This window comes from Euleptes europaea, chromosome 14 (genome assembly GCF_029931775.1).
Source record: "Euleptes europaea isolate rEulEur1 chromosome 14, rEulEur1.hap1, whole genome shotgun sequence".
Classification (NCBI taxonomy): domain Eukaryota; kingdom Metazoa; phylum Chordata; class Lepidosauria; order Squamata; family Sphaerodactylidae; genus Euleptes; species Euleptes europaea.
This window is the reverse complement of record NC_079325.1, coordinates 37,710,525-37,924,380: the sequence shown is the minus strand read 5'-3', so window position 1 is coordinate 37,924,380 and position 213,856 is coordinate 37,710,525. Positions and strand designations below refer to the sequence as shown.

Genomic DNA, 213,856 nt, shown 5'->3' with positions numbered 1-213,856 from the left:
AGCACCCTACAGTGTTCTCCCATCACAACAGCCCTGCACGTGAGGGGAGGTTAAGGTGAGAGCACATGACTGGCTCAATGTCTCCCAGCAAGCTTCCATGGCAGAGTGGGGTATTCGAACCCAGGCCCCTCGAATCCTAAGTCCAGCACTCTTACCACTCTGCTTCTCCGGCTCGTTCTTGCTTTTGAAGGCTCAGCAATGGGAGACAGTAAAGAAAGAAAAAAGTGGGGCATTTCAGCACCAATTTTCTCCAAACTTGAGGTGTGGGTGGGGAGTGTATTTTTAAAATAAGGAAGGCAACTAGTGCCCCAATGCTGGGGCATTATCTGCCTTGCCCCCTCCCTGCATCAAGTTTGAAGCAGAATTAAGAATACATAGTTACTGAAATGTGCTTGATCGTGTGTTGCTTGGTGCCTCACTTGGAATAACTTTGAATAACTTGATGCATAACTTGAATCAAAAATTTCTCTGCCAGCCACATCCACATTTTGGTAGGCAAATGGACTTAATTTATTCTGGTTGCGAAAACGTCCTTTTATTGCAGGCTTCACATGACTAGAGTCTGCAGTCATCTGTATATAGTAGATTAAAAACTGGCTGCTGACTGAGATTGGCTGGGGTGGGGCTCATGCCGCTATCCTCAGAAGTGGCTTCTGAGGGCAAAGAAAAAGGAGAACAGGGAACGGCAGGGCAGTGTGTCTTGCTCTTTAATACATCAGACTGCCACTAGGCGATTTAGTATTTGGGGGTGGGGTCAGCCTATATTCTGCCCTTGCTTTGTCTGCCATCAGTACCTACATCTATCTCTCAACCAGCAGAGAAATACCAGGATGTACCATCTGTTGTATGTGGTGGTGGAAAGTGCCATCAGGTCACAGCTGACTTATGGCAACCCCGTAGGGTTTTCAAGGCAAGAGATGTTCGGTGGTGGTTCGGCGTTGCCTGCCTCTGCATGGCTGAGAGAGTTCTGAGAGGACTGTTACTGGCCCAAGGTCACCAAGTGGGCTTCATGTGGAGGAGCGGGGAATCGAACCCGGATCTCCATATTAGAGTCTGCCGCTCTTAACCACTATACCATGCTGGCTCTCTCCACTGTACACGGAGCTGGCTAATTATCATCCACCAGTCATGCATTTGTCCTGGTGGTGGTGGAAAGTGCTGTCAAGTCGCAGCCAATTTATGGCAACCCCATAGGGTTTTCAAGGCAAGAGATGTTCGGAGGTGGTTTGCCGTTGCCTGCCTCCGCGTGGGCTGAGAGAGTTCCGAGAGGACTGTGACTGGCCCAAGGTCACCCAGCAGGCTTCATGTGGAGAAGTGGGGAACCGAACCCGGTTCTCCAGATTAGAGTCCATGGCTCTTCACACTGGCTGTCATCTCTTGAATGACTTAAAAAACTAGTCTTGAGGATGAGATTATGAGAAAATCCCTTTCCAAACCAGCAAATTCAACAATTCTATGAAAATCAGTCACTTGAACAGTGAGATGTCCAAATGGAATTTGGCACACTTGCTTGGAACACAATTCTGTGTTTCATGCTCAGACCTCGGTTTGATATCCCCCCCACCCCCGAGCACCTGTTTTCAAGGTGGCTGGAATCCATCTGCCATCTACTCATGCGGTTTGAGCAGTGAGATACTGTATGAAAACTCAATATTCATTTTAATGTTCTTTGAACGTCAAATGTATCTTGGCCAGCTGTCTTGTTTTTATATTACATAGTTTTGCATAGTTAGATCTTTAGACCCTGCTTCTCCCCCCAATGGGGGCTTTAAGTGGCATACAACATCATTCTCCCCTCTTTTACTTTATCCTCCCAACAACCAACCTATGAGGTAGCTTAGGTTAAGAGAGGGACAATCTCAAGGTCATCCAGTGAGCTTCTGTGGCTGACCTGAAACTCACAGGTGGGTATCCCAGAGCCTAGTCCAACACTAACCCATTGTGTATTGCTGTCTCACAGGGCAGGCAGGTGGAAAAATATGTTACAACTCGGTAGGAGAGCAACATTGTTCTTTGCCATTACAGTTTATGGTGCTTTATAGCATCTGCACTAATGGCTTTTCTACAAGACCTAATATTGGAGGATGAGGACAGAGCAGAGGGTTGCAATACTGAATCATTTGTAGAACCTCTGTATCATCTTAAATTGTGGGTTGCATGATTTAAAAACTCTTCAGGGGGGAAACAAACCTGTAGGTGGCAAATGCTTGACTGCCATTTGGCTGCTATACACATTCTATCCACATTATCTTTGAGCTATTCCATTTTTAACCCACTCTCAAAGCCTTGTATTTATTTTCTGAGTGGCTTTCAAAACAGTGTAAGTATAAATGGCCTAATATCTAAAGAAAGGATTAACTGTTATAGTGGCAGTTAAAAAGACTAGGCAATCAGAACCAAAAAGATACTTTCCCCCCTAAATAATACAGCTGGGTGAAGGGGTGACTGAAAAGGAGGTGCAAGACTGTTTTCACAGGAGTCACAACCAAAAAGACCCTGCTGCATGTAGAAACCAATCTGGCTTCCCTTTGCTATGCAGCCTGAAGCGGGTTGGGGGGCTTGGTAGCTGACCTCAAGATGTATCTGTTCTTACTACATTTATTGATATATGGAATATCAACGGGCTATATTTGTAACAGCCATAGCACTTTTTAAAGACTGGCAAGCTTTTATTGTATCCTAAGTGAGTTCTTGTTCACAAAAAGCTATTCCAGAATTTTAAAAATGTTTATGGTTGCTGCAGTAGACTTAACACAGCTACCCCTTTCAGAATCCTTAGTACCTGCTATGTTGTGACAGTGTATATTTTACATTTTTAAGGAAACTTGTAAGAGCTGGAAACTGGGGCGGGGGCGGATTGCAGAGCGGGGCTGTGTTTGAAGTGTGTATGCCAGGCTTCCCTTGCCACCTACATGTTTCTACCCACCATCGAGCAGGGTTGCTGTGGCAACGTGATAGGCAGGTGTGTGTGTTTCAGCCAGGCATCTCTCCTGCACTGCACAGCAGGGAGGTGTCAGAAAGGAAGGGGATATCAAGGTGGTGAGGGAACAGTTACCCCCCACACCCCCACACACACACACGGATCTGGCATGTAGAATGGGGGTTGCATTTAGCAGCTGGCTATGTTGTATCACAACAGACAAACCCCTAAATTAACATGAGCACAGACTTGCCGCATTAGACCAAAAGTCCATTAGCTTCACATCCTATTTCAGCAAAGCATAAAGATGACTACCCTTTCCTTTTTGTCACTAGTATCTGGTACTCAGGTAAATTGCCTGTGAACATGGAGGGTCTGCTGAGCTGTTGCCACTGACGGCTGGGGTATGATTTCTCTGAATCTAGTTTCAGAGGGTTAGTTGTATTGGTCTGCAGTAGAATGGTTAGATTTGGGTCCAGTGGCACCTTAGAGACCATCAAGATTTTCAGGGTATAAGCTTTCGAGAGTCAAAGCTCCCTTCCTCAGACATGAGTAGATCTGTGTCCTTTTATCCTAGTCAGAAGGTGGGAGGTGAATTCACAAGTTCAAAATAATGGACCCACCCAAGGCTGAATAGGGACACAGGATTCTTATCTCACTGCAGATGCTAATTTTCTGCTCACAAGCATTTCCCTTCTGCTCTAATCAAGCTGATCACAATATGCATTGTACCTTTGCATCCTTTACAACAGTGGTGGGTAACCTTTTTTCAGCCAAGGGCTATTTGGATATTTATAACATCATTCGCGGGCCATACAAAATTATCAACTTAAAAATTAGCTGACCAAGCCCAGAGCAGGCAGCTGCCCCAGATGACACCCCCCCCACCCTGGCACAGGCAAGCAGGCAGGCATCCAATTCGTGGCGCACTTGTCCACCTGGTGGCACAGGATGGTCTGTTGCACCAGCCAGGCATAGCTGTCCAGTCACACGTCGGAGTTGCTCCTGCTCCGCATGGTCCGGGCCGGATTCTACAGCCAGCTCCTACTACCTCCACCTGCAGGGATGAAATGACACATTGGCAAAGAACCCCCCCCCCCCGCGTGCGCATTCTGGCCCTGCCCCCTTTAACCCCTCCATTGTCGCCATTTCTATCCCCAGCCCTCTTGTAGTACAGAGGGAATACGTTTCTCCACGGCCAGGGTGGGAAAGGGTTGACACAGTTTCTTGGGCGGTCCTAGCAGCTCCATAGCTAACGACTCTTCTGCAAGGGGGGGGGAAAGGTTCCTTTTGTCGGCAAAACAATAGAGGCTATTCCTGTCCGCGACAGGGGGCGGATCGCCAGTCTTAGAGCCTTCTGAGCTAGAGATCTGCCAGGACCCACAAAGGGCCAGACCAAATGATTTCGCGGGCCTTTAACAGCCCCCAGGCCTGACGTTCCCCACCCCTGCTTTGCAAGCATTCTTCACAACATCATGAAACTCCCGTTGCTCTCCAAGGTGCTGCTGGGCTCAAGTTTAAGGGTTTCTCTGAATTTGTAATCCATAAAAACGCTGTGTGTCTTTGTCACTCTACCTTGTGCCTTCAGACAGCTCTTAATCTGGATATCTGTTGATTAAATGGTGGTGTGGTGTAGTGGTTAAGGTGTCAGACTAGGATCTGGGAAACCCAAGTTCAAATCCTCACTCTGCCATGGAAACTTGCTGGGTGACCTTGGGCCAGTCATGCACTCGCAGTCTCGACCCTGGCAAGTATTTGAATGGGAGACCTCCAAGGAATACCAGGGGCATGACACGAAGGCAGGCAATGGCAAGCCACCTCTGAGTCTCCTGCCTTAAAAACCTTACAGGGTCGCCATAAGTCAGCTGTGACTTGACAGCAAAAAAACAACAACCCTCCCACAACTTTGATTCCAGAATTTCTAGAGCTGAAGATTTTTCTTGGAAGTAATAGAGAAAAGTAATCCTGGATTTGTAAACCCATCAGGGTACCCCCCCCCCCCAAACACACACACTTTATTTTGGCAGAATGCATAGAGAAGTAGGCTGTACAACTTTTCCCTTTTAGGGCATTATCACCTTTACTTCGCAGTGTTTATAAAATATATCCTCTTACTGCTTACAGTTTCCTCTCTGTAAACAAAAGTAGCACCTGGGCCATAAAACAACCCTTACCCCACTAAAATTATTCAGTTTGTGAAGGGGGCATTTTCCCATCCAGGTGCCATCTTTGTATGTGTACCCTCCCCTCCCCAGAATTACAGAATCCCTGCTTGTAAACTGTGAAGGGGCAATTAGGAATGGTCTGTACGTAGATGCATATGCACCCCTAGGTTGTAATGTGCTTGGGGCTTTAATAAATCTGACTTCTACTGTGTCAAAGTGCAAGCATAAGGCAGACTCTCTGGCTGTTGTTCCTAGTCGCTGTGATCTGCTGCAACCCAATGCTGCTGGGAGCTGGTGCCCTGGGGGAAGCTGATGTACCAAACAAGCCCTCGCTTACCGGAACGCCGGCCCCGTCTCAGCAGGGAATGATGTGGTGCAAAAATTCGGGCACCCAGAGCTTAGACTGTTTTCTTTCATTGCCTCTTCAACAAAAAATAAAATAAAACCCAACCTGGTGATACCAAGAAGCAAAAGCTGTATGGTAGTTGGCAGCCCTACTAGCTGACCATGGTCAAACACATCCTGGCCTGCTCTTGGGCCATTATCCACATTTTGTGCAGAGAAACCAGCCTGCTGAAGTGTTATGGTGGCTGAAGCTGTTCACACCATGCAGAGGAGAATGATCCCCTTGCTAATAGCTGCAGGTCAAGGCACAGCTGCAATGGCCACCGGTCCTATCAAGCTGGTAGTCCTAATGTGAGTGAGCAAGCGGGGTGGGGAGTTGAGGGACAGCAAGAAGAAGAGTTGGTTTTTTATACACCGACTTTCTCTACCACTTAAAGGAGACTAAAACCGGCTTGCAATCACCTTCCTTCCCCCTCCCCACAACAGACACCCTGTGAGGTAGGTGGGGCTGAGAGAGCTCTAACAGAGCTGTAACTTGCCCAAGGTCACCCAGCTGACTTCGTGTGTAGGAGCGGGGAAACAAATCCAGTTTACCAGATTAGCCTCTGCCGCTCATGTGGAGGAGTGGGGAATCAAACCCGGTTCTCCAGATCAGATTCCACCACTCTTAACTACTACAGCACATGAAAGTGAGATGTCTGTCAGAAGAACGTCTCTTTTTCTATCAAGTTCTTGTACCATGGCCGGGTGGGATTTATGAGGTGTCTTTCTCGCACCTTATGCTTTGCATGCACAGGGTTCCGGGTTCAATCCTTGCCATCATCTGTGTTCTGCCTGAGACCTTTTTCTGCTTGAGACCCTGATGAACGGTTGCCAGTCAGAGTTAGGGTTGCTAACAGGCCTGGAGAGAAATGCCCTAAGGGACAGCATGTTTTCCTCTGTGGCGGTCGGTAACCTTAGAAGTGTTCCAACATGCCCCATTCTCCTTTTTCTGTGCTTGTGATTTCGGATTGACAAGATTAAAGGTTTTCTTTTTTAAGTTCTCCATCTCCTTAAGCTGGGACATGAAAAAGACATTGCGGGAGAGGGGAGAAAAGGTAGAAATATCTTGAATTTTGTGTACGCAGAACCAGGCACAGGTGAAATGTGTGCTCTCAAGCAGGACTGTGGCACAGCAGGTTACCTGCTTGGTGCCAGCTCTGGCCCTGGTTCCAATTGGCAGAAGGCTGCAGCAGCACTTTGAGATAATCTGCCCATGCGCTTGGCCACCTTCCCCCACACACACCCAGTTACTGACCTGAGTAGGCTTTGTGGAGTATGTGAAACGTGGGGGGGGGGGGAAGACACCCACACACACACACCTGCTTCCTCTGTGAGCCACTTCACCTGTTACAATTAGAGGGTCTTGGGTGTGAAATCCTCTTGGGTATTTTGCTTCAGGGTATGTTCACAGTGTATGTATGGCTAGGCGTTTGCTGAGGCCCAGATCTTTTAAGGGGCCCACTGAAGTCTACCTCTCATTCTGAGCACAGCTGGATTGGATGCAGTGTTTTTGAAGGGGGGGGGGATCTGTTCTTACAGAGCTGCAGGAGCCTCTAGCTTTTTATGAAAAGATGAGTCAAATTCATCCAGAGTTGTTCTAGCTGTACCTAGGATAGCTAAATGGAACCTCCAGGTTCAGTGGCAGTATACCTGCAAGTAGCAGGTACTTGGGACACACAACAGTGGAAGATTTTTGCCTTCATCTTGCCTTGTTTGTGCACTTTGCTTAGAAAGGGTATCTTGTTGACACAGGAGGCTGGGTCCTGGGCCTGATCCCAGTTGGGTGCTTTCTAGGATTGCCAACCTCCAGGTGGGGGCTGGGGATCTGGAATTACAACTCCTCTCCAGACTACAAAGATCAGTTTCTTTGGAGAAAATGACAGTTTTGAAAGGGGGGGCTGTTTAGCTTTACACCTCTCTGAAGTCCCTCCCCTCACCAAAATCTGCCCTCCCCAGTCTGCTCCTTTAAACCTCCGGGAATTTCCCAACCTGGAGTCGGCAGCCATAGCACATTCTTATGTTTTCATAAGCTTGCCTAGGAGTTCAGCTCAGCTTGTGCTGCCTGTAGCTCAGCCTGTTCAGTGTGAACTGGACATGCTGTGAGGTTTCCAAGGCATTTCCTCATTGTGCTCAGTTAACCCTCCAGTCCTAGCTGCTTAAGGATCATCTTGGCCTCCAAGCACAGCCCTCCTCCCTCCATCCTAGCATCATGGAGCACAGAGGAGCTGCAAATGGAAGCTTTATACCAACCTTTGCTTCAATGGAAGTGACTCCTGAGTAACGAAAGATAACCAGAGCTACTTCCCCCCCCCCACCCTGTGTGTTACCAAGTATTGTTCAGTCCTAGAAACAGAAGATAGAATAGGAAGAACACAAGACATAAAGCTATCAGCCAGTGGCACAGAGAAAAGCCCCCATAGAATACAAGCTTAAAAAAAGAAAAAGAAAAGAGTAGATCTGTTTCCAATATTTTCCTGGGTCTTCTAGGGGATGCATGAGCCAGTGAGCTACCATTAGCTCAAGAGCAACCTGTTAAAGACCCCTGCTTTAAACACACACAGCATGATGGAATCTTCCCCATGCTCTGGCTGGCTGCACATTCTTATGGGCCCCTGAGAGCACATTCTTATGGGCCCCTGAGGCTCTCCATGGACCCACTCTTCTGGGCTCCCTTCTCTCACCCCACCCCTGCTGCATCCAGTTTCCCCCGATCATGACTACCATGGAAGGGAATGACCTCATTGGAGCGATGGGCTCTGATCTGGAGAACCAGGTTTGATTCCCCACTCCTCCATGTGAGCGCCGGATGCTAATCTGGGGAACCGGGTTCGCTCCCCCACTCCTGCACATGAAGCCAGCTGGCTGGCCTTGGGCCAGTCACAGTTCTGTCCGAACTCTCTCAGCCCTACCTACCTCACAGGGTGTCTGTTGTGGGGAGGGGAAGGGAAGGTGATTGTAAGCCAGCTTGATTCTCCCTTAAGTGGTAGAGAAAGTCAGCAATAAACCAACTTTTCTTCATACTCCTTTTAGTGTATGATTCCTGTGGCGAATCTAGGAGAAACCACAAAGGAATGTGTGCTCTGCAGCACTTTTTGCAAGAAATGGGAGCTGGCCCTCCAATGGGAACTTGCTGCTTGGGAGGAGTGCCTAGAGAAGGCATTGGGCCCGCTTGCCCTCTGATTCTGCCAGGCCCTGCTCACACTGGGCAGTGGGAGATGAGCCAGCACCTCCAGTTGGCAGCAGGGCCTCAGCATCTAGGACTGGCATGGCCCTGGTTTTCCCTCTCTCACACACACATTCAACCCCCACCCCCAAAACCAGGAAAAAGTATGCTTCCCCCTTCCGTTCTTCTGTGTCCAATTCTGTCTTGATTTCTCCTGCTCACAACCGTTCCTGTAAAATTCTTCACAAATGTTTCCCAATGATGCCCCTTCTTGAAAGAAATCAAGATTAAGGAGTATATCACCATGAAAAATACTCCTCAGCAGCCAGAGTGCCTTTAAGCGTTGCCAACCTACAGGTGGGGTCTGACAACTGATCTCCAGATTGCAGAGATCAGTTCTCTTGGAGAAAATGGCAGCTTCAGAGCGCGGGCTCTATGGCATCATGTGAGACTTCGGTACCTCGTTGCATCAGTAATAGTAAACTTCACTCCAGGCGTTGCAGAGAGTTTAAAAGTTTTATTAAGAAAGCAAACGGGTTCAGCATGTCTAAACGAACTTCAGGTCAGAATAAAGATGGAGAAACTACAGGTCATCTTTATAGGGGACACACACTAGAATTGATTACACGTAATGGCTTTGAAATGCAAAACATCAGAGTTTTCAAACTTCAAGAGATGCCAGGGTTCCGGCAGAAAAACACCTTGAGAATAGATAGCAGATTTACAATAGGAAGGCTTGCTTTGAAGTGGAAGCATCTGTGCCTCCGGCCTTAACACCTTCCTCCCAAACTGAAGGTACTTTCCCATGAGTCCGGGCGGGGGGGGGGGGAGAACACAAAGTTTGCTATCCGGGCCCGACTGGGTGCCCTCGCTGACACATCACATCCCCGCTGAGCTCCTTCCTCTCCCCAATCTCCACCCTCCTCCAAATCGCCAAGCATTTCCCAACGCAGAGTTGGTGATCATAGGTAGGACTTTCCCTCACCCATGAACAAAGGCAGACGGTCCGCGTGAACTCTGAATTGAGACTTCCTCCTGAGGTAAATGGACTCAATGCCTCTGGAGAGAGGGGGATTTTAAAAAGTGACAGGGTTTGATCTCACTGAACAAATCTGATGCCCAGGAGTGCAAAAACTTCATAAATCCCAGGAGCTGGGGAGATGACCAATGAGGACAAGCCTGTTTCCTGACTTATGTCGGTGCCAATAGCAAAGCTCATTGTTTTTGGCACTAACAGCTGCTGGCCATCTGGATTTTTTAACCCGCTGTGGGGCTCAGGGGTGCCTCTGCCCTCTTTCACTGCTTCCCTTTCTTCCCTGTGTGGGGCTTGCGGAGTCTCCCAACTGGAAAGGGTTTACAGCACCTGATTCCTCCTCCGCTTTGCTGGGTCTCCTGTGCAGCCTGCAGAGCCAGCCCAGCCATCTCCCATTGCTCTGGCTTGGCTAAACTGCTGACAACTATGGGCAGCAGCTGCATTAGGCCTCAAAGAGCCCGAACTCTGTTGCTGCTTCTGTGGCAATCCTTGTCGTTTCTGTCGGGACAGGTTTCTCTTCTCTCCTAGTGGGTCTCTGAGCAACCACCTCACGGGTAAGTCCGGGATGGCTCCTGCGATGAAGGTGGACCTGCTCCCAGACACCCTTCCCCATGCCCGTAGGTTGTATTTGGGGAAAGCATTCCCAGGAGGGCTACTTGTTCTGTGAGTCCTGGCTGGCGGAAAGGCCATGTTTCTGCTAGGGTTGCCAACTCTGGGTTGGGAAATTCCTGGAGACTTGGGGGTGAAGCTGGAGGAGGGTAGGATTTGGGGAGTTGAGGGACCTCTGTGGGCTATAACCATAAAGTCCACCCTCCAGAGCATCCATTTTCTCCTGGTGAGTTGATCATAGTCTGGAGATCAGTTGTTGTAATTTTAGGAGGTCTCCAGGCCCTGCCAGGAGATTTCCAACCCTAGTTCCTGCTGCGCTGCAGCCCTGTGGTCAGGAACAAGCTTTAACTTGTTCATTGCCAGGTCCCTGTGCTGTGTAGCAGCTCCATGTGTAAACATGCACTTGTGATGCTGCTCTCGAGACCAGGGGAGGGCTAAGAGTACACTTCGTTCAGCTAAAGCATGCTCTTTCGCCAATCTAGGTGGTTGCCAAGTTCTTGTTTCTTTAAAAAAAAAAATAGGCAAGGGGCCTGGAAGCTGATCCACCAGAAAGCCTTTCTCTCTAGTTCCAGAAGTGTGAGCGTCGTCAAAGGGTTACTTGGTGGTGTCAAGGGAAAGGTGCTCTGCTGGTGCTCTGGAGCATTGTCTGCCTTGTGGCTTCATGCGTTCCAGGGCTTGAGCCCTCAAGTTCAAAAGTGGTTTGGGGGCTGGGCAACCAAAAAACAAAAGGCTGCCCAAATGATCAAAGGGATGGAAGCATGTTGGGCTTTGAAGTTTAGAAGCAAAGATGACTAAGGTGTGGGGGAACATGATGTGGGTGTATCCGATTATGCATGATGAGAAAAAAGTGGTTAGAGTTCCTCCACACACACACGCCCATTCTCCCAGAAGACTAGAACCTAGGATTTCCTGGTAAAGGTAGATTCTGCCTGGTGGGCAGTAGATTCAGGACAGGCAAAAGAAGGACTTAGAATCATGGAGTTGGAAGGGACAACCAGGGTCATCTAGTCCAACCCCCTACACAATGCAGGAAATTTACAACTACCTCCCCTCCCACCCCTCCAGTGACCCCTGCTCCATGCCCATGATGTGGGTGTATCCGATTATGCATGATGAGGAAAAAGTAGTTAGAGTTCCACCCCTCTTCTCCCAGAAGAGTAGAGCCTAGGATTTCCTGGTAAAGGTAATGGGCAGTAGATTCAAGACAGGCAAAAGAAAGGATGACCCTGGTAGTCCCTTCCAACACTATGATTCTAAGTCCTTTCTTTAGTCCAACCCCCTACACAATGCAGGAAATTGGCAAGTACCTCCCCCTCCACACCCCCAGTGACCCCTACTCCATGCCCAGAAGATGGCCAATTTGCCCTCCCTGTCATGATCTGACTTCTTCACTCAGTAAGTAATTAATATGCAGAATGGGTAGATGTAGCAAAATGGCTTTAAAAAGGAGGGTTAGGCAGGTTTATGGAAGAGAAGTCCATCCACATGCATCAGTGATGATGGCTACGTGGATCTTTGCTTGTGGGCTTTATGGAGGCACCTGGTTGGTGAATATGAGACAGAGGTGGGTGCACTAGATGGGCCTTTTAGTTGATTCAGCAAGGCTACTCGTATGCCCCTACAGAGGTCTTTGCCTCCACCAGTCTGGCTGCCCAAGCCCCAGAGGGGACGGTGCATGTGGCCACCTCTGAGCCTGCACCCCAGAGGGGACAGGCACACAGCTAACACAAAGTTGGGTGTGTGCAGCCACCACTTGAGCCTGCTGCCAGAGCCCCTGAGTGGGGTGGGTGTGAACGGTGGCGGGAGCTTCTCTTTCTCTTCTTTCCCCTTCCATTGGAGGTCAAGGCTGTGGGTGGGGAAGGACGGTCAGTGTTGACATTGGATTGGGTATGAACTAGGGTTCATGCCCAATAGCCTTGTGAACTTCAGTCAGGAGTGCCTGTATAAGGTTTCCAATGATGGGGGATTCAATAGCTCCTTCTCCAGTAATGGAGAATAAATTATGCAAAACAGGCAATCCACAAAATGTACAGATGACAAAATCCTGCTCTTCTCAGTGCAGAAATTGTGGAGGCGGTGGGGGATTAAGGCAGAATAACCCCTCCTCTTGTATAACCCAATTAAAAATATTAGTCAAACCTCCATCACTGCAAAATATTGTCGAAGGCTTTCACGGTCAGACTTCATCAGTTCTTGTAGGTTGTCCGGGCTGTGTGACCGTGGTCTTGGTATTTTCTTTCCTGACGTTTTGCCAGCAGCGGCAACCTACAAGAACTCCATCACTGCAATTGGATTTGAATATATACCGTTCTCCCCCCTTCCCCCATCCACTTTTCTTCCTGTTTCGGAAGGTTTTTGCTTGCTGCCTTTGATGGCTGGATAAAGGACAGCCAATTGGCAGGTTCGCACTAGGGAGATGCACCCAAGCAGGAATAATCCTGTCTGACAACTGGCTACAGGTGACTGGGCAGCTATTTGAGCAGTTGATGGAGCGGACGTGGAGGTTTTCCTTTTCTTCCTTCTTTTATTCATTTGGTTCTGTGTTGTTGTTTTTTAATTGAACCTGCCCTATTGCTAAAAGGTCAAAGCAGCGTAATGCAGTTAGCAATGTATAATCACACCCTTTCCACGTCTTTTTTAATTTCCTTCTCTTTTAAGCCTGTAGAAATCTCCTTGGGGTTTTTCTTTTTGTTCCCAGTTTGCCTGAAGGAAAACTTTCCTAGGTTGCTTTCGGAAGAGGCAAAAGAAGGGGCGCTTCTATGGACATGTGGGGGCAGAAATGCTCCAATTTATTAGGGCTGCATTTATCTGAAATATTTATATTCTGCAACTTCCAGTATATGGGCTGTCAGAGTGGCTTCTGATAATCAGACAATCAATCAACGGCGTGATATCCTCATATTCCTGTACAAACCTGCCCATCCACTAAGATCTGCCTCTAAACCCCTGCTGTGTATGCCCTCTTCAGTGAAGATAAGCAGCATATATAGGACCTTTTCTGTCCCGGTATACATTTTTGGTGGCCACGCAAAATATTGCTCCCTGTAGTTTAGTGTTGCTTTTATTTCAGTGAGCTTTATGCTGCTTTTATGTTGCTGGTTGAGTTTAAGTTTTGTTTCTCTAGTCTTGTCTTTCTTGAATTTTGCATTTTCATTGTTTTTATCTGGTTGCTGGACATGTTGGGAGCAGAGACAGGAAGTGCTGAGTGGTGATGTTTTCAACAAATGTGCAATAAAGTAAAGGTCCAGGTGATGAGAAAAGCACGAATCAGAGAACAGCTATAAAATCAGTCGCAATCATCCTAAAACCAGCAGGGAAAGATAAAGATAGTCAAAGCTGTGTGTTTATGTGGGAGGGATTTTGTAAACTCCTAGGCAAGGTGAGGAACAGCCTGTTTAGTACCTGGTACATCTGAAGAGCACCATCGATAAACTGTGTATCATAGAGTCATAGAGTTGGAAGGGGCCATATAGGCCATCTAGTCCAACCCTCTGCTTAATGCAGGATCATCCCTAGAGCATCCCTGACACGTGTTTGTCCAGCCTCCAGTGAGGGGGAGCTCACCACCTCCCTAGGTACTTGATACCACTGTCAGACAACTCTTACTGTAAAAATGTTTTTCCTAATATCCAGCCAGTACCTTTCCATTTGCAATTTAAATCCATTATTGCGAGTTCTATCCTCTGCTGCCAACAGGAACAGCTCCCTGCCCTCCTCTAAGTGACAGCCCTTCAGATACTTAAAGAGAGCCATCGTGTCCCCCCCTCAACCTCCTCTTCTCCAGACTGAAATTCCCAAGTCCCTCAGCCTTTCCTCATAGGGCTTGGTCTTCAGGCCCCTGATCATCCTTGTAGCAATCCTCTGCACCCTGAGATAAGGGAACAAGAAAGGATTTTTATTCCCCTATACTCGGGGCCCTTCAGCATTTCCCACATGAATATAAGGACTGTTCTACAACCTCTTTTCACACTAAGGATTGCAGTGCAGTCCTCCCATTTCTGAAAGCTTTGTTCTGCCTGCTATGTTAGTTGACTTTCTCATCATCTGCCCAGTATTCCTTTCAAAGCAAAGAGGATCCTTCTTCTGTTGCTTCAGAATTGATCTGCAAAGAAACACGATTGCCTTGCAGCGGGTTATCAAGAGCTCAAACAGAACTCAGCAGCTGCTGCACTCCTACACATGAAGCCAGTTGGGTGACCTTGGGCTAGTCACACTCTCTCAGCCCCACCTACCTCACAGGGTGTCTGTTGTGGGGAGGGGAAGGGAAGGTGATTGTAAGCTGGTTTGAGTCTCCCTTAAGTAGTGGAGAAAGTTGACATATAAAAACCAGCTCTTCTCCTCCTTCCTCCTCCTCCTCCTCCTCCTATCTGCAGTATTCTGGGGCGAGGATACTGGCCCACCTTACAAGACTGTCGTAAGAATGACTGAAGTGCTCTGAACCCTGTTAGTGCTTTGCAAATGCCAAGTATTTATACTGCCCAGGTCCTACGAGCCCACTGCGAACAACCAGAGGAACGGAAGATGCGGCTGCAGTCAAGTGGGGCCAGTTTAAGAACAGCCTCTTTAGCTTAAGGCCGGCTACTGTGCGCTGCTCCAGTTTGCATCATTTGCTGCAACACAAAAATCTCTTCTCTCCCCCCCCCCTCCACCCGGCGCTTCTTATTTTCCTGGCTGGCAGAGAGAGCAGCCAGAATAATCTCTAATGGCAAGCTGAGCCTGGAGGCTTCTTTCGCTCTGCTCTTGCTGTGCTACTTGGGGAATCCCTGGTTCAAGGGAGCCATTCTCTCCTGAGAGATTCAGGTCAGTGACGCTTGATTCCCTCTGCGCCCCCCCCCCTCTCTCTTTTCATCCTTTTGCTTTCTTGAGTGTCATTTTTGGCTCTGCCTGGGGCACGTGGCTGCCTCTCCAGCCACGCAGAATGGAGTGGCAGCAGCAAGTCCATCTTCTCTATGCGATTTCTCACTGGCCAGCAGGTGAAGAGCCAGAAGAAGGGAGTGGCACCCTTTCCAAAATTGCACAGGTGAGAATATGGCATACGTCTACCACCCCTTCTTCTCACTTCACGGGTCACATTATGGCACATGATGGAAGGCCCTTCACCCCAGGTACCTAGGGTTGCCAGGTCCCTCTTCGACACTGGTGGGAGGTTTTTGGGGCGGAGCCTGAGGAGGACGGGGTTTGGGGAGGGGAGGGACTTCAATGCCATAGAGTCCAATTGTCAAAGTGCCCATTTTCTCCAGGTTAACTGATCTCTATTGGCTGGAGGGGACTAGAGCAACTGTCCTATGGTGAGCAGTTAGGACGCTTAGGGCTGTTTAGCTTGGAAAGAAGGTGGCTAAGGGGAAACATGATAGAGGTCTATAAAATTATGCATGGTTTGGAGAGAGTGGACAGGCCCTCTCCCATAATACTAGAACACGGGGTCATCTGCTAAAGCTGAGAAATTCAAAACAGATAAAAGGAAGTATTTTTTCACACAACGCATAGTTAAATTGTGGAACTCCCTGCCCCAGGATGTGGTGATGGCTGCCAGCTTGGAGGGCTTTAAGAGAAGAGTGGACATGTTCATGGAGGAAAGGGGTATTCATGGCTATTAGTGGAATGGATGCTGGTCATGCTGCATACCTATTCTCTCTAGTATCAGAGGAGCATGCCTATTATTTTGGGTGCGGTGGAACACAGGCAGGATGGTGCTGCTGCAGTCGTTTTGTTTGTGGCTTCCTAGAGGCACCTGGTTGGCCACTGTGTGAACAGACTGCTGGACTTGATGGGCCTTGGTCTGATCCAGCAGGGCCTTTCTTATGTTCTTATGAGATCAGTTGGAGTAGCAGGAGATCTCCAGCTAATTCCTGGAGGTTGTCAACCTTATAAATTTATCAGTCTGTAATTGGGGAATGTATAGTGAGCGGTGGGCAGCATCAAATCATTCAGGAAGGTGGAGACTAAAGTGGGTTGCCGTTGCACAGAAAAGAGATCTGGGGGCTGTGGAGCATCGTTTGAAAATGTCAGGGCACGGCAGCGGTGAACAAGGCAATTCGACACTAGGGGTTATTAGGAAAGGATCAGAAGCAAAATGGCCACTATCGTCATGCCTGTGTATAGGTTTGCGTTTGGGCTGTTTAGAATGCGGAGCAGTTTTGGTTGCTGAATCTGCAAGGATGTTGTAGTATGGCGACAGGTGTAGAGAAGAGCCGCCCAAATGATCCAGTGGTTGAAACACCTTCCTGGGATGAAAGGCTAAGGAGTTCAGGGCTTGTTAGTTTAGAGAAAAGATGATGGGGAACGGGACTTGGTAGAGGTTTATAAAATTAGGCATGGGGCAGGGGTGTGTGTAGAGAAAACGGATAGAGAACTTACCATCTCTTAGTACTAAGAGTTTGAGTCACACAATGAACCCAATGGACAATAGATACAGGGGAGATACCTTCGCATAGTGAATAAGTAACTTATAGAACTCACTGCCGCAAGATGTGATTTAGCTTTAAAAAGGACTACACAAATTCACAGAGGAGAGGTCCATCAATGCCTATTAGCCATGATGGCTCAATGGCACCTCCATGTTCAGAGGCAGTGTACTGCACGACTTGATCTCCATGCACTACTAGTAGACCTTCCAGGCCCACAGGATGCTGGACGAGTAGGGTTGCCAGGTCCCTCTTCGCCATTGGCGGGAGGTTTTGGGGGCGGAGCCTGAAGAGGGTGGGGTTTAGGGAGGAGAAGGGACTTCAATGGCATAGAGTCCAATTGCCAAAGCGGCCATTTTCTCCAGGTGAACTGATCTCCATCGGTTGGAGGTCAGTTGTAATAGCAGGAGATCTCCAGCTACTACCTTGAGGTTGGCAACCCTATGGACGAGATGGACCTTTGGTGTGACCTGCCAGGGCCATTCATATGTTCTTAAATACTTCTAACGATGCAAGATGAGAACACTCACTGTTAGTGAGAAAACCCAGTGAGTTTCAAATATTCACTTGCAGAAGGAATATTTTTTATTTGTGTCCTGATGCATTATTTATTGCAGGCTGTGTTTCGTCTGAGTGAGAAAAGCGGGGAGGGGAATGTTCTAAATAAATAACTAGCCCAAATTTGCAAGTGCTTCAAACAGTCATGAGATGAGGCTAGCAAGAAGATTCCAGGATGGTGCATGCAGGGCCCTCCGTATTAAAAAATAAAACCGAAGAAAAATCTTTTCCTCTGTGGGTAGAAAGGCTGTGTGTGTAGGAGGGGGCAAGTTCACCAGAAAAATAGATCAAGAGAAAAGAGTTTAACATCTCCTTCTCTGCATCCTTCTTCAGCTGCAGCCTCCATTAACAGCTCTGGCTTAAAAAGAAGAATCCTTTCAAGGACTATTAGCCATGATGTCTAAATGGAACCTCTATGTTCAAAGGCAGTCTGCCTTTGAATACCAGTTACTGGGGGTCAGCAAGGAAGGCTTTGCCTCTGTTCCCTGTTTGTAGGTCTTTGGGGGCACCTGGTCGACCATTTTGAGAAACAAGATGTTGGGCTAGATCAGTGGTTCCCAAAGTGGGCAGTACCACCCCTGGGGGTGGTGGTGGGATTACCTAGGGGGGCACTAAGACGCAAGGGGGCAGCAGAGGGGGCGCTAGAGGTGGGCCCCTTCAGCTGTGTCGTTCCCTAATTTACAATAGATTAAGCTATGGCACCATGCTGGCAAATTTGGTGGAAACGATCAGAATTTTTTTTCCAGACTTTGAAGAGCTGGTACCACTGGATCAAGTTCATCGGTTTTGCTGAATAAATTTCAACTAAAAAGTTTTAATTTGATTTTGAATAGATGTGCAATTAATTGTTACTGTTTTGAAATGTTATTGTTATTATCTCCTTTAATGTGTTATGCAAACCCCTATTTTGAATAATGCTTTTTATAGGATAGGGTAGGGGGTGCTGGGGTTGAGTTTGTGGAACCAAGGGGGGGCAGTGGCCTAAAAAGTTTGGGAACAACTGGGCTAGATAGACCTTCTTTTTAGCAAAGAAACATGGGGGGGGGGGTGGAGTTACATGCAGTTGCACGTAATATCTAGTTTGGCCCCAAGTCTTTGTTCCCACTGTGTTTGCAGACTGTAATTCAGACACCTGCCTTAGTTTCCTTGCATAGGAGATAAGGTCTTGCAAGGGATCCCCCAGATATTTCATATGACCTACATAGCTGCAGAGAGTTACTGCAGTATGCGGATTTGATTTATTTGTTTATCCGCAGTATGTGGATTTGATTTATTTTCCATGTTATTTTCCATAATTCTATGTCATTAGAAACTTGGGATGCAGGAAAAGTTGCCTTGCAGTGCTCCAAGTTTTATAGTATCAAAACTTTCACAGCTCTACTTGAATTTGAGCTATTGAACAGCTCAGGTTTTGCAAAGCATCTCTCAAGTTGACTTGTGAAAGAGCTGAGGACTTTCAAGAGTCTCTGCTTTGATGGTATCTGAATCTTGCAGCGCTTAGCAATCTGCTGCGTTTTGATCTTGTGAGCTCAGCTTTCCATCTTAACCGTCCTGTTTCTTGGAATTTTTCTCAGGGAAAGTGAAGTTAACCAGGGCAAAGTCATGGAAGAGGGTGTGAAAGCAGACAAAGAGACACGTTTGAGACTTCTCCAAGGACAGCCCCTAAGCCGCTACTAGGCTGCTTCTCTGTAAAGACACACTCCCACTGTCAGCTTTGGTCACCCTTCACTCACATCTGTCAACTGTGATTCAGGCAATAGATTTCCTGATGATCACCTTGATCTGATGACCTCCTGCATGCAGCTCACTCTCTCCGGCAGTCCATAAGACTGCGCCATTTGGCTCCCGTGGTGCTTAATTGAGTGGATGATTGCTTTCCATCACAGTGGTTACTTATTGCGAGAGCTGCTTGCGAAGTTGTGCAAACAAAATTCTGCTATGCGGTTTCAATTCCTGGGACTCATCACACCGTCTCTCGTTCTTTCCCTTGTTTTTTAAAAAACAAAAGAACTCGAGGCATGCAGTTGGACATGAGTTTGAGTTGCTGGGCCACTATTCTGGGCAGGCCTTTGTAAGAGGACTTCTGAAAAGAAGTGGGCAAATTAGTGGAGGAGGAGAAGGTTTCTAGGGGGCTGTTAGAGCTAAATGGAACCTCCATGTGCTGAGGCAGTATGCTTCTGAATGCTAGAGAATGAAGGAGCTTAGGGTATATCAGCAGTTGTGTGCCACGATAGGCCAATAGAACCTCCATGGGCAGACACACTGTTCCTTTGCTGGATAATGGAGGAATTTAGGGTCTATCACTGTCTCTTGTTTATATATATATATATTTAATGTATGCACTCTAAGTTTGAGATTTCTAAGCTGGTTTACAAAATAGAGAAACAAAGTCACAATGAAAACACTAATTTACAAACTACTTGAGATGGCCATCAGTGTGTCCCATGAGATGACAACAACCACACACACCCCTCCAGCAATATCCAACTAAAAAGAATATCTAACCAAGAGCTTAAGGAAACAAAAATGTTTTCACGTGATGCATAAACCTTAACATACAGTAACTGAGAGAGCTAAATGGAACCTCCATGCACAGAGGCAATATACCTGTGAATGGCTGATAATGGGAGGCAGGCAATGGATTTGGAGAGGGCTTCTGACTTCCCGCCTTGCATGTGAGCTTCCAGGAGACATCCGGTTGGTCCCCGTGAGAAACAGGGCACTGGTCTGATTCTGCCAGGAAAATCTGAAGAAGCCCAACACGAGGATCTATGCCACACACACCCATCACAACTCAGTGGAGAGCACATTCGGCATTCTTGTATCAGGAGGCAATGTGAGGACGCTACTGGTTTTCTTGAATGGGAGAGGGGAGCAGAAGAGAGCTGTTGCCTTCGTACCCTGCACATGAGCTTCTCAGAGGCATCTGTTTAGGCACTGTTTTAAACAGGATACTGGACTAGATGGCCCTTTGATCTGAGCCAGCAGGACAATTTTTAAAAAATGTTTCTGTCTCTTCGTGGAACCTCCATATTCAGAGGCAGGTCTACCTTTGGACACCAGCTGTTGTAGTGAACAATGGGGGGAAGCTGCTCCACTTAGTGGCTTCCTGGAAGCATCTGGGGTTGGCCACTGTGGGAAACTAGATGTTGGACTAGATGTTGGTTTGAGCGTGCAAGGCTGCTGTGATGTTGGTATGGGTCATGCCAGCACAGGTTTGGCATTTGTTGCTAGTTCAGGATGGAGGTTTATCTCCAATTATGGTCTGAGAAATATAATTTCTAGTTTTGATCCTATTGGTGCTTTTTGTTACTGAGCATCATGGATTTTTGCTTGCCCAATTTAGCAAAATCGGTATAGAAGTAGAAAAGAGCAAGAGTCCAGTAGCACCTTAAAGACTAGCAAAATTTCTGGCAGGGTATGAGCTTTTGGGAGCCACAGCTCACTTCTTCAGATACAGCTAGAGTGTGATTCCATCTATCCTTAAGTAGAGACGAGTGAATTAGATGCACAATGGCAATGTAAACGTCAAAAGCAAGTAAATGACATCAGCAGGCGTGATTGGATTAGGTGTGATATGCAGAGGGGTAGTAGGCTGATAGGAAGAAAGTAGATTCCTTTGAAATGTGGTGTTGGAGGAGAGTGTTACCGTGGACTGCCAAAATAACCCAAATCAGTGGGTTATAAATCAAATCAAGCCTGATCTGACCCTAGAAGCTAAAATGACTAAACTGAGGCTATTGTATTTTGCTCACATTATGAGAAGACAAGAGTCACTGGAAAAGACAGTCATGATGCTAGGAAAAGTTGAGGGCAGCAGGAAAAGAGGAAGATCCAACAAGAGATGGATTGACTCAATAAAGGAAGCTACGGCCCTCAATTTGCAGGATCTGAGCAAGGCTGTCAAAGTTAGGACGTTTTGGAGGACACTGATTCATAGGATTGCCATGAGTCGGAGGCGACTTGACAGCACTTAACACACAGTAGGCGTGGAGAAGTCAGCATTGGTAATGAGACAAGAATCCCAGATCTCTATTAAGTCCCGGAGAAAGCTGATACCCTGCCAGAAATGTTGTTAGTCTTTCAGGCGCTCCTGGACTTGTGCTCTTTTCTACTGCTAGTGCCAGACTAGCCCATCGTGATCTATCTCGGCATAGAAGCCTATCTTTAAAACATACGTGTAGGGCCAAAACGCGTGGGAGGTTTTGCCTTGGATTTGCCGCTCTCTCAACGCACCTTTTCCCCATCTGAATTCTCTCAACTCAAAACTCAGCTCCCGTGCAGGGTTTAGAGCAGTGGTTCCCAACCTTTTTTTGACCAGGGACCACTAGGACTTTTTTGTTCGGTGCAGGGACCCCAAGGTTCAAAATAAAAATTCCGAGAATTTGAAAATAAACTTTAATCATAACTGTTAGTTAAACATTAAACTTAGAATAATATTTGAATATATATTTTTATAATAGATAACTTTTAATTGAAAATATCAATTTATTGTGGGTGTATAACTTTGTTTCACGGACCTTAACTTAGTTCTCGCGGGCCCCTGGGGGTCCACGGACCCCTGGTTGGGAGCCAGTGGTTTAGAGGATTCGGATGGGGGAAATGTGCATGGAGAGAGCAGCAAACCCCAGGCAAAACCTCCCACGCGTTTTGGCCCTATATATAAGTTTTAAAGATAGGCTTCTATACCGAGATAGATCACGACGGCACTAGCAGTAGAAAAGAGCACAAGTCCAGTGTGGGAAGCATCTGCAACGGGGACGGTCTCCTCGGAAGCGTCGGGAGGCGGCAGCCTCCCCCCCGCGGACTCCAGCCTGCCGCTCACGTCGGCTCTGATGAGCACAGGAGCCGGGCGCGCTCCCCGAAGCCGGCGCCTTCCCCGCGGCCCCTTGAAGGGCTGCTGGGTGCCCACCGGAGGCGCTGCGGAGGCGGCCGCCGGAGCTGGAATCTTCCGCGCCGGAGCTGGCGGAGCAGGTGGCCGGGCCTCGGCTCCGCCTGGGGTGACCTGGCCGCCGCTCCGCCTGGGATGACCTGGCCGCGGCGGGGGCGCACGGACAGGTGAGGGGGGCCGCGCGCCCAGGTGTGCCCAGCAAGCCCGGGGGGCGGCGGGGAGAGACAGAAGGTGGCGCCAAGGGAGGGAGGCATGACGCTCGGCAGTGCCCGGCAGGGGCTTCTTGGAGGGCATTGCCCTCCTCCCCGGGGGAGGCGACATTAAAGCCCCGCACCATCTGGATTTCGGGGCGGGGGGGCGTCCTGCATCAACGCTGCGGCTGCCGGTGGCGGGGTGGAATTGCGCTTGGCGGGTCCATGGGATCTGTTGGAGGTGGGGGCAGAAAAGCAGGAATGGGGAGGGGGGGCTGGATCGGTGGGAAACGTGCCCCCCCAATACACCCCACTGCCATCACTTTCCCACCACGCTTGAAGAAGGGAGGGGGACAGAGGGGGGCGCTCATCCCTCCCCACTCCCCCTGTACTTCAGAGAATCTCCTGTAGGAATGACGTATTGACATGAGATGGCTGGTCCCTCCCCTCCAAATGCAGGAGTCACCCAAACCAGCTCCCCCCTCCCGACCTCCTTAACAGTGCCACCTTCACCCTTCCCTCGGGGTGCCCAGTTTAAGCCCCCCACCGCACCCCATCTTGCTCAGAAAGAATGGTGTCAAGGGGTGGGGGTGGGAGAGTTGATTTTATGAGATGCTGCAAGGAGAGGGGGGGATGCTGCTCTGTATCCACATCAAAAGGTCTGGTTGATCAGTCATCAGCTCTAGCAATACTTGGTAACCATTTCACGGTTTGATTGCAACCCCCCCCCCCAATCCCTGCCTCATTTGACTATCTCAAAGAGGGAGCCGGGAGGTTAATTTCAGCTTGCTTTGAATGCCAGGGCCTCTCCTTGAAACGTGTGATCTGCAGTAAAGGAGAATCTGAGCATGTACAAAGTGCATTTCCTCTCCATGCTTGAGTAACTGCAAGATGGCTCTAGACATGTGGAAATAGGATGCAGGGTGTATCCTGAAGAAAGGCTTGTGGGTGGCTTCCAGGCAATCTGGGACCCCAAACCTCTCTCTTTGGATATTAGCCAGTGACTAAATGACCCCCACTGGGATTGGTGACTTCCATTCAGTTTTAGTTTGGCCGAGATGGCTTTTGGACTAATTTGTTTTCTAAATGGGGCTCTAGCCTGCTGAGACATCACCCCCTAAATCCCAGTTGTGTGGGAGGTGGTTGTGGTTCCTTCTGGTGAGAAAAGCACTCTGTGCATGCTTGCTTCTTTGCATGCTCCAGAACTGATCCTCAGCGTGTACAGAGCCTTCCTGACTTATGTGGGTCTCCATTCAGAGGCGGGCTTAACCCACATTTAGAGTTTTCCCCTCTGGTGCCATTTGCTCTGAAAGCCTTATTGATCAGCAGGGCTGCCAGACCCTTGGGGGTTGGCAAGATCCAGGGTCCTGGCTCTGGATTGGGAAGGAGGGCTCATTCTGCCATCCTGGGCATCTGACTTGCCTCCCCTTGCCACCACCATCAAGACTTGGGGTAGGGTTGTAGTGAAGAGTTTGTAGTGGACAGTCACCAGTTTGAATCTTGCCATTTCCAAAAACTTACCAGAAGGTCTGAGACGAGCCATTTTCTTTCTGCCCCCATCTGCAAACTGGCCCACTTTACAGGGTTATTGTACAAATGAATCAGACTATGTACATAAAGCGCCTTGGCCCACTTGTAACATATTGCACAAATGATAAATATTTTCCTAAGTGAGCCTTTATATCTCAAACAGCAAAATGACAGGTGTGCGTTCAACAGGTAAGGCTTTCCCCTGGTGTGGGAGGAGGAGAAAGAAGAGGTTGTACCTGATGAATTTCTGCCCATCAGGACTCATTAAACCCACAGAGTCTGGGATGGGGGAGAGGCTGAGAAAGACCCTGAAGGTGGCATTCCCCCCCCCCGTTTGGAAGCTGTTTGGCGAATGACCGTTGTAGCTGGACCATCAATCTGCCCCAGAATGGCTACTCTTGTGCTCTTGCGATACTGGCCAAGATGGGCAAAATGATCTGATTTGGGGTAAGGCAGCTTCTTAAGAAGAGAGGCTGGAGAACAGTGGCGGAGGACCTGCTTTGCATGCAGAAGGCCCCAAATTCTTTCCGCTGCAGCTCCAGTTAAAAAGATTTCAGACAGCAGATAGTCTCTGCCTGGAGGTTCTGTGGGCTGCTGCCTGTCAAAGTATACAGTATCAGGAAAGACAGAGACCAGTGATCTGATTTGGCAGAAGGCAGCTTCACGTGCCTGTGGAAAGAGTGACTTGCAAAGATCTAGTAAGTGGCATGCATTGGATCCAACTAGCAGATGTATACTGGCTCACTGTATTCTTAGAATTCCCTTATGGAAATTGCCACAATATATTTTTAAGAGGATTATGCACAGAGTGTCGAGTCTACTGCTTGTTATTAGGCATGATGGCTCAATGGAAACTCCATGTACAGAAGAAGTTTACTCCTAGGTATCGGATGATGGTAAAGAACAGCCGGGAAGGGCTCTCACTTTCATGCCCTGCTTGTGGACTTCCAGGAGTATCAGGCTGCCTGCTGTGTGGGTACTGGATTCACCGGGCCTTCAGCCTGATCCAGCAAGGAGAGACTGGGATTTTTGCTCATATCATTCAGGTTATTCCCTGCGGTTTGTCCACACACATGCGGACCTTGTTCTCGTGGGATAGAAAAGAGATGGGGAGGTATTTGTAAAGCAAATGTGCAAAAAACCAAGGTGAACCTCTGGTTTGGAAGGAAAAAGATCGCTTTCATTTGACCACAGAAAACACAACCTTGAAAATCATATGTGTATAGTTTCTCCTTAGGGAAAAGGATGCTTTTCTCTTGAGATAGTGGTGGACAAATTATCCATTGCTGACTGTTTATGACTAGATCCTTCCTCCACACAACCTGCTTTCTGACTAAGAGGAAGGAAGATGTCTTGTGCCAGCGGATTTCTCCCCCCACTTCTGTTGATTGGTTTCATTACGATTCTTCATTAAGCGTCTCATCCCTCCTTCTCCCCTGCCCTCCCTTCCTAGGTCTGGTGATAGTATTATGTGAAGAAGAGACCTTGCTCTGTAGTAAACTGACTGGTTGAGCTTAAATGGAAAACATGGGAACTACAAGCATATCATGGCCTCATTTTTTAGGATGGGTTTGAACGGTCTGCTCAGGAAGTCTCCTCGGAAGAGTCATTTGAGAGACACTCTGCACAGTCAGCTTCTTGGTGTGATAAATTCCCTCCAAGTTGGGCTTTTGTCACTGAGTCATTGCATTTTCTGGGGACGCGGACCGGGATATTTTGTCCCTGGCAGAGTTTGTGCAAGTTTGGGAAGTGCTGGGGCTAGGGTTGCCAAGTCCCTCTTCACCACCGGCGGGAGGTTTTTGGGGCCGAGCCTGAGGAGGGCGGGGTTTGGGGAGGGGAGGGACTTCGATGCCATAGAGTCCAATTGCCAAAGCCGCCATTTTCTCCAGGTGAACCGATGTCTATTGGCTGGAGATCCGTTGTAATAGCAGGTGATCTCCAGCTACTACCTGGAGGTTGGCTGGCAACCCTGGCTGGGGCTTAGTGGCAGAACATGTGCTTTGCGAGCAGAAGGGCCCAGATTAGAAAGCCGGTGTGGTGGTTAGAGTGTCAAACTAGAGTCTGAGAGACCCGCGTTCAAATCGATACTCTGGCAGGGAAGCTCACTGGGTAACCTTGGGGCAGTCACTCTTTCTCAGCCTGACCTACCTCGCTGGGTGGTTGTCATGAGGGAAAAAATAGAGAAGAAAATGATGTGTGCTGCTTTGGGTCCCTGTTGCTGAGAAAAGTATGTTATCAGTATCTAAATAAATAAATCATAGATGTTGAGAATAGGGTTGACAAGTCCCTCTTCACCATGGGTGAAGGCGGAGTTATGGGAGGGGAGGGACTTCAATGCCATAGAGTCCAATTGCCAAAGTGGCCATTTTCTCCAGGCAAACTGATCTCTATTGGTTGGAGATCAGTTGTAATAGCGGGAGATCTCCTGCTACTACCTGGAGGTTGGCAACCCTAGTTGAGATAGATCCTTCTCTGCTGTTGCCAATCAAAGTAGATAATGCTGAGCTAGATGGACTAATGATCTCACTCAGTGCATGGCAACATCATGTGTTTATATATGTTTCATTTTTTAAAAAAGATCATGAAGGCAGTTCAAGTCAGCAATAGAAATCCATCATTAAAACTAAACTAAAATAATAAAGGACACCATAACAGCAACTGAAAGAGAGAGTAAAATGGATCAGCTTTCAGTTAAAAGGTCCCTTAAAAAGTCTGCTGAAATTTAACCCCCGCTCCTCTGTTTTTCACCATTTGCTGAACCCCTTGACAGTGCAGAAACCTGCTGCACCTGTTGATGGAAATGAAAGCAAAGTGAGCATTGGCACCACGAGCAGCTATTCTTTTCCCCAGCCTCTTTTGTCTTCAAAAGGCTCCCATTTGTCTCCTGTGTGCACATGTGTGAAAGTGCCCAGTGAGTGCCATTATGGAGGGGGTGGCACATTGTGTGGGTGTGCCTCGGGATTGTGTGTCGCCGATGGGTTTGCTTGGCAATGGCTGCTTCTCGCCTCTGCCTGTCGCTGCAAAAGCAGCTCCCGGATTCTTGGTTCCTGGAGCCAGTAAGGCTTTGTGTTGTATGCTGCTTGTCCCAAAGTCCATCTTCTGAACCGATCAGAAGGCAGACCACAACAGAGGAGAAGTTTTCTGGCCTGGATTCCAGGGTGGAGACTCCTCCTCCACGTCCACCTCCAAACCATACGGGGAGATTTCTGAGCCCTGTTTCATGTATGGAGGTCAGCTGTGCCTGTGTTGTGCACATAGATATAATGCTGCAGATCTCTGAATCGTGCCTTTTTGGCATGGATTTCTCTCCATCTTTCCTTAATCATGGCTCAACATTATGGCCGTGGACCATCTGAGCACACACAAACCTGCTGTCTTCTGAATCAGAGAGCTGGCTCATCTGGTCCAGTATTGTCTGCTCCAGTTCCAAGCTTTCATGCAGATCTTTCTATGTTGCTGTTGAAGATCCTTTTAGCTGGAGATATCAGGGGTTGGACATGGGACCTTCTGCATTCAAAGCGTGCATGCTACTACAGAGCTACCACCTGTCCTAATACAGTGGCATGTCACTGGCAGACTGAGCATATTATGCTACCTAATGCCAAGTCAGACATTGGTCCATATAGCTCAGTGTTGCCTCCTCTGACAGACAGCAGCACTCCAGGGTCTCAGGCAGAGAAGCTCTTTCCCAGCATCTGAAGTCTTTTAACTGGAGATGCCAGGGCCTGAACCCAGGGCCTTGTGCATGCAAGGTGGGTCCTCTGTCACTAAGCCACGGACCCTCTTCAGTGTGAAGCTGCCTTAGGCAGTCAATCCATTGGTTCATCTAGCTTGGATCTCACTGGCAGCAGGTCACCAGGGTCTCTGGCTGAGAAAGGTCTTTCCCAGCACCTGTTACAGAGATCCTTGAGCTGTAGGGTTGCCATCCTCCAGGTACTAGCTGGTAATCTCCTGCTATTACAACTGATCTCCAGCCGATAGAGACCAGTTCACCTGGAGAAAACAGCCGCTTTGGCAATTGGACTCAATGGCATTGAAGTCCCTCCCCTCCCCAAACCCCACCCTCCTCAGACTCCATCCCAAAAACCTCCCGCCGGTAGCGAAGAGGGACCTGGCAACCCTATTGAGCTGGGAGTTAAACTCAGGATCTTCTGCATGCAAAGCAGGTGTTCCTATGGTCCCAAAGCCCCAAATTCTCCTCATTTTGCCAATAGAAGGGGTGTGAAGCTGGCTTGTTTGCCAAAGGTCACCTAATGAGATTGTGACCGAAGCCAGATTTGAACTAGAGACCTCCTGACTAGCAGCTCAGTGCTGATGTGGTAGAGCTTCCCATGGTTCCTATTGACCAGAGTTCCCTTGTTACCACCGTTTGCAACCCGCCCTTCAAATCCTGGTTACAAACCTTGGTTAAGAGTGGAGTCCTTGTTATTGCTGGCACAGATGCAATGCTAAACTATGGTTAAAGAAAAAGGGACCATGCCTAGTTTTTTTTAACCCTAATTAAGCATTGGTTCTGCATTGGGCATCAAGGCCTCTTGTCACCAGAATTAAAATAAACAGGGCCAACTTCGCTCTTGGACCTAGTTCATACCAACAACAGGTGAGACTAACTGTCTCATTGTTCCTGGTCTGTTCCATTCCGGAGTGCAAGAAGGAGATATCATGTAGCTGAATAAAATTCTCTCCATTAAAAAACAACAACTAACCCTGCACCTAGAAAATTAGATTAAGAAAAAAGGCATGGCTAGATCTTATCTCCCTGATAAATAGTTTTTCTTGAGCAGGGAGATGGTGGAGCATTTGGTCATGCAGTTTCTGTCTGCTCTTTGCTGTCTAAAATGGCAGGGAACAGTCAGCTTGCTGTTTGTGTGAACTTGGCAGACTCACTGAGGGTTGTGTCAATAAGGGGTGTTTCTGCAAGTGTGAACCAGCTGTGATATGGATGCAGGTGATCTGGACTCTTCCTTTCCACCCTGCCCTCCCCTACCATCGACTACCTCTCGGCAAAACTAATCTACCTCTCCTGGCAAGTTCAGCCAACATTATAGACCTCTCTTCCTCCTGTCCTGGGTGTCCATTGCAGCCTCTTCCGCATGCAGTCTTCCTCTGGAAAAAAGAATGTGCGTGTGTGCCTTGAAACCATGGAAACTGTATGCTCTACTTGTGATGCCAGTTCTATCTCTGCATCTACTCCCTGGTATGTGCCATCAATGCTGATCAAGACCTTTTTGTGGTTTCACACACACACACACACACACACACACAGGCAGACTCTAATCTGGAGAACCAGGCTTGATTCCCGACTCCTCCACATGAAGCCAGCTGGGCAATTTTGGGCCAGTCACAGTTCTCTCAGAACTCTCTCATCCCCGCCTACCTCACAAGGTGCCTGTTGTGGGGAGAGGAAGGGGATGTGATTGTAAGCTGCTTTGAGACTCCTTAAGATAGAGAAAAGCAGGGTATAAGAACCTTCTCTTCTCTCCCTCCTTCTCCTCCCTCTCCTTCTCCGTCTTCACTAGGATGGTGCCGAGTTGTTTTCTGTTGCCCCAAAAGGTCAGACCAGAATCACAGGTTGCAATTAAATCAAGTTTCCATCTAGACATTAGGAAGAATTTTCTAACAGTTAGAGCGGTTCCTTAGTGCAACAGACTTCCTTGGGAGGTGGTAAGCTCTCCTTCCCTGGAGGTTTTTAAGCAGAGACTAGATGGCCATCTGTCAGCAATGCTGATTCTGTGACCTTAGGCAGATCATGAGAGGGAGGGCACCTTGGCCATCTTCTGGGCATGGAGTAGGGATCACTGGGCGTGTGGAGGGGAGGTAGTTGTGAAATTCCTGCATTGTGCAGGGGGTTGGACTAGATGACCCTGGTGGTCCCTTCCAACTCTATGATTCTATGACTTCTATTCTATGACTTCTCCTTCATATCAGTCCCAGGCAGCAGACTGTAACTTTAGCAGGCCACAAGAATAATAATGAAGGGGATAATGAAGCTTATGATTGCCAACTGATCAGGTTAAAAAAAATAGCCTGGCCTGCTCCTCTATCTTTAGCACCTGGATCTATAGAAATCAGCGTGCATAGCTTTTTGTCGTTTGGTTAAAAGAATGATCACCTGCAAATATCCCCAGATTAAGCTGCAGTTTTAGCGGTGATACAGCTGCTTGTCGCAGGACCCCAAACTTATTATGAGACTCCCCCCCCCCAGTGCTAGCCACAATCACTAGGGTTAGAAGAAAGCACACTAAATCAATTAATCATGGTAGAGATAGTTACAGCAACTTGATTTCTGAAATGAAAGTGGCCCAGGCTCCAGTTTAAGGTTGTCAGCAGGCCCATGGAAACAATCCTGTTCCTTTGATAGAGACCTAATGTGCGGAAATGGGCAGCTGAAGCTTTCCACGGCATGGGAGTAAATAACATTCCATTAAGCCTCTATTAAAGGGTCAGTTGGAAACCCTATTCCTGCTTACTTTGACCTGGAGGGCCTGCCTTTTAATCCCAGGCATGATTGATGCAATGCTCATCAATGCACATGCGCAGAGAGGTGCCCAGGTTCTTGGCACTAGTGAATCACTGCACGTTCTCAGTGTTCAATGCATATGACCCTAAAGGCATGTTCCAGGCAATCAGTGGCAAGGGTGCTTTGGCCGAGCATTTGTAGGATGTGTGTTTGAAAAGTGCCATCAAGTCACAGCTGACCCTGTGGGGTTTTCGAGACAAGAGACTAACAGAGGTGGTTTGCCATTGCCTTCCCCTGCACAACCCTGGCATTCCTTGGTGGTCTCCCATCCGAATACTAACCAGGGCTGACCCTGCTTAGCTCCTGAGATCTGATGAGATCAGGCTAGCCTGGGCCATCCAGTTGCAGAATAGCAGTGTATATCTGGAGGCAAAGTAACTGTACCACAGAGAATGGGTCTGGAGGCTAGCCTCAGTACGGAGCATGAAGCCACGACAGCAAGTAAGAGCTGTCTAGCCCAATATTATCTGGCAGTGGTTTTCCAGGGTTTCAGACAAAGGAAGCCCAATACCTGAAATCCTTTTAATTGGAGATGCCAGAGATGGAATCAGGGATCTTCTGTGTGCAAATCTGGTGGTCTGCCACTAGGCTAGGGATTCATTTAGGCAAAGCTGCCTGATGCCAAGTCTGGCCATTGGCCCCTCTAGCCCAGTGTGGTCTGCTCTGGCTGGCAGCAGCTCTCTAGGATCTTTCCTGTCACATGTCTGTGGTGCCTTCTCTGCATGCAAAATATAAGCTCTGCCCTCCCGAACCATTAAGATGACACAGAGTCCATTTGGGTCCCTCTCACCCAGGGTTAGCTACTTTGATTAGCACGGCTCTCGAGGGCCTTTCCTACACAGAAATCCTTTAACTAGAGATGCCAGAATGGAGTTTGGGACCTCCTGCATATTCAAAACATGTGCTCAGCTCCTGAAATATCACTTTCCCTTAAGCTGGAACGGCCTTATACCAAGTCAGACCTTCACTCCCTCTGGCCCAGTACGCTGTGAATGGCTTGTCCAAAGTCCCAGGGGCACAAAAGTCTTTCCTAGCCTGAGATAATTTAAATGGAGATGGCAGAGATTGAATATGGGTAGGGTTGCCAGGTCCCTCATTGCCACCGGTGGGAGGTTTCTGGGACAGAGCCTGAGGAGGGTGGGGTTTGTGGAGGGGAGGGACTTCAATGCCATAGAGTCCAATTGCCAAAGTGGCCATTTTCTCCAGGTGAACTGATCTCTATCAGCTGGAGATCAGTTGTAATAGCAGGAAATCTCCTGCCACCACCTGGTGCTTGGCAACCCTAAATATGGGACCCTCTGTTTGCAAAGCATGTGGTTCAGCACGGAGCTCCGTGAGCTTCTCATAAGAAGCTGCCTTCTGTCAAGTTAGACCATTGGTCTATCAAGCCCCGTGTTGTCTTGTCTGACAGGCAGGTGTTCTGCAGGATCTCCGACTGAGAATGGTCTTTCCCAAATGGAGAGATTCTTTAGTTGGAGATGCCAGGGACTGTCCATTGGACTCTCTGCTTGCCATACATGCACACTGAGCTATGCCTCCATGCTCAGCCTGAGAAGAGGTTGCCTAGTGGGTGAGCTTCAATCAATTAGCCCCAATACAAATTCTAGAAAAGCCCTTTGGCCCTCTCAGGTTATGGCAAAACTTCAGGACTATCTTGGGAAAAGCTACTGCAAAGTTCATACGTGTGGGTGTGGAAGAGACTGACGAGATTTTCTTTACACTTTTGCTGAAGAATGAGCCAATTTTAGCTCCTGTTCAAGAAGCTGAGAGCTGTTGTTAGGGTTACAGCATCAACTTGGGTATGGAGGGAGGGTGGGGAGTTGTGCCCTTTGTCTGATGGTAAAAAGTTTAGAAATGCTATTCTAGGGCTTCCATTTTCTAGAAGTGACATGTGGTTTAAAGAAGATGCCTCCTTCGGAAGCAAGTGTGAGAGTCTCTCTCCCACAATAAATGTTAGTTTACCAAAGCTGAGTTGTTGATCTCACCAGTTAGGTCTGTTGTAAGTGATCTCTGTGCCTATCTTGTATTATCTTTGAGCATAGAAATGTTGTACCTGATAACATTTGTCAGGCCCTGGAAGGTAGAATCAAGACCTAATGCAGTAGAATGAGTGAAGAAGATTTGGGGGCTGCAAAATCTAAATAAATATGTGTCAAAATTGCTCTGCATCTTAGAATCATAGAAACATAGAGTTGGAAGGGTCCTCCAGGGTCATCTAGCCCAACCCCTGCACAGTTCAGGAAATTCACAGCTACCTCCCACCCACACCCCCAGTGGCCACTGCTCCATGCCCAGAAGATGGCAAAAAACCTCCAGGATCCCTGGCCAATCTTGTCTGGAGGAAAATTGCTTCCTGACCCCAAAGTGGCCATCAATTGGCATTACCCTGGGCACATAAGAAAGGGCCACGACAGCCAAGCACTGACACAACCCTTCCTGCCCTCCCTTTCATAATCAGCCTAAGGTCACAGAATCACCATTGTCAGATAGCCATCTAGCCTCAGTTTAAAAACCTCCAAAGGAGAGCCCACCATCTCCCGAGGAAACTTGTTCTACTGAGGAACTGCTCCAACTGTTAGGAGGTTCTTCCTAATGTTTAGCCAAAAACTCTTTTGATTTAATTTCAACCCGTTGGTTCTGGTCCGACCTTCTTGGAAGCTTAGAAACCAGCGGTTAAATCTGTAACGGATCATTTAAGAACTCTGTGTTAGATTTTGGTTATTTGGATCTGTTATGAGTGCTTTTGAGATAATGTTTAAACCCCTGTTTATTTAGTTGTGTGATGAAGATATGGTTGGACATTTTGTATCGACTTGCTTATTTTAATTTTTAAAAATCACAGATTTACTGGGGCATGTGCATTCCATAGCCTTTCCACAGCCTCTACAGTATTTTCCTGTTTTGATTTATATTGATTTGTGCCCTTTTGTTGTAGAACAGCCCTGCACCACCCCGTTCAGTTTTGGCTGTCTGGGGTGTCACTAAGCGGTGACATGCCGCTCTCCCAAGTGTGGCCACCTCTGGGTTTCTTGTGCTTCTCCTTCAGCACACTGCCACCAGCTGTTCAATTCTGGCAATTCCCACCGAAAGGGCCAGCATTCCTAGCTTCCCTTCTGAGTTGCCGTTTAAAGGCTCTGCCTAGTCATGCGTCTCCCGCTAACCAACAACTGGTTACCAGGGGGACCACTTATCGCACTTGTGCACTGCAGGAGAATAGTGATCTAGCAACCAATCACTTCCCTTCTTCTGATGCTTGTTTTAGATCGCATGTTTGCACAGAGGAGGCCTATGTGGCACAGACAGCAACTACCGGAATTTAAAATAGGAAAGGATTTATTGAAAAAGAGAATGCCACACACTTACTCTGCACAGCAATGGACTGAGCAAGGACTACAAAGAAAAGGTACAAACATGCAGTCCTCTGTTCTCCAGCCCTATACATGGCCTTGCTGATCTTTAAGGCAGGCTCTTTAAACTTAGAAGTTACATAATCATAAAACTTCCCATTCCCTCGGAGTCTTTGTCTGAGCTGCCTACTGTTTGTCTCCTCCATATGGCAATGGCAGCCATCAAGATGGAGCTCAGATGTGAGAGCCCCTTCCTTTCTCAGGGAGAGGCCGTGGCTCAGTGGTTGAGCATCTGCTTGGCATGCAGAAGGTCCCAGGTTCAACCTCTGGCATCTCCAGTTAAAAGATCTGGCTGAAATGCGAAAGAACATTTAAAACCTGACCTTCACAGGCCCCATCCTGGAGTTTTGCCCACGGCTCCAGAATCACAAAGACCACTGATGCAGCCCCCAAGGTAATTGATTTCCATTGTTGAACTATGAAGGAGTCTCTTCTAATGTTCATCTGAAATCTACCCTCCTGTAGCTTAAGGCCCATTAGATCTCATCTGGCCCTCTGAAGCAGCAGACAACAAATCTTTGCTCTCTTTCTTGTGACTGCATTTTAAGAAGTTGAAAAGAATGATTACATTTCCCTTGAGCCTTCTCTTCTCCAGGCTAAACAGACCCATTTCCCTCAGTTTTTCCTTGCAAGACTTATTTTCCAGATCCCCTGCCATCTTCATTGCCCCTCTTGAAACCTATGCTGATTTGTTTTAAGGCGTCCACAACTGGACACATCTCATCTTTGTTTTAAGGTGTCCACAACTGGACACAGGGCTCCAGATGAGGTCTGATTAGCACCAAGTACCGTGGGAGAGAGCCCCGTGGTGCAGAGCGGTAAGCTGCAGTACTGCAGTCCAAGCTCTGCTCATGACCTGAGTTCGATCTCAATAGAAGTTGGTTTCAGGCAGCCGGCTCAAGGTTGACTCAGCCTTCCATCCTTCCGAGGTCGGTCAAATGAGTACCCAGCTTGCTGGGGGCAAAGGGAAGATGACTGGGGAAGGCACTGGCAAACCACCCCGTAAACAAAGTCTGCCTAGGAAACGTCGGGATGTGATGTCACCCCATGGGTCAGGAATGACCCGGTGCTTGCACAGGGGACCTTTACCTTTTTATAGCTCTCATGGTCATGAAGATCTGATTGAAAGCATGCGGGCTTTGCTGCTGAACTCACTGAAGATGGAGAGGTGAGACTGAATCAGGTCTTTACTGGTCAGAGCTAGGCAGACTTTGTTGACGGGGTGGTTTGCCAGTGCCTTCCCCAGTCATCTTCCCTTTACCCCCAGCAAGCTGGGTACTCATTTTACTGACCTCAGAAGGATGGAAGGCTGAGTCAACCTTGAGCCGGCTACCTGAAACCGACTTCCATTGGGATCGAACTCAGGTTGTGAGCAAAGCTTTTGACTGCAGTACTGCAGCTTACCACTCTGCTCCACGTGGCTCTATAAACTTGCCTCTTAAAAAAAAATTAAGATTTTTAGAAAGCTGGATTCTGCACCTGATACCAAATCCTGTGCTTTTGCAGACCTGTGGGACCTACACAGTTTGATAGGTATGCATTGCCAACAGCTATTTTCTGTGGGATAGACTGGTAGCCTAGGAAGTAATGTGGCTGATCTGATAATTCAAAGGGTACTTTTTAGAGGTGTAATATTCAATTGTTTAATTAGTTTAGTGGTTTATAAAAATAACATTTGATTTTTTAAAAGTGCCCTTGATTAACCAGAAAGCTGTTTTTTAAAAAATTGTTAATGATAGTAATCCAAGAAATATCAAATACTTTATTTTTAATTCCTTTGTTGGCCAGGACACACAACCGAAGCCAAAACACATCAAGGGTTTGTTTCCACTGCAGCAGCTGTTCATGTGAATGTGCCTTTTGTTTTGGCTCATTTCTCTAGCAAGCCTTAGAGCTTATACTCTCCTCCTCCTCTTCTTTTCCAGAGTTTGCTGTGGTGTACTGAGATGATCTGAGAAGGAGCTGGAAAGAGCAGAGAGCTGCTTTTAAGATGACCCGAACGGACCCGCCTGATCTTCTGGTGTCTACGGTGTATCAGGACATCAAGGTGGCTTCTGTCAACCCCTCCCGTTCTGCCTTCTACCAGCCCATGAGGCAATGTGATACCTCCATGTCTTCATCCTCAGAGACCCACCCCCAGCACTTCAACAAACGGCACTGCCGCAGCTTTGACTTCCTGGAGTCCCTGGACGAACCACCCCCCACCCCGCCTGCCATGCAGCGCTCCTCCCGACGACCACCCACTCCAGAACCATCTTCTGCTCCTGTTGGCAAGAAGGCTTCGGTCAGGACAGCTGCTGCAGAGGCTCCTGTCAGCAAGCCCTACTCCCGAGGGAGAGAGGCTCCGAAGGAATCGGCCCCTCGAGGGGAGCCCAAGAGGAGAGCCAGGTCTAAGAGTGCCCCTCGAGTCAAAACCGCCTTCACCCCAATTGCCATCCCAATGTCCTCTTGCTCACCCCCAGCACCAGCCAGGCGGGGACGTGATGTCCAGCGAGTCTCCCGAGAGCCTGAACGAATTGAGCTATCTCCACGTCGAGAGGGCGGCTATCCTTCCATGAAGGCCCTGATGAACGAAGTGCATCCTATCAAGCTGCAGCCTCAGCGCAGCAGCGGTCGCCGGATCTCGCCCCTCTGTGTTAGTGGTGCCAACTGCTATGAGGAGGCATCAGCCGTGCGGCCCCTGCCACAGAGCGTACACGTCAAACGCCGGGTGGACATCAAGCCAGATGAGGCAACAGTGATGCATGCTGCCCGCAGCAGCAAGGCCTCTCATGCCCACATGGAGGCCCTGCCACCCTGGCCTAGGCCTCCTGGTGCTGCCCACAGCTTAATAGTGCCTGGCAGCCGACAAATGTCCATGTCACGGACTCCCACACCCAGCGACACCTATAGTGGGGAACACCGAGTCCTGGCACCATACCCCGCTGAACTTTATGATGGAGGCCAAGCCTTGCCAGAAGGTGGCTGCATCCCCTTCTCCCCATATGTGCCAACCAAGTTCTTCTACACTGAAGAGCCAGGCAGCTACCCTCTGAAAAGCTCTGGCTATGAGGGATACCCTCCCCAGTATGGGGGCCATGTCCTCCCACCACAGCCCTTTTATGGGGAAGAGTCTCCCAAAAGTAGCTTCCATGCTTTCCCTTCCAGGACGTTTTTTGTGGAGGAGAACAGGCCTTATCCCATCCAGGAGGCCCCCACCAGGACATACTATGGGGATGATTCCCGCTTTTACACTCCCAGGACTCCTCCCATGAAAGCTGTTTACGCCGAAGACCCCAGGGCTTACCCTGCCTTGAGGTCCAACCCCCGCGTCTTCTATGCAGAGGATTATGGGAAATATCATGAGCGGGAAGTCATGTCCAGAACCTACCCATATCCACGCAATACTCAGCCCATGCAGTTCAATGACTGGTACTGCCCCGACAGAGGGGCACTGCCATACCAGACATGGCAGATGTCCCGTTTCACTCCCCACCAACCTGGGCCCCAAGCAATGTTGTCCTCCTGGCATGCCAGCTACAGCGCCAGCCCTCCCCGGCTTGGCACAGACACACGTCACTATTCCAAGTCCTGGGACAATATCCTGACTCCCCATGTGCGCCGGGAGGACCCCATGTTGCGTGGGCGCAGCTACGAGAACCTGTTGGCCCGGGATCCACACCGTGCCTTATCCCCCGATGACCGACGCCAGCCGGTGGTGGTCAATCTGTCCACTTCACCCAAGCGCTACGCTGCGCTTTCTCTCTCTGAAAACTCCCTCATCGAGAAGATGCACGTTGATGGTGGGCGTCACGGCTGGTTTGTTACCCCGGAGATCACTATCACCGACAACGACATCCGAGCCAATGGTTTCTGTAAAACAGATAGACGCTCGGCCAGCTGGGATGTCATGGATTCGGGTGATGCGCGAGACAGGGGTTGCATCCAAGCCCGGCCCTACATTCCGGATCCCGGCACCAAAGACAGTGCTGCCCGCCAGCGTAGCCTGGAGCAGCTGGATGAGCTTATCACGGACCTGGTCATTGATTACAAACCCCCTTCTGCTTGCCCGTCTAGTGAGGTTAGCAACTTGGCTGACCAGCTGCGGCGGCTGATAAGTGAGGGCATGGCGCTGCCTGCCAAGAAACCAGACCCATGGAAAGTGGTGGAGCCCCATCCCACCAAAGAACAGCCTGGCCCCAGCTCATTTCACGCTGAGCTTCGTAAGGATCAGGGGAGGCGCCCTGCCGACATGGCGGTGTCGGCCGGCCCGTTTGAGAAAGTGTTGGACGACTGCTCGCCAGACCTCAGCGCTGACGAGGATGACGTGATGATGTGTTCCAACGCTAAGTGCCGCCGGACAGAGACCATGTTCAACGCTTGCCTCTACTTCAAATCTTGCCACAGTTGTTATACTTATTACTGCTCCCGTAACTGCCGACGAGAGGACTGGGATACCCACAAGGAGAGCTGCATCTATGGACGGATCGGCAGCACGTGCCGTCATGTGCTGCAGTTCTGTCGAGAGTGCGGGGAAGTGCACAAGGCCTTCTCACGCATTGCTAAGGTGGGCTTTCTCTCCAGGGGGCGTGGGGTACTCTTTTTGGGTTTCCCCAATGCGGGCTCCGCTGAGAACTTCCTGCAGTTTGGCTTGGAGAGTTTGCTGATGTCACCCACTTACCTGTCACTGCGGGAACTTGAAAGTTACTCCGACAACCTCGGGGACTATGCCCGGGAGCTTCGGGAGGCTGGCCAACAGTACGACCCAGATGAATGTTTCCTCCTGAATGTAACTGTGGCTGTTGGACAGAAGGTCCCCGAGAGGCCATCCCCCAAGGTGCAGGTGCCAACAGTCAGGAAGTATGCCAAGGTAGCCTTAGCATCCTCAAGTCCTGAAAAGAAGATCCTGAAGAAGGAGCGGGATATGGAAACGCTAATCCTGACACCTCCTCCTGGCACAGCTGACATAGACAAAGAGGGCGAGGAAGGGCGCAAAGCCCGCGAGGTTTGTTTCATTAACATCCAGCGGGAGCTGCGCATCCGTGGAGTCTTTTTACGGCATGAATTCCCTAAGATTTATGAGCAGCTCTGTGAATTCGTGGAGAGTAACAAACGCTTCACACCCACCACTATCTACCCCATTGATAAGAGGACTGGCAAGCAGTTCATGTGTATGATCATGGCAGCATCTGAGCCACGTACTCTTGATTGGGTGGCGAGTCCCAACCTCCTCGACGACATCATGTGATCCTACTGCTGCCACCAATCTCTCTTCCATCCCACCCAGGGCCTCCTATTTATTGCCCTTTTCTTAGAAGTGTATTTTATTATCAGAGTACTAATGTGATTGATTGGAATGTTCCTGTTCTTTTTAATGCGTAGTTGTTGGCCATGGAATGGGCTGGTCTAGGATGTGACCAGGTTCCCCGGGGGAAGATGCTGCACGTGACTCTAAGTACAAATTGTTTCAGGATCAAGCTGAAATGAAATTTCTTTTCAGAATTTGAATCTGGCATTTTCCAAATGTCCATTTTAAAAAACTGATTACAAAAACGCAGGATTATCTTTTCTTGGTAATGGTGATGTCATCAACGCTCAGTCATTGCCAAAAACAGGCCCTGCAACCTGCCCCCCAAAGCCAGCTGTTTCCATGGTAGAGAATATAGTTGGGTTTGTTTTTTTTAACCGGCATTGGATAATAGAAATTGAAGCATTTCCCATCAAATTTTCATAGGAGCAGTTTTCTCAAAAATTTTGTCCAAACTCCTCAGCTTGTTTCGGCTTTATCCTGCGATCTCTGCATCTATGCTTAGCAAAGCCTGAGATGGAATTGAGGTTTATTTTAAGTTACTTTTAAGCAACTGGGCTCTAATGACACAACTCGAGGTCTTGGGGAGGGCAGGTGGCATCCATTCAACCTTGCTTTTCTGAATTGTTCTACCAGCTGGCCCTGGAAGAGCAAGGATGGTGGTAGGGCTATAGCCAAGGCCCTTCCAGTCTCTCTGATCCACTCTCTAACCATTAGACAACAGTGCTACCTCTCTTAGGATGTATGGTCAGAGATTGACTCCTACTGCCCAGCTCTTGGAGAAAGCCAGATTGTCCTTGGTTGCTCCAAAGAAGTCTTCTCCCTTCCAAGCCCAAGTGATGAAGGGATGGGACATCTAGCTACACTTCTATGGCCATCACAGAAGTTACTAATTGGGGGAGGGGATATATTTGCATGGGGGGGAAGCAGGGGGAAGCTTAGAAAGTGTGTAAAGGTGTCTTGGGGGATCCTTTCATCCCTCCCTGAGTAACTGGTGCATGCTTTGGAAAATGTGATTGTATACAATGCCACCTTTCCCGAGTACACATGGGCAGTTCTGCCCACAGTTTTTCACAAAATGTATGCACTTCCATTTCCGGCGGTGGCTGGAGAATCACACTCTCATGGCTTGTAGTAACTGATGTGGAGTAACCAGCCTTACTGAGTTGGAAAGTGATGCAGCCTCCATGGGTAGCAGAATGGTTGTGGGGGTGTAATCTGTGGGAAACAATTCGCTGGCATGTTCTGCTGCATGACCTCCATTGAGATGACCAGGAACTTGCTGTTCATGATCAGAAGTGGGGCGCCTTTTTAATGGTTTGCCTCAAGCAGCGAGATGAGTTGAGCCAGCCCTGGGAGTAACTATTACTTCCCCCCATCCAGGCTCCATCGTCAATATTTTTCAAGATTACTTAGTGCAAATCAAAGACCCCCATAATGCCCTTTACTCACTGCCATGCTCATCGTTGGGGCAAAAGAGTGGATTTGACTTTTTCCTCCCATCTTTTGGTGAACTATTATGAAGGTTTTATTTGCATTTGTGACTGCAAGGATGGAAGTGTTGGTATTTGCTATTCAGGGTTAATACTGGAGTATTAGGGTGGATTGATTAATAATGGAGTACTAGGGTGTGATCTTATGGCTATTGGCTGAATTAACATGGGACTATTATCATAATGACAATGGCCAGTGTTGCTTGATGCTGTCAGAGTATAAGTCTGCTAATACAGGGGGACCTTTTCAAGTTGCAAAGTCTAGTGTCAGTGCAGAGGTGTCTTATGAAAGGCTGGAAGCAAAAAATGACCCAGTGTGCAGTGTTGCCTGAATCAATGTTTTAGGCACCTTGGCAACCAGGCACCTGGTCTTTCCCCTCTGCCTTTTGCATTTGCCCTCCAGCTTCAGCCTGGAGGTTTCCCTTGATCTGAGCTGGGGCAGGCACTCATTCCTGCTCAGAGCAGAACCCTTTTTCATCCATTCCAGCCTATCCGCTTCATCCTTCCAGATGGTGCTGAGTCGCTTTTCTCCTTGGCTTTGGCTCGCCATCATGGGGGAGGTGGTGTGTGCCAATACCCCCTCTGAAATCCAGGTCAGGAGCTGCCGGAACAGGGATGCGGTTGTCATAGCAATGCTGAACAGCCTTGCATCAGAGCACAATTGTTGGGAGGGCAGTGTGGGGGGGAGGCTCTTCTGTCTTTTGCTTGCAGCACTTTATAGCTAGTTGTAGAAAGCCACTTCCTTAAATATTATTAGCTGAATAACTTTGCTTCCTTTCTTTCTATAGGGTTAACCAGAGGCTGGGTGGTATTGCTGCCAGTACAGATGCCCAAGGCATAAATTCACCCCCAGCAATCCATCTCAAAGCTAGAGTAGCATATGAGCTACTATGCCTAGTCGCTGGTTCTTGTTGTAGCATTACAACAAACTCACCCTGGCAATACACCCTCTTTTGGCCTCTGCTCCCATCTGTGATATGGAACTAATGCTGCTGGCCTACCTTGCAGGGTTGTAAGGTTTACAAATGTATGAAGTGGTTTGAGCACTTTCTGAGAGGCACCCGACAGAGCAGGGAGGGTTGAGCATTATCTCCAGAGGGGTTCACACATGCAGGGGAATGAGGTGGCAGAATGAGAACGCATCACTTCCGACTTCAGGTGGAGGATCCTCCTAAGCAGAATTACACCCTTTTAAGTCAGTTGAAGTCAATGGGCTTAGACATGTATAACTCTGCTTAGGATGGCACTGTTAATTTCCCTTTCTGTACCCTTTCCGGCTCAATATTATCCTTTTCAAGCAGGGTAGCCAGCAATGTATGAGGTATCCTCAATTGTGTGCCTAAAAAGACTCAGAATATTTGGATTGCCCTGCTACTGCCACTGGCCACTGTGCCCAGCCAGTTTGCAAGATTTAGTTGGGGCAGGTGGGGAAATGAGCTGTCCCGATTTTCTTAAGCTAATACGACACAATCTCAGTTTGGGATGAGAGTTTAAGGCTTCTTTGGTACATCGGCTCAGGTAAATACCTGTGCTGAGTTGAAGGAGTGACCGCAACCCCCCCTCCAGATCTGGGTATTAGGCAAGGTCCGAGCTTTTTTGTGTGTGAATGGCAGGGAGGGAAGGGGCAGACGCCTTGCTCAGCTATGTCTTTTCCGTTGCAACGTTTGCCAAAATTGTAATGTGCCTGTCACAAATAGGGGTATGCATGGGGGCCTGGGCCCCACACTTGTGGTGAATGCATGGTGAGGTGGGGGTGGTTGTTTCAGTGAGTAATGGGCTGTTGTCTCCTTTAAATGGAAAATGAACTTGCTACTGTTTCTCAATGGGTGGTAATAAGTAAGGGATCGTCCCTTTCTCCCTGGGGACGGTGGTAATGTAATGCCATCATTTACACACTGTGCATGGTGGTCTCTGATGTGCTGCAGGAAACCACTGGTGTCATAGAAAAACAGTGAGGCTGCCTTGCTATATTTCTGTGTGGTATACAGCCTCTTTCTTGTCAGGGAGGTGGTAAGCTCTCCTTCCCTGGAGGTTTTTAAGCAGAGGCTAGATGGCCATCTGTCAGCAATGTTGATTCTACAACTTTAAGCAGATGATGAGAGGGAGGGCATCTTGGCCATCTTTTGGGCATGGAGTAGGGGTCACTAGGGGTGTGTGGGGGAGAGGTAGTTGTGAATTTCCTGCATTGTGCAGGGGGTTGGACTAGATGACCCTGGTGGTCCCTTCCAACTCTATGATCCTATGAGGTCTACTAGGGGTAATTATGCCCTATTTTAGTAGCCGTTATCACTGTATCATTCTATCCTTCCCAGTGAAACATAACAGAGCTACCTACCCTTGGAGGTTGCTCGCTGTGTCTCTGAATAAACTCCTGTTGTGTCCCTGCCCCTTTCCAGTTGGTCTCCATCAGAGGCAGGTAATTCTGTTGGTCTCCAGATCAGATCATTCAGGCACTCCTGAAGCAGAGGCTCAGCGGAATTTCCTACCCTCAGAGGAAGAATGCCCAGAACAGTGACTCTCACAGAAATTCAGGAGGTGAACTCCTCGGAGGGCAGGCAATTTCCCCTCTTTTCGTGCTCTAGAAGTGTACTTCCAACTTGAATTGTTCTCCACCTGCCAGAAGTCTGGCATGATGTCCCGGGTGTCATAGGGATTGGAAGGGCATGTACGGGGGTTGATAGCAGAGAAGGTGGGAGATTTTAGGGAGGGGCGGGAAATGATGGCTGCATGGTGGATGTGCATGGATCGAAACGTGTTCTGCTGCAATGAGATAATCCTGGGATAGGAGGAGGTAGAATGTGAATGGCTGATAGCAGTGCATCCCGGCTAGGGCAGCGGGGATGGGCCGTTCTGAAGTAAGTTTTGGTGCAGTTGTCTTGGCCACATACTTACCCCAATTATACTTGGAGGGCTTTGATGTTGCAATTGAGGGGTGTAGAATCCCCTGTACTAGAGTCAACCAGTCGCCTTGTAAGGTAGGGCAGTTGATTCTGCAGTTCTATAGGCCAACACCTGTCCAACACACTGTGCTAGCCAGTTTCCTTACAATACCACTCATGCGTGCTTTGCCCGAAGGAAGCAAGAGCCGCTGGAACTGGGGTGCTAGAAGTCTCTGCAATCAGCAGGAAAAGATCAAATTGAACTGGGAAAAATGGGAACAAGGGCTGGAGGGCGAGTTGCCGGTTTATCCACTGCCTAGAATTGCAATGGAGAAAGCGGCTGTTGCTGAAAGAGAATATATTCGAAGGGGGGTGGGGAGAGATCTTTTCCCACCACAGCGGCTATTAAAGTGCAGTGTGTCCCCCCCAATCAACCTTGGGGGGCCTTGCTCCCAACGGTTGCCATATTGTCTCCAGGAAAAAGGTCCAATTTTATTTGACATTCAACCCTGTTTCCCCCTCCCCACCTCAAATATGTTGCAAGGCTCAGGGCTGGGATTCATAATGTGAATGGTCTGTCCTGTGTCAGTTTCGAATCTGGGCGCGATATTTTCTAAGACCAGGAGCAAGTGGGGTGGTGGTGGTCCATCTGAGGTGGGGGGGAGGGCATTTCCTGTAACTCTTTTGACCAAAGTTTTGCAGAAGTGTTGTCTTCTCTTCAGCACTTCCGAAATGTCAACTGCCAGAGTCTTGGGATTCTTCTCGACGCACCGTAGCAACAAGGCTGGTAGTGGAGAGACATTGTGGAGCCAATTGGCAACGTGGGGACAAAAGAAGACGCTCCTCTGCCAAACCACTCAAAAATGTGAATCATCTAGCAAGATCTGGCTGAATGGCATTTATGGCCTTCAGAGGTGCTGGCTTTTGCAAGACAAGGACATGGGATATTTAGTGCCAGAGGCATTGGCTTTTCATGGGTCATTTTTGGATCCAGCTTTGTTGGGCTGCACCACCTGTGCTTGTCCAGCCCCGACCATCTCAGGTTCTGCGGTGCCCACCTGATGCTGCCAGAAGCTTCTTGTAGTGCAAAGTCTCCAAAAAGGGCACGCACCCTGGTCCGCGACACTTCTGAATTCCTCTGCTGGTGGCCAGGACCATTTTGCCTATGTTGCTCTCTCGTATGAAAGCCTTCCTACCCCAGGCTTCGTTCCTTCTCCCCCAGGGCAGCAGGAAACAAACCGGCCCTTTTCACTACATAACAGGGACCCTTCCTGTTTGTTTTTGCCAGCGTGGTGTAGTGGTTAAGAGTGGTAGTTTGGAGTGGTGGACTCTAATCTGGAGAACCGGGTTTGATCCGCCACTCCTCCACATGAGCGGCAGACGCTAATCTGGTGAACTGGGTTGGTTTCACCACTCCTGTACACGAAGCCAGATGGGTGTCCTTGGGCTAGTCACAGCTCTCTTAGAGCTCTTTCAGCCCTACCTACCTCACAGGGTGTCTGCTGTGGGGAGGGGAAGGTGATTGTAAGCTGGCTTGATTCTTCCTTAAGTGATAGAGAAAATCGGCATATAAAAAACCAAGTCGTCTTCTTCTTCTCTGCTAAGATTGGAACCATTTTTCCAAAGAAACAATGGATTATCCTGGCTGCTGTAGAATGTCTTCAGTTCATTCCGCCAACAGGACCAATCGACCAGCTAAGCCCCACTGCCCCTTTCCCTGGGAGAATTTTGCTGATGCAGGACTGGTTCCTTTGCTAAATGCATGGTCTATTTATTTCCTTTGTTTATACAGAAAAGCCAAAAAATGAGGAGGGAAAAATACTGCATCATATTGAAGAGTCCCACATTTTCTCTTGTGCAGAGGAGAATCAGGCCTGTATTTTCTCATGGTAACAATGTTAAGAGTGTTGCTGGTTTCCCATGGCACAGTTTAAGATATACTTCAGATCTCTATAAACAAATCTATATATATATACATATATAAATGAAAAGAAGAACCTTATTTCCTTTGAATAAATATAAAATATAACTTGAATGTACAGCTTGTTTATATTTGATTTTTGGGGGGGGGAGTAGCAGTATGCGAGGCAGAGGCAAATCATTGGTAAGGGTTGCAAACGACTTGGGATACTGGGGGTGAGATACTTGAGTTTTATTCCTGATGAATCAATCTGGTGTTTAAAAGAGAGAGAAGGGATATTTGAAGAGAGATTCTGAGGCTCAAACTGATCCTGAAACATTTCCCCGTAATCCCCAGATGTGTATCAGCTGACTGTAATTATGCATCCTGCTTTTCCTTCATTACAACATATGTTCCAAGGCGCTCTTTTCCTAAATTTCAGAGCTTGAAGCCTGGCACTGGAAACAAGTTCCAGAGATCTGTCAATCACAGACACTCCCAACCTTCCTTGTAAATCATGGTCTTGATTTTTGCTTGTGGGTGATGCCTGGCTAACACGGCATTGGCGTGATGTGTAAGTATTGTTGCCCTTCAGGGTTCACCTCCCTTTGCAAGCGCTCTAGAAATTAAATATGGTGGATCTGTCTCATTTCCAGTCTCCATGCAGGCATATTCATAGGTATGAACACTAAGGTGCTATTCACTCATACAGTATAGCCTGCTACACCACAGGTGTTGTGAGGATGAAATGGGGGGACTCCTTGAGCAAAATTATAATAAGAGGAAAGCAGTGGAGTGGAGGAATGCTGCAGTGTGAAATGTTGAGAAAAGGGAAGAACTCTGCATATGCTCAGAGTAGGTTTGTCAGCCTTCAGGTGGAGCTTGGCGTTCTTCAGGAATCACAACTGAGCTCCAGACTACAATGATCAGTTCCGTCTGAGGTCAAGATCTACAGATCTCCATCCTCCCCAGACACCACCCCCGAATTTCCAGGCATTTCCCAAGTCCATCCTGGCAACTATAGCTCACCTACTGGCTGTTGTTATGCATACACACTCTCTCTAAATATAATTCACAGTGGGTAGCCGTGTTAGCCTGTCTGAAGTAGTAGAAAAGGGCAAGAATCCAGTAGGACCTTAAAGATTAACAAAAATATTTTCTGGTAGGGTATGAGCTTTCGTGAGCTACAGCTCACTTCTTCAGATACTGTATCTGAAGAAGTGAGCTGTGGCTCACAAAAGCTCATACCCTACCAGAAAATATTTTTGTTAGTCTTTAAGGTGCTACTGGACTCTTGCCCATATATATATATACATATACATACACACACACACACACACACACATATACATATACATACATATATATATATATATATATATATATGAATAAAAACGTGTATATATATATATATATATACACACACATACATTGCATTAAAATAAACCGTAAATAATCATTCCATATAAAAATACCCCTCCCCCGATAATTCAATTACATAAACCAGCCCCTAATTCCACTCCGCAGCAACCCAGTTTTGTGAGCAAAAGGGAGCAACCCCCGCCCCCTTAAAAGCTAGAGCCGTTCTGATTGGCTCAACCGTTCGGAGGCTCGTGCTCATTCTGATTGGACTATTAGCCCCTCTTGGCAGAGACGGGGGCTTCCATGACGGCCATTTCCGTTTCCTTCGCTTGTTTTCGGAGCGCCCGTGTCCTGGATCTCTATTGGCTCGTGAGCCCGGCCTCTTGTTCTGATTGGCCGGCGCTGCAGCTCGGAGCCTCTCTCGACGATTGTGAGTGGTCGCCTGGGCTGCCCTTAATCCGGCGCGCGCCGCTCGCTTTCGTTTCCACCCAGTCCTTAAACCGGCTGCGGGGCGATGGCCGAGGGTGGCCTCGGCCGCGTCCCCGATGTGGACATCGATTCCGAGGGCGTCTTCAAGTACGTGCTGATTCGTGTCACCCCGGAGGGGGCGGGGCCAGGCAAAGAGGTCGTGCGCGGCTACGCCTGGGCAGAGTATCACGGTGAGCACAGCCCGCCGAAGGGGGGGGGGCGAGAGTCTGTGGGAAAGGGGCGTGCCCTATAGAATGGGAGGGGCCATCTCTGATCTGAAACGGGATGTTGAAAGGTGGGGGCGGGACTTCCGCCCTGTGAAGTGTGAGGTTCTATATGCCTTGGCTAAGGGAGAAGAGAAGCAAAGCTAATGTGGAGGGAGGGGGGTACAGTTTAGATGGGAGCCTAGTGGGGAGGTGTGGGGGATGGTTAGGGAGGGGCTTTCTAACAGGTGGGAGGGGCTAAGTGGGGAGGAGCCCAGGATGGTTAAGCTGGGTGCATAAGAACATAAGAAAAGCCCTGCTGGATCAGACCAAGGTCCATGAAGTCCAGCAGTCTGTTCACACAGTGGCCAACCAGGTGCCTCTAGGAAGCCCCCAAACAAGAGGACTGCAGCAGCATTGTCCTGCCTGTGTTCCAAAGCACCTCATATAATAGGCATGCTCCTCTGATCCTGGAAAGGATAGGTGTGCATCATGGCTAGTTTCAATTTTTACCAGTAACCATGGATTGCCCTCTCCTCCACAAACGTGCCCACTCAGGTTGGCAGCCATCACCACATCCTGGGGCAGGGAGTTCCACAGTTTAACTGTGTGAGGTAGACCTATAGATGCTCAATTGGTGAAGTGTTCAGTAGGCCTTGACTGGCATTTCTGGAGACAAATTTACTTTTTCTTCCTTGTTCAACTTGGGAATTAGATGGGGGCTGGGTGTTAAACTGTGGCTACTAGCTGGGGTCCTCAGCTTGTTCTCTTTCTGCTTCCTTAGCTGATATTTATGATGAAGTAGCAGAGGAGCTGGAGAAGCAGGGCTTCCACTGTGAATGCTTGGGCGGTGGCAGGATATCCCACCAAAGTGGTGCCAAGAAGATCCATGTTTATGGCTACTCAGTGGTAAGGAAGGACCCGGAGGAAAAAGGGAGGGCCTTAAGAGATGCTCCAGTGCACTCACATGAATTTTGCATGTACTGAAAGCTTGGAAGAGGGGCTAAGATTAATGGAGTGGACTCTACTTATTGGGTAAAATTTATTTAAAATACTTAGAGGCCACTTTTTGAACATTTACAGTGGTTGCCTAAACATAATAAAACAGCAAGGTTTTTCCTTGGAACTAAAGGTAGGTTGTTGTAAAGTCTTGCAGCCATCATAATGGAGGCCTTGCTATTGCTTTCTGTTTTACTCCCTTGCAATGAGAACTTATGAAGCAGCTTGGAATCACCTGAGTTGGCTGATATAGGGAGAGAGACTTACTCAAGGAATTTGCAGCTTTGGGATCCAAAGAAGTCATGAGCTGTGTTAAGGCAGATTTATATAAAATGCATGAGCCGCCTTTCTTCTTTACAGAGCTGAAGGCAACTTACAATACAGATAAAATGCATAAGGAACAATATTGAAAATCACAATTTAGGACTGCTGATAACTTAATCCTCAGTTGTCTTCTACACAGCAAAAGTGAGGGGGCTGGGCACATCTCCCTGGGGAGGTTGCTTCATAATCATGGGGCTGCCACTGAAAAGGCCCTTTTTTGTGTGACCCCCAAATGAGCTTCTTTGATTTATGAGACGGGAGGACCTCTCACTGTGATCTTAATTCCTGCAGGAACATATGGGAGAAAATGGACCTTCAGCTACCCTGGTCCCAAGTCATGTAGAGCTTTAAATGTCAAAACCAACACCTTGAATTGGGCTCAGGAGTGAAATGGTAGCCAGTATAATTGCTTTAATATTGGGGTCGCATGCTCCCGATAGCTGGTCCTGGCCAGCTGCAGTGTTCTGTACTAGCTGCAGCTTCCTAACACTCTTAAAGGGAAGTGCATTGCAGTAGTCCAGTCTAGATGTAACTAACTGTTGATAGATCTGACTGAACCAGGAACATATGCCGCTGACGTGCCAGCCGCTGAGCGAAAGTACTCCAAACCTCTGCAGTCACTTGGTTTTCTAAGGTGACTTCTGTGTAGAGTAGCACTCCAAAGCTGTGAACCTTTTCAAGGGGAGTATAACCCCATCCAAGACAGGAGAGATCTGAAGTCCCTGGTCTGCCCTTCTACTTACCCAGAGAATCCCTGTCTTGTCAGGATTTCAGCTTGTTCACCCTCATCCAGCCTGTTACTGACTCCAAGCACTGGTTCAATAGCATCCTTGCAATCCAACTGGTTCAATATCAATAGCATCCTTGCAATTAGGTGAGAAAGAAAGGTAGAGCTGGGTATCATCCACATATTGGTGACACTGCAGCCCCAAACTCCAGATGACCTCTCCCATTGCCATTGGATTCACATAGATATTATATAGTGTGAGGGATAAGATTGAACCCTGTGGAACCCAACAGGCCCACTGATTTGTCTGGGGCCAATGCAGCCATAATGTTTTTTTCTTCACGGAAGGGTAATTGAAGAGAAACAAAGTCAGAATGCAGAAATTGCATTGGTTCTCCTTGTTTTGTCTTGAGCACAATGAATATGTCTTACACGGAGTCATTCAGTTGGTCCACCTGGATCAGCAAGGTCTATTCTGACTCACTAGCAGTCTTCAAGCAGTGGTTGGATGAACACTTGTCAAGGATTCTTTAGGCTGATCCTGTGTTGAGCAGGGGGTTGGACTAGATGACCTACATGGCCCCTTCCAACTTTATGATTCTATGATTAGCAGAAGCTCTCCAGGGCCTTGGATGGGGAAAGGTCTGTCCTGACATCAGCTACCTGGGATCCTGTAACGGGACATTGACACTGGTATCTTCTGCGTGCAAGATATGTAATATGCTGTACTCTGAAATGCAAAGAAGAGCTATAGAGATCCCATTACAGCAAAATCTACTGGGATTTCAATAGCACTGGCAGTTTAACCACGTTTCAGTGTTGTGGGTAGAGTTACCAAAGATATGTGAATGTCCTCGAGTTAAGACTATTATATTGAAAGTTTTATTGAAAGCATTGCTTGTCTGGCTAACAATAGTAATTAAATGTTTCAGGGCTTTGGCAGAGCCGAGCACTCCATTTCCACAGAGAAGTTGAAAGTCAGATACCCAGACTATGAGGTCACATGGGCAGATGAAGGCTACTGACAGCAACAGATACCACTCCAGAGGGGCCTCGACAATGCCTTGCCTGCTCCCTTCCTCGATGGTGTTGTATATACAAATTGCCAAGAGAAATGGGTTGGTTTTCATGTGAATGCGTTGCTAGTGCTGTGGCAGTCTCTGGCTGCTTACACCAAGCCTATGTATGAACAGAGAGAAATAAATTATTCCAGGCATGACTGTGATACTGTAGTCTCCACACCACTCAAGGCCCTGCACCTAACATGCCAGCGACTTGTTTATCTTTGAGAAGGCGTCTGCTCTACATTGGAGAAACAAGACAGGGAGGGGTCTGGGAACGTCAGGTGGTTGCAAACCATGCAAAAGGCTGGTCTCTGAGTGATGGCAGAAGAGCAATGGCTGTCCAGGCTGCAGAGAAAGTGATCTGGGCATTTACTTCCAGTTCTAAACCAAAACAGTTGAGAACAAAACTATTAGGATCTGAAACTGGAGGGATACAAGAGTACACGAGTAAATTCAAACAACTGCTATCTCCTGATACCAACCCATGGGAATGTTAAAAATCATTATCGCAAATGGTGTCTTTTCTGAATGAGGATTCTACCTGAGAATCCTTGTGTGCTCACTGGCGGCTTCTTTTGCTTTGTTTGCTTGAGTCTGCAAGCACAGACTGTGTACCTCCATCTCCACTACCAGCTGGAAGCTGTTTTCTCAGCAAGTCAAGCTTGTATCCCTTACGGATGCAGAGACGGGTTTAAAAGTCTGTGGGTGATGCCTGGAGGAGGGAATGGGGCAACATGAGCAACACGGGGCAGAGCCTCTGCTTCAGGTAGGAAGCTTTTAGTGGGAGTCATGGAGATGGGAAACCAAGAGGGCTGGTGAAAGAAACGGGAGTGGGAGAAAAAAGGGAAAGCTGGCAAAGACAACGAGCCAGGGCATGCACTCGGTTGAGCTTTTTCTCGTCTGATTGCACTTGGATTTTTGCAGCAACGTTGAGTTGTGAAAATTTAAGTATTTCCAGAGTGTGCTTGGTACAGTAAATGGGGAGGGGGCTGTGAAGACATCTCTGCTGAGTATCCTACCTAATTAATGGGAAAATGCCACTCCAAGCTGCATGTTGCCCAGGTTCCTAAGGGGTGTGTGTGTGTAGTGTTAGAATGGGTTGGTCTCTTCACCCCCCCCAACTAATATACATTTGTGGGATGAACTAAGGCATGCGGGGATGCCAACACCCCAGGGAAGTGAAGGGAAGGAAAAGATGGTGGCCCTGGTGTGAGCATGCTGGCAGCCAGGAGCTTATAACTCTCTCCAGACAAACTGGCCTGTTCTGGCTGTGCACTTGGGCACAACAAGCAACCAAGGTATATTTCCATTCCACTGAAAGAATTCCGCAGGGGGTCGGGGTGGGGGGAGTTCCGCCCTCCAGGCTATTTGCTGCATGTTTTCCAGTAAGGATAAGTGGGTGTTGACCCCGATGGTTGCCGCCTTTTGCAATGGCAGGACCTAGCTCAAGTTTTATGGCTTGATTGCCCCAATTTGAGCTGAGGGTCCAAGGCCACTTCCTGGGAAGAAGGAGATGGATTTCTTGGACTTGCGCTCAGTGCTGTCCCAGCTGGCTCACAGGGTTTGGCTGTGTTTCCAGCCAATTAAATATTTTTGCAATCTGTTCAGCTCTGACTTCTAACTATCCGGTTGTGTCTAAATCAAGGTGCAGCTGCAAACACAAAAACGTTTTGAGGCTAACGCTAAGCAGGAGGACCAGTTAAAACAGCACTGTGACCTACAGATTTTTTCTGATCCAATTTGACATGTCAGGTAGGAAGAGGGGAAAACATACTGGCCCTAGCCAGCCCTAAAGTATATAGCTAGCATTTTAAAATAATGTAAATACATTCAATGCATTTAAATTTTTAAGAGTGTGTGGTGAAGGGGAGAAGAACCACTGCTGTCAGTTTCCTCACTAACCCAAGATGGGCCACCTTTTTCAAGGGAAATAATTTCATATTCAGAGAGCTAATGTAGTGCTATATCAATTTAGGATCAGTGAGAGCTGGGTTCAGATCCTTGCTCTGCCACAAAGTTCACTGGGTGACCTTGGATTAGTCACTGTCAGCCTAGCTTACCTTGCAGGGTGGTTGTGAGGATAAAATGGCGAGGGGAGAACGATATATTCTGCCCTGAGCTCCTTGGAGAAAGGGCAGGATAAAAATGTTAATGAGAGAATCATAATCCCGAGAGGAGAGGCAAAAATATAATAGACCCCATGGAGATTGGCTGTTAAGTCTATGAAAGACTTTCAGGAATACCACACACAGAGAAACCATGTGGCTGAGGCATGCTTTGGAAGGATGGACGCAGCCAGGAGAGCTTTCACAAAAAAGCTCTTAGCTGCAGGGTTAGAACAACTTTGCACAATATAGTTACTTGTGGAACTCATCGCTACAAGTTATGATGGCACCTGGTTAGACAGCTTTTTTCAAAGGAAAATGCACACTCATGGATGAGGCATCTATTAAGGGCTACTCACCATGATAGCGAAACGGAGCCTTTGTATATCACTCAATATCAAGATGTCGAAGGCAGACAACACGAGGGCTGCTTTTCTCATGCCCAGCTTGCTAGCTTCCTGTAGGCATTTGTCTGGCCCTTTTGGGAACCAAGATGTCAGATCAGAAGGACCTTTGGGTCTGATCCAGCCGGGCTGTTCTAGTACTGTATTAATTACTGTAAAGGAGTCCCATTCTTCTACCATCAGCTTCATCATCATCATCCCAAAGGTCCTGTTGATGCAACATGTAGTAGCAATACTATGCATTTATCACTTGGCTTGGCTGGCTTGCTTGAGCCATCTAGAGGTGGCCCATTTCTGTGGCAACATTGTGTTTGGAACTCTAATGCGTGCTCATCTCCTGCCAGAGCATATCTGTCGCCTACACAATTGCTGGCATCTCACTGGTGCTTGCTCTTGTGTTGCTTTACCCCATGACTGGCATACCAGGGTGTTTGATGCTGTCCTGAAAAACCCTGCTTGTATCAAGAAGGGAACTGCTTAGGACTGCACAGGTGATAAATGGGGTTGAAGTCCAAGGCAGAACGTCATTAGGAAGCTGCCCTGTGTCCCCGAGAGCAATTCTCCTGACAGCTCTGTTGGCCTCTCTGCTCTAGACTGCTGCTGAGGATGCAAGGGTCTTGGTCGCTCCTGTGCCTGACGTTCTTGATAAAACTTTCAGGTACGTTTCCTTCAGAAGAGACAGCATGGTGTCCTAGGTAAGCTTGCACTTCTACGTAAGCTTGCACAGAATTCCAGCCTGAGCCTTTAACATGCTACCTTCTTTTTCCACATAGGAAAGGCAGAAACAGAAACACTCAGTGCAGAGCGATGGGAACAATTCTGCCCCTTCTCTTCCTGTGTTGGTTTCCTGTTTTTACAGGGGAGCCTTCCCAGATGCTATCCTCTATGGTCTTCCTCTCGCAGTCTGGAGTTGTGCATCATACCACCTCTTTCTCTTGCATGTGTGAACCTAGCCCAAGTCTCTTGGAACAGAGTCTTGATGGCACCTTGAAGACCTACTGATTAGATTGTGGCATAAGCTTTTGTGAGCCGAGCCCACAACTTGGGGCGGCATGAAGTATTATTCTCAGTTGGCAGAGAGATTTTCTATCTGTGCCCATATATCTGTGATCTGAGGATAATACTTCATACATATGAAGTATTCAGGTCACAGATATATGTGACTTTGTGACGTTTGGTGGGTTCTTGTCCACCAAAGCTAATTGCACAATGAATCTGTTAGTCTTCAACGTGCTGCAAGATGTCCACTTCTTGTTATGTGTGTATGTTAAGTCCCATCAAGTCGTTTCTAACTCATGGCGACCCTATGAATTAATATCCTCCAAAATGTCCTATCATTAACAGCCTTGATCAGGTATTGTAGACTGAGGTCTGCGGCTTCCTTTCTTAAAAAAAATAAATTCCCAAAAGAATAAAGGAGTTAACATGAAATAAAAAGGGGGGAATAGGGATTACAATAATGCATAAAAATATTGCATCTATTGCTCAATTATATAGAAGAAAAAGTATATACACTGGGCGGGAATATGTCTTTTATGCCAATTTTCTAAAATGTGATACATTTGTTCTCTATTTCTATATATTTGTTATACTAAACAAAAATACCTTTAAAAACACAGTTTTAATATTATCCATTTTGAACTCATAACTTACACTGTTTTCACATAAGCATAATAAAGGTAAAAGGTATAGGTCCCCTGTGCAAGCACCGGGTCGTTCCTGACCCATGGGGTGACGTCACATCCCGACGTTTACTAGGCAGACTTAGTTTATGGGGTGGTTTGCCAGTGCCTTCACCAGTCATCTTCCCTTTTCCCCCAGCAAGCTGTGTACTCATTTCACCGACCTTGGAAGGATGGAAGGCTGAATCAACCTTGAGCCAGCTACCTGAAACCAACTTCCGTTGGGATCGAACTCAGGTCATGAGCAGAGCTTGAACTGCAGTACTGCAGCTTACCACTCAATTCTTCTCTAGGTCTTTTACTAAATTAATTAGTTTCACCATGTCAGCATATTCTGCCAATTTGTTCTTCCATTCTTCTATGTTGAGACCTTCATCCAATTTCCATTTCATGGCAAGTAGCATTCTGGCAGCTGTAACTGCAAATCTATACAATTCCTCAGATGCCTTTTCCAATGTTGCTGGTGTTATCCCAAGTAGCGTGTACTTAAGATCCAAAGCAAACTTAATTTTTAACATTGTTTGCCTTTCTCTATGAATTTCAATTTATTTCTTCACAATCTTATAAGACCACCAGATATGAAAGAAGGTTCCTTCAGTCTCTTTACATTTCCAGCAATATCCGCTGTTCTCCTTATTTTGCTTTTGAATGTCTTTAGGTGTAATATACCAGTGGAAGAACATTTTATACCCATTTTCTCTAAGAGCTTGACAAGCTGTGAACTTGATCACCTTTGTCCATAACATCTCCCATTATTGAATAGGAATTTCTTCCCCAAAATTCTGCATCCATTTTATCATACATGGTTTAACTTGAACTAATAACTCAGTGTCATATTTAAGTCAGAGTTTGTAAATCCTTAATAGCAAATGATCGCTGTATTTGTCAATTATGAATTCAAATTCTGTCATTTCTGTAGGCGCCCCGGAGAAAGTATTTTCTCAGTCTAGAAACAAGTTGACAATATGTAAGCCATCTTATGTTTTTATTTTCTTCTTTAAACATTTGCCAAGTTATAACTTCTTGTGCAATAATCATGTCCTTATAAGTAATATAATCTTCTTGCTTTCTTTGTGATCTGTCATAATATGCTTCAATCGGAGACATTAATAGGGATGATGAGGGACTTGAGTCTCTTTGTTTTTACCCCATATTTTCAATAAACTTCCATTAACTATTTGTTCTGAATCAAATTGTGTGAGAATTTTTGATGTTACTTGCTTCCTTAAATAATAATGCAGGCCTTCTTTAAAGTTTGCTTTCTCCAGTTTCATTAATCTTGATTCTGGATTTTTGATCCAGTCAGAAATCCATACTAATCCTGCAGCATGGTAATACAGTTTAACATTTGGTAATGCCAAACCACCTCTCTTTTTCTCATCTTGTAGAATTTTAAATCTAATCCTCAATTTCTTGCAATCCCATACAAATTTATTTACTCTCTGTTACCATTTGTTCAGTGTGTTCTCTTCCAAATATATTGGCAGCATCTGGAATAAATAGTTAAGTTTGGGCAAAACATTCATCTTTATTGTAGAAATCCTGCCCATCCATTAAATCTTCAGTTTTGCCTACCTCTCTAGATCTTTTTCAATTTTCTCCCATGTGGCTTTATAATTGTCTTTAAACAAAATCTAATTCTGTCTTGAGATCCTTATTCCCATATGTTTTATTATGCCATCCATCACTTCCTTTTTTTTGATAGGTATTTTTAAAATATTTTTGTCTTTTGTTTATTTTGTATCCAGAGTGATGTCCAAACTTTCAGAATATGTTAATTAAATAACCCATCGAAACTTGTGGGTTTTGAGTAGATAAAACTACATAATCTGCATAACTCTTCATTTTAAATTCTTCTCCATCTACCTTCAACCCTTTGATCCTTCCTTATTTTATTTGCCAGGATTTTCAATACTAGATAAAAAAGAAGTGGTGACAAGGGACAACCTTGTCTTGATCCCTTATCTATGTGTAGCTGGTCTGTTAGTTTCCCATTAATCAGGATTCTTGCTTCCTGTTTAGAATACTCTTTATCCATTTTAGAAACCTCTCTCCACAGTTCAAATTTTCCAGTACTTTTTGTAGAAACCTCCTGGAGACATTATCAAATGCTTTTTCAGTGTCCAAAAAAATAAAAGCCATTTTCTTCTCTTCTTTTCTCACGTACAGAGCATTTAATATAAAAAGCACATTGTCTTTCATCTGTCTTTTTTGTATAAATCCAGTTTGATCTGGATGAATAACTTTGTCTATACATTTCTTTAGCCTCTCAGCCAAGATGGCAGCAAAAATTTTATAATCTGGACTCAATAATCTGTATGACTGTAGCGATGTTACATCATTGTCCTCTTTGTATATCAATGAGATATGCACTTCCTGCCATGATGTTGGAATCTGTCTGTCTTTAGTTATATCATTCATTACTTTTGTAAATTCATAGCTATTTATTCTTCAAAACACCTATAATATCTGATGGTAAGCCCATCCGGTCCAGGTGCTTGTCTACATTAAGTTTTTTTTTTTATTGCTTGCATAATTTCTTGCATAGATATGCTCTGATTCAAGATCTCTGTATCTTCAGTTGTGAGACTTGCTATTTGGTTTTCTTGAATATATTGCTCCAGTCCTTCGCTAGACTTTGTGGAGTCTTTATACAGTTTTGAAAAAAATTCTACAAATTGTCTGACTTGACCATTTTTATTCACATCCATTATTGTTTTCCTTTGTTGTTCTCTCCTCAGGCAATATGCTAGAAATCTTCCTGGTTTATTTGCATGCTCAAAATACTTTAGTTTCATAAAGGGCCGTGACTGCCTTGATCCATCTCATGTTGGGTCTTCCTCTTTTCCTGCTGCCTTCAACCTTTCCTAGCATTGTTGTCTTTTCCAGTGACTCTTGTTTTCTCATAATGTGACCAAAGTACGATAACCTCAGTTTAATCACTTTAGCTTCTAGGGAGAGTTCAGGCCTTGATTTTGGTCGCCAGTGACACATCCTTACACTTAATCTTTTCTAGCTCCTTCACAACTGCCCTTCCCAGTCTTAGTCTCCTTCTGATTTCTTGGTTGCTGTCTCCTTTTTGGTTGATGATGGCGCCAAAGAATAGAAACTTGAACTATTTCAATGTCCTCATTAACAACCTTAAAGTTGAGTAATTCTTTAGTCATCATTATGTTTGTCTTCTTGATGTTCAACTGTAGTCCTGCTTTGGCACTTTCTGCTAATACAGCTAAGCCCCTCTATAAATAGAGATTTACTTTTGACTAAATGTAGATATGGTCAAGCTGGTAGTTTTAGGAACTATAGGAGATTGTCAGAATTGTGCGATGGGCTGTCAGTCCTTTGTATTCTAAAATGCAGCAAAGTAAAATTTGATTTTTCCCCCTGTTAACACTATTTTGCTGCACCTCCTTGAATGATTTCAGGTTGCCGTTTGGTTTGTGGCTGTGTGATTTTTATGTAGTATGCAAGGAAATTTTGTCTTTGATTTTCCAAAACTACTTATTTTTGAGTGGGCAAGGAAGACATGACAGCTTATTATCAACATTTAGCTGTTCGCTTTATTTAGTATCTCTGTCTTAAAAATGGTTTATCTTGTCTGTGCTGTTAGTACAAGGCTTGTGAGGTGGTGTGGAGGATGGAGATGATTAAAATCACAAAGCCTCCCCCACTAATTTGTAAACCACTTCCACTGGCTAGCTGAGTGACTCATAAGCTAACCATTATATCTTTTTGGGTTCCTGAACAAAATACATGAATGGTGAGCAGGGACATTCCTTGTTCAAATCTTGTATCTGCTGCAAACTTACTAAATGGCCGGAGGCAAGCCACTGTCTTCCTCAGTCCCCCATCTGCACTATGTATATGGTGGCCTATCTTACAGGACTGTAGTGAGGATAAGGTATCTGAAGTGCTTTGAATTTTGACATTGCAATATAAATAATATCAATTCCATCCCCAGATCCAAAAATGGACCTGTTGAGGTTCCTGACCAGATTTTTGTGGGTAGATGTGAAAATTTGGAACCCTTGAGTAAGAATGTCCACATGAAAAGTTATGACCATGGGGATTGCAACTCCCTGCCACCCTGCCCACAACAGATTTCTAATGATGCATCCTTAGACTCTTCCTGTTTTGCTTCCTAGCTGGCCCTCTACATCTCATCCAGGCGGTCAACCAGTGTGGGGCGGCCAGTGCACAAGTGTGTGACTTTTTCTGTGATTGCTGGGACTGTTCAGATGAAAACCAATGTGGTAAGGTTTCTGTTTTATTTCCTGCCCTTCAACTTTTAGGTGCTTGAGGAGGAAAATTTAAGATGAAAGGTCCACTGAGTTAATTCTCAAACCTGGTGGCCATCAATAGAAACTTTCTTCCTTCAGCGTGGTGTAGTGGTTAAGAGTGGTGGTTTGGAGCTGTGGAGTCTGATCTGGTGAACTGGATTTGTTTCCCCACTCCTACACACGAAGCCAGCTGGGTGACCTTGGGCAAGTTACAGCTCTGTTAGAGCTCTCTCAGCCCCACCTACCTCACAGGGTGTCTGTTGTGGGGAGGGGAAGGGAAGGCGATTGTAAGCCAGTTTAAGTCTCCCTTAAGTGGTAGAGAAAGTGGTCATATAAAAACCAACTCTTCTTCTTCTTTATTAATCTGCCTTATCCTTTAAGAAGGATCTATAGTGCTCATCTGCAGCGCTAAACATAACAGTGGTAAATTAAGCAATGGACCCAAAGCTGTGTCTCAGATCCTCCCCCTAAGCTACCCTTGCTCTGCCAGCCATGCTGTTGTCCTGTATGTGGCCATTCTAGCCATGTTACAGTGAAAACGCATATATCCTGCCTGTACTGGAATGCATCTGTCTGTTCCAATGAGCCAATGCTCATTCACTTTACAAAGAAAACTTGGTGACTGGTACAGAGATAATGATGGGTTTTAAATAACAGATCCAGCTGTTTCAAGTGTGGAGAATTCTTCAGCACACCTATAAAGACAAATCAAGTGTACACTGTACACAGGTTGTATATGCGTTCAATGAATCTTGTGGATTGGGCTTCTGTACCTGAGTTGTCAAAAGCAGGAGTCAGCCGCCAGAGGTGAGGGACCATTTTAGTTGAAGGTCATCTCTGAAACGAATTCTAACAATCAACCGGGAAGGGGATTGCTTGGGTTATGCTTTGTTGCCTGGAGACACAGAAAGTAGAAGAGACGACTGGGGGCGAAGGCATTAGGGCTTTATCTGTCGATTTAACTTCCTCATCATTTCCCTCTAGGTTATAATAAGGTTTCATCCATTCTGGAAACCCCTTTCACTTGTGACTTTGAAGGCAGCACCTGCGGCTGGAAAGATGTGAGCACCTCAGCTTATCAATGGATCCCAGCGCAGGCCAGCATCTCAACACAGGGGATGGAGCCTCCTTTTGACCATACTTTGGGCACTGATATGGGTAACTTTTTCTTGGACGCATTGACTAAGGCTATGAGTGCTTATGCGATCACCCCATGAGCGTATGAAATTCAGTGTTGCAATAGTATAAGCTGTTGTTTTTTTAAAAAATCAAGTTTCTAGCCCCTAGTAGACAATGTATGATGGAATTTCAGAAAACAAAAAGAGGCTGAGCAAGACTTTCTGTAGGTGAGTGGGTGGGCTGGTGAGGCTGCAGTCCTCTACATAACCCCTTGTCCACGTCCAGTAGAAGCACAGTAAATTTTTTCTAAGGAATGGTTTTGGTCTGCATAAATGGTCTGTCTTGGCTTAAAAATTTTAAGACATTTCACTTCTGAATGATTTGATATATATTTATAAATCAATAGATCTGTTCAGCAAAGGCCCCTTTTCTTTCAGGATATTCGTTTCGTTACTTTATTGTACATGGTAATGAATTGCTTTCTTTGTTCTTTTCTTTTATAGGCTTATTTTTTCCCACTTATCTATACACCTGTCCATGCCATTTGTGGATCAATTATAAATAACAAATTCATAAATGAGTTTTTATGGAATGGGTAGGAAATTAAGTGCTGCTTTTCACTTTGCAGGAAAAGCCATTGGTCACTATTTTTTAAACGTTATCTTAATTTTTTAATAGTGCTAAAATGGTGAAAAATAAAATTTAAAAACAGTGGCATCACTTGCTGAGTTAAAAGCAGTAGTTCCCTCCACCTTCATAAATTAAGGATAATTAACAGTTAATTAATGAATGCTGTTTAGCAGCTCAGCAGTATTCATGAATTAACTGTTAATTATCCTTAATAGTTGGAGAGGAAGGAAAGGAGGAAAATGTAACAGGGCCTTAGCCCTAGAAACCCACAAAACTACTTTGACTGACCACACCAGACAACCTAGAGCTGCAATTTCTGATTTATGTTAGAAGAAATGCTTCAAATCAGACAAGAAAAAATGGAGGGCAATGGGGAAAAAAATGGAATGAAGCATGATGGCAACAACTTTGTGTTCTCTGTTAAAACTGTGTGAATGAGTGATGGTAGTTCTAGACCAAAGGGCAACCTGGGTAGGATGACTGGCCCCTCTAGTTCTGTATTAGCTATTTTGATTGGCAGTAGCTCTTCAGGGTCTCAAGCAGAGAGAGGTATTCAACATCTGTCATCTGAGATCCTTTAACTGGAGATGCCAAAGACTGAACCTGGGATCTTCTCCATGCAAAACCCGTGCTCTGCCACAAAGAAAAACACACATCCTGTCACTGCATACAATAGGATGGGGATGGGTGGGAAAGTTAATATCCTTTAGGGCAGCAAAGTAGCTGTCCACTGGGACCCAGTTTTCCTGGTGGTATGAGTAAATACTGGCTGATTGGTATCCGAGACTGCCGATGTGAAAAGGCAGACCAGTGTCTACCATCAATTCTCTAACTACGAATCTTGGCATTTCCATAGGTTGGTACATGACCACTTCGAAGCAGAGAGGGAAGATTTCTCTCACAGCCAGGCTCATATCCCCACAAATGAGAGAAGCAGCTGCAACGTGTGAGATCCGAGCTTGGTATCACTTGTCAGGACCAGGTATGTGAGTAGAGCAGGCAATGTTTGAGGGAGCCAGCCATTTGAGCACTTTTCCCCACCAGGCAGAGCCAACAGGCAGCTTGCTCTACCCCAGTCCTGACCTGTAATGGATGGTCTCATTTTATGGTTTGGGCAGGCTCTGGTACTGGTAATAGCTCCACGGCAGGCAGAAAACAAGTATAGAATCAGGACGTCCCTGGTTTGAATTTCATGTCTACTACAATCTCTCGGCCTCTGTCTGCAATATGGGGATGATAATACTAATTTACAGTAGAGGTGGTTATAAGAGTTGTTAATAAACAGTAATAATAGCCTTTTAGAGGAACTTTAGAGTAGTCAAAGATCTTTATAAGCATCAGCTCAGAAATCATTACGACAGCCTCTTTGGTATGTATAGCCATCCCCATATTGCAGCTTAGATAATATATATGAAGTGTTCTAAATACACAGCAGCTCTATGTAAATGATGTTCTTAATCAGTTCTTGTAGGTTATCCGGGCTGTGTGACTGTGGTCTTGGTATTTTCTTTCCTGACGTTTTTCCAGCAGCTGTGGCAGGCATCTTCAGAGGAGTAACACTGAAGGACAGGAAAGTGTGTTGGAAGAGTAATATATATAGTCAGAAGGGGGTTGGGTTTGAGCTGAGTCATTGTCCTGAAACAATGACTCAGCTCAAAGCCAACCCCCTTCTGACTATATATATATTACTCTTCCAACACACTTTGACACTGAGAGACACTGTCCTTCAGTGTTACTCCTCTGAAGATGCCTGCCACAGCTGCTGGCGAAACGTCAGGAAAGAAAATACCAAGACCATGGTCACACAGCCCTGATAACCTACAAGAACTGATGAACTCTGACAGTGAAAGCCTTCGATTATATTCTTAATAGTAATAATAAATAAAAAATTTCTCGCCACAAAGGTGCATTGAGGGGGAATTTTTTTAACCTGTTGAAGGTATGTCTATGGCACAGCCATAAGCTCCCCATGATCCTTGCCTGGGGGGAAAAAAACTCTGACTCATGACAGCTTATGCTGGAATATGTTTTGTTAATCTTTAAGGCTCCACTAGATTCCTGATTAATTTTGCCACGGTAGACCAACACAGCTACCCCTCTGGAATTTCCCTCCTTCATTGTGAGAGGATAGCAGTAGTGAACAGGTCCCCTGTGCAAACTCAGTTACTCCGTTGTGAATTTGCATGTTCCAAGGCTGATGTGAGTATTTGAAACAGATCCAAGATAAGATTATTGAGAAGGAATAGACCAAATGGCAAAGAGAACTTCAGCTTTTAGCCTTGGTGGGGGGGGGGGTAATCTCTTTTGAGTTCAGTGATATGGTCAAAGAGATTTCAGTCCAGAAAGGGGGGAATTAATAAGAATGTCAGTGATAGGGTTTAAAACCACAGCCTACAAGTTCTTCAAGGTTAAGTTGCCACTAAGCCATATATATTTTTAAAAGCACTTGTTACTCTTCTCTTATAATAAAAGCTTTAGCAACGTTGCCGACACGGATCGAATATTTCCTTTTAAATCAAATCGTTCCTTTTAAATCAAAGGCATGTGTGTGTGCCTGCTTAATACTTAAGACCATTTCATGGTTTGTAACAAAAGAGCAGGCCAGAAATAGAAGGGGTCTTGTAACCTAGTCAGAGGAGATTCAGAACGTTAATGGGGGAGGAGCAACAGCCATCCCCAAATGGCACTGCTGCCAGTTGATGAGCAGAAAATTGTCCAGATGACTCTGACTGCTTTGTTTATGCAGGACTCAATGAGACTCAGCAGCCCAGTTTGACGGTGGAGCTGACACATGTAAATGGCACCGTGACACTGTGGCGAAGCCCCCCAAGCAGTGCCTATTCCTGGAGGGAACTGGTTGCATACACTGGCCGGGTTCATGGGATGTTTCAGGTACCTGGCAATTGCTGGACCAGTCCTATACTGTTTTTCAGTAGGGCAGCTTGGAGTGGCTCCTTATCAGTGTCGTAGTGTGCCTCAGGAATCCGTTGCCGGCACGAGAATGCACAAAAATGCCTTGTGCAGGATTTATTTCAGTCCTTTTATCCCTCAAACATTAGATTTAAAATTACGCTTCTCAAGATCATTGGATCAAGGAGCTTCTAAGGAATGAAGGAAAGGAAAAATGCCTTGTATGGAGTTGGAGCATGGGTCCATCTAGCTCAGTGCAGTTGGCTCTGCAGGGTCTTGGGCAAGAGAAATCTTTCCCAACAGTTGATATTCTTTAAGTGGACATGCCAGGGATTGAAGTGGGGACCTTCAACATGCACATGAAATTTGAGTATCAGGTCTGTGGGAGCACATCGTGATGTGGATGAGCAACACAGAAGCACGCTACGAGAGATGCATCCTGACTTCTCTTGTGTCTTTGCAGATAACCTTCTCTTCAACACAAGACTTATTTGGGACAGTGGTGGTGGCGCTGGATGATGTGGAGTTCAGAAATTGTGGCCCCCCACGTAAGGCTTCCTCTTCTTCCTCCATTTTTCTTCTGTGAATGGGTTCAGTGGGAGAAAGGAAAGCCCAGAGTATGTTTGGCTGAGCGTCTGTGCAAAACTTCCTGGGTCGCTTGAACATAGCCACATGCTGAATTCTCCCTGACCCTTCATAACATTGAGGATGACTTGATAGCAAAGCATGGGGTGTTTCCCTGCTCTTGTCCACCATGTTTGGCTACTTCTGGAGGATTGTCTCCATCGATGTGAAAATGTGCAACATAAGCATGTGGGGAACTTGTAGATGTCATGGAAAGGCAGGGAGGGTACTGGACATTTTCATGGCAGCTGCACAGTGTAGTTCTAGCCTGGATTTGGAGAGAACCTTGGGATGGCCAAGGAGCCACCTTGGGGTGGTTTTCCTCCACCCTGTCTTCTTGCTGTCTGGTTGAGAGAGATGTATCCCTTTCTCTGCACCATTGCTTGGGACTTCTAGTACGAGTTCCTATGCAGATGATGTTCAATATAATGAATGGGGTTGCTGGTTACATTCAACTAGAAATTTGTATGTGTGCATGGGGGAAGTGTGGCAAAGTGTCTTTCAGAATATGGATGCTGTAGAACCAGAGTCTCATAAGATGCTGCTGATGTAAACTGGGTTGAAAAGAGGGCCTTCAAAACTCTTAAACTGGCCCCTCTTATTCTGGACAATCACTAATGCAGACAGGAAATAGTCAGGAGCCCCTAATTATATGGGGGCTGTTCTGACTCATTTCAGCATTGGTTTAATTCGGAGGCAAACACTGGTTGAAGACCCCAGAGATCTTAGGAGATGGACCGCATTGAGAATCAGTCACATGTAAGGACGCCCAGTTGTCATGGCATGAACAAACTGCAGCAACTACGTGGTCTTCCCCTTGTGGACACGAGCCACGAAAGCCTGTTTCAGTAGACCACTGCTAATCAATCACCCCCTTTGCTGCTTCTGTTTAGATTCCCAGACCTGTGACCTGTATGAAGTTGACTGCCAGCAAGGTGGATGTGTGGGTTTGGACCGGCTGTGCGATGCAACTGAAGACTGTAGAGATGGCATAGATGAAAAAGACTGTGGTGAGAGCTCACAGCAAGTGCTAGGAAACAAGTTCTGCTGGGAAGTTCAACTGGCTTACCCCATGACTGTTTGAAGTCAGGATGGGCTGCTGTCAGGTCATTGGGAGCCGACATGAGTGGGCATTTCCTAAGACCTATAGAACAGGGCCTCTGGTGTGTGTATTTCCCTTATGGGAAGGACATCTGGGGAAGGCAGCAGTGTGTGTATACGTGGGGATAAAGTGCAGGAAGTATCTGTGACAGCAGTTGCATGGTTAGTGGGGGGTGGGGGGGGTGGCACAGGCACCAAATCTGGATTCAGCCCTGGACTGTGCCTTCAAAGGAAGGCCTTGGCCTTTTAAATCAGATCTGAGGTGCTTCTATTTTAGTACTTATTCAGAAGTATCAGAATCTGTTCTGATGCTGCTGTTCAGTCCTTTTTACGGGTGCTCTGTTTTTAAAATGACATTCGATGCTGCTTTTGTTGTCTTTAAATTAGGTGGGTTTTATGGGGAAAAAATCTTTAGAAGCTGCCTGGGGAGAGTGGGAAGGTGGGATATATGCGTGATCTGAATAAATACAGTTGCTGTCTGCTAATTTTAATTCAGCTGTCACTAAAACTTAAGCAGATTCATTGCCCAATTAAAGCTTTCATCCCTCATTGTTTCTGGCTGAGTTTTTGGGATGGAAAAGCTCTCATTTCAGAGCACTGCTACCCTTTCTTCCCATTTAGATTCTGTCAGTGTCTGTTCCTTTGATGAAGGATGGTGCGACTGGGTGCCTGAGGACGAGAACCTCTCCTGGGCAAGGAACTCCAGCCTCAACATGACCTCGTCTCCCGCTTTCCCCACACGGGACCACAGCACCAATAGTCAGGAAGGTGGGTTTAGGAAATGCAGTGAGGTGTACCTTCTCTTTCTTTCTTTCTTTCTTTCTTTCTTTCTTTCTTTCTTTCTTTCTTTCTTTCTTTCTTTCTTTCTTTCTTTCTTTCTTTCTTTCTTTCTTTCTTTCTTTCTTTCTTTCTTTCTTTCTTCCTTCCTTCCTTCCTTCCTTCCTTCCTTCCTTCCTTGTTTTGTTTTGTTTTGTTTTGTTTTGTTTTGTTTTTATATGCTGACTTTCTCTACCATTTAAGGAAGAATCAAGCCAGCTTACAATCACCTTTCCTTTCCCTCCCCACAACAGACACCCTGTGAGATAGGTGGGGCTGAGAGAGTTCACATAGAGCTGTGACTAGCCCAAGGTCACCCAGCTGGATTCAGGTGTAGGAGTGCGGAAACCAATCCAGTTCACCAGATTAGCCTCCGCCACTCATGCAGAGGAGTGGGGAATCAAACCCGGTTCTCCAGATCAGAGTCCAGAGTTCTTGGGTTTAGACTGGCAGTTTTGCGATGGCTGCTTAGCCCCCAACATTTCACAGATGAAAACCAAACCTGTAACTGCTGCACAAGCCTCCCATCCTTCACTGCTGAAGGCTCTAGTCTACCTACTGTATAGTTTTATTCTGACAAAGGCTGTCCTGCTCTGTTTTAAAAGCCACAAAGGTATTTGAGCTTTAGGTTTAATGTGCAGTAGGGAAAAAAATCACCTTACAACCTGTTGCCATCAATTCAAAATATGCCTTAGCAGCTGGGGTGTGTGGGAGGGCCGGTTGTGCACTTCATGGCACATTAGAGGATAGATGCATGCATCTATCTGTGGGGATTTTATCCCAGCCTTCCTCTAAGGTGCTTGGGATGGTGTACGTGGTTCTCCCTGCCACCATTTTCTCCTTACAACAACCCTGTGAAGTATGTTAGGCTGAGACAAAGTCCGTGGCTGAGTAGGATTAGAATCTGGGTCTCTCTAGTCCTAGACTGACATTCTGCTTTTAGCCTGAAGGCTGTTTTATGGCTATTGTTTTATGTAATGAATGTTTTGGTTTTTGTGTCCTGGTTTGTTCTTTTATGGCCTTTTTCATGCTGTAGTTCTTGTGGTTTTAACTTCTAAAGAGCCTGCAAAGGAGCTAATCCCTGAAGGACGACAACACGTGTAAAGTACACCAACATCATTTTAACAGGACAAAAAAATAAGGATAGCGGTTTACCAGGGATAGGGACTGTAAAATGGAGATAATTTGGAGAAAATAGGAAGAATTGGAGTGCATTCTCTTGCTCACTAGTGTTCAGCCCCAGAATCTGTTTTCCAATGCAAAGAATCTTCTGAGAAGCCAGGAATTAATAACAAAAAGAGGCATGCTTCTGGGCACATGCAGTATTCTTTCCATGCTTCAAAACGCTGACTAATCTCCTGGCAGATGGGCCCCAGATCCTGCCTTAAGAAATTAACTACTGACTTTTCCTTTAGACTGAATGAGGGATCTATTTTTAATGCTCCTCCAGTTTTAAAACAAAACAAAAAAACCCACAAGTAGAAAACTGGTACATCAGGAAGGAAGGTTCTGTTTCATCTACCTCCCTGTCCTTCTAGTTCTCTCCTCGCAGGGAAGCTCCCCCCCCCACCTCTAAAATGTGTTTTGCTCACCTGCCATCTGAAACCTGTTCTTACACCTACCTCTTCATTTTGCTTCATGGGTAGATCTAACTTTAAAGACACTTTTAATCTACAAACAACCCCCTGGGGAACTCCTCAACCCAAGGGCAGTCTTTCAGTCTCATTGCCGGGGCGTTAAATCCCCTGGTGCTGCTGTAATTTCTTTGAGTCTCTCTCTATTGAATTTCGTAATGTTCAGACTGCTATTCCCTCGGTGTCCTGTGTCCCTTGACTGAACAAGATGTTCTACTCAAGAGCCTCTGGCTTCTTTAGAGATAAGAGGATATTTTGGGATACAATAAAAGCACAAGAAGTTGTAAACGTTAACTATTTAATTGGAGGAGATTTCTGAGAAGAGACCTGCGAGTTGGATATGACCACAATCCCTGGAGATGGAGGAGCAGAGACAAAGATGACTGTATCATTGCTCTAGTGCAGGGGTCTGCAAACTGCGGCTCCCGAGCCGCATGCGGCTCTTTGGCCCGTTGAATGTGGCTCTCCGAACTTGGTTCGGAGCCCCTGCTCTCGCGCCTGCTCGCGCCGGCAGCCGGGCTGCGGAGCCGGCACGCCTGTGAGAGCGAGCGAGCATGAGAGTGCAGGCGAGCGGGCGCGCTGTCTCTCCCCCCGCCCGCCATGGAGAATGGCCAGGTCCCCCTTTCCCTTGCCCTCAATGGTTGGGAGGATACAGCCTCCCCTCCCCTCTAGCCACGCGATTGCTGGGCAGGCAGCTCGGCGGTTCCTGCCCCCCCCACCAGCCTATCAGCTGTTGGGCGGGGCGGGCTTCCTTTGGTAGACCTGGCCTCCAGCTGAGTCCCATTGGGAGGCCATGTCTACCCACTGGCTTTCTTGGCGGTAGACCTGGACTCCGAGGAGGGGAAAAAGTCCCCCTTCAGAGGCCAGGTCTACCAATTGGCTTCTGTGGGCCTCCAGAGGCCAGGTCTACTGCCATGCAAGCCAATGGGTAGACCTGGCCTCCCAATGGGACTCAGCCGGAGGCCAGGTCTACCAATAGGCTTTTATGGCGGTAGACCAGGCCTCCTGACGAGGACTCCAGACAGGGAGGGGGAAATGGCAGGGACTTACAATTTAATTTTTATCAATAAATAAGATCACTATTTAGTATGATATCAAGTTTTATTCAGTGTACCTATAGTTTAATTAAGACTTAAAACTTTAATTAAAGTTTATTAAGTTAATAAACAGTGTACCTACCTATATAGTTTAAGTTTAAGAAATTTGGCTCTCAAAAGAAATCTCAATCGTTGTACTGTTGATATTTGGCTCTTTTGACTAATGAGTTTGCCGACCCCTGCTCTAGTGCAGAGGTTAGAGTGTCAGATTACCACTGGGGAAGCCTGGGTTCAAATCCCCACTGAGCCATGAAGCCGTCTGGGTTCCTTTCGACCTCTTACTTTAGCTCAGCTCAGCCTACTTCACAGTGTGGCTAGAAGGATGAAATGGAGCTGAGGAGAACTCTGCAGGACATTCTGAACTCCTGGGAGGAAGGGTAGAATTAAAATATGATCAAGGCAAGGGTGCTATTTTTCAAGCAAAAAAGAAATGTGAGTGAGGGGAGATGGCCTAATTTGGATAGCCTTTTACTTGAACATAGATTCCACCCTCCTCCCAAGCTAAACTCGCTTTCAAATACTTTCTAGTGCAAGAGAAAATTCTATGAAGTGGTCATTAAAAGGCTAGAACTGGAGAGATTCTGGTTCAAATTCCTGTTCAGCCACTGTGTGTCCTGGGGTCAAACACAATAAGCCTACCTTGCAGAGTTTTTGTGAGGATAAAATGAAGGCTGGGAGAATCATGCACACCATCCTGAGCTCCTTGGAAGAAAGGTGGGATTAAAATAAGTGATATTTCAGGTATTGGTTCAAAAATAGCCAGCAGGTCCCTATCGGAGAATATGTTGGCGGAACCATAGTTGGTTTAAGTACAGCCAAAAAAATCATTACAGTGGAAGTTGGAATAGATGGAGGAGAGAGAGGGTGGGTTTGGGTGGCTGTAGGGGTGGGCAAGAGATAAATGTGCCTGTTGGGTTGGGGAGGAACTGCCCAAGATGCCCCTTAACCATTGCGCTGTTATGTGCCGCAGGTTACTTTGCCTTCATTAGCAACGGCCCCCAGAACTCGCAAGGAGGGAGAGCGTGGCTGATCAGCCCGACTCTGGAAACCAAAATCAGCCATCCCTGTACGGTGAGTTCTTCTCTTGGGTCTGTAGTTCTTCATTGCTTTTGTTCATCATGCCTGGCCCTTTGGTTGGGTGTTGAACTGGCCCAGCCAGTAATATTTAACCAGGTAATGCTGCTGCGGCCACTTCGGTGTCTTGGTTTCCCTAATGACTTTTATACTTTCAGAGAAGCTTTTCCATGTTGACTTGTCAGCTGTGGAATCTCTGTGCAGTGCAGAAGATCATGCTATGTCTGACATACTCACGTAGGGTTGCCAACACTAGGTTGGGAGATTCCTGGGGGTTTGGGGGGGTGAGCTTGGGGAGGGCAGGGTTTGGGTAGAGACCTCAGTGGGGTATAATGCCACAGAGTCCGTCCTCCAAAGCAGCTATTTTCTCCTGGGGAACTGATCTTTGTTGTCTGGAGATCAGTTGTAATTCTGGCCCCATCTGGAGGGCAGCAGCCTTAATATGCAGTAGGGCGTGTCAGAGGATGTACCGACCACACCTGTTACACCTTGTTGTTGCCCTGCAAGAGCGGAGAGCTCCCTGCATGGCTGCGCATTGCAGGGAAGCTGCAGAAGTGGCCAGCGTACTTTCTTTCCCCAGAAGCTTGTCTACTGTTAACTGACCTTCTCATTGAGGGGCCTGCAGTAATTTCCCAAGGAACCACAGGGCTTCCCAGAACACAACTGAAAATGGTGTCTAGCGGGCTGTCTGCACCCCTTCCCACAGGTGGCCCTTGCAGTCTCCAAATAACTGCTCCCTTCCTCTTTGTTCAGCATCGTTGTCCTTTTGCTTTCCAGCTGGTGCTGTACGTCCACCTGTATGACTCCGATACCAACAGCCTAAATATCTACTATCGGACAGAAAAATCGATGCAGCTTGTCAAGAGTCGCTCTGGGGAACTGGGCAACTACTGGTTCCGGGAGAATGTGGTTTTCAGTGTGGCGGAGAAGTTCCAGGTAGGCAAGGAGTGGATTGGTCATGAAGGAGGGCCAATCCAAGGCTTGTAATCATCACTGTAGTTCTTAGAAAAAATGCTGACGCTTTCAGCATTCAAAGCTTTTCTTCCCAGGGAACCTTGCAAGGTAGGGCAATGAGTATTTACTATGTATGTATCCTGCACAATTAATTTTAACAACATTGGGATGGCTTCCCACAGCCAAAATACAGAAACGATAATGTGCACGATCAAATTTCACACAATGGCAATAAACTAGTTAATCTGAAAAACCAGCAGTATTATCCATACCAAATAAGTCACAGCAGCAAAATATAATAGTAAGTAATAGCGGCAAGATATAATAGAAAGTAATAGATGGTGGATAGGTAGATAACTTTGTTGGCAGCTACTTGTCTTAAGGACAAAGCCTAAATTATATGGACTTGTGTTAAAGCTGCAATAAGAGTAATAAGAATAAATGCATATGCTGTCAAAATACTTATATGTTGCTTGTCTCACTGAATACTGGAAGCATAAATGTTGATTGGTGCCCTATTTAGGGAAATATGGATATAAATTTGAGTATGTCCTAGAAATATTTATATCTCGTCTCACTGATAATGGAAAGTATGCGTTCTGGATGATGCTTTACTTAACCTATTCTGTCATGTGGATAAGAATTTTGATTTTTTTTTTAAAGTGTATTTGTATCCTATTGAAATTTTGTAAATTATCATAGGAGGAAAACAAGTTTCCAAAAAAGTTGGATGGGAAAGCATGTGCATACAGCTAGCAACAATTAATAATGTAAAAAAGGCTGGGGCAATCAAACTCTTTGTGTGGTGTGTGTGTGTGTGTGTGTTAAGTGCCGTCAAGTTGCTTCCGACTCATGGCGACTCTATGAATGAAAGTCCTCCAAAATGTCCTATCTTTGACAGCCTTGCTCAGATCTTGCAAATTGAGGCCTGTGGCTTCCTTTATTGAGTCAGTCCATCTCTTGTTGGGTCTTCCTCTTTCCCTGCTGCCCTCAACTTTTCCTAGCATGACTGTCTTTTCCAGTGACTCTTGTCATCTCATGATGTGACCAAAATACGATAGCTTCAGTTTAGTCATTTTAGCTTCTAGGGTCAGTTCAGGCATGATTTGATCTATAACCCACTGCTTTTTTTTGAGATCTCCTGCTATTACAACTGATCTCCAGCTGACAGAGATAAGTTCACTTGAAGAAAATGGCCGCTTTGGCAATTGGACTCTATGGATTGAAATCCCTCCCCTCCCCAAACTCCGCCCTCCTCAGGCTCTGCCCCAAAACCTCCCACCGGTGGTGAAGAGGGACCTGGCAACCCTAGCAGAGATCCATATAGCTCACCTCCTGTCCACCACCCACTTAGAGACCACAGGACTCTTCCTAGCAGGACCCAGATGGCAACATCCATCCTTGATTCCTTACTAACATCAAGCCTGCCTAGGGTTGCCAGGTTTCCATGGCCACCGGTGGGGAATGGGGGGTGGGTGGGATAGGGTTGCCAGATAATGGTTGGGAAACTCCTGGAGTTTCTGGGTGGAGCTTGGGGAGGACAGGGACATCAGCGGGTACAATGCCATAGAGTTCACCCTCCAAAGTATCCATTTTCTCCAGGGGAACTGACCTCTGTAGTCTGGAGATGAGCTGTAATTCCAGGGGATCTCCAGGCTCTACCTGGAGGCTGGCATCCCTAGCCTGGACCCTTTCAGCTCTTCAGTCCACAGGAACTGTGCCAGGGGGGGAAAGGAGGTTGCCGGCCCAAGAGGTGGGTTCTGCAGGAACTGGCTGCGCCCTGTGTCCTGCATTGATCAGGGTGTGTCTTGTTCCCCCAGATTGTCATTGAGGGGGTGATTGGAATGGGGCAGCCTGGGAGCATTGCGCTGGATGATCTGATTCTGTCTCCTAGCTGCATAAGGTCAGCAGGTGAGTACAGTGTGGGTGGGAAGGAGAGTAGGGAAGAGGCCAGGTACAAAGGGTCGCCAGGTCCCCCTGGCCACCGGTGGTGGATGAGGGGGTAGAACTACCAGGTCCAGGTTGGGAAACTCCTGGACATTTGGGGGTGGAGCTTGGGGAGGATGGGGACCTCAGTGGGGTACAATGCCACAGAGTCCACCCTCCAAAGCATCCATTTTCTCCAGGGGAACTGATCTCTGTAGTCTGGAGATGAGCTGTAATCTGGGGGAATCCCCAGGACTCACCTGGAGGCTGGCATCCCTAGGCCAGTAGGCAGCAATTTTATGGCAAGAGAGCCATAAATACACTGGAGAAGTTCAGCTTACATCCATTAGCCACAGCAAAAACTTAAATATAAGTAATATGTTTAAAGATTCTTAATTTTCTTAATTTAGTTCCATTCTTGGGGGAAAGGTCGAATGTCTCCATAAGAGGGCTGGGCCCTTGCAGGCCCCCTGTGGCTATTGCCATATGAGGAGGCAGTTCTAGTATATATTCTGCCTTTCCTTTGCATATGGTATTTTAAATTAATCCATATTACCTGGAACTCTCTCACCGTGATGTTTCCTCTGTGTTTTTGTTGAGCTCAAGCCATCCATGGGACTTGCTGCCCCAGAATCCACATATGGCCACTAGCTTATGTGGCTTTATCATGGCAGAGAGATCCCTTAATAGCTATTAGCCATGACTGCTAAAAAGAACCTTCATGTTCACAGGGAGCCTACCTCTGAACACCAGTTTCTGGGGGCAAGAACAGGGGACACTTGGGCTGTGCTCCCCCTCTTTGTAGGCTTCCTGATTGGCCATTGTGGGAAACTTTGAGGGACGAGATTAACTTTTTGGTTCTGATCCAGCAGAGATCCTCGTGCGTTCTTATGTGCTTGCTGAGGAGTTCAGCTGGATTGCGAAGTGTGCTGCAGAAACCCCTGGGCGGACCCTGTCTTTTAAAAACGAACGGCCCTATCTATGCTATGGCCAGCAGGAAAGCTGATTTCTTTGAGCCGGGTGCTTTCTTTTGTCCTGTTTAGATAATCTTACTGTCACCCCTGAGTCGGAAACCCACGGCCCCTGTCCCGCGGACCAGTTTGCGTGCGACAATAAGACGTGCATCCCTGTGGAGCGGACCTGTGACTTTAAGGCAGACTGTGATGACGGCTCTGATGAAAAGCATTGTGGTAAGTGTAAAATGCATGTCATGTGTCTGGGCAGAGAAGGGGATGGAACTCTGCGTAAAGGCTAAGGCAGGGAGGCCCTGTGCCCACTGTAACCGGGGCCCTGTTATTCCATGGGGGAAAGCATACTTCATAGTTGAACATTTCAGCTTCTCCAGAATCTTGGATTCCACTTTTTTAAAAAAGAAGTCTTTAGCCCTAAGGATTGTGAAGATATGCTTGGATATGGTAATAGGGTTGCCAGCTCCGGTTTGGGAAGTACCTAGAGATTGTGGGGGTGGAGCCTGAGGAAGGTGGGGTTTGGGGGGGACTTTAATGGGATAAAATGCCAGAGTCCACCTTCCAAAGCAGCCATTTTCTCTAGGTGAACTGATCTCTGTCTCCTGGAGATCAATTAGAATAGCCGGAGATCTCCAGCCGCCACCTGAAGGTTGGCAACCCTATATGGCAAGCATTTGCAAATCTGCAGGAGAGGCTGACTGCCCTTGGTTTGCTTTGTTCCAGTGACTCATGCAGATATACAGTGGGCAGACTCACTTATGGACTGGTATTTTGTACCTTATTAAACTTTTTTTTCCTGCTTCGCATGAACAGTACTTTCTGAGTGTGTAGTTTGAGAATTACTGAGCTAAGGGCTTTTGAATCTCTCTTGAATTATGGAATTCATGCTGGAAGTAGCCATGATACTATCTAGTGAGCCTTTGGTCCAAAAGCAGCTCTCCCACCATTTCCCACTGGCACTGAGCAATCTTTGCAATCCAGAGCAGAGAACCAAGTACCTGTGGATCAAATGTTTCCAGGTGCTTTGAGCAAGAAAGCCAAGCTGCACATAAAAAATTCCTCCCTAACCATGGCTGGTTTTGGAGGAATAATTCCTGCTTGGTCCTCCAATACAGTGATCAGCAGGGCCGACTCCACAGCCTAACAAGGTTGGGGGCTCACGAGGGCATCCCACCCCAACGCTGCAGCCATCCTCGTTTTGCTCAGAAGCCTTAAGAGCAACAGGAGGTAATTTGGAGTGGCTCTATCTTGCGTCTCACTGGTGAAAGAATCCTGGGTTCTGAGGCTGAGGGACTGGCATGCCTAAGGTCTCCCAGTGAGTTTGTGGCAGGGGCGATATTTGAACCAGGGATTCAGGGGTTCACAGCTCATCCACTTAGCCTGTAGGCTACACTGAAATTTCCTTGTCTTGTTAGGAATGGCAGGATTATCCCAAGGCACAGGAGGATGGAGAGATGTCAGCGTGGGGCACCTGGAATGGTCTGTTCAAAGGAACACCACCAAGGAAGATTCTTTTGGTAAGAGCTTGGTGGGTGGGTAGGTGGGGGGCCTCTTGCAGTTTTTTGCGGCTACTTCATGGGGGACTGTTCTAAGGCAACAAGTGTGTGGAAGGGAGAGGTTAATGGTCATTCACAAGTGAGGTGGGAGGAGGAGGGTGGTGCTGCAGGCTGCGTCAGGAAGGGCTCCAGGGAACTCCTGAAGTTGCCTTGAACTGCGACGGATCCTTGGTCCATCTAGCTTGGCCCCAGCCTGATGGAATACTTTGTCTAATGAGACCTGGGCCCTGTGGGATTTAGCTCAATTCTGCAGGGCCTGTAAGACAGAGATGTTCCGCCAGGCTTATGGTTGAGGGGCAGCGACGGTATAGATCAGGGGTCCTCAAACTACGGCCCGAGGGCCGGATCCGGCCCCCGGAGGGCTTTTGTCCGGCCCGGGGACCGAGAAAGCCAGTCCCCCCTTGCCCCCCTCCCCAGAGCTTTTCTGGGCTTCCTGGCCGCATGCGCCCAGCCGGAAGCCTCCCCCCCGCCCCAGTCGCCCCCTTCCCTGCTCCCTCTCCAGCCCAAAACCCCCTTTCCTGGTGGGAGGAAAAGGGCGAAGGGGGCGACTGGGCGGCGAGAGGCGGCAAGACGCCTTGTGCGCCGCCCAGTCGCCCCCTTCGCCCTCTTCCTCCCACCCTCCCCGGCCCAAAAACCCCTTTCCTGGGCGCAGGAGGCATCTTGCTGCCTCGCGTGCCGCCCAGTCGCCCCCTTCCCCCTCTCCCTCCCAGCCTCCCCAACCCAAAACCCCCTTTCCTGGGCGCACGAGGCATCTTGCTGCCTCGCGTGCCGCCGGGTCACCCCCTTCCCCCTCTCCCTCCCAGCCTCCCCGGCCCAAAACCTGCTTTCCTGGGCGCACGAGGCGTCTTGCTGCCTCCGCGCCGCCCGGTCGCCCCCTTCCCCCTCTCATCCTCCCCGGCCCAAAAACCCCTTTCCTGGGCGCAGGAGGCATCTTGCTGCCTCGCGTGCCGCCGGGTCACCCCCTTCCCCCTCTCCCTCCCAGCCTCCCCGGCCCAAAACCTGCTTTCCTGGGCGCACGAGGCGTCTTGCTGCCTCCGCGCCGCCCGGTCGCCCCCTTCCCCCTCTCATCCTCCCCGGCCCAAAACCCCCTTTCCTGGGCACATGAGGCATCTTGCTGCCTCGCGCGCCGCCCAGTCGCCCCCTTCCCCCTCTCCCTCCCAGCCTCCCCAACCCAAAACCCCCTTTCCTGGGCGCATGAGGCGTCTTGCTGCTTCGCGTGCCACCCGGTCGCCCCCTTCCCCCTCTCACCCTCCCCGGCCCAAAACCCCCTTTCCTGGGCCCAGTTGCCCCCTTCTCTTCCGCAGCACGCCCCACCGGGAGACTTCTCTTATTGCCTAGCTTTGTTGCCTGGCTGGGCCTGGCCTCCTCGAGCTCCATGCAGCTGCGCCTGGTCCTTCGGGCCCTCCACGATGCAGCCCAATGTGGCCCTGGCGTTCCTGTTTTGGCCGCAGTCGGGCAGCGTTCTCACAGCTCGGGGCTCTCTCTCCTCCCGGGGGTATTCTTGTGGCCTGGAGGTAATTGTAGGGGCCCCTTGGGGGGGCATATCTCCAGGGAGAAGAAGAAAAAGACTTGTGGCCATTTATGCACAGGAGGTTTTGCCTTGGATTTGCCGCTCTCCAGATGCACATTTTCCCCATCTGAATTCTCAGAACTCAAAAGTAAGCTCCCCCACCCCCGGGCAGAGTTTGGAGAATTCAGATGGGGAAAATGTGCATCTGGAGAGCGGCAAATCCAAGGCAAAACCTCCAGTGCATAAATGGCCTTGGTTTTTACATGCTGACTTTCTGTACCACTAAATGGAGACTCAAATTGCCTTACAATCCCCTTCCCATACTTTCCCACAACAGACGCCCTGTGAGGCAGGTGGGGCTGAGAGAGCTCTAACAGAGCTGTAACTTGCCCAAGGTCAGCCAGCTGGCTTCGTGTGTAGAGGTGGGGAAACCAACCAGGTTCACCAGATTAGCCTCCGCTTCTCACGTGGAGGAGTGGGGAATCAAACCCAGTTCTCCAGATCAGAGTCCCCGCTCCAAAACGCCACTCTTAACCACTACAGGGGGAAGGTCCGGGCTTGCGAGAAGGATGCTTTTCCGGAGAGCCCCCTCGGCCGCCACCTCCTCCCCCGCACACGTGGGGAATTTGTTCATATTTTTTTCAAACTATAGTCCGGCCCCCAACAGTGTTTGAGGGACAGTGAACCGGCCCCCTGTTTAAAAAGTTTGAGGACCCCTGGTATAGATCAAGAGCTGGCCTCCTTTCCCTTCTATTCCCCTCCTTGGTTTTGTCCATTAGCCCCTTCCTTCTGTCCTTCCCCTCCCCTTTTCCCTCTGTTCATCTGTCTCCATCCTCTCCTCCCCCCCAGAGTAAAACCAGTAGTGGGCATTGCTGCACGGCTGCCTTGAAACAACATCCTCCCTAAGGTGGAGTAGTTTGGTGCCTTTTAAGATGGTTAGTTGTGTTTTGGATTGGTTTTAAACTGTATACTGTATTTTTTTTCTTACATGATGTTAACTGCCCTAAGTTTGGCTTGCTGGGGGTGGGCAGAGTATAAATAAAAATTTTATTTATGTATTTATTTTTATCTCAGTATTGTCTGAACACATGAACACATGAAGCTGCCTTATACTGAATCAGAGCCTTGATCCATCAACGTCAGTATTGTCCACACAGACTGGCAGTGGCTCTCCAGGGTCTCAGGCTAAGGTCTTTCACATCACTTACTTGCCTAGGCCCTTTAACTGGAGATGCCAAGGATAGAACCTGGGACCTTCTGCATGCCAAGCAGATGCTCTACAAACTGAGCCACAGTCCCTCCCTCAGCTGTGACTAGCAGTGGTCCCAGGTGGAGAAAGATCTTTCCTCGTCCCTGCTACCCGAAGTCTTTTAATCAGAGATGCTGGGATTGACCATGGCATGTTCTTCATGCAAAAACATGGGCTCTACCACTGAGCTATATGGCCATGGTGAGGGGAGAATTTGTGGGCACCAATGTTAGATCCTCCTCGTCCTATTGTGTCCAAAAACTGTTTGGGTCTTTTTGGTTTAGAAAGAGATGGCCAAAGGGGAAATAGTAAATAATGCAGAGAGACTGAGCAGAGCATCATAGACAGGTGGCGTTAACCACTGAGAGATCCGCCTATAATATATTAAAAATCTTCAGGACGAAAGGATCCTTTTGCATTCCAGCAGCTCTAAAACTCAGGCTAAATCAATTAGCCAAATGCTATATGGCACAATCTTAGGCGCAGCTAAATCCAGTTATACACCTCTGGAGAAGGTACAGTCCAAATTCCTTCGGGTGATTTTACAAGTCCCCCACCTTGTTTTAAATTCCTGGGTTCGCCTGGAAACAGGCATGGTAAAAATCAAGGCAAGAATTACTCTAGACTCAATTTCCCTATGGTTAAAGGCCCATGAGGCATCAGAGGGATTTTTACCACTGCTTAGTTTGGACAATTATCGATCCAGATGGTGGACACAGTCTGTAAAAAAAAATGGAGAGTCTTGGTTTTGCACCTCAATCCCTCTTAGAGCTAGAAAAAGAGCAAGCAAAGCTCCTGGTTAGACAACAGATCTTTGATACAGAAAGACAAACAGAGCTTATGAGTTCCCCAGCTTACTTGGCTCCTATTAGAACACGCTATCGTTTAGCGCCAGCCGAATATCTGTCTGCTATCGAGCTAAATAAGCAAAGGGGAGCCCTAACCCTGGCTAGAGGGTCGGCCCTGCCCTCAGCAATCCTGGAGGGAAAGTACAAGAAGTTAGCAAGATCTGAGTGGGCATGCCCTTGCTGGTCAAGTGAAGTGGAAAGCACTAGTCATGCTCTGTTTAGATGTATCTACTATGAGGGAATTCGTCAGAAACTAATTCTACCTCTTATTAGCACAATGAAAGCCAGTTCAGAGGAAAAGAAAATTAAATTCCTCTTATGGGAGGGAGACTCTCAGCGATCTTTGCAAGTAGCCAAGTATTGCTCTGCATCTATTAAAATCCGGAGAAGGGTATTAGTGATTTTTAATTGATATGTGCCTATGTGAACAAGGTGATTTTTAATTGATATAATTTTATCTGTATTTTGTATATAGAGATTTTTATTATGTAATCGGTTTTACTGACAAGGTTTGCAGCTTATCTGTCTATTGCTGTAATAATAAAATCATGCAGAGAGACATTTGTCCTCCTTTTTTCACAATGTAAGCATTTAGAGTCACCCCAAATCTGGTGAGCAGTAGATTCAGGACAGAGAACAGGAAATAGAGAACAGGTGGCTGTGAAAAAGGAATTGGACAAAGTCAGGAAGGAGGAGAGATCCGTCAATGGCTATTAGCCATGATGGGAAAATGAAACTTCCATGTACAGAGGCAGTTTACCTCTGAATACTGATTGCTGTGGGAAAAACAACAGAGTGCTGCCCCATGTCCTCCTTGTGGACTTTTTGGAGGCATGTGGTTGGCCACTGTTGGAAATGGGTGCTGGGCTACAGAGCCAACATGTTCTGATCCATTCAAGCCTTTTCTGATCATCTTATATATCACAAATTGTCCTTGATTTCCAGGGTACTCTTTTGGCCTGCAGGAAGCCCCGGGACAGATGTTGTCACTGGCTAAGGCCATCTCCCCTGCATTGGGTCCCTCGGGGCTGGCCTGCACTCTGGAGATAGACTTCACCATTGGACCTCAAGGTATCCATTTGGTTGCCTTGCCTTCAGTGTGACCTGCTTTCCCCTTTCCTGCCAGCATGGGTGATGGCCTGTGCCACCCTTTGCCAGAAGGACTGGTGACAGAGGATGGCCTGTCCAGCTGGTTGAGTGACTGAAGTGGTACCCATCCAGTGTCTCCCTGTTTTTCTTTCCTAGGATTCCTTGCACTTGCTGTTGCAGACAAGAGTCCGGGAACTCATCATATAGCATGGACTGCTTTGGGAAACGGCACTGCAGTGCAAGCACAGGTCGCAGTGCCTCTCGGTGCTAGAGGCAGGCCCTTCCAGGTAGGATGTGCTTGGCAGGCCCTGCTCCCACATGCCAGAAGAGTTGAGTTGAGTTGAAGAGGTTTTTTTTTTTTATATGCTGACTTTCTCTACCACTTAAGGAAAATCAAACCAGCTTACAATCACCTTCCCTTCCCCTCCCCAAAACAGACACCCTGTGAGGTAGGTGGGGCTGAGAGAGCTCTAAGAGAGCTGTGACTAGCCCAAGGTCACCCAGCTGGCTTTGTGTGTAGAGTGGGGAAACAAACCCAGTTCACCAGATTAGCATCTGCCGCTCATGTGGAGGAGTGGGGAATCAAACCTGGTTCTCCAGATCAGAGTCCACCGCTCCAAACCGCCGCTCTTAATCACTACACCACACTGGCTCTGCCAGTTGGAGCTCATGGCATGCTACCAGGCTGTTGGTCTCACTGAGGAGGGGATTTTAGAAGAATGCCTTGATTCTGGGTTTTCTTTCCTCCCCTCACTTCCGTCGGGGATCAACATGCCTTCACATTTTTCTGAAAGTGTTGCTTTAGAAACTTGAAATGAGAGCCATTTTTTTCCTCAGGTTGCTGGATTTAAAGGTCATAAGATCGATGTCATTGAGATGGACGGATCATCTCAAGGCCTGGCCGCAGATGGCTATGAGGTGTCCTTGACCAGTGGTCAAGCTTGTGAATGTCTTGCAGGGCAGATGTGTGTGGAGGGACTCTCCAGTCAAGAGACATTAACACATTGAAGGCTAGTGTGCTTTCCCCTGTTTAGTTGGAAAGGAGGGTCTATCCTTTCCTAGTCACAGAGATGCCATTGTCCCCTTCCATCAATGCAACTGTCATGGGCGTCACTTGCCCTTCTGGCTCTCATCCATCACAGCTGCCTCTTGGCCTTATAGGAACTGACGGCAGCTTACAACGCAAACAGCAACGATAAAAAAACATAAAACCCACTGATTTAAAATTACTGGTAAGCAGAAGAGCCGACAGTAATCAAACGCCACCATGAAATGAAACTGGATCTTAGGTGCCTTCGGAGCAATGACTCATGCAGAAACGCAAAAGGCACCAGCCTGCGAGGGCAGTCAGTTCTGTGGCACCTCCACAGTTGCACCTAGTACAGAGGTGCAACAGACTTGTCTGCCCCCAACAGAGGCGTATTGGAGGCCGACTGGAAGAAGGCAAGGCCGCACAGAGATACACAATCAGTTCCTTTTGTGGGTGGATACTTTGGGTTCAAATAATAAAAGCGTTTCTTGCAGCACACTGGTAATTCTGTTGTGGCCCATAGTTTAAGAATTACTACTTGCCAGTGCCTGTGTAACTGGCCTGGATTCCCTTGTCACTGCATGCCAGGCGACTCGAGCAGATTTCAATCCCATCCTGCAGCTTTCCGTAACAAGGTGGCAGTCCTAGAATGCATAGCCCTGTCCCACCTCTGTGTCTCTTTTTCCAAGCTTGAGCTGCTGGGTCTGGAGAACCTGAAAGTGTCCATGAATTCCCATCTCGCCGTCAGGAATATGACGTTTGTGCAATGTGGCTCCAGCCAAGTGCTACCGTCAGGTATGGGGCTTCAGTCCTACCTGTTCTTTGTTCTTTGGTTTTATATCGTGCTGGTTGATCCATGATGGGTTGTTGCGGATGGTCCATACTCCCTTTTGGGGCAAGTCTGGCTTCAGGGGCCAGCATCATTAGGCAACTGCTGGGGCCCTGGGGCCACAGGAGAGACCAGCTCCTGATCCACCACCATGCAATAACCACCCATGAACCTCCTGCTCTCTCTTTCTCTCTGGATACTGGCCGCAGTGGCTGAACTGGGGGCTCTCCTCTGGCCATTGGTGGGTCATCACATGCACGCTTTTTGTCTTCTCATGTGCAAAGTTGATTAAACATTCCGTACTGAAAAGTTTGTTTTAACATTAGACAATTCAACATTCTGTTCATAACTGTTGATATGTTAACTAATTGTTTGATGCTTGTTTTGTGCTCCTGCCCTAGGGGGCAGTCAGCAGGTGTTTGACCCTGTTATACTATTGCTTTTGGGTAGAAGCTGGAAGGGGATTCCCTTGGCTGGGAAGGGCGGGTTATAAATTTAACAAATAAAATAAAATAAATATTGTATTAAGCCCAGTGGACTTGTTTCTGGGGGCATGGATCTCTACACCCTGATCCAATGCAGTTTTTAAAGACTTTTTCCCCTCCAGGGTGTGGTGGTTTGAGAAAAAAATCCAGACACACATTCTTGTGATTTCTTTGTGAAACCCACCACCACAAGATGTGGTTATAAAACACTAGTTGAGATAGTTTTAACAGAGCTTTGGAAAAGATCATGAGGGGGGGGGTATATCCACTCATGCCTGTTGGCCATGATGGCTCAGTGGAATCCCCATATTCAGAGGCACCATATTTCTGAATACCAGTGGCTGCAGGGCAACAATAAAAGGAGGCTTTGGTCTCTATGCTTGTCCTGTAGGCATTCCGGACAGCTGGCTGGCCACTGTGGAAAACAGGGTGCTTGATGAGCTGGACATTCGGAGCAGTCCAGCAGGGCTCTTCTGATAGTCTTAAACACTTTGCTTGTATTCTCTTTCTCTCTCTCTGCAGGGTTGTCCTGCAACTTTGAGATGGACTGGTGCAGCTGGTTCATTGAACAGAGTGACGGCTTTGAATGGGAGCGACGCGAGGGAGGGGGTACAGACCATACTACCGGCAAAGGTAGCCACATGGAATGTACTCTGCCATGCAGGCTTCTTGCAACATTTTGGGCCCCAATTGCAGGCTCAAGATTTTAACCCATAAGATCTTAAGCTGAGAACAAGTATGCAGCAAAAAATCAGAACGGGATGTTATTGTTTTCTGTATCCCCTGTTACAGATACTCTTAGCTGAAGATTTTTAGTGGGGGTAAATCCGAGACATAGTGAGAAGCCAATACACCTCAGAGACAGAGCTGTGAATCAGACAGTCCCAGTTCAAATGTTTGTTACATTTATATCCTGCCATTCTTCCAGGGAGCTTAGGGTAGCATACATGGTTCTCCCTCCTTCTATTTTATCCTTACAACCACCCTGTGAGAAACTGACCCACAGGCATCCAGTGATAACTGTTTGGCGATTGGAACACAGATCTCCCTGGTCCTAGTTTGACAGTCTAATCGCTACACTGCATTGCCTCTCAACTTACCTCTACCACAAACTCACTTGCCGGCCTTAGGCAAGCCACTCTTTCTTGGCCCCCTCCCATCTGTAATACGATGTAAATATTATATTTACCTAACTTAAGGGCTCTTGTAAGGACTGGGGCAAGTGGAAAGTAGGTGGAGCACCTGGAAGTGTTGTCTAAATGCAAAGTGCTCCTATGAATAGCAACATTTATGGATGAGTGCCTCTTGGTAGAGCAGTAGAAAAGAGCAAGAGACCAGTAGCACCTTAAAGACTAACAAAAGTTCTGGCAGGGTATGAGCTTTTGTGAGCCACAGCTCACTTCTTCAGATATAGCTAGAATGTGATTCCATCTATCTTTAAGTAGAGAAGAGTGAATTAGACACACAATGGCAATGTAAATGTCAAAAGCAAGTAAATGACATTAGCAGGTGTGATTGGATTAGGTATGATATGCAGAGGGGTAGGAGGTGTGGGGAAATTAGCATTGGTAATGAGACAAGAATTCCAGATCTCTATTCAGTCCAGGAGAATGCATTGTCCTGAGCTTCATTCTTGGCAGGGCAAAGCAAGCCACCCAGAAAACGCTTAGGTTTATATGTATATTCAGGGATTACCCAGCACTGTAGAAAAAATATCACTTTGTAGATTTTTTTTAAAAAGCTTGATGAGGACTGAGCATGCTCGCTACCCTCCACAAGGCACAGAATGTTGAGGGTAGCTGAGCATCAGTTAAAGATGGGGGGGGGGAAGGATATAAACTTGGAAGGAGAAATAGGCCAGCTCAAGGCCCTGAGAACTTACAGCATCCTTGAGGCAGAGATTTGGGTTGGGAGAACTCCCAGTTGTTTAACCCCCTCCCCTTGCAATTTCTTATTCAATATTATTGTGAAAAATGTAGAAGTTAGCAAGCTGATACCGTGGCCTTAAAATTAACTAGTAAAATTTAAATGTCTAAAAGTATAGCCAAAGCCAAAATATAAAGGCAGCGTTTGAAAAGTCCCAAAAGTTCAATTCAGAAATGTTGCCAGAGTTTGGATTTGAGCGAACTTTTGTTTCTGCTTCAGAAATCAAGCTCGGAATGTCTCTTCACAGGCTATTTCCTCTCGGTGGATCCTTCTGACCGCAGCTCTCTCGGTTACAGCGCACGTCTGGTTTCTACCCCTCAGGCCCCTCCTGATAAGGGGCAGTGCCTTTCTTTCTGGTATCGCATGGATGGCCCCCAAATAGGTAAGGTGATCCCTGGCAGGCTGAGGCAGTCTTCTGCCCTGGAAGAACCAGCTTGCAACGTTCCTGTTCAGTCATTCTTTTGTTTGCCTTCAGGGACTCTAAACTTGAAGGTGAAGCGCAGTGGAGAACCAGAGCATATCCTGTGGACCAGAACAGGGAGCCATGGTGCTGTGTGGCACCGGGCATTCTCCAGCATCTCCAACCCCCCTGCTCAGAATTATCAGGTGAGCGCTTCCTGCCCTGTCAACCAGGCACCTGCACGCAACTGAGGGAATGATGGAGCCAGTGAGTGGGGCTGCTTACAAAGGGACAAGGTAGGGTTAAACGTATTCTGTAACTGTGTTGCGCAAGCTCCAGATACACAGTTCAGTAACCTTCAAAATCCCAGTTTGTTTTTTTAAAAACCTCTAAGTTTCTAGTTCTTACGATTGCACAGCTACACCAAAACAGGTAGCAAATGTATTTGTACATGTTTAGAAACCAGCTGTTGGATGACTGGTCGGTAATTCAAGTTCCTGTAATTAGAAAAATAAATAACGCTAGTTCTGGGGCCAAGGAAAACAGCATGCAGCAATCCAGACTGATGAAGTAAATTAAGCAGATCTGCATATATTTCCTTTCCTTGTATCCCTTAGAAGCTCCTTGATCCATTGATCTTGAGCAGCGTAATTTTAAATCTAATGTTTGAGGGATGCATATATTTAAATAATTATGTTTCCCCCGCCCCCAGCAATGGGCAGGCTTAAGGCCACAGGGAGCCCTACTTTGTTTCTGTGATTTATATTTTGGCAGAATTGCATTTCCATAAGTTTACGCTGCTCTCGCGCATGTAGTTCCCGGTGTGTTGAAGATCAGCTTGCAACTAAGAGGTGCTTGGTCATCTGCTTTGCTTCTTCTGCAGGTGATCTTTGAAGCCCTCCGGGATGGGTTCTTGGGTGCGATGGCTCTGGATGACATCACAGTGACACAGGGACCCTGCAGTGCACAAAAGCATTGCTCCTTTGAGACCAATGACTGTGAGTTTGTGGGCACCAAGCAGCACCCGTGGATACAGCGGACTGGCACAGATGGACAGGGCCCTCCGACAGACCACACCCTGGGCACACCGAAAGGTAATGCACAGCATATCTCAACGTATGAAGCTGCCTTACGCCATGTCCAGCTATCAGTCCATCTGGCCCACTATCATCTCTTTTGACTGGCAGAGGCCCTTTCCTTCTACCTGAGACCCTTGAATTAAAGATGGTGGGAACAGAACCTGGGACCATGTAATTTGCCACTGAGTCACAGCCTTTCCCCATAAGAAGCTGATTTATACTGAGTCAGATTGATTAGTCCCTCTAATGCAGTATTGGTTACTCTGACTGGCAGTGATCTCTGTCAGCTGTTTCCACATATTTAAGGTTGATGTATTAGAAATTTGTAATTTGTATTATAACATATTCAGCCCTGACCTGGATGGCCTGATTTCCTCAGATCTTGGAAGCTAAGCACGGTCCGCTCTGGTTAGTATTTGGATGGGAGACCGCCAAGCAAGTCCAGGATTGCTATGCAGAGGCAGGCAATGGCAAGCCACCTGAGTGCCTCTTGATTGAAAACCCAGCAGGGTCCCCATAAGTCATCTGTGACTTGATAGCAAAAAAAATTATTAATATTGGGTTGATCACTGATGAAGCCTTTGGTGCTGAAATGCATTTGGTCTCCTGATCTATATCTGTGGAGTGAGAGTTTTGTACATGTTATGATTGCCTTGAGATATTTTTAGTTTGTTTGCAACATATATTAAATGATATTTATTTAGATGTTTAGGGCAGTTTGTTTTAAACTGCTGTTTTTTCTGCATTATATATTTTTTGTCAGGTTCTGGTTTTAGGGTTGGTTAAAGACTTTATTTCCAACCCCCACCCCAATATTATTTGAGCTTTGTGGCAAAATGGCTGGCAGCCCTTGACTCTGCTACCAGCATCTATGCCTAGGTAGTGGATCCAGGTAGGGCCTCCTACCAGCTATCTGTACCTCCATTCTGCTGCCACAAGTTGGAACTTTTCATTAAACTGTCTCTGAGTATGCAGCAGCAACTTACTTGTGCTTATAATGAAATCCCAGTTTCAAGACAAATCACTTCTCAACCATTACCTGGGAAGTTGGTAATAGGTCAAGAAGTTAACCTTATCCTATAAACCAAAGTTTCTTTAAAAGGAAATTGTTTGTTTATTATGGACATAGAACAGTCAAACTTGCATCTGTTTTAACAACATGAGCAAGTAGATTGATTCAAAGTAGATTGATTCAAAAGTTAACATTTGTACTTCTCTGCCCAGTTGCTCAGCCATCTAGATTAATTATAACATATCTTGACACTGTAACAATAAAACTGTTCACTGTAACCTTTTCTGTTTCATATTATCTTCTGATAGGACAGGCCATTGTCTTTCAAACTCCCTAGACGACATCACTCCCTTTTCTTCAGCCTTTACTGGGGTGCTCCCAGATTTTCATTCTTCAACTTCATTTTTCAACTCTCAATTCCTGCTTCTACTCCACTGGTTTTTCTAATTGACTGCAGAGATACCCATTCAACTGACCATACATACACCAGTTCTTTCCCTCTTAGCAGACTGTTGTATTACAGTTTCAATTAACTGAACTTAATTTCCTCATAAAGATATATCTAACCTCTATCTGAAATGGTATGCCAAAGCTGTTTTGTCACATACGATTGTCCTTTTCAACTCCCCTTGCCAGGACATTACATGATCATCAACTGCAGTGCGGAGACCCTGCCAGTGGGGCAGAAGGCTACTTTTCAGTCCTCAACCTTCCCATCTTTGCTTCACACCCATTGTGTGATGTTCTGGTACTACCTGAGCATCAGTGATCCAGGTGAGCATGGCTATGCTTCTTCCTTCCTTGGAGGGTGTGAGGTGGGATAGCCCTCATTCCAGTGTGCGGCGCTTTGGAGGGGGAAGGACGTGGGCTGTCCACTGTGAAATATAGTTAATTTTATTGGAGGCTCTGTTATTTGCTCTTCATCTCAGATGGGTTCTCAAAGGGAGTGATATTTATCCCCCTCCCCAAAAAACTGCACACAAAAACATTCAGAAAAACATGCCAAGGACACCAGTACACTTTTCTTAACAGCAAGATGGATAAAATGCAAATCTGATGTTGTAAGCCACTTTGCATTCCCATTGAGCTTAAAAATGGGGTTTAAAAAATAATAAATGACCAAGCAAGGGGAGACTTCTTACCAGGAGAAGAGCTGCTGCTCTTTTTGATGGTCATTAGTGAGCCACTAATGGCCAACCAGCGTGGTCTTTGTGGACAGACGGCTAATAACGTTCGTGGACTAAGTAGGTTTTGTGGAGTTTTCAACTGCTTTGCTGCCAGCAAGGCTGTGCGTATTCCATGAACTGTGCAACTGTGCAAGCTCAGTCCCTAGTGCTGGCTGCAGGATTTTGCAATCTCAGTTTTGGTTTGGTGAAAGGAAGGAAGTTCTTTGCCCTTGTGACTCTGAACCGAAGTGGGAAAACGTCTGCCCCTTCTAAACGTTTTAAGCAGAACCCTCTGAGAGCAGAACTTGTTTTTTTGGTTTTTGTTCCTTCATAAACATGAGGACTACAAACTTGGGCCTTTCAAATAAATAAAATTACAGTTCTCCAGACTTGATGGCGGAGTTTGGATTGCGCATCCCAGATCATAGCTTGTGTTTTGCACCAAGTTTGTATGATAACATTTTCTGGCAGGGCCTGATTGGTGTGTTGTTGTTGATGGGCAGCCATAATCCTGCAACTTCTCTTGCTAGGGTCCTTGACCGTGTATGTGGAGGAGAGGGGCACACAAAGGAAGATGCTGAGCATCAGCACAATGCAAGGGGAGGCCTGGCGCTATAGTAACTTCAGTGTCCAGGTCCAAGATGAATGGCAGGTGAGGTCAACCAGATAGCTTTAGGAACTACACAAGCAGGAAAGGTCCCTCCCTTCTGGCTTGTCCTGTGGGCTTCTGTTCACCATGGTCAGGTGTGATGTCTCAACTGGCAAACCACCAAGGCAAACCATTACCACAGTCACCACTCTGCCTCCAGAAGCTGCAGCGCCAAGGAGCTAAGAGCAAATGCGTGAGCCTGGGAGGTCAAAAGACAAAAGTAGACCAGCTGCTCCAAACTGTGGGTTGCCTGTTGTGTGTTTGCAAACCCCAACTGTGGTTTAGGTTCTGAACAGTGGATAGTGTAAACAGTTGTTTGGCACATTGTCCAAATTGATCTCATGTATGGTGTTGCCTAAGGTCTTTGCCCTCTGGGCAGAGCCCAGGGAAATCCCCAAAGCTGGATGTGCTTGGAAGGGTAGGGGGAGAGCTAAGGGGATTTCCACTGATAAAGAGGGGGTGGACTTTAGTGCCACACAAACATTTTTAAAATGTAGTTTGCACAAATGGCTTCTGTTGAGGAAGAATTCAATTTTGTTTTTTAGCGCTGGCAACACAGTGCCCTGCTCACGAGCATGGTTTGCCAGTTCCTTGCCCTCCCCCCATCACATCCTTACCTTAATCTTCAGGTTTCTTTCCTCACCCTGGGTTGTGTCTCCTTTTAACAGGTGGTGTTTGTGGTAGAAGGTACTGGAGGAGGTCCCTCCTCCTACATTGCTGTGGATGACCTTCATGTGATGGAAGGGGCCTGCCCTAAATCAGGTAACAGCACCCCCCTAGATCACAGCTCTGGGTTCCCAGTAGGGTAACTGGAGGTTGGAGGAGCTTGTGTACCTTTCAGAGTCACATGTAAAAAAATAATTTGAGACAGCTGCAATTTCTCCTCCCCCCGCGTGAAAAGCATCACTTTTCAATATCAGAAATACTGAATGATAGAACAAGTCTTCCTTATGGGGCTGTAAGAATGGTAGCAAGATTTTGTGTGTGAAGCCGCTTCAGCATTATGCGAATAATAACGATCGTGATAATCTTTCTTTCCCCCTGTTCTTAGACTGAGGACTTGAACAAAACCACAAAACTTAAAAAAGACCCATCTCTAAAAACACCTCCCTTCATCTCTTCTCTGCAGCCTCCAAAAAAACGAGTAACAAAATAAGTACGCTGAGGGTCAGAGTCCTCTAAGAGGAACTGAACCTTTTACTGCAGAGTTTCTAGAGAAGATGTGGACCATTTGTTAAAACATGGTGTAACCCGTTTTAGCCTAAGTTGGTATATGTAAGGACAATGCAAAAGGATATGTACCAAGGAGTACACTGACTGAAGAGGGCAGGGACACAGCCGGTCTGAAAAAGGGATCTTTAGCATATGGCCCAGCAAAATCATTGAAAAAGGGCAATTAAATCTTGAATGCATAAAGATTCTACATAACTATGGACTAACCAGAGAATCCATATAGGAAGATTACCCTTAGATAACAGGCCCAGGGCAAGTGGAGAACATGTCCTCCGAGCATCAAAATGAATGTAACTCTTATCTCTAGCATAGGTCAATTTGGCCACATGTTTTTTACATTGATCTACGGAAGAAGAGTAAAAGTCTTGATGATCATGATGATTAAAAGCTGGGAAAGGGTGAAATAGTTTCTGTTGCTACTCATCAGGCCCTTCTGTTTGCCTGGGGGGAGCAACCACTTCAGGGTGCTCGAAACCCTTGGGTGGGCAAGACGAATGGTCACGGCAGCATTCTCTTGGCCAGGGTCTTGTGACTTTGAGTCGGGCATGTGCGGATGGAGCAAGCCCCATGGAGACTGGTACAGCTGGGACTGGAAGGAAGGGAGCACCCCGCTGTGGTCCCCATCCCCCAAGGAGGACAGTACCCTTGAGACTGAAGCAGGTAAGACTTGGTTGCAGTTTCCAAGCTGTGTACAGTGAGGTGCAGGCTGCCGTGCCGAGCCATGAATAAGGACAGTCAGCTGTACGGTGGCCCACAGAAAGTTTGAGCTAGTGGCTGTGGCTTTGCAAGGCTTTCTTGATTTGCTTCTGGATCCGGCACACTCAGCTCTTGAACACATGAAGCTGCCTTATACTGAATCAGACCCTTGGTTCATCGAAGTTGTGTACTCAAACCGGCAGCGGCTCTCCAAGGTCTCAGGCAGAGGTCTTTCACATCACGTACTTGCCTAGTCCCTTTAACTGGAGATGCCGGGGATTGAACCTGGGACCTTCTGAATGCCAAGCAGATGCTCTACCACTGAGCCACGGCCCCTCCCAGCTTAGATTAATTCCCAATAAGTAACTTAACTGCTGGCAAACACATTGATTTGCAGAGGAGATAAAGTCATCACACAAACAGCCATAGTCTCCTTTTGCAGCCCTGTTTTTACAAGGGTTGTCGCTCCAGTTCCTGCAAAGCTTACTTTAGTTGCTGCTAGCCTTGGTTAGGAAGCTTCCACCAAAATCAACCTGGTCCAAATAAAATAAATCCAAAGTGAAGCAGGGTGGGGTGACTGCATGCTGGACTTTGGAGGTCTTAAGCCCAACCTCTTTCCTCAGGTCACTATGCTTATGTTGACATTGGAGTGCTGGGGATGGGCAGAAACGTGGCTGGCCTGGCGAGCGAACACCTGCCAGCTACCACTGGCTCTTGCCTACGATTCCAATATCACATGAATTTCATGGAGCAAAGCTGTAAGTGAAAACCAGCTCTAGCAGATGGAGCATTGCGAGGGGTGGGGAAGACCTTTCCGAAGTCTCTCTGACTCTGTGTCCACTCACCTAATTTCATAGAGGTTTTATGAGGAGTGTGGAGGGGGCAACCAGGAGGGTGGGGAAAAAACTCTGACCAAATCTTCTTGTCCTGCTGTTTCAAGCAGCAAGGGGGACACTATTACTCAAGCCATGCCTGTGCAGATAACACAGGGATGTTACCCGTGGCGCAGAGTGTTAAGCTGCAGTACTGCAGTCAAAAGCTCTGCTCACGACCTGAGTTCGATCCCGACGGAAGTCGGTTTCAGGTAGCTGGCTCAAGGTGTACTCAGCCTTCCATCCTTCCGAGGTCGGTCAAATGAGGACCCAGCTTGCTGGGGGTAAAGGGAAGATGACTGGGGAAGGCACTGGCAACCCACCCCGCAAACAAAGTCTGCCTTGGAAACGTCGGGATGTGATGTCACCCCATGGGTCAGGAATGACCCGGTGCTTGCACAGGGGACCTTTACCTTTACCTATTACCCGAGATTCAGGCTCCCCTGCATACTTTCAGCTGCAGGCCCTCTTCAACTCTTCTTCTTTTCCCCTGGATGTTCTTCTTGTCTTCTCCTCTTCCCCTCCCTCCATACAGTGCTTCCCCCTCCCCCAGACTCTTCTTACTCTCCTGCCTCCTCATTTTTTGTAGCCTGCCTTTCTCACTGAGACTCATGGTGGATTACAGAGTGTCAATCAGTACAATTAACAGGATGGGACATCTAATAAGCAATGCAGGAGGATTAGGAATTCCAAATTCTGAAACCAAGCAGAAATCTGAAAACAGCAGAAACAAAGCATAAGTATTAACATGGCATGTTTAATAATGCAGACATTACATAGTAGGATCATACATACAGCAACAGTACATACTATACATGGTAGTATAGTCTACAGTCCCTATCCCTTTATTAAAGCATCTTTCTGAATTGCTTAATTACAGTACAGCCCTCTTACATATATAAAAATGCTCTCCTGAATAGTTAAGTTTTGCATAGTTTGTGGAATGCCAGGAGAATGGGAACCTTCCTGACCTCCTCAGGCAAGCCATTCCATAAGGTGGGAGCCACAACTAAGAAAGTACGTGTACAGGCAGCTGTTGATTTTGCCCATTTGCAGGGTGGCACTGCAGAAGGTCCGATTCAGATGAGCAAAGCTGGTGTGGTGGAGCCTAGGGGGAGAGGGAGTCCTGTAGATAAGAGGCACTGAGGCCACGAAGGGGCTTTGTCTGTGACAGTACCTTGAATTGAGCCCAGTAACTGACGGGCAGCCAGTGGAGTGACTGCAGAATGGGAGCAATAGGCATGCTCCGCCTAGCCCGATGATTACTGAGCTGTGGCATTCTCTTACAATAACCACTACGCTATACTGGCTTTACCTTTATTGACATTAACGTTGCTTAGGAAATGTTCTGGAGTACTGACAGATTTGAGAGATCAGTTTTGGAAACAGGGAACTCTGCCTGGAATGGGCAACTTGGCAGATCTGCAAGACAATTGGCAATGTAGGAACCGCTGGAAAGCATGGTATTTTGCATGAGAATTTGGAGGGGCTGGCATCCTTCCAAATGCACGGGCTCAGGGAACTGAGAAGCTGTGTCTTGATTTGACCTCTCCCTTCCATGCTGTATGTTGCTAGCCCAAGCACAACTCAAGGTGAAGCTCTTCAGCCTGCAAGGCGAACGAACAGTGTGGAGTGCCACTGGACATCAAGGCCGGACCTGGATGAACCAAACTTTCTCCGTGACGAGCCTCACTGAATTCCAGGTAAAGCTGGAGAAACTGGCTAGATCCTCTGGATTCAGTATTGCACAGTTAAATCAGGAACTCAACCAGCTTTGCCAACACCCCAAGGACTTCTCCTACAGTCCCATCTCTGGTGGCCATTGACACATCTCCTCCTGACTGAAACGTTTCCTTATAATTCCATGAGTGTGCAGAACCGTAAGGAAAAATTATACTTTGGGACTATACTGGTGGCAGCCGCTAAAGGCAGCAGAGAATGGTGCAGTACGGAAAGGATGGGAAGAGGTATGAGTGGGTGGCTTCTCATAAAAAGAGGCTGAATTCTAAGAGCCTTAACATAACAAGATGGATATGTTTCTGACAGGTACAGAACAAAATTCGAGTCCATTAGCACGTTATGTATGTAAGTGCCATTGAGTCGCAACTGACTTACGGCGATCCCAGCAAGGGGCTTTTTTCTGCCGTCTCTCGCTTGGTAGTCTCCCATCCAAGTACCAACCCTGCTTAGGTTCCAAGATCGGACTATACTATGCTGCCTTCCCTCCCACTAGCACCTTAGAGACCAACAAATTTTCCAGCATATAAGCTTTTGTGGAGTCAAAGCTCACTTCATCAGAATTATAAGGACCAGCTCATCATATCTAGTTGGGGTGGGGGGAGTGGTGTTAACAAGAAGGGCCAATTGGAGTTGGGATGCAGACTTCTCCCAAGAGAAGCTTCAAAGGGAGATTATAATGAGATTGGAGAACTGGAATTCATTAACAAATCCAGGACAATGGACCCCCCATGACTTACAGGCCTGTTGGATTCTTATTTCATGACAGATGCTATTTTTCTGCATTTCCCACCTCCATGCATATTTCCTACCTCTAATCAAACTGACTTCATTTTGCATTGTACTAATTCTCTACATCTTGACTCCAACTGGCCCTTCTTGGCCAAACCCCTTCCACCCTCTGACATAGATATAAGGGCTTGTTGGATCTTCATTTTACTTTTATCTGACAAAGTGACCTTTGAGTCATGAAAGCATATATCCAAGAAAATTTTGTTGGTTTCTTAAGATTCTAGTCTGTAGTAAGCAGAACACAGACTAACATGGCTACCTACCTGAAATGATAGACGTATACAGGAAGAACAGGTCTTACCTCTTTTCTCTTTGAATGAATTATTCATTGTACCTGTGAGTTTATTGTTGCAGATGCTGATTGCACGTGTAGTGTGCCAGAATCATGCTTAATTCAAACACAGTTTCTAGGTCAGTTTGTTCTTGTATGTGTCTTGGGAATTTAATGCATAGGTCCATCTTTCATGAAGTAGGGAGGGGCTCAATGCCTTGTTTGCATGCAGAAGATCTCAGTTGTCTGCATCTTCAGGTAAAGGATCTCAGGTAGCAGGTGTTTACAAACCGCTACTTGAGATGTTTACAAAGACCTTTCTCTGCCTAAGGCCTTGCACAGCAATTGTACATTGATAAACAATATTGAGCTAGGTGGACAAACAGCCTAGTAAATAGAAGGCGGTTTTACGTTCAACCAAAATGATTGCTGAAGGCTTTCACGGTCAGAGTTCATTGGTTCTTGTAGGTTATCCGGGCTGTGTAACCGTGGTCTTGGTATTTTCTTTCCTGACGTTTCGCCAGCAGCTGTGGCCGGCATCTTCAGAGGAGTAACTCCTCTGTGTTACTCCTCTGAAGATGCCTGCTACAGCTGCCTGCAAAACGTCAGGAAAGAAAATACCAAGACCACGGTTACACAGCCTGGATAACCTACAAGAACCAAAAATGATTGCTGTTTGAAGAAAGCTTTTTAACGTTCACTACTATTAGTGCCTCCTGTAGCAGTGAGTCCCGCTGGTCACATTTTTACTTTCCTTTTGCTTTTTTTCAGTTTGCTACCCAACAGTGTCAGCAAATGACCCCGTTTCTGTTGCTACCCAACAGAGATTTCCCCCCCCCATGGTTTTATAAACCTCATGCTAAACTGCTATCCTGTGGGCAATGGATTCCAGCAGTTAACTGTGTGTTATGTTCGTATCAGAATTTCCTTATGCTGATCAGCCTGGTCTTCCATCTGCCTCAAATATACCTTCTTCTCTGCAGATTGTGCTGGAAGCCACAAGTGGAGCATGGCCAACCTTGGGGACCATTGCTGTAGATGATATCTCATACACAGCCGGCTCAAGCTGTGGTCCCATCCAGAGCAGGGACCAGGAGGAAGGTGAGAGTCTTTCACTACCATCCCAGACTAGCCATATGTCTCAAAATGTATTCCTTTGGCTTATGACACTGACAGCTGGTAAGATGTCATTGTCTGCTATTATAGTTCTCACTTCTATGTCCAGGTAACAGCGGGATTTCGGTGGCAGGGTTGGCAGCTGGCGTGGTGTGTTCCATTTTCCTGGTGGTGATTGGAGCAATTGGTGCCAGCTATTGTATGAAGAAGTGGAGAACACCGAGAGGTGGCAGACTAGAAGAGAGCGTCGACATCCAGGGCTTTGACAACATCACCTTTCGAGATGTAAGGAACCTGCCCTGGCAGTAGCTGTTTCTTCGACTGTGCAAGAGGAAATGCTTTGGTGTCTGGAGGGTTTGCAGGGGAGGCTTTGCCCAGCAGCATTAGACTTGGCTGCTATGCTGTGGTCAGGTGGAGTACAGCGGTACAACTAAGCTTCTTCGGTGGTGGCATTAAGGGCCAAACTAGTCTACATGTCTGTATGGCATGAGCAGAATTCTGCAAGCAGTTATGCAAATTGGCACCCCTGCTTAATTTTTATAACTTCCGTTGCTTGGGGTGAAGTGTTATGTAGGGCACTCATGGTCACAGGACAATCTTAGCATTCCCTCCCCCCATTTTTTTTGCCAGCAGAGCTGCCATTGTGGACCGCACTGGTGAAATTGCAGAAACACAACCAGCAAAGCATACCTCTGCTTCTGCAAAACTAGTGGCTATAGCTCTCCATCTCTTCCTTTTTTGTGATTGCTTGCTTGAACCCAGCATCCTGAGTTGGCTGGGGCAAAAGCAGGTCGCTATTATTACTAATTTAGCACCACCAGTGTATTGCAGAATATAACCTGTCAAGGCCCCATGTTGATGCAGGAAGGCTCCTTCAGGCTGTGCTAGTGGTATTTGGTACCTGCAAGGACAAATGCTTTCCCAAGAGGGTTCGCTGGGGAGTTCAGCTCCAGTTCTTAGAGCACCCCACCATTTCTGTAGAATTTTGCCTCATCAGTGACAAATTTATTCTGCCAGTTTCTATAACTTAAGTGGTAGTCCATGGGAAGGATGTTCTGATTCAGCTGCCTGTGATTTCATATGCGCTTTCAAGCACACCTTCAGTCTTAAGGACTAGTAGCTTGTTTTCTTGTGTTTTAAAATGAAAGCCAAGTTTCCTGGGAAACATTCAGCATCACATATGCAGCCCTGCCTGTTTTCCTTTCTAATGGTGCCCACCACCCTTCTTTGATTGCAGGATACAGTCATCATTCCACGGTTGCCGGCGGATGAAGAAACAGAGTAGAACACCTTCTTCCTGTTCAGCAAGCAGAATGAACAGTACCCCTGACTTGCGTTTTGTGACACTTCCATCCTTCTAGACAACCCCTGTGTGCCTTCACCTTCCCTTTCCACCCTGCCTTTTGGGATCCTGTTGCTTTGGAAAAATTTGGAGTCTTCCTCTGGAGCATTTTAGCCCCACACAACTTGGACTGGCTCATGTTTTGCCTAATACAACTGTTTCTTAGCTTCAGCAGCTGGGTTCCTTTTCATGTTTGAAAGGAATAAAGGGTCTGTTGGCTTACGTTTTTTCCTCTGTCCTAGCAGTTACTTGGGCCCCAATTCTACAACTTTGGTCGCACAGTTAGAGGAGATACCCCTTTCCCAAAAAAGGGAACATTTTTGAGCCGGAGAAGGTACAGAAAAAAGCATCAAAATGATCAAGAGGTTGGAATGCCTTCCCTGCAAGTAAAGGCTTAAGAGTCTGGGGCCTTTTAATTTAGAAACACATACTGCTATGGTAGAGAGAATAAATACATCAGAGGCTTCTGGAATGTGGGTCAAGACACCATTTTCTTCCCTCTCCCTTAATGCTAAAACATAGGATCACCTAATGAAAATGCATGAAAGTCATGGCTGCCTAAAGGAAGTACTAATGCTTAGTAAACTGGTGGTACTCCCCTCCTCAAAGATATAATGACTACAAACTTGTAAAAAGATAGGACAAATTCATAGAAGAGAAAGGTCCAGCTCTGGCAATTGACCCCTGATTATTCCTTGGCAATCTTTACTTCATTGGTTTATCTTCAATTGAAGCTGCTTCTACCTACTTTTAAATGTCACTCTGATCTTGCTCATTTTTTCTCATTATGTGTTCCTCTTTTGGTACCAGTACCGCAGAGCCGATCTTCCAGGTGAAGCTAAGATTACACTCATCGTTCAGTACCTGCCTCTCCTTCTCCCTTGTAGTAGCTCCCATTTGACTCTTCATCCACTTTCACTTCCAGGTACATCCATTTTTTTCTTGGTGTTCCCTTTGACAGCCTTCCCTTTTGATTTTCCTTTCCTCCCTAATGTTTGTCTTTGGACCAGGGCTGCTCAAACTGTGGGTCACAGGGCTCACAGGTGAGTTGTAAGGCTCAAACTCCTCCCAATGGTGTAGAAAGGAGGACAAAATTACAGCATTTTCCTACTTTGCTCAGCAGCCTGCTTTTTTGCAACCAGTCAGCAGTGGTTGAAGAGCCTACAACTTACTCCTTTTGCCCCCAAGCCCATATCATTGTTAGCCACGTCTGAGCCAAGACCTAGCCTACAGTGCTGCCAGGGACTTAGTTTGCTTCTGGAAAGCGTCAGCATGGGAGGACGCCATGCAATATGTACCGTAGCCTACACACATCACTTCCTGGACTTGCAAGAGCCAGCTCTGAGCTACAACTTGGAACTGCAGCAGGCACCAAAAGGTAAAGTGAACGGAGAAGTGTAGCAAAGTTCGAAAAGTTTGAGAATCACTACTTCGGAATGTAATGCTGCAGGTACAGAGTATCTTAAAGAATTCTGAACAGTACCTAGCAGACTGTAAAGAATAATAGCTAATTGGGAGCATTCCATATACAGAAGTGCCTCCGATTATCAGTTTGTGTGAAGATACAATTGGATGGTTGTCTTTGTCCACTGCTGTTGGGGAGGTACTGAAATCAGCTGTTGTTGAAGTCAAGATGTTGGTCTGGAAGGACCCTTAGCAGGGGTGTTCTTATTAAAGGGGATTAGCACATTCAGAGAAGCCACATTTGTCAACAGCTGTTAAGTACAATAGATAAAGAGAAGTTACACGCCTTCAAGGAGTGTATACCTTTGAAACCCTAATGCTGGGACAGAAGAGGGCTGTTGCATTGTGTTTCTTAGAGGAGATCTACCTTTAGACCAATCCCCATCTACTATTCTCTACTTCTCTATAGAGAAGTAGCTGTAATAACAGAAAGGCTGCTCAAAAGGAGTCCACATCATGCTGAACAACTGTTGGGAGTGAAACTGGTCAAAGAAAATCCCCCCCCAAATACAGCATCAACATCCAAACCCTAAAGCAGCCACACTCCAGTGCTGAAGGGTAACAAGCTTTATTCGAGATTTCTTTAGAACATCTGGAAGGAATGGACAAACGAAGAAGAGCCATCACAGCAACTTGGCCCCCCCATGCTCCCACCCACTTCTCTCTGACTCTTGCCCCTCCCACAAATTCTTCCAGAAGAGATTCCCTGGAAACCAGGCTGTTCCTAAACACCAACAGATAAACTCTTTTGTTTTTGGCGCCCCTGGCAGAATCTGATGCAGCCTTTTATTAGGACTTAGATACTCAATCTCATAAAAAGGAAGAAAAGTGTGTCACTGGTGGAGAAGTTTTTGCTGTTTAGAGCAGGGCTGAGATTCTGTAGGTTTCCTCTCTAGCAAGGCTAAAGCCCTTTCGTTCAGCCCGCCGTAGACAAAGAGAGATCCTGGCCATCTGGGAGAAAGAAATGGCTAGGCGAGATCAGTCGGGGCAAACTGATTTCGAGGCTTTGTTGTCACTGTTCTTTTGGGCTCTTTTCGAGGGGTTTCCCAATGTCCCTCCCGCGAAGCTTAAGGCCTGAAATGAGAAGGAGAGAACTGTTGAGTTGGGGAATCGGCCGCAAGTAGAGATGGGGAAGGTGGTCTTCTAGAACTGTGGCTCTTACTGAAGGAGGGGACAATAAGTTGAGTTCTGGAAGCTGTTCATATTCGTATGGATCTGAGCAAACTGCTTTACCATCTTTTAATGTGTTTGCCTGTACAACTTTCTCCTGCTTTACAAAACTGAGAAATTGAGTCTAAAAGCCTAGAGTTTTGAGCAAATTTGAAGGAAGAAGCTAAACTTGAACCCAAATCAAAGTTCTGCTCTATGTGGTGAATTACTCTGGCTCTTTATATTCACAAGTTACAGGGCCAGAATGCAGCCAACTGGAGCTAAATCTCTATGCTGTTGACTAAGGCATCAGTCAGGTGTCCCATCCAGCAAAACTGCACAGCTAACAAGGGTCATATTTCTATTCAGAGTTCTGGGCACATGCTGATTTGCAGCACTCCAGCTGAAATTCCTCATGCCAGGGCCCTCATTCTTTTGTGCCTTTTGCTTAGGTGGCAGGAGGTTAGAAATGAGTTGCATGAGCAGACAACAAAACACCACACTACCCGTGGCAGAAGTATGAAATGGGTGGCTTCTGGGATTTTCTTGTGCTTATTTCTCTTCCTCTGCGTTCCTTGCAGGGCAAGGGGGGCACTACAGCAAGATAAGCATGATCGGTGCTTGCAGCCTAGACCACAAACAGGAGGGCACACTAAGGGCTCAACTACGCGTGACAATTTTGTTGCAAGTTTAGTTGCTCGGGATTGCACCACTGAGGGGAACGGTGGGTGAGGCAAAGGAAACGAACTCTTCCCTCCCCCCTGCTATTTTCTTGCTGGAAAAAGGCCATCCCTTGAGCTAATGTTCCTGGTTTGGGGGGGGGGGAATACAAGTACAGGTAAGTTTTCCTGAGCAAAAAGCAGCTTGGGCGTGGCTTTCTTCTCCGGTGAGAAGGCAGAGGGGAGAGAAAAGGGTCAAAGTTCCTCTCTTCCCACACTGTTCTCCTGAGTAAAGCAATCCAGAGCATAATATGTAACTGAGCCCTAAGCCACCAGCCGGTTTGGGCCAATTGCCCTTTTCAAATTCTTAAGACTGTGGCATGCGTCAGAAACACTCACCGATGGCTCTTTCAATCTTGCCCAGCACTTGGTTGTTGGGGATTGCCTTCCCAGATTCATAGTCAGCAATCACTTGCGGCTTTTCATTGATTTTCTAAAGAGATGCAACAATTTTAGACCATCAGGTTTGGTATGAAGATGCAACTCCCAGGCACAGCAGTCAAACCTCCCGCTGAACTTGTTCAAAATGTTTTTCTAAAAAAAATCTGTGAAAGAGGCAGTTATGCGGAAGGCCAGGCGAGAACTGTGTAAGGCACGGAGGAGTGGGTATTACTGCTGCAAGGCATCCTGAATACCTGGAACAGGACAGGGTGTGAACAGGATCATGTGTTAGTAAAGAAAATGTGCGTTTTTCAATTCCATAGGAGTGTGAGGAGGCAAAAAAATCAGTGTGGTACTGGCTTCATTTAAAAAAAATGAAGCATGTTACTAGCTCTGAAGACTAGCCAATTATCTATAGTCTGTTACATTATCATAATGCATGCTGTGTGGGGCTTGCTTTGAAGACAATTCAATTGGTGTGGATCGCAGTCACAGGAGATGTCAGTTGTCAGAGAAATGCTCTTGCCAGTGCTGAAAGAACTACCCTCTGCCGCTCATTAGTTTCCAAGACCAATTCAATTCCTCCTACTGTAAACTCCTAAACTTGCCAGCAACCAGCATCTCCAAAGGCTTTTGTATTAACTGGTTCCCAACAACAGATCATCTTCCAAGGCCCCACTTGTGTGCCCTACTTGCAGAGGTAAGTTTGGCAACCAACACAGACACAGCCTTCTCCGTGGTGGCTCCCTGTCCTTTCACACCTATTTGCCTGACGCAGTGAGTTCAGGCACCAAGTAAAGAAACCTGTTTTCCCAGGAATTGATTAAGTTTCCTGTTCATTGCCCTGGTTTTTAGTGCTGTTGTACCTGGTCTGTCTATTTATCCGGCAACTACTTAACTAGCAACATTTATGTCTCTTCTGCTTTTAGTGCACCAAGACTTAGCATCATGTGATTTTACTCAGTTTGTTGCTGTAGATTCCATCCTGCTGGTTTTATAAGCTGCTTTTTTAGGTACATGTGCTGAACAGCATTGCCTTCAATAAATAAAGATACCGTACACTTGGTGTGGTGTCTGCTAAAAACTCTGAAGTTAGAAATCAAGGGGAATAAGAATCCCATTGGTCAGCATGCAGGGCTCCTTAATCTTTCCTCTAACTAACACAGTCAACCTCAATTATGCAGAATAAAGACAATTGAATTAGGAAAATATGGAAAGAGGCTTTATTTGCCTGATTTATACTTCCCAGAATCCTGCATTGCTCAGACCAAGATGTGAATATAAGTTTTCCCACAATATTGGTGATGAAAACTGTCTGGGGTGGTTACCAGCCTAAATACAGGTTAATGTAAGCAAGCAGCTGTTGCATTTGGAGGCTCAAGTGTTTTTACTTAGAAGGCTTCTATGCCACTTTTAAGCATAAGTCTCTGAAGAATACAAAGTCTAAAATTATATCTAAACCAACAGTAAAACCAAACAAATAGGATGAAACAGCAGCACTAATAAAGAACACTAGAAAGCCAGCATAAGGGGATCTAATAAGCATTGATGGCACAAGAAAGCAGGACACATTTTGCCTGGCACTTAAGTTGGCACCTGGCTTGCATGCCTAGGGAGAGCATTCTAAAGCATGGGCAAACCCCCCCCCCCCAAGACAGCCCTTCTCTCAGGAATAATGTTCCTCACTCACAGAAGGATGCTGAGAAAGGCCTTGTAGGATGACCTAAACTGATGGGCAGGTTCAATGAGCTATGCATTTCAAAAGCCATTTCAGAGGCTACGATTGGTTCTGCAGCTAGTGAGCTACAGGTTAGCCCGCCCTGCTATCCTGGGGGTGGCTACCAGTGCCCCATCCCTTAAGTTGCTACCCACACATGCAGTACCATATGGCAATGTGGCAGCCGTGACTCTGACTGCCAGAGGCTAAGCCTGGGTGGGACAGAAAGATGTCAGATGGGTCACTGGCTGTTTGATTAAGAGATGCATATGTTTGTGGGCATCTTCTGCAGGCTGTCAGAAAAACAAGTGTGCTGTGTGTCTTTTCTGGGTGGGTTCTCTTTCCTGCCCCGGCAATGCCGTTTTATAGCCAACCTTCTACCTGCTCCATTTTTACGAGGTGAGGAATACCTACCGTGGCCAGGTCCTTCTGGGTGAGCCCCTTGCTCTGCCTGCCTTGCTGGATCACTTTGCCCACTTCAAGGGGGACCCTGTCGTGATGCAGCTCCTCCGTCTCCCGGTCCAGCTTTGCCGTGTTCTTCGTAATAGAGTGCTGCTTGTTTTGGCCCGCTGCCCCTGGAGTTCGAATGAGAAACTCATCAGAATTTTCACCCTCCTGATACAGGTAAGAGGTGCTGCAGAGTTAACTGTACCACTAGGGGTGCTTGGGAGTGAGACTGGGGAGCAGGCACTGCAACCAGCATCAAAGTCTGCCTTTGCGACAGAGCACCGAAGAGCAAGCTGAGCAAAGCGTCCCAGGTGGCACTTTGGAAGGTTGCCTTGTGCCTTCGGAAGCATGGTTTTGTTTCCGGCTTATTGTGCTTCAGGGGACTTCAGATATTGGTAGATTCCTGGGGAAGGGGGAGGAGGATGGAAATAATTTCTTTGTGCAGTGCCAACATGGTATTCTCAAGGCAGCTGCCCATTGCTTAAAAGGGGGTTAAGTTTTAATCTCCAGGAATTTACACCTATGAACAGACCTCCCTAGTACAAAGGAAGTACACCTCCACTTATCTGATGCTGGGAACACAAAGAATGGCCATCACTGTCTAGACCAGGGGTGTCAAATTCAATTGTTAAGAGGGCCGCATATGACATAAATATCACTTGGTCGGGCCAGGCCAAGCCTCGCCAGCACAGATTGAGAGTGGGGGGGTGGCTGCCTCAGCTGGCTCGCAAGCCAGATAAGAGTTCTCAAGGAGCAGGATCTGGCCCTCGGGCCTTATGTTTGACACCCCTGGTCTACACTTTCTTCTTGCCAGGTCCTTGCTGTATCTGGCTGGCCACTGCTTGAGTACAGAAGTGGACCCTCGATCTGACCCAGCCAGGCAATTCTTTCCATTTAACAACTAGATTTCTTGGAGGGTCACTCAGGGGGAGAAACCACCCAAAAGACCCTGATGACCAGTCCGGTGGCTCCAGACGCTGCCCATTCATTTACTCTTTGAGTCTACCAACTGCAGGGCCAGCTGTCATTATGGGACCAGATTTGGCTTGGGGGGAATGCAGCAGTCAATTATCCATCACTTCATTTCTTACACATAGGGCCTTTCTAAATAAACCCTCATTGGCTAAAATCTAAGCAACAAGAATGGGGCTGGGATGTTAAATGGTACTCCTCAGAATACAGAGGGATATGGGACTGAAGCACTGGCAATCTCCTCTGAATATCTATTTAAGCTGTGAAGGAAAAAAAGGCTTCACAAAGAACAAGCTCAGGATCCTACTCATTAAGTAATTTTCCAAACCAAAGAACCATTTATCACCCAAGGATGAAGCTATATCCTGGGGATTACTTAAGGGAACTTCGCCTTTTGCCTGACCCAAACTGACAGAAAATACCTACATTTCTTGGAGGTCTCCACATCCTCTCCTCTTCTCTGAGCTGCTACCACGGCCTAAAAAACAACAAGAATTGGAGTTAATGTCCTTGTCAAGAGACAAATAAGAATTGTTTGCTGGTGTGCTGGAGGGACAATTAGTGTTAAATGGAAGACATGGCCCCCTTTGTTTGGCAGGCACGCCACTAGCTTACAAAGCATTCCATAGGAAGGCATTCAAGCAACCCACAAAGACAGCCCAGTGGAAGGGAGGAAAGGAAAAAGGTACCTTTGGTTCAGCAATATCCTTGGAGCATCAACCCCAGGTAAGAGCGGCCCTCTAACCTATCCCCCTCCTTGGCCTCAGAAACAGACTGAGAATTCTGGTATGCCTTAAGTGTTCTTTGTTAACAGGAAATGTAGATCTCTTTTAAGTAGTCAAAAAAGAAAAACAAACAAATTACATCAGCTTTGCTATTTAAGAAGCCAGGCTTGTAAATAGTAACTTGTGTGATCCCCTGGGGTGGGTGAGTTAGTTTTGAGGTGACTAGGAAAGGAAGTTGAGGTTTCCTCCTGTACAGACACAATTGGAGCCAAGTGACTACCTTAAGTTTGTGTGAGCACCCATACCAGTAAAATATTTACATAACCTCGTAACTTCTCTCTGGGCTTATTTGCTGGGCAATAACAAACTGCTGCCCTGACCTGGATAGCCCAGGCTAGCCTGATCTTGTTAGATCTTGGAAGCTGAGAAGCTAAGCAGGGTCAGCTCTGGTTAGTATTTGGATGGGAGATCACCAAGGAAGACCAGGGTTGCTACACAGAGGTGGGCAATGGCAAGCCACCTCTGAACCACTCTTGCCTTGAAAATCTTACAGGGTCGCCATAATCAGTCTACGACTTGACGGAAACCCCCTTATTAACTTTCACTTACAACATATAATCAAGATCAGATCTGGAAATTGTTGGGAGTTTTTAAATCTCATGATCCACCAAGTCAAATGTAGCCTGTCAAGTGTTTGGCAAGATGGCTGCTGGAGTAGTCCCAGGCAGGGAGCAAAAACTGCCAGCCTGCAGAGCCCCTTGTTGGCTGCCATATATGGCTCGGCAGGTCACACCGTGCAGGCCTGGGCTAGAATCTAGGAACTGGAAATACCTTTCCAGTTTTGTGTGCATTACCCCTTTGTACATAATCTGGATGGCTAACATCCTCTTTGGAGGACTTTCATTCATGGGGTCACCATGAGTCGGAGGGGACTTGACAGCATTTAACACACACAACATCCTCTTTAACCATCCTGATTGTGTATACAAAGAGAGAAAGGGAAGTATTTCTGGCCTTCCTTTGTGCTACTAATTGACCAGAACAGAACCTGCCAACCTGGTTCACAGTAAAAAGAGAAATTGTGTTTCACAGATCCCTACTGAGGAAGAGTTGTTTAACATACCTTGTTGAAATTAAATATTCTGGAAGACAGTATTCAATAGTGACTAACATGCTGAATTTGGGTTCAAATCCCAGACTCACCACCCAGGTTTGTGTAAGATATTTTATCTCCTACAAAGCAGTATTGATGAACAATCTACTAACTTGGAAGCAGCTTTTCAGGATCTTAGGTAGAAGGAGCTCTTTCCCATTGTGCCCTTTTGAAGGTGCCAGAGATTGATCCTGGGACCTTCTGCAGGGTTAGCCATGGGCCATGTTAATAAAAAGCTGTTTTATACCAAGTTAGACTATTGATCTATTTAGTTCAGTACTGTCTACCTTGGCAGAGGTTCTGGAGGGCCTCAGGCAGAGAAGAGTCTTTCCCAGCACCTGCTGCTTGATATCTTCTCACTGTTGATGTCTATTACTCTCCATGAATCCTTCACCTCCTACAGGCTTCCAATGCATACTATCACTGGCACTGACTATATGCTCCTTACATTAGGGACTAAGGATAGTTTAGGCATTCTTGTATACTGGCCACATAGTTCCCCCAGCGGGCACCCTCTATGACGTCGGATGTGATGCTAGAGATTCCTTGACTGATCGTTCTGGGTGACTTCAACATTCATGCTGAGGATACCTCAATGGGAACGGCCCAATATTTTGTAGCTTCTTTGACTACCTTGGGTCTCTTCCAAATTGTGACTGGCCCTACACATAAAAGGGGTCACACCCTGGAATTAACCTTTTGCAGCGACACTTTGAGGAAAGGTTTGGTTTCAGGGCTGGAGATTCATCCTGAACCATGGGTGTCATCAATATGCTCATGATACTCAGCTTTATATAGCCTTATACAAATCTCCTGGTGATGCGGTAGAGGTCCTGAATCGCTGCCTGGCCGCGGTGGTTAACTGGGTAGAAGTGAACAAATTGAAACTAAACCCTGAAAAGACGGGGTAATGCTGGCTGGGAAGAAGGAATGTCGTAAAGGACATTGTTTCCCTCACTTTTGATGGAGTTCAACTGACCCTTGCTGGCTCAGTTAAAAGCTTTGGGCTCCTACTGGATCCAGCTTTATTACCGGAGAAGCAAGTTAATGCAGCTGAAAAAAAAAGGCTTTCCACTAACTCGGCTTAGCTTGTAAGATGGCCCCTTATCTTGATAGGGCTGACCTGACCACCTGAATCCATGCCATAGTAACATCGAGACGAGACTACTGTAATGCATTGGTCTTCCCTCAGAATCAAGTCGGAAACTCCAACTGATCCAGAATGCCACTGATTGGCTACTAATGGGAAATAGACGGAGCATGCATCTTACTCTCGTTTTGCAGACGCTCTATTGGCTGCCCATCTGTTACTGGGCTCAGTTTAAGGTACTGGCTATCTCCTACAAAGCCCCTCATAGCCTTAGCCCCTCTCATTTGTGGGGCTGCCTCTCTCCCTGTGCTCCACCACAACAACTTTGATCAAGTCAGCAGGGGCTTCTGCAGGTGCCAACCTGCAAATGGGCAAAATCAACAACTGCCCATACACGTGCTTTCTCCGCTGTGGGTCCTGCCTTGTGGAATGGTCTGCCTGAGAAGGTCATGAAAGCTCCCATTCTTCTGGCCTTCCGCAAACTATGCAAACCTGAACTATTCAAGAGGGCTTTTCTACGCAGTTAATAGTGTTGCACTGCACAAAGCGGTCTTACAAACTTGCTTGGACAAATGGTTAAGGACTGTGGTTTATACTGCTATTTTAGCTTATTGTAAGTAGGAACCTATGTAATTTCTGTACCGCTTAATGTGTCATGTGACTACTTATGCTATGCTTCAGTTCTTTTGGGTGGTTCTAGACTTCTAAAATCTTAATGCATTCATTACTGAACGTCCCATTTTGTTGTGACTGTATTGGCTCACTATGTGTAATCTGTCTTGAGTCCCTGTGAGAAAGGCGGACTACAAATAACGTAAATTAAAAAACAAACTTGGGTCCCTCCGTAGGCAAATCATGAGCTCTGGCACAGAACCACAGCACCCACCCCTTCAATTCCAACACACGTGATCACAGGGCAGTTCTAACAGGATAACACAATATTTGGTACTTTGAGCCCCCTCCCCCAATACTGGGGGGAGAATGAGAACAGGCAGACTGGAGCTAAAGTCCACCTAGTCCTCCATTCCACTTCCAACATCAATTAGCAGAATATAGGAACTGAAGACAACTGCCCTTTCTTGGCATTTGACTCTCTCTCACACACACTTTCACCCACCCACAGGTGTGGAAACTATTTAGACTTCTATTTAGGTCTTCCATATGATCAGATAGAGAAACTTACATGCCCCAATGTTTACAGGGCCAGCACTTTAGCAGAAGTGTAAACAAAACTGATTTAAACCTTAGAAAACACAAAGCAACGCACCAGCCTGCTCCCAGCACACCCAAACAAGTTCCAGAGAAAACTCTGCCAACTTGATATCAGAGGCCCTGCACCTGAAGGGGGAGGTAAAAGGGCGGGGAGGTACCTACTTCCCCAGGTCCTTGCACAATCTTAGGTAAGGCACTGTGACCCAATCAGGTCTCTTTGTATTCCCCGCAGCACACATGACAATAATTTTTTCTACTAGATAGAACTTTGCCTTCCTTTCATCCCCTCCCCATAACACACATTCTTAAACGTTTGCGTTTGATTAGCTCAAAGAGGAAAAGCAAAAAAATAAGGGAAAACATACAAAAGATCCCTGTTCTTTCCAAAGTCTTCATTTATATGATGGGGAAGGCAGTGGTACAAGAAGGGGGGGGGGAGAATCCGATTTCTAAACGTTGGACAGGGAACATAATGAACGTTTTTCCCCAGCTTGTCTTTCTTTCCTTTTCTGTGCAGTTTTGCATGTGTTGTGTTTACTTAATTTCTTCTTCATCTTTCGGCAACTCTCAGCTCACTTCTAGAATAATCCACAAATGTACACAAACGCCAGAAACATAAAGGCATGCAGTTATGTGTATTTTTGGATACTATCTATGGGTGCGAAGTCGCTAGACTACACAGTTAGGTCGGAGTGTGTCGTCATTCTTCCATTATCTCTGCACAACATCCCTACAAAGTAAAATTAGGTACCTCATCCTGGCTCTCTTATAGAGAGCAAGACGAAATCTGGAAAAAATGTGGGGGGGGGGGGAAGGAGCCCTGAGAGGGCAAGCGTGAGGGGCTTGCGGCGTCGGGAAGGGGAACACATGAAAACGTGAAGCTGCCTTCTACTGAATCAGACCCTTGGTCCATCAAAGTCAGTATTGTCTACTCAGGCTGGCAGCGGCTCTCCAGGGTCTCAGGCTGAGGTCTTTCACATCACCTCCTTGCCTAGTCCCTTTAACTGGAGATGCTGGGGATTGAACCTGGGACCTTCTGCATGCCGAGCAGATGCTCTGCCACTGAGCCACAGCCTCTCTACATGGCTCTCCAGGGTCTCAGGCACAGCTCTTTCACATCATCACCTACTCGCCTAGTCCCTTGAACTGGAGATGCCGGGGATTGAACCTGGGACCTTCTGCATGCCGAGCAGATGCTCTACTACTGAGCCACAGGGTATAAGGGTGGCAGGCCTAGTTTGGGGCACTGGTTGGTGTTGCCAGGTAGGGACTAATAGGGACTAATTGGGGGGCCGGAGCACAAGGTGGGCGTGGCCAGAGCATGACCATGGGAAGGAGGTGTGGTGACTTCGATGGGCGGGGCTATCTTGACAGGTTGGCTCACTTGAACCAGCGCAAGGGGAGGGAGAAGGATGCTCCTCTTCAGAATCCGAAAGGGGAGGATGCTGAGTCACCTGACTAAGGGGGGGTCGCTGAAGAAGGCTTGTGCGGCCCACCCCCATGAGGAGCGGGGCTCGCTCTCGCGTGCGCACGTCCCCGTCTCTCTTACCTGCTTGGACTTGGCTTGGGCCGCGCTCGGGCCTTTCTTGCGTAGAACCGTCACCGTGTCCCAGTCACTTTCTGCCATGGCCTCCGGTTCCTGCTCAGTCCCCGCAATAGGCCGTCGCCCTCATTCCCTTCTCTCCTTCGAGAAGGCGGTTTGGAAAGGTGACTGGGAGGGCGCCGATTCGCCCAGCCGCACGCTACTCACGCGCGGCGCCTCATTATTGGTTGCCGTACATGCCGATCCCTCCCGCTCCATAACTCTCCGCCCACGCTAACGTCATAAGGCAGCCTCGCCGCCTGCGTCCCTCAGCTGTTACCTCGGATAGGTCGTGGTGAACTGCCGATCAAATCTCCCCCTTTTTAATTGGCAGAGACCGAAACGTCAGGATGAAGTCTTGCCTGTTCAGTAGGAAAAAACAGGTGCCAGTCGTGATAGGCTGACCAATGAGCCAATCACAGCTTCGTTACGTGATTGGCTTGTGGTGAGGATGATATCAGGCTGTTTTTTCATAGTGTCATCAAGATAATCAAGATCTACCTTTGCTCCAAGCTTGATGCAATCTTGTGAGCATGCGTACAGAAAAACTGCCAGAAAGGGACTGGCCATGAGGAAGAACAATATGAGAATAACCAGTTTAAAAATATTTTAGTTACAATTTATAAATTATATTTAAGAAAATATATTTTGTAAATAGTTATAATTAATTAAATAGCTATACAATTAATTGCTAGAGCTGTTTTTATTACTCCATGTATAAAGGTGAGAGCAGCCCCAAACTCTATGTTATGGAATTGCCTCCTTGACAGTTTTGAAGGCTGGATTTTTCAGAAGCGCGCGCCCTTGGAGGTTCTTAGGAGAACAATGGAGTTGTAGTGTGAACTGGCCTTATGTCTGCCTGCTTTGTTTCTTGTGATTTTATATGTGCTGTTCTTCCTGTGTTTCTTATGTTAGTATCTGCCCTTAGGGCCCAAATTGTTGGGAGAAATGTGAGCCTATAAATATTTTAAGTAAATATAATTACTTTAAAAATAGGGTGTAAATGAATTTAACGTTTAAACCCTATTAGATTACTCTGGAAATTATCCTTTGGTAAGCATGTTTGTAGCTTGGCCTTTTGCATGTTTAAAAAAGGTAAAGATAGTCCCCTGTGCAAGCACCGGGTCATTACTGACCCATGGGGTGATGTTACATCCTGACATTTACGAGGTCGTTTGCCATTGCCATCCTCAGTCATCTACACTAGGGCTAGGCTAATATTGGAGATCTGGGTTCAAGTTCTCATCTAACCAAGAAATGATTTGGGTGATTTTGGTGGTCACCCTTCTCTATTTATTTATTATTATTTCCATTTGTTACTCTGCTCTTCCCGGCCAAAGCCAGGCTCAGTAGCCAACCTCACAGGGCTGTTGTTGAGATACAAAGGAGGAGATGATAACCATGTATGCTACCTTGAGTGCCTTTAAGGAAGGTTGGGATAAAAATGTGATAGACCCAAGAAAACATGCATAGCCTTGCAGTCCTAATCTACTAGTAGGCTGGAACCTTAAGCATAATACTTGATAGAGGTGATAAACGATCATTCCCCCCCAGCAAGTGTTCTAATATTTCAGTTTATGTAGGATATGAGGCCTGATGTAGTTAAAAGTTAGGCACTACTAACTGTATTCTAACCACTGATCTCACGTGAACAATTTAAGTATGTGTTTAGCTCTCCCATTAAGATCAATGGGACTTCAGCAAACATTGGCTAGGTTTGCTCCATTAGATTTAACAATGTCTATGACCATGACGGAGAGTGGAATCTGTGCACATATAAGGCTGTATCCCAAGGCATGCTAGAATGTAAATTCTGTTGAAATTATTTCTGAGTGAATCTGTTTGCGATTGGGTTGCACAGAATTTCAGGGTGTCATTGCAGATATGGATGAAAAAAATAATTTTGACTTTCAGTGCTTGAGATTAAGGAGGCAGAGGGCAACATTTAATTCTAATATATGTTACTGTTTTAATAAGCATTTATGGATTTTTACAGAAGGCTGTGATTTTATTGCTGCAGCAGGCCTTTGAGGTGATGTGGAACAGAAATCCTATTTCCTTAACAGGGCAACCTGTGGCTCATGCAGGACAGGTAATATTGACAGTATTCACAAGGTATGTACATTTATGTGTTATGCAGAATTCTTCCTCAAGCTGGATGTTTTTTTTTTCTGAGGGGGAAAATTATGTTATAGGGTTATGGTATCGTGGCGGTCTTTTTGCAGTTGCAGATTTAAGGAAGGTGGCCTCATTATGTTTTACAAAACACAAGAAGACATGCCCTTGTCCTGAGTGGCTTACCATCTTTAACCAAAAAAATGAGGAAGGTCTTGTGCATAAATTGGTTTATAATTATGTTCTGTAAGATTGCAGGTCACCTTTGTTTTTGTTTCTAAGCTTTTAAACCTTCAGCCTGAAAAGTGTTCTGTGTAGCTTAAAAGTTCACATTCTGTATATAACGTTTTAGAAGAAACCTTAAGCAGAGTTGGCCATGTTCAGTATCTGGAAGGGGCACCACCAAGGAATACCAGGGTCATGACACAGAGGCAGGCAATGGCAAACCATCTCTGAAAGTCTCTTGCCTTGAAAACCCCATGGGGTAAGCTGTGACTTAATGGGTAAAATAAAAAAAGGAGATGTTACTTAATTTCTGTGTGAATGATTTTGTTTGCTGAGCCTGAAGAGAAGAATTTAGTAGTACTGATTTTTGGCTGATAGATGGCAGTGTATTCTTACTGACAATCTCTTCCAGTTGTAATGTGGATCCTGGACGCAATAAGGAATAGTTAAATTTAAATCCTGCCCCTTGGTTTTCAGTAATGAAAACATACGTGATAAAATGCTTACATCTCGGATATATAAGCCAGTGAAAATCAAAACCGAATATGCAGTGTCCAAAACCAATGCCGTAGCCAGGAACAGTTCTATAAAAACAGACCAGTTTTCTCCCATATCAGTCTGGTCCATGTATGTACTGGAACAAGAAAGTTTTAACTAAGGAATCTCTTAACTGGAATGGTCTGAGGTTCAACAAGGTTAGTGCCTCTATAATAAAGATCTTGTCCCTTGTATCCACCAGTTTTAAAGCAATCCCTCTCTGGATATTTGTAGTTTATGTGGAGGTTTAGATAGAGAAGAGTATCACTGTTAAGTAAAAATAAAAAAATCAACAGCACCTCATATTTGACTCCTTTCCCCTTTTGCTTGGCGAAGAGCCCTGTGTGATATCAAACCTTGCATTCTTTCCCTATCAGCACGCTCCAGTGAAATGGTGAGAGACTGTGAGTCCCCACTAGACAGCTGCATCTGACGACATGGGGGCTGTGGCTCAGCAGTAGCTATATGCTTGGCAAGCAGAATGGGAACAATAGCGACTTACCTTGTAGGTCTGTTGTGATGGCAACAGATAAACTGTTAAATGCACTGCAAATTCAAAACCTTTAATTTGCAAACAGTATGGGCTCCCTGTGTATGGAAGCTTCTTTGCCCTTGACAGCTGTTTCCAAATCTATAATTTCATGAAGCTGTTCTGAAACCAACCTGATTCTCTCCCTCCCTTCCCATGCTCTTCCCCAGATTGGCCTTCAGTTGCAGTTTCTATTCAGTTTAGAAAGGCTGGGAGCAGATTCCATTCACTTGGAATGACTGGTAGCTCTTTACTCCAAGGTAAGGGATGCTACGTTTTTTTCTCCCCCCCCCCCAAAGGATTTGAGGGTAAAGATTGCTTTTGGATGGCGTTGGTCTTAGCCAGGAACTGTACCTCAAAATGTACTCTCCAAAGCTTTATTGCCATTTTTACAAAGGGACTGTTCCTGTGCTTGAATGAATCTTGCTAAGGCAGATAGAGAGCTGGTATGGTTAGTATGTAGTGTTTGGCAAGTTGGTATGTAGTGTATGTAGGCAAGTATGGTATGTAGTGTTTGGCTAGTTGGAGTAGGAACTTGGAGACCCAAGTCTGAATCCCAGTGTGCTGTGGAGACTTGCTGGGTGACCATGGTAGTCACTGTTCTTTCATCTTAAACTACCTCTCAGGGTTGTTGTGAGGATAAAAATTAAGGTAGCAGCTTTGGATCCCCATTAGGGAGAAAGGTTTGCTAAGAATATCAAAAGAAGAAAAGTAAAAAGGAAGTAATTTTAAAATAAAATATGCATCCATTTGTGAACAGTGATTTTTTTCATATTTAGCTTACAAATTTGGTTGAGGGAAAACTAACTCCATGAGGAAAAGTAAATTATTTTAAAAGCTGATTCATGCTTCAAACCAGGACATAAGTGTGTGCAGGAAATACAGCGATGAGTACACTTATTGTAACCAATGAAATAAATCTAAGCTTTGTAACCAATGAAATAAATCTGATTAAGCTGTACTATCTAAAGTCTCTGTGTATGTTTGGCTTACTTCAGACGTAGTGCTGTACCATGGCCTGGAGCATCAGTGAGCATAGAAGGAGCCTCTCTCTCCCACACCATGAGCTAACTGACTCCTTTTCAGTTTGCAGAAAATTACAGCATGCCATTTATATACAAAGTGGCAAACTCGGGTTTGTTGCTTGTCCTGCAAACTGGATTGCAAGTTTGCAGCGAGTCTCCAAACAACTAAGATTTGCAGGGGTGAGAGAAGCTCTGTGTCAAAATCAAAGGATGCGACTTTTTATCCATGGCCACCTCTCACTTTTCAAAGTGCTCTGAAAGGCAACAGTGAGATAGAAGCTGCTGTAGTTCAGAACTCGTTCTACATTAGTGCACAGAACTAATGAGTTGTGAGGCTGCTCGATTTCTTCATCTAGATGTGTTTCCTAACCTGTGGGTCCCTCTTGACCCAAATATGGGTCCCAGGGCTTTTGCATTTTTATTAATTTGTGCATGCTTTCTCCTCTAGTGGGTCACCATGCCAAGTAAATTTGGATGTGGGTTGCTTTACCAAAAAGGTTGGAAACCACTGGTGTAGATTGTAATGTAAATGGGTTAGGATTGTTATTATTTTTTTGAATTTTTTTTATTGGATTTTATCAGAAAGAAAGAGGGGGGAAGGCAAATACTTTAGATATGCCATTAAAGGTTTAATATGATTATGATTAGGCAAATACTTTGATACATTACATGGGTAGTGCCTGCAGCAAGCCACCATTAACATCTCTAAAAGACTGTCAGACCGACATCTTAATCATATTAAAAAAAGAGCTTATTAGTGAATTAAAATTTCTTTCTTTATACCTCTAACTGACCCAATTATTATACTAAAAAATCTTATGAGGTTACAGATCTCTATTCAAATTATACATAAAAACAGTGATATATGCCAAACATTTATATTTTCTTTGATCCATTCTAGATCTACTCTTGTCTCATAGTTGCTAGTATAGACTATTCTAGCAAGATGCAACATATCTGTCATAAAAGGACTGCCATTTTTGCTTGTGATCATCATCTTTCTTTGAAGCAAATTAGTTAACTTCGCCATGGACTCAAATTCGTGCAATTTTGTAATCCATTCTCTCATAGTTAGGATTATTGAGCAAGTGGCATTATTTCAGGTTACTGAATTACTGTTTTAGAGGCTTTTGTTAGTTGGGTTGCCACTTTTTGATAGGTAAACATTATATGTAGCTAGGGTTGCCAGGTCCCTCTCTCTCCACCAATGGGAGGTTTTTGGGGCGGAGCCTGAAAAGAGAGGGGTTTTGGGAGGGACTTCAATGCCGTAGAGTCCAATGGCCAAAGCAGTGATTTTCTCCAGGTGAACTGATCTCTATCGGCTGGAGATCAGTTGAAATAACAGATCTCTAGCTAGTACCTGGAGTTTGGCAACCCTATATGTAGCCCTTGTCATGGCATATCAAGGCTGGACTGGTTTGAGTTTCTGCCTGCCTTAGAGTTAGGTTGGCATGAGCCTCACTTTCATTCTCCTGGCCGTAACAGAAAAATAAATACATGGAAGAAACTACACAAGAACGTAGAAGGCATTATTGGTCAAACTGTAATATAAGACCCCAAACTATTTCTACTGAGTAAAACTCCAGATAACATCGACAAGGACCAACAGGATATATTAAAATATTTAATTACAGCTGCAAGAGTAGTTTTAGCATCTTTATGGAAAACAAACAGAATACCAAAAATTGAAACCTGGATTGATAAAGCTTACGAATACATACCAATGGCACAATTAACTGAAACATTACAAAATACTCAAAAACAAAATAGAGACAAATGGAAATCTTTCTATGAATATATTAAAACAAAAAAACAACAATTAAACTCTTATGAGCTACAGCAGGATTAAATTGGAGATCAAATCCATTCTGCTAATAAGTTAATGTATTACTATATTCTACAAGCGGGTAGTACTAGGCATATCAATGTTGAACAATATTTATGTAATGTTTTTTTCCCCTTTTTCCCTTCTGTACCCCTATTTATTATTGAAAATCAATAAAAATATTTATGTAAATAAATAAATAAATACAAAATACAATTATTATTATTGTTTTTTAAGTCCACACGCATGAAAAAGTAACAGAGGATGTGACTCTCTGCACTCCGGCCTTAAAAGGAAACGTGGGAACGTTTGTGACTCAGGTTTGCCGGGAACGAAGGCGCGCGCCAAAGCCAACCGCCGCTTTGGCCACGCCCTTCAGCTCTTCGATGGGCGGGGCTAGAATGGGTGGAGTTCGAGGAAGGAGGGGAAGAAAATCCAGCCGTTCCACGTTCCCGTCGGCATACGCTATGAGCCTCCGTTCTTTGAAGTCAGGGCGCAAGGAAACGGGGCGGGGCTTCCCCGGCGGAGGAACTTGTGCGAGAGGGAAAAGGGCGGGATGTAGCCAAGCGCTTCCGGTCTGCAGTGAGGGCGGACGTGGGTTGCCGGTGAGTGGGGTCCCCTCGCGGGAGCGGGGAGGATCACGTGGCGGGGAAGGAAACGGGAAAGGGGTTTCCTTCCCTAGAACGCGGGGAGAGGGGAGGAAATAACTGCCAGACTTCTCTTCGTCCCCCCCATATAGTCTACAATGGAATAACCTGTCTATTCCATACATGGAGGAATTTGCATGTGAGTAGGCTTACGTAAGTACTAGAGCGCGGCTGGATCACGTCTGTGTCGTTCAGTGTCCTATTTCGTTAGAGGGCAGCTCGAGGTCTCCAGGAAGCCCTTATGCTGGGCATGAACGCAACTTTCTCTTATATTTGCAATTCAGCAAACGGTGTTCCAAGGTGCCTTGCACGGAGGTTTCGTTTTGTGCCTCAGAGACCTCTTCTCCATGAATTTGGCTAAAGCCCTCTAAACTAGCAGCCGTTGTTTCTGCAGAATTTTTGCATATGTTTAAGGCCTTCATTCTAAATGTACTTTGGGGGGGGGGGGAAGTGCTGTGAATCCTGGCAGGTTGCTTCTGAGTGAAGGTGCATCGGGTGGCATAGTAAACGTCAATGAGCTGTTAAAAATGCTGAACTCGGAATTTTGCTGAGGTAATTGGTGCATTTGTAAGCATTTACTCTTATAAAATTAGAATATATGCCTAGGATTTAGTAGTTCGTTTTTGTGTCTTTGCCTCAGTGTGTGCACACATGTTCATGGCTATATATACAAATTAGAGAAAATGTCATAATGAGATTACCATATATTATATGTACATCCAAGTTCTGTTTTCAAAATTCAAGGAATATATAGTGCATGTATTGGTGTGCACAGCGGTATTTCTTGGAGTGTTATCAATTTGTGTTGCGCTTTTTGAGCACACATGAAGGCTTGTTGACCATTTCACCTCAAAAATTGTCTTTATTCCCTTTTTTCAAGTGGAGACTGAGGTAGGGAGAGAATATCACTAAACGTTGAAATATGCTACTGCTAGTAATACGGTTAGCTCAAAAGACGGATACCTTTTCTTATTTTAAAAGGATAGTTTTGATTGTATAGTTCTCCTTCAGCTCCCCCCCCCCATTTTGTCTGACTGTGAGTCAATAGTGTTGGAAACCTTCAATAGAGATTCCTGCCTTCCAGTCTAGGGATGCTTTTAGAAATGACTCTTTTAATCATGCCTGGTGACAATGACTACTTTTTGTTTTTCCTTTCCACAAGAAGGAATGTGAAGGATGGTAGCTATGATACTGGAAATTCCCAAATGTTCTAAGGGAACAAATGTGAGTTGACCAAAGGGTAATCTGGACTAGATCAAATAAATAGATTTTTTTGTAGGTTTGAGTGATCTCAAAGTCAGTCCCTCATGACTCAGTCTTGCTTCACATCCTTGCAGAATTATCTAGAAGTGGAAAGGGATTTGGGTTGGGCAATACAGAAATTCACCTTCACCTTTTAACTTTGTCTACTGTGTGTATCACTACCACCTTTCAATATTCTGTTTGTGTTTTCTGATTTCTTGTGACTGTTTTAAATGGTAACCAATGGTTTTGGATATTGGAGCTATATCAATCACAGTATGGCATATTGGTTAGAGTGTGGGTGTGGGTTCTGGGAGACCTTGCTTTAACTTCCCACTCTACTATGGTAGCTCGCTGGGTGACTTAGGGCCAGTCACTATCAGCCTAACCTACCCTGCAGTGTCGTCGTGAGGATAGAATGGAGGAGAGGAGAATGATGTTAGCCTCTTTGGGTCTCCATCAGAGAAAAAAACATGTAGAGCTGGAAAAATCTTGCACGCTGGGTTACTCAGGCACCTAGAAATCTGTGGGTTGTCTATTTTGCTAGCGTGGTGTAGTGGTTAAGAGCGGTGGTTTGGAGCAGTGGAGTCTGATCTGGAGAACCGGTTTTGATTCCCCATTCCTCCACATGAGTGGCGGAGGCTAATTTGGTGAACTGGGTTGGTTTCCCTACTCCTATATATGAAGCCAGCTGGGTGACCTTGGTCTAGTCACAGCTCTCTTAGAGCTCTCTCAGCCCCACCTACCTCACAGGGTATCTGTTGTGGGGAGGGGAAGGGAAGGTGATGGTAAGCCGATTTGATTCTGCCTTAAGTGGTAGAGAAAGTCGGCATACGAACATATGACAATGCCTTGCATGAGTTCAGTACTGATGTCTCTGACTAGCAGTGGCTTGGCTGGGTCTCAGGGTCTTTCCTAACCGTTGCTACCTAAGATCTTTTAACTGGTATAACATACTTCAAGGAGGTACCAGCAGTCAGTAACGTTGTCATGGGAAAGGGCAGGGCCTTGTGGGGTTTTGCTCTAGACAAGAAGTCCCTCCCAAGCAGCCCCCAGCCCCACACAGCCTCTTCTTCCTCCTGCAGCCCTTGAGCTGGCAAGGGCCTTAACTTATTGCCACCACTCTGGTTCCAGGGCTTGACTGTGGAGGGCCCAAAGCACCATCCTTGACCCCTAGGCAACTTCCTCTTCCATGCCCTGTTGTATGGCTGAACACAAGGTGTGAGGGAACAATAAAGGACTGGTTTATTAAACAAATATGATGACATAATAAAGTAAGAGAACACACATAAAAATAGAGCCAGGTGTACACAAGGTACCCATGAGGCAAAACTTGCAGAGAAAAGAATCTTAAGTATATCACCATATGCAGTTATTTATTGGAGCGCCTGTAAGATTCCAGACACTGTACATGCAGCAAGATGGTCATGAAGGGATAAACAGGCGATCTTTGCATTAGCTGGGCTATACTAAATTACAAAAGAAAAGTAGAAGATAAAGAAGGAGCTTTGACGGTCTGTTTGACATCCTTTCTTGTCAGACTCTGGCACAGGTGTAGCATGTTTTTTGGGGATGAAGCGCCAGCAGTTTGTGAAGCAGGAGGTGAAGGGCGGGGCTAGGCTGGGTTGCCTGGTCCTGTGTTATGAGTCATGTTGGGCTAGGGAGTATTAGAGAATGGCTTGTTGCCAGGTTTTTGACCAAGTTCTGTTTAGCTTGTAAGAGCTGATGCAATCCTAGTCAGGAGGAGGATCCAGTCTGTGACTTTCACTGGGCCTGGGAAACTGCTTCAGCTCTAAAGGCCATATCAGCAGAGCACAATCCCCTAATTAGGTTTTCCCTAACTTGCATTGTTTTAAATACCATCTGCAGGAGAGAGGAGGTGGGGCATGAACAAACTTCCCAAAATGTTTGCGCTCTCTGGGACAATGGAGAATAGTACAGAAATGGATTAGTAATATTGAGGTTGTTAAATGTCTTTTACATTGTCTTAAATGTGTAAGGAAGCTGTTGCTGACTAAAGGCAGGGGCAGACTGGGACATTAAAATGGCTAGGAGCAAGCCTATGGATAGCATGGACCAGTAAAAAGACAAATATATGGGTTCTAAATCAGATCAAGAGAGCCCCGTGGCACAGTGGTAAGCTGCAGAACTGCAGTCAGAAGCTCTGCTCACTACCTGAGTTTGATCCTGATGGAAGTCGGTTTCAGGTAGCCTGCCCAAGGTTGACTCAGCCTTCCATCCTTCCAAGGTCGATAAAATGAGTACCCAGCTTGCTGGGGATAAAGTGTAAATGACTGGGGAAGGCAATGGCAAACCACCCTGTAAACATAGTCTGCCTAGTAAATGTTGGGATGTGATGTCACCGCATGGGTCAGTAATGACCTGGTGCTTGCACAGGAGACTACCTTTACCTTTTACTTTTAGATCAGATCAAGTCTGAATTCTCCCTAGAAGCTAAAATTGCTAAGCTAAAGCTATCATACTTTGGTCACACCATGAGAAGACAGGACTCAATGGGAAAGACGATAATGTTAGGAAAAGTTGAGGGCAATAAGAAAAGAGGAAGACCTACCATGAGATGACTTGACTCAAAAAAGGAAGCCATGGCCTTCAGTTTGCAAGTCCCGAGCGAGGCTGTTAATGGTAGGATGTTTTGGAGGTCATTAATTCATTGGGTTGCCCTAAGTCGGAAGCCATTTGACGGCATACACATACACACATGATGAGTAATCAAAACTGAGCATCCACCGCAAGAGCCCCTCAGCTCATACCTGGACAGCAGTGCTGATTGAGGATTTGGCTCACCAGCTGCTGCCTCCTGCACTGCTGCCAACATGCAGCAGAATGAGAGGAGGCAACTGGTGAGCTGACACCAGCTACTGTTGCAACCAAAGGGTTTTTGAGCGAAGTAGCTCCTGCAGCCAGATAACAGCTGCGGGGAACTCACTTATTAACACATGTGCATGCACAGAGGTGATAGAGAGTGCGCAGAAGCGGTGGAAGGCTAGATAAAAAAAATAAACTTCCCTGTCCTTAAGCTTGTGAGATTCCAGCTGCTGCTGTAACTTGTGACTTTCCAGCTGTGTTTTTGAGAGATCCTCGAGGCCTGTAATGGCAGACAAATTTTCTTGCAAGGCAGCTTGGCCACTATTATGGCCATTTTTGAGAAGCCGCCCCAGTTGCACTGGATTCGATTGGGGTGATCTAGGAGACAGTCCATGTTGGACTAAAAAGCCTGGCACCCAAGAACGTGCCCTCGCAGAGTCTTCTGCAGTGCTTCTCATTAAACATTTATTTATTTATTTTGTGATTTATAACCCGCCCTCCCTGCCCAAAGCTGGCTCAGAGCGGGTAACATCATATAAAAACATCACTACACCAACAATAAGAATCTAAATTAAAACATTAAAATCCCGATTAAAGCACAAAATTACAAAGTTTCAAATGGCACCTAACCATACTCGCATTGCTGGTTGTTTGCATCGGGTTACCCCTCCGTTGACTTCAACAATATAATAGGAAGGAGGGGCAATAGGGGGGCCAGCAGATGATATTTGCGGCTATCCTCAGCCATAGGCCTTGTGGAATAGCTCTGTTTGCAGAGCTATTTGATGTCACCAGACAGAGCATTCCAGCCGCACACTTACACACACACACACGGTACCACTCAGTATGCTGCTTATTTGAGCTACTATATGGAGCTAATCGAGACTGATGGCTAAAAGACCAAGCTGTGAACCAGGAAATCCCCAGCTCAGATACTACCTCTGTGATGAATTCAGCGTGTCATCATAGGTGAGCTCTGCTATGTATCACTTCATTCCCATCCCACTTCTAGATTATGGAGGCAATAGTTTTAAGCCATCCTTAAAAGATGGCTGTAAGGAAAATATGGCCATAAGGAAAAGCTTTGGCAAGTGGCTTTCACCACTGAGCCTTGTGGAACAGCCATGATGACCACTGCAGAATGCCAGTTGACATCTTGATCTTTTTGTTATCTTGCTTCCCCAAATGCACCATCAGGTGTGGGTGCAACTCTTCCAGGTCCCAAATGCAGTAGAGCGTGCATGAATGCTTATAATTGTAGGAATAGCCTTCCTTAAGTGAATCTTAAAGTGTTTCTCTTTCTTCCAGTGTTTTGAAGCCCACTCGGATGTTCTGGTTCACATGGCAGCAGCAAACCTGACTCCCCCCAGCTCTCTGGAAGTAAATAAGCTGGGGTTTCCAAAGGAGATCCTTGGGACTGAGTTGGAGGGGAAGTACCTGTGTACGGAGTGTAGGAATATTTTAAGGCGGCCATTCCAAGCCCAGTGTGGACACCGGTACTGTTCCTCTTGCCTGAGAACAATCATAAGGTAATTGTAGCTTTGCTCTGTGTAAGATTAAGGCTTAGTTAATGCACACGGTGGCTGAGGAAGTAAACTTGTTCTGAACTATCTGCTTTAGATTGCAGCTGGCAGCTCATTAGACTGACCCTGTATGGAAAGGCAAGAGGCAATGCAGCTGCAACAGGTGCGCAAAAAGTGGCTACCTTGCCTACATAGTGTAGTGGTTAAGAGCGGTGGTTTGGAGCGGTGGACTCTGATCTGGAGAACCAGGTTCAATTCCCCACTCCTCCATATGAGCGGCGGAGGCTAATCTGGTGAACTGGATTTGTTTCCCCACTCCTACACACAGGGCCAGCTGGGTGACCTTGGGCAAGTCACAGCTCTCTCGGCCCCACCTACCTCACAGGGTGTCTGTTGTGGGGAGGGGAAGGGAAGGAGATTTTAAGCCGGTTCGAGTCTCCTTTAAGTGGTAGAGAAAGTTGGCATATAAAAACCAACTCTTCTTCTTCTATACATACTCATATTGGTCATCCTGTGGCCTGCTGGTGGCCTAGAAGTAGAGAAGCAGTCCTCTTTTATCCAGGGAGAGAGAATTGGTCTCCCACAGTCAGTTCTGTCTTGCCGAAGGTGAACTGCTAACTAGCTGTCTTCAAGCACAATAACTCCAGCTGTGCCAGAGACTGTTGAAGAATGAAGGCTTTACAATTTGTGCTGCGTGGTAGTCACAACATATGTTTCTGAACCTCTGCCAGAAGCTTAATCTGGACCCTCAGAGCTGTGATGGCAAAGCCTGGCAGTGTCCATTGTGAACTTTGCTCCATAGTTGATTTTTGAGGTTCATCTTGACCTACTGTAGGTTTCATTGCTTCTGACTGCTTTGCTTTCTCTGTCAGCTCTGGGCCCCAGAAGTGTGCAGCCTGCATTCAAGAAGGAATATATGAGGAAGGCATTTCTATCTTGGAAACTAGTTCGGTAAGACAGTAATTGTGAAGACACTGGAAGGAGTTTCCCCTTTTTTCTGTGGAGCAATAATAATGTAACTGATGATGGAGCACTTTTCCATAGTGGTTGAAGCACATATCATGGGTTATGAGGGGCAGTCTTTGCAACCATCCAGCTAGGTAGTCTGGTGCCATTCGGGGGATGGGAACAGAGCTGAGGATGCTAGAATGGAAGCTAGCTTGGTTTTGAACTGGATCTTCATAGACCATACACTTTGGTCTTACACTGAAAGCTGATATAGCACAGGGCCTAAGAGAAGGGACTGTGATCCAGGAGGTTCACACATGTGGTAGCCTTATGTAAGCCCCTCACTCTCATCTCCCCCTGCCCCCACAATATTGGAATAAGAGGTCTGTACTATCATATAGGATGATTATAATATGTGTGGAGTGCTTTGAACTCTGAAAGTGCTATATAAATGCTAAATATTACACAAACTCTTAACATGATCAGAGACTGCTGGCTACTGGGATTTGCCTGAATTACTGGCCTCTATTTCTTGCCGGCCGTTCCTCTGATCTTGTTTCCCCACAGTTCAAAACCTTTTGGGGGGGGGGCAGGTTCTGAACCTGGGATCTAAGGGATGGAGATGAACACAACTGGTTTTGGGAGAGGTGCAAATGCTCAGAGAATGGATTATTGTAGTGGTTCAGCTAAAAAAGGGTTTAGCCAAGTACTGCCTTGTAACCCTGACCAAAAGAAAGAATGGAAACAGAGTATCCTCAAGCCTACAGGCCAGAGTGAATCTGGCAGTTAACCAGGACCCCATAAAAACTTGAAAAGCAAGCCTGCTCACTGGTTTGAGCAACACTGCTGTTCTCCATGCAATAGACCAGCATAGTTTCCACTTTGGTTCTCTTCCCTCCCACCCTCCCAAAGCTTGACAGTGTTGTACTGAAATGTGTGGAATGTCCGGTGGAAGGGAATAGTTTTGAGAAGTATTCCTCTCCCCTCCCGGCAGATTTTTTAAATGCTTTCCTCGTGGTGCTTAAAATTCATTTTCTCTCTTTATATATAAATATACATTTTTTTTGTTCCCCTTTGAGGCTTTCCCAGATAATGCAGCCCGACGGGAGGTGGAGAGTCTTCCGGCAATCTGCATCAACGAGGGCTGTGTGTGGAAAGGGACGATTAAAGAATACGAGGTAAAGATCAGAGCAAGACTTGGTTGTTGCTTTCTGTTTCCTGGCAATTGTTGGTGCTTTGTGGCAAAGTGCCAGGAATTGGGTTCAGACTACTGGGCAAGGTTCAGCCCTGTCAGTCTGAGTGCTGGAGCCATTTGGCCAGGGTTGTGCCTTAGCTGAAATTGGGCATGAACATATAAAACACACAAGTTTGTAGCCCACATTTTGGAGAGAACTGGCTGTAATCTCTTAACCCCCCCCTCCTGAGATAAGAGAAATTATGCAAAACAGAAGGCATTGTGCACATGTTTGATTTTTATAATCCATTCAGGTCTCCCAATATAGTTCTTGCTGCAAAATTTGGGTCATCTGAAACAATTCTGATTTTTTTTGCTTCTGTAGCTCAGTGTCCATGTGGTCCCTTGATTTAACTTGCTGCCCTAATCATAACTGTTGGAAGAATTATTGCTTACAGCAAACGTTGCATGTATTTTTGTACGGTTTCCACTTTTTGTGGCGTGCTTGCCTGCATTCTCCTGTCTTCTTTGGAATGTTGCCTTTTGTACATTGAGGGGGCTCTCTCTTTGACTCCGTGGCTCAGTACGTGCCTTGCGCACTCGTTTTACAGCCACTTGGGAGAGCTGCTTCCAGTCAGGGCGGATGGTGTGCTGCTGGTGGCCCAAGACAGAGAACTCGGTACTTTCCTTTGGGGAGAGGCTGGAGTTCATGCTGAAGGTGGTGTAATGGGCATATTTGCATGGGTCTAGTTTGCCCTGTTCTTGCTTAAAGTAGGGGTGTTGACTTTTCCGCAGAAAGGTGTGTGCCTGCAAAGAGAAGGAAACATTCTTTCCCCCACCTCACCCTGCTGTGCTTCTTACTCACATGCATACCTTTATGTGTTAAACAACAACAACAATGAACACTCGCTGCCCCTCCCCCATTTTATATATGAATGGGGAAGAAGAGTGTGGTGTAGCGGTTACCATGTCGGATGGAAATCTGTGTACAGATCCCCACTTGGGCCTAAAACTGAGTGCCTGGCCCAACTTGTCTCATGGGATTGTTATGAGGATCAAATGGGAGAAGGAGGAACCACGTGCAGGGCCCTGAGATCCTTGGTGGAAGAGGTGGATAAACATGCGGTGAGCGGATGAGTGAATACATGTGGCTGCCCTATTGGATCTAGTTTCTGCCTCAGCGGTAGAGTGCATCATTTGCATGTAGGAATGTCCAGGGTCAGTCCCCGGCCTTCCACTGCAGGGAAGAAGAAGAGTTGTTTTTTATATGCCGACTTTATCATTTAAGGAAGAATCAAACCGGCTTACAATCACCTTCCCCTCCCCACGACAGACACCCTGTGAGGTAGGTGGGGCTGAGAGAGCTCTAAGAGAGCTGTAACTTGCCCAAGGTCACCCAGCTGGCTTCATGTGTAGGAGTGGGGAAACCAATCCTGTTCACCAGATTAGCCTCCGCTGCTCACGTGGAGGAGTGGGGAATCAAACCCGGTTCTCCAGATCAGACTCCACCGCTCTTAACCACTACACCACGCCAGCTCTCAGGGAAAGCGAAGGCCATGGTGAGCTGGTAGTGTTGTGTTTAGAGGGGCTTGATGGGCCCTTTCTCAGACAGTTTCTTTTCGTAGCTAAGAGACAGCAGGTCACCGTCCCTGAGAATGGTCGGTCAAGGCAAATCAGTTGGCTCCTGTGGAGTGGCTCGCAGTGCCAATTCCCCCACCCTGCTCTGTTGGGAGGACTTGGGACCAAGAGGGAAAGCTTGGGGTCCGTGCGGCCAGAATGCTGTCAAAGGACTAAATGGTGTGCTTTGCTGGAGCTTGACCTGTGGACGGTGCGTGTTTGGTGCTGTGTTTCGGTTCATCTCCAGCTGAGTTGTGTTGTGCCAGCAGCGCGTTGTGTAACTGGGCGCCAGCACTTCCAGCTTGGAAAGTCCCTGGCGGAGCCTTTCTCAGCCGGGGCCTCCTGGAAAGTCCCTAAAAGTTTGCTCGCTATTCACTTCAAGAGAGCAGAGAGCACTTTGCTGTGGCCTCGGCACCGGCAATTGGAGGCGGCGCTTGTTCTCCTTTCATGTAACCCGATATTGGTGGGAGGTGAAGGGAAACAGCCCCTCAGAGGCGAGCTTGGCTGCTTCTGCAGGCTTAAGTTTTGCTTTCTGTTCAAAGGAAAGCAAGGTCGGCAAGGACTGTGTTTTAAAAACAGTGCTGAGACCTCACTGCATTTTTTGAAACATCAGAAGGCTCCCTTGTCACCATAGGAACCATTGGAATGCATCCTTAAGTTTGATTGTCGGATCATTGAGCGATTGTACGCTTTAGGGGTTTTCCTGCTGAGCTCTTGGTTTACATTTGAGTTTGGAAATAATTACTGTTTTCCGGCCTGCCTAAAATCCAAGTAGCAGAATGTATCCTATGCCTTAAATACAACACATGTGGCTCTACCAGCAGTTGACAGAGGCAGAGCTTTGTGTATTCTGTGCTGCAGTGGTTGACCAGAGCATTTCTTACTCCTCGGGGAGGCTGTTGAAAGCTTGAAAACAAGTGAACAGAACACGGTCATTTCTCACAGACTAGGCAGGACAATCCAGGAAATGGGTCTCTGTAGCTGTTTGGATCCCTGCATCTTCTTCCCCTCCTTTACCAGTCTATCAAAAGCAGAATAATGCTTTTTGGGCTAGGAGGAAGACCAGTAAGGAGAGGGCTGTAGCTCAGTGGTAGAGCACCTGCATTTCATTCCTTGCCATCTCCAGTGAGAGGATGCTAGGAAGCAGGCATTTCTCTGCCTGTAGAGCTGCTGCCACTCAGAATAGACAAGACTAAGGGCTAAACTAGATGTTACCTTTCAATCTAGCTGGCTCTAGGTTCCCCCCCGCCCCCGAACTGACTTGCTTTCTCCATGGTCAGACAGCATTGTGGAGAACTAATTTTTCAAGTATTGCAGGGGCCCAGTTTGGATTGGGACCTGCATGGGTGGCTTCAGCATAAGAAGAAGAGTTGGGTTTTATACGCCGACTTTCTCTACCACTTAAGGGAGAATTAGATCAGCTTACAATCGCCTTCCCTTCCCCTCCCCACAACAGACGCCCTGTGAGGTAAGTGGGGCTGAGAGAGCTGTAGGTCACCCAGCTGGCTTCATGTGAAGGAGTGGGGAAACCAATCCAGTTCACCAGATTAGCGTCTGCTCATGTGGAGGTGTGGGGAATCAAACCCGGTTCTCCCGATTAGAGTCCACCGCTCCAAACCACTGCTCTTAACCACTACACCACACTGGATCTTTCCTGACCTGAAATGGCTTGAAGGGGGGTTGGGGGCTATACAGGCACCAGACCCGACTCATTAAAAAAAGGGCAACATCTTTTTTGAGCCTAAGCTAGGTAGATCTATTGTCTGACCAGTACAAGAAAAGTTCATAGCAGCGTGTGATTGAAATCCCGTCCTCGTTGCTTCTCTAAGGGGGAAAAATGCTCAACTCTCTCATACTGGCAGCAGGTGACAGAGGGTGGTTATATGTTTGCATGGGGTGTATTGCTGTTGTAGTTTGGTACCGTAGTAAGATTCAAGCCCAAGTCAGCCTTAGTTTTGGGGCGTCACCAAGTAGCACTCCTGCATGCTTTCTCTGGTTTAGACAGATAAAATCAGCAACGTGGGAGGTGAGTTTTGGCAGGTTTCAGAACAGATATGGAACGTGTAGGTGGGAGCTGGAAAGCCCCAGCCAGTGAAGTCTCTTCTTTCCCACATCCCCTCTGCTGGTCCCCATGCTTTACTGCAAGAAAATTTCATAGGGGCAAATTTAGAACTGCACCGGGTTTGACCACCTGCCTCAGTGGGAATGGCATGTCACAAACCAGGGAGCTCGTCCTTTTAGAGGGGAGGGGTTATGCCTCAGTATTAGGGTTAGGCTTCAGTCCCTGGTGACTTCAGTTAAAGGATCTCGGATGTTAGTGTTCTGATTTTGCAGAGGCTGTTTAAGTTAAATCAGTTGCCTATCTTCTTGGAGGGCTCTGTGGGAGGGGGACCCCCGTAAATGTGGTACCTCCAGCTTCCCAGAGGTTAGCCAGGTCTGTGCTGCTTGCCATCTTTGACATCTTGCTTCTTCAGCCAGGATTCTGGGGTTTTTGTTGTCATCCCTTCTCTGCTCCTCCTTCCAAATAAGGCCTAGTTCACGCATATAGGGGATTGCGGTGGTAGAATGGACAAGCACCACTTTAGACCACAGGCCTGAACTGTGGTCCCCACTGTTCAAGGCTGGCACTGTAAGCAAAAGGACAGGGTGGAACCTTCCACCCTGCTCTTCTAGTGGATGGAGTTCATACGGGGACCGTAAAGCTTGGAAGTGGTGCAGTGCATTCTGCTGTGTCCTGCATGTGTGAATCAGGCCTCAGGTGTAGAGTATGAAGCAGTCCACACAACCGTTGGTTCCCCCCTTCCCCAGTTGGCCCATGCAGGCCTGTGCTGTCGTTTATGGCATCCTGGCAGCATGCAAAGGAGCCAAATTCATGTGGGGCGTTGGAAAGCGGCACCGCCTGTGGGCACTTCTTCCTTCAGTCTAATCAATCTAATAAATCTAAGATCAATCTAATTGAACACATGAAGCTGCCTTATACTGAATCAGACCATCGGTCCATCAAAGGCAGTATTGTTTACTCAGGCAGTGGCTCTCCAGGGTCTCCAGCAGAGGTCTTTCACATCACCTACTTGCCTAGTCCCTTTAACTGGAGATGCCGGGGATTGAACCTGGGACCTTCTGCATGAGCCATGGCCCTTCCCCTCCTTGTTGCAGACAGCCAGGCAAACAGCAGCTTGCGTGCCTGACATCAGTCCGTTTCTTTTGTCTAGCTGTACTGAAGTGTGCTGCTCATTTTACCACAGAGCTGTCATGAAGGGAGCTGCCCGTTCATGCTGGTCACCTGCCCGGCATGTAAGGGCATGGTCAGGCTGAATGGAAAGGAGCGCCATTCCGAGCGGGAGTGCCCCGAGAGAAGCCTCAACTGTAAATACTGCAAAGTCCTTTTCTACTTCCCCAATATTAAGGTATGCATGAGAGCTGCTTTCTAACTCACTCCCCCCCGCAAGTCCAGTGTTCAGGTGATTCTGCTCAAATCTAACCCTCTGTGGGGGTCATGGGAATGTGTCTTGTTCGAGGTGTTGTAGAGAGAAGCCGTGGGAGGGGGGAACTGACAGTGTCACGATAGTGTTGAGCGAGTAGTGGGGAGACCCAGGTTCAAACAGCCACTCAGCTACAAAGCTCACCAGGTGATTTTGAGCTGGTCACGCTATCTCATCCTTACTTAATCCCTCAGGATTGCTGTAAGGATAAAAAGGAGGCTGGGAGAACAGCATGCAGGGCTCTGACCTGAGCTCCATAGAGGAAAATTGGGATAAAAATGTAATAGAGCTGAATTCAGCTTGTGAGCTCCACAAGTTCTGCAGTTTACTTGTGTTCTTCCAGCAGTGGTCTCTCTCTCAAACACACCCTTCCCCGCCGAAGAGGTGATTGCTAGTCCCCAGGGATCCAGAAATTTAGGCTTGGCTTAATAGTTGGCTTTCATGTTTGATTTCTGCTGGCCTGTGTTCTCTTGGAGACCTCTGGTCTGCAATCAAAGATGTGTTGTCTCTCCCCTTAGCTGTTTACTTATGCCCCAGTCGCTGCTGTGAACTCACCCCAGGGTATGTGTGCTTGCACAATCCTAGTTTTTGTTCCATAGTGTTAATGTCTCAGTGATACAGTGGGGCAAGATACATCTGTGGTGGGAAGGCATGGGCATTTTGTCTGCACTCAGAAACTTCAGTGTGGGACCATTAACCCCTGCAGCATGGAACAGGTAGACAGGTTTTGATCCTGTCACTATCTACTTTCCCCCATAGGTGTGAATGGGGGGCAATACTTACCCTTGAGGACCCTGTTAGTCTGGGCATCATCCTTCCCTTCAACTATATTCCCAGGTACAACCTGCTAACACTCAGCCAATAAATGCATAGACCTACCCTGGGTTCTTTGGCTTGCTCATGCTAGAGTGTGATGAAATATTGGAAGAGTTGTACCACAGCATGGAAGGGCAGCTTTTTATTTATTTTTGTCTCATTCCCAAAGCTGAATTTAATTTTATTGTCTTCTGTCATTCTGTAAATCAGGGATGGCTAGTACAAAAGTACAGAAATGGGTAACATGCCTTAAAAAAATAGGCGAGGTACTGCTTTTCAGAGCAGAGTGACCATATATGGGCTCATACTGGGAGAGGTGGTCCTTTAGGTGGTGAAGGGTTCTCAAGGTCAGCACCATGAATTAGATCCAGAAGAACTTGGCAACGAATGAAGAAATTGCAAAATGGGAGTAATATGCTCCCAATGGCTGGCCCCTAATAGTGTGGACTGCTCCATTTTATACTACCTGAAGTTTCGGAGACATTTTCAGGGCCCTGTTTTAGTAATTGAGCTGCCAGAAATGTAGAGTGGAATCCAGCAGGCAGTGAAATTTCCCTTGCCTTGATTGAGAACATTTGGGATTTCGAATGCTAAAGCTAATTTATTCCATTCAATCTAAGCACAGCATTTTCTAGTTCGTGTTTGTGGCTGTCTCGCTGTTTTATGCACGCTTTCCAAGATGCATCTGTTGCTCTACAGTAGTATGTTTCAGGATTTTAATTTGCAGCTTTTCTGTTTGCCAACTGAATTTCCAATGATGAGTCAGGGAGCTACCTGCAAGTGAATAAGGATGCATTGATAATGGAATATAAAAGAGATGAGTCCCAACCAGTAGTATCATTGGCCAGGCACAAAAGCATCAAGCTTTTCTTCCCACTTTGGATTTTTCATTTGAGGAGGACTCCTGTGTCCTATTGCTGTACAACTGTTGCATGTCTGCTGAAGCTTTGATCGGTACCAATTAGTTGTTTACTAAGTCCTATAGTAATAGAAATTATATTAATATGTGTGTTATGTGTGTCGCTTCCAACATATAGCAACCCTACTACTTAATGACCTCCAGAACATCCTGGTTCATTAACATTCTTGCTCAGGACTTGCAAACTGAATGCTGTGGCTTCCTTTATTGAGTCAGTCCATCTCATGTTCTTCTTTTTCTACTGTCTTCCACTTTCCCTCGTGTTATTGCATTTCCCAGTAAGTCTTCTCATGATGTGACCAAAGTATGATAACCTCCGTTCAGTCATTTAGCCTCTAGGGAGAGTTCAGGCTTGATTTAATCTAGGACCCACTTATTTATTTATTTGGCAATCCATGGTACCTGTAAAACTCCTCACCACATTTTAAATGAAATTATGTTAATCCAAATACTAAGAACTGTTAATAATAAATCCATAACATCCATAAATATCAATACAAGCGCTTATATTTATGGATGCTCTGCATTTATTATTGACAAGAGTTCTTAGCATCTGTGTTTCAAGTATCCAGTGTATTGCATGAATATTTTTTTCAGAAATTGTTACACTAGCCTTGTAAGGTGGGCCACTAATTATTCTTATCCTGCAGATATGGAGGTGGGGGACAAGCTGCAGTGAGACTAGCGGATTGCTGTGGCTGCTCTGAGTTGCATTTGGGTGCAAGTCCTTTTCTGAACTAGTGACTTGCATTTCCCTTTCTCCCCTCCTGTGCTAGGAAGCTGTTGTAGACATTGCTGGTGCTTGACGTGGTGGTGGGGAGGAAAGTGGGGGAGTTTGGGTAATCCTAAATAGACAAAGGGAAAGGCTTTTCAGGGCTCAGAAGACATCCAGACTGGGGTACAAGGAAACCTGCTTTTGAAATGGCAGCTTGTGGAGCAGACCTGTGTGGCATGTGAATCAGCAAATCTGAACGTGGTCTTCCCAGGGTGGGGGCAATGAGCCTGTTGCCCCAATGTGCATACAGAAGCAGGAGCTGTTGAGCATCTAGCAGGGCACCTTGTGTGTGATAGGACTGCATGCTCTGTAGGCATGATTTTGAGGGTAGTTGCTTTCCCCTCTTCCTAAATGAAGCATCTCTGAACTTAGAGATGGAGAGATTTCTAAAGAAAATGGGGGATGTCAAACTGCTGTCCTGTTTCAGTAAAAGTAACTGTGCAAACCCACTCCCCAGGGCTGTCATTTGCATTTCTCAGTGGTGTGTGGAGCACAGAGTTCCCTGGGGGATAGGGTGACCTGGCGGAGGTCTTGAGATGGTCAGCCAAGGGGGTGTGACCCGGTGGTCAGGCGTTTGCCTATGGGAGGTCACTGATTTGGTCCTTGGCATCTTCCCCAGAGAGCAGCTGCAGGTCCTGTAAGCAGTACAGACCAGGATGGACTAAATGAGTTGACTTGGTGCAAGGCAGCCTGCGTAGATAGCAAAACCAGGTCCTGGTTGGGCACAAGTATAAAAGAGGCAGTTGAAATACTTGCTTTTTTGAAGTTTTTGTCCTTGCTCTACAAGTGCTCTTTTGGCAGAAAAACAAAACAAAAAAACTTGAATCACTGATGTGAGTGGCTTCTTAAAATCTACCTTGGACCTTCTGTGTCAGCTGAATCCCCATGAATGAATTGAGAGACGTTCAGCCTGACTTTCAAAAATATGCCCCAAGCATAATTGTATTTATAAAGGCTTGAGAACTGCCCTGCTGAACAAATGAAAGGTCAATCCAGCTGTGCTTCCAACAGCAGCCAGACAAATCTGTCACATTTTTATCTTTGCTGCTTTGAGGAGCAAGCAAACTGAGTGTGAAGGTCACCTCCTGTTGCTTTTCCTCTGCTTGTTGAATTCTGCAATACGCTGCCTGAGAACATGGAGGCTCTGCTTTAGAACTCAAGAGCTCTGCTGAAGCAGGCCAGCCTGATGCCTCCTGGAAGCCCACAGGCAGGGCAGGAAGGCGACAGCCTCTTCCTTGCTGTTGCTCGCTCAGCACCTGGTGTTCAGAAGTATCTGCTCCTTGTATATTCATTCTACTAGTGTGAGTGAATCGCTGTTAAATAGTTTAAAATAATCGTGTATGTTCTTTCCTCACTAAAGGCCCATGACGAGGTGTGCCCAAAATTTCCTCTCACCTGTGATGGCTGTGGGAAGAAGAAGATCCCAAGAGAAAAGGTGAGTGGTGTTTGGCATTTTCAACCCTTGCACATTGGGGGTTGTAGCAGCCTCAGTAACCCAGACCAGTCTGATCGTGTCAGAGCTGGGAAGCTAAGCAGGTTTGCTACTTGGATGGGAGACCACCAATGAAGACTGAGGATGCTATGCACAGGAAGGTAGTGGCAAACCACCTCTGCTAATCTCTTGCCTTGAAAACCCCATGAGGTGGGAACTTCGTGGGGTTGCCATAAGCTGGTTGAGACTTGACGGTACACCTTTGTGTTGGGGGCTGAAAAGAGTTATTTGTGAGAGGATCCAAAGGAGTACATCTGAGCTTCCACCTATACATGTACCATAAGTATAGCTGACATTGTGTAGTGGCCCAAGGATGTAATGTGAGCCAGAAGTCATGGGTTCAGATGTCGCTTCTACAATGAATTCACCAGATAGCTTTAGGCAAGCCACATCTCTGCTTATTCGTCTCCCTGCATATCTATGAGATATGGGAATGATCATGCAGGCACACCTTACAGGGTTGTTGTAGGGATTTCTGCAACAAGTGTTTGTGGAGGTCTTTGCAATGCGCTGCACACAGGCTTAATATTTATTCTTAGATCAGTAGTGACAATGGGCATCGTAGTGTAAATTCCCTGCTTCTGCAGTGTTGCTCCTCTGCTAGTTAGTAGCTCCGCACTTTTTGTAGCAGGCACCATAGATGGGTAATCCCCCCTCTATGATGAGGATTTCCCCCTGTAAAGATCTCAAGTTGTTGAGAGTGCCTTCTTAACACTGTTGATGCCTCAAGCTTGAACAGAGAGGGTGTGCAGAGAGGATAAGTGTTTTGTTTGATCTGGTGCGATACATTGGCAAAGAGAATCTGTTGAGCTACTGATGTCTTGGATCTCAAATTTCTGTCATAAATTCCCTAGCAATTGACACGTTAATAATGTAGATTGTGTGTGCATGTATACATGTATACACACATACACAATAAGAACTTGCTAGATTACCTTAGGCAATTGGACACATTCTCTGCCTCAGCCCTATGTCTGCAATAAGTGGGAAATAATTCTTGCCTACCTTGCAGGGTTGTTGTGAGGATAAAACACGTTCAAGGGCTTTAGTGCACCAAAAGTAGTGTGTGTGTGTGTGTGTGTTGATACCTACTCCCCTTCCTTCCTTTGCAGTTTCAAGACCACATCAAAACTTGTAGCAAATGCAAAGCTGCTTGCAGATTCCAGACTGTTGGCTGTACTGAGGTGGTAAGCACCTGGCCTGTTCTAGCTGTATGTGAACACCGGGGGGGGCGGGGGATGGAAGGGAGGGTTGAACACCTCTCCAAGAGGGTTGAAGACTGGAAGAGGTGCCCTGTAGGCCATGCCAAAAGCCGATCTTAGCCTGATAGGCACCCAGAGGACCTTTGTGAGAAAGAGGGCAGCAGAGCACAGTGATGATAGCCATCGCCTGTCTCATTTGCCCTCAGCTCTTGGTACTTGGAGATAGACTGCGTCTGAACAGGAAGGCTTCATTTAGCTATCGGAATTTTTCTCTGTCCTCAAATGCTTGCCATCTGTCGGTTGTCTCCTAAGCCAGGGGTGGGGAACCTTTTTCCTGCCAAGGGCCATTTGCACATTTATAACATCATTTGGGGGCCATACCAGGTGTAGATCTCCGAGTGGGGGGGAGAGAGGCTAGGGTTGCCAGGTCTCCGGCCACCACTTGGAGGTTGGCAACCCCAGGGGAGGCCATGCAGAGAAAGCCTGGAGGGCTCCCCCGGACCCCCCCTCCCAGGCTGGAGGGCAGCCAGTGGTGGGCTTGAGAAAATGAGGTGCCAGGGGGGCGCAGCCCGCAGTCGATCAGCAAGGGAGGAAAGGAAGGAAGGAAAACAGAGAAAGAGGAAAAGGGAGAGAGGGAGAAAAAATGAAAAGGGGGAGAAAGAAAAGGGCAGAGGGAGACAGACAAAGAAAGAGAGGGAGAGAGAAAAGCCTTTCCCCCCCACACACACACACCTGCCGGCCCCACGCAACCGGGCCCCAGGCTCCATGACCTCCCCCAGAGTCCACAAAAGGCCCCCCGAAGCCCAATCAGCTCCTGCGCGCATGCTCTGCCGCCGGGAGCCGCGGGCCTCTTTCCCACCTCTCCCTCTCGCTGCTCAACAGCCGACAGGCAGTGAGAGGGGCTTACAGTGTGCCCCGGCATTCCTGCATGCTGCCGCAATAGGGGGCAGCCTTGGGGGAAGGGTCCCTCCCCCTCCTCTCACCGACCAACAGCAGTCGGCGAGAGGAGGTCCAAAGGGCGCTGCAGCACCCCTGCAAGCTGCGGCCCCAGGAACACCCTCGGAGAGGGCCGTCTTGCGCCGTGCCTCCGCAGCAGGGCCCCGGAGCTCCCGAGGGCCACAAAAATGTCCTCGGGGGCCTGAGGTTCCCCATCCCTGTCCTAAGCAAACTGCCCCCATATCCTTACTTTTAAATGTTGGTTCATAAGGAAGACGATCAGCACCCCTTAACACCTTGTTCCTTTACCTGTTGTTGCTGCTGTGTGTGTTGCTCACTTAAATTAAGTCAAGCTCTCTGCCATCTCTTGGTATTTCCATCTCTGATAGAGGAGTGACAAGGTTTTTGTTTCTGTCCTGTGCAGATGGAAAACGAGAAGCTCCCTGATCATGAGAGCAAGCACCTGGGGGAGCATCTCTACATGCTGCTGAGTTTTGTGCTGAGTCTTGGGGCTGAATCCAGCAAGCTGCAGTCCCTGCCAGGCCTCCCGACAGCTGAGGGCCGCTCCACTCTGTTGGGGGGCAACCCCCTGGTCTCAGAGTCAGAGATTTCCAGCTCTTTAGAACTGTTACGGAAATGCGAAGCTCTGGAAACGAAGACTGTCACCTTTGAGAATATCGTCTGTGTGCTGAACCGGGAGGTGGAAAGGGTGTCTCTCACAGCTGAAGCATACAGCCAGCAGCATCAGCTGGACCAGGAGAAGATAGAGGCGCTCAGCAGCAAGGTCAGAATTTGGTTTCCTGACAGTCTGCTCCATAGTGCCTCTCTGCCCCCTTGCGGCGTTTGCTTGGGGCGATGGCAGAACCCAACAGGCGTTCTAGGCTCTACATGGAACACAGAAATGACACTGAGCCAGGCTTGCTTGGAAGGTGTCAGGCAGCCAAGCCTGGGATGAAAGCTAGGAGTTGGGGATGAAAAAGTTGGTGGGGATGGAGTATAAACAGGAGTGTTCCTATGCAGCAAGAACCTCTGCTGGTATGTTCTTCAGGGAATGTTAAGATCTTCAAATACTAATTTACTGTTGGTCCCGTCCCAAAGTGTCCAGCTGGCCTCAACTCAGCTGGGCTTTTTTTTTGCCCTGGTGGAATAGTCTCTCCAATGAGACCAGGGTCCTGTGGGACCTTATGGAGTTCTGCAGGGCCTGCAAGACAGAGCTATTCTGCCAGGCTTATGGTTGAGGCCAGCTATGGTTTTCTTTATTAATGCTGGCCTCCCTACCCCACTCCACCTTGCCTGGAAGGCTTCCACTCCATCAGCAGGTAGTTCATATAAGATGCTGGCTCTGCATCTTATGTGAACTACCTGTAGGGCCTACTGTGGCCTTATGTCACAAGCCAAGCACCACTGGGAATAGTTGATTTTATCATTTTCTTATGCGGCTGTTTTAATCAATTGGTTTTATAAGTCTACGATGTATTATTGTATATTTACTATTATGTGACATGCCCTGATCCTGGCATTTGCTGGGGAGGGCGGGCTATGTATCTAATAAAAAACAAAACCTGTAGAACATGGTATCATGTGCTGGATTCAGTAATCGGAGCATCCCTATTTTCACTTTCTTTTAAAAGAAAAGAAAAGCAAGTTTCTAGTCATGATAATGAGGAGGATGTAGGCAGTGCCTGCCAAAATTCTTGGAGCCTTTGGAGTTGCTGAATAAGCTCTCCCGAAGGTTGGACAGAAGGGCAGCAGGGCTTCAGTGCCCTGTTTGGGCATGTTGTCCTTCCTTTGGAATAGAAGAAACAGAATAAAGTGTGCTTTGTTTTGTATTGTGTACACAGGGAGGCTGAATAGATTTCAGTTGGGCTGGTTCATGGAACTCTATCTCGGGAGGGGGTGAAGGAGGCAGCTTGGCTGATGGTGGAGAGAGGAGTGTTACCAAGCTGACTCGCGTCTTGCATGGGTTGTTTTCTCTTCTGTGGCCCAGGTTCGGCAGCTAGAGAGGAGCATTGCCCTGAAGGACTTGGCCCTAGCTGAGATGGCCCGCACAATTCAGGAGATGGAAGCGTCCTCCTACGATGGCATCTTCATCTGGAAGATCGGTGACTTTGCAAGGAAGCGCCAGGAGGCGATAAGTGGCCGCTCGCCAGCCATCTTTTCTCCAGGTTGTCCGCAGAAACTGCCTCTCAGACTTCCGGGGGTGGGTGGGGCAGGGGGTGTGTGTGTTTCTGCATACAACTCCATGAGATGTTGGCAATGATTTGGCACTGCTGACTTGTAGAATGCTGTAGTGGCTGAGGGGTGGAGGTCTAGGACGTCTGGTGAAGGAAGAGGGAGCGTGAGAGTATCCCTCTCTGGCTATGGGAAGCCTCTCCCAGGCTGCCTCATATTGTCTTCCCCCTGAGGACTAGCAGCTGAAAAAGTTGGGATTGTTCCTGCCCAATCTTGGAAACCCCCCCCCCCCAAAAAAAAACATGGCGTTTTGTAAAACTCTGAAACCCAGTGCTTCAAAGGAACATGGTGGTGGGTGCTCAGCCTTTGTGCTCTGTTAGGCCACAGTGAACACATGAACGCATGAAGCTGCCTTATACTGAATCAGACCATCGGTCCATCAAAGTCAGTATTGTCTACTCAGACTGGCAGCGGCTCTCCAGGGTCTCAGGCAGGGGTCTTTCACATCAACAGCTTGCCTAGTCCCTTTAACTGGAGATGCTGGGGATTGAACCTGGGACCTTCTGCATGCCAAGCAGATGCTCTACCACTGAGCCATAGCCCCTCCCCAGCAGTGGTTGGCAGCCGTGCGAAACAAGATGCTGGACTAGATGGACCACTGGTCTGATCCAGCAGGATCTTTTGTTGTTATTATTATGCCCCCTTCTGTTAACTGTTTTTGTTAACTTGTTCTGCTTTTGCCAGGCTAGGGGTGTACAATTTCTTACCCATATGCTGCAGCATTGGCACCCTCTCTTATGAGACTGTGCAAGCAGCTGGCTTCCCCCATACTCACTGTGTGTCAGTGGGAAGGGGGTACCCTTGTTCCCCAGTGCAGCCCCTTTCCTTACTACTTAGGCACGTCTTTTCTGCTGATTGAACAGACAAGAAGCTTCCCTGTACTGTGGTAGACCGTTGGCTGATATTGTCTATGCTGACTGGCAGTGGCTCTGCAGGTTTTTTTGTTTTTGTTTTTCACTCCACCCACTCTCTGATCCCTTTAAAAATTGGAGATTGGTTCTAGGACTTTCTGCCTGCAAAGCAAAAGCTCTGCTGCTGAGCCACAACCTGTCCCTTTAGCTTTTGTGTGCTCGGAGATGGAGGCCTTCTGCAAACAAAGCAGGGCCTCTGTTTTCATCCTCTCCAGGTAAAGGTTTGTAGGTTGCAGGGACCTGGAAAGGACCTTTCCATGCCTGCGGCCCTGGAGAGCAGCTTCCGCACAGTCCTAGGCGAGAGGGACCGATGGCTTGACCTCGCTGCAGGCAACTTGATAAGTGTGTAAACTAGTCTGTACGTTAAGGTTTTAAAAGTACAGGGAGAGAGGGCCTCTTACAGAGTGGCTGAGCTCTTGCTTTGCAGGACACCCCGGGTTTAGTTTCTGACGTCTCCAGTTAAAGGGTCTTGGGAGCAGGGGCCGGGGAAGACCTTTCTCTGCCCGAGATCCTGGAGAGCTGCTGCTAGTCAGCAAGTGAAATACTGAGCTAGGTGGGCCAGTGGTTTTGGCTTGGTATACAGCAGCTTCATGAGGGAAGCCAACCGAGATGGTGGTGATGGTACCGCTGAATGCATCGCTTCCCCACCCCCCACCAGCATTGCCTCTGCTTTCTTGCTGCGCTTGGCTCGCCTTAATGGTTTTTCCTATGTTGTTTTTCTTCCCTGCCAGCATTCTATACAAACAAATACGGCTACAAAATGTGCCTGCGCATTTACCTCAACGGGGATGGCACGGGGCGTGGTACCCACTTGTCCCTCTTCTTCGTGGTGATGAAAGGACCCAACGACGCCCTCTTGCGGTGGCCTTTCAACCAGAAGGTAAGTTTTGGGGAGGGGAAGAAATGCAGAGCGCATGCCGCACTCTGGGTGGCTTCGGATAGTGAGCACACGGAGCGGAGAGAATGAACTGGGAAGCCCCAGGCTCAAATCACGTCTGGGAAATGTACTTACTCGGTGATCTGGTGCAAACAAATTGCCTCTCCGTCCGTTTCCCGCCCCAATATAAAAGACTAGAAACTTGCTTTCTTTTTTTAAGAAAAAGGAAGCACAGTGTTTTGGGGCTGGTGAATTATGCGCCTGGCATCAAATTACGTAGGTTTCCTAGGTGCTTAGAATAGCCCTAGACATTAGGATGGTTTGCTGTGAACTGAAATTCCACATTATTCCCCACCCCAGGGGAGGGGCTGTGGCTCAGTGGTAGAGCATCTGCTTGGCATGCAGAAGGTCCCAGGTTCAATCCCCAGCATTTCCAGTTAAAAGAACTAGGCAAGTAGGGGATGTGAAAGACCTCTGCCTGAGACGCTGGAGAGTCGCTGCCGGTCTGAGTAGACAATACTGACTTTGATGTCCCAAGGGTCTGATTCAATACAAGGCAGCTTCATGTGTTCATGCAGTTTCTGTGCCTCCCTGCAGGTCACCCTGATGCTGTTGGATCAGAATAACCGGGAGCACGTGATCGACGCCTTCCGCCCGGATGTGTCATCCTCGTCTTTCCAGCGGCCCGTCAGCGACATGAACATTGCTAGTGGCTGCCCACTCTTCTGCCCCCTTACCAAGATGGAGGCCAAGCACTCTTACGTCCGTGATGACACCATCTTTATTAAAGCCATTGTAGACCTTACGGGCCTTTGACACACCTTCTTTCCCCACCTGGATCTAGGAGTATAGAGCTGTTCCCCAGGCGGGGCTGCAGTCCTCTGAATAACCCTCCTCCATGGGCAGCTGTGAGGAGGGGAGGCTAGGTGCCACCCCTGGAAAAAGGACCTATTCCATTTGGTGAGGAACGCACTGGAAACTTTTGGACTTGGAAATGCCAATCATTTATAGTGACCTGTGTCCTTGAGGGGGCAGTGCCCACCAACCCACCCTCAAGGAGAGATCCGAAAGCTGTGCACTTAGTAACACGAAAAAATCGCTCGTGTCTTTTTTTTTTTTTTAAATGAATGAATCCTGCAATTTTCTGATCTTGGGAAGGCTGGAGAGGGATGGGTACAGTTAAGGCCCATGTGACAACCTGGGGCATCTGCCAGAAGCATGCTCGCCAGGAGTGGGGTTTGGCCCGAGCCATGTAGGCTGGGCAGGCTGTGTTGCGCATATGGGAGATGACGCTCAGAAGCATGTGGAGAGAACAGGAAGGTGTCCCCTGCAAGGGCCCTGCAGTGGCTGGTGAAGGAGGACTTCCCAGCCAGCCGACAGGTAGGCTTTGGGGAAATAGTGGACCTTAAAAGAAATAGTTGCTGGAGTGGATCCTGACTGCTGGTAGCTCTCCAGGCTGGGGGTGGGGGGAGGAGCTGAATCTGCTGCACCAGCAGGGTGCCTTTGGACGGCCAGCTGCCAAAATAGCATGCTGAGGGTGAGAGAGGAAAGCTGAAAGATCTGGCTCATCAAATGTATCGTCCTGCTCCGCAGTGGGGTTCTCGGTTCCATTCCAACAGAATAAAATTGGATCCGGCTTCCTTCCCCACTCCCAGTTTCTTAAAGAAAATGCCCCCCCTCCCCCCGTTACCTGCTTAATATTTTGGAAGTTAAGGCCCGGCTGAAGAGACAAGTTGTGCAGTGCAAGAGAACTACAGGGGTGTGCATGTCTGCGGGGGATCACTGCTAGGCTGGCTGCTTGCTACATCTGGGTTACTTGAAGACAGTTGGCAGGTACATGGGAAGAAAGTTGGTGGTTAGTGTGTGTGTGGGGGGGGAGGGAGGTGCAGAGAACCTGGTCTTGTTGGGTTTTTTTCTCTGGCCAAACTACTTGGGCAACCCTGCCCCTCACGCGCAGGATACCTGGTCATCAACCTGTACTGAGGAGCTGTACAGACCTCGCATGTCCAAATTGCCCCCCCCCATTTTCTTGGGGTTCACCTCTTTGCCTGGTTGACTTCAAGCGTGTCTTTCAGCCACTAGGACTTACCTCCTCCAAATGCAGAGTTTGCTAGGCAACCTTTCATTCCCCCCCCCCAGTTGCTTTCAGACAGGCAGAAGAGGTGGTCTCTTTCCCTGTCTGATCCAAGTGATGGCTTTTGTGTAGATATGCAGGGCCCAGGGGGCATTTCCAACTGACAAGTGCTTCTAGTGTGCAACTAGGGCCAGACGCTTTCACATTCTCTTCTCCCCTTCCCCAATTCTCACCTCTTTGGGATCTGAGGAGGACTGAAGCAGTTCTGTGTCTCTCCCAAACACACAAGTCTGGTTTGTCTTCTGGCTGATGCTACCAAAGGCAGTGGATTGCCGTGCTCTATTTGGGTTTGTAGCGAAGGAGGTAGGAAAGCTAGTGGGAGTTTTGTGAGCGTCTTCTCTGCCAGTTCTGAACCAGCAGCAGGTTCTTTTGGGTCAGTTCTTTCTCAAATCCTTAAGCAGAGGAAGGCCTCTTATTTTGAATTAAATTTGGGGTGTCACCATTCTATCTGTGCAGTGTGTGTGAGACCTATGGGCTGTCTGCTCTTGTCTGAAGCCTTATGATTGCTCTGGGAGTGTCACCTCTAAACGCAGGTTGTTCTGCTACGTCTCTGCTTCAGAAATGATTAACTGCTCCGATTGCATCTGGTCTGTGTAAAGATTCTCAGACTAACCTTTCTCTGTTTGAGACTGGTAAGCGGCTGCCAGTCAGAGTAGGCAATACTAAGACAGATGGTCTAAGACAGTGTCATATGTTTAGTGGTCAGATGCAAAAGAGGGTTAGGGTACCCTTTCATATTTAACAGACTGGAGATCTTAGAGACCTACTGCCATTCAGAGTATGGGGCTAGATGGACTAAGTCTGACTTGGGTTGACAGCTTCTTATGCCTATGCTTGCTTTGCTTGCACACAGAAGGACCTAGATTCAGTGGTGGACATCTCTGGTTAAAGGATCTCTTGAAGCAGGTGATATCCTGAAACACTGCTGCCACTCAGAGTACATGCTGTGAGGCTAGATGGAACAGCCGCCTGTATAAGCCTGAGCTCTGCTTCTGCACCAGAACTGGCTATCAAATTTGAATCATACCAAAGTCTCCCTCCTTCATTGGGAAGCCAATTAGTTAAGACTGCAATTCCCTTCAGCACCTGCTTTGTGGAAAGGCAGTTCCTGGAGAAGATCTAATCTTGGTCAGTCCCTACTTACAAGGGAAGGCATACAGGCTTGTTCTCAAGATTGTGAATACTGTTTCTTTGTTTTTTAAAGTCAAAGCTATATTTTGCAACCTGTATAACTTACACAGACTCACATGATATTTAATATTTATTCTGCTAGACCTAGAGAAGGACAAGGAGTACTTGGATAAGGCCATACTCCCTTGATCACTGGCGTTCTTAGCACCCGTGGAGGTCCTGCGATTCTCTATCCTGTGACACACTTCAAAGCCTATTTCTGCAATCGTAAAGGGCTACACGTTCACTTGTGTTTTCAGAAGGATGGCTGAGATTCTTAAAAGATCCTAAAGCTAGAACCACATCAGCGGCATGTTTTTCTGTGGTGTGGAAGTAAGCACAGCCCTGCTCTGTAAATAGATACATAAAAACTAACCACAGGAGGACATATTTGGGAGGATGCTTGAGCAGGGCGACGACAACATGGAAAAGGCACTATGATGCGACATTTTCCCAGCAGCAACTCATTATAAACCTGTCTTCCATTAGGGTGAGTTAACCAAGTTGCTAGTTCAGAGCTAAGTGGAGCTTCTGTGTTCAGAGGCAGTGTATTTTTGAATGACGGTTGCTGGGTGGGGAAGTAATGGAGAAGGGATGTTGCTTTCATGCCCTGTGTGTGGACTGCTCAGAAGTATGTGACTAACCACTATGGGAAAGAGTATGCTGAGCTAGGTGTGAAGGCTGGCCTTGTGTAACTGGACGCTGACGCCTCGGTTTTAATTCCCCCGTTCCCCCAGCCCGAAAGAGGAAGGAGAGGCTAATTGCAAAACAGAGGATGGTGGAAGAGTCCGGTGGCCACACTTTGCTGTTCAGGCCTTGGGTTTGTTGTGCAAAGTGTGGGGAATCAACCGCTAACTGGAGAGTGGATTTTGGTTGTAATATCTGAAAATGTTGTTTTGCTGTGCTTGGTAAAGAAGTTGAAGTGGCTTAATAAAAGCTGTGACCAAAACCTTGTTTCATTTGTATTTGATAGGGGGGCTTGGGCAGGGTCGCCTGGTGGCTTTATCTGGGTAGAGGAACCACTTCCATTATACTGAATCTAATTTCTGGGAGGCAAGCCTATTCTGGGTCTGGAAGCTCAGAAGGCAGTGCCTTTCCCTTTGTGCCTTGTAACCTGCAGAGGAGGCCTTGCTCGGGGGGGCTTTCACTGTTGGGGGCATGGACTGGGGTGGGAAAATTCAAGGGCCCCCAGTGGGGTTCCCCAAATCTTGAATTCCCTTCCTAGGGAGGCTCATTTGTCTGATTCCTTTCTGAAATCTGGATGGCTTTTGGAGGCCTTTAGGATTCTCAAGGGGCAAAGGAACTGGTTTTAATCTACCATTACATTAGTCCCACATGATGCAGGCCGCAAGCCATGCCAGAGGGCTCATGGCACAATACTGGGGAAAGCTGCCCCCTCCATTATTAAATCTAGAGGCATTACTGCACTGCAGCTGGTCAGCTAGAATGCACTGGGAGGGGTGGGCCAGAGAAGACCCCTGTAATGACATGGATGTCTTTCAACAGGCAGCCACAGCTCCATCTCTCAGACGGTGGCTGCCTATCAGATCTCAAGCCTTGGCCACCATCACACAAGTAATTTGTTGTAAGCCCTGCTTACAAGAGGTCTTGACGCAAGACAAACACAGCTCGGAAACTGGTGCTTAGGGAAATTTATTGAATCCATGCTCTGCTGCTGATGTGATGTAATTCGGAAGCATCATCCTTCAGCAAGCTTGTCCCCTGTGAGGCTCGGTTTGGTGTGGTGCTATTAAGGGGACAGGCTGACATTCCAGGCCTTAGAACCGGGTTCCTAGGTCAAACCAGGAGGGGCCCAGCCCTTCGAGGAAATCCAGCTGTTTTTACTCTTTCCGACAACTCTGCTTAAGAAGGAACCCTGCGTTCTAGATCAATCTTCCTTGCTTCTAGGCTGAGTGATTGAGCAGCTACACCATGTAACCAGGTTATCGTGCCTTCACTTCCTGAACCCACGGCTGCCTCGACTTTTACTTCCCTCTTTTCCCCTCTGCAGGGATCACGGAGAAAACCCTTGACCTGAGTTAGTTACTGAAGGGTTGAGAAGCTTGCCGGGGTTGAAGACCTTGAATCCTCTCGCTCAACTCCTTCCTGGCAATCTTGGAGTGCTGGGGTTCCTTTTAGACTCCAAAACTTTCAGAGGGCTCCTTCCTTCCAAATGAGTAATTTGGAGAGTGTGTCTATAAATGGAGCAGGATGCCAGCTGGAACTTCAGCAGCGAAGCATCGCCTCCTCTGTTCCAAGGGGGCAGCGGCAGCAAGTGAAATTCAATCTGGCTGAACAGCTGCAACCAGGATTAGTGGAGATCGGCGCCTCTGTAGGGTTGAGGTATTCTTACTCTCACCTCGGTCCTTATGACTTCAGCGAGGAAGCATTCGGTAGTGGCAACCTTCTTTTGCTGGATTTCCGCTTTTCACAGAGCTGGCAACAGTAAAGAATCCCTTCCCCCGCCCCCCAAAGAGTTGGCAGCCCCAAGAATTTTCAGTAGCACCCACGTAGCATTCTAGCCTGGAAGATGAAGTTGGCTACCCTTGCAGAAGGGCCCACTAGTGTTCCTTGCAAAGTTTTACACGTGTTTTAATGTGAACAAACCTATATAATTAACAAACGGTGACACGCCATTGAAAGGAAGGAAGGGAAGTCCGCTTTGGCCAATAGTCCCAGATTCCTCCAACGTGGCCAGGTCTTGCTGACTGGGGCAGTGGACAGGAAAGCGAAGCTGAGGGGAAGGACTGCGGCCACTTGCCCCAATCATCAGAGGTGACCTCGCGGGCCAAGGTGAGCCAGTCAAGAAGGATCCCTGGCAGACAGGGCTGGCTCAGCTCCTCTGGTTTGTGGCCCAGGAGAAGAGCGGCTTGCGGAGCCTGGGTTTCTCGGCGTGGAGGATCCGCACTGTGCGGGGGGAGCGCCACACCTTAATGGTGCAGTCATCGCTAGCGGTCAGGAGGAGTTCTTGTTCTACGGGGCTGAAGGCCACTGAGTTGACCACGTCGTCGTGCTGCAGTTTGGCCAAGCAGATGTTGTAGTGCCGGTCCCAGATGTAGCCGTGGCGATCTTCAGCACCGCTGTGGGCGAGACAAGAGGCAGACCTGTTGAAAACCTGGGGGAAAGGGTGCCTTTCCTTTCCTTGGAGGGGCATCTGGGCTCCTACCGATCTCTTTCAGGATTCCTGCTACTGCGGTCAATGACTGGTACCAGATTTGGAAGCTGGGATGTGGGCCTTTTGCTTCCCAGTTCCTGAATTTTGGCAACTGGAATTAGTTCAACAAATCTGTGCTTACAACTTTTCTTCAGGCACCTAATTCAGTCCCTCAGTTTATTTTAGAGAGAAACAGTGGAGGCGAGGTTAGAACTTGTGCACAAATGTGGGGAGGGGAAGGGGCTGCAGCAAAAGAGTGGGGGACAAGAGTGTACCAAATGAATGAATATAGTCATGGACCTTACAACTTTGCTGATCCCAGATTGCAGGAAGCCCCTACCCTTCCCAATTTAATAAATAATAAAACAAAGCTTTCTAGTTGTTTGAACTGAGAACTTGGGGATGCTTGTCCTTCATATCTTGTACTCCCGAAGGCCAGGAATTTTTTTAAGGTTTCCAAGCTTGTCCCTATTATGCCCTGCAGATTAACCTACCAGCCACAAACTTCTACTCTCCTTAAAAAGGGGGAGGAATTGCAGCTTGCACAGGTAAGTCATGGGGCAGGTATTTCCAGACATGCTGGACGCTCCCAGACCACTCCTTCCCACTTTCAAGCTGTGCATCATCCTTGTACGCAGATAGCGAAAACTCTCAAGCAGCAAAGGCCAGAGCAGTCTCTGTCTCTTACAACAGAGTACATTAGGAGTAAGCATATCAAAATGCACTGTTCTTTTTGCTCTATAAAATCAGCAGATTGGCTGACCTGCTACTGCTTACCCTGGTTATCAGTAATACCGAAGAAACAGCAAGCAGGTAAAGCTAAATGGCAGGCAACAGCGTGGCTCAAGTATATCACGTCATATTCCTCTTGTCTTGCGGCTTACCTGGCTACAAAATCTCTGCTGACATCCAGGAAAATAAAGAAGAAGTCATCGCTGGGTGTGTAGGCCCGGTGAGCCCGCAGCGCTCGCTTCACTTCCTTCATCGTTTTGAGATCCAGGACATGCAGGTCGATTTCCTCGGCGATGGGCGGTGGCTGCAAAGGGTCGGAAATGACGCAGTCCTGAGGCCAAGCTCGGCTGTTCACGTACAAGTACCTGGAGAGGAGGGGGAAACTGTCACTGCTTCTTCACTCACTGTTTTTGGGACTGCCAGAACTTGCCGTCCAGGACCACCAGGCGCATGCACAAGGAAGGAACGGATTGCAACAAGAAGGGCTGATATAGGCCCAGAGCTGTGATTGCTGCAGGGGACAACTTGAGAGCCAGGGAAAGGTGATTTCCCGGGGTGATTTTAAGCAGTTTTGGTTTCCTGTCAGGAAGGTATGCACCCCCTTCACCCAAATCCCTTTCTTCCATTGAGCAAGGAGGAGGGGGGCTTGGAGGTGTGGTAGGAGAGGGGTGATGTCTGGATTCAGCTATGCTGCCTTTACTCAGCCATCTCTCCTTAAAAATACCTTTTCCCCCAAATGCATGCTCCTCCTCCCACACTTGCCACTCCCCCATTTCTTAACAGTCTTAGGTACCCAGTGACAAAGAACTAGATGGGTGGCTGTGCTCCCTTTAATCAAGCCTCTCTGGGTCACCAGTGGTCTGCTAATTACGAGGGTAAGAATATGAGAAGATGAGAACAAAAGTCCTCCCAGCTCACCATCCTAGGGTCTTCCAGTGGCCAACCAGACAGTGCTGGGAGGCCCACAAGCAAGGGAAAAAGGCCATAGCTTTCCCCCAGCAGCTGGAAATCTAAGGTAGATTGCCTTTGAACATGGAAGTTCTATTTAGCCATTCTCATGGTTATAACCATTCTCCATACATTTATCTAGTCCCTGTTTAAAACCATTTAAGCTGGTGACCATTGCTCCATGTTGCGCAGTGAATCCTATAAATTAATTAATTTAGTTTTGAGTCCAGTAGCACCTTGGAGACCAATGAGCATTTCAGGGTATAAGCTTTCAAGAGTCAAAGCTCCCTTCGTCAGATACAAGTAGAAATGCAGAGCTCCAAGTAGCGTGGTGTGAGAGCCAGTGTGGTGTAGTGGTTAAGAGCAGTGGACTCTAATCTGCTGAACCAGGTTGGTTTCCCCACTCCTACACATGAAGCCTGCTGGGTGTCCTTGGGCTAGTCACCGTTCTCTCTGAACTCTCGCAGCCCCACCTACCTCACAAGGTGTCTGTTGTGGGGAGGGGAAGGGAAGGAGATTGTAAGCCGGTTTGATTCTCCTTAAAAGGTAGAGAAAATCAGCATATAAAAACCAACACTTCTTATTTTGATCCAGTCAGAAGTTGGGAGGGATGTTGTAAAGAATGCTTACAAAGGTCTAGCTTAAAAGGACTCAGAGATCTCAATTTGTAACTCGCGTCTGAGGAAGGGAGCTTTGACTCTCGAAAGCGTATACCCTGAAACTCTTGTTGGTCTCTTAAGGTGCTACTGGACTCAAATCTAACTGTTTTACTGCAGGCTAACATGGCTACCCTCTGGAACTAAATTAATTCATGCACCCTTTGAAGCAGTATCTTCTATCTGTCTAACCTGAATTTGCTGCCCACCATTGGCTGTCTCCAACTATGAAGGAGGAGCTTTTCCCAGCCTTGCTACATAAGGCCCTTTGAACTGGGCCTGGGACTGTCTCAATGCAAAGTGAGTGTTCTTCTGCTGAGCCACAACTCTTCCCCGTTTCCTTTATCAATAACTTGTGTAGTGTCTGGCTGGCACAACAGTGTGATATGGTGGCTAAGAAGGCCAATGCAATTCTGGGCTGCATCAAAAAAAGTATTGTGTCTAGAACAAGGGAAGTAATACTACCACTGTATTCTGCATTGGTCAGACCTCACTTGGAATACTGTGTCTAGTTTTGGGCTCCACAATTTAAGAAGGATGTTGACAAGTTGGAGGGGTTCCAGAGGAGAGCAACCAGAATGGTCAAAGGTCTGGAATCTATGGCCTATGAGGACCTAAGGAGCTAGGTTTGTTTAGTCTGGAGTAGAGAAGGTTAAGGGGTGACATGATAGCCATGTTTAAATATTTGAAGGGATGCCATGTTAATGAGGGAACTAGCTTGTTCTCTGTTGTTTCAGAGACTAGAACACGGCGTAATGAATTTAAACTGAGAAAAGCGATTCCACCTAAATATTAGGAAGAACTTTCTGACAGTGAGGGCGGTTCGATGGTGGAAGGCCCTGCCTCGGGGGGGGGGGGTGGAGTCCCTGTCTTTGGAGGTCTTTAAGCAGAGGTTGGATGGCCATCTGTCCAGAGTGCTTTGATTGTGGGATCCTGCATGGCAGGGGGTTGGACTGGATGGCCCTTGTGGTCTCTTCCAACCTTGTGTGATTTTGTGATTTTTGGCAACGCCCCTTACCTGTGGTCAGGGGAGAGGCCCATGCCAATAATGTGTCCATGGATATCGATGACGTGGTCTAGCGAGTCAAAGAATTTATCAGAATCTCTTTCTTCTCCAAGGACCGGGCCTGCTGTTGTCATTTGGTGAGGCAGGATCTGCTTAATCCCTGGGGGAAAAATAATGGGAATGGGTGAGGGGAAGATTAAGCGGTCACCAGCCTATGCTGTGTGTTGGGCAACCATCATTCTGTGCTGAGTGCACATTGGAACTCCGATCACACCAAGGGTCCATCTTTCCCAGCATTGGGGCTGGACTAGATGACCCTGGAGGTACCTTCCAATGATTCTATAATCCTCTTTTCAACAGCAGCCAGTCAGATGCCTCTGGATCACAGCCCTGCTGTTTCTGGTCTCAGCCATCTGGTATTCAGAGGTATACTGCCTCTGGAGGTTCCATTTAGCTATCCCAGCATTGCGGTTAGACTAGATGACCCTGGAGTCTTTTCCAGCTCTATGATTCTATGATCCTCTTTTCAACAGCAGCCAGTCAGATGACTCTGGATCACAGCCCTGCCATTTCTGGTCTCAGCCATCTGGTGTGCAACGGTATATTGCCTCTGGAGGTTCTATTTAGCTATCCAAGCTCTGAGATGGTCCCAGCCTTTTAAAAAACCAACTGATCCTTACATGCACAGTTTCCTGCAAAGTGACATGGCTCTACCTCAGACAGTAAAGGCGTTCCTTATGCTCATCATTTTGAGCCATTTTAGTTCCACAAGTGGAATATTTTTAAAATAAAGCCATTGCTACTCGATCGCAACGATGACTCTAATGAAAATCTGAAAATGAAGAAAAGCAAAGAAGCTATTCTGCGCGTCCTCTCTCCACGATAGCAAAGAGAGAACTGAGGGATGGCCACTCCCCTCCCCTCTGTCATGTGACCGTTTTGGCGGGAAGAGCCATTGACTAGAGTGAAAATGGACAAGGGGGGAGAGGAAGTATCCCTTCTAGAGCTTTCCACAAAAAGGTTATAACTGCATGCGCAGTTCCCATGTGTTCCTGCACAGAACACCACTCGATGAACCACAGTTATAGGTAAACAACACTGTTTTTCTCTGCAAAGGCCCCTTACCAATCTGGTGTGGCGAATAGGTGAGGCATCCAGTGGTGAAGATCAAGTATTTCTTCTTGCTGCAGCCCTCCATGGAGAGCAGGTTTGGCTCGGGAGGCTTCGTCCGCTTTTTCGCCAGCAGCTGGGCCACCTTTGTCTCCATCTCCAGTTCCGTCATGACCGGCCGGACGCGCCCTTCAATGATGTCTGTTAGGAAGCGGTCCAGCCCATCTCCAGCTTCTGCTTTGCTCTTGGCTCCCGGGGAGTCCTCAGCAGACGGCTCTGGTGCTGCTCGGTGTCTGGGCTCCTCCTCCTCCTCGCTGTCACTGCAGAGATCAGCGGCCTGGCTGGTGGCTGCGGCCGGGTTGGATGCCAACTGCTCTCCTTGGTTTGACAGATCTGGGGAGTCGTAGCGGCTGCAGTCCACCACCATCACCGTCCGGATGGTGCTGGCGTTCAGGTTCTGGAGTTTGAAAAGCCGTTTTACCACGTTCATGTTTTCCGATTCTACACCCTGCATACGTAAGAGAGGAAGGAGGGTTAGGAGGAGAGGCACCTATTCTCTCCTCCCACCCCCCGGTGTCTGATGCAGCCACTTGTGGTCAGGTGGGCCCTTACCTGGAAGGCATTGTTCAACCACAACACAGAGCAAGAGGTGAGGTAGCCGATGCGGTGCAAATTGCCAGAGATCAGGTTGGTTTCGTTCAGCCAGCAGCCAAAGACATCATAGGGCTTGTTGCGCACCCGGGACAAGAGTGTGAAATTTTCTGGAGAAGGGAAGGACAACTTCAATATTCCCCATAGGCAGACTACGTGCCTGTCCCAAATTAAGAAACTGTCTACTGGCTCAGTGGCCAAGCAGCTGCTTTGTGTGCAAAAGGTCCCAAGTTCAGTCTTTGGCATCTGCACTTACCCAAGCTGATAACTGCAATCTCGCCTGAGGAGGAAGTGCGGGGCCCCATGAAGACCCCAGACACCAAGAGGAGCGAATCGTCGGCGTTGAACTGCGAGAACTGAGTGTAGCTCCAGTTGAACTTCTTCATGTTGGAGCTATGCAAAAGGGAGAACTTGAGGTCGTTGTTCCAGATCTGTGGAGGGGGAGCAAAAAACCTCATCAGCTCCTTTCTTTAGGCCTCCCCTCCCCAATACATAACCAGGTGAGAACAGAAGACTTAGGGGAGGGGAGATTTCACAAGCAAAAGACCAGGGCTTGGTAGACGCTGAGCTCCTGTGGCCGTGCAGATGAGCCATGCAGTGGGGTATTGGTTGCAAAAATTCAACTCTCCAGCATGCTCTTTAAAGGAGCAAGTTCTTTAGCACACCCTTGTGGGGGTGGGGCTCCAATGTAGAGCGCCTGCTTGGTGTGCAGAAGGTCCCAAGTTCAATCCCAAGCATCTCCAGTTAAATGTTCTCAGGTAGCAGGTGTTGGGAAAGACCATTCTTTGCTGGAGCTCCTGGCCAAGCCAGTGCAAGGAGACAAGACTGAGCTAGATGGTCTGACCACAAAGCTATACATGTTTAATACCATATTTACCAAGAATGAAGATCTTGAGTGTAAGAAGATTCTCCCCCTTCCCATACAAAAAAGGCTTTTTATAACTCTGTATAATTAACTTGTAAAACAACCCCCTCTTTTCTTGATGGCATGTGTGGAAAGCCTAGTTTTCCTTTCTGGCCAACAGAGGTATGTACAACTTGGAGAATAATTTCTATCTCTTCCTCCATCAGCTGGCTATCTAAGAATCCCATCACTCTTACCACCCTCTGTATGTCTTCTGCACAGGCAGTACAAAGATAACAATCCACACCTACATTTCAAGCTTGCTGTTTCTCTTGGATAGAGAGACTTGTTTTTTTGGGTTATTACAAGTCCTATTCCTCACCTTGATGGTACAGTCCTTGGAGCACGAGGCAAACATGTAGCCATTGTGGGAGAAGCTGAGATGGAGGACTTGATCACTGTGCTCCTTCAGAGTCTGCACTTCAACGCAGGGGATGGTGTCATACAGTCTCTGGAACTCGCCGTACCAAGAAACGGCAGCTGTGACAAGAGGGCCAGTAAGTAAAGCCACCACTCACAGGCTTCAAGGACATCCAAGTAGACTCCCTTTTTAAAAAGCAGATTCTTCTCTGCAAGGTTTGTAATTTTCCATCAGCTCCACCCTCTCCCCACCCATCCTTTTACTGACTGCTTTGGACTCCCTTGGTGAAGAAAGCGCTTTCTTATTTCAGAAACGGAACAGACTTCTCTTAAGAGTTTTTTTTTTTAAAAAACCATATCCTCCTTTTCAATTAATTTGTAAAGCAATGAACAATTATACCCCGCATGAAAATCAAGTATTAAAAAAGATTAAGGATACCAAGTATCCTAAATCACAACTGTGAATTATATCCAATAGACATCAAATTTCTTAAGAAGGGGTAAAACTATGGCACCATGGTGCCACCACAACAAAGGCCCTGTCATGCACCCTGACTCTATTGGCCAAGGGACATCCTGCAGGGCACCTGATGTTGATCTGAGAGGTGAGGTAGGTAAGTATGGCAGGGGATGGTTCTCATAATAACCTAATCCTAAACCATTTAGAGCTTCAAAAGTGAGCAAGTGGACTGGGAAACAAATAGCCATTCCAGTGGAGCTGGAATGATATTGGAGTGTTCTGCTCCATTTGAGCTGTGGTTAGTAATTCTAAACTTTCTGAGCAAAGACAACGCAGACCCACAGTTTGATTCAATCTGGATGTTATTAGGGTACAAATGATAACAGCTCAGTTGATCTTTTCCAGGAAAGGGTGTGGCTGACAAATCAGCCTACACTGGCAAAAGGTGCTCCTGATGCCATTGCTGCACCTGGACAATTTAGATGAAGCAAAGGATCCAGGATCAGTCCCAAGCTGAACACTTGATCCTTAAAGGGGGAATGCAACTCTTTTCAAAACTAAGTTGTGCCTCTGGTCTCAGATCAGGTGAAGAAACATCCAAGACTGTCTTTTTACCCACATCCAGTGCGTCACTGCTTACAGATCTGGTTTCATTACTTTCACAGCCTCCCTAGAGTTTGGTGAAAAAGACACCGCTGGATGTCTCTGCACCTCAAACCTGAAAATCACACCTGCATCGCATGGCATTCTGTATGGGAGAGAACATGTTACCCCTCTGGCAACCATATATTACAGCATGGAACAGCAGTTGTTCAGCACAATTGTCTGGGACAGGCCCTCAAGGAATGAACTGACCCATGCAAGTATAGCCCCACCCAGCCTTGCCATTGCCTTCCCCAGTCATCTACACTTTGCCCCCAGCAAGCTGGGTGCTCATTTTACTGACCTCGCAAGGATGGAAGGCTGAGTCAACCTTGAGTTGGTTACCTGAAACCGACTTCTGTCGGGATCGAACTCAGATCGTGAGCAGAGTTTTTGACAGCAGTTCTGCAGCTTACCACTCTGTGCCACGGGGCTCTTTAAACTCACAGAGCTTAATAAACTCTCCTTTAAAAAAAACAACTAAGCCAAACACATAGGTATTGATGGAGCACTTACCTGGGTGTCGTGGGACATCTCGAGCTACCCCGTAGTATCTGTAGAAAAGTTCCTTCCATAGGACTTCATCCTGAGCCACGGCATGCCACTGGCGGCAAGCCTGTCCTGCTGAGAGCACATCTTTGTAATCCAAGTACAGGAAAATGTCAAAGACGATGCTATCGGGGAGAAGGGGGTTACCCCCACCATCCATAGTGTCATTCTGTCACTTCCACGTTCCCTGGGAAACACAAATGGGGAGGGGAGAAAGGCCAGGAGTTATGGGCAAGTATAAGTGTCTCTAGTTTGAGAACTGGATTAAAACAATAGGAGTATACTGCAGTGAAGCTCCTCTCCTCTCCTGGAGCCACAAGCAATGGGGCACCTCTTTCTTGACAAGCCAGTATTGAGCCCTCAGGAGTGAAGTCCAGTCATTAAGGTGCATCGACTGAACTCTATAAAAACACTCTCTACTCACCTCTGGTGATGACCTCTGAGAAGGTGTGTTTAAAGCTGCATTTTATTAGACTTGTTTAGCCCAGGTGGCTGGGGTTGCCAGTTAGAGAGAAAGCAGCAGGAGTCCCCAAAGTCTCTCTCTCATACAATGACATCTGCCTTTCCCCCGCCCCATCTCCACTGACCAATCCTGTTCTCCTGGCCAGTTTATTACACCCCACTTTTCAGACAGTCTTCTCCCACAGCAGCGTGCCTTGATCAAGAGGGACAGGCCTATACCCTCAGGCTTACAAACGTAAAAGAGAAGCTGAAGATGGGAGATCGGCCTGATAATGACTGCATTTCTTTTCAGTGGGGGGCCAGGTGGTGCTTCCCTCTCGGGTGGTCTTGCCGGGAAGGCGATGCAACTATCCTGCAGCTACTCATTTGGCGACAGAGGCCGACACCTTCCTTTGGCAACCCCTGGGCAACTGGGGCAGAGCTTTCTGGCAGAGACAGTGGAAATCAAGGTCCCGAGGGATGCTCGTTTTGTGGCTCGGGCCAGGCTGGTCTCCATTGTGCCCTTCCTGGGGGACAGAGAGGAATGGGGGGGGGTCACCCCCCTGTGGGAGAGGCCAAAGCAACCTCCCCCTCGCTCCTGTGGTCCTTGGGCATCTGGCAGCAAATGCCATCTGTGCCCAGATTCTCCTCTCCTAGCTCTCTGCTTCTTGCAGATCTAAAAAGGGACCTCACCCCCCCCAGTAATCTCTCCAGTTCCCATAAATGTGATTCTCCCCCCCCCCATCTCTCCTTTTCACTTCCCCCATTCTTTCCCAGTCTCCCAGGCAACCAATACTCACCCCTCATTCTTCAGTAGCCCCTCTCCCAGCTGCTTTCTCCGTCACTTCCGGCTTTCCCGTCCACTTCCTGTTTTGGTTACTGGGGCCGGTCTTTCCTCGTTTTGCAGCTGGCCGCCGTTCTCGGCCACTTCTGTCGGTTTCCTCCTGCGCAGGTCGGCCAGTCGCTGATGGCAGCTCGATTCTCCGATCAGGCCTTACGAGCCGAGTTCAGAGCGCAAAAAAATCCTAGTTTTTGCCACCAGAGGGAGCTCCGCGCCTCTTCTCTGCAAGGTAGGTTTGCATCTGTCTCTGCATTAATTGTTGTTTGCTCCGGCGACTAAATGGAACCTCCATGTTCAGAGGCAGTCTGCCTCTTTGGACCAGATTAAACTTGCAGTTTGGGATGGGAGGAAGAAGGCAAGGCGGGAGGAATGGAGACTGCTTATGTGGCTGAAGTTTTTTTAAATTCAATTGTATGAAGTTTGGGGTTCTGTGCGGGGTTTTTTGGTGGTGTTGGGGACTCCAGTTTAGTCCATGCAATATCTAAAATGTATGGAGCTTAAAAAGGTAAAGGTCTCCTGTGCAAACACCGGGTCATTCCTGACCCATGGGGTGACGTCACATCCTGACGTTTCCTAAGCAGACTTTGTTTACAGGGTGGATTGCCGTTGCCTTCCCCAGTCATTTACACTTTATCCTCAGCAAGCTGGGTACTCATTTTACCGACCTCGGAAGGATGGAAAGCTGAGTCAACCTTGAGCCGGCTACCTGAAACCGACTTCCATTGGGATCGAACTCAGGTCATGAGCAGAGCTTGTGTGTGAAGTGCTGTCAAGTTGTAGCCGACTTGTGGCGACCCCTTTTTGGGGTTTTCATGGCAAGAGACTAACATAGGTGGTTTGCCAGTGCCTTCCTCTGCACAGCAACCCTGGACTTCCTTGGTGGTCTCCCATCCAAATACTAACCAGCGCTGACCCTGCTTAGTTTCTGAGATCTGACGAGATCAGGCTAGCCTGGGCCATCCAGGTCAGGGTGAGCAGAGCTTAGGTCTCCCTTAATAGCTAGCCATCATGTTGGCTAAATTGGAACCTCTGTGTTCAGAAATTGTCTATTTGGAGTACCAGATGCTGGAAGTAAACAGGGGAGATTGGTTGCCTTTGTGCCCTGCTTGTTCACTTCCCAGGGGCTTTTGATGGAAGCAGGATGCTTGGCTAGGTAGGTGGACCTCTTGTCCAATCCATCAGGGCTATTCTTTCTTTTAATTTGCAGATCTACACAATCTAGAGCGGCAGTTAATTTTCTGCAAACACTGCTGGCAACCTGTGTTTTGGTTCCTGGTCATGTGGACAAAGTACGTACATCCATGCTTTTTGTTTGGGTGGGGTCAATGGACGGAATCCCACCTGCACGTGCGTTCAGTCTTCCCTGGTAGGAAGGAACTTATGAGCAGTCCTTGTGGTTAAAATGTTTGTGTTATTGTTGCCGACCTCCAGGTGGTTAGGAAATTAGCACAGGAGCGACGCAACATAAAGTTACAAGGTGCAAAAAAATTCTATTAGAAAAGTTACAAGTAGTAAACAACATCAATGCACAAACAATTTATCCAATGTGATCCTATATCTACAAAGTCCAATGATTACTGATGTATGTATATTCAAAGAAATAAAGCGGAAGAAACGTTGCTTTGTGAGATGACACGGGAATACGGCCGTTTCAAATTTCTTCAAAACAATTCTTCATCAGTCGCCAATCGTCAAGAAACTTGATTCACATAATATTTGACTGCAATCAACAATACAGGATAGTCCCCATGTTCCATGTAGGATACAAACAATGTAGCATCAAACAATGTGAATCAAGTTTCTTGACGATTGGGGACCGATGAAGAATTGTATTGAAGAAATCTGAAACGGCCGTATTCCCGTGTCATCTCTCAAAGCAACGTTTCTTCCGCTTTATTTCCTTGAAGATACATCAGTAATCATTGGACTTTGTAGATATAGGATCACATTGAATAAATCGTTTGTGCATTGATGTTGTTTACTACTTGTAACTTTTCTAATAGAATTTTTTTGCACCTTGTAACTTTATGTTGTGTCGCTCCTGTGCTAATTTCCTAACTAACTCAGTATCAGTACAGTGGTGTCTGCTTTTTCTATGACCTCCAGGTGGTGGCTGATGAATTCCCGCTATTACAACTGATCTCCAGGTGACAACGATCAATTCACCTGGAGAAAGTGGCCGCTTAGGCAATTGGACTCTATGGCACTGAAGCCCCTCTCCTCTCTAAACCCCGCCCTCTTCAGGCTCCACCCCCAAAATTTCCAGGTATTTCCCATCTTGGCAACCCTAGTTTGTGTGCATACAGCATTTTTGAACAGGTTGCAAATACAAGTTAGACAGAATATGAATACAAATCCATTCTGTGTTGGTTTCATGTTCTTCCATGTGAAAATCTCAACTCTGAGAATTTGGGAATCAGTGTTGTTGTCGTAACCTCCTAGGAGTTTGCTCTTTTTGGGTAAACAGCCCTTTGTGCCTGCCCTGGCCTTTGATCTCTTCCCGGAAGGACAGCAGGGATGATTAATGACCAGCCAGCCTTCTACATCCTGCATATCAGGGTCTACTGGATCATTGCGATCTGAGCATGGCGTGTGCCATATTCCTCCTCATCGTCTCTGGCCTGCTGCTTATATCTCCCTCCTATGCCCGGAGAAAGCCGCCTCCTCAGGAGAACCCCATTGACAAGATCCGTGCTCAGGCAGACTTCAACCCCACCCAGGTGAGAATGTAGGACAGGTGGCTTTGGGATGTGTGTTGTAGGCTGTAGGAGCAGCACAATCCACCCTTGTTCTCACGGGGTGGGGGAGATAAAGGAAGTCTCATTTTTAGGGGGGAAAACTCTCTTAAAATCTGCCTCCATGCAAGCCATGCTTTTGCAGTCATTGGCTGAATTGCTGTACTGTCACAGCAGGTTCATGCTGTGAACACTTTTGGAGTGGATGGTACATGTTTTGATATTTGATACTTTTGGATTTCTGTGAATATGCGTGCATGTTACATTTCTGTGTGGCTATGGTCTGCACTTTTTAGAGGTCAACTTTCCAGTTTCTTTCTTGCTTGCTACAGCATGTTCATGAACATTCTGCAATGGCATGACATTCTCTAACAGTGGATTCCCAGATCCTGACATACATTTTCTTTTGGTAGAAATGGTCTCCTGGCTCTAATTAAAAGGTCAATCCTTAATTTCCTGTTACCAATTCCTTATTTGTATGAGCTTCAAAATGTTTCAAAGAGCAGATGTTTCCAGAAGAACCTCTTTCCAAGTGCCCTGACCAATCAGGGAGGTTGCCTGGGCTGTGAACTTGTAATTTTTATCCCCTCACACTGTGGTGTTTGTTACAGCCTCCTGGTTCACCTTTCCTTTATCTCTCCTTTGCTTGGCAGAAACCTCCCTGCCAAGCCACTGACAAAGGGCGCCTTAGTGCAGAGTTGTGCCTCTGACAGGATCCAGGTGCCACGTCCACTCCTCTTTTTGTTCTAAAATGTTTTCACTGTGAGTAACCTTGCTTGACCGTGCAGCAGCACGGTCTTTTTTAGTTTCAGTTTGAAACGGTCAAATCTCATTTTAAAAAATGAGTTTTTGAATTTTGATTTTCATAAATTAAGCATAGAAAGGAGTAGGAGTTCAATAGCACCCAAAAGAACAAACTTTCTGGCAGGGTTTGAGCTTTCGTGAGTCACAGCTCACTTCTTCAGATACAGCTAGAATGTGACAGATTGTGCTAGGCCAGGTCGTCTCCGGTTACTGCCGGCTACTGGTCTTGAGAGCAGGCTGTTAGTAGTTCAGGAATACAGGAATCTGGGGGTGGGAGCTGGAAACCAAAATAAAGTCGGCGTGCAGAGGCAAAGTCAAAAGTCTGGTCCACTGGGTCAGAAGTCCGTTTATCAATGTCTAGTAGCGTCAGCAACAAAAGTCAGAGATCCTTTTGCAACAATTGCTTTCACGACGTCTGTCTGTTCCAAGCATGGTTTTAAGCTGTTTCTTTGCCTTAGTTCTCATCCTCAGACAACTCACAGTCTTGGAGCCGTCTTCTTAGTGCCTGTAGGTGCGCACTTCTCCTTTTACTTTGCAACTCCATTCTCCCTTTTTGCCTGTGCTGTTGAGTGGCTTCAGGTGAGCTGGATGGGTCCTGCTTCTGTGGAGTTACAGCTGCATCTGGTTGTGCCGAAGGAGGTGATTCTGTGTTTACTTCCAAATCCTCAGCAGGGCTGGTGTTTACTCCTACCTGTTGTCCTTCACCCTGCTCTGCATTCTCAGCTGCCTGAGGTGCAATGCCCGTTATTTCTCCCTGCTCTGGCTCTTCCGCTGATGATGCTTTGCCTGTCTGGGCCATGACACAGATACAGCTAGAATGTGACATTCTAGCTGTATCTGAAGAAGTGAGCTGTGGCTCACAAAAGCTCACACCTTGCCAGAAATTTCGTTAGTCTTTAAGGTGCTACTGGACTCCTGCTCTTTTCTACTGCTAGTGACAGACTAATGCGGCTACCCATCGTGATCTATAAATCAAGGATAGTCACTGATACAAGCCACTAAAGAGTCATGAAACTGGTTTCAAACCATCTCAGTCTTACATTTCTATTCCACCTTTCATCCCTGATGTAACTGCAGGTGGCGTGCCTCAGTGGGTGTGGGGGTGTTCTTGGGGTGTGTGTGTCTCCCATCCTGGCACTGGCCTGTCCCAAATAACTCTCAAACGCTTCAAAGCCAGCTCACGGTGCATTCCTGAGAGGAATGCCTGCCCAGGGCTTAGAAGGCAACGCGGCTGCGCTGCCACCAAAGGAGGTTTCTGCCCCGCTGAAACCTCCTCCCAGCGCAAAAAAAAAGGTGGCGTATCTCGCCAAAAATAAAAAGGGGCGTTCCCAGGCTGAAAGGGTTTTGTGGCCCTGCCCCCAGTTTGGTGCAAGAATGCTTCCCGGGACGCCATAATGCCCTGGGAATGTCTCCTGGGATGCCAGTGCAGCCTTCGACTACATTCGGACACCGGCAGAAGGTTCCATCAGTGTCCTGGGCCGGCACTGCCATAGCAGCGCCCTGCGACTGGCGTCCTGGCCTTCCCGCCAGCGTTCAGGCTGCTAACACCGGCATTAGCAGCCCGGATGCAGGTGCGGGGGAGGGGGCAGATGCCGGCGCGGCGCCTTCCTGGCCTCCTAAGGGCTTTTGCCCTGGAGGCTCAGGAATGCACTGTTAGTCTTACATCCCCCTTCTGATATTTTACCATTTTGTATTCCTTCTGCCACAAACATATACAGTAAAGTTTCATGAATGCTTATGACAGAGACCTTTTCCCCACAAAATATACACAAATGATCCAGGCTAATTGTATGTGAAAAATCTGATCTCTTGAACCTCAACACATGGGGCAGAAAGGCTGGGTACAAATTTTGTAAATAAAATAGTAAGCTTGCTGTTCTACAGGCTTCCTTATCCAGCTGCAGCAATCAATTTGCCTGTAAGCAATTTGAATGGTGGTCTTATTTTCTAAAAAGCACATTACAAAAACATACATTTGAATATCTGCAAATGTGAGAGTTGAAAGGATCGCAGATAACAGCTGCTGGAAAGGATCCTTCTCTGTCTGAGGCTGAATGGCTGCCAGACGGCTGAGGCAACACGGAGCTAGAGGGCTCAGGGCTCTGAACTGGTAAAAGACAGTTCCAGATGTGATTCTGTGTCGATTGTGTCTCTTTGTCTAGTTTGCTGGGAAATGGTATCTTGTTGGGGTAGCCTCCAGGTGTGGGCACCTGAGAGACAACAGCCACAGGCTTGAACCGGTGAACATAATGGCATCCGTCATCAGCAGCACCCATCAGACATCCATGTTGATTAGCACCTTCCGTCCACTGTGAGTATTCAGGTGAGCCTGGGTGTGGTCAGCTGTGCCTGGCGAGTGTTTTGTATGCGAATGTCTGCTGGCCTTTGCCTTGAGACTGGGCATTCCTCTGTTGTTTCCTTCAATGCATGTACAGATTGCCAGTGTACAAGCTGGGGCTCAGTTTGCAAAAGAGAAAGGAAGTGCTGGACTCCTGTCCTCTGTCTCAGTGCGCTGAATCCCTGATGGGCAGAACAAAATGTCACTCTGGTTGTTTATGCATGGGTACTTTCACTCACATTTGCCCCCGGTGTGTCCCTGTTGTTCCTTGGAGTTATGCATGAGTTTTCTGTCCATTAGAGATGACCTCGCTGCCAGCCCTCACAAATCCTGGGACTTAACCCGATTCTTCCCTCTCCCCTGAGCTCAGCCTTCTTGAAATCCTCATGCATAAGGCAAAGCGTGGGACATGCCTTCCTTCCAGTCAGAGGTCGCCTCGCTCTCCCCGTGCGTTTTGCCCTTGTTTTCCAGATGCTGTTTTAGCCAGAATCTGGAAAATGCTGTCAAAACGTGGCGGGAAAGCGAAGCTACCTCTGACCGGCGGGAAAGGCATGCATAATCAAAAGGAAGCCCCAAAGCAGTCAGCGGGGGTGACTGAGGGAAACGTCCCTGCATAAAAGGCCTCCTTTTCATCCACATCCTGTAGCAAGGAGTTCCATAAGTCACACAATATGTGAAATAGTTCTTCCTTTTTACCAAGTTGACCATTGGAAATACTTCCTCACACGATGCATGTGACCTATTTCTAACTGAGCTTCCTGGAACATGTGGAAAGGCCCCTCTTTTGAAGGTGGCCATCCCTGGACGGGGCACATATCACAGGAACCAACCTGGCTTAGATCAGCTGGTGGAATGTGCGTGTGCATTTGTCTTTCCCTTTGTCTCTGCAGGGATGGTATCTGTTGGAATATCAAGCAGGTCTACTTCCCTGCCAAGACGCCAGGCAGATTCCTCTTGAAAGGTGTGTTGGAGAACAGCAAGGCTGTGATCAGGGGTGTGTGTGTGTGCATAAGCTCTCTGAGTGCTGGTTGCTGGGGTTGGGGGCAGGCTTTGTCCTCTGTGCCCCTGCTTGTGGGCCTTAAGGAGCATCAGGTTGGCCATTGCAGGAAACAGGATGCTGGTCTAGTTGGACACACCTTGGCCTGTTTCAGCAGTGCTCCCTGTATTTTTCCAGTCAAAACTCTGGAAGGATTAAAAGAAAAGGACTCCCTGCTCTTCATTTTTCCCTTAAAACAAAACAACAAAAAACTGCTGATGGAGTTTTTTCCATTGCATTGTCTTTATGGCTATAGTGCTTAGCGTTTGCACAGTGTGTTTCCAAATGCTCAAATTGCTTTGGATGCAATACTTGTATTACAACAACCCTGCAAGGTAGGCTGGTGGGAAAAGCCTTCACCTGTTGAAATTCTTCCTGTCAGGCCACTGAGGAGCATAGAGGCTTTATCTGTCAGTAAGAAGCAACCCTTTGCTGAACTGCATCCAGGAACTGAACTGACATTTCTTCACGATTGCAAGCTTGGATCCCTTTATAAAGAGATTAGACAAATTTATCGAGGGCTGGATGGGATCTCCATGTAAAGCAGTCAGCTTTGACCTGTTGTGGGCCTGTGGGACCATTTGGCTGAGAGCTATGAGAAACAGGATGCTGAGCTAGATGTATCCACCATGGCCTGATTCAGCAGGGCTTGGTTCTTATGCTCCAGAGAGGCTTCTGAATTCAATGATAGAACGCTTCATCAGATTGGATGCCTGATGCAATGAGTGTGGGCGGAGAAGGTTTACTTGATAGCCACCTGGGGAAGAGTTCTGTTGACCTTGAAAGCTTGCACACTTTGTGGTGATTTAGTTGGTCTTGATAAAGGTATTTTACCCTTCATGGGGTTTGTGATTTTTAACCAGGTCGTGACAGGCCGATCGACATCGTAATTGGGGATACCGATTACACGAGCTACGCCATCGTCTTCTATCAGAAGTCCCGGCAGATCTCTGTGAAGCTTTATGGTGGGAACTTCATTTTTCCCAATAGGGATCCAAAGGGGCTTACAGCATTCTCTCCTTCTCAATTTTATCCCCACAACAGCCCTGTGAGGCAGGTTTGGCACAGAGAAAGGAAGAGTTACCCCCCCCCCCTTTAACATCAATCCATAGTAGCCCTTTGTGGTTACTTATTGGTAGGGTTGCCAGGTCCCTCTTCACCATCAGTGGGAGATTTTGGGGGGCGGAAGGTTGGCTTTTGAAGTATGTGTTCTGTTACAATTCAGAAAGCCAAATGTTGAGAAATATGGTTGTAACATCTCCTTATTTGTCCTTCTGGAAGCACGAACCATCCAGATCAGTGATTCCATCACGGCTAAGTTTGAGCAGCTTTTGGCTGGGGTGGGGCTGAACGACGACTTCACATATTACTTCCCCACTTATGGTAAGTTATAGACTGCCCCTCCCCTCCCCTATTCCATGTGAGTGATCTTAAAGATAAGGCCATAGCTCAGTGATGGAACATGTGCTGCGCATCATGCAGAAACAGCAGCATTGCTGGTTAAAGGACTTTATGTAACTGTTAATGCCATTGTATTCCCTATTACTATGTATGGGTGTGAAAGCTGGACATTGAAGAAAGCTGATAGAAAGAAAGTAGATTCCTTTGAAATGTGGCCAACTGGATTGGCCAGACCACCTGCTTTATTAGCAGAAGATCCCAGATTCAGTTCCTGGCATCTCCCGTTAAAGGTATATTTCGTAAACTAGTATTGAATGACCTTTCTGTGCTTGAGACCCTGGAGAGCCACTGCTAATAGTGAACATAAGAAAGGCCCTGCTGGATCAGACCAAGGCCCATCAAGTCCAGCAGTCTGTTCACACAGTGGCCAACCAGGTGCCTTTAGGAAGCCACAAACAAGACGATTTCAAAAGCACCATCCTGCCTGTGTTCCACCGCACCCAAAATAATAGGCATGCTCCTCTGATACTAGAGAGAATAGGTATGCAGCATGACCAGTATCCATTCTAACTAATAACCATGAATACCCCTCTCCTCCATGAATATGTCCACTCCCCTCTTAAAGCCCTCCAAGCTGGCAGCCATCACCACATCCTGGGGCAGGGAGTTCCACAATTTAACTATGCGTTGTGTGAAAAAATACTTCCTTTAATCTGTTTTGAATCTCTCGCTCTCCAGCTTTAGCAGATGACCCCGTGTTCTAGTATTATGGGAGAGGGAGAAAAACTTCTCCCAGTCCACTCTCTCCAAACCATGCATAATTTTATAGACCTCTATCATGTCTCCCCTTAGCCGCCTTCTGTCCAAGCTAAACAGCCCTAAGTGTCCTAACCGCTCCCCATAGGACAGTTGCTCTAGTCCCTTAATCATTTTGGTTGCTCTTTTCTGCACCTTCTCAAGCTCTGTAATATCTTTTTTTAGGTGTGGTGACCAGAACTGTACACAGTATTCCAAGTGTGGTCTCACCATAGATTTGTACAAGGGCAGTATGATATCAGCAGTTTTATTCTCTATTCCTCGTCTAATTATGGCCAGCATGGAATTTGCCTTTTTTACGGCAGCCACACACTGGGTTGACATCTTCATTGAGCTATCCACCACCACCCCAATATCCCTTTCTTGGTCTGTCGCTGCCAGCACAGATCCCATCAGTGTATATGTGAAGTTGGGATTTTTTGCCCCAATATGCATCTAGTGAGCTAGGTAGACTCAGTGAGTTAGGTGACTCAGTAAAAGGCAGATGTTCTTACATCTTTCCATCCTCACCTGTTTCCCCTCTTCCTGATAGCAATGCTCAGCCAGGTACTGAAGACCAGAGAACACTTTTTCCATTCAGCTCTGACCAACTGGTGGACCTCCACTGATAGCATGCATCTTCTCGGGGAACAGCTTCTGTTTCCGTGGGCTTTTGAAACCCCAAAAGGAGAGGGTGCCGCTAGAAAAATGGATTTTATTCATTTAAGCACTTACAAAGCAGTCCCTGGCACTTACAAAGCATATTGGTCCAATATGCCCAAGAGGGCTTGCAGAGAAAGAAGTAAAACGTTTAAAACCATCACTGAAAACAAACAAAGCTAAGAGAACAGTATTGGTGGATGAAGTGGAACTCATGGTTTTTATCCTCCACCCTTGTTTGTTTCAGTGTAACAATGATACCTTGTTGTAATTCACCTGGGATTTGCCCTGAAACTATTTTCGGTGCCATAGAGTAGGAGCAGGGGTATTAAAGAGCTCCTGAGCATATGCAGAGTGCATTTTACCACTGAATAATAATGGCTAGGCAGCGCTGCAAGAGGGAAGCACCGTGTATGTTGCCTTGAACACCATGGAGGAAAGGTGGGATAAGAAAATGGACAGACACCTACATGTAATAAATAAATAAATAGATGGGACTTCTGCAAAAAACACCCAAACCCTCAAAAATGTCCTTGTCCCCCAAGCCAGAAACTCATCTTCACCGCTATACCTTTGTTGTTGTTCGGATTGGTTTGGAGCTGCTCGCTGCTGGGGGATGGGTGGGAAGAGTTTCCTGTCATGTTGCTTTTATCTGAGGAGGTGAAATTATCATTCATTGTTTGATTCATTTTTTATGTGTAGGGTTTTGTGACTCAGCGGACCAGTTTCACATCCTAGATGGTGAGCCGGACATCAAGATCCCCTCCCCCCATTATATATTCTGCATGGCACTTCGTTTTGTATGAAGAATTTATCACACAAAGATTATTGGTTCCATTTTTAGAGCAAGTTTCCAGTCCATGTGGCTGGTCTAATAGAGTACAGCCAACGCTTGGTGAAATCTCAGGCCTTGTTTCAGGAAAAGCTACAAAGGATCCCCAGAGGGCAGAGAGGGGAGGGGCTGTGGCTCAGTTTGTAGAGCATCTGCTTGGAATGCAGAAGGTCCCAGGTTCAATCCCTGGAATCTCCAGTTAAAGGGATTAGGCAAGTAGGTGATGTGAAAGACCTCTGCCTGAGACCCTGGAGAGCTGCTGCCAGTCTGAGTAGACAGTACTGACTTTGATGGACCAAGGGCCTGATTCAGTAGAAGGCAGCTTCATTTGTTCATGTGAGTTTTTATACACTGTCTCCTATATGAAGACTGGAACCAGGCTAAAATCCTGTTGGACAGGCTAGTGTATGAAAATAATATGCATAATATATGCAGGTTGCAGGCTTAAGTTTTTCTTGGTGTAGAATCCGGACTGTTCTGATGTGGAATTATGGCCATTCTTATTGAAGCTCAAAATATATGCAATTTTGATATGCAGAACCTATTATCCCAGGAAAGGTTACAGTTCTGTCATGTGAGTCCATCCCAATACTCCTTGACCTAGCTTGGCTTATGACTTTTGGGAAATACCTGGTTATGGGCAAAACCTAGAGTGTGCCGTTGGATAGAGGTAGGGACATTTTTGATTGGTCAAGGAATAGACCCTGCGGTAGGGTTGACAAGAAGGTGGAGTTTAGGGATTTGGGTTTCGGTCTGGCTGTTTTTGGTTGGCTGGAGGAGATGGAGCTGAGTGGATCAGAATGTGCTGTGAATGTTTTTCTTACTGTCCCCCGATACTTGGTTTATTCAACAAAACACATTCCAAACGGGCAAGGAAAATACCTGGTGGCTTGTAACTACAGAATCTCTGGCTGTCCTGGGCTTGAATCTGAAGCCTGGGTCCTGATTGGTTGAGCTAAATCAATAGCCTTGAGGAGGTAGAGCTTTTTCTTCTTTCCACTCACTCCTTTTTCCCTTCCAGAGACCAAACATACGGGCACATGATGAATTCTGTGGACCAGGGCAGCTGACTGCAGAGGGCTGAGCTGGAGGGAGCCAGCCCGTGTCCGATCTGGCATTACCCTCCTGAGGACAATTCTTTGCCTATACCCAACATGTCAACTTTTTGGAAGTTCCCTTTCCCTTACCCTTGAAGTTTCTGTCCTGAGTTTTCTGAACCTTGACCTTGGATTAAAGTAAATTTAAATTCAATGCTGTTGTAGTTCATTTTGCCCTGCTTTGAAATGGAACATTTAAATCCAAGTCTTCCATCCTGCTTATATATCCTGAACTAAGGATATCTTGGAAAAGCAATCTGAACTGTCTAGCTGAATTTTGACAAAATCTGGTGTCTCCCCCACTAAAGAAGGTGTAGTCTTGCAAAAGAAGGTGTAATCTCATAATGGTGAGGGGGCGGGGGGAGGTAGGTCTCCTGCTGTAGTAGAGACTTCCTGGCATTAGCCCCCATTCCCTGTTGCTGCTTCACAGGCTGGTGGGGAGAAAACTGGGGGAGCAGTCACTGGTGTTGCACCAATATGTGACATAAACACATGAAGCTGCCTTATACTGAATCAGACCTTGGTCCATCAAAGTTAGTATTGTCTACTCAGAATGGCAGTGGCTCTCCAGGGTCTCAGGCAGAGGTCTTTCACCTACTTGCCTGGTTCCTTTATCTGGAGAAGCCAGGGATTGAACCTGGGACCTTCTGCATGCCAAGCAGATGCTCTACCACTGAGCCACAGCCCCTCCCCAGTGCTGCTGCAATACTGGAAGTGGCATTATCATGTTGGGCTAAAAACTAGAGTGCCGCCCTGACATGATAACATCACTTCTGGTTTTTCATTAGAAGTGATGGTGTGACTGTCCCTGCCCCCCCCCCCTCCTCACGGTGTCTTCCATGAGGATTTCGGTTGCGGCTGGCAACTGTATGGAGAAAGTATAACCGGTAATCAGCAAGCACCCTGGGGCTTGTCCTGAAACTATTCACATTTTTGAACTGTAGTTTTTGTGGCCTTCCTAAATGAGTCAGAGTGTTGAGAAAATGACGATTCTCCTAAACGCAGAAATCCAGGGAATTCTGAACACCAACTTGCTGGCTGCCTCAGGGATAATGTCTGCTGCCAACTGTGCAGATGCAAGTAAAATGGAAGGGTCATGTTTGTTAAACTTGTGAACTAATTCACAGTGTGAGAGCTTGATGGGTCAGCCTGAAAAAAAAAAAGCCAGCAGAAATAGGGTAAGTTTGTTTGGGGGGCACGTTCATTTGCAAGGATTGCTGTGTCACTAGGGTCTAACTAATCTGGGTTAAGTGATCCCAGGTATGAAACATTTGCTTTAAAAATATAATTTCAGAAGGTATCCGTGTTGGTCTGCAATAGAACAGCTAGATTTGAGTGCAGTAGCACCTTAGAGACAAACCAGATTTTCGGAGTATAAGGTTTCTAGAGTCAAAGCTCCTGGGGTTATCTGAGAGAGCTTTGATTCTCGAAAGCTTAAGCCCCCAAAATCTTGTTGTCTCTAAGGTGTTACTGGACACAAATGTAGCTAAAATGTGTGTGTTACTTGATTGGATCCAAAGCCCTCTCAGAGCAGCTTTCAGTATAAAAATCCCAACAACCAGAAGAGTCCAGGTGGTCCACCAGAAAGTGGGGTTTGCTGGTGGATCATAGCCCCTCTTTTGCTTATCCCTGTGTTAAGGTGCAGTTCAGTGGTGGAATTGTGGTGCTGGAAAAAGGGTAACCCGGCCTCCCATCCAGGCCTGGGATTGGCTGCACATCTGTTTACAGTTTGAACAATGTCACAGCATCAGGTGCTCCCCAATTGTTTGTCCTGGGCTGGAATGTTCTGGGATGCTCGGGCTTTTGCTGAGAAGGCTGTTTCTGGGCAGCACTGACAAGACTGTGCCAAGGCCCTCTGCGGGGTTAGCAAAGGCTGTTTTGTCAGTCCCGTTCATACAGTTTGCAGATGTTGTTTACCGGCAAGAGTCCGTGTATCACTCCTTGTACTGCCCTCTTTTCTTATGTGCCCATGATACGCAGAACAGGAAATCTGTCAGGAAATAACTCCCCCCCCCCCGAAGAAGACAGCCAGAATTTTTAATTTCCTTTCCTTTTAATCATATTGCAATAGGCAGACTTTCCTGTAGATCCTGTTACTTTCACCATTGCATTTTGCAGCTAGGTAAAGCTTTCTTTCTTTCTTTCTTTCTTTCTTTCTTTCTTTCTTTCTTTCTTTCTCTCTTTCTTTCTCATCTTTCTTTCTCTTTCTTCCTTCCTTCCTTCCTTCCTTCCTTCCTTCCTTCCTTCCTTCCTTCTTCTTCCTTCCTTCCTTCCTTCCTTCCTTCCTTCCTTCCTTTCTTTCTTTCTTTCTTTCTTTCTTTCTTTCTTCTTTCTTTCTTTCTTTCTTTCTTTCTTTCTTTCTTCTTTCTTTCTTTCTTTCTTTCTTTCTTTCTTTCTCAAGAGAACCAACATGGCGTAGTGGTTAGAATGTCAGACTAGGATGTAGGAGTTGGAGGATTGAATCCCCACTCTGCCATGGAAACTCGCTGGGTGACCTTTGGATGCTCGCCAAGTTTAATCTACTTCACAGGGTTGTTATTAGAGTAAAATGCAGAAGCGGAGAACAATGTTGTAAGCCTTTGTGGGTCCCAACGTGGGATAGAAAGAGGGGTATAAATATCTAAATAAATAAATGCTGGTGAATTTTGAGGGTTAAATGGTACATGTAGGACAAGGGAGTCCTATACCTCTCTTCCCATTTTCAAATGGAATTTGCCATTGGTTATGTAGCCTGCTCCTTAATCTCAGAAGTGCTGAATATTTGCCTGTGCAGCTTTTCCCTTGGCCTGCTGCAGTACTAGGAGCGATGTACCTGCTGAAATGCCCTTTTTTGGTTAAGGTAAATGATCCTCTGTTTTTATGACTGTTGCTGCTTCTAGGCTTCAGCAATCCCCTCCTACCACTGCCTTGGGGTAGGGGGGGAGTGGAGGTTGCAGCTGGAACTGTGGAATGTTCCCCCCCTTCACCCTTGGTGGGGGAGAGACACAAAAAGCAAAACAGTTCATACACACAATTCTTACATAAAAGATTTTTTGGCAATACTGAGCAGAGCCAGTGGAATTCTCTGGGCCGGGGTGCGGGGTGGGGGAGATTATGAAACAGCTCCTGCAGGGAGGAAAATTCTTCTGCAATTCCAGTTTAGCCTTCCCTTTCAAGATATAAAACGAACCACAAGCTGAAACCTATTTTCTCGTGGCATTTCTATTCCCTTCCCCAAAGGTGCTCAAAGCAGTGTCTTGATTTCAATCTAAAGCCAAATCAACTGTGCCCTTGACATTCCATACCTGGGACTGCAGAAGTATCATTTGGCTCCAATAAGCAGGGTTGCCAACCTCCAGGTACTAGCTGGAGATTTCCTGCTATTACAACTGATCTCCAGCCAATAGAGATCAGTTCACCTGGAGAAAATGGCCGCTTTGGCAATAGGACTCTATGGCATTGAAGTCCCTTCCCTCCCCAAACCCCGTCCTCTCAGGCTCCGCCCCAAAAACCTCCCGCCGGTGGCAAAGAGGGACCTGGCAACCCTACCAATAAGTAACCACAAAGGGCTACTACGGATTGCTGTTAAGGAAGGGGGGGTAACTCTTCCCTTCTCTGTGCCAAACCTGCCTCACAGGGTTGTTGTGAGGATAAAATCGAGAAGGAGAGAATGCTGTAAGCCCCTTTGGGTCCCTATTGGGGAAAAATGGGATATAAACAAAGTAAACCCCACCCTATAGATTCTGTAATTGAAGCTGCCCTAACTAATACACAAGTGGAATTGCGGATTCAGAGACTGGGCGGTGGAGGAATCTGGTGCACGAGACCTGGGCATTGCAACCATAAGCTTATTTTTGTCTGCATGACTATTTGGGGGTATGATAGTCCTCTATGGTCTGATCTGTCTTAGGAAGAATGTTTTGACCTGTTGAAAGTTTGCATGAAGACTTGATGAAAGCCACCCTGCTGGAGACAGCCTGGATGACTGGGGGGTGGGGGTGGGGAGAACAGTTTTGATAAGCTCTTGATAATGTGGGGTGTTTGCTTTCTTTGTCTCCTCTGTCAAGGAATAACCCAACATCCTGAGTCCATGGCTCCATTGCATGTGAACTGTTGCAGAGGAAATTTCTACAATTGCCTTTGGGAAAGAGGAGGCCAAATGTTCCAGTCTTTTAGCCTTTCTCTCTATGTGAAGACCTTTTTTACTGCTACAGAAACAGTGTCCTGTGGCCCCTTACAAACAGGGTGAGAGATTGGGGCATTGGGGTTTCAAAGGCTGAAGCCCACAGGGTTGACAACTGCATTTTGGGAAATTCCTGGAGATTTTGGGGTGGAGCCTGAGGAGGGCAGGTTTGGGGAAGGTACTCAGTGGGGTATAACACCATAGAGTCCACCCTCCCAAGCAACCACATTCTCCAGGGGAACTTGTGGTCTGGAGATCAGTTGTAATTCTAGGAGATCTCCGGGCCCCACCTGGAGGTTGGCAACCCAATATGACAGGGAATATGACAGGGAAGGGGCTGTTGCTCACTGGGACAACATCTGCTTTGCATGCAGAAAGTCCCAAGTTTGATCCCTGTCAACTCCTGGGATTTCTTAGGAAGCCTCTGCCAGTCAGAAGTTATGGTACTGAGCTAGATGGACCAATGTACTGTCTCTCTTTGGGTGTTCGGAGCAGAAGATGGGAGACCACTCTCTGGACAAGCCCCTACTGGCTTACTTTCTCCCAATGGTTGGTATAGCGAAAGTTCTGTTGTTTCAGGGGTGGGTGAGAATGCATCTGTTGAATTTTTACATGTCTCATCACAATAAAAGTGCTCTGACCCTTGTCAGAGATAAAAAAGCAGAATCTCTGGTGGTGGATGAAGATAATAAAGGGCTTTGCTGTTTCGTTCAATGATAAAGGCTCTCTTTTCTAAATAAGGCCTGGGGTGGATAAATGATCCTTTTGCTTTGATGGAAAAGGTGGACTCCAAACAATATCTTAACTATTTTTGGTGGGAGCTCTTCCCTCCAGTCCTGCTTATGGGCTGTTCCAAGGTTTTTGTTTTTGCTAACATAATTTATTGTATAATATTGTATAATTTTATTGTATAATTCTATGCTGAACATAAAAAACATCACTAAATGGAATAGTTTTATTTAGAGGGTGTGAGCTTTCACGGACACTTGTCAACATCAGATGCTAACTTTGGTTTGCCAAAGTCATTAACACCTGCATTGGTCCAAAACCAAAATCCCAAAACAAGAGCACAGTCTATGTACTGCCTTTTATTTGGACAATGCAAAACGGCACAAAATATTGTTCAAGCTTTTGAGCTTTCAATGGGTACGCCTGCTCAGCATTTGCCATTGGAACACTGGTATGAGCAGGTCTTAAAATCATGGCGTGAAACCATTGCCCCCACCATTTTAATTTGATAATATCTGGCCTGATGAAGACTTCTGCTGAGCTCCAAAGCTTGCACAGTGCAATCAATCAATCATCTTTATTACGATCATTGACCAGCATTACCAACAATAATAAAAATCAGTCCAATTGCACAAAGCTTATGGGAATAAATTTAAAATGTGACCTTTTAAAACCCATTTAAGACCATTTAAGATCTGCCACAACTATAGTTTTCTGGATCCTACTTATCAAAACCCAAAATCTGGCAACTTGGTGCAATGTTTGAGGCCATTTATGCATGGTCAGTTTTGATGCTCGCTCAAAGCTCTTTTTTAAAGGCGACTTTAAAAATGCCTATTCACGGTCCCGACGCAAAAGGAGAAATTCCACCCCCTCCACTCGCCTGCTCCTTCGTTCCTGTTTGCATAGCCATTAGCATGTTCATAGCTAATACACTGCTGTTATTTTGCACGGTTCCTTCAGGGGATTCTTCATGGCTGGGGTGGAGCAAACACCAAAGGTCGCATTAAAGGGGCTCTTAAGTAATGCAAAGCAGGTATGCGCTGGCTTCGCAGTCACTTCTGGAATGATGGATCAGCGTGAATTTTTTTAAAAAAAATACACGGGGCAATTCAGCCTGGAATGCGCTGCTAATTGCCAAGCATAAATGGGCTGAGAGTTCTTATCTGATAGCAAATAGTCCAATTTAATTATATCAGTGCTGTGTGTCAGTTTGGTTGGTCCTAATTTAAGGTATTACATGGTCTGTGATCTTGGTTTTGGACTGTGGTTTGCAAGTTAGAGAAATTGGCTAATTGGATGCATGCTGTTAACAAAGTTCTAGTACATCCAATGACCGAGAGTAATGAAAGCATGAAGCTGCTTTCTATGGACTCAAGCTATATATCTCAGCATTGCCTGTTCTGAATAGCAGCTGCTTTTGAGGCAGAAAAGGATATTCCCATCACTGGAGGCACTGGAAGGGCTGACGCAAAGCAAGTGCTCCTCCACTTAGTTTTGGCACCCTGAAGAAAGAGGCTCACATAGGAAGATGCCTCAGTGTCTTGGTCTGCCTAGCTGAATATTGTCTTCTCTGATGGGTAGGGTTGCCAGGTCCCTCTTCGCCACTAGTGAAATGCCTGGTTGTCTTATAGAGTCCAATGATAGACACCAAGGAGGAGGTTAAGTTAAAGCAACAGTTCTTTATTTAGCTAAACACTGACCTGGGGTGAAATAACCACAGATAAGATGCAAGGTTACTCACCAGAGAACAAAAGAAAGTCAGTATCATTTATGCATTCGGATGGGGCAGGCCCATAGCTGCTGACAAGCAGATTGATACACAAAAGCACCAATACACATTAGGTGTCTACTCCACTCTAATTAGCATAGCCTATATTGCCCAAGGCTTTCACTGAGCGAATGCTTGATCTTGTGAGTTAGGAAGTAGAAAACACATTCCTAAGGATGAAGGTAATTCAGAGCTTTTTCTCTACTGGTGTGAGGCCGTACCAGGCCCAGAGAGCATGATTTGTTGGTTCATGGCTCCCAGATGCCAACTTCCCCAAAGCTTTCATGTGTGTGCATATGAGTACATAGTATTTTATACCAGCCCTTATATCTAGGCATTACATTAGTGGGAGGTTTTGGGGACAGAGCCTGAGAAAGGCGGGGTTTAGGGAGGGGAGGGACTTCAATGCCATAGAGTCCAATTGCAAAAGTGGCCATTTTCTCCAGGGGAACTGATCTCTATCGGCTGGAGATCAGTTGTAATAGCTGGAGATCTTTGGTTAGTACCTGGAGGTTGGCAACCCTACTGATGGGCCGTAGCTCTCCAGGGTCTCTGATTGGGTGTGCGCATCTACTGCTTTGCAAGAAAGCCACTTTGGAGTCTTATGATATACTTGGAATATTTAACTTGTATACAAATAGAGCAGATGTGGAACCTATGCTTTCACATCCAAAGGAAATTCAGCCTGGTATTTCTGCCTTTGGAATGTCTTACCCACTCGAGGAAATGGGGAACATGCCACACAATTATGGAAGGCTGAGCTATCAATAGCTACCAACTGTGAGTGAAAATGGAACCTCTGTGTTTGGAGGCAGACTCTTTCAGTACAAGATGCTAGGAATAAGGAACAGGTGGATGGTCATCGTCTTCATAGCCGGCTTGTGAACCCCTAGAAGAACCTGCTAGTTGCTGTTGGGAATAGGATTCAGCAAAGTAGACCTAATCTTGTTATCACTCACCTCTTGCTCCTCCAGGGCTCCCCTGCACAGTGAAAGTCTACCCCCAGCACTAAAGCAGCTTCCGGTGTGTAAACACAATGGATAGATCTGCAGCCCTTTCAATCTGATGTCTCTCTCAGTTTTTGAAAATGTGACAAGTGTCAACAGCTGGGGGGGTTGGGGCACACTGATCTTTGAACAGCTGAGCAAACAGTGGCCTGGAGGGAAAAAAACCCTGCATGTAGACCTTAGGGTGACAAAGTCTTTTGGGCCTCTACATTGCCTGTTCTGACTAGCAGCGGCTTTTGAGGCAGAAAAGGGTCTCGGGGGCTGATGCAAAGATTATACTCCTCCGCTTAGCTTTGTAGCCCCAGAGTTCCTGGCCCTTGCTGTCCTCCATCCACGGGGTCTTGGCTGACCTTTGCTGTCCTCTATCCCTGGGGTCTTGGCTGGCCTCAGAGCTGGCCAGCAAACCATGTTTAGCTTGCCGGACTGCAAGCATGCCAAAGCTCCAGGGAGCAATGATTGGGAAGGGGAGGGTATTTTCTCTCTTTTTCTCTCTCTTTCTTTCTTGCATAATCCAGCTTGGCGGGGTGGGGTGGAGAGCGGGGGCCTGCTTGCAAACAGCAAGCGCAGTCCCTCCCGGGGTTATTGCTAGTCCGCCCAATAAATAGCTGCCTGGCCTGGGTTTCTGCTCACACTAATTCTGTCCCTGGACACGCTGAGCACTGCAGGACTGACTGCGGACGGAACAGAGCATCAAGCATGCAGCAGCCACGTCTGGTTGGCTTCTTGGCCCTGATTCTTGGTTGCTTACTCCAGACGCAGGCTGAAGTGCCGGTTCAGTCTGACTTCCAGCAAGATCAGGTAACCATCCCTGTGGAATGTCATGCTTGTTCATCCCTGAGTCCAGGGCCTTTGCAAAGAGCCGAGTCTGCAAAATGTCCCCTTTTTCAGCTAGCAAGCTCTGAATATGGACCTTAAAACCCTTCCAGAGCCAGAAGAATAGAAAAGTTTTATGCAATCCCTCAGCTGCTGGTTTAGATAAACTATGATAAACATGAGCTGATCTAAGGTCTTGCAAAGTGATCCTTCACTACTGAATGTACGGATAGTAGATTTATCATTAAGTCTCTCTTTGCTTTCTTTAGGGGCTGAGTCCTGTGGAAATAGGTTCTGGGGCAAAGCAGGGACTGAAATCTGAGCTCTGCTTGCTAGATGGGTGAGCCAAGATCAGTTTGGTTATCATGGTCTGAGCAAGGATAATGGAGACAGATAGGCTCCTTCTTTTTCTCATGCCATATATCAGTTGCCACTGTGTGCCATATCATCCCATGACAATACTGGTGGTGAATCTCCTCCAAGAAAATATATTTGGCTGGTACAGTGGGTTGGATCCTGAAGATCTGTTTTGCTAACAGTGGTATTTTCCAGTGATGCAAGGAATGTCCTGCTAATATGGGAGGTTCTTTGCATCAGAGGAAAGGACCACAATTAGCAAGATGGACCCATTGGATCCAACCCTACTTAGCTCTCTTGCTGTGAGCCAAAACTGGTGATTGTGTATTATCTAGAGTTTCAATATTCTGAAAAGAATCCTGGCCTTTGTACTGAACTGTGCATGTCTTGCTAGGAAAATATAGACTTGTGTAATAGATGGTGGCACATACAATGCAGATTACTGAATGCACACTAGGCACATACAATGCAGATTACTGAAATGTGCTCCATGTGGAGCTGCCCCTGAAAAGTGCTTGGAAACTTCAACTGGTGCAATATGCTACAGCCTGGATGATGACTGGAGTGGACCATAGGGACCACTATAATTCCAGTTTTGGCCCATCTACACTAGCTCTCAATCTGTTTCTGGGCACAATTCAATGTGTTGGTGTTGACCTTTAAGGTCCTATATGGCTTGGGACCTGAAGTGTTGTGGTCCTGCCGTGCTGCTGGCAGCTGCCTTGCAGTTGTTTTACTGGTATAATGGCACATATTTTCCATCTGCATTAATAGGCTGGTAATTAGGGTTGCCAACCTCCAGGTACTAGCTGGAGATCTGCTATTGCAAGTGATCTTCAGCCAATAGAGTTCAGTTCACCTGGAGAAAATGGCCGCTTTGGCCATTGGACTCTATGGCATTGAAGTCCCTCCCCTCCTAAACCCCACCCCCCTCAGGCTCTGCCCCCCAAACCTCCTGTAGGTGGCAAAGAGAGACCTGGCAACTCTACTGGTAATGTTCTAAGGGGCAAGAAAATGTACAGCCCCCTAGTTCTGTGTCTCTTAAACTTCTTCCGCACAGGCTGTTTGCACGGGTTTGATGCTGTTGGGAAGTAAGTTTTTTTCCTGCTTTCCTACAGCATCGTGATTCCTTTGTGTGCTTCAGAGGTAAGCCCATGCCTTTCTCAGATCTATCCCAAACCTGGTTTGCTACAAAGTTTGAGAAAGGTTGTAGCAGAGACTGAGTGGCTGCCATGTGGGTGCAAAAGGTTGGATTTTTCCTGGTCCTGCCTATAGGGCAGCCATTTCCCCTTCCTCCATCCCCATGGCAGCCCCTGCTGGTGAGGGTGGGGGGATGTGGCATGGGAAATGTAGAGAAACCCACCATTTGGAAGGGCTGCTGGGCTGCATTGGCAGCTGCAGCAATGACAGGGCTTCCAAAAGGAAACTGCCAGGTATAGGGCTGCCAACCTCCAGGTGGTGGCTGGAGATCTCCTGGAATTACAACTGATCTCCAGGCAATAGAGATCAGTTTACCTGAAGAAAAAGGGGTGCTTTGGCAATTGGACTCTATGGCATTGAAGTCCCTCCCCAAACTCCACCCTCCTCAGGCTCCGCCCCAAAAACCTCCTGCCGGTGGCAAAGAAGGACCTGGCAACCCTCGTTCACCACTTTGACCAGAGTCACACCTCGGCTCCAAGAATGTCACTATAAAAGTTTCAGAAGCTGGTTTTGTAGACGGGTGGCATGCGGGAGGAGGAGGGCTCTTCCTAACCCCCTCCCACCCTTTTACCTGTGCCTGAAGAACCTCAGGAATGAAACAGTGCTTGCACAGGGGACTACCTTTACCTTTACAGAACCCCCAGTGGGCAGTTACTTGCCTAAGTTTGGAGCAGTGAGTGCTCAGACTGCTCCATACGCAGCTACAAAGTTATGTGACTAACCTCCCGCGGACAGTTCCTTAGGCTCAGGAAAAAATGCAGGGGGGAGGAAGCAGGAGCCCCCTCCTCCATCCACGCCATCCACTACCAGTAAAATCAGCTTCTGAGGCTTTTCAAGTGACATTCTTGGAACCGACTGTGCTCAAAATGGTGAATCCGGAGACACCTTGTAAACACAGGTATGGAGCATTTGAACCCTGAGTGTTAGGTGAGGATTCTGGCCTTTGCAACCCCACTCACTTGGGGCCGTTGCGTGCTCCCCTCTCCAACCTACTTCATGGGGTTGTTTTGAGGATACGATAGAGGAGGAAAGGGCTGCCAACCTACTTCAGGGGCTGATAACATAACAATGTAATCGTATAAATCCCCTTCCCTATCAGGTGGCCTAACAAATGCCACCCCCCCTCTGCTCCTCTCCCCTGAGAGGCTGTGGCTCAGTGGTAGAGCATCTGCTTGGCATGCAGAAGGTCCCAGGTTCAATCCCCGGCATCTCCAGTTAAAGGGACTAGGCAAGTAGGTGATGGGAAAGACCTCTCCCTGAGACCCTGGAGAGCCGCTACCGGTCTGAGTAGACAATACTGACCTGGATGGACCAAGGGTCTGATTCAGTGTAAGGCAGCTTCATGTGTTCATATGTTCATATGTATCTGTGCAAGTAAGACAGGCATAGAGAGGAAATTTGGGGGTGGGGGGGTTTGAAAGCTAATTTAAGAAGAAAGTGTTTTACCAGAGTCAAGGGAGATAATTTCACTGTTTAAAATTTCACTGTTTAAAATCCCTGTGTGACTTGAAAGGTTTTAAACATTGGGGAAATAATAATGAGAAAGGCAAAGAGTGCGTGTGTGGGTATTTCTGTTAAGTGGTAGCCTTCTCTAACGGGTGGTTTGGTGACCACAGTTCGTAGGGAGATGGTACAGCATCGGCCTAGCCTCCAATTCCAGATGGTTCAAGGAGAAGAAGTCGGTGATGAAGATGTGCACCACGGTGGTCACGCCCACAGAAGACGGAAACCTGAATGTCACCTCCACCTATCCCAAGTAAGCTGGGGATGGGGCGGGTGATGGAAAAGCTTGCTTGGGAAGCAAAGCCATTTTTTAGTAGCGGCAGTCTGCATTATCTGGACAACCGCTGCCTTCCTATCATCCACATTTTTGCCTTTGGGGAATGTCGTGTTATTGAGTTGCAAGTAGGGTTGCCAAATCTGGGTTGGGAAACACCTGGAAATTTGGGGGGTGGAGCCTTGGGAGGGAGGGGTTTGGGGAGGGGAAGGACCTCAGTGGGGTACAGCACCATAAAGTCCACCCTCCAAAGCCACTTTTTCCAGGGGAACTGATCTCTGCCTCCTGGAGATCAGTTCTAATTCCAGACCCCACCTGGAGGTTGGCAACCTTAGTTGCAAGCATTGATCTTCAAGGTTCAACTCCTTCCGCAAGGTCTTTAATAGCTGAATTTCTGAGTGGGGAGTAGTGGCCCTTTTGTCTCCAGAGCACATTCACGTGCACGCAAGCGCATGAATGAATGCTAAAGTGCCGTATGCAGTGCACAGTCTGCTCTTTCATACACTGCAGGTAGATTTGGAAGTGTGACAGCAGATAACTGTGTGTGTTTTTATATAGCTTTAATCAAAAGAACAAACACTGCCTTAGCCAGGGGTCAGCAATCTTTTGTAATTAAAGAGTCAAGCTACATCAAAACCAAGAGTAAGAGATGAATGAAGAGCTTGTATAAGAAAGTCCATTACTTAACATTACTAGTAATTGACAAGATGACTAGTAATTGACAAGTTGACTACTAGTAATTGACAAGTTAACAAGTTCCATAACATTTCTGCACCACAAACATTGGTTGTTGCGCGTCCTTTATCAGGAAGTGGCACACACCAGGTCTCCCAATAAGGACCCTCTGCAACTTGTTTAATGCACTGGGATAAATCTGTGCAGCTGTTCACCTCTATCATTTCCTTATGCATAAAGAGTGTCAGGTGGGAACCCGTGTTAAGTAGAGTATGAGGACAACAATATACACTGCTGTTGGATATGTAACTCCAAATATCAAAGCAGTTTTATCTAGTGATAATCACCATTTCTTGTGGCAGTGAATTCCACAGGTTAGTAATGCACTGCATGAAGATATACTTGAAAAACATGAGACCTATTGTGGATCAGGCTAAGGGTTCATCTAATCCAGCATCCTGTTTCCTGACTCCTGGAAGCCCAGAAGCAGGGCAAGGAGGCAACATCCTTTCGTGCATCCCCCAGAAACTGATCCTAGGAGAGACACTACTTCTGAGCATGGAGGTTTCACTTAGCCATCATGCCTAATAGCCACTGATGGCCCTTTCTTCCATGAATTTGCCTAGTTCCCTATGTAACATGTCCAAGCTAGTGGCCCTCTCTGTACCTTGTGGCGGTGAGTTCCGTAAGTTTCTTTCCCTTTTGTTCAATCACCAAGTCAGGGCTGCAAAGATGTTTCATAGAATGGAAACTCAGGTGAATGAAGATGTCTCCCAAGAGCTTTCCATCTCTCCCATTTAAGAGATGCTCAGGAACTTCTTGTCTCATCATATAATGCTTTTTTAAAAATAATAATTTTTATTTTAAAATTTGACATAACACTAACAATACACAAAACATACATACCATATCTGACAAAGACATAACACTAAATCAAGCATGCCTGAATAGGCACTGTAACCTTTTTCTTTTTTATAGTAACTTATCAGATATCTACTTTTGATTATGCTTATTAGTACCTAAGGTCCTAACACAGTAATATCTACTTTGAATATATGAATAAAGGAAGATAAGCATTTTAATTCTATTGTACTTATATGTTTTTATACATCTGTTAGTATTCTAAGTTTTCTTTAATGATACATGTCAATATTTTCAATAACTAATATATAATGTAATGCTTGTTTTGTATGTGCGTTGACCAACACTCCAGGTTTGATCGATGTGAGACAAGAAAGACCCTTTTTGTTCCAACTGACCAGCCAGGCCGATTCAGCTACATCAGCCCATGTAAGTGAGGAAAACAGTAGCTGGCTGAAAACAGCGACTTTTATTGTTGGGGGCAGAGAGGGCAGGAGCTGCTGGGAAAAATAAATGGGTATCTGTTTGCCCTCTAATCCTGTTTGCTTCCAAGCAAGATGTGGAACATTTTGCCCTTGCCAGTCCAAGAAAACAGGTTCTAGCCGCTGAGTCTGCCAAAAACGAAGAAAAATAGCCTCTGGCGAGGACAGGGGCCTCCAAACCCAGTTAAGTGGGGTCATCAAACATCGAGTAGAACACTGAAAAGGCCCCTCTAGGCCAGCAACCTGTTGCCAGCCGTGGTCAACCAGATGCTCCCAGACTAGAGACCACAAGAAGAGCACAGCGTCCGGACTTCTCTCTGTTGTTGCTTTCAACACCTGGTAGATAAGAAGAGCCCTGCTGGATCAGATCAGTGGTCCATCTAGTCCAGCATCTTGTTTCCCATTGCCGCTAACTATATGCCCGGGGCAGTGTGCAATGAGCAGGGCATAGCAGCCAAGGCCTTGCCCAGATGCCTCCTGGCACTGGTATTCAGATGTTTCCTGACCTTGGGCTAGTCACAGCTCTCAGAGCTCTCTCAGCCCCACCTACCTCACAAGGTGTCTGTTGTGGGGAGGGGAAGGGAAGGTAATTGCAAGCTGGTTTGATTCTTCCTTAAATGGTAGAGAAAGTCGGCATATAAAAACCAACTCTTCTCCTTCTCCTCCTCTTTAGTCATCACAGCTGTTAGCCACTGATGGACCTCTCCTCCATGACTCTGTCTAATCCCCTTTTTAAACTATCTGTGCTAGACTGGCCAGCTGTATAAAGTGGAGGGGTTTTGTCTCAGTGGAAGGGCCTCCGCTTGGCAAGCAGAAGGTCTGGTGTTCAGTCCCTTGCATCTCCAGTTAAAAGGACCAGGCAGTAGGTGATGTGAAAGACCTTAGCCTGAGACTCCGGGAAGCTGCTGCAAGTCTGAGTAGACAAAGGTCTTTTATGCATGGCTGTTTCACTTACCATCACTTCTCCGAAGACTTGGGGTCTTTGTTTGGATTATGCATGCCGTTTCCAATCGTCAGAGGTCACCTCACTCTCCCCCTGTATTTCCCTGCGTTTTCAAATTCGGAATAAAACAGGTCCCTCAAAACGCAGGCAAAATGCGGGGGAAAAGCAGGGGGAGAGAGCGGAAACGGCATGCATAATCCAAACAAAGATCCACAGTCGTTGGAGGGATGATGGCGAGTGAAACAGCCATGCATAAAAGACCAATACTGACCTTCATGGTCTGATTCAGCACAAGGCAGCTTCCTGTGCGTACATCTACTGACAACATTTCATTATTCACTGAGTGAAGGAATATTTCCTGGTATGCAGAGATATTTTGCCTCTACACATAAAGGTTCCAGTTAGTTTTCTGGTTTGGTACATGATGATAGACTAAGAAATTTTTTGTTGAATCAGAACAAAGGTTCACTATCTAATATTTATGCCATCCTTCCTTCATTTTATCTTCACAACAACCCTGGGGGTCAGGCTAGGCAGAAAGAGCCTGTGGCATGTAGTGAGCAGAGATTTAAATGTGGGTGTTGCTTGCCCTAGTCTAATCACTATACTGTTCTGGCCCTAGGCCAGCATCCTCCCTCCGCCAGTAGCCAGCAAGGTTGAGGCTCACAAGCAAGGCACAGGATACCACCTGTCTCTTGTCTTTTGTCCTAGCACCTAATATTTAGAGGTAGACTGCTTCTGTTCAACAATCATAACGATCAAATAGATGGTTGCATTGTTTAAAGCCATCCTTCAGGAGTTTAAAAAGGCACCAACAATCCAGAATTTGTAGGGTTGCCAGGTCCCTCTTCGCCACCGGTGGGAGGTTTTTGGGGTGGAACCTGAGGAGGGCAGGGTTTGGTGAGGGGAGGGACTTCAAGGCCATAGAGTCCAATTGCTAAAGCAGCCATTTTCTCCAGGTGAACTGATCTCTATCGGATGGAGATCAGTTGTAATAGCAGGAGATCTCCAGCTAGTACCTGGAGGTTGGCAACGCTAAGAATTTGGTTAATCAGCTGGTCAAGTTCAAAGGAGTCTTTTAACTAGCCAAACATGAAGCAGTGCTGAGAAGACAATTTGCTCTCCTGATTGGGAAACTCTGAAGGGACCCAGGCTAGAGGGCTGGCTTATAGAAGTGTCTGGTGGGTAGCTCCACTGTCCCTCCCTTTATGGTCGGTCCCAGTTAACTTCTTCGCTTTGTTGATTTTCCTTCCAGGGTCTGGAAGCCAACATGAAGTCCGAGTGGTGGAGACCAACTACGATGAGTATGCGCTGCTTCATACCAAGAAGACCAAGGGGGCAGAAACCTTTACAATGGTGACCTTGTATGGTGCGTGCCTAGCTTCCATACCTGCTGCTCACCCCAGTAGATAACAGTTCTTCCCAGTTCCCCCAGCTCTGCTCAGTAGATGTGCTGATCACCTTGGTGACAAGATACTGGGGCTCAGGGGCAGAGGAAAAGTCAGCCTGATTTTAGGAGACTGGTTGGACTAAAGGAATACGAGCCAATGAGGACTCTTCTCCTCAGGGCAGTACAGAGCCTCCTTATTTTATGCAGCTCTTAATTCAGAAAATAGGGAAAGGTGATGGCCAGGGCCCTGCCTCTCCTCAGATACCACTTATAGTGGGGCTGACACAGCAAGAAAAGGGAGGAAGTGGAGGCACTGGGTGGGTTCAGCAAGTAGGCTTGCCAACCTCCAGGTGGTGGCTGGAGATCTGCTATTACAACTGATCTTCAGCTGATGGAGATCAGTTCACCTGGAGAAAATGGCCATTTTGGCCATTGGACTCTATGGCATTGAAGCCCCTTCCCAAACCCCGCCCTCCTAATGCTCCGTCCCTAAAACCTCCCGCCAGTGGCGAAGAGGGACCTGGCAACCCTACTGGTCAAGAAGCCTCCCTCATCTTCTGCTTCACTCACTGTGTGTGTGTGTTTTTTGCAGGTAGACGCAAGGAGCTGAATCTGGAGTTGCTGGAGAAATTCACTCGGTTCGCCTTGGAGCAGGGACTCACCCAGGAGAGCATCCTCATCTTGCCCCGGACTAGTAAGAGCAATCCTGGGATCAGGGACTTGGCCGAGGGAATGAGAAGCTGGCCCAGGTTCAAACATCCAGCCAGACTTCTTCTCTTCCTTGTATTATTTAGACACACCATCAACAGGCACAAGGACCTGCCCCGGGGAGCACACAGTTTGAAACACTGGCCTTCCACTGGTGAATCAGTATTCCCCCCCCTTTTTTTTAAATAAAAAGGAGGCAGAAAGAGAGTCATTGGTGGGGAGAAACAGGGCATATATAAGAAAAAAAGGAGCCCCATATTTATTGGGATTAACTGTTGAAGACTACTCAACTATAGGCACATCTCATAATACCAGAAGTGTTGTGCTTCCATGCATAGGTTAAGGATAAACTCCTCTTGGTGACTTTTCCTTGTTCTGGACTGCATGGGGGAGAAGCATGGATGGAAGACTCTGTCTTAGCAACAGCGGGTTTTCCTGTTCTGTTGTGAGTTGGGGGTTCTGTGCCTTTTCTGGGGAGGTGTCTTGACTGTGCAGTGCCTTCCTATAGTGGTTCACCTCCTGGGTGGCTTGATAAGCATTAGGCACCATGAGGAAAACCTTTTTCTAAAAAAAATTGTGAAGTGTTTTGCTTACCATGTACACCTTGGGCCCACCGTTATTTTACCCGCTGCTCTGAATTGTTATCCCTACTTCTTTTCATGCAGTGCTAAGCTTTGCAGCATTTGATACCTCATTTTACGGATATTCTGAACTGCCTCAAGCATTTAGACAGAGGAAGCAAAAAAGTATTGCAAATAAAGAAATATACCATGGGGGTGATGTCATCCCAAATGCCATGGGGGACCCCCTTTCTAACTTGTCTTGTCTCTCTCACCCTCTCAACAGATCTGTGCATGGAGGAATCTGTGTAGGTGAGTAGTCCTTTCCCTTGTGTCTGAATCCTTTGGGGGGCTTTAAAGGAAAAGGAGCCACGGTTCAGTGGCAGAGCACTTGTTTTGCAGGCAGAGGTCTCAGGTTCAGTCCCCAACAACTTCAATTAAAAGAATCAGGAAGTAGAGTTCATCATGTTGTGAAAAGACCTCTACCTGAGATCCTGGAGAGTCACGGCCAGTCTTAGTAGAAAAAACTGACCTTGGTAGACCAAGGTTGTGACTCAGCATGAGGCTGCTTCATGTTTGTTCTCTTCTCTTCTTTCATGGGGCTCACAACACCTTTTGCTACTAAGAACCACTGGCCTTTTATGCAGGGACGTTTCCCCATGGTTACCCCTGCCAACTGCTTTGGGACTTCCTTTTGATTATACATGCCTTTTCAGCCTGTCAGAGTTCACTTTGCACGTCCTGCACATTTTGCCCATGTTTTCCAGATGCTGTTCTAGCCAGAATCTGGAAAACATGGGCAAAACGCACGGGGAGAGCGAGGCTATCTCTGATGGGTGGAAAAGGCATGCATAATCAAAAGGAAGCCCCGAAGCAGTCGGTAGGGGTGACCGCAGGGAAACGTCCCCGCATAAAAGGCTACTGTTCAACTATTGCTGTATGATGTATCAATACTGGAGATGTGGCAAGATTATGACTTTCTCCCCTCTCCATCACCTGGAGAAAGAAGTCTTTGAGTCAGTCCCAAAAATACAAGAGGCAGTGGATGGAAGACACATAAAAGGAAACCCAGGACTTCATTAACAGATGGATTTTGTTTCCACAATAATTCTGTTGGCTAAATAAATAAAGAGGTGTCAGACAAATGCATGGATATGAGGTTTATCTACAACTATTAGTCATGGTGTAAACCCCTATGTACAGAGGCAGTCTACCCTGAAGATACTGGCACCAAATTACTGGGGAAGACTGCTTCTATTATGCCCAGTTTGTGAGCATTTCCAGGACAGCTGATTGGCTGCTGTTGAAGACAACATGATAATCTAGTTGGATTTGTAGCAATGAGGCAAAAATTAGATCCAAAGGTTCATCTATCCCAGACGTCCTTTATCAACAGCAGCCATCTGGTCAGATGCCTCTGGGAACCTCATGAACAAGACAGTGTGGTGAGTTCTCCTGCTGTTAGTTCACAAATTTGCAGCTTGAGAGGGGTACACTGTCTCTGAACACAGAGGCCCCATTTAGCTATCCCAGCAGGCAGCCCTTAACAAACCTTTTCTCTAGGCATTGGTCTCATTTTTTTTTTTTTTTTACAAAAAGAGGTCTTTAAGTTAAAAGCCATTCCCACATCTCTCATGGTGATAAATCCTGTGATAATTCCACATTGTGAATCTCCTCTCCTGCTGAGACGAGAAGGCTGAATTGCTTGGACAACCCCGGCTTTTGCTTGCGAACTTGCTAATTCTGGCAATTGGGGGTGGTTGGGAATTATATCCAGGACAAAGAAATACTTTTTTTTTGGTGGGGGGTATTTCTTTTCTTCAGATCAACAAGGCAAGTTTCGTCTCGAGGGAGAAAGCTCTTTGCTGAACCACAGTCCTGGACTTCTTCCATGACCAAAGCAGCAGTCTTTGCCGACTGACACCCCCCTCCCCAAGCCCCTTATGTGTAATATTCTCTCTTGATTAAAAAGTGTATCACAAGCCCATGGTGTTGCTGTCTCTGTTACATCCTTAGAATCCCTGAGATCCCAACCATTTTATCATGAGTAGGGCTGCCAGGTCCCTCTTCGCCACCAACGGGAGGTTTTTGGGGCGGAGCCTGAGGGGGGTGGAATTTGGAGGAGGGGAGGGACTTCAATGCCATAGAGTCCAACTGCCAAAGTGGCCATTTTGTCCAGGGGAACTGATCTCTATTGGCTGGAGATCGGTTGTAATAGTGGGAGATCCTTTTTCATAAACCTTTATTGGCATATAAATAGTGGGAGATCTCCAGCTAGTACCTGGCGGTTGGCAACCTTAATCACGACCTTAAGGACTATTGATACAGTTATTAACAATAGGGGACCTTGGGCCAGTTACTCCCAGCCTTACCTAGCCTAACGGAGGAAAGGAGAATAATGTATAAGCTGCTTTGGGTACCCATTGGAGGAAAAGGCGGGGTATAGCTGAAGAAAGCAAATAAATAAATAAATAAAGAGTGAATGCCGATTTCCTCAAAAAGCATTGGGTCCTTCCTTCTAATGAATGTTGTTGCCTTTTTCCCTCATGGGGGCAGCCTGCTTTTTGAAAAGCTCTGTGACAGTTGGAAGTTTAAGGCCTCTCTCCCTTTGCTATGTTGTATGTTTAAAATAATGCTGAATGCAGATCACCAGAAGCCTCAACTTACTTTGGAATAACAATCCCTTGCAAGCATGGCTGACTCCCAGAGTGTGTAGCAGGACTTCAGCCTTGGCCTGAACCACCTCAGGTCTCATTTTTAAATTAAGCTCTACTCGTGTCTCCTCCGTTGAAAGCATTTTGAGAACCGCGAATCTTCCGGTTGCCGTCCTTTGAATGAAAAAGAATGGAGCCCAACCTTCCAAAGCTGTCGTTTTCTATAGGGGAACTCTGCAATTCTGGGAAAACGGCAGGCCTTAACCTGAAGTGACGTTTGGCAACCTCCAGGTAGTGGCTGGAGATCTCCCGCTATTACAACTGATCTCCAGACAGCAGAGATCAATTCACCTGGAGAAAATGGCCACGTTGGAAGGTGGACTCGATGGTATTATACCCAACTATACTCTATGTCATTATCCTCTCTCCAAACTCCACACCCCTCAGGCTCCACGCCCTAAATCTCCATGTATTTCCCAACTCGGAGCTGGCAACCCTACCTGAGGTTGATAACCCTAATTGGTGCCCTGTGCAGCTGCAGGGAACAGCTTTTTTAAAGTCTGTGGGGACGCAATCTGGCTTGGAACCACATTGTGGGGAGCAGAGTGGCTCCTGCCTCTCTCCAAACCATTTTCCTGAGCTGAAAACAGCCCTGGGGGGTATTTGCCCCATAGCCCCTGACCTTCTCCCCCCCATGCTGAATTGGGCCCCTGTAGACTTTTAAAAAGCAATTCCCTGTGGCTGTGGGGAAGTATCTTGGGCCCAGTGCGTTTAACATTGTATTACGTAGTTTGGTCCTTAGAAGGGTGTAACTATGCTTCAGATAGTACTGTGAATGATCCAACTACGGCAAAATTACCTGTTATTAGTAACTAATAAGGCCAGAACTCCCATAAAGAGATGTAGTGGGCAACTTCTTCAGAGCTTCCTGTTGTTCTAAAACTCCCCATTAACATGAAGAGTTTCTTCTCTGGCCAAAGCTTGTATGCCTTTCCATAGTTGTATGAGTCAGGCGGCTTTTCTTGCCCTCAGGCTGCAGCATTTTGTTTTCGTGCTGGTATTTAAAAGCACCGGCACTGTTCTCAGGAAGGCTGGTGACTCAAGGAAAATACAGTTATGTGCATTGGCTGTTAGTCCTTTCTTGAGATGACTTGGCCAGCAAAGGAGGAAGGCTTTGAAGAGGGATTTAGAGGCTTAAAGACGGATTTAGATAAAGACAGGATCATCTTGCAAACTCCTGATTGTGGCAGTTCCACCCACTGGTGCAAGGATAGCAGCTCCTGGTACAGCTTGCCTGTCTCTACTTTTGTGTTGCCCCATCTGCATGCAAGGACACTTTGGGCAAAAACGCATGGTCGCTTTAGCCTCCTTTATTCCCTGTTTCATCTAGGATTCAGCCAGGATCGAACACATGCGTTTCACTGAACGTGCGTTCGATCCTGGCTGAATCCTGGCTGAAACAGGGAATAAAGGAGGCTAAAGCGACCGTGCGTTTTTGTGCATTCGGGGCCCTCCTTGTTGTGACAACAGATTGGTTGCCAGCTCCAGGTTAGAAAATTCCTGGAGATTTGGGGGGTGGAGCTTGGGGAGGGTGGGGTCTGGGAGAGAGGGAAAACCTCAGGAGTGTATAATGACATAGACTCCAACCTCAAAAGGGGCCATTTTATCCAGGGGAACTGATTTCTATAGTCTGGAGATCAGTTGTCATTCCAGAAGATCTCCAGCCCCCACCTGGAAATTGGCAACCCTAGATGGGTCATTTAGACCACTGTGCCATTGCTAGGGTTACCAGGTCCCTCTTCACCACTGGCAGGTGGTTTTTGGGGTGGACTCTGAGGAGGGCGGGGTTTGGGGAGGGGAGGGACTTCAATGCCATAGAGTCCAATGGCCAAAGCGGCCATTTTTTCCAGGTGAACTGATCTCTATCATCTGGAGAGCAGTTGTAACAGCAGGAGATCTCCAGCTAGTACCTGGAGGTTGGCAACCCTAGCCATTGCTGATCCACATATCTTGTCAAGCCAGGGCCAGACTAACTCAACAAGTGGCTGCTTGGGGCTTCGGGGCCAATTGGGGAATCTCTCAAAGGCGAACACAGCTGATAGGGTTACCAACTCCAGCTTGGGTGGTGCCTGGGGAGGGCAGTGTTTGTGGAGAGGACGGAGCTCAGCAGGGATGTGATGGCGTAGTCTACCCTCCAAAGCTTCTGTTTCCTCCAAGGGACCTGGTCTTTGTTATCTGGAGATCAATATTACTTCCAGGATATCTCCACGCCCTACCTGCCAGTTGGCTACCCTAACAACTGATTACCTCAGTCCTTTGGTACTACAGAATCTGAGAGGGGCTTGAAATAAGTATTTGTATCTCTCCATTTTTCAGATTGCAGGCCTAACTGGAAAATCCTCAAGGAAGCAACCCCCTATCCCTAGGAAATAAAATAATTCTTAGGGCAACAAAAGCTGCTTCAAGCAGCCTGGGATCCAACCCACCCACTTCTATGACCTAGCAATTATCAGTTAATATACTGTTACCTGACACTGCTGGTCCAGATAGCAGAACCTCTCTTGTCCAAAGAGTTTCATAAGAGGTGGGGCAGAGCAGAGGGGTATTGTGGGCTGCCCTGCCCATTGAGATATCAGAAGGGAGACATATAAATTTGGGTGCCTCTAAGGCGCTGGAGTCATCCTTTGTCCAGCAGGTTTGTTAGCAAGCAAGGAACGAAAGACGCAAGAACGAAGATCATGCTGTTGAGCCTTGTGATGGTCCTACTTTGGGCAGTCTGTGCTCAGGCTGATGTTGCTGTGCAACCAGATTTTGACCTCCAGAAGGTACCTAGTGGGGATGCCAGTGGGGAATGGGGAAAATTCCACTTTCTGGAAGCCAGAACGAGCAAAGGTGGGATGGGCAAAGGTGTGCTACATCATCTCTTGGGATGGATTCCCAAGTTGCAAAGTCCATGTAGATGCATGGCTGCCATGAAGACATTGGATCGGATGTGTGCAGGAGTTCCAGTTCCTAAGTACTAGGGAACAAAGTTTGGATCAGGAGCACAGTAGGTGGGGAGGAGATTCCATGTCCTCCTCTGCACTGTTTTCCTGACCTGAAATGCCCTGGGGGAGCTGAAATGCCCTGGTGGGAAACTTGTGTGCAGTAGCCATAAGTACATATAGGTTTTCCCCAACAGTAGCTCCCAGGGGCCATTTCAGGATGGGGAAACAGGGCAGGCTGAAGCCTCTTCTCCTCAAGGTGCCATAGTCTCAATCTGAGACTCCCAGAACACATCTGTCAAAAGTACATATTGGGTGGGGGGTCATGTGGACTTTGTAATGTGTGAATTTCAGGGGAGGGGCTGTGGCTTAGGTAGGGTTGCCAGAGTTGGGAAACACCTGGAGATTTGGGGGATGGAGCCTGAGGAAGGTGGGGTTTGGAGAGGGGATAATGCCATAGAGCTGGGTATAATGCCATAGAGTATAATTGAGTATAATACCATAGAGTCCACCTTCCAAAGCGGCCATTTTCTCCAAGTGAACTGATCTATGTCACCTGGAGATCAGTTGTAATAGCAGGAGATCTCCAGCCACCACCTGGAGGTTGGCAACCTTAGGCTTAGAGCATCTGCTTGGCAAGCAGAAGGTCACAGGTTAAATTCTCGGCATCTCCAGTTGAAAGGACCAGTCAGTAAGTAATGTGAAAGACTTCAGCCTGAGACCCTGGAGAGCTGCTGCCAGTCTGAGTAGACCATACAGGGCTTGACGGACCAAGGGGCTGATTCAGTGTAAGGCAGCTTCATGTATGTATGTATGAATTGGCCCTATGATAATTTATCCTTGCTTCTCTTTGGTGTCCCCACTCTTCTTTCCTCCAATGTCTTCTGCCATCATAAAATGGAGGTTGTAACTATACATTCTAGGGTTGCCAGCTCCAGATTGGGAAATACCTGGAGATTTGGGGGTGGAGCTTGAGGAGGGTGGGGTTTGGAGAGGGGATAATGCCATAGAGTATGATTGGGTATAATACCACAGAGTCCACCTTCCAAAGCAGCCATTTTCTCCAGGTGAATTGATCTCTGTTGACTGGACATCAGTTGTAATAGTGGGAGATCTCCAGCCACCACCTGGAGGTTGGCAACACTAACCATGACTGAGAATGTGAGTGTATGTATTTCAGGGTATCCTCAGAATCACCAGAAATCCCTTTCTCTAGTTTGCAGGGATGTGGCAGGTTATGGGCGGGGCATCAAACTGCCCTGTATTCCAGGCCATGAAGGACATAATGCAAACATCAGCTGCCGTTGTTACACCCCTCCCAGGTGGAGACATGAGGATCCTGACTGGCTTCCCTTTGTAAGTGCCTTTGCTGACCTTGGCTGATTCTGCATGCACTTGCCATACAATGTTCCTTATAGACCGAGTGCCTCTTATACATACAACCATACATAACTTATCTATATACAATGACTTGAGGTGTGTTTGTCAGATTTTGGGTTGAGAGATTGAGAAACCTGACTCTCTGTTTAAAATCCATTTCTTCAAACAGCGTGCCATGCATTCACAATGACAAGACGTGTAGTGACGGCCTCCAGTTCCCCTCTTAAAAAGGATTGTTCATGTTCATGGGTAGTCACCATGATAGCTAAATCAAACCTCCTTCTTCAGAGGCAGTCTACCTCTGAATGCCAAACATTGGAAACAAACAGTAGGGGTTGGCCCGTTGTCTTCATGCCCTGCTGTGTGGGCTTCCCAAAGGCATCTTGTTGGTCCGTGGGTTTGGTGTGGGAGGAGAGTAGGGTTGCCAGGTCCCTCTTCGCCACCGGCGGGAGGTTTTTGGGGCAGAGCCTGAGGAGGGTGGGGTTTGGGAAGGGGAGGGACTTCAATGCCATAGAGTCCAATTGCCAAAGCTGCCATTTTCTCCAGGTGAACTGATCTCTATCGGCTGGATAATAGCAGGGGATCTCCAGCTAGTACCTGGAGGTTGGCAACCCTAGAGGAGAGGACCTTTCCTTTGGTCAAGTGATATAACTCTATTCGTTATATGAACATGAGTACTTGTTCAGGAGAAATTGATAACTTTGATGGAACCTCATTTTTCTCTTTCATAAAATTTGCTCTCATTGATTATCACCGTCTCCCTCCCTATAGCTGATTGGGTTACAAATTACTTAAGCTAAAATGGAACAATGCTAGTTTAAGTTGGCTAAATTGGGGGCAGCAGGGGAAGATTTTGAACTTTGCGTCTCTGCTTGTGGGCCTTCAGAAGCATCTGTCTGGCCACTGTGAGAAAAAGGATGCTGGATTAGATGGATTTTATGTAGGGTTGCCAACCTCCAGGTACTAGCTGGAGATCTGCTATTACAACTGATCTCCAGCCAATAGAGATCAGTTCCCCTGGAGAAAATGGCCGCTTTGGCAATTGGACTCCTTAGGGCATTGAAGTCCCTCCTCTCCCCAAACCCCGCCCTCCTCAGGCTCCGCCCCAAAAATCTCCAGGTATTTCCCAACCCGAAGCTGGCAACCCTAATTTTATGGGTGCATCCTTATCAGGGAAGGTTGCATCTTCTTTTGACTCTTCACCTTAAGAATCCAATGGGATGGTGTTCCTGTCCATGGCAATAGACTGATCTGTAGCATGGCCTTGTTTTAGCCCTCTGGGCAGCATGTTGGCCATTGTGTGAAACACAGTGCTGGCTCGACAAGATCGACCATTGGTTTGATCCAGCAAGGCTCTTATTTTCATACGTTTAGAAGAAAGTGCAATCTCAAATGCACTAGGCTGGTTTTATTTATTTATTTTTAACCCAGACTTTCTTTCCTCACTCTCTTTTGTTTTCTAGCCCCGAGGAATGCAAGAAGGTAGACAGAGTTTATAAGAAGACGGAACAGCCTGGACGCTTCTCCCATGCTGGTACATAGGAGGACTGAGGCACTCCTAGAGCGGCCAAATGTTTGTTGGTTTTTAAAAAACAACCACTATCTTAGATCATGTGCCTCTGAGCATGTGCCGAGGAATTTTTGCTCAAATAAAGGGTTTGAGTAGGGCCATGGCAAAGTGATCCCTTTCTGTTTCCTCATGCAGACGATATGTCCAAGAGAGATGTGTGTGTGATGGATACGGATTACGACAACTATGCTTTCGTGTACACTTTTAAGGAGGTTGAAGAGGAGCCCAGCACCACCACCATTCAAATATACAGTATGTGCTGCAATGGTTTTGTGAACAAGAGATGATGAGGCAAAATGGCTCAGGGCAGCTAAGAACAGCCATCTTACCTGAACCATATTGGCATGAGGTGACAGGTATAGCTGTGTGGCTATACCTTGGGGCTATTTCTCTTTGCTTGTATTCAGTTGTAGGAACCTGATGTGTGTGAATTTGTGAAGGGCAGACTTCCCCTGTTTCTTTCTTTTCTTAGTACACACATTCACAGTATGCCATCTTTCACTCCTTCCTAATGCTAGTTTAAGAAGAAGAAGAGTTGGTTTTTATATGCCGACTTTCCCTACCACTTAAGGAAGGAGCTAACCGGCTTACAATCCCCTTCCTCTCCCCACAACAGACACCCTGGGAGATAGGTGGGGCTGAGAGAGTGTGACTAGCCCAAGCTCACCCAACTGGCTCCATGTGTAGGAGTGGGAAGATCAACCTGGTTCACCATATTCGAGTACACACAAAGCCAGCTGGGTGACCTTCAGCTAGTCACAGTTCTATTAAGAGCTCTCTCAGCCCCACCTACCTCACAGGATGTCTGTTGTGGGGAGGGGAAGGGAAGGTGATTGTAAGCTGGTTTGAGTCTCCCTTAAGTGGTAGAGAAAGTCGGCATATAAAACCCAACTCTTCTCCTTCTCCTTCCCCTCCTCCTCCTCCTCTACAGTTCCTGGGACCTCTGTGGAAAAGAGAGGACTGCTAAACCAGCATGCCTGGCAAGCTGGTTGATGGACGGAGAGAGGATTTCTTGTTAGAAAGTCAAAAAGGGTTTAAAAAAGGCCTTGCTTCCCACATATGGTAGGAACGTATATGGGGAGGGACTTAAATGGAGTATAATGCCATAGAGTCCACCTTCCAAAGTGGCCATTTTCTCCAGGTGGACTTATCTCTGTCGCCTGGAGATCAGTTACAATAGCAGGAGATCTTCAGCCAACTGCATTCCAACCCCCATCAAGTTCCCCCCATGAAAACTAGAGATGAAAGAAGTCACCACAAGCTCTGAGTTTCTCAACAGCAACAAATGTGCATGAATTGGCTCTAATGCTCATCTCTTTTGTATAGCCAGACACCCTGATGTAAGTAAAGACATTATGGAGAAATTCAAGAAACATTGTCATGATGTCGGGCTCACTGATGATTTGATGGTGATGTTACCCAAATCTGGTGAGTAATAACGTGTTTCACCAGATTCTGCAGCTTGCTTTCTGGCAACTTTGCAGCACCATGAGTCAGCAGTTTTTGGTTGTAACCAGTTTGCCACAATCATCCAAAGGACTTGGGATTAGGGCTGTCGATTCGGTTTGGCCCGAACTGAAAAACAGCCGAATTTCCCCTGATTCGGCGGTTTTTAGTTCGGGACGAACCAAACTCAAAAATGGCGGGAAACCGGGGGAGCCGAATTCAGCGAGTTCGGGAGTTCACGAATAAATCCGGCAAATTCGGGGCCGTCAGTAAGCAGCATAACCGTCAGTAAGCAGCATTCTCCTCCCCCGGCCAATCAGTGGCCAAGCTGGGTCTTCTTCTGGCCAATCAGTCAGGATTGAGTACTGGAGGAATCAGCTGATGAGCGGCCAGCCGGGGAGAGAGAGTGAGAGAAATCCTTGTGTGTGTGTGGGTGCTTGTGCACATTCGCTCCTTTCTGTGGCTGCAGGGGGTGCATTTTTGGGGGTAAAGACCCCAAACTTTCAGAGGAGCTTTAGATGAGCCTTCTTAAGAGACCCCCAAGTTTTGTAGACTTTGGGTCAGGGGGTCCCGAGATATGGGCTCCACCCCTTTTCCCTCCCCCTTTTCCATTTCCATGGCTGCAGGGGGCGCTTTTTTGGGGGTGCAGCCCCCAAACCTTCAGGATATCTTCAGACAAGCCTTCTTAAGAGACCCCCCAAGTTTTGTAGACTTTGGGTCAGGGGGTCCTGAGATATGGGCTCCCCCCTTTTCTCTTTCCGTGGCTGCAGGGGGCGCATTTTTGGGGGTACAGACCCCAAACTTTCAGCGGAGCTTTAGACGAGCCTTCTCAAGAGACCCCCCAAGTTTTGTAGACTTTGGGTCAGGGCCCCCCGAGATATGGGCTTTCCCCTTTTCCCTATTGGGATGAATGGATCACCCGATCCTGTATGCATCTCCAGAGCAAAACGTCCCCTGCTTAAATGGAATCATCTTGGATTACCCAGTCCTCCTCCCACCCCTCCTGATGGAACAGAAGACAGCCACAGTAAGACCCCTTTGGGGGCTTTAATCTATACTTTTTCTCCTGTGTGTGTGTGTGTGGGGGGGGGAAGCAGAGTCTGTGTGTGTGTGGGGAGGGAGCAATTTCTGTGGGTGGGGGGGAAGCCAAAGGGGGCTTTTGCCCGTTCTGCCTGGGTGTGTGTGTGCCCCCTCGAGTCTCTCTCTCCCTGGTTTGAGGGGGGGGGGCTTTAGTGTGTCCTCAGGTTTTCCCTCATTCATAAGATCGGTTAGGTCTATTTGATACTTGCTCAAAACTGGTTTTCAAATGGTGACTTAAAGAATGCATTTGCCTGGTCCCAGTCCGATGCAAAAGGGGAAATTCCGCCCCCTCCTGCTCCTTATGCATAGCTAGCTGCCTCTGTCCCTTTCCATGCTTTGCACGGTTGCAAAGGTGTTGCTTTGCAGGGTTGTGTTGCTTTGCAAACATCTTAGCACCTGCCCCGCCCTTTGCATGTTTGCAAAGGTGTTGCTTTCCAGTTGTGTTGTTTGCAAACTTCTTCCACCTGCCCCGCCCTTTGCATGTTTGCAAAGGTGTTGCTTTGCAGTTGTGTTGCTTTGCAAAGTTCTTAGCACCTGCCCGCCCTTGCTCTCATCAGCTGTTTGTCGGGGCTGGGAGCTTTGTGCTTGGGTGGCAAGTTCTGCTCAGAGATGTACATTAAGGGTGGGGGGGGACCCCTTTCGGGGCCCATATCTCAGCCCCCCCTGACCCAATCTTTACCAAACTTGGGGGGTCTGGCAAGAAGGGTCCTTTGAAGCTCCGCTGAAAGTTTGGGACCTCTACCCCCAAAAATGCCCCCCCAGAGCTGCGGAAAGGCACAGTTGTGTTTTTAATGGCTTTATTCGGCCGAATTTTTTCCCCGAACTTTGAATTCCCGCCGAATTGCACGGACCCGAAGTGGGGGAGTTCGGACTTCTGCATATCCCGAATCTAAACGGGCCAAATTCAGCCGAATCCGAACTATACCGAATTTTTTTTAATTCAACAGCCCTACTTGGGATAGAATTAGACCCACAAGCAAGCTGGAAATGGGTGATATTATTTCTACAGACCATAGGAATGAAACCTTCTTTGAAACACTCCTGAAAAAAGGGTTTCCTGTCTGCAGTTACTTTACTAATAGGCCACAATGACCGAGCTTGCTGGCTTTTCTTTGTAGGGTTGCCAGTTCCAGGTTGGGAAATTCCTGGAGATTTGGTGGTAATGCCTGGGAAGAGCAGGGTTTGGGGAGGGAGATCAGCAAGGATGTGATATGTACCGTGTAACAAATTATGATGCCTTTTGCTACTCTTCTGTGCTTGGGCTCATAAATCTCTTTCTTCGAATTGCAGATGAATGTGCCAAGGCTCTCAGGTGAGTGGAATTTGTTACTATTTGGGGTACCCCCTATCTCGAGATCTGGGGGTTTGAGTCTAGAGTGGCATCTGTATGACTCTCTGGTCTTTATTGTGATGCAGCGGAGGTCACACATGGTTCCCATACTGATTTGGCCAATCTGAGACTGGACCTTCACATGCTGAAAGAGAGGAGGAAGAAGGTCCAGGCATAGATGCGTGTGATCCTGATGGTCTATCCTTTTTATGGCATGCCTGTTACTGATAATCAAGGTTTGCCATTTGGGATTATGTCTTCCTTAGCCATTCCGTAACCAGCTGCCATGGAAACCAGATTAAGGCCATTTCCACACAAATCACTTACAACAGAGTATCCTCATGGTCGATCTGGGAGGTTTGGCAGCGCAGTCAATTTTTTTGTCTGCATGTTGCCTCTTTTGCCGTTGCATTCTTTCTTGCCAAGAACGTTTTATCCTGTCTGCAGTATCCTAAAAAAGAATGATATGTTCCCCTGGGGAACATGGTTCATTCGTGATGTTGCAGATGCGCAGTGTGGAATGGGTGGAGCAGGAACAACAGCGCAGAACGCTAAATGGCAAACACATTTGGTAAGCCTACCTGGTGGCTATCTCAGCACCCAGGGTGAGGCCTCCCTTGCAGGCTCAGGCAGGGTGGCCTCTGGTGCTGCTAGAACATTGTCAGAAGGCACCTTTGCAGTTAGGGTTGCCATCTTCCTGGTGACACTTGGAGATCTTCCGCTATTACAATTGATCTCCAGCTTTGGAGATTGCACTCTATGGCATTACACCCGATTAAGGTCACTAAACTGAGGCTATCGTACTTTGGTCACATTATGAGAAGACAAGAGTCACTGGAAAAAGAGAATCATGCTAGGGAAAGTTGAAGGCAGCAGGAAAAGAGGAAGACCCAACAAGAGATGTATTGACACTGTAAAGGAAGCCACGACCCTCACTTTCCAAACCTGAGCAAGGCTGTTAAAGATAGGATGTTTTGGAGGACACTGATTCATAGGGTTGCCATGAGTCAGAAGAGACTTGACGGCATTGAACACACACACAAGGTTGCTGCCCTCCCCCCTCCCCAGACTCCACCCCAAAAATATCCAGGTATTTCCCAACTTAGAACTGGCAATCTTATCTGCAGTTCACCTCTGCAGTCCCTCTGGTCCTCCTTGGCCACTGGTATTGGCTCCTTGGGCTCGTCCCCTGAAAAGTCTGAGTCACTGGGCTGGTCAGAGGGGGTTATGACAGAGTGTGTAGACCCACCTGCTTGGTTCTGAGTTTCCATAGAGCCTTTTTGTTTTGCTTTTTGGAAGGACCAGCTTGCTAAGGCAAATGCATAGGGTTGCCAGGTCCCTCTTTACCACTGGCGGGAGGCTTTTGGGGGAGGACCCTGAGGAGGGCAGGGTTTGGGGAGGGGAGGGACTTCAATGCCATAGAGTCCAATTGCCAAAGCGGCCATTTTCTCCAGGTGAACTGATCTCTATTGGCTGGAGATTAGTTGTAATAGCAGGAGGTCTCCAGCTAGTACCTGGAGGCTGACAACCCTACAAATGCTAGGCTGCAAGGAAGCTATGCCCCAGCTTCTCTATGCACTCATGCTGAGAGGAGCAGCAGGACAGCAAGGTCCCTGGTGTGCCAGATCTGGAAAGTTTGAGGGCCGCTGGGTGAGATGTTCTGGCAAATTCTTAGTTATTTGATTTGGGTCTAACACCACCCCTGTGGTTTTTTTTTTGTTTTTTTTTTTTTGGTAGTGGCTGAAGAGGATGTGACCTGCCAGCAACCAAAGCCCACTCTGTCCCCCTTGCGGATACACCAGCAGCCCCCCCTCCCTGGATTGTTGCTGCTTCTCCTCACATCTCAGTATCTCTTCTCCCCACACTTCCTTTCATCATTTTCTCTCTTGCTGATGCAGGCTCTGTCTTACCCATATGAAGGAATTTGTCTCTTTCTGGTTAATAAAGAGTTTAAAAAGGTGTTTTTTGACCTCTGCATGTTTGTCGTGGATGATCTGTGTTACGTGTATAAGGGCAAAGGAAGGAAAGGACACTGCCACCATTGAGTTTTTAAATGCAGGTCAGACATAGAACAAGCTGTCCCTGAGTTTCACCCTAGCTAGTGTCTCATTTAAGCCCCAAACAAATGATTAAATAGATCTAATCTGTAGTTCTGTAAGTTTACTATATGCCTGTTTTTTCTCCCTAATAGTAATAATAATGTATAAGGGGAAATTTTTAAACACTTAAAATGTGGTATATAAATGCAATCATAATGCAGGCTAAAGGAGGATTCCCAATTAGGGCCAAGCTGCAAAATACATTTTTGGGCATAAGCTCATATCTTTGTAAACTGAATGCATAAAACTGAAAGTTTGAATTAGAGGAATACTTTCCTGAAACAGGTGTATCCTACTGGTACACTCAACAGACAGCTAGAATTGGTTGCTGCTCTCTGCCAAGTGAAGTTTCTGTGATCGACATAAATTTGCCATCACATATTGTGCGGAAAGCCCCTCAGCCATGGTTCTAACAGCAGCTACTGCTGGTTTGCGCTTGGGTTCAACCCTGCCTCCTCCCAGCCTAAACAGTGTGCTTCATACTGTTTGGGCTTAGTAAGGTTGCCAGTTGACCTGGACAGTTTAGTATTTTCACTGACTGTTCGGGGAAAAAACCCCTGAAAAAATACCAGACATTTCAATGACTAGTATTTTTCTAGTTTCCCCCCAAACAGTCAGTGAAAATACTGGACTGTCTAGGTCAGTCGTGGACACCTGGCAACTTTACATGATTTTTGTCACTCAGAAAGACGTACTTAGACATTGATGGGCAGCCCATGCAGATCTCTCAGTTCAGGGGTGATATGATCCCTATATCTGGCTCCCAGTAATAGCTGAGCTGCTGTTTTTTCTTCATCAATTGAAATTTCAGGACTATTTTCAAAGGCAGCTCCACCTTAAGCATATTATAGTAATTTAACCTGGATGTGATCAAAACATAGATCACTCTTGCCAGATCAGGTTATTTGAGGGATGGCTCTAGATGGCATTACAGCTGAAACTGATAAGTGCTTTGTGGCATAAGGCCTCCAACATAGCACAGAATCCGGGAGGTAGGGTGGGGAATAAACCACATACCTGCTCCTTCAGGAGGAGTGTAACCCCCTCTAGGATAGGCTGTGTCCTCAGTCCTCAAAGACCTTTGTTATTGACCAACAGCACCTCAGTCTTGTGTGGATCGATAATTTGCAGCAAGAGGGCTCTGTAATGTGTACCCCATCGAATCCAAAACAGATTCCAGGATGGGAGTATTGAAGTTATTAAGATATTCAACCAGAGAATCTGGCTTCACCACACATTTTCCAGGGTCATTCTGCACATCTCTACTCACAACAGGTGTGGGACCTGAGTCCTCCTTGGAAACAGATAGCCCATTCTCCAAGTGATACTGTGTTGCTTCTAACTGGCTGTACTGATTTGTATTCCCGTCATTGTTACTGGATATTTTCCTGAATTCTGCCTTGCAACCACAAACAAGGCTGTTGCCCCTTCTGCTTCATTTTATTATTAATGACTGCACAGACTCTGACTCAGTTGTTACTATTTAGCATCTTGTTTATGATGTTCATTTAGCAGCTCATGCTGTTTATTGTGGCAATACATACAGGGATCATCCTAATACAGGCTAGGATGGTGCAGGCTGTGAAACAAGTCCACATCTCTGTTTTCAGAACGATGTTGGTCTTGTGAGCAACTAAAAGCCCCAGTTCTCCATCACAGACCACAGTACCTCTAAGATTAGCAATGAGCCATGCCCTGTTATCTCTACTCCTGTGGTAGAAGCCCAGTCTTGTGTCTTTGACTTCTATGATTCACTGCTCTTAGTTCTTGCCATCTTACTGGAGAGGCAGGTTGGGCAATACTTCCCTGAAAACAGCTGACAAGGCCTATTCTTATTTTAATAAGAGGACTCAGATGTTCTGTACCAAGTGCCCACTGGGGTCTGGGCCAACATAAATGCCCCTTATATTTGGAGAACGCCATGGCTTCTTGTGTTCTATGAAGTCCTCCATCAAGTGACCTTTGCAGGCATCATGACCATGCCAACAATAACCTGTGATCTCCAAAGCTGTGTACGTGGCTGGGTGGGGGACAAGAGATTATGCAAGTTGGAAGGCCGAGAAAGCTCTTCAGAGCACTATAAAAAAGGAGACCTCAGAGCACCCAAGTCAACCTCCTTTCAGTATCACACATTTGTCTTTTGCTGAGAAGAAAGGAAGGAAACACTGAAGATGAAGCTGTGGCTGATTGGGTTGGGGCTTGCCCTGCTGTGTACCGTCAATGCTGAGTCCGAATGCTCTATAGACCATAGCCAGGTAAGAACCCGTGAATGGAGCAAAGGAAGTGACTATTGCACCTGGTTTGGTTTTTACCAGCGTGCCTTGGCCCACCTGTCCCATCTAGGTGCGTCTCCAAAGCACTTGACTTTCACTCTGAAGGGTTCCTGTTTTCATTATGGTAACGTTTGAGATAAAGTTAACAACTCTGTGCTTCCATGGTATATTTGTCTGGTGCTAACTGGTGACCCAAGGGATTCTTATTGAAAAAAATTCACAAGATGCATTTTTATAATATGGAGCTGCATGCATTAGGCACAAGTTTTCAAATTATGATCCCCTTCCTCTACAAGTTGAAAATGTAAAGCAGGCCTGCTGGTTTTAGGTAGAAAGATTATCATTGTAAGCTTTAGATAATTATTTAGTAGTTTACACTTTTAATTGGTGAGGCCCAGTTTTGACCAGATTCCAGTTCATCCCATTCTGATGTTACTGGGGGCTGTACTTGAAGGGTGCGTAAATTACAGAGGCTATTTTTGTCCTTGTAAGCCCTTGTAACAAGGAATAAAGAAAAAAATCCTCACATTTCTTACAATGGATAGCAACATTATTAACTTCCATTGTAATGATGTCATACATTCTTCAGTATCTCAAGAATAAGAAGGGGAACTTGGATTATGGTTTTGCCATTATGCAAATGCATAGAAGTTGGTTCAAAGGCAGATGACTACTAACTACATTTTAAAAATTGCCTGAGTGTCCATGTGTATACGTTTCTGTAGCTCTAAATCTCATACATCCTGCAGTATCTCAGGAATAACATGGGGTACTTCTATTGTTGTTCTGACAGGAGGCAACTATTGTTGTTCAGACGGGAGGCAAATGCATAGAAGGCAGGTGAATTTTATTTTGTGCCATCAAGTCACAGCTGACTTATGGTGACCCCATAGGGTTTTCAAGGCAAGAGACATTCAGAGGTGGCTTGCCATTGCCTGCCTCTGCGTCATGACCCTGGTATTCTTTGGAGGTCACCCATCCAACTAAACAGAGCTGACCCTGCTTAGCTTCTGAGATCGGAGGAGATCAGGCTAGCCTGGTGCTATCCAGGTCAGAAAGGTTTATACCTACATGTTAAACAAATTCTTGTGGGCCTTTGTGTATGGTCTTCATTAGCTTTGAATCACATACACTGAATTTTCTTTGAGAGGATTTCCCCACCTGTGTTAGAACTGCCACATCACCCAGCATCCACCCCAGTTATGGCACCCTTCAAGACCAGGGTGTGCTTCCAAGATGATGTTCCTAATTCTTGTCACTGGAATGAGAAGTGATTGTCTCTTGATATGTGTTCCTTTGTAAAGCTGTAAAGAGATGGTAGAAATAGCTCCATTCAGCTCTGAGGCTCCTTTCAGCATAGCTCCATTCAACCACATAGCCTACTGTAGGGTTACCATCTACAGCTTGGGAAATTCCTGGTGGCTTGAGAGTGGAGCCTTGGGAGGGCAGGGCTTGGGGATGGAAGGGACCTCAGTGGAGTATAATGCTATAGAGTACCCCCTCCAAATTAGCCATTTTCTCCAGGGGAATTGATCTCTGTCATTTGGAGATTGCTTGTAATTCTGCCCACCTGGAGGAAGGCAACCCTAGTACCCCCCAGTCTCATCTGTCTTATAAACACTTCTGGGTCAGGCCTACATTTATCTGGTTAGCAGGCAGTCTTCGTTTTGCCTGTAAGATTCTCCAAGTGCCTTCCAACATCTTCACCTCCTTGCTTTTTGCTTTGTCCCCTGTAGGGTTGTCAACTCTGGCTTGGAAAATTCCTAGAGAATTGGGGGCTGTGTCTGAGAGAGCCGACTCTGGGTGGGGGAAGGAGCTCAATGAGGATGTGGTGCCATAGAGTCCTTCCTCCAAAGTTGCTGTTTCCTGCAGGGAAACTGATCTCTGTGGTCTGGAGGTCAGATCAATGGTTAATTCCAGGAGAACTGCATGCCCCATCTTGAGGCTGGTAAACTTTGTCCCCAGTTCGCCTGCCTATGTGTGTTACCTCTGCATCAGACCCTTGCTAGAATTCCCTGGCACCCCCTCCTCAACTTCAGTCCCATTCTGGTGTGACTGAAATTTCCAACCACCCCCCATTCCTGATTGCCCATACCTCACCACATAAAAAGCCCTAGTGAAGTCCAAGGGGTAGGCAGGGCTTTATTCTTTTTCCTGATGGATGTCCATGTTCAAGATTTTTTTGCTTAGTTTAACAGCTTTTGCTAGGCTTTCTGCAAAGACCAGCCTTGGTTGCTGACATGATTTTGTGCCTTCAGATGCACGGGAAATGGTATGTGAACGGCATGGCAACTGACTGCAAACATCTTTTGGACAAGAAGGACATGCTAAAGATATTGGTTGCTCATGTGTCCTTGACAGATGACAATAATCTAAAGGTGACTACGGCTTTCCCTAACCCTACGTAAGTGTCTTGCATGACTAATGCTTCTTTTGCATGTTAGAGTTTGGTATGAATGTCTCGATGTAGCTATTTGCACTCTTGCCAGGGACAGCACTGATACGAAACCTTGTAAAAGAAATTCATCTGCACTTTTGGATTTGTGAAATTTTTAAAAGGAACTCTTCTCGTTTTGCTTTTGAAATGTTGATAGTGAAAGAAGATGGTGGTGATGTGTGTGTAACTTACGTCTTGAAAGTGTTGGTAGAAATTTCAAAGTAAGCCTAGAGTCTGCTTCCTTGTGTACTGTGTAACCATTTAAAGCGAATAGGATGCATTGGTTATGCTGCAAACATTTTAATTACAAGAACCTGATTTGATTTTTTTTGAATAAGATTTGATTCAGCATAATTTCAATTCCTCAAATGAATTTTAGCGGCCAACTAGCAAATTTCAGCGTTGAGATCACACCACTTAGCCCTCATGCTTGTATAGACAAGTCCGAATACACATGGACAGTGAGTGGTTATCAACTCTGTTTTTCCAGGGTATATGAAATCTCTACGCACAGGTCGCCAAGTATTAATAATTTAGTTTATAATAGTAGCAATAGCCCATAATAATAGTTTCATTTTATATTACCTGAAAGATATCAAAAATGGCCTTCAGCTCGTGCAGAGTTGCCTGCTTACCATAGCCAGCCTTGGTAGATACATTTTAGGGCTACAATAGCCTTTTTGGTCACAGGTATGATTCTGAGGATGCCTTCAGTCTCTTCTTGTCAACATTCTAGAAGTTAAGCCATGACTATGAAGGCCCATTAATGAAGGCACCCACCCTGAAGACATCATCTTACTTGATCATTTCCTAGGTTACTAGATGACTTTGAAAATGTTTCCTCTTGACTTGACTTGATTTTTGTCTTCACATTTTACAGTGGTGGATGCAAGAAGGTGGAAATGAAGTTTGAGAAACTGATGGATGGGACATACCACCACTCATCTGGTCTGTATGACTGAAGTTTCTTTCTTTTAACCATTTGACTTCTTTGGACCATATAAACCAGCTGTGGGTGCATATGTATTAATTTATAACCATGTGCATTAAAATATTTAGAAACCAAGTGGGAACTTCCTATCCTTTTTTGTGCGTGTGTGGGGGAATCCGACAGACTCTAATCTGGAGAACTAGGTTTGATTCCCCACTCCTCCACATGAAGCCTGCTGGGTGACCTTTGGCTAGTCACAGTTCTCTCAGAACTCTCTCAGCCTATGCAGAGGCAGGCAATGGTAAACCACCTCTTAATGTCTCTTGCCTTGAAACCCTACAGGGTTGCAATATCAGCTGTGACTTGATGGCACTTTCCACCACCACAATCCTAACCAAAAACACAGATGTAAGATATTTTCAGTACTTTGGGTCAAGAATTCAAATTCCAACAAAATTCTGATTTCACAAATAAACACTTCCTCCCAACCCCACTGCCATCTAGCTACCTAGTCAATGGCCAACTCGCTTCCTTTCAGATGGGCACTCACTGTCCATCTGCCTACCTTCTTTTCCACCTCCAACTCCCTAGAGTAGGGGTGTTAAACATAAGGCCCGAAGGCCAGATCCAGCGCATTGGGAGCTTTTGTCCAGCTCAGGAGGCATGGCCCAGCCCGACCAAGTGACATTTATGTCATATCTGGCCCTCGTAACAATTGAGTTCGACACCCTTGCCCTAGACCTTACATTTTTTTGTGAGTTGTGTCTGAGTTTCCCCGCCCAACCCATGAGCCCTGTAGTCACACAGCAGCTATAGGGAACACATACATACTTTTTTTGTATAATGGTTTTTTATTTGGGTTGATGCTCTAACATGGCTAAAAAGCCTACCTTTTGAGGTAGGGTGGGTAAATAAGAAAAATTAATCTAAAAATAGAAACTATCCAAATGTTGCTCAATTTTGCTTTCAGTACCAGCCTGCTTTTCAGGGGCAAGATATGTCTCTCATTAAATTTCGATGACTCCCTTTCCTCCCCTTCTAGAACGGGGTTCCACAAAAAAGATGGAAGTTGTGGCTACAGATTGTGAAACATATGCCATGGTTTTTGCAACGATGCAACACCGTGAGAAGACCTCAAATCATCTGTGCATCTATAGTAAGTATTCAAGGGTTTCCCTTCCCTTCATCATGAGGTAAACAGAAATATTGGTCCCAGTTCCTAGGGGCTTTCCTTTTGTGGCCCATTGCAATGAAGAATATGTCACAGGGCTGGAAGGAAGATATATGAAACTGTACTCATTTGACCCTGCCCATTAGCAACCACCCGAGAGGTTATTTTAAATTAACATTTATCATCTTTCCTTTCTCCTATTGCCTTGACCAAGGATGTTAAATGACATTCTGAGCAGCCGTAGTCTAGACACCCAAAACAAACATTGTTTTAATTAAAAGTTTTGTTGTTCCCTGTGAACGAGGTTGGTAAAATCATGAATAATGCAAAGGAAGCCCCAAAGCAGTCCAGCAAGCTAAACACCCCTGCACAAATGGCCCTAGAATGCTGTTTTATAACAAATTTGTGCAGCAAACCAAACACAAACTTCCCCTACATAAATGACCAGTGACTCCACTAAAATGATGAGAAGGGGAAGATTTATATTGGAATAGACAGGGGCAGCCAGAGTGCTGTGGGTGATCGTCTGTTTGTACAGCAAATACAGAAAACAGACAGAGACCTGCAAGAAATTCACAGGGAAATTTCCCTGCTGGTCCCTGCTTGTTGCTCCAGCTCCTTTCCCCCACCCTTACCTTTGTCCCCCTTGCCCTCCTGTGCCCTCCTCTTCTTAGCTGGTACCTCCCTCTTTCCTCCTGGCACTGCCACTGCTGCCTCCGCCCAACTCCTTTCTTATTCGCTCACCTACTGCTAGGGTTGCCAGCTCCGGGTTGGGATATACCTAGAGAGACGGATTTGGAGAGGGGAGGGACTTCAATGCCATAGAGTCCGATTGCCAAAGTGGCCCTTTTCTCCAGGTGGACTGATCTCTATCTGCTGGAGATCAGTTGTAACAGTGGGAGATCTCCAGCCACCCCCTGGAAGTTGGCAACCCTACCTACTGCTTGTTCCTCCTCCCTCCCTGCTGCTGCCGCCTTTCTTCCACTTGTACCCCTGCCCTCTTATCCTCAGCTTCCCACCTCCCTTCCCCCTCTTGCTGTCACCTCTGCTTTCTTCTTCCTTCTCCCAAATCTCTCTTCTTTTCAATGGCCATCACCACAGCTTCCTTCTCCACCTGCCTGGCTGCTCTTGCAAAGGTTGCCAACTCCGGGTTGGGAAATTCCTGGACATTTAGGGGTGGAGCCTGGGAAGGTGGGATTTGAGGAGGGGAGGGTGCTCAGAGGGGATGTGCCATAAAATCCACCCTCTGGAGTTGCCATTTCTTTCCGAGGAACTGGTCTGTGTAACCTGAAGGTCAGTTGTAACTCCAAGAGATCTCCAGGCTACACCTGGTGGCTGGCAATCCTACCATCCTACTGTCCATAAAAAAGCTAAAAAAAATGGACTTCTTTAATGAAAAGTCTGAGCAACTGTTTTGGCCAGGTGTCTAAGGGAAAACAAGGGAGGTTCCAGGCAAGCCTCAAGAGGGAAGGCATTCTAGAGGCACCATGGCGGGGGTGGGGGGGTGGGGAGGGGGGAGGATTTAGGGTTTGCTATTTTATTTTTGTTTTTAACTGAAAATGTTTTAAACTATTATTGTAAGCTACCTTGAATCATAAGAACATAGAACATAAGAACATAAGAAAGGCCCTGCTGGATCAGACCAAGAAGACCCATCAAGTCTAGCCAGAGGCGGATCTACTGTGAAACTAATGAAGCTGAAGCTTCAGGGCCCCTAATCCCAGAGGGGCCCCCTGAAGCAACTTTTTTTAATGCGTGAATTTCTCAACAAAATCGATGGAGTTTTTTGGTGATAGAATCATAAGCCAATGGGTTGAAGTACTTAATATTGACTTTAGAATATGCTCTCATGCCCATTTCATATGGCCTCAAAATGTCCCTGTAATTGGTCAATTTTCAAAATTTTATCAGGGGCTTGCAGAGCCCAAACCCCCAGGTGTAAGGGCTCTCTAAGCTCGCCAGAATCTATTCATAGCCTACATTTTGGAAGCTGGATCCTCGAATCCTTTGTTGGTGCATGACTTAATAGTTCTATAGATTTCATCACTGTATGGCCCATTTTCAAGGACTCCACCCCCCCCACCCTGTTCTCCACCATTTGGGTCTCAAGGGCAAGGGCTTGCAAGGGCAGCAAGGCCCTTTGGACCTTGTTGGATGTTGCCCTATTGCTGCTGGTTGCGAAGGCGCCCCCATAACAGTTCAAGCTTCAGGGCCCCAAAAATGTAGGTCTGCCACTGAGTCCAGCAGTCTGTTCACACAGTGGCCAACCAGGTGCCTCTAGCAAGCCCACAAACAAGACGACTGCAGCAGCACCATCCTGCCTGTGTTCCACCGCACCCAAAATAATAGGCATGCTCCACTGATACTAGAGAGAATAGGTATGCAGCATGACTAGTATCCATTCTAACTAAGAGCCATGAATACCCCTTTCCTCCATGAATATGTCCACTCCCCTCTTAAAGCCTTGCAAGTTGGCAGCCATCACCACATCCTTTGGCAGGGAGTTCCGCAATTTAACGATGTGTTGTGTCAAAAAATACTTCCTTTTATCTGTTTTGAATCTGTCTCCCTCCAGCTTCAACAGATGACCTCGTGTTCTTGTATTATGGGAGAGGGAAAAAATCATGAGGAAAGCCGTGATATAAATGTTTTAATAAAATAAATAAAATAGCCTGGTCTCTGGATGCTGCCCACATCGCCTCTGTAGGTAGGGACAGAGAGAGCAGGGTTTGAGAAGAGGTTCTTAACTGGTGGGCTGGACAAACTTCCTTGAAGACTCAGTTAGTTCACCCACATAACCTTCCATTGGCTATTGATTTGTGGAGTCCCTCTTCGCTACCGGCAGGAGGTTTTTGGGGCAAAGCCTGAGGAGGGTGGGGTTTGGGGAGGGGAGGGACTTCAATGCCATAGAGTCCAATGGCCAAAGCGACCATTTTGTCCAGAGTGGCCATTTTGAACTGATCACTATCAGCTGGAGATCAGTTGTAATAGCAGGAGTTCTCCAGCTACTACCTGGAGGTTGGCAACCCTATTTGTGGACTTGCTTTGCTTTTTGGTACAGACGTTCTCTGCTAGTGAAAGACATGAAATCCTAGATGGGTGAAATCTGATTTCTGCTTGTTTATTTATTCAGCCAGGAAACCTGAACTAACTCCGGAACTCATGCAGAAGTTTTTGGAAAGTTGTGCAAGTTCAAACTTCACAAACAATCAAATTTTCTTTCCCAAGGAAGGTAAGATATAAGAGATGGAGACATGGGTAGTATGTTGCAGGGGAAGAAATAGTGAAGGTTGACTTCCATTTCTCTTCGCTAACTCTGTAGTTCACTTTTCACTAGCTCACATTTAGGGATTCTTCCAGAGTTCCCATTATAATTTATTCCGTGATCTTTGGAGTCCAGTGTGGAAATGGGGGTGATGTTTTAGTAATTTTCCATTTTGTATGTTTTATTTCTGAATTTTGTCCACAGCAGTGTGAGTATGCAGTTTTCTACAGCTTTGTGTTCCTTCATCAATTTCCTCTCTTCTTATACATTATCGACGTACATGTGTTCATTGCTATAATACTGTAAAAAAAGTTTGATGAGATTATACGTATGGTTGAGCCAAGAGTGTTTGGTGTTTTACCAATGTGTCTGAGCATATGTGCCTTTTGGTAAAACAACAGACAAATAATCCTGATGCAGCATGCTCGCTGTCTCTCTCTGTCTGTCTGCCTCTCTATATATACGAGTGTGTGTGTTTTATTTATTTATTTACATTGTTTATAATCCGCCTTTCTCACTGGGACTCAAGGCGGATTACATAGAGTAAATCAATACAATCAACAGACCGGAGGTGAAGCAGGGTGCTCACCTAAGGTGTACTGCGTACCATTCAAGCATCTTGACCTGCAGGGCTACTGCCACAAGAGGGTGGAACCAGCTCGCTGCTTGGTCAACCCCCAAAAGAGGAGGGGGTGGGACTCAGTCCAGCTCTTATACAGGCTTCATCCCCCTCCCCCAAATCCGTCACAGAGAAAGCAACATCTCGCTATTTGGTTCATCCTTCTGCTACTGTGGCAAATTGCGCTCCTTCTCCAGCCTCTCTGAGTTGTGGATTCAGTAGTGGCTGTCTTCGGTACCCACTGGAGTCTCCAGATTGACTTTGAGGGGAGACCTATGTAGACTGCATTACAGTAGTCTAGTCTCGATTTGACCGTGGCATGGATCCAGGTGGCCAGATTGTCTGTATCCAGGCAGGGGGGCATTTTATGGGCTAGGCTGAGTTGGAATAAGAGGTTTTTAAAAGGTAAAGGTCCCCTGTGCAAGCACCGGGTCATTCCTGACCCATGGGGTGACGTCACATCCCGACATTTTCTAGGCAGACTTTGTTTGCAGGTGGTTTGCCAGTGCCTTCCCCAGTCATCTTCCCTGTACCCCCAGCAAGCTGGGTACTCATTTTACCTACCTCGGAAGGATGGAAGGCTGAGTCAACCTTGAGCCGGCTACCTGAAACCAACTTCCGTCGGGATTGAACTCAGGTCGAGAGCAGAAGCGTGGACTGCAGTACTGCAGCTTACCACTCTGTGCCACGTTTACATTAATTTGTTTCTTTAGCAGTAACGTTGGATCCAGTATAACCCCAAAGCTCTTAATTGAGTCAGCAAGGGTCAACTAAACCACATTGAATCTGAGATGATAATAATATAACAATAATAATAATTTGAGAGGTGCAATAATCATATACTCCCTTTCATTTTGTTTTCCTAGTGGCCTGTGAAAGTGAGGCATAGAAGGAGAAGGTGAGTTTTAAAATATTGATCCAGTGCCAGCAAAACACAGACATAGCTCTTTAGGACAGCAGGGGCCAGGTTGCCTGCTACGGCACCTCCTGCCTCAGACTCCAGGCTCCTGCTGCTTGATGAAGCAGAGGGAGCAAAATAAGAGGGAAATTGGTGTTGCACTATGGTGTTGCACCACGTCCTGTGGCAAAACAGGAAGTGACATTGCAGCATTATGCAGTGCCGATTTGTGGAGTCTCTGCTCCTCAATCATCCCTGCGGTTGCTAGCTATATATTGGGGTTGTCAACTATATCTTTGACCATTAGAGACCATCTAATGCATATCAGATCCTATTAGCCAATTTCATATAAATCAAAAGCAAAAAAACAAAAACAAACCCACAACATTAATATTTATAGTTGAAACTTAAATCTACATAGCCCACAAATATAATCTTTTTGGTAAACAGCTGTTTTATAAACCCAAAAGTGATACAGCAAAAATCTGGCCACACAATAAGTATCAACTGAAACATTTTCAAATTTCTTGTCTTGATCTTTGAACAATTCTCCAGCTTCATTAACTTGTCCATAATTAACTATGCATGACTGTGTCAGTCCTCAGGATCTCCACTGAACGATCTCTGGTAGGAAGTGTTGGAATAGACCTGTTGCTCCCTCAGACTTGGGAGTGCTGCTGCCAGTCAGAGTGGGGGCTGTACTGGGAAAGGTGGTCCAATGGTTAGTGTTGCCAGGTCCCTGTTCGCCACCAGTGGGAGGTATTTGGGGTGGAGCCAGAGGAGGGCAGGTTTTGGGGAGGGGAGGGACTTCAATGCCATAGAGTCCAATTGCCAAAGCGGCCATTTTCTCCAAGTGAACTGATCTCTATCGGCTGGAGATCAGTTGTAATAGCAGGAGATTTTCTGCTATTACCTGGTTAGGAAATCAGTACAGGAGCGAGAGCTATTAACAAGGTGCAAAAGTTTATCAAAATGCTACTGACACACAAAACAACAATGATATACAACATTCATAATGTACAACATATAAACCCACAATGCATCAAGCAAGTGTCCATCAAGCAAATATGAAAAGGTGCAATGAACTTGTCAAAAGGAATCAAATGGAACTTTCAAAAAAGTCTCGAGTAGAATACGTTCACTATAGCTGACAATATAATACAATGCATAGTCCTTTTGAAGTGATGCCAAGAGTCATGGTGAGGATACGGCCGTTTCAAATTCTTAATTCTAAATTCTTCCTCAGTCCTTCAACCAGTAATCATCTTATAGTTCTACATATTCGCCATTGAAATGATGTAGGGTAATATACAATTCCCACGAAGGTTAAAGGAACGTGTAGCAGCTGACGAATGGCAGTTCATTGCACCTTTTCATATTTGCTTTATGGACACTTGCTTGATGCATTGTGGGTTTATATGCTGTTGTATATCATTGTTGTTTTGTGTGTTAGTAGCATTTTGATAAACCTTTGTACCTTGTTAATATCCCTCGCTCCTGTACTGATTTCCTAACCTTCATGGCACTAGTACAGTGGTGCCTATTTTCTCCCCATTACCTGGTTGGCAACCCTATCAATGGTATAAGTTGCTATAAAACAGATTAATGCGTTCACCTCCTACCTTTCTTGTATTATAGATGTCTGATGCTTGTTCACAGAAGATTCCAGCAGTAGCTTGAGAAAATCCCTTTCCTGTGCCATGTGGTTTCGGCCTTTGCTCAGTCTTGGGCCAGAAGGCTCCTCATGCTATTAATAAATAGATTTAGAAATTGCATCCCAAGCCTTGTTTTGTGTGTGTTTTTGAAGGAAGGAGAAGGAACTGCAAGATATTCCTTCCTTGAATTCAGGGACCTTGGGCAAATCTGTTTCTTCTCCCTGCGGGTGCATCTGGAAAGGTTCTCTTCTCCCATTTTTTAAAGATAGAAAGAGCGGGAAGGTATATAAAGAAAGACCCTGGTTCTCTCTCCAGTGAAAGGATTTCAGACAGTACTGCTGAAGGAAAAGTCTGCTTGCCTGAGTCTTTGGAGCACTGCTGCTAGCCTGAGTGGGTTGAATGAGAGTTGGTTTTAGATAGGGCTGTTGAATTAAAAAAAATTCGGTATAGTTCGGATTCGGCTGAATTCGGCCCGTTTAGATTCGGGATATGCCGAAGTCCGAACTCTCCTGCTTCGGGTCCGTGCAATTCGGCGGGAATTCAAAGTTCGGAAAAAAAATTCGGCCGAATAAAGCCGTTAAAAACACAACCACGCCTTTCCACGGCTCTGGGGGGGCATTTTGGGGGGTAAAGGTCCCAAACTTTCAGAGGAGCTTCAAAGGACGATTCTTGAAAGACCCCCCAAGTTTTGTAAAGATTGGGTCAGGGGGGGCTGAGATATGGGCCCCGAAAGGGGTCCCCCCACCCTTAATGTGTATCTCCGAGCAGAGCTTGCCGCCCACGCACAAAGCTCCCAGCCCCGACAAACAGCTGAGAGCAAGGGTGGGGCAGGTGTGAAAAAAATTGCAAAGCAATACAACTGCAAAGCAACACAAGCACGCAATGCAACACCTTTGCAACAGTGCAAAGCAACACCTGACACCTGGGAGTTTGCAAACCATGGAAAGGGACAGAGGCAGCTAGCTATGCATAATGATCAGGAAGAGGTGGAATTTCTCCTTTTGCATTGGACTTGGGACCAGGCAGATGCATTTTTTAAGTCACCATTTGAAAACCAGTTTTGAGCAAGCATCAAAATAACCTGACTGATCTTATGAATGAGAGAAAACCTGAAGACACAAAACTGAAGCCCCCCCTCAAACCAGGGAGAGAGAGACTGGAGGGGGAACACACACCCCAGGCAGAACCGGCAAAAGCCCCCTTTGGCTCCTCCCCACCCAAACAAACTGCTCCCTTCCCACACACACACAGACTCTGCTTCCCCCCCCCACACACACACAGAAAGGAAAAATTATAGATTAAAGCCCCCAAAGGGGTCTTACTGTGGCTGTCTTCTGTTCCATCAGGAGGGGCTGGGAGGCTGGGTAATTCAATATGATTCCATTTGTATCCAATATGAGATCCATATGTATGCATCTCTCGAGGGTGATCCATTCATCCCAATAGGGAAAAGGGGAAAGCCCATATCTCGGGCCCCCCTGACCCAATGTTTACAAAACTTGGGTGGTCTCTTAAGAAGCCTTGTCTGAAGCTCCGCTGAATGTTTGGGGTCGGCACACCCAAAAATGCGCCCCCTGCAGCCACGGAAAGAGAAAAGGGGGGGGAGCCGATATTTCTGCCCCCACTGAACCCATCTTTACAAAACTTGGGTGGTCTCTTAAGAAGGATTGTCTGAAGCTATTCTGAAAGTTTGGGGGCTGCACCCCCCAAAAAGGGCCCCCTGCAGCCACGGAAATGGAAAAGGGGGGAGAGGAAAAAGGGGTGGAGCCCATATCTCGGTGGCCCCTGACCCAATGTTTACAAAAGTTAGGGGGTCTCTTAAGAAGGCTCATCTGAAGCTCTGTTGAAAGTTTGGGGTCTGTACCACCAAAAATGCACCCCCTGCAGCCATGGAAAGAAAAAAGGGGGGAGCCCATATCTTGGGACCCCCTGACCCAATGTTTACAAAACTTGGGTGGTCTCTTAAGAAGGCTTGTCTGAATCTCCGCTGAA

The 213,856-nt window shown here is 46.8% G+C and overlaps 9 protein-coding genes across 9 annotated transcripts; 7 read left to right on the top strand and 2 right to left on the bottom strand.

Annotated features, from left to right (window-relative positions):
- The first annotated feature begins 35,768 nt into the window (after positions 1–35,768).
- AJM1 (apical junction component 1 homolog) lies at positions 35,769–39,036 on the top strand. Its single transcript, XM_056860655.1, has one exon. The coding sequence runs from the start codon at positions 35,769–35,771 to the stop codon at positions 39,003–39,005; it is 3,237 nt and encodes a 1,078-aa protein (XP_056716633.1). The 3' UTR covers positions 39,006–39,036.
- An 8,177-nt stretch (positions 39,037–47,213) lies between these two features.
- Positions 47,214–50,474, top strand: PHPT1 (phosphohistidine phosphatase 1). Its single transcript, XM_056860760.1, has 3 exons — positions 47,214–47,358; positions 48,155–48,279; positions 50,353–50,474. Exons 1-3 carry the CDS (start codon positions 47,214–47,216, stop codon positions 50,443–50,445), a joined length of 363 nt encoding a protein of 120 aa, XP_056716738.1. The 3' UTR covers positions 50,446–50,474.
- A 744-nt stretch (positions 50,475–51,218) lies between these two features.
- Positions 51,219–96,638, top strand: MAMDC4 (MAM domain containing 4). Its single transcript, XM_056860120.1, has 31 exons — positions 51,219–51,250; positions 53,587–53,651; positions 58,821–58,928; positions 59,940–60,113; positions 61,561–61,686; positions 63,451–63,596; positions 64,078–64,162; positions 65,132–65,248; positions 65,961–66,107; positions 69,857–69,957; positions 70,738–70,896; positions 72,735–72,825; positions 73,884–74,030; positions 75,224–75,325; positions 79,917–80,042; positions 80,217–80,347; positions 80,898–80,978; positions 81,780–81,885; positions 82,927–83,037; positions 84,578–84,712; positions 84,806–84,936; positions 85,614–85,824; positions 87,458–87,595; positions 88,518–88,639; positions 89,305–89,398; positions 90,392–90,529; positions 91,189–91,323; positions 93,013–93,140; positions 95,221–95,338; positions 95,463–95,638; positions 96,591–96,638. The coding sequence occupies exons 1-31, from the start codon at positions 51,219–51,221 to the stop codon at positions 96,636–96,638; spliced, it is 3,729 nt and encodes a 1,242-aa protein (XP_056716098.1).
- Positions 96,639–98,708: 2,070 nt separating this feature from the next.
- Positions 98,709–109,399, bottom strand: EDF1 (endothelial differentiation related factor 1). Its single transcript, XM_056860473.1, has 5 exons — positions 109,274–109,399; positions 103,971–104,022; positions 102,540–102,700; positions 100,367–100,460; positions 98,709–99,233 (listed from the first exon to the last, which is right to left on the bottom strand). The coding sequence occupies exons 1-5, from the start codon at positions 109,349–109,351 to the stop codon at positions 99,172–99,174; spliced, it is 447 nt and encodes a 148-aa protein (XP_056716451.1). The 5' UTR covers positions 109,352–109,399; the 3' UTR covers positions 98,709–99,171.
- A 6,753-nt stretch (positions 109,400–116,152) lies between these two features.
- On the top strand, positions 116,153–140,005 carry TRAF2 (TNF receptor associated factor 2). Its single transcript, XM_056860472.1, has 11 exons — positions 116,153–116,167; positions 121,586–121,806; positions 122,673–122,751; positions 123,828–123,926; positions 128,785–128,946; positions 132,892–132,966; positions 134,136–134,210; positions 135,586–135,945; positions 137,149–137,326; positions 139,036–139,184; positions 139,779–140,005. Exons 2-11 carry the CDS (start codon positions 121,619–121,621, stop codon positions 139,995–139,997), a joined length of 1,584 nt encoding a protein of 527 aa, XP_056716450.1. The 5' UTR covers positions 116,153–116,167; positions 121,586–121,618; the 3' UTR covers positions 139,998–140,005.
- A 5,278-nt stretch (positions 140,006–145,283) lies between these two features.
- Positions 145,284–154,955, bottom strand: FBXW5 (F-box and WD repeat domain containing 5). Its single transcript, XM_056860396.1, has 9 exons — positions 154,899–154,955; positions 153,625–153,844; positions 151,969–152,126; positions 150,999–151,173; positions 150,704–150,852; positions 150,107–150,599; positions 148,994–149,141; positions 146,524–146,736; positions 145,284–145,565 (listed from the first exon to the last, which is right to left on the bottom strand). The coding sequence occupies exons 2-9, from the start codon at positions 153,815–153,817 to the stop codon at positions 145,319–145,321; spliced, it is 1,776 nt and encodes a 591-aa protein (XP_056716374.1). The 5' UTR covers positions 153,818–153,844; positions 154,899–154,955; the 3' UTR covers positions 145,284–145,318.
- Positions 154,956–157,524: 2,569 nt separating this feature from the next.
- On the top strand, positions 157,525–166,645 carry C8G (complement C8 gamma chain). The gene is made up of 7 exons (XM_056860961.1): positions 157,525–157,659; positions 160,641–160,789; positions 161,707–161,777; positions 162,716–162,817; positions 163,134–163,235; positions 165,411–165,449; positions 166,562–166,645. The coding sequence occupies exons 1-7, from the start codon at positions 157,525–157,527 to the stop codon at positions 166,582–166,584; spliced, it is 621 nt and encodes a 206-aa protein (XP_056716939.1). The 3' UTR covers positions 166,585–166,645.
- Positions 166,646–174,867: 8,222 nt separating this feature from the next.
- On the top strand, positions 174,868–184,384 carry LOC130487155 (lipocalin-like). The gene is made up of 6 exons (XM_056860562.1): positions 174,868–175,104; positions 178,293–178,432; positions 180,342–180,418; positions 182,670–182,783; positions 183,397–183,498; positions 184,359–184,384. The coding sequence occupies exons 1-6, from the start codon at positions 175,003–175,005 to the stop codon at positions 184,382–184,384; spliced, it is 561 nt and encodes a 186-aa protein (XP_056716540.1). The 5' UTR covers positions 174,868–175,002.
- A 5,065-nt stretch (positions 184,385–189,449) lies between these two features.
- On the top strand, positions 189,450–196,502 carry LOC130486820 (lipocalin-15-like). The gene is made up of 6 exons (XM_056860119.1): positions 189,450–189,551; positions 190,927–191,066; positions 192,554–192,624; positions 192,796–192,912; positions 193,987–194,088; positions 196,477–196,502. Exons 1-6 carry the CDS (start codon positions 189,465–189,467, stop codon positions 196,500–196,502), a joined length of 543 nt encoding a protein of 180 aa, XP_056716097.1. The 5' UTR covers positions 189,450–189,464.
- The last annotated feature ends 17,354 nt before the right edge of the window (positions 196,503–213,856 follow it).

Coding starts and splice junctions, on each gene's coding strand:
- AJM1 (XM_056860655.1), top strand. CDS start 35,769: ATGACCCGAACGGACCCGCCTGATCTTCTGGTGTCTACGGTGTATCAG.
- PHPT1 (XM_056860760.1), top strand. CDS start 47,214: ATGGCCGAGGGTGGCCTCGGCCGCGTCCCCGATGTGGACATCGATTCC. Junction 47,359..48,154: donor CGCCTGGGCAGAGTATCACG/GTGAGCACAGCC, acceptor CTGCTTCCTTAG/CTGATATTTATGATGAAGTA. Junction 48,280..50,352: donor ATGTTTATGGCTACTCAGTG/GTAAGGAAGGAC, acceptor TAAATGTTTCAG/GGCTTTGGCAGAGCCGAGCA.
- MAMDC4 (XM_056860120.1), top strand. CDS start 51,219: ATGAGCAACACGGGGCAGAGCCTCTGCTTCAG. Junction 70,897..72,734: donor GTGTGGCGGAGAAGTTCCAG/GTAGGCAAGGAG, acceptor TTGTTCCCCCAG/ATTGTCATTGAGGGGGTGAT. Junction 72,826..73,883: donor TAGCTGCATAAGGTCAGCAG/GTGAGTACAGTG, acceptor TGTCCTGTTTAG/ATAATCTTACTGTCACCCCT.
- EDF1 (XM_056860473.1), bottom strand. CDS start 109,351: ATGGCAGAAAGTGACTGGGACACGGTGACGGTTCTACGCAAGAAAGGC. Junction 104,023..109,273: donor CCCAAGCCAAGTCCAAGCAG/GTAAGAGAGACG, acceptor GTTGTTTTTTAG/GCCGTGGTAGCAGCTCAGAG. Junction 99,234..100,366: donor CAAGATTGAAAGAGCCATCG/GTGAGTGTTTCT, acceptor TTCTCATTTCAG/GCCTTAAGCTTCGCGGGAGG.
- TRAF2 (XM_056860472.1), top strand. CDS start 121,619: ATGGCAGCAGCAAACCTGACTCCCCCCAGCTCTCTGGAAGTAAATAAG. Junction 123,927..128,784: donor GGACGATTAAAGAATACGAG/GTAAAGATCAGA, acceptor ATTTTACCACAG/AGCTGTCATGAAGGGAGCTG. Junction 135,946..137,148: donor TAGAGGCGCTCAGCAGCAAG/GTCAGAATTTGG, acceptor TCTGTGGCCCAG/GTTCGGCAGCTAGAGAGGAG.
- FBXW5 (XM_056860396.1), bottom strand. CDS start 153,817: ATGGATGGTGGGGGTAACCCCCTTCTCCCCGATAGCATCGTCTTTGAC. Junction 152,127..153,624: donor AGATGTCCCACGACACCCAG/GTAAGTGCTCCA, acceptor CTCTTGTCACAG/CTGCCGTTTCTTGGTACGGC. Junction 149,142..150,106: donor CTATTCGCCACACCAGATTG/GTAAGGGGCCTT, acceptor TTTTTCCCCCAG/GGATTAAGCAGATCCTGCCT.
- C8G (XM_056860961.1), top strand. CDS start 157,525: ATGGCGTGTGCCATATTCCTCCTCATCGTCTCTGGCCTGCTGCTTATA. Junction 157,660..160,640: donor CAGACTTCAACCCCACCCAG/GTGAGAATGTAG, acceptor CTCTTTGTCTAG/TTTGCTGGGAAATGGTATCT. Junction 160,790..161,706: donor ATTAGCACCTTCCGTCCACT/GTGAGTATTCAG, acceptor TTGTCTCTGCAG/GGATGGTATCTGTTGGAATA.
- LOC130487155 (XM_056860562.1), top strand. CDS start 175,003: ATGCAGCAGCCACGTCTGGTTGGCTTCTTGGCCCTGATTCTTGGTTGC. Junction 175,105..178,292: donor CTGACTTCCAGCAAGATCAG/GTAACCATCCCT, acceptor TGGTGACCACAG/TTCGTAGGGAGATGGTACAG. Junction 182,784..183,396: donor TACAATGGTGACCTTGTATG/GTGCGTGCCTAG, acceptor TGTTTTTTGCAG/GTAGACGCAAGGAGCTGAAT.
- LOC130486820 (XM_056860119.1), top strand. CDS start 189,465: ATGCTGTTGAGCCTTGTGATGGTCCTACTTTGGGCAGTCTGTGCTCAG. Junction 191,067..192,553: donor ATCCTGACTGGCTTCCCTTT/GTAAGTGCCTTT, acceptor TTTGTTTTCTAG/CCCCGAGGAATGCAAGAAGG. Junction 192,913..193,986: donor CACCACCATTCAAATATACA/GTATGTGCTGCA, acceptor TCTTTTGTATAG/CCAGACACCCTGATGTAAGT.